The 243,793-nt window shown below is 43.9% G+C and overlaps 4 protein-coding genes, 1 long non-coding RNA gene and 1 pseudogene across 11 annotated transcripts; 3 read left to right on the top strand and 3 right to left on the bottom strand.

Annotated features, from left to right (window-relative positions):
• Positions 1-1,698: 1,698 nt before the first annotated feature.
• GALNT16 (polypeptide N-acetylgalactosaminyltransferase 16) lies at positions 1,699-143,890 on the top strand. Of its 3 annotated transcripts, none has more exons than XM_053385044.1 (15): positions 1,699-1,722; positions 79,885-80,060; positions 89,106-89,204; positions 103,346-103,413; positions 107,911-107,976; positions 110,795-110,916; positions 115,501-115,588; positions 118,249-118,333; positions 121,164-121,267; positions 123,807-123,933; positions 125,899-125,991; positions 127,585-127,668; positions 128,886-129,027; positions 133,593-133,709; positions 142,992-143,890. In XM_053385044.1, the coding sequence occupies exons 1-15, from the start codon at positions 1,714-1,716 to the stop codon at positions 143,127-143,129; spliced, it is 1,518 nt and encodes a 505-aa protein (XP_053241019.1). In that variant the 5' UTR covers positions 1,699-1,713; the 3' UTR covers positions 143,130-143,890. The 3 variants fall into 3 exon arrangements, 2 of the variants coding, with proteins under 2 accessions (XP_053241019.1, XP_053241016.1); XR_008330024.1 differs by lacking the exons at positions 1,699-1,722; positions 142,992-143,890 and adding exons at positions 2,060-2,450; positions 130,274-130,376 and having other exon boundaries at positions 133,593-133,689; XM_053385041.1 differs by lacking the exon at positions 1,699-1,722 and adding an exon at positions 2,063-2,450.
• LOC128403201 (uncharacterized) lies at positions 89,952-90,033 on the bottom strand (annotated as a pseudogene).
• LOC128412197 (uncharacterized) lies at positions 107,740-110,848 on the bottom strand. The gene is made up of 2 exons (XR_008330035.1): positions 110,682-110,848; positions 107,740-108,506 (listed from the first exon to the last, which is right to left on the bottom strand). It is a non-coding gene; the product is annotated as an uncharacterized LOC128412197 (long non-coding RNA).
• A 25,853-nt stretch (positions 143,891-169,743) lies between the features above and the next one.
• On the bottom strand, positions 169,744-176,087 carry ERH (ERH mRNA splicing and mitosis factor). 2 transcript variants are annotated; one of them, XM_053385026.1, is made up of 4 exons: positions 175,971-176,087; positions 174,568-174,655; positions 174,067-174,187; positions 169,744-170,210 (listed from the first exon to the last, which is right to left on the bottom strand). In XM_053385026.1, the coding sequence occupies exons 1-4, from the start codon at positions 175,971-175,973 to the stop codon at positions 170,108-170,110; spliced, it is 315 nt and encodes a 104-aa protein (XP_053241001.1). In that variant the 5' UTR covers positions 175,974-176,087; the 3' UTR covers positions 169,744-170,107. The 2 variants fall into 2 exon arrangements, with proteins under 2 accessions (XP_053241001.1, XP_053241009.1); XM_053385034.1 differs by lacking the exon at positions 175,971-176,087 and adding an exon at positions 175,812-175,832.
• Positions 176,088-176,211: 124 nt separating this feature from the next.
• SLC39A9 (solute carrier family 39 member 9) lies at positions 176,212-191,274 on the top strand. Of its 3 annotated transcripts, XM_053385000.1 has the most exons (7): positions 176,212-177,007; positions 179,125-179,233; positions 182,207-182,404; positions 183,105-183,173; positions 183,609-183,694; positions 185,074-185,208; positions 187,553-191,274. In XM_053385000.1, exons 1-7 carry the CDS (start codon positions 176,912-176,914, stop codon positions 187,781-187,783), a joined length of 924 nt encoding a protein of 307 aa, XP_053240975.1. In that variant the 5' UTR covers positions 176,212-176,911; the 3' UTR covers positions 187,784-191,274. The 3 variants fall into 3 exon arrangements, with proteins under 3 accessions (XP_053240975.1, XP_053240982.1, XP_053240990.1); XM_053385007.1 differs by lacking the exons at positions 176,212-177,007; positions 179,125-179,233 and adding an exon at positions 179,263-179,283; XM_053385015.1 differs by lacking the exons at positions 176,212-177,007; positions 179,125-179,233 and adding an exon at positions 180,481-180,644.
• A 6,658-nt stretch (positions 191,275-197,932) lies between these two features.
• PLEKHD1 (pleckstrin homology and coiled-coil domain containing D1) lies at positions 197,933-223,663 on the top strand. 2 transcript variants are annotated; one of them, XM_053384981.1, is made up of 13 exons: positions 197,933-198,563; positions 206,780-206,873; positions 207,998-208,087; positions 210,201-210,277; positions 215,184-215,275; positions 217,057-217,109; positions 218,194-218,288; positions 218,871-218,964; positions 220,125-220,306; positions 220,655-220,787; positions 222,025-222,169; positions 222,385-222,534; positions 223,182-223,663. In XM_053384981.1, the coding sequence occupies exons 1-13, from the start codon at positions 198,415-198,417 to the stop codon at positions 223,334-223,336; spliced, it is 1,509 nt and encodes a 502-aa protein (XP_053240956.1). In that variant the 5' UTR covers positions 197,933-198,414; the 3' UTR covers positions 223,337-223,663. The 2 variants fall into 2 exon arrangements, with proteins under 2 accessions (XP_053240956.1, XP_053240964.1); XM_053384989.1 differs by lacking the exon at positions 207,998-208,087 and having other exon boundaries at positions 197,934-198,563.
• The last annotated feature ends 20,130 nt before the right edge of the window (positions 223,664-243,793 follow it).

Here is a 243,793-nt window from a genome sequence, read left to right as displayed (position 1 = left end):
CCAACTCCCTTCAGCCCCAATCAGTGCGGCCATAGGACAGGGATGATGGGAGCTGGTCTCTAACAACAACTGGTGTTCCACCCCCCTGTTTTAGTGGATTCTGATACATATATTTAAAAAAATTTCTACTTTGTAGCCTGAAGAAGCTATCAAAAGATTATCATAATAAAGACACACTCTCATCTAGTATAGGAGCAAAAAGTACAGAGTGTCCATATGGAACCAGGAATAACCAGGATGCATTTCATTTCTCCATCCTTAGCTCCCTCCCTTTTGTTGTTGTTGCTGCTAGGAAGCAGCAGCTCCCACCAAAGTCTTTTGGGCAAAGGAGTTGAGCTAAGCATCTAGAACTTGCACAGCCCAACTCAATCGCATTTGACTAGGATGTTCAGACTGACTCCTTGTTTCCTAGTAGGTGTAACAGAAGTTTTATGAATACAAGGATCCACCAGAACTCCTCTCTCCCTGCCACTCTCCATCTAATGTCATCCTCCTGGGGTGTTTGTTTGCGTAGTCAATTCTAGCTGAGACAGGAGTCTGAATCATTCCTACTGAATCATCAATACCACAATTGCTCACAAAAGTTAACAGGGGCCATTCTGTCTGCAACACGGTCATGTTCTGTTCCCTTTCAAAGGACATTTTTATACCTGTCTGGTGCTTTTTCATTCTAGCAGGATGGCTAGATTTTCCATGGTCATAACGTACATAATTTCAAGGGACATCAAGATTTCACTTTCATCCTCTTTGCAGAAATCCAGGGCTGGAATTCTAAATGCATTTATCAATGACAAACCATTAATTTAAAACCAGGCTGCAAGAGACAGGCCCCCCCCCAATAGTGTTGTTTTACCCAGATGCTCTTGTTACCTTGGTGAGAACAGCAGTTCTGGTATTTATTTATTTTATTTTTTTAGATGTTGGGGTTGCAAGGGCACATCAAAAGTGTGACGGCAAGGCTTTCTGCATGATTCATCTTCCAAGAGGCAAAATCCCTCCCCACAATCTCTCATGTTTTCAAATCTCCTGTGGCCAGAGAAGAGAAGCTAGGATGATAAGGGGTCTGAGAACCAAGATTAAGGGGGCATGATGGCAGCCTTCCAATATCTGAAAGGACTGGCATGCAAGAAGATGGAATAGGCTTATCAGTGCTTTTTTCTGGGGGTACGGTACACATACCCATAAACATTTTGTGACTCTAAGTTTGGCCTCATTGAGGGGCAGAATTTTTAAAGGAAAAAAGCACTGAGGCTTAATATCTGTTGTTCCAGGCATTGGGTGGATTGCAGGGAAGCAGATATCCAGATATCAGTGAAATGTTAGGAGGCACTTTATAATTATTTGTTTTGCAATGGAAGACTACCTTGGGAGGTGGTGGGCTGCCCTTCACTATTTAAGCACAGGGTGGTCAGACATCTGCCAGGGATGCTGGACTTGAATCCTGCATTGTAGAGGGTTGGACTGAATGACCCCCCAGGACCCTTCCAGCTCTATAGATTCTATGATTTTAAATATTTGGGTTTGCTGGGCAAGATCTGTCTTGCAGCCCCTGGCATGCTGGGAAATGCAACATGTCCAGCAGCACCAGATTTAGAACTAACTGCATGCAAATAGTGTCAAATTTGTGTTCACAAACGAGGAGCAGCGCTACTCAGGCTTATAGTATGCTTTTTCCCTTTGGCGACCAACGAATGAACCGCTTCCTGCTGCTTTATGAGTACGGTAAGTAAAGCCCACTGCGCTCTTTGCACCCTCCCCTCCCCCACGGGGCCTTGAAACTATCACAAAGCTCCCCCAAAATACAACGCACAAAGGAAAATATGCCCCCTTCTTTAAAATGTCAAAGGCAGGTGCTAAAAAAATAAATAAACGGGAGGACATAAATGCTGGGTCCTGTCCCTCTGAGCCAGTCGGAAATGCAAAGCTAGATTGTCCCCTGTAGGATGGGCTGTTAAGGGATGATAATATATAAAAAAATGTAGCTGCTGTAAAGGGCATTAGGACCCTGAAGAGCTCTCGCTCGCTCCCTCGCTCTCTTCGCTCTGCAGGACTGAGCAGTGAGACAAGAGCTAAAACAAACAGCTGTGACTGTACGAGCCAGCCAAATAAGAGGGAAAGAGAGAGAGAGAGAGAGAATATCCTATCACCACTCCCCCCAATCAGTCTCTTCTCCACCCCACCCCCCGCACCTCTCCTACATCTGATCCCCACCCCCAGATCCCTCTTCCTCAGTTTACTCCGGGTCTCTCAGCATGAGGAGGATCCGGGCTAATGCCATCGCCATCCTGACCGTAGCCTGGATCCTGGGCACTTTCTATTACTTGTGGCAGGACAACAAGCCTCATTCAGCAGCATCCAGCCGATCGCCGAGCAGCGGCGGCGGCAGGAATGGGCAGAGATCCACGGGCAAAGTCGAGATCCACAAAGAAGAGAGGACTATCCCCCTCATCGTAAGTGTGTGTGGCACGGTGATCTTCCAGAGGGGGGGTGACCTTTGGTTTCATCCTCATCCTCGCAGCAGCAGCGGCAGCATCAGCAGCAGCAGCAAACCCTCCGCGCCGACGAGCGCGGCGCAATCGCGTTGGCGCAGCTCGCTTTCGGGTTGCTGCTCCGGCGGCTGCTGCTGCTGCTCGACTGCGCAGGGAGCGCGAGGGATGCTCGGCGCCGCCGGAGCATTAAGCTCGCTTGCGGAGAGATTGGCAGCGGCTGCTTGAATGGATTGCGAGGGGGTTGGGAGATGGAGGAGCGGGAAACGAAAGCGGAGGAAGAGTTGCCTTTGCATGGCGGGCTTTTGTATTTATTCTCGCATTCTTGCTTGGGTAACCATGGCAGCATTTACAATCGGGGAAGAGCTACGGAGTGGCGCGAGGAGAGCAGAAAGCTCCCTCCGGAAAGTGCGGGGAGCCTTGGCCGCCGAGTTGCCCCCGGGGTCAGCTCCTCTGGCTAAGAACAACGGGATTTCTTTTCTGGCTAAAGAGCGGTGGGGGGGGGGAGGAGAGGAAGCGGGAGGGAGCAGCAAGCCCCGGGGAAGAGGTGGCTTTGCAATCCGGATCCGGCCATTGCGAAAGATGCACGTCTTTTGTGCGCCGCCTTTGAGGCGCCTCGCGGAAAGCGAGAGATAAATGCAATCATAAATATTGAGGAGGGCGCCTGTTGCAAATGGAGCTGGAGTAAGTGGCTCACAGAAAGAAGGCGCCTGTGCGGATTCTAGGGTCTTTGACCTGTTAAGGACTGGCGAGGAGGGATGGTGATGTTCTTGCGTTCGGTGTGAGCAGCTTGGAGGGGCTGATGGAAGTCTTGCTCCTGCTTCTCTGGCAGATGAAAGAGGCATCTGTGTGTCTGCAGGCAGGAGAGGCTGTCATGTCAAAATTGGCAATACTTCGATTTGGCTGGCTTCCCCAGCTGTGAAATGTTGGGTCCTTAAGGGCCAGTTGGGATGTTCCTTTGCAAGCTGCGATTCCAGATGTGGGAGTCGCCTGGGGCTCTGCATCGCTGCTAGCAATGTGGCCGCCAAAGGAGAGAGGGATCCTGTGCCTTGCTAGACCGGGGTGCATGAAAGTCCGCCTGATGCAAGGTGAGGTCCTCATGCTGGTGCTTTTGGCGTTGTTAGTAGTGGGGAACCAGATGAACAAGGGTCTGACATCAGGCATATTCACTAGTAACATTCATGTCAAAAGTGGCCATCAAATGGGCTGGGTATTAGTTCATACCAAGAGAAAAAAAAGAGGGGCTAGCCAGTTGATTTGGATTTCTTCTTTTCTCACTTCTACTGAGATGTGTGAGATAGGGCTTACAGTTTTCACCAGCCATGAGCTCCAGAGTGTCCCAAGATTTACAGATCTCATTGTGCGTGCGATGGATGAGTCACACAGCTCCTTTTTTTCCTCTGCTCCTCAGTAGCAGAGAGGACCCTGTAACTCAGCAGTGTGCTTTGCATGCAGACGGTTCCATGTTAAATTCTTAGCATCTCCAGTTAAAGTAAAAAAGAGGTGGCAGGGCTGGGAAAGTCACCTGCCTGGTACTCTGGAAAGAGGCTGTCATCCAGGATAGATAGCACAGGATATAAATGTAATCACGACATTTATATCTCTACTTCTCTTCGGAGCTCAAGGTAGCAGACATTGTTCCATCCCCTCTGCTTTTTCCTTGAGTCACAACAACCCTGTGAAGTTGAGGAGGCTGAGAGAGAGAGAGAGAGAGAGAGAGAGAGTAGGGGGACACACACTGGTCAAGGTCATCTAGTGAGCTTCATGGCTAAGTCCAACACTCTAACCGCCACATCACAAATAGGAAACTGCTTCATTTGTAATGTGTGAAGATGCCCTCAGAGAAAACCCACTAACAGTTCCTACATGTTTAAGCTGAGCATACAGGACTAGCTGTCACAATGGCAAAAAGATATGAATGTGCAAACTAAGTCAAACCACAGCTTCACTTGTTCAAAGCACTAGAATCCCTGCTTGCCCAGTGGTCAAAACTATGATGAGGCATTCTTGGTTCCCACAGTAGGAGGCTTAAAGGACGGTAGTCTTTTGCATATTCTTTCTGTGCAAAATTCTATGCATACATTCAAACTAGCTGGCAGCCTCTGGATTCTGTCTGTTGTACAGGGTACTGTATCAACAGTCTCCTTTGCAAAGAGCTGCACTTTGCTCTTAGTGACCCTCCCATCACGCTCTTGCGATGAGAGGAGGCTCCTGCTCTCCCTCGTGTGAAGGAAAATCATAGAAGCCTTTCATCTCTGCTAGATGAAGGCTTCCCTCTGCCAGAGAAACTGCCTCTTGTTCAGGCTGGAAGATATCCTAAGATAAAAGAAATACATTTTAATAAAACTAACAGAACATTTTTGGGATGACCTGGCTTAAAAGCACTTTAGAAATTGCAGTACGTCATTTAATCTGTGTATCAAATTATTTCCTGGATGAAGAGATGAATGTGAAATAAAAGAAATGAAAACCCATTGTGGGCCTTAAAAGTGAAAGCCCTGGATACTTAGGAGTCTTGGGTCTTAGTCTTGTCAGTGGCAAGGATGGGGCTGCCTTCCTTGCTGAGTCTCAGCTGTAGAATGGGTCTAATAAACTCTGGGGCATTGTTTTTAATGTTCCAAACACTTGGGTTCCATAGTACATTATATGCTATGATGATTTCCCTCTATTGCTATCATCATATATCCAGGAACGTGGTACTATTGTGGTCTAAGGATTTAGCACATGCACTTCCATGGAACACAAATGTAGCATTTTTTAGCCCTTTGGTATATTCTTGAGGAACACCCACCAACCTTGGGAAACAATTGCGCCTCCATTTATTTTTGTGTTCAGAACCAGGCAGCAAAGCAATATATACTGCATGACACAGGAATGGTTTATATTTCATGTAGATGGCTGTAATATTTCTCTGAAGATTTTGGATGGAAGGTGGTGCAAAGGGTTATGTTGTTATTCCTACATGGACTGCACAGAAGCATGCAAAAGGTTCAGTTGCATGTGAGTGTTCTTTTAAGTTTAGGCAAAATAGAATAGCGTTGGCAGAATAATTTTGCAAATGTAGTAAGATGTAGTAGTAAGATTATTGCTGGATGTAAGCAGGGTTTACTCTTCACACCTATTGAAACAGAGACATTTCCACCTTTTTCCTCACTCCCTTAAGTATCTGAGTTGATGGTATGCCTGCTCCTCATACTTGCTTCATTGGGGGGGGGGCAGAAATAGGGATGGTTTTGAAGTATGTAGCAACATATTCTCTGTTATGCAGTCTTGGTGATATATTCTTTCTGAACTTGACCAGCGATCACTTTATTTAATGAAGCAGGCTGGAGAGATACACTCTTTTTCAGATGGCTGTCACCGCCCCCCCCCCAGTGCATACACGGCATAGTTTCCACAACATTGTCTACTACCGCTATAAGATAAATTTATTGTCATTGTCCATATATACACAGTATACACAACAACGAAAATCAAACACCCACCCAAAGACCGGGTTCACATACACATTTGCACGTATCTCCAACATTCTCATCCTATTCAGACATAATCTATAAAACATAACATAATCCAGAATATAACATAACCTATTTAAAGGCATAACATAACCTAAAACCTATCTCATTCCTTCCTACTTCCTGCTTGCTATTTCTTGCAACTGGCCCTAAGATCATTATTTAGTGCAATCAGAGCTCTTGGATAGAAACTATTCAGAAGGCGTGTGGTTCGTGTTTTCATTGTCCTATATCTTCTGCCCGAAGGCAACAGTTCAAAGAAGTTGTGAGCAGGATGGGTGGGATCTCTCAGGATATTGTGTGACTTCTTCAAAGTGCGAGACGTGAAGATCTCATCCAGGGTTGGTAGTTGGAGCCCAATAACATTCTGGGCAATTTTAATTATTCTCTGTAAAGCTTTTTTATCCGTTTCAGAGCTGCTCCCATACCACGATAATACACTATAGGTTAAGACACTCTCAATGGTACTGTGATAATAGGACAGAAGTAGGTGCTGAGATAGATTCAGTCCCCTGAGCATTCTCAGGAAATACAACCTCCCCTGCACCTTCCTCACAACCATATTAATATTTGCAGTCCATGAGAGGTCCTCAGAGATATAAATGCCCAGGTATTTAAAACTACCAACCCTCTCCACCTCCTCGCCATTTATGTGCAATGGTAAAAATACACTTTTCTTTCTCCTAAAGTCAATTATGAGTTCTTTGGTTTTTTTGGTGTTAAGCATAAGATTGTTTTCTTTACACCATTGAATTAACCCCTGTACTTCTTTCCTATAAGCAGTCTCATTGTTCTCACTAATGAGCCCCACCACCGTTGTATCATCCGCAAATTTGATGATTGTGTTGGACTTATACAGTGGGGTGCAATCAAATGTGTACAGGGAATAGAGAAAGGGACTTAGCACACATCCCTGAGGGGCTCCTGTGCTTAACACTAGAGTAGAAGAATAGTGAGGTCCCATTCTCACTGTCTGCGGCCTATCAGTCAGGAAATTCCTTACCCACAGACAGATCTTCTGATGTATACCCAAGTTGGTCATTTTAAGAAATAACCTGTCTGGCAGAATTGTATTGAAGGCAGAACTGTAGTCCACAAACAACAGCCTTGCGTAGGTTCCCTGTCGTTCTAGATGACTCAGTACAGTATGGACAGCGATGGAAATAGCATCATCAGTAGATCTGTTTCTTCTGTATGCAAACTGGAACGGGTCTAGAGTGGATGGAAGACCAGCCTTAATATGATCTAGCACCAATCTCTCAAAACATTTCATAACGACAGATGTTAGAGCTATTGGTCTATAAGCACCAAGCCAATAAAAAAGCCATATTCCTGCTGCCATGACCTCAAGCAGTTGTGCTTTTATTGATTTGGCAATGTAGTGAGTTGGTAATGGGACTGTACTGGGATGTAATGTGAATAACAAGCAGCTCCATTGGTCACCAGATTGCTTGATGTGGAGGGGAAAGTGGATAGGCTGGAGAGCAAATCTCGAAGCAGGAAGGCAAGTGAGCAGAACAGAACAGATGGGGAAGGAATGGCACCTTTGTCTTCTGTTTTTCTGGAATGGGCAGTAGAGATATCTTCATGTTTTGAGAACTCAACACATCAGGTACTTGTTCTGTTCACACTTCCGTATTGGTGTGAATCCCAGACTCTCTTATCCCAGTCTCAGGCCCCATCTGCACTACATTTAAAGCAGTATCATTCCACTTAAAAGGCCACGTCTTGCTCCAAAGAATCCTGACAACTGTAGTCTGTTAAGGGTTTTGTGAGTTGCCAGGAGCCCCCTGTTCCCTTTGCAGAGCTGCAGTTTCAGAGTGGTTTTGTTGGGGAAATGTTGACGTTCAATACCTGTGGGTTCAACCAGGACGGCCAATAAGATCCAGACTGCAATTGTCAGTCCACCCCTAATCTATTTGCTGGTTGAGGTTATGCCACGCTGGTCTTGCAATGCCTAAATAAATGCCTGACAGTTTGTCTCTTGGTCTTATAGGCTGAACCTGCAGGGCGTTGGGTGTTGAACCCCAATATCTCTCCAGACAGGTTAGCAGTCAATCCCTCTACTTAGTGAACACTAGAAATTATAGCTCTGTGAGGGGAATAGGGGTCTTCCAACAACTTTCAGCACCCATAGCAAACTACAGTTCCCAATATTTTTGTGGGGGAGTTATTGCTATTCAGATTGGTGTTAGAGTGCAGCTGGGCCTTTAGACAGGGTGGCTAATTTCTAATTCAAAAAGACTGACCCTCTGGAGGAGGCCAGGGGTCCGATCATGGACAAGCAGAGGCAAAGCAAAAACTGGCCGAACATATATTTTGGTGGAACATAGGAAGCTGCCTTATAATGAATGGATGAGACCACTGGTCCATCAATTGTGAGCACTGAGGGCAGTGTAGGTTTTCAGGCAGGAACTTTTCCAGACCCTGTGTGGGATTGAATCTGGGACCTTCTGCCTAAGCTCTAACATGGAGCTGTGATGGGTCAGGGAGCAGAGGCAGGATAGAGCCCGTCCCTTCTAAGTGAACTCAAACCCACCACTGCCCTTTTCACACTGCCCCCTCCAGTGTTCAGAGCATCGCATAGAAAGGACCCCAGTAACAGACTAGAAAGAAAAGCTGCTGTTCCCGACTTTTTTTTCTAGCTCTGAGCAGGGTCTCTTTGCTCTTCTGCCCACTCTGATTCCTGAATGTTAAATGTGATGAAAGCTTTATGAGCTATTAACTGCCCACTTGAGTACTTTCTCTCTTCGAATAGGAGGTGGATGGGAAAGAGTCTGGGGTCGCCTCCAGGCTGTCAGTGTTTTGCGCGAGAAATTAAATCAGTCGTATACTGAAAATATAGGTTTGTGCAATTAAAGCGGATTTAAGTGTTCTGTCACTCTGGTGCAACAAATCCACTTTTTAAAAAAAACCTGAGGGTTTTGTGGCTAGGAAAGTGAAGGGGAAATGCAGTTAAAAAATTGTTAGATACTTGATTGATTGATTGATTGATTGATAGGAAGATATATGGTGTCTGTGCAATGGGATGATTACTCATTGCCATATAACCTCCCCGTAAACAAATCAGAATGAATGCTCAGTAAAGGATAGACATTGTATAACCTCCATGCAAACAAATTTGAATGAATGGGCAATAAGCCCAGGGAGGGAGAGGGAAGCAGGGTAGGGGCCAAAGACTACAAGGGCACTTCCAGACTGCCACTATTTTCTGGGTAGGACTTAAGTGAATTCTGGCAGATTCAGGTTGTTAAAATGGGTTTGGCATTCTTATACAACAAATCCTCTTCTCAGAAAAAGAATCTGAATTTTTTTGCAGTAAGGAAAGCAATGGGAAAATGCACTGGAAAATGGGGGATGACAATTGCTGCATACAATGTCATATAACTTCCCTACAAGGAAATCGGGATGGCTGCTCAATAAACAGCCGCCCTTGTATAACTTCCCCACAAACTTTGTGCGAACAAATCAGGATAAATGCTCAATAAATCGATTGTCTGGAAGTCATCTCTGTCTGCCTTGCTAAATACGTAGTAAATAAGAGAGTACCTTGGAGGTCAAGTGGGAGTGAAAGAAAGAGACTGCTTTCATCTGCTTTGTGGATTCTCATAGTGTATATTGTATTCCCCTGCCCCATTTTTTTCCTAGTCTACAGATTAAGTGTGTAAATAACTTCCCAATTCCTGCAAACTGGTCTTGCTCCAGTTCCCTTAATAAACTAGCAGATCTACAGAACAATAGGAGAGGATTTACTAGAATGCAAGAGCCAATCACTGTTCAAGCAGCCAGTTCTATGCCCAATTTTCCTGTTTTTGATGGGTCATAAGGCCCGAGAACAGCTTTGAATTTGGAGTTGAGATCCTAACCCCTTGGTACCTGGGAGTAAGCCCCTTTGAATTCAATTGGACTTACTTCTCAGTAGACATAGTTAGGATTGCACTGTTAGTCTGGAGCCAGTGAGTTTTAGGAGTAGCGGTGCTGTTGTTGGCATCTGTCTTGTCTAAAGAGACATTAGAGTGTGCCTCTGGAGGTTATGTTAAACTGCTTCGTTAGCAGCACTGAAAGGACCTTCTTGGGGTGCAAGCTTGGGCAGTGTGTATGGAGGTCCTGGCCTGCCCAAATGACAAGACCCCTGTCTCGGCCTTGCTGCTGTGGTCCAAAGGAAAGCAGAGCAATACATTTGGCACCAGCTTGGCTGCAGGAGTTGCCGGAAGGAGGCGTACAAGGTGCCATCCAACCATCTTAGGGACTCCGCTCTGCATTTATGTAGGGTTTACTCCTTAGCCTTTTGTTCTTCTGAAGACATCTTGCCAGGTAGTGGATACAGGTTGAAAGTGCTTCTTTGCCTAGTGTCCTTTAGAGTTCATTCCCTACTCCAGTGAAAATTCCTATTGAAAAGAACACTGGCATGGCAGAACCAGGAATGTACTAGTTTTTCTGTGCCCAGTGCTGGTTACCTGGCAGGCAACCAGTTTGGCTGCTTGGTAACCGTAGCCTCACTATTCGTTCAAGTGATGCTTTCCTTGCTTTTGGCACTTCTCGCCTCCTTAGTTTGAACTGCACAGGCTTCTCAAGAGTCACCTGTCTGGTTACCTACGGTGATTAAGAATCACATCCAGGCGACCAGAAGAATCACCTCCATCTGGCCCGGGGGGGGGCATCAATGTGCAAGAACCTGTGCAGGAAGCTGCCTTATACAAAGATAGATCATAGGCCCATCTACATACCTCAGTCTTGTCTCTTCTGACTGGCACTGTTTCTCCAGCACTTCAATCAGGTGTGTTTCCAGCCCTACCTGGAAGTGCCCTGGTTGAACCTGGATTCTTCCATGTGCAGATCATATGCTCTGCTACTGAGCTAGGCCACACAGTGCGAGGGGGCTAAGTGCTGTTGCTTTTTTAATGAGCTGGGGGATAATAACCTGTGTGGACTTACTTGCAAAGTCGCATTGCAGCTAAAACGAATTCTTCCGCTTTCTGTTTCTCGTTACAAACATTCACATGAGACACATTCCAGTCTAAAAGGCACCCCCAGCATCAGTTGTGAAAAATCCCCTTCTAGCAAGAGGTATGAAAAGCAACAATGGAAGCTGGGAAACAATCTTATGGCATGCATGCATGAATTCCTTCCCTCTTAAAAATAAACACTCCACCGAGAGTCTTCTCAAGTTGGAAGTGGTGAGTCAGGCCCAGGAAGGTGGTCTGCCATGGCAATATGTGTGTATGTAGGAGCAGATGTATTTATCTATACTCGAATGCAGATGAATTACACAGTTTCTAGGATGGTGCTATTCAGTATATAGGTTGAAGATTGTGAGTGTTACCCCGTCTAAAAGCTTCCTGCACACAGAGCACTTACAGACCAGAGGAAAGATAACAATAGACCCACCCTATATGGACTAGAATATTTATATACGTATATATTTAAAAGTAGCTGTAAGCTTTTTCAGCATCTTCAGCATGGTTCTGAGTATGTGTGGGAAACTCCACAATCATAGCAAAATAAGGTTAAAAAAAAAGCTAGAGAAAGTATCAGCCAGTCAGAAAAGTCACTCCAGGGGAAAACAGCAAAGGGCTGCTTGATGAAAAAGGGGAAATTTTGCAGCGGGTCTGGCTAACCTGAAGCTCTCCAGATTTGCCTTCTACCTCCCATCAGCTACAGCCAGCTTGGCCAGTGCTCAGGGATAATAGGAGTTGCAGTCCAGCAGGCCATCTGGAGGGCCAGTGGATGATGATGGTGATGATGGTTGAAATTTGTATACCATCCTTCATCTGTAGATCTCCGGGTGGTGTGGACATCTCAAGCAGGGAAGCCACAGGCTTTCCCCCTGCTCAGTCCCCAATGTTCAATGCATGCCTGGAAGTTGTGGGAGCGGGATAAGGCATGGTGGTGCATGGTGTCAGTGGAAGGTTCAGTCTTGCAGCTCTGCTTCCCATTAATTGTGTGGAGCGCCATCACACAAGTAATGTGTGGGTGGGACTCCTGTACCAGCTGGATCTAGTTTGGTGTATGTACTGATTCAGCAATATCAAGTGGATGAAAAGCTTTCTTAAAAAAAAATCACCCCAGACTTAATATTTCTTTTAATTTTGTATTGGCCAAAACAGTAAAGCAGTTGTTGCACTTTCAGATCTGGACTGCAGTTTTTAAAACTCAGCAAATCTCTTTCTCCAGATTCCACGAAAGTGGCTTGAAATAATAGTTTATGAAAGAATAACTAGACTTCAGACCATTGAGATCTGCCTTCTTTTTTCCTTCAGGTCTTGAAGTGCTCTGTAGTCAAGCTTTCATGGTTTGTTTTTTTCCTGAGATGTTTTTTCGTTAAGATGCAACATTTGCTAGGTCTGCCATAGGCTCGGATTTTCCCAGACATTACTGGGATTTCAAAGGCGGAATTGGCATTCCGAAAGGTGGCACTTTGGGGTTTGTCGAGAAAAGCTCAACAATTTGCGGGTCTTCCTGGTTTCTGGTTTTTGAAAAAGGCCAACCCTACTGTAAAGGGAATTGGGGTTGCTCGTGCGTAAGGGGGCTGCTGCTCTAGGCAACGGTTGTCTGGCTAAACCTTTCCCTGGCTGGGCAGTCCTGATTCCGCGTCTGTCTCAGTCACTGGCAGAATCCGTCAGTGGGCGTTTCCTGAACTTCTTCCAACATAAAAGCTCTTTGACGCCAAGTCTCCGCCTAGCCTCCCTGCGCGGAAGTCTTCTGCGCAGAATGGGCGTGGCCAGCGGAGGTCCTGGGCTCTCCCCGCTGGTCTCTGTGGAAGAGTCTTGGAGCCATCTCTCCGAAGTCCTTCCCTGTTCCCCTTTCTTCCTGGTGTCACGCCAATTTCCTTCCCCAAAGGAAGTGTTCTCTCTCTCCCTGCTGGTCCCTTCTCCTGCATCGTTGGGGAGCCTTACCTCCACTCTTGGCTCCGATGGCAGTTCCCTGACACCTACATTTGCACGCATTGAAAAAGTGGAAACTGGCAATAGAAATTGCTCAAGTGACTTCGTATAAGGAGGAAAGAGGGAGGCAAACCTGCAGGGCCTGTGAAAAAGTGCAGGGATGTTTAATCTGAAAAACAACAACTATAACAACAAAGCTGAACTGGGTCAGTTGTTCAGGTTTTCTTTCCGTTTCTCTGAAAAAAAAGATAGGATGAGAACCAGATCTCAACAATGCCATTAACAATTTTGAAATACAGGGTGCAGATCTGATTTGCAAGCGAGTGTTGTGGTTAGAGCTGGGCTGTGAGCGTTGTATGGAAGATGAGTTTCTTGGCTCCGTGGAAGGGCAGGATGCCATGGGATAAACAACTGAACAGCAAATAAATGTGAATTTTAAAGTCTGTATATGTGAAATTCAAGTAGAACACATATCTTGTCTGCTTCAAACCCCTTCAAAGCTACTGCGGCTTTGGTCATCCCCTTCTCCCCCCTTCCTGGAAACTGGAGGATAAAATCAAATCAGCTGTGAGGTATTAATGCTGAGGAGCCAAGGCAAGGCAACCAATATGTTCTGCCCTATCTTTCCAGGAAAGTGGTACGACATGAGCTAAACTAACCCAAGCATTGGGGCGGCAGGAGCTATTTAGAAGTGAGATATATCTGTGTGTTTCTCTTCAGGTATGACAGAAAATAATATATGTATATTTCAGCTAAAAGTTGGTGAGAAATCAAGTTCTTGAAAGCCTTTGCACTGTAGGAAAAGAAGAAGCAGTACTTTATATCTAAGAATGCTTCCAGGCAGCTGTTTACTGTGTGGTGGGTGCTCTTCATCCAACAATTTTTATTTTTATTTTGCACCTTCCACACAACAACATCAAATTGCCAGTCTGCAGTTTCTCCCCATTTAATCTGGATTTACCCTTTCCAGGAAAACTTGAATAAGGTTTTATTTTTTTGGGGGGGGGGAGGGAACCCTGTTGCCAATAACTCATTTATGATACCTTAATGACTCATACAATATTAAGCCTCCTGTCTGGCAGTACTCTAAGATATGAAGAATTGGAGCTCAAGAGTGCCAGGAGGGTCCACACTCTGGTTTACTTTTGCAATCCCAGATGTGTGTGAGCTGACTGTGGTCCCCCAAAGACAAGAGCATGTTTTTCTGCATGTGCTTAACAGCTTTCTTCAAGCTGAGTCATAGAACTGGACATAGGTTTTGAGTCCTACCCTTGAAACCTCTGTTTTAAATTAAGCCCCAGAAGCCTTCATAAAGCAAGAGTTGACCCCCTTCCTCAAGATTTTATAATATTTTTATTATTGCTTTGGCACATCATTATTGTTTTTATTATACATGTAAGATGCCTTGGGTTTATGAGGAAAGTGTATTAAAATGCATATAAAATATGAGGTGAGATTCTGGACCTTTTCTAGAGTCTGGTAAGTGCTTCATAATCCATCCTTGGAACGTGGCCTGGTCAGTCATTTTGTTTTGTCCTCTTATTGATCTAGGGTGTTTGTATCCCACCTTCCAGCATCTCATTTCCAAGGCAGGTTACAGCAGATAACAACAATAAATGAAATCTATAAAAACACTGAAAACAATTAAAAATAATAGCTATAACATCAGACAGACAGCAGCACCAGAAGCTGCATTTATTTATTATATTTATTGCTTGCCCCTTAATGAAAGTTGTCTGGGAGGAGCACCATAAAATCACAAAACTCTAATAAAACGCCAAAGTAAATAACAGCACACTATAAAACAGAGCAGCAGATAAGCCACGGGGATTAAAACAGATTTAGTTGTAATCATAACAATCAAAATGAGGTGAGCAACAAAAGAGCCTCTTCACAAGGTTGAATCATATAGTGACACCATAATGAATGTTAAAATGTTCAACTTTAAGCCAATTTGCTAACGGGGTTCCTCCAGACACCCTTTTTATTTCATGTTCATAATAACTTGTGATTTGTTCTCTTGATGCGTTCGGGGAAGTCACACACATGATCCTACTTTAAATACTGTTTGCACCTGCAGAAGCTTTGGATGAGTCACACTGATTCATTTCCAACTAATGCATATCCTGTAACTTCTTGCTAAAGTCCAGTTTTTTCTTGTCCCGCTTTTGCTGTGCTATAGCCACTCTGGCCGGGACAGCAATAATGCGATAGCAACTGGGAAGCAGGTCCACCATTAATGCACTATTATTGTGTCGAGAACATGCTGTAGAATACACCAGCAATGAAATGCTGATCTGGAGGGGCCTACAGATTTTTAAAGGCCAGAGAAAAGGCAATAACATATAAGCACCAGGTGAGTCTCTCTGAGGAGGACATTCTATAGCTAAGGATGGGAGGTGCTGTGGAAAAGGCCCTTTTCCTTGTGGTTGCCCTCCTTAACACAGATTGAAAGAACACTTTTAAGACAGAACCCTTAAAAAGATGGCCAGAGACTGATAGAATAATAAAAACAAAAATATACTTCATGTGCCTCACAATCTGAAACCTGAAAAGTAGCCATGATGACACCAGGCACATGTTTCTGAGGAAACTCTTTCTCCAGCTGCCATCTACCTAATCTTTGAAGAGGGAGGTCCTTGGGGAAGAGCCTCTGAGGAAGATCTTAAAATATGGGAAGGTTTTTGTGAGAGTCCTTCAAATACCTTGATGCCAGGCTATTTTAGGACTTCAGAGGTTTGCATCAGCATTTTGAGTTGTGCTTGGAAACATACTGGAAGCCCTTTTAAAGCCTCTGAGAGACCCTGAAGGCTGAATATCCATTTGAAGCCCCTCTTCTCAGGGCACCTTACGTCAGTGCCATTTTTTTCATAGTTGGACTGTGTTGTCTGTCAGTATTGCTGTGGCAACTTCCAAGTGTATATGCCTACCGGCAAAAAATGGGGCTGGTGTTGGCATTATACACTCAGTCTCATAAGTCCTGGGCTACAAGGTTGTTAACATAGAACCATAAAAATTGTAGAGTTGCAAGGGACCCTAAGAGTCATCTAGTCCACCCCTTGCAATGCAGGAATCTCAACTAAATCATACATGACAGGTGGCCTTCCAACCTCTGCTAAAACCCCCAAGTAAGGAGAGTCCACCACCTCTTGTGGGAGTCTGTTCCATTGTCCAACAGCTCTTACTGTCAGAAAGTTCTTCCTGATGTTTAGTCAAAAATCTACTTTCTTGTAACTTGGATCCATTGGTTCAAATCCCAGACTCTGGAGCAGGAGAAAACAAGCTTGTTCCACCCTCCATGTGACAGCCCTTTAGATATTTGAAGATGGGTATCATCTCCGCCTTTCGAGGCATATTTTGTGTTAACTGAAGTTTCCAAACTGTCTTAAAAAGGCAGACTTACATTTAATGCTTTAATTTAAAGCATTTACATTTAATGCTTTAAGCATTTAATTGATGCTTTTGAATTATGGTGCTGGAGGAGACTCTTGAGAGGCCCTTGGACTGCAAGAAGATCAAACCTCTCCATTCTTAAGGAAATCAGCCCTGAGTGCTCACTGGAAGGACAGATTGTGAAGCTGAGGCTCCAGTACTTTGGCCACCTCATGAGGAGAGAAGACTCCCTGGAGAAGACCCTGATGTTGGGAAAGATGGAGGGCACAAGGAGAAGGGGACGACAGAGGACAAGATGGTTGGACAGTGTTCTCGAAGCTACCAGCATGAGTTTGACCAAACTGCGGGAGGCAGTGGAAGACAGAAGTGCCTGGCGTGCTCTGGTCCATGGGGTCACGAAGAGTCGGACACAACTAAATGACTAAACAACAACAACAACATTTCATGCATTGTAGTGACCCAGACCTTGGAGAGACCTCTTCAGAGAGAGAGACTTGGGGCTTCACACAACACCCAACTCCCACTGAAGACGTGGAGAAACCCACACTGGTCCAAAGGCTGAGGAACCTCATTTTAGAGAAGCCTCTCCTCCAGTGACCCCATATTAAGCTCTGTTTTGATCCCTGATTCTCCCCCATGATGCCCAAGGCTTAGGAATCAAAGATGGTGGTGGACTAGACAGGAAGTCCAAAGTTGCAAGTGGAGCACTCTGTTGGCTGCTACACAGCACTATTGGCAGGGGTCCTCTGAGGAGCAGGGGCCTCCTTGGGAGGAAGGATTGACTCCAGCAAGTGACTTAGCAGAGGACTAGGTAGAGGCACTGGTTTTCTTTTCTTCTATTTCCTATTTTATTGGTTATTTCGTCAATAATATTATGTGCTAATAAATAGTCCACATATTTACACATTTTCTGCTCATGTAATAAACATTGGAATAATGATTATGTTTCCGTGTTCCTGATTTAATTGCTTTTGTAATGTTACCACAATTGAAACAACCATTTAAATGATATAGACTTGTTGTTTATCATTTCATTACAGCTGTTGTTAATTTTTTACATTGCAAAATATGGGGTTGGCTTAGGGCCGCAATTCATGCTGTTTGCTCCAGGTGCCAAGAGACCTAGTTCTGGCCCTGACTGCTGTTCCTTGATAGAAATGAAAAGGAGAAAGAGAGTGAGGGATCATGAGGAGTGATGGCGCCTCGCTCCAAATCTCCAGCATGGGGAAGTTAAACATCCTTTTGACTGCATCCCTGGTATAAGCTTGCTAGACTGCAATCTGGCCTGAACCTCTGAGCTTCTAATAGCTGTGTGACAATGAGGTATTTGGCAGCTGTACTTCCCTCCATCATTTTGTAATATTGAGATGGAAACAGCTGCATCGATGGGACTTTCCCCTGTCAGAAGTTCTAAAAGCAATCCAAGATGGAATCTGGCACCGATAAATGAAGGGATTTTGTTGCAGTTTGTCAGCTGGAGTAACATTCATGCTTGTAGCGCAGAGCATTTAGTGTAGCACAGATGTGTCATGCCCTCCAGCTGCACCTTTGGAAAGGCATAATATTCGTGTCCTCACTATACGTGCCGATTGCTGGTGTGCATCACTGCATCCTTGCCAAGGTAGTGATTTGGCTTACTCTCTGGTTTTCTTGAAAGCAGAATGCTGCAATGCTGTGAGCGTGTATTAAGATTTGGCATTTTAAAGCATTTTAATATAATGGGTGCGAGATGCGGTGTGTGATCTATCTATGTCCTCTAAATAAGAAAACGTGCTCCCTCGAGTTGTGGGAAAATATTTTGAACTGTGCTTTAAAAATATCTTGGCAGGAGCTCATTAACAGATACCATGAAAATGTCTCATTTACCCTTTTATAACCTTTTATTTAATCTATGTAAACAGATACGCTTAGTTTCTTTTGGCAAAGGTTGGAAACTGTGCAGCATTCTGGTCTGCCTAAATGGGGGCTCACAGTGCCTTTTTTCTGGGGGGACACGGGGATGCATACCCCTAGGCATTTTGTGAATCTTGGTACTTTTGTCCATTTACTGTATTTATTTTTCCCAGTTTGAACTATAAAATGGTGACCTTCTTGAGTTAAAACATTTTTTTTTAAAGAAAAAAAGCACTGCCCTCAGAGCCTACATCTCTGGATGCTGCTGATGATATAGGCCTGCCATATGTCTGGGATCTCCCTGACATTACTGGTTAGGCAGAAGTGATGTCCAGGAGGAATTTCCGGAAGGCGGTGGTCTGTCCTAGATCTTTGGCAAGTAAACAACTGAGAAATAGTGATTTCATTAAAAAAAAACCTAGACAATTTTGGGGGTTTTCCTCAACAACTTTGGGGGTGTCTGGATTTTTACTTCTTGAAATATGGCAAGCCTAACCATAAGCCAGTGATAACCCTCCCTTCACTAGTAGGTTTCCAGGGCAGGTTACAACCATCTGAAACCTGCAGAAGTCCTTTAAAGCAGAAGTTGGCAGGTGGTAGGTCTTTTGGTAGATCTATGGCTGAATTGCAATAGTTTGACAAGAGTTTCTAATGTTCGTTGTGGAAAGATTCAGCAGTAAGCAGCAACTCCTCCCCTTCCCCAAATTAGGCTGCTGCGTCAAAACTTAGGGCAGAACCTTTGTCTCTTCAGATGTTGTTGGATTCCCAACTTCCATCAGCCCCAGCCAGCGGAGCCAATGCTCAGGGATTCATAGAATCATAGAATTGCAGAGTTGGAAGGGACCCTGGGGATCATTCAGTCCAACCCCCTGCAATGCAGCAATCTCAGCTAAAGCATCCATGACAGATGGCCATCCAACATCTAGTGCTCTAGTGCGCGCTCTCTCGCTCTCTCTCTCCAACCACTACCGAGAAGGCCTTCCGTCTAGTTCCCTATAACTTCACTTCTCACAATGAGGGAACCACCAGAAGAGGACCTCAGGCTGAATGATGGGGGTGGAGACGCTCCTTCAGGTATACTGGACCGAGGCCGTTTAGGGCTTTAAAGGTCAGCACCAACACTTTGAATTGTGCTCGGAAACATACTGGGAGCCAATGTAGGTCTTTCAAGACCGGTGCTATATGGTCTCGGCCACTCCCAGTCACCAGTCTAGTCACATTCTGGATTAGTTGTAGTTTCCGGGTCACCTTCAAAAGTAACTCCATGTAGAGAGCATTGCAGTAGTCCAAGTGGGAGATAACCAGAGCATGCACCACTCTGGTGAGACAGTCTGTGGGCAGGTAGGGTCTCAGCCTGTGTACCAGATGGAGCTGGTAAACAGCTGCCCTGGACACAGAATTGACCTGCACCTCCATGGACAGCTGTGAGTCCAAAATGGCTCCCAGGCTGCACACCTGGTCTTTCAGGGGCACAGTTACCCCATTCAGGACCAGGGAGTATAGTGGTGGCTCTTGCTTCCCAAGAATGTTTCTGGAGGCACTGCAAGAGCTGCTTAGTCATGGGGCAGTGATTAAAGAAGCGAAAGGTAAACAAAACCAGTTAATAAATCTTCCTTGCCCCCTAGGAGCGATCCATGATTGCTCCATATTGTTTTCTCTGCTGCTCTGTCTTGTTCAATTTCAGATATGTCAAACCATGTTGTGCCCCTCCTTTTCCCAGCCAGATAATTCAAAAGCTGATACATCTCCCTGCCTAATCACCACCATTACAGTTCCCTTGCTGAAATCCCATCACTGCTTGTATGTCTCCACTTAAATCACTCTGAACACCTTCTCTCTTCAACAATTGCTTTGCCTTCTATCAGAAAATTCAGAATGCTGTATAAACAATCTTCACTTCCCAACTGAAACAGGAGGTCTCCTTAAAGTTTACTGCAGCGCCAGAAGAGCCACTTTTTCCGGTATTAATCCCGTGGTGCTAAAGTAAGATTTCAAGGCTGGCATCCATGTGCACAAAGCCTTAAAGCAAAATTGTTGTTCCTGGTGCCCATTGGGTAATCATCCTCTGTTAAGCGTAGTAGAAACAGTTAGCCTTCTGCCCGGGAACTGGATGACATCATCAGAATGTGGTAGCCTCATTTGTGATTTAGTTGTAACAAAGCACTTGCAAAAGTCAGACCTGTCTAAGCTTTGTAAATATATTGATGCACGCATTAAATACTGTATGCAACGGTTCCACTCACATGATTATTGACCTTTAGACATCACTGCGGCACTATCATACAAATGAACAGATGCAAAAACAGCTCCCACAGGCTGTGGTAGTGTTTAAAGGGGACCAGAGTGTGTTTGAGACTGTGTGCAGTGCACACATATACTCTACACTGTAGTCTACAGGCATGAAATACAGTATCCGGCACAGAAGTTGGTTCCTATGAATCCCAGCTTTATTATTATTAATGTCAAATTGTCCTTGCAGAGATTTGGAAACATGAGGACGGTGGCCTAGTCTAGACAGTCATATATCTGCCCAATATGCCAAGCTATGAATAAGCTCCTTGCCCACACAGCTCCGTGGTGGCATACTAGAATGCAGCGTGGAAATCCTTAATTAACCATAGATCCCTGCCTTGTCTGTACTAGGAAACTATGGTTACCAGGATCTTAAACCATGGTTTGAAGTTGGTTTAAGATCCTGACTGGTTCTGAAGCAGGTAACCATAGTTTCCTGGCTGGGATGAAATGGGAAACTATAGCTAATTAAAGCTATCCACGTTGTATTCAGGTGCACCCAGAAGGGAGGAGGGAAACAGCTGCCACATGTGGGCACAAAGCTCATTTATGTCTTGGCTCATTAAACCAATATGCGAGCAACAAAGATTTTGGACAAGAATAGAATACCTGCTATCATAGAATATGCCAAACAGCCTTTCTTTTGGCAACCTGGAAAAATCTTACTGGCAGATATGGGAAGCAGAACTGTGAATATAACAAGGCAGTGTTATAGACTGCCTTTAGACTAATGTGGCTTTCTCCAGGACTTCCGTTAAAGTCTCCATGGAACCCCAAGCCTCTTCTTCTGAAAAGTCTGTTCAGGATCTGGGTTGGACAAAATCCTGACACTCACTGGCAAGACCCAGCAAAGTCTGGCAGAGGGACACCTCCACCTAATCCCACTTCCTCTCCGGCAGTGCTGATCAGGGGATTAGGATTATGTTGTAAGAGTGTTATGGCACTCATTTCCGTCTTGTGGGCTTGCCACAGGCCACTGCAAGAATAGCGTGCTGGACTAGATGGGCCTTTGGCCTGATCCAGCAGGGATTTTCTTATGTCCCAGTGTTTTTCCTGCCTTCTTTCTTAGCACAATCTGACTTTAAAAAAAAAAAGGACGGAAGAGTAGCAGAATCTCCACAGGTGTAGGAGCTTTTATTGCCACTCTCCCATCTGTTTAAAGAGGCATGTGATGTATTAGGCAGGTGAATTGAGATCACAGCTCAGCACATATTATTTGCACCAGGAACCATTTTATTGCCCTGTTTATATTAATGAAATACCCAGTGGCGTAGCGTGGGTTTTCAGCACCCGGGGCAAGGCAAGTAATTTGCGCCCCCTAACCCGTGGATTTGCGCCCCCTAACCCTACAAATCTATGCCTATGAATGATGGTCCCTCTCTCTCTCTCTTTCTCATATTCCAATTGATTCCCATTTCCGCCGATCGATCCCCGAAGCTCTCACCCAGCGAAATTCGTGCGTAATTATGCTTCGCCATCCCTAATCCTGCCGCTTCCACCGGGAAATCATGACGGTGCGTTTCTCCTCTCCAAACTTTCCCCGGCCCTTTGCCGGCCGGTGCAGCCCTTTTGGCTACGAGCTCCCCTCCTTCTCTGCCCGCTTCCGACCCCACCTCCCCGTCCAGCCTCCCTACCTCCTGAAAAAAGGCACCGGCGCCGAGCAGGACCCCCCCGCGGCCATCGAAGAGAGGCGGGGCCGAGGGAGGCGAGCCAATGGGCGAGGCGGGGCGGGGTAGGTGGCCACGGGGGCAGGCGCTGCCGCAGTCCTCGGGTGGGCAAGGTAGGAGCAGGCGGAGGCTGCCCGGCCGCTCTGACAATAGGGGCGGGCCGAGGGCACGACGCGGCTGGGCCCTCTGGACTCGCGCCCCCCCAGATGTTGCGCCCGGTGCGGCCAGCACCCCTGGCACCCCCCACGCTACGCCACTGGAAATACCACCTAAATGAAACAGGATTATAATGCTGTAATTCTGGTTTATTTTGAAACCCTTTCTGCTCACCACCTTTCTAGCTGTGTGGACTCCCCCCGCCCCCCGCAATTGAACACTTCCACTCTACAGTCCAAACCAAATGCTGAACGCAATGGGAGGGATTCAACGTCACTCCCTTATGATCTTTCTGTGAGTGCAAGCATTTCTACTTGCCAGACAGAACAACTGCCCCCTCTCCTCCCCCTGCATGCTGTTCTGGGGGTTCTCCCAACCCCGCAGAGCAGATTTGGTGGAGCTGCAGCAGGGGAGGAAGGGGGAAGCCCAATTGCATTGGTGGGAAGCCTTGTGCTGGCTTCCACTAGCGCACTGGGTCAGTTGAATCTGGGCCTTGGGGTTCTCTTTTTGGCATCTAATGGGTAGTAATGGACAGGCACACTCAAAGGCATAAGTGAGTCATGCTAAATAAACCACCGTGTAAGGGAATTCCTCCCCACAAGGAGCTGTTTGGGTAAATTTAACTTTTCCCTTATCATCTCACATCAGTTATGTCACACCCACGAGAATGAAGGGAATACTGTGAGAAGGACATACAGCAAAGTATCCCTGATAATGTGCAAAGTCCGTTCCACTTGAACCTTACAGAGAAAGAATTACGAAGGCTTGTCCACACTTCCACTTGTCCTGTGCTTAGAAAGAATGGGTCCAAGAGGTTTTCCACTTATCCCAGACTTTCTAAGCACAGGTCCGAGTGGTTTTCTGTTTGCCCCACTACGTTCCCTGGGAAAACCCACTTTTTAGCGCTGAATTGGAACAAACAGCAATCTGCTGAAAACCCATTTACCGTTTGCTTCCTTTCAGTAGTAAAGAGCAGGTTTTCCCAAGGGAAAGCTGCGGGGCAAATGAAGTGTAGACAAGCCCTAGGAGCCTCCCAGTGGGAAGAAACCTTGTCGTCTTCATACCCTTGTACTGCTGATCTTAGAGATTAACTCTTTTGGAGATCATATGCAAAAAACCCCACATGCCTGTGATGTATTTGGAGATACACTACACAGCTCACCTTTAAACATTACATGTTTACTGTGGCATAAGAACAGGGGTAGGCAACCTAAGGCCCGGGGGCCGGATGCAGCCCAATCGCCTTCTCAATCTGGCCCACAGATGGTCCGGGAATCAGCGTGTTTTTACATGAGTAGAATGTGCCCTTTAATTTAAAATGCATCTCTGGGTTATTTGGGGGGCATAGGAATTCGTTCATTTCTCCCCTCTGGCCCACCGCATGGTCTGAGGGCCGGTGGACTGGCCCACGGCTGTCTTCCTGTGGCTCCCAGCTACTGCTATTCAGAAGCGTGACTGCCTTCAACTGGTGGAACACCTGTGCCCCCAGGACACGGTGTGAAGTGAGAATTTGTATCTTCTCCTGCTTTCTTGCTTCCATGGAACATGAGGCAGCCCGTGAAATCAGTTTCGAAATCCTGTTTTAAGAGGCTGCGGCAAGATGTCAGGTGGCCTTTCATCTCCCTGTCTTGATGATCCAGTGCAGCGCGGTCCACTTGTTTTATTTTGCTCTGACCATTTTGTCTTTAAGAGTGCTTTAAAAAGCTATTCATGTTGTGGGACTATCACACAGCCTAACAAAGATGCACTCCAGCAGCGCCGCAAAAGGAAGAGCCTGATGTGCAGTTGTTGTGACCCACATGTGAATGGGGATTTATCTTGAGCCATCCTGACACCCCTGCTGCATAATTAACTGGAGCCTCCCCTAAATTATTTATCTCCTACTTCTCTTCAGTGGCTTGTAAATCTTCTTTAGTACTTTCTGATGAACGTTTGGAAGTGCCCGTCTTTCGTCGAGAGATGGATTCACATCTGACAAGTGCAAGATTGCAGTCAATGTCAATAACAGCAGTGCACAGTGGTGATATCTTCCCGCTTGTTTGCTGCTGTAAACCAGAGGCGTTGTTTCGCTCACAACTGGGATAAACTGCATCATTCATGGATCAATAAGTGATCTCTTTTATTTAGCTGAAACTTCTGTTCTACCAGGCCTCATAGGCTCTCCTTCAGGCATTTCTTGTTGGTTTCAGTGCTGAAAAGATAGGAATGGTACACACACAGCATTCCTCTTTGGGGTCATGCTAGGCTTATGAAATGTACTTTTTATTGAGCTACTGGGGAGGCAGAGTCTAATTATGAAAGCTGCTCCATAGCTCAGATTAGGAGCTGAGTGAGTAGGATTGGGACAGAAGTACAGTGCTACCTCGGTTTAAGAACAGTCCGGTTTAAGAACAATTCCGTTTACAAACTCCGCAAAACTGGAAATAGTCCCGGTTTCAGAACTTTACCTCGGTCTAAGAATGGAATCCAAACAGTGGAAGGGCACTGGCGGCGGGAGGCCTCATTAGTGAAAGCACACCTTGGTTTAAGAATGGTTTTGGTTTAAGAACAGACTTCCGGAACGGATTAAGTTCATAAACTGAGGTACCACTGCATTTGATTCCATTAGAATTTGCCTCTTCCCAACTAATGTGCTCATGACTCTCACATAGCAAATATAATTTACTCTGTCATTTTGATTTTATAAGTTAGCCAAGGTTTTCTTCTAGCTTTTTTTTTATTGATATAGCTTAATTCAATCAGTTTGTGGGCATAACATGACAGGTCTCCCTTTCATGCAAACCAATTTCTTTGGTTTCTTAAAAAAAACAAAAACTCTATACTGGCAGTGGGAGGGAGAATAATAAAATGTGACTACCTGCACCCCACCCCACCAAAACTGGCTGTGGGGAGGAAGCTGAGACTCACATACAAAGATGTAGACTTTCCCCACAATGTTTATTTATTGAAATGTCTAGTCTGCCCCATCTCATGAGCCCAGGATGGTAACAATATAAAAATTGTGTACCCTATAGATGTGTCATGTCTTTGAGGAAGGTTGTCTGTGCTGTAATTTGATGGCATATGGTCAAAGATTGTACCAAAGGCGATGCTTCCTGTATTCCTTAAAGTATATTGAAACAATTGCACCTACTTTCTGTCGTCCCTTTAAATTCAATCTGAGCTTTTCTTCTGGAAACATTTGAGTCAATAACCATGGTGACAGTCTAATTAGGTTAACGTGATTGAAAGGCAATTTTGATTTCCTGGAACAGTATCAATGTTTAAGCTGAGAGGATTTCAGAAGAGTCTGGGGACTTTTGTCCCGTGATAGGATGTGATGTCATTCAGAAGGATTCCCTCCCCCTTATAAAGGTATATCCCCCTTCCCTTATAAAGGTATATCTTGTTGATTGTTAGTCCCATACTCTGTATTTGGGCGGTGATCACGCAACACAAAAGTGCTCACAAACGTGGCTAGCAGCGGTAATGGTTGGAGGAGACAACCCATAGCAAACTTAACTTTTCAACAAATGGGAAAAACTATTATTATAAGAATCAAGTAATAATCTAAAATAGCATGTACAGCATAAACACATTTCAGTGGCATTGCCATATATAACAACACATGTTAACATCAAAATCCAGGTGTAGCTAAGGAGAAAGATTTCTATATTTTTGCATTTAATTATAATTACAAGCAGCATCCCCCAACTCTGGACTGCTGCTACAAATCCGAATAATGAACCTTTTATAAGCCTCATATTTGCACACCTGGTTGGGAATTGTGTCTCATGCCCTTCCCAATGAACAAAATTAATAAAGTCACTCCTAACTGTTGAAAATGAATCTGTTGCTTTAGTGATTTGCGGTGGCATGTGAGTTTCTCCAAGTCCTAAAGTTTTGGTGTACCAGTTCTGGCTATTCAAGACCTGCAGTGCCTTTCCAGTTCTTTGCAATACTCAAATCTGCTGCCACAAGCATAAACCTAATCAAATCCTTAGAAGGTGTTTCTGCATTATCACCAAGAAACCAAGCAGGAGAGACACAGGAGTTGGACACAGCAGTTATACTTGACAACAAGTGTTTCCCCCCGCTCACTTACATGTGTGGGGCAGTCTGTCCTGGCACTCTCGGGTCTTAGATGTCATTGAGTGTTTGTGTAAGGTGCCAAAGGGTAGGTGCTTGTTCAAGTTTAAAGCAGGGAATCGTTTGCAAAGTGCTGAAGTTCCTATCTTTGTCGTAAGGTCAGATTCTTTTGTGAACAGGGCTCCCTTTATTTGCAGAGTTCACTGCCTCCATAGTTCACTAGTGTTCCCCCTGATCACTTCTTAAGTGTGCTTCACACAAAGCCAGAGATTTGCAGCTCAGCTCCACACTGTGAACCCTATCATCCAAGTTGTGGTCTCCCTGTGACTGGCGGTGATCTCTTGTAATTAGGTGCTCGCTTACAACATATCCTACATTTGGACGTGAGCGGAGCTGCCATCTACATGGAGGTTTCTGTTTAAAAAGGGAATCCCTCTCAATGAAATCAATGAGATGTAAATTATTTGTTCCTGGTCTGGGGCAGGTGTAAATTTGTGCTGACAACAGGGACATGCCCATGTCCCGGAAGACTATAGGATAGAGCTTCCGTCTGCTCCTCTCCTGTGGCAGGCACATTGTAGCTGTTCCACCAGCACACTGCTGCCAGCAGAATGGCTCTGATGCTGCCATGTACCACACAGTCATCTGAGTTGTTCTGCTTGCACAGCCATTGTGATGGTGGCATAGCTTGCATTCTGCTGTCATATGGGGCTTTTCCACTGAACCCTTTATCTCCTTAACTGGCAAATCTTCAGTGGCAGTAGACACCATCTTAAAGGTAAAGGGACCCCTGACCTTTAGGTCCAGTCGCGGACGACTCTGGGGTTGCAGCGCTCATCTCGTTTTACTGGCCGAGGAAGCCAGCGTACAGCTTCCGGGTCATGTGGCCAGCATGACTAAGCTGCTTCTGGCGAACCAGAGCAGCACATGGAAATGCCATTTACCTTCGTGCCGGAGCGGTACCTATTTATCTACTTGCAATTTGACATGCTTTCAAACTGCTATGTTGGCAGGAGCAGGGACCAAGCAACAGGAGCTCACCCCCGTTCAAATTTGTTGCGGGGATTTGAACCGCCAACCTTCTGATCGGCAAGCCCTAGTCTCTGTGGTTTAGACCACAGCGCCACCTGCATCCCAGTCAGACACCATATTAGGCAAGGCCATATCTCTTGTGGGTGAGAGACAAGAGAATGCTACTTCTAAGACAGTGTCTTTCACACAGTTTTTTTATTAAGTATCTACTAAAAACAACGAACAAAAAAAATCTTCCACTTGCTTAATTGAGGGCACTTTTATAGTGGACCTGAAGGTGTTTAATTGATTAATGTAATCAATTAATGGATTAAATGTTGCAACCCTATTAATTATATATATTATTACTACCATATCCATAGATTTCTTGAGGGATACAAAACAGGTAGAGAGAGGGGCTCCGTTTGACATTCTGAGAGGTTGGTTCTGGCAGGGGAAGAGTTTAGGGTGGAAGTCAGAACCTCAACCAGCAAAATGGGCAGGTGGGCATTCAAACACAGCAAGGATGGCTCAATACATCTTGAAATAGGTAATGCACATTGCCGTCTAAAGCATGGGCTCCCATAAGGCAGCATTAAGTCCAGAGTCTAAAATTCCCTAATTGCACCATGAGGGTCTGGGACAGAGTTGCATTTAACTTTTTCTTTCATTTGGGGCTACCCATTTAGCTAATTGCATCTTAGAGTCAGGGTATGCTCACAAGAATGGCTTAAAACCCACTGAGCTCATTCCCCATTCCCCTGCGGTGTTTCAAGTTGCATTTGCACTTGCTACACACACCCCAGAGAGGGGTAGACATGTCTTCACCCGATGCCTGTTGCCTGATTTGTTTCTGTGCACCTGCAGCCTCCCAGACATTTGCATCGCCGCCTCTCTGAACTGTGCACGCCTCAGCTTTGCTGCGGCTCGCGTTCTCAAATTGGATAGAAGGTGGTTTGAGTGGAAATGCATCAAACAGGAGTATTTCTTGAGAAGCAACAGGCTACAGATGGATTGTGGCTGCGTCATGTGTGCTCGGCTTCAAACACCAGCAGTGGGAGAGTAGTGGAGCTGGAGTAAAAAGGGTAACGTGTGCATAGCCTTGGAGTCATTTTTTTTGGGCAGATCTAGCCATTAAAAATCTTAAGGCATTTCCCCTCTCCCTGCCCAAACAGCAAAGGTGGTCGGAATTTATCAAGAGCATTAAATCTGTCTGCATAATTGAATTTTAGCCTCCTTAAATTCTGCTTGCCATTTGAGCTGGAATAAATTATACGCGTACTTTCTTATCTGGAATTAGTTGTGTAATTTTAAATTGAAGCTCTGTTCAGTCCCTGGCCAGCTCCTGCCAGCCTTCCTTTCAAGGCACATCTGCTACGGGGGAAGCCCTGATGATTGTCTGTGGTCTGTTTCAGACAATTTAGGGAAGACAAGCCTCTGGCATTTGCGGCTTGTTGTGTCAGAGCCACTTCTGATTGGGCTTGACCTTTTCATGCTCACCCTGAATCTGGCTTTTGGCTGTTTCTCACAATCCAAAAAGATGAGAGGATTTTGCCGGCTCTACGGTACAGAGACAGCAGGTAGTTCTCTTCTTTTCTAGGAATGCGACCATAAGTCTGAGATTCAATGAGCATTTCAACCGTTTTATTTATTTATTGTGTTTACACTCTGGATCTAAGGGACCGCTATTTGCCTAAATGGCAGAAAATAATTTCATATTCAGTTTGTTCCTGCACCGCTCGTAGGGTTTTAAAAATGTAAAATAAACAAGAGCAAGAACAGCCATCACAGTAATTTAAAGCAATCCTTATCTAGCCCACTGGGTCTCAGTTGATCTCATGTTGTTGCCATTCTGGTGGATGAATGGTTCTAAGCACATTAGGTGAGTAAGGAGCCGGAAGGCGCTGGGCCGTGCGTTGACTCTGTAATATATAGGATGACATTTATAGTGAGCAGTTCCACAAATTATAGCTGTACATTTTATGATCTCCCCAACCCAAACATGGTTTCCACTGCTCGTCTTACACCATCCAATCCTTGATTTTTCTTATGCACACAGGAGATTCTGTATGGCCAGCTACTGTACAGGATAAAAATGGATTTCTGGAATGTGTTTCAGAGAATTGGGACATACCTTGTAAGCATATTGATGGTTCCTTAGAGAGAAAAGACAAGTTCGACCAATGATAAACATTAGTAAACTCTGCATGTAATGTGTAGGTGATGCTCAGTCAATGTCCCAGTTTGCACTTGGCTTAGCATAAGCACTTGGCTACATCTCAAACCATGAGCCTGGGTTGAGATGACATGCTTAGCCAAACCATGGCTTTGCTGAGGATGGAATTAGTTCTTACGGTGGATCTGGAGCTTCCATTGAAAACAGTTGGTACATTGCTCCTTTCTCCCTTGGAATATATAATACAGGGATGTTCAATGTGTGACATAGTATCAACATAGGTTGTTGGCATCCATCTGTCTCAAGAGGCAATGGAGTGTGCCTCCGGAGGTGAAGTCAAACCACTGTGTTAGCAGCACTGAAGCCAGGGTGCAAGCCTAGGCCTGGGCTGCCGAGACGACAAGACCCTGCTGTTGGCCTCGCTGATATGGTCCAAAGGAAAGCAGAGGAATACGTTTGGCACCAGCTTGGCTGTAGGAGTTGCTGGAAAGAGGTGTACAAGGCATCATCCAACCATCTTAGGGACTCCACTCCCAATTTGTGTCACTCCATTGTCTTTTCTTCTCCTGAATATATCGCACAAGGGAGTGGAGGTTATGGGGTTATAGTTTTCCTTCTCCTAGATGGGCTATCTTCTCAGGTTGATGAGCCCCATCTGCCCCTCACTGCATGTGCAGAAAACCACCTTCTTGACCTTTGGAGCCACTGTTGGTCTTGTCTGCTCAATCAGCCGGAGCCTGTCTTCGCACGCAGGGGAAGTCCCCAACTCACCGAGAATGGGAATGGAATGAAACGGAAAGACACCATACAAATAAAATTATGGTGATAATGATGAGGTTAACATAAGAAGAGTCTGCTGGATCAGGCCAATGGCTCGTCTAGTCCAGGATTCTGTTCTCACAGTGGCCAACCAGATGCCTGTGGGAAACCCTATAGGAGTAGGAAACTTATTTGGACAAAATCAGAAACGGGAAACTGAAAAACACAAGGAAGGCATGGGATGTCAGAGTTCAAAATTATGGCTTCTAAACCAGATATTGTAGATATAGGTTTGTAATAGCTGGAGAAGTTTTCACGCTGTGATGAAAATCTGCCGAAGCACATTCAAGGGCTGCAGTTAAAAGACCGTGTTGATTTCCAGGCGGATCCAAGGCACACTTTCTCAGATGTAAGCCCCCATTCCGTTCAGAGGCTTTTGCTTCGCGGTAGGGATGTTAGCACATTTATGCATTTGCAGGGCAGATGCTACTCCTCAATTACAGCCCTATTCATGGGCCTCAGCTGGATTCAACACAGCAAGACACACCCAAATAAGAAAGAAGATTAAAGTCGATGACCAGATTGTTTATCATCCTCATTGCATTTGCCTCTGTTTAGTTTGTCCGCTCCCCCACCCCCACCCCTCGCTTGCAGAGCTGTGTGTTTTTCTAACTCAAATAATTAAGTTATATTTCAGACCAGAAGGTTCCGCAATCACTGACAGGTGCAATATAGCTCAGTTAGAGCAGAAACAGCGTATTTTGTTCTTGTCTTTTTAATTTCTCAGGTAGGCGGCAAAACGAGGAGATAGGCTTTGCAGTGGAGTTCCTGTGAACTGCGCTCAGTGCTATTAATTATGTATAATCGCCCCAGTGTACAAAGTATCCCTTTTGAAAGAAACTCCTTGTTCTCCAGGCAAGAGGTCTCCCTATAGTTTTCTGAGAAAGGCTTCGTCGTTTTCTGAGAAAGACTTTATTAGAGGGGTAGAGAAATGACTGCTGCCGCCAGGCTACCTTCTCTTGAGAGGATGTTCTTAATGCCACACTGCAATACATTTAAGCACAACCCTCTTAAACAGTGTTCAACTGACAGTGTTCTCGACTGTGGCAACCATTTTTCGCAGGGGTTCAGTTCCTGACCCCCCGCGTCCGTTGGCGAAGCACGCACAAGCCCACCCCGTTTGGGGAGCACTTCTGGGTCAGCAACGACAAGCGCGTGTGTGGTCGCACATCAGTTGGACACGTCTAAAATGGCTGCCGCCTGTCTGTATATCCTTTCTTCTGTCAGTGAAATCAGGGCCAGCAGAATGACAGCCCAAACGGGGCCACTGAGAATCTAGAGGGAAGTATCAGCATCCTCTGGGGAACCCCAAGGTTTGCAGAAGTAGAAAAAATAGGGGGGACTTAAGGGACAGCCCCTCTAAAATAGCTCATTGAGGACTGATTATTCTTACTGCCCATAGAATGTTGACTCTCGATTGGAAAAGCAAAAATAGGAAAAGCAGGGAATTACGGTAGAATGCCCTGTTTCAGCTGTTTTTGAGGATTTGATATCCTTGAGTCGGTAGGCTGGCTGGCTGGCAGGAACCCAGCACTCGAGGATTCCTGCAAGATGCTGAGGTTACATTGCAACATTTTCTTGCAGAAACCAATAAACCTCCCTCCCCAAACACGTTAGAAATGGTATTTTATTTATTTATTAAATTAAATCATTTATTAAATTTTATACTACTACTACTACTACTACTATTACTACTACTACTACTACTACTACTACTACTACAATCATGAGTAGCTGCCCCTATCAGGATTCCTAGCTGTACATACATGTAAATTACATGTTAGTCATTTTGGTTTGGGGGGATTGATATCATTATTTGAGTGGCTTAACTACATATATAATGAATTATAGACAGCAACTTCATTTGTTGCACATAAGGTTTCAGAAAATGGACGACTTCTCTGGGCAGCTTGAATCTAGGGGCTTGATAGGCAGCTGTTTGTCCCTGGGGACTGATCTTTTCTCTGCTACTTATAGACTCTCCTGCGCTGACTTCAGTTGCTTTGTACTGTTCATTCAGGTGGTGCAAAAGAGCAGAATTGTATGTCAGCTCCTTGTAACTTGAAAAAGAAAGAAAAACGGGCTCTCAGTGCACTGCAGGATTTCTATAGTTGGAACTGCTGGGCTTTCACGGTGAACAGCGAGTAGTTGTGTGATACACGCAGTACATTGGCCTTCCCAAAGGAAGTTTGATGGCCGGTGCTGATACTGTTTTCTACTCAACTAAATCAGGAAAGTGAAAGCTAATAGTGTTTCCATGTTAACTGTTCTGCCATTAATGAAAAGAAGCTTGTACTTCAGTGGTGTCAAAATTGCTTCTGTAGGAAAGGAGTGGCATGGGCTGCAGACATAAGCAGAGTTTCTAGAGGGAAATGCTTTTGAACAGAGCAGAGTAGTTCCACTGAGTTTCTTGGAAGGTCAGTGGTTCGAATCTGCACCATGGGTGAGCTCTCGTTGCTCTGTCCCAGCTTCTGCCAACCTAGCAGTTCGAAAGCATGCCAGTGCAAGTAGATAAATAGGTACCACTGCGGCGGGAAGGTAAACAGCATTTCCGTGTGCTCTGGCACTCATCACAGTCCTCCATGAACCAGAAGCTGTTTAGTCATGCTGCACAAACGCCGTCTCCCTCGGCCTGAAGCAAGATGACTGCCGCACCCCATAGTCATCTTTGACTGGACTTAACTGTCCAGGGGTCCTTTACCTTTTAGTGGTAAGTTGTATCTTCACCCTGTCATACCATTATAATTTTTGATGACGCTGAGCACTTTCTCTCTCTCAAACCAACTCATTGGTGTGAGACCTATTTGCTGGTGGATTATTCAGCGCTCCTTTACTAATTTTTTTCAGCTGCTTTGGGGTTACAGTGTCCTAGTTAACAGGGATTTAGTTCTCACAATTCATCTCAAAGTCTCTCTCCCCCCCCCCCCCCCGTTTTGATAATGGATTATAGCTGTTGCATTGAGCTTAAAGGAGATTGGATTGTTCTATATACTTTTCTTCTTTTCTGAATGTGTCCTCAGAGACTCTGTGAAGAGGGGATAGGAATTGATAAATTAAGTATTACCACTTCCTACAAGCACTGAAGAAGGTACAAGAGATTTTGTCTTCTCTACAGTACGTATCCTTGTAACTGCTACACTGGATACTTTCCAAGCTGTTAACCTCTGGCAGTACCATATCAAATTCCTTTCTAGTTATCAACCTCCAGTATTAGCTTTGACAAGGTGAAAAGAGTTTTCCTTTAGCAGGCCAGGACGGATAAGCTTTCTTCTGGTGAAGGGTCTTATCCACAGTCAGATCCAGGTTCTGAGGTGCCCTGAGCAAGATGCCACGGGGCATGTGTGTCCATAAGTAGACCCACTTCCTTCATTTTTCTGCCACCCATTTGCTTGCTCAAATCCTCTGGGCTTAACCCACCCCACCAAGGCAAGCAGAATCTCCTCCTCAGTTGCTTGAAGAGGGCAAGAGAGAAGATAGGGCAGCAAGAAGGAGTCACAGCAGGCTTTGTTGGCTCTGTGGCTTGGCAGTAGGCTTCCTCTTGAGTCATGAGCCTTGGCAGATGCCTACTGATGCCAACTCTACCTAGGTTTACTTAATTGTCTAAGTCCCTGTACATATTTCTCTCATATGTCCTCTGACTGTGGAGAGAAAGGTGAAGCAGTGATATGGAAGCTGTAGTCCTCAAGATGCTGTTGGACTCCAACTCCCATAATTCCTGACCATTGGCCAGGCTGGCTGGGACTGATACAAGCTGGAGTCCAACAGCATCTGCAGGGTCAGCTGTTCCCAGGGCCTTTTCATCTTAGAGCCCTGTCTCTTTATACTGAACCTACAGCTGCAAGAGTTGACACAATACCTGTACCTTTAAAAGTAGCTAAGAATTTCTGGGTAGCCTTTGGCAGGAGCAGCTGCTCTTCTCACTGGGATGCTATGGCAGTAGAAGCTGCACAGATTATTATTTTTCCATTTGAAACAACTGTTCAATATGCTGCCATTGAATCTGGCAATCCTCACCATGCCTCCCATGAAGATGCCACACTTTATCATTTAATGCCTGCATGCCCCTTTCATGTTCATGCCCTGTGTTTCAATACAACTTGGTATGCAAAGCAAGACGTGGTTGCAGCACGTACTTTGTTTTTATTTTTGGTTGCATGATCATTGGAACAAGTGCAGCTTGGCTCTAGCCATCAGCCAGAATTCAAGGTTGCGTAATGGGGCTCCCAGCCAATCTCCCATGTAGGCACTGCTGAGACCCAAACTTGCATAACTTCAGGAAGGTTTCTAAATCATGTGACTTCTGACCTGACCTGGGGGTCTCACAGCGTTTTTAAATTCAGTTTCTTGATGAGGAGGACTGTTTGGGGAAATATAATTGGGAATCATGAGCTGAATCTCTTTGATCACCTATTGTCTGCAATCTCAGATTGATTACCTTACCTCAAAATAGATGGGCTCTGATTTAAATTGATATAAATCTAGTTGATGAATCTTCAATCAAAGTAGCAAAATCACAGCATAACAGCCATTATGCCACTACAGTTCTTGCCCTCTTGTAACCACAACTTGTTTAACGGGAAGTTGAGCAATGAGGAAATGATACAGCTTCATTTATTAGGTGGAGATGAAGATCTTGCAATTGATCCTTGTGACAAATTAATTAAGTTTAATTAAGTTTTTGGAGCCCACATTACAGCATCAATTTTCTCCTTATCTTCCGTTTCCTAAAATCCTGGTAGTATGGAATACCACTAAAAGCCTGCCTTGCTGCCTCCGTTTAATGCTCCAGTGTAAGCTTTGTGTTTGCTATTCCACATGATAAGCAAAGTGCCACAAATCATAGAAGAGGATGGTTGTTTTTTTAGTCCAAGGAGTAAAATATCCTATCTCTAAGAGCTGATTTAAGGGACAGTCAAGTCCCAGTGGGTGGGTGTGAGGAGAGAAGATTTATTATTTCACAGCCTGCTTTTCCAGTTTGGAATCTGAAAAGTGGATAAAATAGATTTTATGTATCTAGCTGAAACTGACATGATCTGAAAATAAATGACATGGCCATTTTAGGGTGAGCTCAGTCATATTCTTTAAAAAGAAAACACAGTAGCTTTGTCCTCGTGCCTCACAATTTGCACGGCAGATGAACATTTCATCATGTTTAATTCAGAGTCAGTCTTGCGCCCCCCCCCCATTACAACTAGAAGACTGCTCATCTTTTTTATATTTTTAAAGTGCCATTTATAAGTGCATTCCTTGCCCTTTTTTGTTTAGTTTTAGAAAGGTGTCCCCCCACCCCAATACAAAGTTGCTCTGAGGAGAGGATATGCCTTGGTAATGCCATAGGGCTGTAGCCAGTTGGTGCTGTCCATAGCTGGCTTTTGCTGCAAACCTCTAGCTTTAACCTGGAAAGGAAAAACAGAATTATTGGACTGAACACAGGGAGGGCAGTTCCAGACTAGTCCCACTTTTCCCAGCCAATGTTGTATCAATCTGCATCCAAAGAAGAAATGTTCAAGCTGGACAAATATCCAGTTTATTTGGACAAGCACTATATGCAAAATCCATATTTCTTTTGTATTGGCATTTTGATACTGTGCTTTTAAAACAGAGCTTTAAATAAACAACACTATTACGGTTCACTTGAATTCTAACATTCATTATGAGAGAGGTGGTTTAATTTTATTTATTTATGTTACACTTATATCCTGCTTGTCTTCAATCATGGAGCCCAAAGTCGTGTACACGTGGTTTCTAGGTAGTTTACCTTTCCAGGCACTGACCAGACTCAGACCTGTTCAGCTTCAGCAAGGAACAGGCCACATTCAGGGAATAGGAGCTTGTCCACATTTGAGCATTATTTAACTGTTAAACCACTCCCCTCAATTTGAATTTGACCAGAAGGGCCCACCCTCCTACCTACATGAATCTGCCCATGAGGAGCAACTTCAGTCTTTCCCATACATACCAGTAGACATTCCTTTTTGTGTCTGTCACTGCCTTCTAATTTTTGATCCTATTTTGCCCATTCAGGATCAACAGGGCATGTGTGCAGATAGCTGCATGTATCTTAAAAAATAAAATAAAATAAAACAATCCACTCCAGAAATGTGTAGTCAGGCAATTGCAAATTTGGTATAGAAATCTGGTGAAATTGTTCACCCAATTTCTCTGTACACAGAGAGGGTGAGGGTTTCGAGAAGCCATTTGCACACAACTCTAGTTTGTAGTTCATCTTTGATGTTCCATGAGAAGCTTTAGAAGGTGCACTGGTGTGGTTCGCCATGCTCTTTTGAAAGGAGGGAAGAAATGGCCAATGAAGAGGTTCTCCTGGTTCCCCTTTGTTAAGGAAAAAGGCTCTAACACCTTCAACCCTTTTGTGGTGGGGTCAGGTGCACACAACCCCCTTCCCCCCAAACTGAAGCCCCTGGGGAGTTGCACACACACTCCCTGATACAAATATTTAGGTACTGTAGAACCAAATACAGTGGTACCTCGGGTTAAGTACTTAATTCGTTCCGGAGGTCCGTACTTAACCTGAAACTGTTCTTAACCTGAAGCACCACTTTAGCTAATGGGGCCTCCCGCTGCTGCTGCACCGCTGGAGCACGATTTCTGTTCTCATCCTGAAGCAAAGTTCTTAACCTGAAGCACTATTTCTGGGTTAGCGGAGTCTGTAACCTGAAGCGTATGTAACCTGAAGCCTATGTAACCTGAGGTACCACTGTAGATTGGGAAATACCTGGTAAACAGGAGGATAGAGTATGCATACTGCATATAAGCCGTTTCAAGCATGTATGAAAGAATCAAGTTAAACTTTTTTCTAATTAGATAGGATTAAGTTGGCAAGGGCCAATTGGAGGGCATACGGCAGATCTAGATAATTTCAGCCGAGCTGATGTCAGTACAAAGCTTCAGTGCTGCGATTTGCAAAGTTTTGCCTGAGCTCCTGAAATCAATAGGGCTCGCAAGGCTTCACTGCACAGCCTAGCAGCCAAGTTTCATGTGCTGCAGGATTCTTCATATAATCAAATCATATACCACAGCAGCGCAGCTTGGAATAATAACTTTGAACAGATCAGCGTTGTCTGATTTCTACTCCTTCATTTTGAACCCACTTATTCTTTTCAATGAAACTGGGGATTGATGAGTAAAAGTGGAGGAATAGTTGACAGTTGATGGGCTTTGATGATTTCCCACTAGTTCTGATATAAGGTAATCTCAGTGACTCAGAGATTACCTCCCGGTGTTGCTTCTTACCTTATGAGAATGGAAAAGCTGTTAAAGTCACATTTCAGCTGGGTAATTAAAGAGTCCTGAAAAGCACTCTTTCTTTTAAGATGTTATCAGTCCTGCATGATTGGAAACTGTTTCAGAAAGCTTAACATCCCCAGATGGGTTTTTCCTAGGGTTGAAATTGAGATTTGGGGTGAGAAGAGTTTGGCTTTTCCTCTGCAGTATTTCTGTTTCCTTGGTTCAATATTTAAAAGCATCCAGACATTTAGGATTGGCTGCACAAAATTGAGACTGTCCTTCTATACTGCTATCAGCCTTCAAAGCCAGAAGGAATGTGAATGGTTACCATATGTGGGCATTAGAAAGGAAGGATTTTCAGTGTATATTCTCCATTCATCATCTGCAACCATCTGTAGACATTGCTTCCCATTGCTACCTCTCACCAAATTTAAGTGCTCCAATAACATTACAATCAGGGCATTTCCACCTTGTGACTGATCATGCACTACTGCAGTGTGATGCTAATTTGGATGAAGCAAGGTTTTGCTCATGAAATCAGTCTGATTCAAACCTAAAAGCAAGGACTCAAAGCATCTTATTTTCTGAGCAATAATAAGTTAGGAGTTACAGGCACAAAAATGCAAAGAGCTGAAGCTGTGAGAGTTGGCATGCTCACCTGAAGATGAATGATAAAGCATAAAGGGCAATGGACTGGACTTTGTGGGATTGTCACACATAAAAGGCAGATCTTCTACTAGGCATACATTAAAAATGATCAGGGGGAAGAAAACCACTGACAGCAGTTATATATATTGAAGGGACACTTCTACAAAAACTCAGTGAAAGTATAACTAAGTATGATCAACAGCTTCAAAAGCAATCCTGAGAGGGAAACATCAAGGGTAAGTATTGAACAGAGGCACCAAGATTTGGCCAGGCAGAGGTCATGAGGGACCCCAGCAGTCAACTTCAAGAATCCAGGACAGAATTGAAGACAAAACCGGTGCATTGATTTTAGACCATGTTGAGCAATTCTATAAAAAGAAGGGCAGAAGACTGTAGTGAGACATGAAGGTCAAAAGATCTTTTGCAAGGCTGCCTCTTTTTTTATACTAAAGCTCTCTTTTTTGGGTCTGTTTTTTCCACTTGAGAATGAACTGGCCAGATCCACTGAGCATTTCTCACTTACTTTGGATAATGATTCTATAGTCTACACTAGGGGTTGCCAAACGTTTCTGGATCTGTGGGTACGTTCACAAAACAAATAAACTGTTGTGGGTATCACATGCATACCACAGCCAAGCACACGCCACAACCTATTCTATTGGGTGAAACCAAATGCCTCTTTCATGCCTAAATGCACCCACAGGTGCCACGAAAGGCCTCTGTAGGCACATGTTGGTGCCACGTCAGCAACTCATTATCTATGCTACAAAATATCTTTAATTCCAGAGCAAAGTTTTCTACTTCACTCAGTTCGATCATTGTTATGGAGAATATGAGAATTCAGACAGAAGAAACTACACAGGTATTTGTCAACAGTGAATAGTAATATTTAATGGCATCATGGATTGACAGAGGTGAAGTTAACCAAATCAAGGGCCATGGGTTGGTTATATTTAGCCTAGTCAAGCATTCATCATGGTCTAAGCTAAATAGGAGAAGCTCTTCGAATCTCTGCTGCATAAAACAAATTATTATTGTTTGCATTTTTGTCGTTGTTCTTTGAATGTCTTTCCACTTGAATGCATTTTTCTTGAAAATTGGTGACCAAAACACTGCACTGTGTTACAGATGTGGCCTCATGAGGGTCTTGTACAAGGCAGCCAATGTTTCTTTATCCGTAGCAGAAATGCCTTGTCTAATGCTTCCAGGAATTAAATCTGCCATCTGTGTAATTTTGTCGGCCAATAGTCATCTTGTGATTAACCCGCTGTTTCCCATACTTCTGGTAACTGAGACATATTAGCTCTTGACTTAAAAACCACAGACATGCACTATTGTGTTGGGTAGGAAAAAATCGAGTGGGTTTTTCAGACAAAACCATCCTTTATTGCTCCACCTCTGAGCCACTGCAGCAAGAAAACTACATGAGCTCAAAACACTGACAGTGAAACCACAGCACCACTGGTATGAAATGGTTTCATTTTTTTATATAGCAAGAAATCGGAAGAGCCGCCCTCTGTGATTCTTCAAGAGTCTCTGATCTGAACCTGCATGTTAGTTGAAAAAGGCCTTGAAGAAATACCTCATGGAAAGTTCAGGAGTGACTTGCCTGCTAGGGTGGAGCTGCAGCAATAGTCTCCTGGCAAGTTGTTGCCGCTTAGTGGGAGGGGAGAAGAGGGGCAGCTGTATGGGCACACGGGTAAGAACACTGGATTGGTTCCACTGGTGTGTCTGTACAGCTCCAACCCTGCTGCCAACACACCCTTTCCAATAAGCAGCAGTGGTGCCTCTGCCAGGAGGCTTCTGCTGCGATTCCACAACACTGGGGAAACTGATACTGGTTAAGGTAAAATAGTCAGCTGTACAGTCAATCACCTCTATCTACAGTGGTACCTCGGGTTAAGTACTTAATTCGTTCCAGAGGTCCGTTCTTAACCTGAAGCACCACTTTAGCTAATGGGGCTTCCTGCTGCCGCCGGGCCGCTGGAGCACGATTTCTGTTCTCATCCTGAAGCAAAGTTCTTAACCTGAAGCACTATTTCTGGGTTAGCGGAGTCTGTAACCTGAAGTGTGTGTAACCTGAAGCGTATGTAACCTGAGGTACCACTGTACATTTTAAAAGTAAAAACAACATGAACATCTGTAACCAGGTACATGCCTGATTGAGAGGATGCGGTGGACTGACTAGTCCCAGTCCCACTGAGCCCAGCCTAGATCAGGTTCTGGCACGAGAGTGTTTGTCCCTGCCTCTCTCTGGGGGTTCATTTGGGGGCCCCAGCACTTGGACCCTGAGGTCAGCCTCTAACTGCACCTGCACACTGCTCAGAGGTGGGCTTAAATGTTCAATTAATGTGTTTCTTGTGGGACGCCAGCAGGTGCCACACTAGAGCTCCTGGCGCAGTTTGAAGATTACTGGTTAGAATTATGTTCCCAGGCCCATTTTATCCTCTGTTGTGTCTAGTTGATGATCTTCCAGTCGATAACATATGCTATTTTTGTGGTGTTGTTTTCAAATGAAGGAAGACGGGTGGGACGTTGTCTTGGACTCAGAACCCTGTGGAACATTTGTTCAGACACAATAAAGGGAACTTGTGGGGAAATTAATACTCCTTTTCCTGAGGTATTAGCTGCCATGTGAAGAGTACTGATAAAGGACAATTGGGAGTGGTGAGGGATGAAGTGTAGACCTCAGCAACTCCTCTGGCTATTGAATGAAATGTGTGAGTTAAAGCAGATGGACCTTTGAATTGGATGGAGTTCAGAGACGCTAGCTAGGTCTGTTCTAAATTTACTTTCTGTTCTATATTTATGCATACATTGTTGATACTTCACTGTTTTACTTTGAAATTTTAATTTATTTTCTTGAATTTTATGGTTCTTTGTGGTGCACATTTATTGGTTTGTGTGTGTTCCTTTGCTTTGAAATTTTAATTTGTTTTTTTGAATGTTATGGGTCTTTCTTCTGTATGTTTAATAATTATTGTATGTTCCATCTGTGCACTGCTTAGAGATTGCTTATCTTAAGTGACATATAACCTACATATAAATAAAATAATATAAAATATAAATAAATAAACTGGAGTGAAATGTCCCTTGAGTTCAGACCTGGTTTGCCTTACCATGTCAATAAGCCTCCAGTACTGCTGCTGTCACCCTATTCCTTTCTCACGCAAACTTCCTTCACAGGGATGGCAGCAGAGATTGTGGGAACAGGTGAAGGGGCCTCCTCTAGGCCCTGAGACAGCAGCCTCCTGAGCACCGGGAACTATGGAGCATGCCCTCTCCATGGCTCCTGGTGCCTGGGACAACGTTGCAGCAGTATGCTAGGACCTAATGGAGATTCTGTCTCTCACAAAGCTTCCCTTCCTGATTTATTACCACCAAGTTTAGACGAAAGGGAAAGGATTACAGAAACGTGGAGATGTTCAAACTGTTGTGCTCCTGTTGATGTAACAGGGGCAGTGCCAACTCTAGGGTGTGTTTTTTTGGGTGGGGGTGCTCAGGCAAAATACCTTAAATGGGCTTTCCTTCCTTGGTGGAGACCACTGTATTTGTCCATCACCTGAGCTGAGCCAGAGTGTTCCAGAGCTGGGCATTCAAAACAAAACCATTAATCCAGCAAAGTTCCAGAGGGGACTAAGAGACTTACCGGTTAATAATAATAATAATAATAATAATAATAATAATAATAATAATTCCTCTTCCAACAACAGGCAGCCAAACAGGCTGGCCTTCCCAGCAGGTTCACTGCTGTTTTTGCTTTTGAGGCTTTGTGCACATGAGAAAGGAGAGAACTGAGGATCAAGGCTGAGTTTGGGATGCAGTTGGTTCTTGGAGGGACCAGGTGAAGCATCTCTTAGATGGGGCTCTTTGGACTGCTGTGAGTTGTAGTGGGGTTGTCTGGGGTCCTTTGTAGAGTCGCAGACCTCTTCCTTCAAAAACTCTGGGTCTGTTGAGATCCTGATGACAATCACCCTCTTTCCACCAACCTCGTCATTTATTATTTTTCTCTAGGATAAATCCTCTTCATCTCCTGGAGAGAGAGGGCCAGGTATAGGCTAGGAGGGGGGGGCATAATATTTTCACATAATTGTAATGATACTACTTTCTCCTAAGCTCAGTTTGAGCCAAGCTGAGGAAGTTCGCTCAATACCAACATCCCCCCCCTCTGTTTTAATAGTCATTTATTTTTAACTTGCTTGATTTTTGTATGTTTGTTGTAATTGCACATTTGTATCAGCAGAAAAAGGCTAATGGTCAAGTGTCTTAATAAGGAAATGCATTAATTATATATGAATTTCTTGACTTCAAATATCACTTTTGCTGTAATTGCCTCCTGAGAACTAATGGCACCAGTTCTTTTGTCTGCTGCTATGTATGTCGTGAAATACTAAATAAATAATCACATGCAAATATACACTTTTTAAACCTGCTGTTCTTTTCCTGGGCTTGAAATGTCCTGGGCAAAAATGAATTTCCACCGGTAATATCATCCAGTGATACACATAAAATAAATGGCAGGCAGTTTGACCTGTGGCATGTTTTTATAATCAGCAGGTCAATGGGATGCTTCCTCTCTGAGAGAATAATTGTGACTGACGTATCTAATAAATGGTGAAATAGGATCTGCTAAGGTAGTATATTTAGTGCGAGGCAGCCTTTGGTTCTCTAAAAGCTTCTGTCATTCTCTTCTCCTTGTCTGTATGAAACAGATGTTTTGCCCATAATGTCTCTAAGGGGACCAGGGTGTACTGATTAGTTTTTGGTAAGGCTGATTAAAAAAAGGAGTATGTCAGTACATCTGAGACGGTTCATTTGAGGAGGGAACGCCTATGACAGGTCCGTCGCTAAGGTTCATACGCTCACCAAAAGCACCCACCCCTCTAGCAAAGGGGTGTGTGTGTGGAAAACAAACGTTTGCACACTCCCACCATACCTACAGCATAATGTGGAATACAACTATATGTGGTCCTTCCTTGAAAAAAAATGAAAGTATTGCCTGAAGTATCTGGGCATATAGCTGTGTCCCACAGTAAGTTGTAGGTTTGGTGGGACCACATGAGCATTCTTGTGTTTCCCTCCATGCTAAGGGCTCATCCAGACTTCTTTTTGTGGCATGCTTTCCAGACACAGGTCTGAGGTTTCCAGGTTTGTGTCTGGGCAGGTTATTATTTTTTTATCCTGCTGCTTTCCCTGGGGAAAAAAACGCTGTTTACCTCTAAATCAGAACAAATGTCAATCTGTGGAAAGTCCAATTGTCGTTTGTATACGCTTCAACATTTCTCTGATGAAAATAGTGGTGTCCTATTTAATAATTATTATTATTTTATTTATACCCCACCCATATGACTGGTTTGCCCCAGTCACTCTGGGCAGCTTCCAACATAATAAAACATTAAACATTCAGAAACCACCCTATACATGGCTGCCTTCAGATGTCTTCTAAAAGTTGCATAGTTACTTATCTCCTTGGCTCAGCGGGTCACATAACTCCATACCCTCTCTGATGAAAATAGGGATGTCCTAAGAAATGTCCTAAGTGGGACCTTTTGTCTTTGTCCATGGAGTTTGACAAGGTTATGCTTAAAATTCTACAAGGAAGGCTCAAGCAGTATATGGACCGAGAACTCCCAGAAGTGCAAGCTGGATTTAGAAGAGGCAGAGGAACCAGAGACCAAATTGCAAGCATGCGCTGGATTATGGAGAAAGCTAGAGAGTTCCAGAAAGACATCTACTTTTGCTTCATTGACTATGCAAAAGCCTTTGACTGTGTCGACCACAGCAAACTATGGCAAGTTCTTAAAGAAATGGGAGTGCCTGATCACCTCATCTGTCTCCTGAGAAATCTCTATGTGGGACAAGAAGCTACAGTTAGAACTGGATATGGAAAAACTGATTGGTTCAAAATTGGGAAAGGAGTACGGCAAGGCTGTATGTTGTCTCCCTGCTTATTTAACTTATATGCAGAATTCATCATGCGAAAGGCTGGGCTGGATGAATCCCAAGCCGGAATTAAGATTGCCGGAAGAAATATCAACAACCTCAGATATGCAGATGACACAACCTTGATGGCAGAAAGTGAGGAGGAATTAAAGAACCTTTTAATGAGGGTGAAAGAGGAGAGCGCAAAATATGGTCTGAAGCTCAACATCAAAAAAACGAAGATCATGGCCACTGGGCCCATTACCTCCTGGCAAATAGAAGGGGAAGAAATGGAGGCAGTGAGAGATTTTACTTTCTTGGGCTCCATGATCACTGCAGATGGTGACAGCAGTCACGAAATTAAAAGACGCCTGCTCCTTGGGAGAAAAGCGATGGCAAACCTAGACAGCATCTTAAAAAGCAGAGACATCACCTTGCCAAGAAAGGTCCGTATAGTTAAAGCCATGGTTTTCCCAGTAGTGATGTATGGAAGTGAGAGCTGGACCATAAAGAAGGCTGATCGCTGAAGAATTGATGCTTTTGAATTATGGTGCTGGAGGAGACTCTTGAGAGTCCCATGGACTGCAAAAAGATCAAACGCATCCATTCTTAAGGAAATTAGCCCTGAGTGCTCACTGGAAGGACAGATCGTGAAGCTGAGGCTCCAATACTTTAGCCACCTCATGAGAAGAGAAGACTCCCTGGAAAAGACTCTGATGTTGGGAAAGATTGAGGGCACAAGGAGAAGGGGACGACAGAGGACGAGATGGTTGGACAGTGTTCTCGAAGCTACAAACATGAGTCTGACCAAACTGCGGGAGACAGTGGAAGACAGGAGTGCCTGGCGTGCTCTGGTCCATGGGGTCACAAAGAGTCGGACACGACTAAACGACTAAACAACAACAAAAGTGGGACATTCAGGGATCAAATCAGAAACCCAGACAGCTTCTGTGAATCCAGGACTGTCCCTGGAAAATAGGGACATTTGGAGGGTCTGTTTTGTTCTGATGCAGCCAGTTTTCCCAGGAAAAGTGGTGGGACAAAGAAATACCACTCAGACACAGAACTTGGAAAGTGAGGACTGGTGCCTGGAAAGCACAGTGCAAAAGGAAGTCTAGATGAGCCCCAAAAGAAAAGGCACTTGAGGTGAGCATGTGAGCAAGACTTGGGTAATGAGGTTTCTGACAGCTGCCACTCACACAGCCTGAAATGCCTCAGGCTACAAGGTTGTCACAGCACACAGAACTGCTGCAAGTAATATCTGGATAGACATCCCAAAAGCTTTGGCTGAACTGGTATTGATACCATTAGTCTTGATAGTGGTAGCTGAAGAATTGTTTGCAATAATCTCTGTGGGAAAGTGCCGTAGACTATTGACCCATTTGAACATGAATGGCAGTGACAGCAAATCAGGGTTATATTGACTGCTGTGCTGGGGCAGTTCTTCCAAAGATGAAGTCATACAGTCATTTCAGAGGCATTATGAGAGTGCACTGGAGTGTTATATTATGACATGTGGGTGAGCTTCACAATAATAGAACTCTTTGGATTGCCTATGACCTTAGTCTTCTATTTCCAAATATACCTTGCCTTGTCCTCTTATGCTGCCTTTAGTGAAACTTCCTTTATGTTTCCATCTCTCTCGGAGAAATTTGGATCTATATACTGCCTGCCTGATGGCAGAAAATCACTGCTGTATCAATATTTTTGCAGCTATTGTCTATTTATTTAACTCTTTTATTTAACAAAATGCACATGCTGCTTAATTGTAACCGCTACTTGATATAGAACTGTGTTCCTGATTATAAAATGCTTTAGACTTTCCCAACATCTACCGTGATTGCTACCCAAATATGCTTTGTACCTTTAAATAAGTGGTTGTGTGTGGCTGTTTCGATTGCCTCCAACTCCAAGGAACTATTTGCAAGAAGTGGCTTTTGCTCCCCCCTTTGGTCTTTCTTGCCCCATTCTAATTGTTTGCTTCCATGGAAGCAGTGTCATAGCTGTCAACTTTTCCCTTTTCTTGTGTGGAATCCTATTTGGAATAAGGGAATTTCCCTTTAAAAAAGGGAAACGTTGACAGCTATGAGCAGTGTTAGAAACTGAGATATGAAAGCTAGGAGCTACATGGCACCTTATACCTAGGTTATGAGTGCAACAACGGAATGTCTAGGCACACTTTCTTATAAATAGAATACAAAGCTGAAAATGAATGAACTGCAGCTAAAATATTATGTTCATTTTTCACAAGGTCTAGTCCTTCCCCTGCTTACCCCTCTAATATTCTCAAGAGGGTCTCTTTTCCAGTCTTCAGGGAGTAGCTGGAAGTGGGGAGACAGAAAAAGGTCCTTCTTTCCTTCCACTCTGCAGTTTTACTCTGAAATCTTAGGCGCAGTACTGCGCCCAGACCTCAGAAACTGCTCGCGTTAATGAAATTCCTTGTTGCAAAATGTGCCTAGAACAATGGGAGTTTCAAATGCTGCTGGGAAGTACCTAAGGAATCTGACAAATTATATGGATATCACAGTGGAAGTCAGATCTGGTATCTAGGGCTCCACCTTTCTTCCTGATTCCTATGCCCTTAAAATGTGTGTGACAGGTAGCTCTAGATTTACACATCTTAAGCACTGGAAGAGTGCACCTGTTGGATGTTTGTTGGTCTTGCAGCTATTTAGGCACAGAGCCACCGTTAGGGAGAAAATGTGGCAGTCTTAAATAGACTAGTGTCATTGGCTTGAGTTAAGCATTGAGCAAAATAGGTTTAATGCATTATTTGGTGGTTATACTAGGTTAGACTTCTGGCACAAACTGTAAAATTTGATTTGTAAATCTGAAAATGCCTCATTGTTTCAGCTGTGCTGGAATGGAACAACTTTGGCATACCCTTCAACATCTGTCAGAGGAAAATAGGTACACTTGTTTTACATTAAGTGAACAGACCATTCATAGCATGGTAGTGATCAAGCCAAGTGAGAGAACTTCCTCGATGGGGCCTGGCAGTAGGCCCCGTTAAATCATTTTTTGGCACATTAACTTCAAAATATGCATTCCCCTTCAAAATATGCACTACAACCCCAAAAAAATTTTTCTTCACATTTAGACGTCGTAAACGTTTGTACAGTGTTCCTGTAATATTAATATTTTTAAAATGTTAAAATCGAACACACTAGTGCTATTATCTATTACCTGGCAACAAGATAATATAGTTTTGTGCTAAGCTTAAGCTCCAGGTATTTGGTCCAAAATTCGGCTCACAAAAGCAAATTATCTGCACCAGCCCAATGCAGATGTAACACTAGCCCTATTCAGGCATTCAGAAAAAAAAATTGTGGGGTGGGTGATGGATGTGGGATATAGTGTAGTTGGGGCCTCAGCCCCAAACCAGTATTCCCATCATTCCTGGCTTCATGCTGCCCCACATTGAGTGGGGAGGACTGAGGGACTGTGATGGAATCAGAGCTCCTGGTGATGGGAAAGATTCTAAGCACATTTCCCCAAATGCTTGGAAAGTCTTGCTTCAGACCACCTGGTTTGATGCAAGGTTGGGCCAGTGGGGAAGGGGGCTTGAGGGCAGGACTGCCCCGCACAGGCCTGTGCTTCTTCCATACTCTATTCCCCCCCCACGCTATTTGAAACCTTGAGGTTATCTCTAAAACAATTGCTAAAGGTTTGGAGCAGGCTTGTAAACCCCCCTCCCTCCACACCTCTTTCTCCCACTGATGTTAAACATAATCTGCCAACCAGCTTGAAACCCCAATTTGAATTCCATTTATTAGCTAGCGTTAGTTAAGCCTTGTTATCAGAGATTTTAACCATGGTTAATGCCAAGGAGGGAAAGGAGAAATAAATTTGGCCAGAGATGTAAGGAGGCTGGGGGGATGCAAGCCCCACAATGCACTGCTGATCACTTAAGTCACACCTGAGAGGTTAGCAGTTAGGTTTGCAAGGGGCCATAGCGGGAATCAAAAAGTACTCTCTTTTTTTTAAAGAATAGGTAAAGTTGGGAGGGTATGCCATGTATGTCTTGCTACAAAACTAAGGCAATTAGTTGTTCCGTTTTTCCTTCTTGGAGCTATTCAGCATGTTCAGAAAAATCCTATGATGCAGCTCTTTTTGAACTGTACTACTTCAGAATGCAAATGGGAGATTGTTTTTGAATGCCTGTAGGCACTGCCATTTCCTTTCTATCCATCACACAATTCCTAGCTTTTATTAGCAAAGGCCTGACTATTACACTGCCAGTCATGTGCTCCCGTCTGCTCTAGTCTGTGACTGCTACAAACCTCCGCTGACTGAGTGGCAATTTTGACACCCATGCTGCAGGCTGGCCACCCAAAGTACGCAATTTATTTATGTATTTATTTTATTTCTAGCGCATTTATATCCTGCCTTTCCTCTAAGGAAAGTGCATTGTGCATGGTTCTCCCTCTCCTCATTTTATCCTCACAGCAACATTTAACCTGAGAGATGGGGACTGGCCCAAGGGACATGCAGTGAGCTTTATGGCTGAGTTGAACCCTGGTCTGCCAGGTCAAACACTCTTAACCACTACAATATAGGGAATTTTGCAACAAAATGATCAACTTGTTTGTTAAAAAAAATAGTAATAGGAGTGTAAAAGAAAGGATCTGCCTCTCTTTTCAATATTACAGTTTAGTTTAATAATTGCACCTTTAAAAAGACTGGCTGGGTTTTCTCCTTTGAGAAATGCGTCATTCTTATTCCCCTTTTCAGTTCTAGGATAGATGTCCTTGACATGCTAATGATCCATACCTGCTTATTATTTAATATGAATTGCACCAATTTTGCCTGCCAAGGCATTGAAAGAACATTCAGATTTGCTAGTCTAGGCTATGATGGATGCAGTTATGATTTCAGTCTTTTTTCACAGTCCATCAGCTGAACAATGCACTTTGGCAACAGATATTTAGAGCAGCCCCCCCCCCGTCACCTTACTCCACTTATGACCTGCGTGGCTGTTTTCAGAGAGGGAAAAGTAACCAGCAACGGGTGTCAATTTAGAGAAATATATATTCTGCCTGCTGGTAAACTTCCCAAAGCGTGGTCCTTGTGTAAATAAACTACTTTGACCACAGGCACTGCCTTATTAACTTGAAAACAATGGTGTGGCGGTACACTGTGTATAATACAGCACAGTTACAATTATTACTTTAAAAATAATTACAATATCCTTCAGGCTCTTACGCCACTTGCAGCGCATGTATACTTTTGCCAGCTCTCCTGCTCACACAGTACCCAGCAGGCACCACCAACACTAGGGGCCCGAAGACACCTTGGCCCCCTCAATCTTGAGGCAGACCTGCACACATCACATGTGTGTGGCATTGCCGGTCCAGTGGGCAGCTCCTCCAGAGTGATTGGCCTCCTCCGTTGTGCACGGTGCATGATGCACGATGCATGTCATATCGCACACTTGCAATGGGCCCTCTCAATTTGGGGGCAACCTGGCGCCTCTGGTACCCACGATGTTTGTCAGGGATCTCCTCGCAAATCTGTCTTGGAATGGAAGTGAAGTGAAGAACAGCCTCTCCCAACCTGCTGCCCTCTAGATATTTTAGACTGCAAGCCGCATCAGCCTCAGTCAGAAGGACATTTCCCCACTGGCCTCCTCAGACTTGGAGCTGGCCCGGATTGTATGTGAATGCATAATTGCAGCCTCCATTTTCAAATCTTTGCACAAAGTTCTGATGTTGATAATATGACTGCAGCACCGGGGGCTGGACCTTTAGTGGGACACTGCCCCACTAATCTCCATCTGCCCTCAGCCACTCTCCATTTCCCTTCACTTCTTACATACAACCAGTCCAAGGAGTGACACTGCCTGTCAAGTTCCTGACCCTTAGCCTCAGGGCTCATCCACAGTAATTTCCCTCTGAACTTTCTAGGCACAGGTCCACACTTTTCCGGTCCATGTCCAAGCACTTTCCCCACAACCCCCCCCCCCCGTTCTTTAATGCTCTCAGGAATCCACAGATAACCCATGTTGCTGTTTGTTCCAATTCAGCACTAAAGAATGGTTTTTCTGGGGGAAAGTGGTCAGAAACAGATGAGGAAAGTGCAGGCCTGTATCTAGAAAGTGCAAGGGGGCAAAGTGTGGACGAGTCCTCGGTGTGGTGACTGAGGAAGATGATAAGGGCAAAACTAGAACTTGTTAGCACCATTGCAAGTAGCCCTGGCTTCACCTATGGTTGGCCTCTGAGCCTTCTGTCCTACCAGTCCCAGTGGAGGCAACTTCAGAAATCCACTTTCCTGTGGAAAGTCCAAATAATGACCTTAATGTTTCCCTTTCTCTTCTTATAAATTAGGTCAAAAATAAAACAAAAGCAAAGCCAAGTAATTTTGGTACTTGAGGTGGGAAATCCAAATAGCCCTCCTCCTGATAAATAGCTGATGATTTAACAGTCTTAATTGCCTGCCTGAGGTTGCCCCCTCAAGACTGTCTCAATCTGTGGCCAGAAATGAAAGGTGTTCTCCGTTGCACTCAATTCGCCTCTCTTTTTTCCCTTTTCCTTTTTGCAAAAAGCAGTGTGTTATTCTATTCTTAAGAGGTTAAATCTCTGCCTGGTCTGTCAGGGCTCCTAAGTTGGTTGCTTATTTCCTTCAGCCCAAACAGAAAATAAACATTAGGCCAGGCAACCAGTTGAAAAATTGTGGAGTGAATAAACAATTCCAAGACGTCGTGTTCCCTTCTCAGAGTAATGCATGTTGGTCAATAGAAGGGGTTTTGTGTTCTGCTCAGCATCTTTCCAGATATTGAGTCCCCAAAGGATATTGGGATGATTTCTCCTACATCTATAATGAAATCACCTCAGAGATAGAATGTGGCAGTTCTTTAATATTGCAAAAGAATTTCTAAGCCCTCTCTGCACTCTGCATTATCCCCTGGGGCCTGCAAGTAGGCAGCCTTCATTGTTAGCTCCCACAATTCTTTGTGAATCTGCAAGAACAGAAAACGAATTATTAAGAGAAAATGTAGCAAAGTCTTCTTAGAACACTCCAGCTCTTGTAATGGTATGGGCATGAAAGGGTAAAATGGCTGAGGTTTCCTGCAGCTGCTACTTCCATTCATCACCACCACTTGTTGCAAAGCAGCCTTTGTTAACCTGGTGCCCTTCAGAAGTTTTGGAGTACAACTCGCATGGTTGAGAAGCATATGTCACATCTGTTGTTCATAGGTTCAAAAGGGACATATGCTTAGATGCTTATTTATTTAACAAGATTTAAAATATTTCTTATATCAATAACATTTCTCTAAGTGGTTTAAATAAAATGTTATAAAATATTCGGTAAAATAGCAGTAAAAAGCACCTTTAAAACAGTAACAATGGAAGCCACCCAGAGTGGCTGGGGCAACCAGTCAGATGGGCAGGGTACAAATAAAACTTTTCCTTTCTCCTCCTGTGAAGAGGCTGCATCCTAATGTTTTAATGTTGTATTTTAATCTTTTTTAAATTGTATTTTAATCAACTTGTTTTTATTATTGGTTGTTAGCAGCCCTGAGCCCGGGCTTGGCTAGGGAGGGCGGGGTATAAATAAAAATTTTTTATTATTATTATTATTATTATTATTATTATTATTATTAAAGCAACAACAACAACACAGCCGTACCTTGGTTTTCGCACAGCTTAGTTCTCAAACGTTTTGGCTCCTGAATGCTGCAAACCTGGAAGTGACTGTTCCGGTTTGCAAACTATTTTTGGAAGCCAAATGTCCAATGCAGCTTCTGATTGAGTGCAGGAAGCTCCTGCAGCCAATCAGAAGCCACTCCCTGGTTTTTGAATATTTTCAGAAGATAAAGATAAAGATAAATTTATTGTCATTGTCCATATATACACAGTATACACAACAACGAAAATCAAACACCCACCCAAAGACCGGGTTCACATACACATTTGCACGTATCTCCAACATTCTCATCCTATTCAGACATAATCTATAAAACATAACATAATCCAGAATATAACATAACCTATTTAAAGGCATAACATAACCTAAAACCTATCTCATTCCTTCCTACTTCCTGCTTGCTATTTCTTACAACTGGCCCTAAGATCATTATTTAGTGCAATCAGAGCTCTTGGATAGAAACTATTCAGAAGGCGTGTGGTTCGTGTTTTCATTGTCCTATATCTTCTGCCCGAAGGCAACAGTTCAAAGAAGTTGTGAGCAGGATGGGTGGGATCTCTCAGGATATTGTGTGACTTCTTCAAAGTGCGAGACGTGAAGATCTCATCCAGGGTTGGTAGTTGGAGCCCAATAACATTCTGGGCAATTTTAATTATTCTCTGTAAAGCTTTTTTATCCGTTTCAGAGCTGCTCCCATACCACGATAATACACTATAGGTTAAGACACTCTCAATGGTACTGTGATAATAGGACAGAAGTAGGTGCTGAGATAGATTCAGTCCCCTGAGCATTCTCAGGAAATACAACCTCCCCTGCACCTTCCTCACAACCATATTAATATTTGCAGTCCATGAGAGGTCCTCAGAGATATAAATGCCCAGGTATTTAAAACTACCAACCCTCTCCACCTCCTCGCCATTTATGTGCAATGGTAAAAATACACTTTTCTTTCTCCTAAAGTCAATTATGAGTTCTTTGGTTTTTTTGGTGTTAAGCATAAGATTGTTTTCTTTACACCATTGAATTAACCCCTGTACTTCTTTCCTATAAGCAGTCTCATTGTTCTCACTAATGAGCCCCACCACCGTTGTATCATCCGCAAATTTGATGATTGTGTTGGACTTATACAGTGGGGTGCAATCAAATGTGTACAGGGAATAGAGAAAGGGACTTAGCACACATCCCTGAGGGGCTCCTGTGCTTAACACTAGAGTAGAAGAATAGTGAGGTCCCATTCTCACTGTCTGCGGTTGAACCGACTTCCAGAACGGATTCCGTTTGACAACCAAGATATGACTGTTATAATAATAATGCAGCAAAATAAACATCTGGGCTGAAAGGAAAAACTCCAGCAGCGTTGAGGAATAACAAAAGGGTCTTTATTGCTACCAATAAAGGCTCAGTGGGATCACTCTCCGAAAGCTGAGCGAGCCCAAAAGGGTGGGGCCTGGTAATATACCGGTACATAGCTGTTATCTGTTAAAGCAATACATATGCACAAACTTCCTCCAATCTAAAGTTACAACACAATAATAATTATACCATGTATGGTCTTTCTTTCATTACCTATTCATTGAGCAAGCGAACAAAGAACTCTCTCTCTAAGCAGTAGGCACGTCTCCCTTCATATGTAGGCGCTTAGGAATGTGCTTACAACCTTGGGAGAAAAGCTGCTCCTAGTACAAGATAAGGCACAAGGCCTCTAGCCTGGCGTGTTAGCTGAGCTTACAGGTCTCTATGGGCATCAATAATATTACTGCTACATTATCAAAATATAGATTTTAAACAACAAATATACACCATAAAATTACATATGTGGGTAGGCTTGCCTCTTTTTTTTTTTTTTTAAGCAGGAGTCAGTAACCAAAGTTACTGGGTAGAGGATTTGACTGTTAAAGCCATGGGTAGGCAAACTAAGGCTTGGGGGACAGATCCAGCCCAATCCAGCCGTATCACCTTCTCAATCCGGCCCGCAGACTGTCAGGGAATCAGCGTGTTTTTACATGAGCAGAATGTGTGGGACACAATTTTATTTAAAATGCATCTCTGGGTTATTTGTGGGGCATAGGAATTTGTTCATTTTCTCCCTTCCAAAATATAGTCCAGCCCCCCACAAGGTCTGAGGGACAGTAGACTGGCTCCCTGCTGAAAAGGTTTGCTGATCCCTGGTTAAAGCACTCCACAAATTGTAGCTCTGTGAGGAGAACAGGGGTCTCCTAACAACTCTAAGCACCCTTAATAAACTACAGTGCCCAGGATTATTTATTGAGAGGAAACCATGACTGTTTAAAGTGGCATGATACTGCTTTAAATGCATAGTGCAGGTAGGGCCACACTATGCAGTATTGGAACAAATTTACACCGCCAGGTAGAAATATATTTAATTCCCAACACATCACCATTTCTGATTGATTAGTACAAGAAACATTTCTTCCAGAACATTGTCAGAGGAAAAGATAATAATAGAATTTCACATAGTGTAATTGAAGACCACTTGCTTGCTTGTCAATTATTTTCTTTACACTGGCTTTCAATGTGTCTATTCTGCAATATTTGCTGTGCTTCCAGCTGTGTGAAAACAGTTTTTACATGTTCTGTTGAAAACAGTTTTTACACGTTCCACAGTTCATCCAGAAGGGGAATAGTACTTTGGTTAATACATTTACAGCCTGGTTTTATGCATGCTTATTCTGAAGTAGGTGTATATAAGATTGTGGTTTGCTGTTTTTTTTTTTGTCCACAGGATTGCAGCTTTAATTGGGTGAAGGTTAAAAGTGCAGCTTGGAAGGGTGTCAGGCTGTAACTTGAGCTGGTGTCTGGGACACAGTTTTAATGAGGATGGCACTTTTGTGAGGTATATCTTTTGATCTGGGCAATATATTCGTTATTAATTTCAGACTGAAAACATTTCATGAAGACAACAAAGTATTATTGGCAAATCTGAGCTCCTGTAATATGTCTTTCCATTTAACCCACTGCAAACTGACTTCCAAAATCTCCCATTAAACCCAAGGACAGACATCCAAAACCCGTTTCTTGTTAAAACGCTTTCAGAATAACTCAGTTACATGACAGACTCTGTTTTTGCATTGTACCTGCTGAATGTGGCCCTTATTTGAGAGAGCAACGCAGCTTTCCAGAGACATTAATTTATCATGTGTGTGGCATACAAACTATTTTGATGATGAAAGGCCTTTGCGTAACTGCAGGGAGATCTAAAAGCTACTGTGTCTTTCTTTTTGGAAGGCAGGCTTTTGGATGTGGTGCCCCAGGCAACTAGATAAAACGTGTATCTTGAAATGGGTGGCATTGTTTGCTGCAGATGTTTTTGGTTATTTATTTGCTTTTTAGAATCTCACCTCAGTAATAGTTGATGTGGGATTGGGTAGTTTCTATGGCTACCAAGAATACACAGTATTGCTAGAAAGATTTTTTTTTATTTATTTCTGCTAGAATAGGCACAGTTTTAGCTTGTTTCAAATCACAGGATATAGGACAAAAGCTTGGAAAATCAGGTTCCTCTTGCCCTGTCTTTTAAATAAGTGGGTTGCAGTAACAGCCCATGAGGAAGAAGCACGTATAGCCTGCAAAAGTATAAAGATCAGCATGTGGACAGTTCACACATAATGCTAAACTATGGTTTAGTCAGTAGAGGATGTTCCATTTGGGCAAATGAGGCCTGCATGCTGCCCTTCCTTCGGACATGCTAATCTTTTTATTCACATGCTAGGATGGGCCGGATTTGATGCCGTTTGTGAAGCAAGTCCCAAGCAGCAGGCAGGCAAAGAACACACTGCTGAAGATCTTGTCAGTTCAAATTGATTTCAGAGCCCTGGAATTGAAGGAATGCGGTTAGTGCAAAAATTCAATCAGTCCAACTGAATTTTATTTGGCTCCTGAACAAAATGCCAACAGTCCTTTCGTCTGAAATCCACACTGGCAAATGGAGCACGAGGCCTTTCCGCCACTGGACGAGCAAGAGACGTGCTGTATACCTAAGTGCTTGTAAAGCTCTATAAACACAGTGCCAGCATAGAGGCGACTGCCTTTATCTCACAAATGTTGACATTAGCCATGTTTGCATGTAGTGCTAAGCCAAAAATATTGTCTGAGACACACAAGTTGTCTGCACCTGCAGGCAGTCCCTTCGCCCCTCCCTTTGTGTAAACAGCGAAACAAGCCCAAATAACCAGCCCTTAACTATAGCTTCCTGTTAGTATGCTTCAAAGCAAGCCAAGGACTCAGCTACATTAGTCAAAAAACAGTGTTCTGAATGTGTTATAAACATACAACACCAAATGGCGTTGGAGAGCAAAGAAAATTCTAAGCAATTTTCCATAGTGTTTTTCTATTGTTATACCAATTTAATTTCTGGCTTATTTATAGTGGGTTTTTCCTTTATGTAGATCCACCCCAAGACAAACAGTCCACTTTAAACCATGGCTTCACACCCTGAGTTGTTTTGAAACCATTGACTAGTTTCTGGGTTAGTGCATAATAGGAAGCTATGGTTGAGTACTGAACCCTGTGTACCGAGCACTTTATTCTGAGCTTTCTCAGACCAATTTTGTGCCAACTTTGAGTTATTGCATTTTACTGCTACTGGTCATGTCTTGTGAATCAATAGCACAGTATTATTACTATTTTGTAAGTAGTAGCTCTAGTCCTGCAGAACCAGCAACCTAAAGGTCATATTGATGATAGTCTTTTTTGTTTTTAAGTGTTAATTCTTAGTGTGCACATGTGCATCTGAGTAGCTCCATATACGACTTTTCAGTAAATACTACTATCTTCACTGCTACCTTGAATAGATTCAGGGTGCAGGCTGAACTGTTTGCCTTCCTGGGGATAGCATGAGAGAGTGGGGTGCAAACTAGGCATAAAAGTGTAGGGAGAGAAGCAGAAAGAGGGGACACCACCTTTCAATGAAACACAGTGAGAGGCAGAGCATCAGTGATGGCAGGGGATATGAAGAACAGCACTCGTGATGGAGGCACCAGGAGCCTCTCATACCTGGCTGCCTCTGCCTTTACCACTGTCACACTTACACAGGCTGAGACCCTATCTGCCTGCGGACTGTCTTGCCAGAGTGGTGCATGCTCTGGTTATCTCCCGCTTGGACTACTGCAATGCGCTCTACGTGGGGCTACCTTTGAAGGTGACTCGGAAACTACAACTAATCCAGAATGCAGCAGCTAGACTGGTGACTGGGGGCGGCCGCCGAGACCATATAACACCGGTCTTGAAAAACCTACACTGGCTCCCAGTACGTTTCCGAGCACAATTCAAAGTGTTGGTGCTGACCTTTAAAGTCCTAAACGGCCTCGGTCCAGTATACCTGAAGGAGCGTCTCCACCCCCATCATTCTGCCCGGACGCTGAGGTCCAGCGCCGAGGGCCTTCTGGCGGTTCCCTCATTGCGAGAAGCAAAGCTACAGGGAACCAGGCAGAGGGCCTTCTCGGTAGTGGCGCCCGCCCTGTAGAACGCCCTTCCAGCAGATGTCAAAGAGATAAACAACTACCTGACATTCAGAAGACATCTTAAGGCAGCCCTGTTCAGGGAAGTTTTTAACGTGTGATATTTTACTGTATTTTTGGTTTTTATGGAAGCCGCCCAGAGTGGCTGGGGAGGCCCAGCCAGATGGGCGGGGTATAAATAATAAATAATTATTATTATTATTATTATTATTATTATTATTATTATTATTACACAAACATACATGCACTCACATCCCCCCAACACTCTTGTGGCCATTTTGGTTCCACTATGGGAACTGCATTCAGTGAGGAGTTCATGTTGTGCACCTTGGGGTGCCTATCAGGAACCATTGAGGCTGAAGCCAGATGTAGACAGGTGCTGCTCACTGACTTAAGGACAAACAGTGACAATATTTTAAGGTAAAATCAACCCTGCTGGTCATTATTATAGAACTGCCATGCACACCTGGTTCCAGCAGAAGGGACTGAATGTATTTTTGAAACTAAGGGACCAGCAAATGAGGTTTGCGGGTGTGGAAGGAATCACCCACTGTCTGCTCATAGCTGTCAGTGCAAGGGTGTATGGATGGATCTGAGGTGGTGACTTTCAGATGTCACTTTTTATTGCATTAACAAGTGACATGTAGAATGAACTCGCATTATAAACAAGGAACTTACGGGGTGGCATTCAGTGCTGCACTATTAAGAATGTTCCATCTGCACAAGCATTTCAGCAATCCCCCTCTCCTCCCTCAGGCACTGTTCTGGGTGTTCTTCTGACTGCCTCCCAAGCCAAATTCAGGGGGTGGCAGGGGCAAGGGGGAGGAAAATACCCATTGTGCAATGGGAAGTCCTTGTGCAGAGCTTTGACTGACAAAGCTTCCCAGGTGAATACCCCCCCTCATAGTGTTGTATTTCACACAGTGTGCTCCACAAGCAATAATTGCATTTGTGAGAAGATCCAGCACAGTGTGGATCTGTCCCCATGGAAGCCATTTTGTGCTCTTCTGAAAGACCTTTTCTTAGTTCCTTCCCTTCGGAGTATCAGAATTCGCTTCAAAAAGTCAATTTGACAGCAGTAAAATCATTTTTATTTTATCATGACAAAATAATGGCATAGACCCGTGTTGCCCGATGTCTGCCTGCCCTCTCTGGGCTTGCCAGCCCTTTTTATACATTTGCAGAATAATACCACCTGATTTCTGGGAAATTGTAAATCATAGCAACTTCCTATGTCCTTATATGGGCTTGTCCTTATATGGGTTTGCTTGTCCCCTTCTTCCTGCACCAGCCTCTCCACGCCATGAACCTCGACACGTGTTCAAATGTGATAGCAATAAAATGGGGCTTTGTCTCCTGCATTACCCTCCTTGTCTTCAGTCTTCCCCCGTCTGGGGCCAGAATCTCCCATATTCAACCTTGCTCTTATCTCTCACCCGCCTAGGCCTAGACATTCCTGAGATAGGCCTATTTCACTGTAACATCTAAGCAAGAAAAGCCTTGTTCTTCTGGCTGGTGAAAAACCTCCCCCCTTTGGAAAAACCTATGAGAGAGGAGAAAATGCCTTAAATTTTTTTTGGATCATATAGAGAACTATATTCTAATGGCTCCTTCACTTCTACACTCCCACAGCAGCCATTTTGTGACTCGTGCCCACGGCACTCTCTCAAAATTCCCAATGTGCCCTCTGGCCCCAAGAGGTTCGGAAAACCCTCGGATCCCATATATGTTAAAATATAGCAGGGGGGGGGGATATCTAACTGAGAAACATTCTTCCCTTTTCCTCCCAACTCCCAGCCCCCACCAAAAAATGAACAAACTCTCCTGGAGCTACAACACGAAAGTAGCAGTAGGACGGGTCCTTGCAGAATTACAGAAAACCTTTGGCAAGCTGGGGACAATCCATGGCTGTCCCTTGCCTACCGTTGAATGTAGTGGGTAAAGTTGGAGCTTGAATCTTGTAAAGAGACTTTTACTGTTTATACATTGTTTTGCAATTACTATTAATTTTGTTTCTTAAAATGTCAAACCTGCACCTGGGATAAGGCTGACAAAAAGACCCAGCCGAGAGAATGCCAGCAAGCATGTTCTGATTTCTAATTTCACTTAGTTCACGAGACTAGAGACACAGTTATGATTCCTCCTCTTTGCTTGGGACTTTAACATGCAAGTCATATCTGCCCTTTGAGTTATGAATTCCGATGTGTTTATTCCCTACTTGGGCACTCTCCCCCCATCCTTTTTTGTCAGTCAGCCACACAGACTTTGCGGTGGGGGGGATGGGGACCGACACCCATAATCACCCAAAGCTCAGCAGTGAATCTGAGCCATTGTCCTACCCCTTGCCAAGTCTGAAGTGCCTTTTGCCCTTCCTGGGGGAACTAATCACTCTGCACCCAGCTGTTGCTCGGAACAGACATGAATCACTGGGAGGAAGAGAGCTTTGAATGTAGGTCATCCCAGTTCAAAGGGAATAAATGAGCAAATGGAGATGCATTAATATGCCTGGTGTGCGTGTCTGCTGATAGCATGAGTGTAGGTACGATGAAAACACTTGCATATGTTAATAAGGTCCCAGCCCTTACACTAGGGCTCCGTTTGCCTTCAGATGTTGTGCACACCAAAGCACAGACACAGACAACGTGTCATGGCAGGAGCTAATGCACAACAAGACTTGCGGGTCTAATAACCACAGAAGCTCCACAATGTTTAATTGCAGATAACTCTAAAGGAGGAATTTGATCTCCCCAGTTTGTACAATTAATAAAGGACGAAGCTCAAATAAATTTCCTTTCAGGGCCTCACCTTTAAAAGATTCCGCTCCTTGGTGTACTCAGTGCCTGCCAAATCAACTCTTCTCCTCTGAATCTTACAGGCAGCGGCTGTTTTAGGCGCATCCAAGAGTGTCACCCTATACCCACTTGTCTGGGAGGAGGCCTGATTTGTGTCTCGGTAAGCAGGTGCAGGATTGCACCATTAAGGGATATGTATTTCTTAGTACAGTGGTACCTCGGGTTACAGACGCTTCAGGTTACAGACTCTGCTAACCCAGAAATAGTACCTCGGGTTAAGAACTTTGCTTCAGGATGAGAACAGAAATCGTGCTCCAGTGGCACGGTGGCAGCAGTGGGAGGCCCCATTAGCTAAAGTGGTACCTCATGTTAAGAACAGTTTCAGGTTAAGAACGGACCTCCAGAACAAATTAAGTTCTTAACCCGAGGTACCACTGTAAGTTATTATGATGAACTTTTTTAAAAAAAAAAGTGTGCTGAAGTTGAGCCTTTTCCTTTTGAAGCAGGAGCAGCCATGTAAACCCAGATCCAGATTGTACTCCTGATCTAGATTGTGGCCCTGCATAGGATACCCACCAGAAAACACCCTCCCTAGGCTGCTCTCCCCCCTCCCTAAAGATGCTGCTTATAGCAAACAGGAGCTTTGGAGGCAAATTGGAGGGGAGTGGCATTTTGGGGGGGGATAGGGCCCCTAATCCAGATAAGAAGCATAATCCGCATTATAATCCTTTGTGTGCTTTCCCTTCCATCCCTTCCCAAAGCGTACCTTTTAAACATTATGCTGCTTTATGTAACATACTATTGCCCCACATTTCTATTCACATTGAGACTAGGTTGTAGGTCTTCCTAGGCAATCTGTTGTTGTTATTTGCATTTATATCCCACTCTTTCTCCAAGGAGCTCAAGGTCCTCCCCCTTCTTCATTTTATCCTCACAACAACCCTGTGAGGTAGGCCGGCTGTGGCTGGCCCCGAGCTTCATGCCTGAGTGGGGATTTGAATGCTGGTCTCCCAGGCCCTATTCTAACACAGTTGCATACAGGCCAGTTGTTTTTCTTGTTTGAGGTTTTGCAGTCAGGCACCACGGCTGTTCTAGTGAAACAGTAGCTGTGGCTTCCTTGCTGATTCTGCTAGCCTCTCTTGTTTTACAATGATCAGAATAGGAAGCGACCTCCCCAAATAAGTGCAGTATGGATGTGAACTACTCACCTGCTGAGCGCTGATCATTGCTTCCACCTTCTGCAGTTCAGGTGGAGGGAAGCAGAAATGTGATTCTTAACACATGTTTGAGTTCAAACAGTCTGCTGTCCAAAATGTTACTTTTGGCTCTTTGGCTAACATTTTTATATCCTGCAGGAGTCTTGTGCTCAGCTGCTTCCTGCTGGGATTTCATTTTTGATGATGCTGTAATACTGGCAGGGGTCTGCTGCAGTTTTGTTCTGCATCCAGCATGCCCAGCCTAAGCTCTTAGTTATTCCATCCGTGTTCTTTTGCGTCTGTCTCATTTCTCTGTGGCCAGATGTCATCAAGGAAATGTACAAACTGTGAAACTCGTTAAGAAAAGGGAAAAAGTGTATCCTCCTCGATTAATCTCTTTTTTCCTTTTCCTTTGCCCTTCATGCTACTGCTAATTTCTGAAGACGTGCTCTTAACTCTGTTCACCACCTTTCTTCAGTGTCAATTCATTTGTTGTTGTTTTTAGCAAATCAAGACTGCAAACCTGTGTGCACTTACTTGGGAATAACCCCATTGACCTCAGTGGGAATTCTGAGGATCAAGCTATATGCACCCATTTAAAAACTTAACAGGAAAGTCAAAGTTTTTTATTTTGTTAAAAAAAGGATTAACAACACAGAAAAGCTGTAGAGGGATCAGAATCATGGAAATGCATACATACCAGGTTTCAGGGAGAGGCAAGGAGGATATAGCGGAAAGTATTTCATGCAGTTAGGATGACTGATCTTGTCATAATCCTTCACAGTTGTGAGAGTCCTGAGTTACTACAGATTATCTCCAGTTTGGAAACAAATTTCACTCTACTGCATAATTTCCCATCTAAAAGACAAATGGAGCTCTTCTATCTTTTGAGATATATTATTATGCAGCCTAATGTGTTTTTATATACAATGTAATATACATCAATCTTCCTGCAGCTGTATAATGCATATATTATATACACAGAAAGTCTGTATAATGCTCAATATATTAAAAAAAAAAGGAAATACATTACACTCTGTGACAAGTGTAGTAAATCACACTTGATTTGAATGTGGCCTTTTCAGACTTCCTTTGTATGCTATTCTTATAGCCTGATCCTGTGACCTTTTTTTTCCTTGGGAGAAAGTCCCATTGAATAGTGTGTGTACAAGTGCAATCTGAAGATGCAGTCCTATACACACACAATAATAATAAGAAGTTAAGGACTGGCTGCATCTGGGGAAAGCAGAACCTTTGTTGTATGTGATTTAAACATATGCCTTTGGGAATTGGCATTTTTGGGAGTAGAGTATTAGATTAAGTGCCTTGTGGCACCCCCATTTAAAATTACCTTACCACTAATTATGAAATGATAATGCCTTAGCAGCATAAAAGGGCCCTAGTATTGAGAAGATCATCAAGTGCGTACATAGGGGGTAAGTGCTTTTGAATGGCTCTATAGTCAATTTAGACTGATCAGCTGGCCAGCACTAGAAGTATCTAATGCAAGAGGCTTTTCTTTTCCTTATGCTCATGCATATAAACAAGCATTTGGCACTCTCTCTCAAGGAGGTCTAGTAACAGATGTGCAGAAGAGGGGGTTTCAGCAGGTGTAGCTTGCCATGAAAGTTGCACCTGCTTATATTTCTTCTTCTGGACAACTATTAAAGAGGCAGCATGTATGTCCTCTTTTGACCATGTTATTCCTAGCCCTGCTGTCAAAAGCTTGTTCCCTTGAAGTATGACTATTTATACAGGCACATCACTGATACTGATTTGGTTTAAAAAATAATAGAGAGTTATCATTCGCTAGGGTTCACCTAATGAGCCCCAATGGCGGAAAGCCCTGTCCAAGGATTAGTTGTAGTTTCCGGGTCACTTTCAAAGGTAGCCCCACGTAGAGCGCATTGCAGTAGTCCAAGCGGGAAGTGCCATGGTCAGATCACTTCCTGGTGCAACTGGACTTCTCTGCGACCCATCCCCTCTGCAGGGAGGTGGGACCGATTTGGATGGTCCGCCCCCGCCACTTAATGGATCCAAATGGTTTCCAGAGAGTGGTAGGGGATGCTTTATCCCATGTTGATGGCCTTTCAGCTGATTCCCTGGTGGCCCGCTGGAATGTGGAGTTAACCAGGACTATCGACTGTTTGGCTCCGAAGCGCCCTCTCCGATTGCATGGAGCCCGGAGAGCCCCGTGGTTTTCCACGGATCTGAGGGCAATGAAACAATCGTTGAGATGGCTAGAGCGCCGGTGGCGGATAACTCATTCCGAATCTGACCGGACACAGGTTAGAGCTCAACGTCGAGCCTACCAAGTGGCGATAGCGACGGCGAAGAAGACTTTCTTCGCCGCCTCTATTGCATCTGCAGAAAACAGCAGCAGGAGACTTTTTCAGGTGGTTCACAATTTAGCGGAACCACCTGCGACATCGGGGCCCAGTACGGGCCACATGATCTCCTGCAATGATTTTGCAAAGTTTTTTGCAGATAAAATCACTCAGATTCGGGAAGAAGTAGACTCCACCGTGGGAGCAGGGCCAGGGCGGGAGAGTGCTAGAGTCCTGTCTAGTCAAGTTGTGTGGGATCAATTCCAATCTCTTACCTCCGAGGATGTGGACAGGCTGCTTGGACGAGTGAAGCCAACCACCTGTCTCCTGGATCCTTGCCCATCCTGGCTTATAAAAGCTAGCCAGGAAGGACTGGGCGATGGGCTTCGTGGGGTGGTGAATGCTTCCCTCCGTGAGGGATCCTTCCCAGACCCGCTGAAAGAGGCGGTTATTAAACCGCTTCTTAAAAAACCATCTTTAGATGTGGCCACGATGGCCAATTATCGCCCAGTCTCAAATCTTCCATTCTTGGGCAAGGTGATTGAGCGAGTGGTTGCTGAACAACTCCAGGCACGCCTGGAAGAAGCGGACCATTTGGATCCCTTCCAGTCGGGATTCAGGCCTCATCATGGGACTGAAACTGCCTTGGTCGCACTGGTTGATGATCTCTGGCGGGCTAGGGACAAAGGTGAGAGCTGTTTCCTAGTTCTGCTGGATCTCTCAGCGGCGTTTGATACCATCGACCATAACATCCTTCTGGACCGTCTGGAGGGGCTGGGAGCTGGGGGCACTGTCATACAGTGGTTCCGCTCCTTCCTCCTGGGCCGTGTTCAGAAAGTGGTGGCGGGGGATGAGTGTTCAGACCCCTGGGCTCTCACTTGTGGGGTGCCTCAGGGTTCTGTCCTCTCCCCCATGCTTTTCAACATTTACATGCAGCCGCTGGGAGAGATCATCAGGAGGTTTGGGCTGGGTGTTCATCAGTATGCGGATGATACCCAGCTCTACCTCTCTTTTAAATCAGAACCAGTGAAGGCGGTGAAGGTCCTGTGTGAGTGTCTGGAAGCGGTTGGAGGATGGATGGCGGCTAACAGATTGAGGTTGAATCCTGACAAGACAGAAGTACTGTTTTGGGGGGACAGGAGGCGGGCAGGTGTGGAGGATTCCCTGGTCCTGAATGGGGTAACTGTGCCCCTGAAGGACCAGGTGAGCAGCCTGGGAGTCATTTTGGACTCACAGCTGTCCATGGAGGCACAGGTCAAATCTGTATCCAGGGCAGCTGTTTACCAGCTCCATCTGGTACACAGGCTGAGACCCTATCTGCCTGCAGACTGTCTCGCCAGAGTGGTACATGCTCTGGTTATCTCCCGCTTGGACTACTGCAATGCGCTCTACGTGGGGCTACCTTTGAAGGTGACCCGGAAACTACAACTAATCCAGAATGTGGCAGCTAGACTGGTGACTGGGAGCGGCTGCCGAGACCATATAACACCGGTCTTGAAAGACCTACATTGGCTCCCAGTACGTTTCCGAGCACAATTCAAAGTGTTGGTGCTGACCTTTAAAGCCCTAAACGGCCTCGGTCCAGTATATCTGAAGGAGCGTCTCCACCCCCATCGTTCTACCGGACGCTGAGGTCCAGCACCGAGGGCCTTCTGGCGGTTCCCTCACTGCGAGAGGCCAAGTTACAGGGAACCAGGCAGAGGGCCTTCTCGGTAGTGGCGCCCTCCCTGTGGAACGCCCTCCCATCAGATGTCAAAGCGATAAACATCTACCTGACATTCAGAAGACATCTGGGAACTTCAGGGAAGTTTTTAATATGTGACATTTTAGTGTATCTTTCATCTTTGTTGAAAGCTGCTCAGAGTGGCTGGGGAAACCCAGCCAGATGGGCGGGGTACAAATAATAAATTATTATTATTATATTATTATTCTGCTAGTGCAACAGAGCTCCCTGCTCTTTTCCTCCCATGTGCCCCAAAACTGGCTCTGGGAGGGCAGGAGAAACCACCCCTGAACACTGCTGAGGGGAGGGGGATTGTTCCATCTGCACACTGCATGCATGGGGCGGGGGGGGGGAGATTGCATGGGAGAAGAGGGGAAGAAAGTCCCATTGCACAAGCTGAAGTCCTTGTGCAGAGCTTCCACTGATGAGTCTCTCCCATAGTCTCCCACCAGCCTACCCCCTATATATTGGTTTCCTCAGAAAATGTGCAGAAGAGAATGATGTTCCCTGGGAGAAGTCCCTTTACTTCCACACTCCAGTGCAAGGTTTTCCAGCTTAGGTCACATTACCACAGCTTCCCTGCCAGTAATGTTTTTCAAGGCTAAGACTCTTAAATCTAGATGCAAATGGAACCTAGACAGCATCTTAAAAAGTAGAGACATCACCTTGCCAACAAAGGTGCGTATAGTAAAAGCTATGGTTTTCACAGTAGTAATGTATGGAAGTGAGAGCTGGACCATAAAGAAGGCTGATCGCCCAAGAATTGATGCTTTTGAATTATGGTGCTGGAGGAGACTCTTGAGAGTCCCATGGACTGCAAGAAGATCAAACCTATCCATTCTGAAGGAAATCAGCCCTGAGTGCTCACTGGAAGTATAGATCCTGAAGCTGAGGCTCCAATACTTTGGCCACCTCATGAGAAGAGAAGATTCCCTGGAAAAGACCCTGATGTTGGGAAAGATTGAGGGCACAAGGAGAAGGGGACGACAGAGGACGAGATGGTTGGATAGTGTTCTCGAAGCTACCAGCATGAGTCTGACCAAACTGCGGGAGGCAGTGGAAGACAGAAGTGCCTGGTGTGCTCTGGTCCATGGGGTCACGAAGAGTCGGACACGACTAAACAACAACAGATGCAAATAAATGCAGAAATTTCTCAGCTCTATGATTTCTCACATCAAAATTTGTTTAAAGTGTTGTATTTGTGCACAGTCTTGTTTTCTCTCTTTATATTTTCATATTTCAGAAATAGAAGTTCACATTTAAAGAGATTTAAAAGTCCGAAGCTAAGCTTCCTACTCTGTGCCGGGCCAAAGGTGCTTATGGTGGAAGGTTAGAGAGATCTGATGCTCTTTGAAGCAAACATACATGTTGATTTGCAGACAGTCATCATTACATGCTATTAATACACCAGATGTCCTTAACATTTTTCTAAGAGGCTATGGTTAAAGCACACTTCATTTGTGTGGAAATGCATAATGGAGATTTTGCAGGTTTTCAGCAAGCAAGCAGCTGAAGTTTCTAATGGTGATTAATCCAGGCAGGTTAGCAGGGCAAGAAAAAACTCATCTGGTAGGTCCCTGTGGCATAAAACCTGAGCAATGAAGATGAAGGGTTAATGAAAAATAAAGAACAGGACTACTAAAGTTAGTAAGCACATATGTAGAATGGAGCAGGGGGAAATAGTTTTTGAAGTGATTAAAATAAGAGCAAAATGCTGTATGAGTACATGCTGCTAGATGAAAATTTCATAATCAGAGACTCTGTTTGTTGGTGGTTGTAGGGCTACGTGGCTGGTTCTTTTGGATGTTCTGAAATGGGGTTTTGTCCAATGGTGATGTGATGTTCTGGGAAAAAGAACAAGTCTACAAATTATGAGATCATCCTCTGTGTGTGAAAGTACAAACAGTCTACTGGAGAAAATGTGGACCTCTCCATGGCACTTAACCAGTAATACAAGTAATTTCCCAAGATTGAATGAAAGTGTATTTTGCTAATGTCCCCTGCCAGGCTTCTATGTTCCTTTTTCCGTGTTGTGCCATATACACAGTCACTCAAGAAACGGGTGGGGTGGAGGGGCAGCTGGGACATCTACATTAGCTGAAACAGCTGGCTTGTCTTTTGGTCTCCATAGAAACACCTTTTGTTTTCTGTTTTGGCAGGGATCATATTCTGAGGTAATTGAATTAATCAAATGCTATCTTTCTCAGAGCAAAGCAATTGTTTTGCAAAGCTAATATCTCTCTGTGTGTGTGCGTGCACACACACCTGTTTGATAGAGAGGAATACTGCAGAAGTATAGACTGTGATTTCTTTGTTTCATGAAAAGGATGCTGACAGGGCACAGTGCCCATGTTTCATGTCCTTTATATCTGTCAAGAGATGTACTAAAAATCATAGCAATAGCTTTTTTAAAGCCCTTGCAAAAGCTCCCCCCCTTTTTTCAGCTTATATAAATGTCTAGATGGAAGCTGGTATCAGTATTCTGTAACATCTGTTCTACAATGGTCTTTTTTTGCACTAGAGGTCATTGGCAAGGAGCCTTCGAATGACAAGCAAAATAATATTTTACAGTAACTTTAATTAAAGGATTTCAAAGGGCTTTTAAAATTCACACTAATTAGGCCTTACAAAGATTCCTAAAAAGCAGGTAATAACTGTTGTAATAACTTAAAAGTATGCAAGCATTTTTTCTAAGCTGTTCCTAGAAGCCTACAGCTTTTACAAATGATAAAAGGAGGAGGAATACATGTACTTTTCACATGGTAGAAGAGAGGCTTAGAAGCCTTCTCCAAATGTTCATAAAAACAAAAATGTAAACATTTTCCTCTTAAGACTCCTAATCAATAAGCACTTCAAGCAGACCAGCCTGACCATGTTAACGATTGCCTTGGATCAATGGAAAATAGATATTTTCCAACAAAGATGGACATGTTCCCTGAAGCTTTTCCATTGCTGCCATGAACCCCCCATTGCAATTTCTGATTCTTCCCGGAGCTGCAAAGGGCAAAAATTATGTAGAATGTGAAGCAATAAGGCCTGTGGGGAAAGTTATGCTGTGCAAAATGGGTTTTCTTACCTGCTCTAATTGTCTTATAGCCATAAACATTTGCTGTGTGCTAGGCGTCACATAGCGTACTGTGAATTTTTTATACTGTTGGAAGAAACATGACTTTTCATAAGTAGAGTAGTCATGGTCACTAGCTGTAGCAAAAGGAAAGGGCAGTCACAGCATTGTTCTTGTACAAGGACTGAATTTAGATTCAGCTGAAGCATTGGCTCATGGAGAAAATGCTGAAAAAAATAGTATGTTTTGCCACTGCTACAGTCACAGAAACAACGCAGTAGAAAAATAGTCAAATGGCTGTGTGCCTTTGTTGTGCACTTTGTTGTACACTTTCTCATCATTTTGGCTGCAATCCTAACTCCACTTAACAGGGAGTAAGAGCCACTGAATTCAATGGGACTTCTGAGTATATATGGCTATGATGGCAACCTTTAACCCATCCTACACATTATTGTTTACTCTGGCAATCTCACCACTGGTGTTTGAAGCTGTGTGCATATGATATTAGCCACAACCCATATGTATCCTATAGTTTCTTGAGAAATTCTGTGTGTTATCCCTTAAACCAGCTTCCATCTGATTTGAAAATGTAAGCTAGGGTTAAGCTATGGTATGTACATTTGAGACAGTCACTGTACATGCACAGATGACAGTGTGTGCAAATATGAGAGTTTCGCTGAATATGAGTTTTTTTGGGGGGGATGGGTTGCAGGTGCATGGAAACAAATCAGGTAATGTGCATCGAGTGAAGGCCTCTCCACTCCTTCTCTGCTGTGTGCAGCACAACACAATAATGTAACTTGAAACTTAGGGAAGGGAAATGTCCTTGCTGTGATTTCAGCTTCCATTGTGTACAATGTGTACTGAATGTTGATGTATGGCTCTCATTACAAGTTAATGAGGTACAAGTGGGCTCCTTTGGGAGGAAGAGCGGAATATAAATTTGATGAATGAAGGAACAAATAAAATACATTCGTCAACGTGAAAAAAATTGCCATCTCGTAGGATCTGCTCAGGAGTAGAATTTTTGGGTTTGCTTTAGCCATAGTGAAGGGCCATTACCTTCAATAGGTTGCATACATTTAAAACACTATTATACAAGTTTAAGAGTTGTGGATGTGCTCTTAGAAGTTTTTTTGGGGGGTGGGAGGGAGGGAGGTGATGGTGGTATATATGGTCAGCCTCTTAAACCAGCTCAGCTGGTTTACAGCATCGAAACACAGTTATTGTCAAGCAACAAATAAGACGGTGTGTAGTGTAGTTACACCTAAATAATTAAAAGTTTTTGAGATTAGCAAAAGCTACCTCAGAGAGAGAGAGAGAGAGAGAGAGAGAGAGAGAGAGAGAGAGCAACTTCCCTATTTCCAATAATAGTTCTTCCCCTATGGGAAATCGTGTAAACTGTCAGTGTTACACATCTTTGTTAGTCATTGCACAATGCAGCTTCCAAACACGCCTAGTCCTGGCAAGATAGATACCAATAGCCACACTTGACTGTGTACATTTTTTTCTACAACTGTGTGTAAAAAAACGTGCCTGAAAGAGTCTTCTGCACCATTTACATAATGCTTGAATATACTGCTGCACCTTGTCCTCAGAGTTAGCCCTTATAAATAAAAAATAATTCTCCTTGGCTCCCTTCTAATAGTCATTTTTCTCCCACAAGTTAGAAGCTGCTCAGTGTTAACCCAGAAGTAAGCTAATACAGGACAATCTGATCCCTGACACACTTTGTTTTACCTGTCTGATTTTGTGCTCAGATACCCAAGGACCTCAAATTCTTCGTTCCTCCCTGTTAAACAGATCATTAGGCCAGCTTGTGTAACTAACATCTAGAAAGGATTATATTCCTCCTATCCTCACACACCCAGCTTTGTCCAAGCAATTATATCTATCAAAAGTGATATCATATCCTAACACTAAATTCGTATAGAGTTTTATATTTGCACTCATGCTTCCTTCCATCTTTTGAATAAGTGCTGCTGATTCTGAGTTAATACCAGTGGTGGAAGCTGAGAGCGATATAAGCTTCCTTGGAGTCCTCACCTTGGTTTTTGGAAAACAATTACAGACGGCTGTGCTTGGGAAGAATATGGGATGCTAGAAAAATGTATACACAAGTATCTCCAAGGCAACCTTTGATCCATGGATGTGGAATACTAAACTATAAGAGTGTGTTGTATTGTGGAGTTATTAATCTCCCACAGCCCTTATCCTGAGTGGCTAAGAGAAAGCCATTAAAAGGACATTCATAGGTCATACATTTGTGGATAGTAGTGAACTACCCAGCTAATTCCCAATAATTAAAGGCCAGATTTTGCTTCTGTCTAAAGCACTCCTAACTCTCCAGCACGTCTCCTCTTATCTTGATATTCTTTATCTTGTGGAATTGCAGCCTCTCAGCTTGTACGTCTTTTGTTTTCGGAATTGTGGACTCTGCAAAATGTGCGCAGCCTTCCCTAACAGATCAGGATAGTAGTCCTGGAAGGCAATATGATAAATATTGAGTTTTTTAGTTATAGTGGTGCTGTCAAGAGTTACATTTTAGATCATGCTTTATTCCCTTTGGAAAGTCTTTTGTTATGAAGATGCTGCTGTCTCTGAGAATCCCATCAATCACAGAGTAACCCAGAGTCCTGCATGTATATTGATAGGGTTTGTTGTGAGGCAGGTTTACAATACATGCTGACGGTTCATAGGGTTTTATTTGCAGACAGGTTTCATTTTCAAAGACTGCCCTATATAGAAAGCAGTCTGCTTCAATGCAAAGCAACGGCTACACAGGCATTCTCTAGGGTGATCAAATCTGAAAGGGGGTCGAGGAAAGTACAGTAGAGGAAATCTTAGCAGCCTGGTTTGCACATCACACTAAACCATGGCTCAGCATTATGCGTAAGCCACGTGTTGCACTCTGTCAACCCAGAGTTTTGAGAAGTACAAACTTAGCACTACAGTAGCTGAAGGAGGAAGTGGAAGGAGAGAGCGGGAAGAGGGAGTACATATATGACTGAGAAGGTGGGTGGAGGTTATCCACAAAACACTGTTTGAGAATTATTAGAATCACTATTTCTTACAGATTGGGGTGGGGAACCTGTTTGACTCATAGGCTATATTTGACAGGAGTCTCCAAGTCAGACCTTAAAAGCACCTTCCGTGGTACTGCTCAAATGAATTACCCCCCTTCATTTTCAGAGGGGATTCTGATGTAAACCCCTTCCTGAGTCTGAATCACTTTAACTGTTGTATCACTGTAAAGCTACCCAAATAAAGTGTGAAGCACCTTTGTACTCAAGTACCTATTTCACTAGACTTTCAAAAGAAAATTATTGCTTGCAAGAGTGCTATGCTGCTGTTGCAGAATTATTATTATTATTAATATGATTATACATTGCACAGCTCTGACGCAGAGTACTGTGGCCAAAGGGGGAGAAAGATGAATGCTGCTTCAGGCCTGGCTTTACCATTAGCAGAGTGAGGCAGCCATTTTGGGCAGCTCATTTTATGTGTCATGAAAGGGCTGCAAATGGTTGCTGTGTTGCATTGCTGCTGCCAGGGAGGAGAGATGTCCCAGTGGGATTTTCTGACTAGCCTTGAGTGCTATGCGTCTATATGCACTGCGGATGGCACCATTTGCTGCTCTCCCTTGGGCAGCAAAATGTCTTGAGCCAGCTATGTGGACCTTCATCTGACACAAAGAGAGAAGATGATTTAGAAACTGGAGCCACTCCAGGCTCTAACCTGGACCCTGGGCTATTCAGAGCATATTTGATGTAGACCATTGACCAGAACATTAATTGACAAGTTTCAGGTTTCTTGTGTTGATATACAACTTGGGCCCAGGATACCTTAAGGATTCCTAGAGCCCTTATGTGCCATCTCCATCACTCAGATCATCCTGAGCTTTTTTCTGGTGGTACTCAACGGTACACAGTACTGGCACATCCCTCCTTCAATCTTGCGATGATCTCCGTGTTCCCTTCCAACTCTACGATTCTACCGTTCCCACCCTCATCCCCCATGCCCAGATCCTAAGAACAGGCTGTTTAGGTGGAAAGGCAAGCAACAATGCTTTTATCCCCTTGCCCTTCCCAGCCTTGCAATAGGGCAAGGTTTCAGAGGTGCCCATGGCACAGGAGCCTGGCTGTCACGCATGCACACTGCCTTTCCACCCTTTAGTTGGCAGTGGGTGGGGCCTGGAGCTTTTGGTGGGCATGGAAGGAGGGCAAAAAAAGAAGCCTGGGGCATAGGGGTGTGGATGCAGTCTTTGCGACCCCATGAGTGCGCAGCTAGTTGGCGGTGCAGGCGCAGTGAGGCCTAGCCACTATGAGGAGATGGGGCAGGGCAGGTGACTGCTTGTCTGGCTTATCGGGTGGCGAACATTTTGGGGGGTCCCGTGATTTGCCCCCTGTGAAAAGGGCAGTAGTGGAAGGCGGATCGCTATGAACCTGGTGAGTACTGATACCGTTTTTCCTCGAGAAAAAGGTACTGTACTGTGAAGCACCGTTAGTTACCCCTGTGTAACAGGGGCCTGATGGCCTCTACCAGAGGTTGGATTTTTACCATTGCCAGTAATAGTTAACAAGCATGCTCAGTTTTTACTTTCAGGCACCTCTTGAAAACTTGGTTGTGCCGGTGGGCCTTTGCAGCTGTTTAATTTTTTATTTGTTATATTTTATTACTGTGTGTGTGTGTGTGTATTTAAAGAATCAGATGATGTTCTACGTTTTTAGTGTATATCGCCTTGATGTAGATGCACTTTTATAAATAAAGAAATCCTTGCTGTGGGCAACACTGTATTTCAAACTGAACCAAAACAGTTTTTTGATTCCTAAAACTCTGGCTACAGTAGGATCTGATGATAACCCATTTCAGGCAGAAGAGAATTCAGCCTTTTCATCCTAGGAAGGATTTGGCTATGCTTGCTTATGTCTTATACCTTTCCTATTGACAGCCCTGCTTCCTTGGGGTGCAAATTTAGTATGGCCGTGGACATTGCTTACATCACATTTTATTTTCCTGGCACAGAATTTTGACTCTTATCGGCTCAGGATATGCAAAGCCCTGATTATTCCGTAATTCCATTGCCTGATTGTTCTGATTTGACAATTCTTCTTCAGTCTTTCCTTTATCATTCAGCCGCATTCCTTGTCCTAATAGCCTCAGAAAACACCAGTTCTTATCATCCCAGCATATAGCCGCTTTTTGCATATTTGAAAGCTTTTATCCACCCCAACAGTACTTTTCTTTTCACACAACTAATAAGATTGAGTACTCCATTTGAGAAAGTGGCAAGTTCATTCAAACATCATAAAAATTAGACATTTACGGCTTCAGACTTACACATAGCACAGTTCTCGGGATTCTGGTAATTGAAAATAATCTCTGCTCTGTATAACAGTGAGGAGATAATGGCCACTGATGCTATCAACCCAAGCAGGAATAAGGAAGCACAAGTATGCAGGATGAACAGATAATGGGAATGCTGTGCTGAATCCTAATAAACTGAATAAACTCTAGCAGTTGAGGCAAATAAAAGGCCTGATCAGAGGGAAAGTCTTTTTCCTTCCTAAAGTAGGAAGTGTAAGTCAGATCTCATAGTGGTACAAAATTGTATGATAATACCAATGTAAGATGTGGAAAGGCTTGAACATTTGTACGTTGTTCAGTCTTCTGATATTTACTTTGTCTTTCTAGAGCAGTCACCTTTGATTTGAATCCAACAGTAATTTTTTCTTTGTTTCAGTTTTGTCCATATGCTATGATGATTCCTGATGCACTCCCTCCCTGTGTGCAGTGGTTCTCTCTCCTCACAACAGGATTGCACCAAACTCTGCGGCTCAGACTTGGAAGGCCCATAGGGGCCTCTCTGCTCTCTTTCCCTCTCTGTCCCATCTCTTGTACAGTTGCTCTTATATGGCACATACGGGAGCTTGATCATTCATTCATTCATTCATTAGATTTCTTACCTGCCTTTCAGCATGAAGTTCCAAGGTGAGCTGCAACCATTTAAAAGCACAATATTAAAATCAGTTACGATAAATAATGGTCAAGAGAATAGAGTGGGTCCAGCAGAACAAGCCTTGCAGAAGCAGAAGCAGAAGCAGCATGGCTTCTGAAGGAATAAGCCCTGCTTACCAACATATTAGAGTTCTTTGAGAGTGTCAGCAAGCATATAGATAGAGGTGACTGACATTGTGTACTTGCTTGGACCTTCAAAAAGCTGTTGACAAAGTCCCTCACCAAAGACTCCTGAGTAAGGTAAGCAGTTATAGAATAAGAGAAGAGATGGATTTTGTGCATCAGGAACTGGTTATGTAACATGAAGTAGAGAGTAGGACAGTAAGACTAAAAAAATATTATTATTATATTTACTTATAGCTCACCTTTTTCCAGACTGGAACTCTATGAGACTTATAGATTAAAAAACAACAACACAGAGATAAAATCGAAGAAGTTTAAAACATAGAAAAGATAATTATTAAAAAGTAATCCCAGTAATAGATTAAAACACTATAAAAATATATCAATTAAAAAAGGATCTCTCCAAGCTAAGTGAATAGACAATAAAATGGCAAATGTGATTCAATGTAAACAACTGTAAAGTGATGCATGTTGGAGCAAAGAAAATCTTAATTTCACATATCTAATTCTTTGGCGATCACTTGTAGCCAAGTAAGACACTCATGGTGCCTGGACTGAACCAGGACTTTGGGGTTGTAGTGGATAGTTTGTTGAAGAGGTTGACTCAGTGTGTGGCATCTTTGAAAAAGGTATGTTTCATGCTAGTGATCATTAGGAAAGGAGCCATTCACCTTTAGCATGTGCCTTGAAGGTTCTCACCAAAACTTTTAATCAGGAAGTTCTAGAAGGTTCTGAACTTTGCTTTCCACAGATATAGGCAACATTTGTGGAACTGCACAGATGACTACTCAAAAAACCAATTACACTACCTGTTTTTCTGTTGGGACATGACCTTTCGGTTTAGTCGATTAAAAAAGCTCTAGGACAGAGGCGTAAAGGTGTACACCTTTTAATTTTAGAAAATCTCACTATACTTGATATACATTCTCACTGACATGCCTGTTGCATTTAATCAGGAGATAAAGGATTCCAACCACAGAGTATTTGGCTTAGTCATGGATAGAGAAGAAGCTGGTTCACTCTCATTTTTCATGGCAATTGGTTTTCCCAGTACTACCAACTTGAATCCACCCGGTTACCTCTCACTGCTCTTATTTCTCCCTGAGTATTTGAATTTCCATTGGTTTCATTAGAAGTTTTAGGTTTGGAAAGAATGTCAAGGGAGGCTCATAATGGTGCTTAGAATATGAAAAGCCGAGCAATTAGCTGAGCACGTGATGCCAGAAAACAGTTTTGGCTGAAAGCCACTCCAAATGTTATTTTCTTTAAATGTCAGTAGTAATGCAAGAGCCACAGTTTCTAGCTGAATTAGATGAAACCATTTGTCTATAATGGCTCCAGGAGACTTGCTACAGTGCTGCCACTGCCACAGAAAATGTTCATGCATCTCCTTCTTAGAGAATGAAAGACGTGGTTTCTCTCCTAATCTTTGGGTAGAAAAATCTGGCTGTGTGGGGGTAGCAGAAATCTTTTGCTAATAGATTAAATGAATGCAGGCCTAAAATGTAATTAGTTTCATTTGTTTGCTTGTTCATTTTGAAATTTCTAAACCTAATGTTGATAGAAGTTTGTTTGTTTTGTTTTTAGATGGGGAGGGTGAGAATTAGCCCCATGCTGATTTTATGCAAACTTGGTGCCCACCCTTTTTAGTGATGCAAATCCTTTCTTGGCAAGGCATAATTGGCCACCCTAAAATTCAACAGCAGTCACTTGGTGACTGACATACACATGACACATGTCTGGTCAGATCTCTTGACAACCTTCTTTTAAAGCTTGAAACCAGCCTCGTGTGGGGAGTGAAAAAAAATTATACTCCCAGGCTGCTATTTGCCTTTTCTGGGGGTGGGGCAGGAAGATGGGCACCCAGATTTTGCCTCTGAGGCTATTACAAGTTTCTGAGGCAAGGGATTTCAATTAGAGTGTGAGAGAAAGAGTCCATCCCCTAGTGCTGCTGCTCCATCAATTGCCCCCCCCTACTCCGCTGTTACACAAATCTACAAGTGTATACCCTTTCAGACAATCACTTGTACACATGTAGAGAGAGAGACAGTTTGGATCTGAGTTCAGCTTAACATGTGAATTCAGTGGGAAATGGCTGAGGCAACATCTTCCCCCAGCCATTCTGCCATTGAAACTTGCACTCTGCTCCAGCTATTTGTTATTAAAAACACACTTGAGAGAGACAGTTGCATGTGGCAGCCGGATAACATCTAGCCTGGACCTGAAGTGTCTGGGTGACAGTTATCATCAAATAGCCAATTTTTTTAGGGCAGGCTTTAAAAAAATCTAGTGTCACAGTGGAGGTCACTCATGTTGAATTCTATGGTACAAAAGAAAACTGTATTCAGAGATAGAGAACATGTTAGGTTTTTATTATTATTTAAAAAACAACCCACCCACCCACAAACAAACACAAAACAATATTTGCACAGTTCATATCTCTCATGGAAAAGAGCACAACAATAATAGATGAATATGAAGCACAGGAAGTATAGAACCTACACAGCCCAATTTAGTCTGGGGGGTCATGACTAATTCGAAATCCATGTTTGTGAATGATCTGTTCACAATTTGTTTCTTCCAAAGTTCATCCTCCCCCATCATGTTCTCCAATTATTTGTTTCACTGTTCTGGATGTTCTTTGATGCTTTGTCTCTCCATGTGAGAGGCAGATAATTTGACCACCCGTGATGTTTACATTTCTTCAGAAGCCAATGGCTCTAACAGTGGCTGTGCACAGTAAGTGGTATTTGTGTTCGGTTTTATAATATTTGAATTTTAGACTTTAAAAAGCCCTGAAACATTATGAAGTGTTGATGAGCCCTCAGGTAGGACTTCACTACTACGGTCTAGCCAGTCTGGTAGTGAGTACCAAATACAGGGGCTTAATACTGCAAAATAGGTTATGTAAGTATCACAAACAGATAATTGGCAACAGGGATTTTTTTAATTTATTGGGTTTTCTGAATAAAATTGGGGGCAGGTGGGAGAGGGAATAAGGACTGGCATTTTGATGCCAACCACAATGCAGCAAAAACTAAACTAAACTTACATGCATGAGGAATACCATCCCGTTATGAACACCTGCCTGGAATCACCCACTGTAGTTGAGAAGATAAAATTAGATCACCTTATATATACTGTTTGGAGGGAAAACAGGACATAAATGTGAAAAATTAAGAAGTGAAGGAGTTATGACCCCGATGAGCAATATGTGTAAAAACTGGAGGTGAATATATGGGTGGCACACTCATGGTGATATGACAGCTAGGGCTCTGTTGAGCCCACAGCCATCTGCCCGCAAGCCTGAGAGGACCCTACACAAAAAAGCACTACCTCCTATTGGTTAAGGAATCGTATTAGCTTATGCTATTTTCCCCTTCAAAATTCCAGTCCCCTTCAGTACATTAGAGGGGGTAAAAGCTGTATGCTGCTCACGTCTTATTGTCCTCCCACGTTCCCATGGATAGTTTTTAAATGTTGGCATTATCCTCTGCTGAACAGTCAATTGTACAACAGCCATATTGAAAATAAGCTATTTTAAATGTGCTAAAGCTAAAAAACCCAACAACGCTGGGATCGTTAGAGCTGGAAGAAAAGATGTGTATTCTGTATTCTGTGAATCAAAATAGGATGCATTTTCCAAGGCTGTTCATTTTATTACACTGGCTTTCTTCTCTGTGGGTGTGTGAGCAGTTACTGACAACAGGCTCAAAAATGGCTTTCTTCTGCCATTTTAACAAATATTTTTCTTCATTTGTGCACTCTGCTTTCTCTCAGTGAAGCTGTACTTCCGAGAAAAGCTTTCAGGACTGTGGAATCAATCACCCTTTCTATGCAGCACAGAACAATTTTAGGTCTCCTTTATTGTAGCAACCACACTTATTTCAGCCTGGGGTGAGGAGAAAGTGTCTATTGTACCAACAGAGGGGGGGCATTGTTCAAACAAGGCAAGTGGTGGGGTACTTACGACATCATGTTTGTATGGGACTGTAAATTGTGTACTTCCTATTACAGATTCTTTGAGCATCTTAGTGGACTCTTTAACAGTGCTCGGCCAGGTCTCCACACCAGATAGTGTAGCCTTTGCCAACCTGGTACCCTCCAGATGTTTTGGGCTAAAGCTCTCATCAGCCTCAGCCACCATGCTATAGTCCAAAACATCTGGAGGGCACCAGGTTGGGAAAGGCTGAGATAGTGCCCAGCGTTGCAACCAGGCTCCTAGCCTTTCATTTTTTTTGAAAATTCAATCAGAGAGGAGGCAGCTGTTCTGGGGGGCAAGGATGATTGATTTCTTTCCCAGACCAAAACCAGCACTCAACTGCAGGTAGAAACTGTTCTACCGAGTCATGTGCAGATGTGTTGCATTTTAACATTTTTAAAAGTACAGTTTTTCCCCCACACAAAAAATTAAGCATAGCATGCTGATTTGAGGAACTATGAAAACCAAATTGAGAATTTGCTCCTATCTCAGTAGAAGAATGGCAGATGAAGATGTTGGACTTTTTGGAGCTGGCTGACCTGTCTGGAAGAATCTGCGACCAGAAGGAAGAGGAGCATCAAGAAGATTGGAAGAAATTTAAAGAATATTTAGCCAAATATTGTAATATAAGATGTTAGAAGTTACTTGAAAGTGCCAAACAGGCCTAGGATTAGACTAAGAATGAATTGTAAAAGACTATGGACTAGATTATTAAGAAAAGAGAAGAAGATAGTAAATTGAAGGAGTTAATTTTATGAGAAATATGATTTTGGAGAACTGTTACAAAGTGATTCAATGAAATTCAGTTAGAGGGGATTCGAGGGAGTCAGTTGACAATGAAAGTTAAATTGAGTTTTAGAAGTAATAAGTCTTTTATTTTTGTTTTATTTCTCTTTAGTACTGTAATGTATTCTCTTTTGTGTGTTTTATGTGTTATGTTTGTGATAAATGTGGAAAATTAATTTGAAAATTTGAAAAAAAGAGAATTTGCTCCTATATAAGGGTAGAGGGGTGGCGGTTATATGGATTTGTTTTGTGCAATTTTAGTCCACTTTAATTGGGCAAGCCTACATTTCCAGTATACACTTGAATCCTACCCGCAAAATAGTGAATGTGGAGACACCCTCAGTCGATGGAGTACAAGGAGAAAAATAGTCCTTTCTCCTGTCATGAGCATAAGAAATTACATGGTCATTGTGTAGCAGGATAATTACCTAGACACCATCTTCTTTGAGTTTGCCCTTGAGGTCATTGCCATGCAATGTGGTCTTGGTATAGAAAGGTCTATATTATGTAAAATAGGTCCTAAAAAGATCTGATTTCCTACACAGAACTAAATCTTGGTCTTGCCTCCCTCTAGGCATCCAAGCCACCACAAGCAGAGAAAAGTGGCTTACGGGGTTTTGATGAAAAGGCATATGTCTCCTCAAAGCTGCTGAAGGCCGGAGAAGATCCTTATCGGCAACATGCCTTCAATCAGTTAGAGAGTGACAAGCTCAGCAGCGACCGGCCCATTCGAGACACGAGGCATTACAGGTACTGTATCAGACTGCTGCCGTTTACAAACCATCACCTTGTGCTAGACTATCTTTGCCAATCCTTGAGTCATCTTTCCTGTGAGGAAGACAAAAGTAGTGTTCACAGGTAAAGCTAAGAAGGTCCATTTTCCCCTAGCACAAGCTTTCCTTTTCTGTTTTGAACATGCAAAGATTATTAAGACCGCATGCAATGCAAAGAACAGGCATTTTAAACATGTAAGCTGGCCATAGTTCCAGCCATGTCTGCAGAACCTAACTGGAAACAAATTGTCTATAGTTTTGTAGAAGTAGGACTTGTTGGCATGGTGCCATGGAGCTGTTCTTGCAACAGCAGGGTCTCTCCTGCCTACCTGGACGGTTGGTACGTGGGGCAGGCTGGCAGTGAAAATGCGGTTGAGAATTTAAGTGTTTCAGCCTCTATGTGGAGGGTGCAAAACAAACTGCTTGGGATACCCAGAAGATGACCTCCTTGCATTTGTAGCTGCCCCGACTGTAAGACCTTAACTGGAGATGCCTCTCTAGGTTCCTTCACCTCCTGAAGTGAGGTAGGTGGTTTCAAAGGAAGAGGAGGGTCTTATTGGGGGTGGTTCCTTGCTTATGGAATACTCTCCCCAGGGACTTGCCTCGCACCAGGTTTTTCTCCACCAGGTGAATACCTTTATCTTCTCCCAGATGGTTAACATTTCATGCTTTTAGCTCTAAGAACTATTTTGTCATCTCTTGTTGGTTTGAAGTGCTAATTACTGATTTCATGCCATTGTGTGGTTTTATGCTGATTTTGATTAACTTTGTGTCGCTGTTGCTTTTTCATATTGATTGTTTTTAGTACTGTTTTGCTTAGACCAGCACAGTGGATAAGTTGCTTTTAAATGTTAATTATTCTTCATGAAATGCTGCAGCAGGCTAATGCTTTTACATGTAATTGCCACTTTTGGAACAAGCCAGGACCCTAAACTAGGGTTTGGAACTGGGTTAGACTTTTGGCTGGTAACCCTTAGTTTCCTAGTTCAGACAAAAGTAGAAACTATGGCTTCTTGGTTTAATTGAAAAGAGGAATGAAGGGGCTTTATGCACAGGCAACAAGCTCATTCATACCTCAGCTTATTAAACTGAGATATGAGTGCTGTGTTTTCAATTCAGTTGCTGCATGAGGCATCTGAGCTGGATACTGATATTGATTTTTAAAATATGGATTTTTGTTCATTCTTTCACAAATTTTGCTTTAGGACATTCATTATATGACCAGTTAGAAGAAATCAGAAATACGTGAAAAAATCTATGTACACTCACGTCCGCCCCACTTCAGCCAAAGAGAGCAATTTCTGAGAATGGAAACATGAGTACCAATATGAGTCTTCATTATTGCTGTTTTGAAGCTACTGCTCACAATCCTGTTTTAAACCTGTAGACAACAGATTATTGTCGATTTCCCCACTGTGTTCTGTGTATATTCTTCCATTTCTCCAGCGTACCTCACTGCTGTTTCTCACATTTCTCCACTACATTATGCATTCACAAACTAAGTACAGGCCTTGATTTCCATAGCCTTTCTAAATACCTTGCAAGTCATTGCAAGACTGGACTGTTGAAGATTGGACCGGCAGCTGTACAAAAGAGCTGAAGGACTGAATATTACCCCATCCATCCGCAGATAATTCGAGGCATTGCTATCTCCGCTGAATTGTAAGCTAAAGAATGATGTTAGAGGAAAGCATCTCAGCATTTACCAGTTCACAGTTATTTAAGTGCATCAGGAGATAAGATTATTTGAAAGAGATGAGGTGGCAGATAAGACTCTAAGGCTTTGGACTGTAGATTACTTTTATTATCAGCAGGCTACTGTTCAAAGCAATTGAGTTGGCAGGTCTATCTAGCATAAAGCCAAGAGCAGGATATGAATACTTCAACAATTCAGGCCCCCATTTGCAACATACATTTACAGCACTATTATACCACAGTCATGGCTTCCCACACAGAAACCTTGGAGCTGTAGTTTGTTAAGGGTGCCAAGAGTTATTAGGAGACCCCTATTTCCCTAACAGAACTATAAATACCAGAGTGGTCCTCTGAGTGGTCCTCAGGGAACTCTGAGAATTGTAGCTCTCTGGGAGGAATAGGTGTCTCCTAACAGCACCCTTCATGGACTAGTTCCCAGGATTCTTTGAGGGAAGCCATGACTGTTTAAAGCGGTATGATACTGTCAGCATCGCCCTTGAGCCAGTGTCACCAACTGGACTCATCCACTCAGCCCCGACTGGGCTAGGCGAGCTGGGTAGCACTTCCAGAGACCACTTTCTGCACAGGAACAGGTCAAAGTGCTGTGGACTCACAGCTTAAAGTTGTGAGCACCGGATTCACTTCTACAAGAAAACAGTCGTCGCACAGCAGAGTATATCAGAGTATAGCAGAGTATAAACGACTCGGAGAGCAGCTCTGTAGAATATCTTCTTTATTCTATCTACAACTATAATACACAACTATATACAGAGCTAAATGAGGTCTAAACTGAAATGCTGAACTGCACTGAGTGTCTGCAGCTGCTCTTAGCAGCAACCTTATCTATACACACGATCTCTCTCTAACACTCAGTCTCTCTCTTTCTCCGACACTTTGATGTGAGGCTGGAGCGGAATAAGTAGAGAGCAGAAACCGCCCCTCCTCTCTGAAGAATCAGCAGAGAACATCAGCAGATTATTGGATATGGGAGGGGTGAAATCTCCTCAGATACTGTGTTAATATACTGTGTTAAGATACAGATGGGGTCTTGAGATTGCTGACAAATTCCTGGAGACCATACATTTGAAATCTGAGTGTTTTGTTAGTGTCTTCACAAAATTATCGTTGCCCACCCCCCATGGAACACAAAATTCAAAGTTGCGAAGGTAAAAAGAAAAAAAAGAAAAAGTCAGCTGTTCCCTACAACTTGAGATCTTGGTTGTGAGTCCTGGAAGAATAGCTCCCTACCTTGCAGGCCATTTTCTACCCGACCTGGGAGGGGAGGGCCCTGACTGACTCCAGCTACAAAAGCTGAGGCTGCTGAACTGAATATTGGACTAGGGTATTGTTTAGCTGGGTTTGTTGGGGGGGTGTTGTTGTTGTTGTTGATGATACAATTTTTTACCTTTATTTTAGATCTTATGATTTAAGTGGAAATTGATTTCATTGTGCTTTTTTAATGTTTTGTATATAACTATTAAGTGTGGATGTGCTATGGAAATGCCATGTTTACCTGAAAATGCCTGGTTTACCTGGGACCAAGCTAGGTATATGCTGTATTGCCCAGGCCAAGCTGCTGGATTCAGGTCACTAGAGTGCTTTCACAGGCATGCGTGAAAATCCCCTTAACTGCCAATTATTATAATACCATTATTCTTTATCCTGCCCTTCCTCCACAAAGCTCAGTGTGATGCACATCATTCTCCTTTTCAATGTATCCTCCTCACAACTCTGTGAGGTAGGCAAGGCCGAGAAATGGTAACTGGCTCATGGTCACACAAGGAACGTCCTGACTGAACCCAATACCCTGAGTGCTAGAACAGCACTCAAACCACTAGATCATACCACTGGCTCTTAAGCGTTTAAGAGGCTTTATACTGTATAGCACTTTATAACATGTACAACACACTATCAAGAAGGTCAGTATTACATCCCCCACACTGAGGATGAGGATGAACTGTAATATTTATTTGGATATTCAGATACAGTAGTACCTTGGTTTAGGAACAGTCCTGTTTACAAACTATTTGGTTTACGAACTCCACAAAACCAGAAGTAATGTCCCGGTTTGCGAACTTTACCTCAGTCTAAGAATGGAAGCCGAATGGTGGAAGGGCACCGGCGGCAGGAGGCCTCATTAGGGAAAGCATGCCTCGGTTTAAGAACGGTTGCGGTTTAAGAACGGACTTCCGGAACGGATTAAGTTTGTAAATTGAGGTACCACTGTACTGCTTTTTATTAAAACAAACAAACCACAAAGCCATATAGAGTACTATACCATGCACTAGCTTTGGATTGGAAATGCAAGCTCCACTATTTGCAGTACGTAAATCAGCAAACAATCAGATAAAACCTATTTTACAAGGAAATGTAACACTAAAAAGTAGTCATGAACAATCAATACCAGGACAGAAGAGAAAACCAGAACATCAGCTGAAACTGCTCCAAGTATCTTCAGTGACACTGCCCTCAGATAGACAGTTTTGCTGGTATGACTGTACTTGCTTACTGATAGCCCCCCCAACAAAAAACACCCACACACTGGCAACAACAGGCTACCTGCTCCTGCGGCAGACCCAGATGCCAACTTTGTCCACACGCAACACTATTACAGGACCTAATAATGCTATTTACAACAATAAGGGTTTAAGCATTCGCCTCCTCATCTTCCCATGTGAAACTCTCACACACGCACTCATCTAAATTCTACATAGAACAAACAGACCAGTATTTATGCAAAATAATAAACAGATACTAATCTGACACCAGACATGGTAATATTCAAAAGCTAGTGGGGGCACTTTTCAGCCTCCAGTGACACCCGCAATTTCCCTTAAAGTAGCAAAGGACCTTCAGGAGGGAGGCAGCAATGCAAAACTGCAGAATTAACAATGCAGCAAGTGGTTCAATGCTATAACTTGTGGAGTGAACCAAGACAAATGATTTTTAGCACATTACATATGTTAATTGGCTTACCAATGCCTGGATATCTGTATTATTAGCAACTGTTATGCAAATTGCAACTGTTAATTATGTAATTATCACTGTCTGTACTCTCTCTGTTGTTTATGATCTGCAAACAACCTCCACCCCACTGTGTGTGTGTGTGTGTGTGTGTGTGTGTGTAGTATACCTGTAACTCAGGATAACACTTCATGCCTATGCTGAAGTGGTCTAAGTGGATTATAGTTCATGAATGCTTATACCATAATAAATTTGTTAGTCTTTAAGGCGCCACAAGACTTACTATGAGGGCTATCCCTCTGGAAAATAAAAATGCCTGTCATTTCTCTATATCAAGTGGCCTTAATAGCATTTTTTTAAAAAAACAGCAGAAAAAGAAAATGTGAATTAGTGCAATGATATACATAATGTGTCTTGTGCCTGATTCTAGTTCTTCCACTTACCCTTCATCAGAGCGTCTTTTTATGCTTAGAAATTGCAGTAATAGGCCACTGTCACAGTAATAAAATGCTGCGTTAAAAAATAGTTGTCACTTAGAGCGGCCATAAAACAATAGAAATGAACATTGGGATAAAAAATAGTAGCAGTTTAGTGATAGCCATAAACCAATACTAATAAATGCTAGAGCAATATATAGTTCAAATAAGTCTTGGGCAGAACAGCTATCTTTCCCAGCTCCTGGGGAAAAGAAACTGTAAAAGTAGCCCTGATTGGCCAATATATATACCTTTGTCACGCCCCTATTCCTTTGCAATGCCCCCTCTATGTCTTCTCTTTTTCTGTACCATGCTCCAAAAATCCCCTATTCTGGAGTCTCCTGGCCTTTCACGTTTCAGCACTTTATCTTATTGAATCCGTCCTGCAAGATGGGTCTGTGACATCTGTTGGCACCCTTCATCTTGCTCTGCCAATGCCCACTTCTCCCCTATGTCTTCACCTGTGTTTTAATAGAGTGTTTTCACAAACAATGCTAAAAGCAGCTGTTGGTTTCAATGGCCTGGTACATGTGTCACGTTGAACCATAGCTTAAAACAAACTATAGTTTCCGGGGTGGCGCCATCGGCAATGGCGGACTCCCTCTGAACTGGAGGGACTAGCTCCGCGCGAAACGGGTCTTTTCCGCTGCAGCGAAGTGGGGACCCTTTTAGAAATCACAGGCGGATGAAGCCTGTGACCATGGGACTCGGCGGGCACCCTTAGCGCCCCCCCAACCTGCAAAGGAACCCATTAACGGGCTCCGAAGCGAAGAGGGGGAAGTAGCGCGGTGCTGTGAGTCAATTGCTTTTTCTGTGGAGCGAAGCCGCATAGTCGTTGCCGGAGAGCACTGCCTTTTTCCTGGGACAATTTGGCATCTAAAAGAATCACCCGTGAGTACTTAAACCTTGAACAACTGGATTTTAAATAAGGACTGGCGAGTAGAGAGGAATTGGACTTAAAAATTTATTTCAATTTGGTACTGAAACGGGAAGGTCTAAACAGGAAGTCAGCCTTCCGCTTCTTTGTAGTCAGAATAAAGCAAAGACAACGTAAACTAGAGCTTAGAAAATCACTTCCAAAGGACTGGCTTTCATCATTTAAAATTGTTGAACCCCCCTTCGGTAGCAGGAGAAGAAGGGGGATCTTTTTTGGACTGTTTAAACCTGCAGAAGTGAGTTTAAAGTAAACTTTCCACGTTCTGATCCTGGAGTGGGGTGTCAGGACTGACGTTTGAAGCTCATTGACCAGAGACAAATGTTTTTGACAGACAGCTAAAAGAAGAGTAACATAGTGATTCCACTGTTTCCTTTCGCATTTTAAAGGAACAAATATTGACAGAATATCTCAAAAAAGAAACTTTGTTGCTATTGTCCTTAAAAGAAAGAACAAACAGAAGTTTTCCCCCTAGAGGGAGACTGTGAAACTGTAACTAATTCCAGGGAGCTTCCAGCTGCTACAGATTACAATCGTGGGAAAGGACTTGTGACCTTGCAGGACAATGTTTTCAGAAGCTCTGTTGTGTGCTCTTTGTAAAACAAATGCTCTTTTGGATCAGTTAAGTCAGAAGACGGATATGATGATTAATGCGGCCAGAACTTTTGAACAGGTAGTGGGAAATTATATGGAGCCCACCCAGGAATTAAAACAGAAGTGTGCCATGACAGTACAGATGAGAGAAGAGGATGCTGCTGAATCTTGGGCGCCAGAAATAGAGGGAGTTGCGGCCCTGCAGGAATATGAGCCTTTGGATTCGACAAATGAACTTGGGAAAAACCAGATTTGGAAAGATAAAGTTTGGATTGGCTTGGAAATGGGGGGTTGGATTGACCCCCCCCATGCAGGGATGTTTGGACTTTCCGAGTCTGGCAATGGGCCGTCAGATGTTTGGAGCTGTGGGGGCTCTTAATTTTGGAGGGAATCTGAAACATGTTTTTAAATACCACATGGAGTTTAGTCTGGACTATGGAAATGGGGCTGATATGATGAAAAGGGTCAAAAACACCACCAAGCTGGAATTCCCACGAGTGAAAGGAAAATAGGAAGAAGAGCCGCGGAAGGGACATGGAAGAGACTTGAGGGCCTTGGATATAAGGACACCAGGTTAATGCGCTAGACCAATGGGATAAAAAGGACTGACAAAACCCGGGACCAGGAGGAAGGGACGCTGGATGAAGATTGGATTGTTTTATTTCTTCTTTTTATCACTAGGATTGTTTTAAAAAAATGATGAATGTTTAGGAAAATGTTGAAATGAAATTACTTGGTTCTAGTAAAAATGTTTAAAGAATTAGGTAATAATGATATGGTTATGAGAAGTTGGTAAAAATAAGATTTAAGTTTTAAGGTTTGCTATAAGATAAGATGAAAATAGATTAAGGTAAGGTAATGACAGAATATTATGAATCATGGAAAGGATTTGCTGCGATAATTATTAACCAGGATACAAGAAAGGGGAGGAGGAGGAGGTCAAAGAAAGAAGGTAAAGAAAGTTGAGAACTTGAGAATGATGGATTTATTTTTTTCTTTTTCTTTTTCTGTTTTGTCTTTTTTCTGTAATTTAATTTTCCCCCCCAATAAATATCATTTGAAAAAAAATTAAAACAAACTATAGTTTAATGAGAATGTGCAGTGGGCTGGTGCTACCGCACCACCCAGAAAACAAGCCAGAGTCACTTTGTTGTGTCACCTGAACCTGGCCTTGTGATTGCTCTCTCTCAAACAAACGATTAATGGTAGCCACAGTTTGTTCTTGGTTGACTGCTTATGGGTTTGTTGGTTTTTGGAAGAAACAAACCATGAGTCAGGTTCAGACAACAGAAGCCAGACTCTGGTTGTTTTGCCTGTGGTGCAGTAACTGTACGGGAGGAATGCCGCATGAACTTTTTAACAGTGTGTACTAACACACTGCTAATTTACGTTAAGCCATTTATATGCAAAATGGGCTTTTGTTAACATAAACCGCAAAGTGAAACAGACCCGCTTGCACATTAAATGTGCATTCTATAATGTAGCTTTTAAAATTGACGTATAAACTCCAATTTTGACTGGTTTGAGGATCATTTACATATTAAAAATTTGCTGTTTTGTTATTTTTCACTAAAAATAACAAGCCCCCCATTTTTTTTATTAAAAAAAATTCAGGGGAAACTGCATTTTGAAACTGGTTTTGGAGCTATTTGCAGAGTAATAGCTGAAACGAATGGAAATCGGTTATTGTTTTTGGTTTGATTTTATATGTTGTGGTCTTGTTTGTGAACTGCCTTGAGACCTCCAGGTATAGGACGGTGTATAAATTGAACTAATAATAATAATAATGTCAACAACCCATGTGGTGTGGGGCTGGTCTGGACGGTGCTCTGTACCACTAGCACCACTATGTGACTCCCACCAATAAAAGCTTGGAACCTCCCCTTCTCCATAATTATGGCCGATTCATATACATCATGCCACATCATCCTATCAGCTGCTGCTGGGCCTTGTAGGAATCAACAGTGCAGCTGCTTCTATAGAGCCATAGATTGCCATAGATTTCCCTCTCCCAGCCCTTTGGAGAGAGCGTGAAGCAGATTCCAAAATGATGGGTTGATACCAACTTTTTTTTGTTAGTGCTGCTTGAAACCAACATGCTTGTTAACTGGTGTTACTGGCAGTTATAATCCGATGGATACTAAGTACCGCTGTCAGCACTGCCAGCATGTGATGAATTGCACTCCCGTAATAAAAGAAGCTATATGGGGAAAAGGTTGGCAGGGCACCAAAATTCCGTTATCGGCTGTTTGGTAAAGATGTGCATAAGATTTTGTAAGCTTGGCAGCAGTTTGGGGAGTTTTACTTTCCTAGCAAATCCCCCATTTCATCACATGCTGTTTCTCTCTGTTTGTTACAGGTGTGCCTCTGTGCACTACGGTGCCGACCTGCCAGCAACCAGCATCATTATCACTTTCCATAATGAGGCTCGTTCCACCTTGCTCCGCACAGTGAAAAGGTAAGCCATGCTTTTAGCTCCGACGGGATTTGAGGTTTTAGCCCTAAACAAACCTGCTTGGAAGTAAATCAGCGAGGCTTACTCCAGAGTAAGAAGAGTTAAATCTGTCTTGCAAAACTGCAATCCCAAGTGTATTCAGTGGGAAGAAAATCCCACTGGGCTCAGTGGGACTTATGCCCAAGTAACTTGGTTGCAATCTAGCCGTTTAGCTCATTTGATAGTCAAAAAAGGCACCTGAACCTCTATTTGGATAAATCTGCAGACCATTTGCTCACTGGATGCTTGGTGATGGGCGTTAACCCATATTGCCTGCTACATCCACAACCATCTCTTTCATAAACTGTGGTTCTGCTTGCACAATCACAGCATTGGTATCAATGTGTTAGAGACTCGGGGCCAAAAATTGGTTTTGTTCTTGTTTAAACCAACTCCCAACAATATACCTGCATCCCATTCCCTTTTTAAACTCATTTAAAGTCCCCCAAACTATAATCATCGGCTGTTACCACCATTCCAAATAGGCTGTCATAAGAACTTTGGGTTGTCCCAGTTTTTTTGTAGAGACCAGATTATATGTTCATCAGTCATGTATAGGACATATCTATGCAGGCTCACAGACTGAAATCCCCCAATGCAATAGATTAAAGTAGACAAGGGCTGAAAAGCTGAAGTCAGTGCAAAGAAGGAGCAAGTGAGGAACCTGCAGCCTTCACTCCTTTTCCTGCTTTTTTATAGACTACCATTTATTAAGCCAGGAGAAGTTTTCAATTAGCAATAATTGAACCTCGGATTAACCTCATTGGCTACAATAGTGCCTGAGCCAATATCTTATATGACTGCAATATACAAGTTATAACTGGGCAAAGCATGAATGATGACATGTACTTGAGCAGGGACACAATATACTTCTGCCCTGTAACAAAGTAATTTAACACTTCAACATACGGTATGAAATTCCAGAATAGGTAGCATTTCTACCTGACAACTCTTTAGATATTTGAGAAATTCCCCAGAGTAATTCAGGGCACTTATTGGGCATCAAGCAGCAGATGGAGAGGTGGTAGTGATGGGGAGAGGTATTTTGGTGTGAGAATTGAACTGGGATCTTCTTCATGCAGTGCATATACTCTGGCACTTAATAATAATAATAATAATAATAATAATAATAATAATAATAATAATAATAATATTGCCATCCATCTGTCTCAAGAGACAGTGGAGGAGTGTGCCTCTCGAGTGAAGCCAGACTGTTGGACAGTTACAGTGTCTGCTGTGGCTGTAGAGGCCGACATGGGAGAGACAAGTTTTGTTGCAGCTGGGGCAAATGAAGGTGTCTGGTTGTGCTGCTGCAGATGCACCATGGCGTTTCTTCTTTCTGCGCTCCTCCTGGTGGTCATTCCTCATCTGGTCACTGTCTCCAGGCACTGCAGCCATAATGATGATAATAGTAATGATAATATACAGCAAATGTCTTATAAGTCAAAAGGCACTGAGAATGGAAGGTTTTTATCTGGTGCTGAAAGATGGTCGGTGCTGGCCCCAGCTGAACCATAATGTGTGGGTATTGTACAGCTGGGGTGCCATTGCTGAGAAGGTGATCCTTACAAGCCACAGTCCTTATGCATGCATGTACAAATTACAGTTAAAAACAGGAGTCACACTCCAAAGTTCTGCTTTCTATTTTAACTCCCCCTTTCTAGTTTTTGTTTCAACATTATTCCATTAGTATATATTTTTTTAATGTAATAAAAAACAAAGTCAGCTGAAAAACTTTTCTCAGGAGGAGGGATTTGTGAGAAAGCAGCAACCAATCAGGGCTGGGCACAGCCAGTTTCTGCTGCAAACTAGCAGACCTTGCGTCTGCCTGCCTAGTCTCCATCAGGTCACATAGCCCTGAATAGGGTTCAGGCATGTGTGACATATCCAATTTTTAATATATATTCTTTTCATGCATCCTTGGCTTGGCTGCTTCTGGTTTTCTTTTTGCCGCAAATAAACATTTTCAATGACCATTTCCCCCAATATCTTTCCGGGCTAAAGAATGCAGCAAGACTGTTTACTCTTGGGGGTTGTTGTTGTTTCCTGTGAAAATGTCCTCTGCTCCCTTTGAGATATTAAACTTTTGCTAAAAGTGTCCTTTGAGCAGTCTTCCAGGTCAGAGAAATGCTTTCTCTGTGGACACAGAGGTGGGGAAAGGGGGAGGGAGAGAGAAAGGGAGAGTGTATCTCAGCTGGAAGGCAGCTGAGAGCACCTCTGGCAGTGATGCATTATTCATCGGAACTATTTTCCCTCACTCCAGGTCTTAGGGTCTTGCAGAAAACTGCTTTGTGAATAAATAAGAGGTTCTTTCAAGTGCATCCTGGCTGGGCTTCATGAATGCAAGGATGCTTTTGCGCACTGGAGAAAACAGAACAAATCTTTTGCAAGGCAGTATTGGTCTTGGGGAGGCTGCCCCTGGGGAGCATAAAACTTTTGCTCCGAACAATAGGCAGTTAGGCCGGCAGGACAGACCCACAATCTTTATGTGCCCCCCTCAGCAGTAAAACAATCAAATTCAATAACTGGCCATTCAATAACTGCCTCAAAATAAAGCCAACCTTCGAAGCAGAGGCACTGACAGCACACACCAGCTGAATAGCTGCTTAGCTCCCAGCAAAGATGGCTGAACTTTTTTTGGGTTCAGCAGTGCAACGCAGGAGCTATACAATATATGCCCATCTAAGTGCTTCCTTTCCAAAATGACAGCTGCCAGGTCTCAAGTATTCCTGGATGACTGTTGTTTCGGGGCCATTTCCGCAGGTCAGGAAGGCTGAAGCTTAGAGCGTTGATGAGAGCTGTTGCTTTATCAAGGGTAGGGCTACCATATGTCCAGACATTACCTGGATTTCAAAGGCAGAATTGATGTCCGGGAGGGATTTCCGAAAGGCGGCACTTTGTCCTGGATCTTAGGCAAGTCAATCGAAAAATCGCTTTTGTGTGTGTGTGTTTTAAAAAAGCTCCTGGTTTTTACTTTTTGAAATATGGCAACCCTAATCAAGGGAGCAACTCAAATGGTAAGCCTATATAGGAGCTGCGGATTCCACCCTTTCTTGGGTCTCAATCACAGAGCAACGCCATGGGCTGGGAACTTCAAAACTCTGAAGTACCTGCATTTCTCAGCATCTCTTCTGCCTCTCTAGCCCTTGAGGGAGATGAGGGGAGTTCTAAGAGCCAGCCAGAAGCTCAGGCATTTGGTGTAGGAATCATCATGGCTGGGGCAGGAATATCAGGTTTGATGGCACTTCAGGATCACTGCAGGGTGGAGATCTGCTGGAGGGTCCAGCTCTCTTTGCTCTTCATCTGAGGAGACCTTAGGTTTGAGGCAAGGGCAGGGATGAATCCTCATAATTTTTTATTCTTTAATAGCACACCTAAACCTGACTGCAATTCTGACTAGAAATGGTTTCTTGTCTCTAATTCCAACTAGGAATGGGCTAGAAATGAAGGGGGTCATAATTCCTTCCCATTCTGGAGATTCTTTCCCCTAATCCTGCCCCTGAATGAATGAGGGTTGGTTGTTAGGAGTTGGGGTGGGGAGAGGCATTCTGCCAGTCACATCATTTTGAAATCTCTGGAGCTAAACCACAGCATTCAAAACAGGTTCTAGGATTAAGACCTAGCGAATCTTGACTCCTATTAAATTCCCATTGTCTTCTACGGTTAAGAGAATACTTATAGCTCCAAGTCTTTGCTCATGGTGATAAAGTGTAAATCGTGGCTATGCTACACTCAAGGGTAAAGTATAAGGCTAGCAGGCAATCATCCATGAAGTCATATATCTCCCGGACTTTGCATTATCTGAATCAGAGGAATGGTTGGAGTTGACCTTCAGCAAAATGTTACGGTTAAGGTTATGACTGAACCAGGGATGGTATGGGGTTGCAATGGCAACCAGAAGGCTGACAATCAGTGCTGGGAGGTAGTAAAAGCTTCCCTAGCACCTGGCCCATTTCCAGGCCCAAGTCTACCATTAAAGCCCTTCATAGCTTGATTCCTCAGTAGCTGAAAGTTACTCTCTTCAAAGACCCCAAGATCTTCAAACGAGGCCTGTCTCTTAAGTGGTCCCCTATGGTGACATTTAGTGAGCAGTGAACTGTAGAGTGCCCCATCAGAGACCCACCTCAGAATTTTTTTGATACCAGACAAATAGGCATTTTTGTTTTCCCTCAGTGATTTCATTAACAAAGAAATAGTGGCCTAGTCTTTCCACATATTGCTGCCATTCTTCTGTTTCTGGATTGAATCCCTTAATTCTCCCATAGGATATCTGATTTTTTTCTCTTGTTGCCATTGTTCTAATTTGATATATAAGACTAGGTTACTAAATTTTAAGACCCAGAAAAAGAGGCAACGGCCTCTTGATGAACAGTTTAGCACACAACTGGATAGGAAAATGAAAGTAACCACAAGAACAAGCTAAATTGTAGAGTCTTGAGATAATGCTTAGCTCTATCATTACCCATTACTACACCTAGGCTTTTAAAGCTCATTTTTTAAAAATCTGTATAACATTATGGTTTGAGCATGGTTGCTTTCATTCTATGGAACTTATCTCTTGGCTTTCTGTATTAGCTGGTTGTTGCTGTGGTGTTTTAATCTCTAGACCCTCTTCCTTGGAATGGTTATTTTTTATAGTTGCTTTATTTCCTGCTTTATTGAGTCTTGATTTATTGAAACTGTGATTTTTAATGCTTTATTTTGTACGTCACCCAGAAAGCTATTGTTGGGCACTTGATGAATGGAGTAAATAAATCAATAGATTGTGGCGTGTCTGTGGTGCAGCTGGGGCCAAAAGCAAAGGCGTGAATTGGCCAATGAGGAAGTCAGCTCTGAGAACGGTCAGTCATCAAATCCTTATGAGAAGGTGCTGCAGGGACAAAAAAAGCCTGTGGCCTGTTTGATACATTTCCTGTGGAGTAGTTTAGTGTCCCATCATTCTCCTACAAAATGCGTGCAGTGTTTTTAAGTTTCACCAGTCTGTTTAAAAAGGTAAAGGTAAAGGTACCCCTGCCCATACGGGCCAGTCGTGTCCGACTCTAGGGTTGTGCGCCCATCTCACTTAAGAGGCCGGGGGCCAGCGCTGTCCGGAGACACTTCCGGGTCACGTGGCCAGCGTGACGAAGCTGCTCTGGCGAGCCAGCACCAGCACACGGAAACGCCGTTTACCTTCCCGCTATAAAGCGGTACCTATTTATCTACTTGCACTTAAGAGTGCTTTCGAACTGCTAGGTGGGCAGGAGCTGGGACCGAACGACGGGAGCTCACCCCGCCGCGGGGATTCGAACCGCCGACCATACAATTGGCAAGTCCTAGGCGCTGAGATTTTACCCACAGCGCCACCTGCGTCCCATGTCCCATCATTCTCCTACAAAATGCGTGCAGTGTTTTTAAGTTTCACCAGTCTGTTTAGGTCTGCCCTAATTATATTGGTAGAGGTTGTAGAAATATAATTATCAGGAGCGCTGTGAGAACAATCAGAAGATAGCAGCTGCTGTGCTACATTGAGTAATGCATGAAACATGCCAGCTAATCTTGAGGATAGGTTCAAACATGCCAATTGAGATGATATAGAGCCCAACCTTCCCCATCATTGGGATGTTTTAGATTGTAACTCCCATCAGCCCCAGCCAGCACGGTCAGGTATGAAGGATGTTGCAAGCCAAGAACATCTGGAGGGAGCCCTCTGCAACATCCTGCCAGGGTTTGCCCCATTGCTGGGCTCATTGGGATGTCAGTGAGAGGCAGCACCTAGTAGTGAAGTCAGCACTGCCTGGCAGCCCAACTTGTGGAATGAGCCATGGGTGCTGGCCAGAACTCTTATCCTTACACCCACAGCCTAATTCCTTCCTACTTTTTCTGAAGGTCTTTGGGCAACCATCACCACTCAAGTGGAAGTGGTGGTGCTCAGATATCAGACTCCAACCAGGAAAAAACTGAGTCTGAATCTCCTCAGAAGGCCTTATATCCTGCATATCTTGAAGAGGATACATATCCCCAAGCCCAAGGACCTGAAGGGAGCACTGTTGTTGTTTTAGCCTGGACTGTCTCTATCCAGGGGTGCAAGGGGTGCAGGGCACCTGGGTGCTAAATTCTGGGGGGCACCAGATGCCCGCCGCTGAAGCCACCTAAGCTCTTACCACACCACCTTGGAGACTGAGCAACAGCCGCCATCACCGCTCCCCACAGCGGGGCCCCTGACCTGGCTGCCACTGCCAAGAGCCCCGGCCGGGGGAGGAGGACGAGGAAGGAGCACGGAGGAAAGCAGCGGTGGTGCCAGTGGCAGCCTCTGTAGTGGCGGAGAGGCAGAAGGCAGCGGTGGGAAGGCGCGTGTGGTGGATCTGGATGGGCCACTGCTGCAGTGCTCCTGCAGAATGGAGTGGGCAATGGAGCAGCTCCCACGGAGAAGGACAAGGTGGCAGCGGGGGCTGTCGCCACCCCTCGTAGCTGCAGCGGCGCCTCAGGCCAAGCCTGAGTTAGGCTCAGCGGTGAAGCTGGAGCAGCCGTTGGTGCTGCAGAGACCTTGGGAGAAGCTGTGACTGGAGGAGCAGGAGAAGGAGGCGAAGTGAGTGAACAAGAGCATCAAGGAACAGAAAAGGGAATACAAGCAGACACACTGCCATGGTGGTGTGCGGGGCCGGCCAGAGTCCCATCTCAGCCTCTCCCTTCCCTGCCCCGCAGAGCCCGCCTGCTGGGAAGTGGTGGCTCCTTCACCCGCCCGTCCAACAGGCTCCTTCACCTCCCCTGGCACTAGGGGGGTTTGCTTCGCCTCCTTCTCCGCCTCCTGCTCCTCCAGTGTGCACTCCTTTCCCGCCTGGGCCTGGGGAACCCGCCACCCACCACGGTGCAGGCTTCCCTCCCTCATTCCAGTCTGCCCTAAATTTGGGGGCACTGGGCGAACCTTTGCACCCCGGCGCTGCATATGCTAAAGACGGGCCTGGTTTTAGCCACAGAGTCCTATTTACATTAGAGCTTCACCAGTGTGAAGTAACAAATGAGAACCAATAAGACCTTTTTTTTTGTTTCATCATAATTGTTTGGAACACAATTTGCTTCTGATGAGCCTCTCCCCATGGACCCCATAACATCCTCTCATGGCAAAAGGGGCCGTACCACCTGACATTTCATGTGGGGAAATAGTTTCTGGCACGCTATTTTGTTTCTGTGGGGGCTAATTCCTCCGTACCACTGCACTGTGCATATTTGAATGAAACCATGAGTCCATGGTGCTCATGTATACTTTAGCAGTTTGTGCCTTTTTCATGAGACCAGCAAGAAACAGAAAGTTCCCTTTAGCTCAGGTTCACTTGTTATTCTTGGTTTGCTGATAGAAATAGAAACAATAACAACTCTGGCTTAATTTTCAAGGTGCTTGAGGTAAGCCATGTATCTCAATAAAATGGATCTGAATGCACTAGGCTGGGCATGAATTATTACTGTGAGTATAATTGCTGCTGCCTTCGCCTACACAGCCGGAGTCCATACCACTAAGTAATTACTGTAAAGTGCTGTGGGGTACCTGAAGTATGAAAAGGGCTGCTCTGTTCCAACTATTGGTTTCTTGCAAGCCTGCACAGGACCGCAGCAAAATCAGGCAAGAAGGAGGTGATGGTGTAAAAATTGTGCTGCCTGCCTATTTTGCAGTGGCCGGTCACCCTCTTCTGATGCCATTCTGCTTTCCTTCCAAAAGTGCAGCAGGTGGATTTGGCCTTCTGTGACAATTAGGGGCTGATTTGATTTTGATTAATCAGCCATTCGAGTAGCACCTGTTGAAAATTATATGTAATTAAATTGTTATAGATGATTACAGAGTTGTTTTCCAAAACAGAAGTTTAGTTTCACTTTGGGGAATGGCAGCGATGAAGAAGTCCGATTGACGAGTTAACGTTAAGGCCAAAAATCTATAAAACCGGCTAATGAGTTTCTCTGCCTGAGTTGTGGCTTGATGCCCCATGAGGCTCCTATTTCAAAGATGATGAGATCCCAACCAGTCTGTTTGAAATCTGGGGGCAATTGGGAAGTCTGAAAATAAACTTCCAGGTGTAGCATTGCGGCTAAGACTCCAGAGGCCTTGTTTTGAATCTCACTTCTGCTGCAATGAATGGTGAATGGTCAAAGGAATAGAAAAGTTGTACTCTGCCTCACAATATGGGGATAATAATTATGGCCTTTAAAAAAACTGTCCTTGTAAGGGATTGAGCTGTTTAAAGTGCGATCCCTCAGAAAGTTTTTAATCCAATCACAGATGGTAGAGGAAAGGTCCAGGTCCATCAGTTGCCTCAGGCCTTGCCTAAGCTAGGATAAAGGATGCAGGGAGAGGAGCACCAGGTAGGTCTGACTGAGCATGGAGCCTAAAGAGAGAAAAACTAGCACTGGGATGGGGTGGGACTGGCCGGGGATGAAGCCTCATTGCTGATGAGTGGCCAGTATGTGGGGCAATTAGTTTAAAGCAGTGCGAGCACCAAAGAACTGGAGGTTGCGTGAAAGCAATGTATTACAGACCCGATGGGAGACAGCAGGGAGCAAAGGCTTGGTGGGGAAGGCAGGCCACCTATGACTGCAATACAGGAGATCCAGCAGTGACCAAGGACCTGTCTTCTTGGATTGGACAAATAAATGGGAATGGTGATCAGTCTCACAATACTGGCATGTACTATAGACCAGGGGTTCCCAATTCATGGTCCACGGATCACAAACCTCGTTGAAGGGGCCCCTGGCATGTTTGTGAAGAACACTTACAATTTGAATTTTTGTGGGATTCTATGGAACTCATGTAATACAATAAAATACAGTATAAGAAATAAAAGGAATAATGAAGTGCAATTAAAAATCAAAGCATCTAGCACAAGGCATGGCAGTAGCTACAATAGGCAGAAAAATCATGCAGCGGTTTGCCAAAGCCTTGGGAATTTTCAAGTGGCCCATGGCAGGGGTGGGGTGAGGGGAAGCCATTACTGTTGGGGAATGTTGTTGTTTTGAATTTTTGTAATATTGTTTGTAATGTCGTGACCCACTCTGGGACCTTATATAAATTAACAACAACACTGATGGTTGATGTTAAAACATTAACATCATTAGACATTTAAAAAATCCCCACTGCTTTGAGAACACAAATTGAGGTTTTTAGACTTATCATAAACTGGTCCAAAAAACAACAACACACCCCAAAAGAAGATCCAATAGTGTATTAGCATTTTGTCATTCACTTTCATACCAACAGTGCAAATACAATTTGGTCTAAATGTACAGATTGACAAGCAACAAACTTGTGAATTGAGATTGGTAAGCAGGGAGGCCAACAGTAGCCAGAGCCCATGACAGGCGGAAGCAATTCTAGGTTTGTCCCCATGCTGATCCTCATTTAGTTCTGCAAGGCAGTGCTGAGACCCAGGAGAAGGTGGCTGACAGCCAGTGGCACCCCTGGGCAGATTGCAGGTAAGAAGACAGACATGTGGGCATTCACTGAGGGCAGACTGAGGTTGGTGGGGCAGCGCCCCATTTGCCCAGATAGGCCAGCTTCCACTACCATGGAAACAACAGGCCGCCTTATCCTGATGAGCTGCAGTCTGGTGGGGAGGAAAAAATACAATTCCAGAACCTTGAGTGGAAAATGTGGTTTGAAAGTCTGGCTATTAATTGCCTTTTATCTCTAGGTGCATATAAACAACACAGTCATTGATTTGTGCAATCGTTGGCACACATCATGCAGGAAGCAAGTACCAAGGGCTGTCAACCATTGAATATCTATTATGATCCAAGTTTAATGAATTGCATAGTGAACATAATCCACAGTTCAGACAAAAGAGGTTGCAATTTAAATAGCTATGTTGATATGTGACTAAATGTAGAACTTGGGGGAACTATGGAAGTTGGAATCTAAAGTTACGAAAAGCAGGAATAATACATTTCACTAATCTTGCCATTGGAAGCCTTTCCCCTTTTCTAGTGTGACAGCAAGCTGGACTAGATAGGGAGGAATTGCCAGGAGAAATAATGTACGGTATATACTGACAACCCCTTTTGAAATTATGGATTTGAAGCTTGGAGTCAGGGGGCTCCTTATTTTTTGCAGAAGTGAAAAAAACAGAGAATAAAGTCATTCAGAATTACATACCTGATTTTGTTCTGAGGAAATATTTACTTGGCAAGGACTGTCTTAAGCCATCCACTCTCTGAGGACTTATCCTTGTTTCTCAACGGGTGTTGCTATTAATGCACACATGTTTGCATCTGCTGTTGGTATTGGGTGCAAAGGAATGAGTTGTGCTTAACTTCTTGAGGATGGAGCATGTTTTAGATCTCCAACTATCTGATCTAGGCAAAAATTGTGTGAAATTTTGCTGTTGCTGAACATTAAGGTATTTGTGCCTTTGGGAGCCCTAGTTCTGGCAAGGCAGGGATCCTGAAGTGTGATGTGCAGGAGCAGCCTGTCTTCCAGAAACATTTAAATGGCCTCTTGAACAGCTTTCTCATTGGCGTCTCATGTCCTCTGCAGGGGGGTGGTTGTCGGTCTGTTTGCTTGACATCTTTTGCATCACAAGAAGCAGCTGTCTCTCATGAACTGCTTGCTCATTTGGCATCCCCCACCCCCTCGCTTGCTCTGCAGAAGATCTCTGTCAGTGAAAGTGTGTCTGCCCCAGCTACTTGCTCCAAGATATATCCTGGAACAGCTGGACTTCAGTCTGCAGGACTTCATCCCGCATAGTGTCTCAGGGAAATCAGTCCCTCATAATAATATTAAGTGGTTATTTAACATTTTAAGAGTATTCAAAGCACTATCCTTACATTATTTCAGCTTTTCTTACAACACCCCTGTGAAGTAGGCAGTGATGACAGGGGGGATTTTTCCTAGTGCTTAATTCTTTCATGGAGAATTGTCCATTTCACGAGTTCATTAGTAACAAAGAATGGGTGCAAACTGCAAATTACAGTAGGCAAGCGTGGCTGTTCCTGAGTTTTTAGCTTTGTTTAAGGTATTTTATTTTACTTCTTTATTTTTGTACCTCTTTTGTACTTACTCTTTTCGAGAACAAGGTTGGGGAACCTCTGGTCTGTGGGCTGAATGGGGCCCTCCAAGCCTCTCTGTCTGGCCCTCAGGAATCTCCCTAGTCCAGGCCACCTTCCATCCCTCATCACCCCACTCTGTGCCCTCCTTAAATACTTTTGTCTGGCTGCAACATAACCTTGAACATTGATAATGCCCATTGCTTGCCTCAATGGAGGATGGGGACAGGCATGTTTGTGCGTAAACCTTTGCCTTTTGCAAGGCTAGACATTATCCTTCTATACAAAGGTAAGCGTCACCTCATTTGCTTGGCCTATCCTTGTTTTGGCCTTGCTCACACCTGGGATGCAGCCCCTGGAAGTTTGGCCACAAAGGAATGTGGACTTCAGGTGGCAAAATGGCTCCTCTGCTCTGCTCTAGAGTGCTATATTCTTTCTGGTTGCCTTATGTAAATTTGCCTATTCTGCAATAATTTTTTTCTGGAAACCCCACAAAAGGGTTCAGTATCGTTTATCTCCACCTTGTGGTGTGGTCTGGGGGGAGCAGAAGCCAAAAGAATAAAGACTTGCCTGAGTTATTCCTCTGGCGGTCTTTTCATGTGGAACTATGTGCACATAGATTGTACTAGGAATGACTTGCCCCAGAAAATGGAGACATCTGTGATAAGAAATAGACACTAGGCTTGTGGACAAGTGAGAGAGAGAGATAGAACTCTGTCTTTGGGATGTCGTAGAGGTTGATTATATTTCAGAAATCAGGAGCTGGTGATGCTAGAAGGAAGTGGGATTCTTCCTGTGAGAGAGGATCATTTCAAAGAACAAGAGAGAAGATTCCAACTGTGGGATGGGTTTTAATGGGTAGGAGAGGATATATTAATTGCAATTTATCCATCCAGCCGCCCACATATGTGGGTTGAGAACAGCTTTTCAAAATCCCATCCTTGGCAGCAAAATTAAAAGCATAGGAATTACGCAGTAAAACCTTGTTTTGAGCAAGTCCAGCTATGAAATAAGCTGGTTCCCCTTTCACACCCAGCTTATAAAGATTCAGGAAACAACCTAGGAAGTAAATTTAAAAATAAAAATAAAATTTACTTTATTTTTTATGCATTGCATTGCAGCAACAGTAGCAATAAAAAATTGTGCAAGCAAAATACTTGTACTTATTTCAGGCATGTGCCCAAGGCTGGAACAAGCAGAGGCATATGTGCATCCAGTGCTTCAAAGGAAGAGGGAGGGGTGAGAGGAACAGGAAGTACTATATACTCCTTCCTCTCTAGGTGAGAAAGGGTAATGACATCACACAGAGTCCTCTCTACTAATTGTGTTTCTATGGTCTTAGTATCTGCCTATCAGCAGTACACTTTTGTGGACTTAGCCCTTTCTCATTCTAACTAGCAAGAATATTCATTTGTTAGGTTTGGCTGCTAATCACCTACACTAACTGCCTTTGTTTTACTCCCATAGTTGCTAATGGGAATTCAGATCTATAGGGAATAATATTGATAGGAGACAGGTGATTGAAATGTGACTAAGGGCCCCTCCAGAATGATTGTTTTTTGTGTGTAGGTATATTCCGCAGCGTGTCATTTATGTAACAATAGTGCATTAATGCAGGATTTATCCACACGTTATTCTGCTTTATTAGGTTTTCTGCCATGCTTCCCCGGTGTTATTGCTACCTGGAGGGGCACTCTGGTGCTATAACACATCAAAAGTGGGGCAAGCAGCCAGACAACACTCAGAATGTGGAAGGAAAAATTGCAGGATTTTAGCAGGGAGCGATGGGACAGGCAGATACCGCAGAGGAAGCAGTGTGAGCAACCCAAAATGTTTGCAGACGCAAATGATATTGAAAGTACAATCACGTATAACCATCACAAATAGCCTGAGCACAAATCATGATGGATGCTCAGTAAAGAGGGCATGTGGAGGGGTCCATAACAAACAACCATTTGAATTAAGAAACAGAGTTCAGGGATTTGAAATATAGTTCAGCAATTGATATTTGTATCTGGTTGCAATGACTTCCGTTAGCAGAGAGGGTACACGCTCAACATAGATAACTACAGATAGGCATCCTTTTCCAGAGATCTGCAGAATGAGCAGTGCTCCTAAATCTCTCTTCCCTCCCCCACCACAACTTTCCCTTTCAAGCAAAAGATAAGAGGGGTAGGGATTTGCTGTCACAAGGCCAGATGTGCAGTCACAAATTTCTGGATTGGAAAAGCACTCAATCTGTTTCATATGGAAGATTCACAGGACCTTTTCAAAAATCAGGTTTTAAAGTATACATCTAAAATTATTTTGAATAGACACCCCAACAAACAGGTTTTTGAAAACACACATTTGGTAAGAAAATGTGCTCATTTGAGTTAGGATTTAATTTGTGGACTCAGGTGCAAGGTGCACACAGCCAGCGGGGACCCAGGAAGGAATGGTGAATGAACACAGAACAAAGTATTGGGTTCGAATAGGCTATAATTGTATTGATCACAGATGTAAGTAGGTTTTGACATAGGCATTGGCTATTTATCCTGAATCAGTCAGCCTGACTGCTGATTGTTTGGCTGGGTGGACCTGGGTGGACCCTATGACGTACATCAAATCAGGGTGATCCTGCCAGAGCCACTACTCAGGCAGGGTGCCAAGGCCCATCAGCCCCCATTTGGGCATCAGGATGAGGACTCCCTCCAGGACCCCTTTATCAGCTTTTATTGTGACTCTCTTTTGTTGACAATGTGATCATGCCCCATGGGTGGCCACAATTGGCCCATTCAAACAGGCAGGTTCCTGTGAACTCATGGGGCCACAGGAGTAGGGGCCCTTGTTCCCCTTCAACAGCCACATAGGGTGGTGGGAAGGTGGTGCCCGGCTCTGCCTTATTACACCAGGCCACAAACCACTGCTCCTGGGGGACTCATGGGAAGTGGCAATTGTTGCTGTCTAATCTGCTGAAACAGCTCTCAGAAAAATGCATCCTTTTGCAGGTGAGAAAGGGATCATTGGCGGATCAGAACTATTAAAGAGGGCTTATTTTATTTAGAATATCAAAGGCAAACCCTTATATTTTTAATTGATGTTCTTGTTATTCATTTTAGTGTTCTGAACCGCACTCCTGTCAACCTAATTCAGGAAATAATTTTAGTGGATGACTTCAGCTCCGATCGTAAGTATTACTTTTCTTTGTTTCTCTAATTATCTTATTTCCTTTTTATTCATTTTCATGTGGCTGTATACATTTTTTCTGCTCCACTCAGGATATTTCCTCACTTTTTCATCTGAGGAAAAGAGCGAGAACAAAGGCAGGAGCAAAGCTTTGTTGCGCTTTGTTTTAATTTCCACCTGAGGAAAAGAAACTAGCCAATTTTTTCTTGTTATGGTGTCTTTCCGTCGATTCTCAGTGTGACAGTCCTGCCCAGGAAGCCAGAATGCTCAGTTTGGTTTCATTAACCACCATTTTGTGGGTCATTATTGTAAGTATAACAAGTGGTGTGCACAGCTAGGAGCCCCAATTATATAGGTTCAAAGGGGAGGAGATAATGTATGCTGCACTGTGTTTTTGGCAGACTAAGACTGTTATCCACAAAATTCTTGCTGAGGTTTTCATACAGCAGAACTATCCCAGAACAATAAGTGCCTGGAATTCTGCTGCAAGAGGCACTATCCTTTCTTGAGAAAAATAGCACAAGAGAATAATGTTTGTTCCAGCTTTGAAGCTGGACTTTTAAGTGACTTTCCCCAGTAATAAAAACAAGTGGCTAGGAAATTTCAATTCTTCAATTTTTGTAAAACCAAAGTGAGGGCCAAATGTGTCATTAACAATCATGGCTTGTATCCAAGGCAGCACTAAGTAACCACCCTGCTAATGCAACAATGTCCATGTGCACCATGGGACTTTCCTTCCCCTGTGCAGCCCTTAAGTCTGTTCTGAGGTTTTCTGTAACCCTCTGGAACAAATTTTGGGAGTGCATGGGGAAAGAGAGCAGGTAAAGTCCTGTTGTGCAAGCAGAAACCTTTGCAGTGACAAGTTGCTTACTTAAAACTGCATTGGATACAAGCCCATGTCTGTTTTTAAAAGAGAGAGAAAACAAATCATTAACAGCAGGAGGGGGGGGGGGTTCATTGGGGCCATGGCACACAGGAAGGGAGGTTTAATTCCACCCCCACCCCCCAGTCATGATGAAAATCTTCCTCCCGCCCTCCCTCCCCAGTTGTTCTTAGCCCTGCAAGGAAAGTTCCTATTAGCACCAATGGAAGAATTCCTGCTTCTAATTTCAGCTGGAAGGATTTCCATTGGGAATGCAGCAGGCAAAGGGGAAGATGGGGCTCGTCAACCTGGGAAGGTAGCCCGTCTGGGAGAAGGAAAACTGATACTAAACCTCTGCTGCCTTGTGGCTACACTCATTTGTGAGAAAGACTTCAGGAGTAAACCCTGAGGAATAATCTGTACCTGCTGCCTTGTGGGAGAAGGGAAGGCTAAGGAGTACACCCTGCACAAATCCAGAGAACAGTTCCTAAGACGGTTGGATGGTGCCTTGAATGCCTCCTTCTGGCGACTCCTGCAGCCAAGCTGGTGCCAAATGTGTTGCTCTGCTTTCCTTTGGACCACATCAGCAAGGCTGAGAGCGGGGTCTTGTAGTCTGGGCAGCCCAGGACCTCCATACACACTGCCCAGGCTTACAAAACATACACTGCCTTGGCAGAGAAAACAACATGGGAGGCAGCAGTTAGAAGTTATGGTCTCTGCAGCCACAGCAGGCGTTGTGATTCTCCAGAGGTTTGACTTCGCAGGGAATCCAAAGAGGTCATTTAACTTCCCTCGCTTTCCTCGATGTGTCAGAAGATGCCATGTTACACCATAACAGATACCTTGACCCTGAAATTCACTTGTGCACGTGCTGCATTTTGATAGTCTTGGAACACATTTCATTGTTTTCATGTACAATACAATTATAAAGCACCGTACCCAAACAGATACAGAATTACTCTCCAAATCTCCACTTTCTCTAAGCATTATTTTTATTTACATTTCATGAGCAGTATTTCCAAACCACCTATCAACATATGCTCTCTGGGGATTGCTATCAGACCTATGAAGGGAGCATCTCAAATGAAGCCCCTCAAATGGATGTTGCTAATATAACCGGAATGGGATTCTGCTGTGTTCTTGGAGTGTGAATTACCTAAAATGGATTCATGGGCTATTTTTGTACATGGATTTCCTTGCTGAGCACATGTCCAGCAATATCTCAGTATCCTTTAATCAAGTGTTCCTGTCACTGCATCTCAGCAATACAGCTCCTGACAAACTGCCCTCACCAGAGCAATATTTCAGGTGGCAAGAAGCTATAGAAATGGAGAAGCTCCAGGATAGAAGTGCCAAGAAAAGTATTTTGGCTGGTAGCCTTTGTGTGTCTTGCCAGGATACTGAAGCTGTGGGAAGATGATAAGCGAGGGGCTTCTCAAAGCCTGGAGAATAGCACACAATAAAAACACTGCTGTTGCTGGGTAGTAAGAGAGTATCAAAGTGGTGAACAGGAAGAGAAGTTTTGTCTCTGGTGTGTTTTTCTCCAAAGACCTCTGAAATTATTTTTCAGTGGTCAGCCATTGAAATATATGTATCATCTACAGTATTGTTGTATTAAATACTCCAGAATGAGCTGAACCAATGGGAGAGAACTTAAGTACTCTGCTGGGTTAGACTAAAGGTCCATTTAGTCCAGCACCTTTTCTCAGACCAGTCAATAGGATCCTTATGGGAAGTCTAGAAGCAGGACCTGGGTGCAACAGCACTCTCCCCACTTGTGATTCCCAACAACTGGTTTACAGGCACATACTGCACCCAACGAGACGTGGGTAGCACTGAGCCTAGGACTTCCCGATCAGAAGGTCGGCGGTTTGAATCCCCGTGACGGGGTGAGCTCCCATTTGCCCGGTCCCAGCTCCTGCCAACTTAGCAGTTCGGAAGCACGTCAAAGTGCAAGTAGATAAATAGGTACCACTCTGGCGGGAAGATAAACGGCATTTCCGTGTGCTGCTCTGGTTTTGCCAGAAGCGGCTTAGTCATGCTGGCCACAAGACCCGGGAGCTGTCTGCGGACAAACGCTGGCTCCCTCAGCCTATAGAGTGAGATGAGCGCCGCAACCCCAGAGTCATCAGTGACTGAACCTAACAGTCAGGGGTACCTTTATCTTTACCTTACTGCACTCAGCACTACACAGACATAGTGGCTAGTAGCCATTGGTAGCCTAATCCTCTTTGAATTTGTCTAATCCCATTACGGCCATCCAAGAATAGCTATCCTATCCAACAGTGTGCTTCATTTTATGTGGGATGTAGACTGGCAGCTCCGCATTAGAGCCATATGATATGTCCTGCTGTGTTTATCTTGACAGATAAAAGAGTTGAGTCTGAATGTCTTGCTCCTCTTTCAACTCTTTTCTCATTTCACTGCATTCACTCCCTTTCTTTTTCTTAGCATCCAGCCTGTGCCTCTGCCATAAATCTCTTTCATGTTTCTCCTAAAGGTCAATGGGCAGAGCTACATGTTACAGAGCAAACACATGGACCCTGACTCTTGGTCTTGTAATGGTGATGCAGGGATCAGAGTGGCATTTGCCTGGGAAAGTCAGGGCGTGAATAGGGAAGCTGAACTTTTCCTCCACCTGCTGATTCTGCTGATTCCCTTCCCCCATTTTCTCCACAGCCAGGCATATTTCCAGCCCTGGAGTCGGCTGAGCTAAAAAGGAAATGTGTGTTTGGAGTCTTGGGGATAAATCAGCCCGCCATTTCTTCCATGCTGTTTCTCCTCCCTGCTTTACCATTAACCTCCAAATATGAGTTTGCGAAACACATGTTTTGTGATGTTCCATGTTGTTATATCCTGAGGCAGGTTCCCTCCTGCCTGCAGCTGGGTTTTAAAGCAGCTCTCTGTTGTAGCTAATAGAATAGGTTGCAGTCCATGCTTGGTTGTGGGGTGTGTGGGGTGCCCACAACAGTTTCTCTGGTTTGCAAATGTGCCAGGGCCTCCGAAAAGCTGATACCTCCTGCCTTAAGGCGTATGCTGTCTGTGGTATCAGCTGTTCACAAACGTCACAGCATAAAACCAGGCCTCCATAGTTCCTTCTTCCCTTGTAAAGTGCCCTCTGGAAAGGACGATTTGCTTCAGAGAAGACACAGTGGCAATGGAAGTGCTTAACTTTTCCCTTGCCAGTTGTTTCCCCTCTAACTATTCTCCTCTTCCCCTCGCTGGGAGGGAAATTTGAGTGAAAGTAGGCTGGCAGAGGAAAGGTTAAGCACTCCCTTCTCTCCTGCTCTAAAGCTCTCCCTTTTCTGTAGGAGCTTGGAGAAGGAGAAGGATCTGCTGGGCTTTGCAGCCCATGGCTGCAGTGTAGTGTGTAGTGTGCCTCCACAGATCTTACAAATGCTGACTAAAACCTTTGAGGCAGAGGAGGAGGAGCTGAGTGGTAAGCAGACGTCTTTGGGCGATAACTTGAGGCGATGGGATTAAAGCCATTTATTTTGGGATCAACAAATTGATTAATATCGTAAATGAAAGCAAAGCTTTGCCCTCTGTTGAGGCACATAGGGAGAGTTAATTGCAGCTTTATGTCGATGCCAAACAAACTAGGCGCTGGCGCCAACTGTTTTCTCTTCTCTTCAGCTGAGGATTGCCAGCTCCTTACCAAGATACCAAAGGTCAAGTGTCTTCGCAACAGTCGGCGAGAAGGTGCGTATGGCAGATTTTGCAAGAATCGTTCACTTTTAGAAGGACCCAATGGTAGCACAAATTAACACTTGTGGGTGTTGGGGGGCATACAGCGGCCTCCTCCTCTGAACCAACCAAGTCCCTTTCCTATATCTAGTTTCATCACCATCTGATGAAGAGCCATCGCCAGCAAGAAGTTCTGTCTTGTCTGAGTTGAGTTTCAATATATTCACTCGCATTTCAGCCCATTACAAACCTCAGGCAGTGATTCAATTGCAAAAAAAGCACCACAATTTATTCAGGTGGAAAAGATAAATAGAGCTAGGCACCATCAGTATACTGATAAAAATCCGCTCCAAAACTCAGCACGACTTCTCCCAGTGGTTTCACTGTGAAGAAGTATGATGGAAAGGATAGAAGTCTGTTGTATTCCACAGGGAAGCACATGGGGGAGGAACAGCAATCAGCTGGAATTTTCCAGCAATTAGGAGCAGAACTACTATAAAGCCGAGCTTCCTATTCCTATCCCATATTCTTGATCCAGAAAGATGCTGTGATATAAAAAAAGATACAGTAAGTTCAAAAGAATCAGCAGAGTTACACTCCCTGGTAATTCCCCTTGCACAGATAATAAACTAAGAGAGTCTCAGTCCTGAGTTCTAGTTAGGAATCAGGTGGAAATGGGTCTAGATATGGGAAGCACTACATGCAACTGTAGATTTGGCCCCAATACAGTTCAGCCAACTTGGCTAGAAAATAAACTGGATATTGCTCCCCAATTCATCCAAGGAGGGCTTCTGTTAACAATAGTCTTGCTGCAGCTGGGATGGGGAACTGGTGACCCTCCAGATGTTTTTGAACCACAGCGCCCATCCTTCATGACCATTGGCTGGGGCTGATGGGACTTGTAGTCCAACAACATCTGGAGAGCTACAGGTTTCCAACCACAGGGCTAGATGGTACAAAGACCCGCTTCGATTAAGGATAGATTATCTTCCACAAGGTGGCCATCCCTTTCTCCCAGTTTATTAATTCTAGGAATTAGGAACAGAGGTCAGACTGAGATAAAGTGGTATGTGCAGATCTGCGTGTTCTGTCTACATCTTTGGATTTTAAAAGCTGAAACTAATCCAATAAAACCTGACCAGAGGACAATGCATCTGCTACTGACTCTGTCTTCAGTGGAGTCAAGGTCAGAGCGGAGGGGAGCGATTGTGTCCACAAAGAACACTGCAGAAATGTTGCAACAGGCCTGAGGATTCGTAACAATCCAAGCAAGGAGAGTTAGGTTTTTTATTGTATTTTTAATATTTTGTTGGAAGCCGCCCAGAGATGGGGGGGGTATAAATAATAATAATAATAATAATAATAATAATAATAATAATAATAGGTTATTAAAGCTCAGAAAAGCTCCACTGGATAAGGTTGCACAGACACAATGGTGGTCAAGAAGAAAGATCACCATGGAACAGGTCTTCAAGTGGCCTCTAAGCTGTGTTCAGATGGATTTGTCGCAGGCTTTCCTCTATTTGCACTCAAGCTGTCATCCCTGTTGCCTCATTGTACAGAATACTCTACTGAGCCATGGTGAGGCCTGTGCCTTGGCAGGTGGGAAAAGTATGCCTGAGAACTCTTGTGTCAGCCGTCTGTCAACTTCCTGTCCCAAGATTGCAGTAAAAGTAATTGGCCAAATCAGCTTTTAAAAAAATCTCCCAAGGTTATCTGGAGGCCGCTTGAATCCATAAGGCCATCCTAATGGGTCCATTGCCCCAGATGCATTCACCCTAACAACGGAAAACAAAAATGCCATGCAACTTTGTGGTGAAACGTCCGAAGAGGGTTTTTTGAGGGAAGCTAAAAGGGTTTTAACAAGACAGGTGAAATTTCTCAGGGGTGTTTTGCACATCTCTAAAAAGGAGTCACCACAACTGCCCTTTCAAATTCAGCTCCGTGCTTCCCATGGTGAGAGGAAAACAGGGGGAAGCAGGAGGGGGAGGTGTGAGAATTATGGCACTCAAAGCATCCCTGTGCAGGGCCTGGTTGCCCCTGAATGAACCTAACTGTGAGCAAAGGGATAGGTGCACTACATGGTAAAGTAAGCCAAGAGCAGAGCAAAAAGAACTGCAATGCAGACGCTTATAATTGCATGTCTCAGCCATGTCAGGACGATGATGCTTTAGGAAAACCAGACACCTGTAATTTTCCCCACCTGTCCTCAAGTCTATGGGTGCCATACCAAGCTTACTTCTTCTCCTAGATAAAGAGAATGTTCAAGGGGATCAAACTGCTTACTTGCAAGTCTGCTTAAAATGCTGTGGTCGGGAGAGGTCCAAAAAAGGACATCCAATGCACCATCTGGTCTGGTTTAGGGGGGCCAGTTCCAGCTTTTGCAGCTGATGATGTGGACAAAGTACTTGCGGCTATTTGGCCAACCATCTGCTCTTTTGACCTTTACCCAATTTAGCTGATTCAAGCTAGCCAAGGGAGACTGGCCAGTTGGGTCCAGGGGATGGTTGATGCTTTGTAGCATGAAGGAGTGCTGCCTGCAGCCCTTTAGGTGGGGTGTCCACTCCTTTAAAAAGTGGGGGAAGCCTGCCCTGGACCCAGAGGTCACTGACAACTACCACTCCAGTGTTAATACTCTCTTCTTGGGCAAGGTGCTCAGAAGGGAGGTGTCAATTCAGCTGCAAGCACTGCTAGATGATATTGATTATATAGATGCTTACCAGTCTGGGTTCAGGCTCAGTGTTGGGGGCCGTATCGACTTAAATAGTTCCATCCTTTTTCTTTTCCACTGTCCCTTTTTATGCTACCAGCTCTCTTCTCTACACTTTTCCAGGATTGATCCGTTCTCGTGTGCGAGGTGCTGATACAGCGGCAGCCGAGATCCTTACTTTTCTGGACAGCCATTGTGAAGTCAACAGCGAATGGCTGCAGCCGATGCTTCAGAGAGTGAAAGAGGTAAGTGTGGGCAGCCTGGCCTGCTGCCCTTGCTTCACACCACCCTCTTTGCTATTGGCTGGCTACCAGCTCCTGACGCCTGTGACAGTGGGCCTGACTATTGTCACTGCAAATAGGAAAGAGAGCATAAGAAGAGCCTGCTGGATCAGGCCCATCTAGTCTAGCATCCAGTGGCCAACCAGATGCCTGTGGGAAAATTGCAAGCAGGATTTGAGCACAAGAGCCCTCTCGCCTGCTGTGGCTCCTGGCAACTGGTATTCAGATGCATTGCTGCCTCCAACAGTGCAAGCAGAATCACGGCTAGTAGCCATCAATAGTCCCCTCCTCCATGAATTTTTCTAAAAGCCATCCAAGTTGGTGGCCATCACTGCCTCCCATGGGAGCGTGTTCCATAGTCGTGCTGCTTGAAGGGGTACTTTCTTTTATCTGTCCTGAATCTTCCAACATTCAGCTTCGTTGGAAGTCCTTGAGCTCTAGAGTTATGAGAGAGGGAGAAAACAGAGCTTCCCAGCCTCTTATCTCCTATTGCTGAATTCGCTCTCCCCACATGCATTCGTTACACCAAAATATAGCTTAATATGGGAGTCCTTTTTCCAGAGTTGTGTAATAAATAATGCACTGTGTGGCGTTCATTTGGGAGTGTGGGGGGGGGAGCGGTAGCCCCCAGGGTAGATGGAGAGAAAAAACGATTCAGCTGAGTTGGCAGTTCTCATCCTGCCTGTGCCAAGAGGGTCAGCGAAAGGATGTGACGGTGCTGCTGAAAACTCTGCCGTTTCGGAGCTGGGAGGGGAGGGCCGACCTCCCTGCCGCATTTAAGGCCTGCTTTCTCCTCAGGAAGGCAAGAAAAGAGGAGGGAAAGCTTTTAGGTAGTTAACAGGGCCCAGGAGGCAGGTGGGAGGAACTGCTATAGATGCAAATTACATATATGTTCAGCTTAATGCCAAAGGGAGGAAGAAGGTGAAACCTTAGAACTGGTGACTTAAAAAGCCTTGGCTCAATAAATCCTCCTTCTCAGTAGCCCATAAATGTCTGTTTTATATTTGCTCATAAAATCATGCTGCTGGCAGGACCAACAATAGCAGTGGCAGCTCATTGACTGCTCTTGCACGGAAGGAAATGTGCCCGGACAGCTCAGCAGCAGAGGAGGATTTGAGTCCAGACATTTCAAGAAGTTTATTGTGTTTGAGTTTCTCTATTTCAGGCCTACCTTTTTGTTGTCAGGTGCATGCCTGTTTCAGTGCCAAGAAACACGTTTGCTTATATATCTGCGCTACAGGTAGTATGGCATATTTACCAGCCCTTTCCTCTCCCAGGTACTGATGTTCTGTGAGGGAAGCTTGGAGCCTCTAAAAGAATTTTCACCACTGTCACCCAACTATAATTCCCAGGATTATTTGGGTGGTTGAGTGGGGTGAACAATGACACTTATGATATAAACTAATATAAACTAGTAGACTTAACATACCTTTAGACACATGGGGAAAACCCCCAAAACCCCATAGCTTTAGGCATTTCCCCCCTTCATTTCATCTTTGTGCCCAGATCACAGAGCCTAACTATATGTGATGCAGGTGATGTGATTCTCAACCACATTGTGTTGTTGTTGTTTAATTAAATGCCTAGTGCAGAAGGTGGCAACTGATTGCCCTTGGGAATGTGGCGTTTGGTGAGGGCAAGTTTAAGCTAGGAGTCAGGAGGGGGAAATCTGTGTCCTGCTGCATGTTATTGGACCCATCATCCCCTGCCACTGGCCGTGCTAGTTGGGACTGGTGGGAATTGGTATCCAGCAATATCTGGAGGGCAGCAGGTTCCCACCCATCCTGGTTTAAGCCTGTTAGTAAAATTAGCATGTTAGTGAAAACTGCTCCCTTCCATGTGGCACGTTTACATTAGGAAAACACCACTTGGAGCTCTCTTCCTAACGTAAGTTGCCTTGGAGGCAAGTTTTACCACTATCATGGCCCCGGGAAAGAGAGGCTTGAACCTCTCCTGACCATGTGCTGTGTTACTAAGGGCAATTCCCTTCTTCCCACTATGCCTGGTATTTTCAAAAATCCACAATGTGTATCTTAAGTGTCACAAAGGGTCTAGGCCCTTCCGCTTACTTACTTCGCCACAGGGCGTCTCTCCCATACCATTTTCAAGGTCACCATTGCTGCCTTTTATGTGCAGTGAGCTGGTTGGAATTTAGATCTCTTGGAGCTTGTCAATGCCGGCTATCTCTGACCCCTAGGCTTCTACTGCCTAAACATGAAACATCTGTTTTGTCTGTTGGCCTCCAACCACTTTGCAGGGAGACCAGCTTTTGACCCTTTTGCCTGCTTGTTTGTCTTCCTTCACCCCTTCTAAAGATAGGCAGCCCCCCAACTGTCCAAATTAACCACCCTTCCTATGGGTTTTCCTAGTGGGCTGTGCCTGCTCTAGCACGGCCTTCAAAAATTATGCCTGGGGCAAACTCCCATTGTCTTCACTTCATAGGTTTCTGCGCTGCCTTTTGTATTTTGTAGGCAGCGTGTGTTAAAAAGCACAACAGGGATTCTTCACCCAAGTCCTGAGCCTGCTTAAATGATTAGTCATTAATGGATTCTCTGGCTGAAGGATGTTCCTGCCTGCCAGCAGGAGATCTCAGCGCCTTTCCTGCTTGACAGTGAGCAAGCAGGCAGTGACATCCGCTGATCCTGCTTTGTCTCCATGGTTGTCTGGGCCAGAGCAAGAGGCGGGTGAACAAGCTTGTTGCAATGACCATGAGCAGAAGCTCCAAAGGGCTGGGCCTCGGTAGTTCAGCAGCTAGGCCAAACTTGGATACCAGCCCTACTTTCCTGCAAACAGCCACCTTATTCACTCCTAAGGGGGTAGATGCCATTCTCTTCCCACCCTTAGAGCCAAAAATTGCTGGAATAGCCTCTTGGGCTGTCTATCCATGATTAGATGTGCCTGTTAGTACGTACCTGGCATAGGATGCTTCCAAATGGCTTGTTTATTGAATGCTTGTCCTTATTTGTTAAGACTACATTGGCTGTTAAATGAGCATTCATTCTGATCTGTTTGTAGAGAGCCGGTTAAATGGCATCTCACCACAGCAAGTATTATGCTATAGCCCAGCGGGTGGCGCTGTGTTCTAAACCACTGAGCCTTTTGGGCTTGCCAATCAGAAGGTTGGCGGTTCGAATCCCTGCGATGGAGTGAGCTCCCATTGCTCTGTCTCAGCTTTTGCCAACCCAGCAGTTCGAAAGCACACCAGTGCAAGTAGATAAAAAGGTACTGCTGTGGCAGGAAGGTAAACAGCATTTCTGCACACTCTGGCTTCCATTGGTGTTCCATTGTGCCAGAAGCAGTTTAGTCATGCTGGCCACATGACTCAGAAAGCTGTCTGTGGACAAACGCTGGCTCACTTGGCCTGAAAGCAAGATGAGCGCCACAACCCCATAGTCGCCTTTGACTGGACTTAACCATCCAGGGTCCTTTACTTCCCAGTGCATTTCCCCATCACCTTTATTATTGTGAAAGTCTGATATTTTGGGGAACTGGGTTTGTTGCACAAGCCAACCCAATCAACTATAATTGTGCAACCTGAATTTTATGGTATGTGACGGAATCCCACCCCAAAACAGCAACCGCCTGGAAGCACCCGTTTTCGGCTGTTTCAAGCAGCAGCCTTGCTAGGAGTAAATGTTTCCTAATTACCAAGGCTATTTCAGGGCAAGTGAGTATCTCTTTAATGAGGCATTCACTTTGCAGTGACGAAACCTGGAATTAAAGCCCTAGTTAGGGACACCACTTGGGATATGAGATAGACTTCACCAGCTGTCCCTGGGATGCAGCTCTGGGAACATCTGGTATGGATGCACCCGCAGAAGTAATAAGAACAGTTGGAGAGACAGACAGATTTCCCTGCAAGATGATTCACTGGAACAATTAACATTGCCTAAGCAAGCAGACTTCATGAAACTATGAGCAAAATCAGGAGAAGGATGCGGATAAAATGGCTCTAAACGATTGTGCATCTCAAGTGCCAAAGGGAGGCTTTCTCTATCAAGTTCTCCCGTGGAATCAGAAAGGGAAATGGCTTCTGTCAGAAGCAGCAGTTTCCCACCTCCATAATTCTAGTCTGTCAACAGCTTTCCTAGGATGACAGTAGGAAATCAAAGCTTAACAGTACACCTGCATGATCTGATAGTGATTCTGATCAATAACCCTTTGAAACCATGTCCTGCATATGTGACCAGAAAATCAAGAACAGACATTTTACCAGTAGCCATTGTGTTATTAATGTCCACCCCCTCTTCCTCCTTGACTTCTGTTAATTGTGGAAGAAGTTCCTTTGAATCTCAGCTGCAACCCCCCCCCCCAAAAAAAAAAAACAACAACAACTACTGAGGGGTTAAAATCTCCCCCCAAAAGCCACAGATTTGTCCTTTCCTTATCTCCAGGTTCCGTGCTGGGACTAAGAAAGTAAGGCAGTATGCAAATATGCTTCTCATTCCGCTATGTGCATAAATCTCATGGTCTCTGATTTCCTGACGCTTAATCTCCCTCCCTCCTGGCAAAATTCTAATTTCTTTCCTTCCTTGTCTTTTCTTTCAGGATTATACTCGGGTGGTGAGTCCTATCATCGATGTGATAAGCCTGGAAAATTTTGCCTACTTAGCAGCATCAGCAGATTTGAGGGGAGGTAGGTAAGGTGAATAAGTAAATTCTTAAGAAAGGTCTCCCTCCCTCTGGATAGGCCCAACATAGCTGGTTCCTTTTGATCTCGATGCCAAATATGCCAGAATAAAAGCCTAGGATTTCATCAGCAGTTGAGCCTGTGCTCAGAGTGTGTATATGTGTGTAATTTCAAATCTTCATGGCTGTGATTATGGAGTACAGCCTTGTACAGTTTGTGCAGAATCCAGTTTTCAGATTTTTACACACACACACACACACACACGAGAGAGAGAGAGAGAGAGAGAGAGAGAGAGAGAGAGAGAGAGAGAGAAGCATTTAGCCTTTCATAGTTGTTGTGGGTAACACCTGAAAATGCATTGGCAATTTCTATGAAAACAGTAAGAATCTGGGAAGGGGGTTCAAGTCACAACTGAATGAGGTTAAGTCACCTTGCTGTCAGTTCCTTCCCTGTTCCCCATCCTTATTCCTCAACCTTAAAGACCGAAACACCCTTAATTTGTGGTTTCTAAAAATAAGCTCATGCTTGTTTTAAGCCCGTGACATTATCTCTCGTTTTGCGTTTAATACTGTGGATCCATCTATTGTATCTGTAATTTCACACACCTTAAAATGAAGCTTAATAACATATATGTGCTGTGAAAGAGATTCTGCCTGAGTGTCACACAGTCCCCTTTCTTTTTAAATTAGTTCTGACAATAGCTTAGTTAGAAAAGCATGAGACTCTTAATCTCAGGGTTGTGGATTCAAGCCCCACATTGGACAAAAAGATGCCTGCATTGCAGGGGGTTGGACTAGATGACCCTCGTGGACCTTCCAGCTCTCCAACCACAGCCTATGGATTATTAACTTGGACGAAGGGCACCTGCAGCTGATCTCCAGATGTGGCTGGAAAAGCTCCAGCCCTTTCCCTGCTTACTCCCATTTAGTAGAAGAAGGCAGCCAAACTACATACTCTAGCAGAGAAGGCTTTATCAGGCTCCAAGGGAAAGGATAGAAATCAAGAAAGCAGGGTACAAAATCAAACAAAACAGGCTATGCTCTACACAACAGTGCAGGCTATAGGATAAGTTTCAAAAAAGGCTTACAAGCGATTGGCCTATGTCTTCACAGATGTGCCTTTATCCTGCGCCACCAGGAGTGGGGGAGATTGACAGGTGGAGGGAATGTCATGAATCAGGAGCTGTCAAGGGGCATGTGGTGCAACCCCTCCCATAGGCAGGTGATGGCATTGATGCTTGCCAAGGCAAGAAACTGGGAAAGAGAGGTGCAAATTGAGGAGATATTTCTCTTCTGCTGCTGCCAGGCAGTTTTATTGCAGGAAAGGCCCACTTTGTGGTGTCAAGGGAAAAGGCTGGTGTGCCTAGAGACGGTTGTAGGTTAATCGAGAAGGCAATACATGGACTGGCAAGGGATTCTTAGAGGAGGGAAAGCCTGTGATGTCTTAGAGAAGCTGCTTCAGCCCAAGAGCTGGGTTTATTGGATGGAGAGCTCTCAGAGGCCATATTCTAACAGTGGGTATGGTCAAGCATACACAAACACACAACCCCCTTAACACACATTCCTAGCACATACACACATGGAAGGGAAAGAGAGAACCAGACATTAATTTAGAAAATGCGGTATGTGCACCTTCCTCCTCCTCAGCTGATCTATGCATGTTTGTTGGGGGTTGACTGGGAGGGGGGGAGAGAAGAATCTGCTTTTAAAAAAAGAGTAGTAAAATAAAAATGACATAAAAACAAAGGAAGAGGAAAGCAAAGATTTCCTTCAATAAGGAGAGGAATCTGCTTTGGAAAGCACAAATGTCTTTCCCCATTCGGTGCCATCTGCCACAGATGACTAATACAGATGACCAGCATACTAAGTGATTAATATAGGGAAGCCTTATATTTGATAAGCCCCCAGAATTTCCTTTTATTTCACCCTTTTTTATATACAAGAAACCCAAATGCAAAAGTCCAGCTGCTCCACTCTGTTCTCTTGGCAGTGGGAAGGCATCTACACATCCACCACCCTTTCCCCAAGTGTTGGGGAAACACTGTTTCTACTCAAGTGCAGGTCTCAACTTCCCCTCCCTCTCCGTTTTGCAGAGCCCACTTGCATACAGCTCCTGCCATTCACCTTCCTTCCCACAGGATCTACCCAATTTGCAAAAATGGTAAATTAGGCAGCATTTTATGTGATGCGCATGGGGAAAAGCCAATTACAGCGAACAGAGAGACTTTGTTCCCGGAAATACATGTCATCCCACTGAGAGTGCTGATTAACGTCTCATAACTTTGGCGGCCAATGAGGCATAGGACAGTCTGAGTGGAAGGCTGAAGCACTAATTATTGCATTTCTCTCTGGGAACACACATTGGAAGATTTGGAATGCAATTGAGCTCAGATAAATACCGCTAAGGAACAGGGCGCATCTATAGGGATACCTCGAGGCCTGGCTAACACAAGTCTGCTTGTCTCCTGCTGCCCTGAGACCATGTGAGAATAAGTAGTGTCAACACCATCTAATTATTGCTAAGCGGTATGTGTTGCTGTGTTCTGAGCTTCTTCTAAATGGAGACTTGAAGCCTATTTTCACCTTTTCCAGAAACCCTTGTTAGTTTCTGGTTTTCCTCTGTATTTGAGAAACTGCAAACATGTCCTACTCTGTTCCGCATTTTAGGGTTTGACTGGAGCCTTCACTTTAAGTGGGAGCAAATCCCCATTGAGCAAAAATTGTCCAGAACAGATCCTACTGAGTCCATCAGGTAAGCTCTTTTGCTCACAACTTCATCTTTTTGTCTGATATGAGAAGCTGTTCCATTTGTTGATGTTACCACGGGAAGTGTTCAGAGGTCATGTGTGGTTCATTTAAGAGCTGCAGTTAATCAATATCTATTGTTCCCTGAAGAGTTTTAATATTCCTGACAAATACTTGCAACTCAATCTGTTGGCTTGAGTGGCCTGCACTGCTATAATATGCAGTGCATAGTATATTGGTTTTTCAGGCTGTTATGAATATATGCGGCCATCTCCTTTCTGAGGCAGGGGAAATGTCATGGCCCTCATTTTAGAAATTGTTACCATTGTCTAGCAGGAACAATGAACTTTTCCAAGCTGGCGCGTGACCAGAATAGGGTCTACTGCGGTCAACACAAGGCCATCCTTTCCCCTCAAGATTTCAACAAAACTATTTGCACATTCTATGGTGATAACCTACATATTCACTGCCTGATTAATTCTGATATATATACACACATTCTCACTCCACACATACTATAATGCAGATAGTAAAGGTAAAGGGACCCCTGACCATTAGGTCCAGTCACTGACGACTCTGGGGTTGCGGCGCTCATCTCGCTTTACTGGCCGAGGGAGCCGGCGTACAGCTTCTGGGTCATGAGGCCAGCATGACTAAGCCACTTCTGGTGAACCAGAGCAGCGCACGGAAATGCCGTTTACCTTCCCGCCGGAGCGGTACCTATTTATCTACTTGCACTTTGACGTGCTTTCGAACTGCTAGGTTGGCAGGAGCAGGGACCGAGCAATGGGAGCTCACCCCGTCACGGGGATTCGAACCGCCAACCTTCTGATCAGCAAGTCCTAGGCTCTGTGGTTTAACCCACAGCGCCACCCGCGTCCCATATAATGCAGATAAGGACCACCAAATCGAGGCAAATTAAAAGAAGGAAGATAGGTGGGTTGAAGCATAATCAGCTGATTTGCACTCATATGGGTGTCCACACTGCCTGAATTTGTGGGTGTACAGTACCCCCAACTCCTCTAGTCTTAATCATCCAGGATGATTAAGCTTGTTCTAGTGTCTACTGGTCCACATGGCTGATTGGGACAATCACAAGGTCTGTACATTCTTCTGCCTGACTTTAGTGCTGTGGTTCAGTGTAGTGGTTAGGGTGTTGAACCTAGGAGACTGGGCTTCAAATCCCCACTCAGCCATGAAACTCTTAAGAGCATGAGAACAATAGAAGAGCCTGCTGGATCAGACCAAGGGCCCATCTAGTCCAGCATCCTCTTCTCACAGAGGTCAACCAGATGCCTGTGGGAAACCTGCAAGCAGGATTCAAGCAGGAGAGCACACTCTCTTTTCCTGTGGTTTCCAGTAACTGGTGTTCAGAAGCATTATTTCCTTCAGCTGTAGAGGCAGGGCATAGCTATGATGGCTATTAGCCTTCGATAGCCCTTTCCTCCATGAGGAAACCTATTGGATGATCACTGTCTCTCAGCCTAACCTACCTCACAGGGTTGTTGTGAAGTTAAAATGGAGAGGGGGAGAAACATGAGTGCTGCCTTGAGTTCCTTGGAACAAAGGTGGGATATAAATGTATTACTAATTATTATTATTATTATTGTTATTATTATTAATATGGCAGGATTTACTTGCCTTTCCCTATCTTCCCAACTGGGATTAGATGGTTCAGTTGGGGGCAAAGGAGGTGCCTGATTGCACTGCCAGCTGAATCTTTAGGTATGCCTCTGGCATGGGTGTAGAAAATCAGTCAACTTGCATTTTGCTTCAGGGTCTTCTGCTTGGCTTACTTGCTTAGTTCTTAAACAATACCATACTCTGGTTATGCAGAAACCAGGTTATAATTGCTGCCAATGTAACTGCAGTTAAGGGCTGTGTGTGTGATTGTGTGTATGTACATACATAGAATCATAGAATCATAGAATCATAGAGTTGGAAGAGACCACAAGGGCCATCGAGTCCAACCCCCTGCCAAGCAGGAAACACCATCAGAGCACTCCTGACATATGGTTGTCAAGCCTCTGCTTAAAGACCTCCAAAGAAGGAGACTCCACCACACTCCTTGGCAGCAAATTCCACTGTCGAACAGCTCTTACTGTCAGGAAGTTCTTCCTAATGTTCAGGTGGAATCTTCTTTCTTGTAGTTTGGATCCATTGCTCCGTGTCCGCTTCTCTGGAGCAGCAGAAAACAACCTTTCTCCCTCCTCTATGTGACATCCTTTTATATATTTGAACATGGCTATCATATCACCCCTTAACCTCCTCTTCTCCAGGCTAAACATGCCCAGCTCCCTTAGCCGTTCCTCATAAGGCATCGTTTCCAGGCCTTTGACCATTTTGGTTGCCCTCCTCTGGACACGTTCCAGTTTGTCAATGTCCTTCTTGAACTGTGGTGCCCAGAACTGGACACAGTACTCCAGGTGAGGTCTGACCAGAGCAGAATACAGTGGCACTATTACTTCCCTTGATCTAGATGCTATACTCCTATTGATGCAGCCCAGAATTGCATTGGCTTTTTTAGCTGCCGCGTCACACTGTTGGCTCATGTCAAGTTTGTGGTCAACCAAGACTCCTAGATCCTTTTCACATGTACATGGGGGGGGGAGTAGATGAGTGGTCTTGCACTTGCTTCTAATCTCTTAACTACAGTTAAGGTTTTACTCTAAATAAGTCTGCACCAGCTCATAGAAAATTCTGGAGTCTAATGGTTCTTCTTTATAAATGACTTCAGATGGAACATGTTGCTGTATATATGCAGTATGTTTCTGTTGCATTTAAATATATTTTACTGATATTTTGTGTAAATCCTTTCTTGCCCTCATTTTCCCTAGAACACCTGTCATAGCAGGAGGCATCTTTGTGATAGATAAATCTTGGTTTAACCATCTTGGAAAATATGACACTCAGATGGACATCTGGGGAGGAGAGAACTTTGGTGAGTTGATGCCATGACTTCTACTTTTGTTGTTTACTCTCTTCAGTTCTTCCCAGGTCACCTGGTCACACAACGTTTCCTTCTGGTTGGGAGCATCGTAGATTGTGGCTTTCACCCTCATCCAGGAACTACTTGCAGACTGATAGGATCTGTTTCCAGCCACCAGGCATACTGCTTTGCAGATCTATGTCAGTCTCACTCTACAGATTCTTAGACAACATTTTTGCAAGATCTTTATTACTGGTTTGCATGCATATGTGTTCAAAGATGGTAACAACAACGACAACAATTTATTTATATCCCGCCCATCTGGCTGGGTTTCCCCAGCCACTCGGGGCAGCTTCCAACAAAATATTAAAAATACAATAAAACATCAAACATTAAAAACTTCCCTAAACAGGGCTGCCTTCAGATGTCTTCTAAAAGTCTGGTAGTTGTTTATTTCCTTGACATCTGATGGGAGGACGTTCCACAGGACGGGTGCCACCACTGAGAAAGCCCTCTGCCTGGTTCCCTGTAACCTCACTTCTCACAGTGAGGGAACCGCCAGAAGGCCCTCGGCGCTGGACCTCAGTGTCTGGGCTGGTGATAAATCTGCTTTTCCTACTCCACCTGTTGCAGTAGCTGCCATTGGTCTTCACCATCACGTATTGACCTTCAGTGGCCAGACAAAAGAACATATCAGAGACAATCCATAATATGAAATATCCATGAAAGCCCTTTCTAGTGACTGTACAACCCCTCCCCTCCCTTGTGATTGATTTGGCAGCCCCTTCCCTGGTGTTTTCTTTGTGCCTCCAAATAAATATTCAAATAGGGAGCTTGACCAGAGTGGCAGATATTAAACGCAGGAGGATGGATCCATAAGCTTTTGCAAGGTCACCTCTCTTCAGTGATTCAAATGAGCTTTTGAACATCAAAGCCCTGGTGGTCCTCTGATGCTATTAACAAAGAAATAAAAGTGAATTTTACTTCAGGGCAGTGAAACGTCTAGAAGCAAAGGGGGATGGGTCAGAATATATCTGTTTAAATAAACAGGGTCAGACGCTGCCGTAGGAAACAGAGTTGCTTAGCAAGTGAATCAATAGTGGGTTTGGGGTTTTACTGAAAGGTTGTACCATAAAGAGAGACAACTCCAATTTTAAGAAAAGGGAAGGTTTCAAACAGGCTCTTTGGCCCATTATGCTTCCAGGTTTTTGCAGTTCCAGTGTTGATTCCCATAATACGTGTGGACCTACACAAGCACTAGTGGTGCAGATATTTTAAAAAGCACAAACATTGACCAGTGCAGACATCCCCCTAAGCAGTGATTAAAGCGAATTACACGTTTTTCTAGAATGCCCATAATCTTTTGGCATCTCTTTAATCTCAAATGTGAAACGTGCTGCTTGGAACACCACAATGTTTTTCAATGCCTATTTTTCACCAGTGCCCTTAAGATCATGCATTCGTCTTCCATTTCCTGTCCCTCGCTTTGTACTCTCACACCGATTCAGCCCTTGAAATTGATTCCTTTCATCTTACTCTAACAATCTTCTCTAATATGTACTGTCTTTCCCTTTAGACACTCTGGAATGTATCCAACAGGGTCTGTGTAAAAGCAGAACAAAGTTTGTCTCATGCAGCATGACTTCTCCTTCCTTTCCTCCCCCTTGCAGCTTCCTACATGCTCCCATAAGCTCTGGAGGGTTGGGGGACCCCACCTCAAAAGTAGATTTGGGGGGAAGCACAGGAGGCTGCTGGGGGAGGGGAGAAGAAGGTGAAGTCCCATTGCATGAATAGAACTCTGCTCATTTATATCAAGAGAATCTTACTCTGGTGAACAAGTCTGTTGTAATCTTAATTGCTCACTGTTACGAAATAATGCCATACATATTGATAGCTTACAGGAAGGCCCCACCTGACTGGTGTTTTATTGTGGGTGTTTTCTACAACGTGTTCTTGACACAGTAATAGTGCATTAGTGGTAGATTTGTTCTGCTTTAGTTTGTTCTGCAATGCTTCCCCAATGCTGCCACATTACTGCTGTCCAGAGGGACTACGGGACAACAGAAGTGGGATAAAAAGTACACTAGAACATCTGTGGGATATAAAGTTACAGGATTTCAGCAAGAAGTTACCGGATGTGCACTGATTGGAAATGAAACAGTACGACCACCCCAAACCTTTTGCAGGTGCAAACATTATTGAATGTGGAATCATGCATGATCACTTTGATAGCATCATAAGCACAAAATAATCTTGAATGTGTAATTGAAAGGAGGGGTCCCAAGACTCCACCTAAAAAGACCAGGAAGCTCATCACTATCCTGATCAGAGGGACCAGGGAGGGGAAATCATCTGGAAATGCATTTATTTCCCCCCTCAGCAAGAAACATCATCTTCTTTAAGAAATCCTTTTTCACTTTACCCATTCTTGCCTTTGTGGTTTCTCATTGTATTAGTCATGTACAAGGTGAGATGGGAGTGAAAAATAAGGCATAAAACCTTCACATTTCTTCTCTCACTTTATTTTTCTGCTGTCTTGGATCTTTTCTAGAGCTTTCTTTCCGCGTCTGGATGTGTGGAGGCAGCTTGGAGATCGTTCCCTGCAGCCGAGTAGGACACGTTTTCAGGAAGCGCCATCCGTATGACTTCCCTGAGGGAAATGCGCTGACCTATATCAAGTAGGAATGGGTGACTCCTTGATCCCAGTTCAGGAAACAGGAGGGTGGCAGAGTGCATTTAGGCCCAACTAGGATATAGTGTTTGCCTGAAGGAAAGAAAGGACACTGGGGCCAACTTCTTGAGTTATTTGCCAGTTTTCTTCCTTCACTCAGGGACTTGAGTATGAACCCATATGGAATTCATGAAAGCTGCTTGGATAAAGGTAAAGGTACCCCTGCCCTTACTGGCCAGTCTTGACAGACTCTAGGGTTGTGCGCCCATCTCACTCTATAGGCCGGGGGCCAGCGCTGTCCGCAGACACTTCCGGGTCACGTGGCCAGCATGACAAAGCTACCCTGGCGAGCCAGAGCCGCACACAGAACGCCGTTTACCTTCCTGCTAGTAAGCGGTCCCTATTTATCTACTTGCACCCGGGGGTGCTTTCGAACTGCTAGGTTGGCAGGCGCTGGGACCGAGCAACGGGAGCGCACCCCGCCGCAGGGATTCGAACCGCCGACCATGCGATCGGCAAGTCCTAGGCGCTGAGGTTATACCCACAGCGCCACCCGCGTTGGCTAAATCTATCTCGTTTCCTGCTGTTTTTGTTTATTTGTATTTATAGCAAACACTTCTCTAATACTCTGGAAATAGTATTTTAAAGCCTCTATATACATTGGGTATATACTTTATATACTTGGAAAAAACCACTATACTAATGCAGAGTAGTGTGTGAGCTATACCCTAATTAAATAGCAGTTTATAAAAACCATTGAAGTATATTTGACAGTGAGCCCCTATTTAATGTAAAAATATGATTTTTAAATTAAGGGTGACTGTTTATCATGCAGGAGTACAGTTGCACAGGCTCAATACTTGTGGTCTATAGTAACCCAGTGTTAATTTCTGTGTGGGTTCTCGCAAACCGCTGATATGTTTTGGCCAGAATTAGACATTATGGAAAACATGCGGCTCCTGCCAAAAACAGCAGCCCCGGTTTTCCTCTTCTCTTCACCAGCAACACAAGTTTTTCTACCCCCACACGGCAGCCAGTGAATCCCTGTTCAATTACCCTCCACTCATAGCTGCTTTGTGGCATATGTGGAAGATCCAGATGTCTCAAGCCTCTTACATATTTTGCACCTGTTATGACCCCAAGTATGCAGGACGGTTAAGAGGCTTCTGGATCTTCCGCATGTGCCACAGAGTGGCAGCAGCTCTGAGTGGAGGCAATGGGTTGAATCCAACATCATGTGAACGAAGTTCTGCTTGCACAATAGGACTTCCTCTGCAGTCCCTTGTGTTGTCAATTTTCCAGAGCAGAGAGCTGAAAGGGAGAGGAGAGGATGGAGAAGTCCCATTGTGCAAGCAGAACTCTGTCCCACTCACACGCGAACACCACTGGATACAGGAAGGACAACTGAGTGGCTGCCATAGAATTTTGTTAGCTGCCATGGTGGGAAACCAGTGTACCTCTTCCTTTACTGGGATTTTCTCACAGGAATGTGCTTGTGTTGTTCCATCTGAACACACACCCCTCTCTTTTCAATGCATTCTCCCCCAAATTGGCTCTGGATTAGGTTCAGGAGAACCCCCACAATAGCATGTAGGGGAAGGAGAAGGCCAGTCATTCAATCAGGCAAGCTTAATAACTATGTTGAATTCTTCCCTGCATATCCAAGGTTCTGCGGGATATAAATAACCTTAGAGAAAATAACAGTTGAATAGCTGTTTTATGTTGATGCAGCCGTTGGGATGGATGAATCAGTTGTGGTCTTGCAAGCTCAGAGATGGGGTGCAAACACCACCACCCATCAATTGGTTCCTGTTTTGGGAGAAAGGTACAAGTTTAGTGATGACATCCCTGTGCTTCCAAATTTGCTGGCGATGAGAATTTGGGAGGGTTTAAGTTTCCATAAGGGTGACTTAATTTCATGTCATGACAAGCGGTACAGTAAATAACCATGGTTCACCTTTCCCTTCTGCAGAAATACCAAACGTACAGCAGAAGTATGGATGGACGAATACAAGCAGTATTATTATGAGGCCCGGCCATCTGCCATTGGAAAGTCATTTGGAAGGTAAGCATCCCAAACCAGGCCAATGGGTATTCGTGTCAGATAGCTCTTATAAGCTACTCTTAGAGAGAGCTGACAGCATAGGCACTCTCCCATGACTAACATGCCCCTGGAAACATGATTCGAACAGCTGATTAACACATTCTTGTATTGATTGGTTTTATATTTAAACATAAGTTCATCTCCGGCACTCTATGGTAGTGGCTCTGTATAATCGAAATGGCTTGAACTAGATGACTTTAAAGGAGATTAGGCAACTTTTGGAGCTTTAGCCTATCAACAGTGACCAGTAATGAACATGATGGTTATATCCTGCCTCTGGGTCAGGGTTACTATGCCTCTCAATGCCCATTTCTAAGAGAAAGCTATCGCTTGTGGGCTTCGGCATCTGGTTGGCCATTATAGGATGCTGTACTAGATACTAGGCCTTTAGTTGGTCTGATCAAAAAGGGCTCTTAGCACATTTCTAGGCATAAGGTCTACCTGACAAGGCAGCGCTTTGCCAGGGATTCAGGCAAGGGGTTTTGCTATGGGGATTTTTTTGTTTGTTTTTTAAAAAATGTTTTGCAGATTCATAGCTGAAACCTGCTATATATGACACTGATTGGCTGTCACCCATCATGTTCCTAAGAAATCTCTCATACGCAAAATCCCCAGAACAGTTGTGCATTTTAAAATACCATTACAGGTTAGGTGTTTTTTTAAAAAAAAAAATTAAGTCGACAATTTAATGCATCACACTTGTAAAACGTAAAAAGGAAGGACGTCTTGAGAGAAGGGCAACACCAGTGACTGCACCAGCATATGATTTGCTGGTATGTATGTCTGCTTTTCAGTTTGTGAAGCCTGAGCAAATGAGTTTTGTTCGGCAGCTGAGGGATCCATTGTGACTTCACTTTTTATATCACCATAAACAGACCCCGGGCTGAGGTGATGGCATTTACCTGACCTCCTGGCAGTGATAGCAGGCAAGACGGTGAAGTGGTTTTTTGCTGTGGAACCTTATTAGCTTAGCTGGTGCTAACCTCTCCACCCCCTCACAGTAGCCTGTGGAGACTTTGCTGCCGGGAGATTAGGTAATCAGCGCTGCCCCCACCCTGCGGTCTGCTACTGTATATTACCTTTCTCTTTACCCTTACATAACTGGATCCTAGGCAAAGCAAGGAGAAAGATGCTACTGGGAGCAGAATAAACACTCCCATGCTACTTCAGTTTCTCAGTGAGCCGTAGGATACACCCATATCTGGCCCATGCAGCCCAAAAGGGTTCAAGATGAACAGAGGAGTGGGGCTACATTAATAGATGCCTTGGGAAAGGAGGAAGAGACAGGCGGAAGAGGTCTGACTTAGCCCATCAGCTTGAGAATCCTCCCCATCCCCTGCGCTAAGCTTAAAATAGAAATTACAAAAGCACCTCTGTTAGGACTTGTTAGCATAGGTGTTGTGAAAATGCGTCATTGTATTGTTTCAGTAGCATGTGGCTGCACTTCACACATTTGGGCATTTTGTAATCTTTGCTTGTGTTCTGCCTGTGTTATGAGAATCTCTTTTGTCCACATTCACAACGAAGATAGGAACAATTTGCTTTTGCTTCCAGTATTGTGGACCGGGTGGAACAGCGCAGGAAACTGAACTGTAAATCCTTCCAGTGGTACTTGGAGAACGTCTACCCTGAGCTCAAGTGAGTCATCCTTTGAATCTCAAGTAAAACCGCAGGATGTATATTTAACATTGTGGGAAGGAGGAAAGTGGCAGGTGCCTTCCCAAGAGGTAAAACATGCTTGTAGCACATTGGAAAGATGCATGACAAATTGGAGGTTCTTTTCTGGAACAGGTATCTCCGCACCTCCCACCCATGGGCCTGACATGGCTCTGTTTGAACCAATGCCTCTTCACTATGGCAGCTTGAACTTTTGAGGTGGGATTAGACAACTGGAAGGTCATCCACACTTCTGCTTTGTCTTGTGCCCAGAAAGCATGAGTCCAAGGGATTTTCCACTTGTCTCATGTTTCTAGGCATGGTTCCGAGTGGTTTTGTGTTTCCTCTGCTGCTTTTCCTGGGAAAACCTGCTCCTGAATTAGAGCAAACATAAATCTGTAGAAAACACGATTGATGTTTGCTCTGATTCAGTGGTAAAGATCAGGTTTTCTGAAAAGTTGCTATGGGAAACGGTAGAAGGCACAGTTGGGTCGAGCTTAATTTACTGTGAAAGGATAGAAGCATCAGAACCTCATAAGCAAGGTGTAGCCTTCTTTCATGAGGCATCCTAGAAGGCAAAAATATATAACCCACTCAGAGAACAATGGAGTTATGTGGTACATCAGTTGGAGTAATAGAAATGAGAATACATATACCGGTATATGTTGTAGTATGTTTAGAAGTTATAATCTGTTGTAATTAAAATGAATAACACTGATTCTGAAACCTTTTGCCATAATTTGAAAAAGATCAAAAAGTCTGCTTGCTTAACTGGTACAAACTAGTTAGTATCACAGAGGTAACTTTGGTGTAAGATGCACCTCACTTTAATTACTGAAGTAAGAGCAGGAGTGGGTTAGTTAAGGGGCTTAGTTAATCTTGGGGGAAACAGACTTTATTGTATACAATGTAGCTCAAGAAAAATAAACGGTTCACATATATACCTGCTTTAACATGGTATTATCATTCTCACAATTGGTGTTCTTCTTGAATTCCCTCAGTGACTTCAGTTGATTGCAATATTCTTTTTATTGCTGTGTTTCACTCCAGAGGTGGGATAGCATTTCTGTGTCGTGTGATACTATTCTCATATGTATATGGAATATTTTTTTTTATTTTCTTCTGGATTATCACCATCAAATATAGAGATGGTATTGATAATTTGGCAATTTGTGTTCTGGTTTTGTTTTGTCTCTCAGGGTTCCAGAAAAGGAGCTGATTCCTGGCATCATCAAGCAAGGAGCCAATTGCTTGGAGTCTCAGGGACAGGATACAGCAGGGAATTCTCTAGCAGGGGTTGGAAGCTGTAAAGGGACAGTGAACAATCCTGTGGCCACTCAGGTGAGGCGAACTGAAGTTGGTCCCTTTATTCTTTTCTGCTGCTTTTCTACTACCTACTGGGGAAGGTAAATGTGTGCATTTGAAGCATGGTGATCTTGGTGGATCCCTTGGCTGGGCAGAGGCAGTAGATAATTTGTGGACAATAGGGCTAGGCCTCATCAGGCCTTGCCTCAGTTCTTCCTCCAAGCCACATTGATTGTTGGAAGGCAGAGAAGGAATTGACTGGGATTCATCCTTCCCTGAAGGTCCTCCCCAGACACTTGAGTGGACCCCCTTGATAAAGTACTTGCACAGCAAACCATCATAAAATGGGTTGCCCACAAGGCTACTGCCCCACGCAGCACAATCCACAGGGGCAGCAGATCCGGCCTCCAAGGAATGCATCACCCACTGCTGCTATTGTGATTGCAGTAACAGCTGTGGTGTGCTTCTTGGAGGCTGGAGGCTGCCTCCTCGGCAGCTGCCTCCCACCCTTATTCCCACTGTTGAACTTCACTCCCTGCACCCTTATTCCTGATGGAGATCTTCACTCACCCTGTTATGTACTGAAGTTCTCACCCTGGGCCAGCAGGGGGATACTGTAGATAGTTATGCAAATGAAGGATCGAAAGTGACATTCAGTGATTGGATAGTTTGTATGCAAATGAAGGATCGAAAGTGACGTTCAGGGATTGGATAGTTTTAGAAAGTTGCAACAGTTACATTGTTCTGGAGCTCTATATAAGCAGGCTGACTGAGCTCCTCAGTTCAGTTCTGTTCCAGCTTACAAATAAAGAGCTGCTTTGGAAGAATCGCTGTGTCGTCTGATATGTTCGCCCACAACTTAACACACTCCTTCTTCTATGGCAGGGTAGGCCTTCTGTGGTTCGCCTCAGGTACCAAAATGTCTTGGGCCAACCCTGGTAGCCCAAGCTCTTCTTCCGAATAGGCGCTGCTTGGCATGAGCTTTTTTTTTCAGTCAGACATCTCCCCTCTGGCCATTTCCTTGGCCCTTGAAAATCAGCACAGCCTGTGGGTGTACAGCCAGAACAGATGAGAAGGATCAGGGAGAAAATTCAGAGTAACTCACAGAAACCAGCCCTCAGAGTTCCAGCATCGTGTGGGCAGCAGTTGAGATACAGTGCGCACATAGCATTGTTTGGAATTGGGGAGCAGTGAAGAGAATGGAGAGCTAATGTGAAGAATGACCCAGATCCACTTATTATCTTACAATTCCATTACTATTCTGTTTTACTATTGCCTTAAGGACATAGTTCAGATGTAGAGACAGGAAGTCCCTTGCCACATGCAGGAGCTGTCCAACAGAGGAGGAGGAGGCAGCAGCTATTTAAAGGACATTGGGAGCTATGGTATTGTGAAAAAAAACTTTTATGTCTTGAGGCTGTTTCACACAGTACACAGTTTTCCTGAACTACAATGAAGGACAAAAAAAGTGAAATCAATGCGTAATATCTGCAGCTGTGGTGATAGCACACACATGTATTGCATTACATGTACAAGGCATGGGGAGGCCACACGTTTACCATGGATGTGATGGTCAGTATCTACAGACAACATTTTTCCTATATGGAACTCTATAAATAGTGTTACCATGTAAAATCAACCAGATAGTGTTACCTATAAATAGTGTTACCATGTAAAATCAACCAGATAGTGTTACCTATAAATAGTGTTACCATGTAAAATCAACCAGATTTGTTGGATATGGGAATAATGCCCACTTTATTCCCCCCTGAGCTTTTCACCAGTTCTGTTTGGTATGTAAAAGTTAATGGCACTACTATCACACAGGGAATATATGTATGTTGATCCTGGGTGTGGTTGCACACGTATATTAATATTAATATTATTGTTTGAATTTATATACCGCCATATACATGGAAGTCTCAGGGCGGTTCACAGAAAAGATCAACATGAAAATCACAATATATAATCAAAATAAAAACAACAACCCAATAGCACCCCCCCCCCCGAAAAAGAGCCACATTTTAAAAGGGCATAGGATGTCAATCAGAACGACTACTAAAGGCCTGGTTAAAAAGCAATGTTTTTGCCTGGCGCCTAAAGGTGTATAATGAAGGCGCCAGGCAAACTTCCCTGGGGAGAGTATCCCACAGAATGCAAGGCACGGAATTAGATCCTGCACGTTGTAGGAGTTAGAAGTTATGGTGACAGATTGTTGTAAAGAATTTACTGCTCTAAATCCTGTTTAAGGCTGTGCACACATTGCCAGTTTAAAATGCAGCGACATTGGATTCCTCTAGCTGGCATGTCCAAAGTCCATTTGGGGGGCCTAATCCAGTCCTCTGGTCGGTTTAATCCGGCCCCTGTGGCAGTTTATTTTCTGGGGTAAAGGGTAAAATCCTATAAAAAGCTCAACAATTTCAATACTAAAAAAAGGTCAACAACCTTGCTTGGCCCTTTGGTCGGCCCCCATGGCCCTTCACTTCATCAAATCTGGCCCTCTTTGAAAAAAGTTTTGACACCCCTATAGATAAATGTGGATTGTGGTTAACATTATATGGACATTGCTTCCCAAAGCAGTGCTGTGAGTGCATTGGATCCAAAGTACACAGCCTAAGACCTTTTCGTTCACCCAGGTTTTTATATTGGTGTTTTAAATCTCTGGGAGGGGGGTGTTTCCTCTCCCTTTTGCAACAAAATTATATTTTTCTATTGCTGATTATGATGTATTAGTATTGTTTTGTTTGTAAGCCACCCAGGGGGGAATTTCTTTGTGAATAAATATTGGCTTTGCTTATTCTGGAGTAGGTAGCAAATCCCCTCTGTGTTGAATGAGAATCAGTTGCAAATGCTCTCAAAATTGGCTTGAAATAGTAGCTGCTTTCTTTATAATTCTTTATGGGCATTCATAATAGAACTGCTCTGCAACATAATGGTTCATGCTATGTGTGGCAAAATCCTCTACACTTTTTAAAAAATATATTTTTAATTAGTTCCCAGAAAGAGAACAATACAGAATAAAATACAGAACAAACTATTGGAGTGCATAGTAAATAGCCACAAACATAACACGTAGCTACAGAATCTTGCTTTTTGCAAAACCCTTTAAACTTCAGTGGCTTCTGAGGAATTTATTCCAGCTGACAATCTCGACCGGGAACCCTTCATTCAGATGCTGTCATATAGCAAGGAAGCAGCTTGAGTCAGCAAAAGGTCGCAGTAGGATACTGGATGCCAACAAAGGCTCACTCACATCTGTTAATGGTTGGGAAGGAGCCTGCAGACAGCGTCCAACAAGCTGTTTGATTTGACTTGCTGTGCTATTTTGTCATTGTTTGAAACTGCTGAAATTCATTGAACTGTATCTCTGTCCTGGGAATTATCCCAGCGAAGAAGGCGAATGTTAATTGTCTGTTGGGAAGGATGGTTATTAGGTGGGAGGGTAAATCAATGAAGTGGGCTTGCCCTCTTGCTCTGTGTTTGTTACTGGTGGGTGTCTATGCTGTCTCCCTAATGATAAATTGCATGTTTTGCCAACATAGACAATAGCTACAATCGTGTTTTAGAAAAAAGGTTGATAACTTTCCCTATTGGGGAAGATAAGTAGAAACTGTGGCCTGTTCTAGAAAAAGCAAGTGGGGGGGGGGGACGCTCAGGCCCAAGGGTTGAATGTGTTCTTACCTATCTCTCCATCAGACTCTTGGGACGGTGCCCGGGCTTTGCCCCCCCCCCCGCAAGCCTCTCCCTAAGCCCCACCTCTCACTGGTCCCATTCTGTCCCTTCCTTGCATGCTCTTGCATGGAATGTGTCCTTGCACTGTGATATTGCCTCTTGCTGGTCCAGATGGAAAGAGGTGTATGGACTGTATGTAAAAAAACACAACCCTCTGTTTTTGGATTGTTGTAAGGTAAGGCTACTGTATGGAAGGTAAGAGGCATATCTCTTGCACTGCTCAGCTGTGCCTCTGGCCCCACCCACTATTGTCATGCCTCTGGGAGGTTTTCCACCTACTATTGTCATGCCTCTGGGAGGTTTTCCATAAGGGGATGTGGCTCTTAGGCTGAAAGGTGTTTCCCTGCACACGCTGGCCTACCACCTCTGCCAATCATGGGAAAAGGTTGTCCAAGGTTGAAATTCTTGGACAAGCTGTTGTCTAGCAAGAGGGAGAGCCAATTAGTATCCTTTGAAGCGCACCTCAAAAGCTCTTTTTTGAACCCTGAATTCTTTGAGTGCCCAATCTTTCCCAAACTATATCAGGATTTCAGTCTCTGTTTCCAAAACTGAGTGTCCTTCACATATGCAGTGTTTCTTGCCTTTTTCCTGCTATGTTTCCCCTCTATACTGAAAGCTGCTGCTGCTGCAGATTCAGTAACCTCTGAAGCAGTAAGTGGACTCCTGCTGCTAGTTCGCACCATGCTTTGTCCTTGCGATCACAGGTACATGCATGCCCAAAGGCCATTGCATAGAGAAATTCAGGTGACAGAAAGGTCTGAGTCAGCCCTTTTCTTACAAGCAAAAGCAACATGCACTGAGCACTTGATGGCTGAAAGAGGTATTGTGTTTCCATCACTGAACTGTGTTCTTTTCTTCTTCCTCCAAAGGAGTGGATATTCAGTGACCCTTTAATCAGGCAGCAGGACAAGTGTCTTTCAATCACCTCTTTCTCCGCTGGCTCTCAGATCACAATTGAGGCATGCAATCAGAAAGATGGCAGACAGGTACAGTGCTTCCTTAATCACACTTCCCCTGTTTTATTGTGGTGCCATTGTAGTTTAGTTTTAAAAATTACTGTATAAGGGTGGTTTGGCTCTGGAGATGGGATACAATCCATGGTGATATCATAAAGCTGGTGTGTGTGTGTGTGTGTGTGTGTGTGTGTGTGTGTGTGTGGTATGAGTGCCATCCAAAGCACACTGGCCACGCTGACTGTGGCTGATGGGAGCTAGAGTCAGACAACATTTGGGGGGCATCCAAGGCGTTTAAAATAAGAATAAATAAAGAACACTAGTAGCAATTTTAGAAGACACAATACAGCACAGGTATCGGGAGTGGTGGGGTTGGTTTGCACATCACACTTCATGGCACAGGTAATATCTAATATGTGTTCATGTCACTGGTACAACTCTATAGAAAAGGATACAGAAACGTGTTGCTTTGCTATACCATATCTTATGTCAGAAAAGGTAAAAAGTGGTTGCTTCCCTGTGTGAGTTTTAAAAACTAGGGCTCAGCTTCAAATTTCTGGTTCAATTTTTGGGGGGAGGGGAGTATCTCAAAATTGAGGGTGGAATTTTGGGGAGAACTTTCTGAAAGGTTATGTGATGCAACTTACAACTGGTAGTGAGTGGCAGTGACTTATCTCCCCCCTCCCTTTTTTTACCCCAAAGCTACTATAATATAGGGTTGCAATATGTCTGAGAACTCCCAGTGGTCATACATGCCCATCCGGGGGGAATTTTACATTTTAAAGGAAATGCCCTGGATTTTGGGGGGGGTGTGTGTTTTTAAGTGTGTGTGTGGCTCTTGTTCAGGGTCTGGCTCTGGTGCAGACAACCCTGGCTCAAGCTCGAGAGTGCGGGGGGGGGGGGCTATTGCTATAAGCTCAACAACTTTTGTGTCTGAATAACCCTACTATAATAAACTGTATTTTTGCTATTGCCGAAGGTGGGGTGGCTGAAGCACAGTTATTTGTAGCAGCCCTCAACAGGTGGCCAGGTTACACGCCCCACCCCTCCTGCAATTTATAGCTCCTCTCAAACTATGCTACGGCATTTCAAGGGAGCTGTGGGGAGGGAGAGGGAGAGATCGTGACCATGACTGGCAGCTCCTATTTTTTCTCCAGGATACCCCTGGAACAGTGCTATATCATGACAAAGCGTTGTTCCAGGTCACAGCAAAATAACTGTTGCTTTTTTGGTGGTCTCTAAGAGCATCCCTGTTTGTTGCTGCAGCTACTTGCATGTGTGGCAGCAAAAATACAGTTTGAAGTCTCAAGGGGATTTTAAATAAGAAAAGGGGCAGAAAAGAGAGAAACCATTGAAAAATGCCTCCCTGAATACTTCCAGTCCCCCTCCAAAAATTGACACACACACCCCAGTTTGCTACCTGCTAAATGGATGGAAAGTAGGGGTGGGATTTCATCTAACCCATAGATCAGAAAAGGTTCCTAATTCCTGGTATGGGAGGTTTTTCTATTTCTATTAATAGCTGCGACACAGAATGAATCTGTTCTGCATGAGGGAGTTGACAAGTCTAAACTAAATATGTGCAGCCCCTCCTTCATCTCCAGCAGTATCGACCTGTTCAGGTACTCCTAATTGCCTATACGTCTCTGTTTTAAAAAACAAAACAAAAAACAAGGACAGAATTCCTTTTAAAACCTTGCACATAAGAGAACATAAGCACAAGCTTCCCAAGAGCTCTGGCTAATGTGGGAGCGCCCATAAAAACTGTCACAACACATATGCCCTGGATAAACTCTTGCCGTTGAAATTAGGGCTGTGTGAATGTCCCCAGTGAGTTGTTCTTGCCTAGGCCTACCTTCCTCCTCTGCTGGTGACCACACACGCACACCGGCCTGCTTTGGAACTAGGTCACTAATTTCTTCTTAAGTGCTTTCACAAAATCTTCCTCCCTGTGGCATAGCAAACTCTTGCTGCTGCTGCTGCTGCAGAACTCATCCTTCATTGTCTCTTGTGCCTAAGAAGCCAAGTCTCTGTCACGTGCAGCTCTTAGCTGGTGTCCTTTTTGAAATGGAAACAATGAATGAGCCATGCTTGCATATGAGACCATTACTCTGCAGTCTTCTGGATTCAAATGGAATCCAAAAGCTCAGAAGCATGGTTCTTCTTTTTCATATATTTTTTTAGCCTTCATTATTTTGAGCCATTTAGCAAGGAATGTTTCTACAACAATTCCTGTGCTGCTTTTTGTATGTGTGCCCAAACTCAAAACTCATCTCAGGAACTGACCAGGGCAAAAAGGGGGCTAAAGTGAAAAAGTAAGCTAATCCTGTTTTGGCCTGGAAAGGAAATAGACGTTGTGGATATAGCATTGGGCTTGTGTCTGTTGATTTTATTATTTTTCACTAGCCTTTTTCTCCATCATTCTTAAGAATCTCAGATGGCATCCTTCCCAAATCACTGGATTCCTGGAGCTCCCCCATTGGCTTCACTTCATTTAAAAGTGCTGCTTTATAGCAGTGCTTCTAATTTCTATCACAACAGCAGTGCAAGTAACCATATGACATGATGCAAATAAAGCCCTCCACAATAAGCATTTGATACAACACAGACATATACTGTACTGTACAAAAATAACAATTATTAAACACAGTACCAAAATTTCCCCAAAATATATGGCAATGTTCCACAGTTGGTAGATCTCATGCGGTTTGTATCAGGCTGCCACTGATGTGCTGTGGCTGACAAACTAGACCCTGAAAACTCCATCGGACAGACTCTGAAAATAGTGGCAATGTGTTGAAATAAGCTGGGTTATGGATGGACCAATTAAGAGCTAAGCAAAGCATCCCAGGAAAAAGCTACCGTTCTAAGGGTGGGAGGCAAGGGGGACCCCCAAGTCTTGGCCACTGTACTTGTGCAGAAACACCAGCACAGTGAAGCTTCCCCAATCCTACTCCCCCTAATGCTGAAAGTCTCACAGCTGGACATGTTTGTTTAAAGAAGAAGAAGAGAAGAGTCTGGGTTTGATATCCCACTTTATCACTAGCCGAAGGAGTCTCAAAGCGACTAACATTCTCCTTTTCCTTCCTCCCCCACAACAAACACTCTGTGGGGTGAATGGGGCAGAGAGACTTCAGAGAAGTGTGACTAGCCCAAGGTCACCCAGCAGCTGCATGTGGAGGAGCAGGGACACGAACCCGATTCCCCAGATTACGAGTCTACCACTCTTAACTACTACACCACACACACACAACAGCTTTTTTTCTGACAGCACTCACTGGTAGGGACTACTAGCACTGTTTTTTCTGCTGCCTGTGGCAGACATTTTGCGCTAGCATCCATGACACTTTTATCAACATATGAGTACCAGCATCCCCCTTTTTACATAGATAGATACTTTAAAAAGACATTCTCATTCTAGCACTGATGTACAAAAATACCCTTTGCAATTTTTAACGCACATTCCCCCCTTTTATCAGCAACTGTGGCAGATGAATAAACAAGTGAAGCAGAATCCCTTTTGTGGGGACCAGATAAGATGTCAATAGCACTGAGCGGGGACAGCAACATTATAGCACCAAAAGTAGAGTAGCACCAGGGATAGCTTAAAATCATACATGTGGTAGTTATATATCAATCTTTCTATCAAAGGGAGAGGGCATTCTTTCCTGCTGCCCCTAAACTGTGGACTCCCCTCCTTGCAGACACGTGTCTGGCATCTTCATTCATTCATTTATTTTGTCTGTCATGGGTGCTTTAGCTGAGATTCCTGCATTGCAGGGGTCCCTTCCAACTCTACAATTCTACAATTCTATGATTTACGTTATTTGGCAAAATGTTAGAATCAAAAATAAAAGCAGGTATTGAAAAAATATCCAAAAGATGATTAAAATCTGCAGTAGCTAAAAGGAAATAAAACACATGCAACTTCTACATGTCTGGCTAGGCTCACCTAAACAAACATATTTTAAGTTGGTGTTGAAAAGAGTACAGTGAAATTTCCTGCCTGATGCCAAGAGGCAGAGTTCCTTGTATATCTTCTGACATGCGCGGAAGGAACATCTCTTCACCTTAGTCTTTGGCACTGGAAATAGATACATGTTAGAATCCACCTTATTCTTAGCATAAATTGTTTTAATATTCTATTTTTATATTGAGTAAGAAATCTTATAATTATAATAAATCTATTGGCTAGTCAAACAATCCTATTTTTGGTCAGCTTTTCTACTTGGTTTATGTTTGTCACAAGGCAAAGATGATGATTCTTAAAAAGTCCAAATTTCTTACATTTTCTTTTTATGTAAGAATTGGGACAATGGAGAATTGTTCTTCCATTAAAAATATTTTTGCTATATTTCTGAAGTGTTATCCGTAAGTGGTGTTTTTTTTAACCTGCTATATTAGTTGCACTGGAATGACTTAATTGCCATATTGAGGAGTAATTATTCTATGTTAGATGAGTATCTGGGTACTAGAAGAAGAAGAAGAAGAAGAAGAAGAAGAAGAAGAAGAAGAAGAAGAAGAGGAGGAGGAGGAGGAGGAGGAGGAGAGTGACAACTACTCCCAAATATTCTGAAAATCTTATTTTGTTATGGACCAATTGGGTGTGAAACATTAGTTGCTAGCGGAAAGTGATGGAAGTTTATCATGCGGTTTCTTCTGTTGCTTGCTTCCAGAGAGGGGGAAATGGAACGCTACAGGAACAGACAGATTGCCATTGCAGACACACACATACAGAGATTTTCAGGTGCTTGGATCAGCATCTACTTTATAATAATCTGAGAAAACATTCCTTTCTGAATGTGACCCCTGCAGCAGAATAGTACTTGTTTTTTTTAGTAGGCATTAGCTTCCCACAGCTCAAATTCTTTTGGTTTTATTTAGTGCATAGCTTGAAGTGAAGGGGTTTCAAAGTGGGAATGAGAGAGATTAGCATTTATAGTCCATGTATTACACAATCTTTGATTCCAGAACACTTGTTTTTAATGCGGTTTCTGCACATGCTAGTATAGAGAGAAGTGAGGGGCAGATGGGCCGTGTCCACCTGGGAAGGTAGCTGATCTAGGAGAAGGAAAACTCTGATCAACGTTTTACCTTTTTCTAATTTTCTTCCATTCAGCCTCTGACCCTTTCCCTTCAGAGGAGGGGGGGCCTATTTTCCCTCCCTGCTCCTAAACATCCCTTTCTCCCAACCACCTTTACTCAGTATGTGGGGAATTGCTGGTCCTCACATTGAGGAGACACCATTTCAGCAAGGCCCAGTGTTTGAGAAATGTTGATGTAGATCTGGGCCCACAGGCTGGCAAACAGCCACCCAGTTTGCATGCATGATTCAGACCTACAATATTAGCCAAGGTCAAACTTGAATGCTTTCTTCTTTCTTCCTTTTTGCTATGGAAGATCTCATCTCCACTCTGCTGGCCCAAGGCTGGGTTATTTTTAATAACTCAAGCCATCAGATGTGAAATTTCAAACGAAGCTGTGTCTTGTACAGTGACATTACTGCTCTTTGGGCCGTGTCCTGGAAAATGCAGTGGCAAACCTGGATGTGTGTGACGGGGTGGGGGTGGGAGGTTAATAAAACCAAGCCCGCCATTTACAGCTAACTAATTACAAGGTGCAATAATTGTGGTAATACAGTTCCCTACATGTCATCCCTGCCCTCTGTTCTCACTCTTGTGCCCTCTCTCACCTTACCATTCTGTTGAATCGGAACGACTGAAAAAGATTCTGTTGATACAACCGCTGTGCTTTCAAGTTGTGCAATTAATAGAGGAGTTTCTATCGTTTGGTGTCGTTCATTAGCGGGAGAAAATGCTAGCTGGGTGCCCTGCTGCAGCTGCAAGCCACTGCTAAGGAATGAGCGAGGGATATCAATCCTACTTAAAGAGGTTTACAGATCAGTGGGCCTCTAGTCCAGAAAAACAGCATGATACATGGGTCTCTCAAAGGGGCCAGGATGCTGCTGGGGGCCAAAGGAAGGGAAACATCCCTGGCTAATTACCATTGACGGCAATCTCTGTACAATGGAAGAGCTTGACAAATCACAGCTGGTCCCCTTACAGACAGTAAAGAGTACCAGGATGATTAAGTCTAACCCACCACAATCTTGTCAAAAGACTATCTGTTGATCTGAGATAGGGAGGGGGCTGACACACAGGGAAAGGTGGCTCTCCAGGCACTGTAGTCCTAGTCCACTAAAAGCAGTTATGGGGACCCTCCTGAGGAAGCTTCCACCCTCCAGATGTTGCTGAACTGCAACCTCCCATCATCCCTGGCCATTGGCCAGGCTTGCCGAGGCTGATGGGAGTTGTAGTTTGGCAACAGCTGGAGGACCAGAGGTCCCCCACTCCTGACTTGGAGCTTTAAAAATAAGAGCCAGCACTTTGAATTGAGGTTGGGAACAAATAGGCAACCAATTCTAGCGAAATGGTATCAGATTAATATACCCTGCCAAGTCAGCACCTGTTATTAGTCAGACAGTGGCATTCTGAACTGGCTGAAATTTCTGAGCTCTTTTAAGAGTTACTAAGTGACTGTCTTCTCCAGGAAAGTCTACAGCTGGCCTACCAGGCTAAGCTTAATGAAAACATTTCATCCTCTCCCACTGCCTCTAGATCAGAGGTCTATACTCACTGCCTCCAGGCAAGGACTAGTCCCCACCCCCAGCAAATCTTTTTGGGAGTCCCTCCCAAGACTACACCAATTTTGGACGTGATGGCAAAAGGGGGGAAAAAACCACAACAGGGAACTAGTGCTAAAGTGGACACGTTTGAAGCTCTCCACCTCACCAAGCCCATTGTTCTGCAAATCACACATGCCACTTTTGGTCATCAGAATGGTACCTCCCTTCCCGGAAGAATAGTAGCTGCCTAACGTTCAGCGTGGTAACCCTATTCTTTTACAGATTCCAAAGTGTTTGCAGAGCAGATACCGGGTGTCCTTCAAATCATCACAAAGAGAACACCTGGTACTTACACAACCTTACCATATAAAAAGGGGCTACTGAGATAGGTTTGTTAGAAAGGGGGCCCCATCTTGGATTTTGTGGAGAGTTTTAATTCTCTCTCTCATTCTTCACCACCTTCCTGCACACTGTTGCTGTACTAGGTAGTTCTGCTTGTATGGGAGATATGATCAGGCCACCAACAGAACTGAAGGAGTCCGATCGTGAAAGTGGGTTAAATATCAATGTATAGGATGCCAATGTTAAATCATTAAATGATTCCGTAACGTGGCAGCAGGCAGAGTGCTTTGAAGACGGCACAATCGATTCAAGACAAATAATGATCTTGCCAAAGGAAATCAGGTGTAGCAGGTGGTACTTCCAAGAAAATGAACTAATGATAATGGCTAATGAAGCCTTTACTTCAAGTGTTTATAGATTTTAACATCTGGACATTTGCTGGTTACCCTACAACCTACGGCATATGTCTTGGTTGTCTAAAACTGTTCAGCTTGTCAACCTGAGAAGCATTGCCCGTTATGAATGCGTACTGTGTGCTAGCGTGAATTTTAAGGGGCCAAGCTGCCTGGGTGGAGCTGCTAGCTCTCAGCATTTCCTACCTGGATGTGCCATGGGGTTGGAGCCTGTCCCTTTTTGCCCTCATCAGTCAAGCAGCTGAGACAAATAGCAATTTAATATCCCTGAGTGGTCAAGTTTCTAAGAGCACCCTGGCCCTCATTTATACCTGAAGAAGCAAGAGGGGAAAGACGAGCCATTGGGAAGGTTCAGCCCGTTCAACTGCTGAGCAGTCTCCTCTAATGTGCCACAGAATTGGCATTAGGGAGTTCTCATAGCTAGACTATGTTGTTACTTTATTGAGCATTTCATTTTGTCATGCTAGCTGGCTTCTAAGCACACAGGACTAGTTAAAACACCAAGCAGCTATGTTTGGGGAGGCGAGAGGGTCTAATTTCATGTGCTATAAGAACCTATAACAGGGATGTTGCTGGACTCCAACTCTCATGGCCAATGATCAAGGGTGATGGGAGTTGGACGTCAACAATATCCGGAGGACCACAGATTGCCCATCTTTGCCCTGTACTAAAAAATGGAATCATGCAGTTGGAAGCAAGCCATGGCCAAGTCCCTGCTGTCTGGCAGAATCAACTGTCCACCCACTAGCCCTTAATAGATCAATGGTTTGCACCACCATACGCCACAAGACCAGAAATGTGTACACACTACAAAATGCCACTTACAAAGCAAATAAGCATAGAATGGCTTGGGTAAGTGAGCTGAGCCATAGCTGTAGGGGAGGGCAGAAAATGACACTTGGTCACATAAATTACTGGTTTTTATATTAATAAGCCAGACTGTCCTTAGCTTAAAAGAAACTTAGAGTTTGTGCACACATTGCGCCTGACCGCCTGACTGCTGAACCAAGAGATAATAGGTGCACTTACCTGTTCAGGGCTGCATCTTCTTATAAGAGGCTTTGCACTCAGATAACACATATCCAGGTACAAAATGCTTGCACATTATCTCAGTCGTGAAGTGTCCATGTGAATAAATGTGTGTCAGTGATGACTAGGAAACCATTGGGTCCACTCAAAAACATTTGAAAGTGTGGGGGGTTTGATTTATACTCGTGTGCTTATCCTAACTAATCCAAGCAACACTTCGGTATTTTAGAACTTGGGTAGCAGTGCCTAAAAATAAATTGCCTCGTAAGAAGTAGCCCCAAGTCAAGACATGGAAATTTTGCTGGAGGCAATTCACAAGAGGAAAAAGAGAATAGAGAATCTGCTGGGAGGAGGGGGGGGGGAAGCAGCCCAATGCCACTGATTGTACAAAATATATGTGATTCCAAAAGCTAGAGGATTGGTTGCCAGTCATCCCCACTCCCAGTCAGAATCCCAATGATCCAAATGTCTGATGCCTTCACCACTTGTTCCACCCCCTTAATCAGGTCATCCTTGATGCCCCAAGCCTCATACTGACAGATGCAATTCTATGCATGTTTACTCAGAAATAAGATTTCTGTGGGACTTGCTCTGTGGTGAGTGTGCATGGCATAGTGCTGTGACTCTTGTAATCATTAGAGACGGGGGATACCTTTCTCACAGAGATGTGCTACTGAATTAGAAGGGGAAAGCTCTGAAACTGTCATGCACATGCCAGAAATTCAAAATGGTGACACTAAATAACACCATGAACAAATACGATTTATTTAGCACTTCTTGAGTGTGTAGCATCACAGACACAGCTGTGTGCTTTAAACATAACAAGCAAGAAACTAAGTAAAGACAGGGTCAGGTTAAATCGCTTGATGTTGTTCTTTGTCTTCCTTCCCTTCTTTCCTCTCACAGAAATGGAAGATGAAAGGCAACTTCATCCAGCACTTCGTCAGTGGCCTTTGCTTAGAAAGCCAGTCCAGCAGACTAGTGACCAACATCTGCCAGTCAGACATACTGGGCCAACAATGGCAGCTGCTTCAAGCCACATGATGGTTGCCGGGCAACTTCTCTGATGCTTTTGCATGAGACTCTTGGGAATGGAAGGGGTTAGGGTGGGAGATGAAGTTTGATTATCTTTAAACCCTTAAGTATTTTGATTGTGAGCCTCAGCCGATAACTATTTCAGTTGAAATGTCAGTGTTTTTGGATCCATTAACGAAGCACTCCGAAATATATGGAAAGATCCCTGGAAATAGCCCACCTGCTAGCTGTTTCCACTCTGTGAGTAACTCCATAAGAAGCTCCACAGCAGCTCACGGCTTGGGAAGGGTGCAGCCCAGCAGCCCAGACTTAGGTGTGACTAAGACTGACTGACAACTCTTCTCCTCTCCTCCATTCCTTTCTCTCCAGGGAAACTTGTGCTCTCTGGCCCCATGGAGTTGTCGCAATGGATGTCTGTGACAACGCTTAATATGAACTCCTGGTGTATTTGTTTGGCTTCACTGGCATTTCGACCTGACATCACTTCTCATTTTGCATGTGTGTTGTACAAAAAAGCTGTATGAGAAAACTAGCAAGAATTGTTGTGGCTAAGTTATTGGGAGATGCCTAATTGTGGGGGGTGGGGGATGAAAGAAGCAGCAGCTAGGGTCTTTATTGTTGTTTTTCGTTTCGTTTCTGTGTTTGGTTCCTCACTGGCGTGTGTTAATATAATTCATCGCAGAGATTCTCTGTATGGCTTCTTGTTTTGCTGTTTTTGATAGGGTTGATGGTACATTGCAGTAAGAAACTTAAAACCCCAACTGGCTAAATGGTCTGTTGGTATTTTTTATTTTATTTTTATTTTTTAAAATGAGTCCGGAAGCACAAACGCTGTCTGAAAAGCACATGGACAAAAGGTCCCCTTTTCCCCTACAGAAGATGCGGCATAAGTGATGCTTTTTGTTGTTTAGTACTGTCTTTACCTCTTTTCTTCCACCGCTAGGAAAACAATGTTCAGAAAATGAATGCCTAAGCTATAGTGGATAGGTTATTGGAGGTCACTCTTGAGACTGATAAATGTGAGGCAGCAGCTGCTAGGGAACCATCCATTAAGTCTCATCCAGAAGCATTCAATGACATTACCCTGACAGCCTGTGTTAAAAGTGTTGGTGCTTTCTGTGCTAAGCGAAAGGGCTTGAAGGACTCAGAAGAGAACAAAAATCATTCCCTTCTGCCTTCACTAACATGCATGAGAGATACAGTCACATGCAAAAAGCAACCCATTATATTATTTACCATATTCTTGTAAGCACAGCTTGTGCTGAAGAACCGATGCCCAAATGGTCAAGCTGTGCTCTTGTGCCTGGCCCATGTTAACAAATCAAACAGAACTGACTTTCCTTCTTAAGACCTAAGGAGTTGCTTCACAGCCTGTTCCCGAGACCAAAGCCAGACTTTTGCATCCTCGCACGAGATAAGGCCAACTTTGCTGGGTTGTGTTTATTTACTTTTTTCCTCCCTGGAGTGTAAAACATGAACTCGGACCATTTGCTGACTTCCTCCTGATCCCGTCACTTTTCCCAGCAGACTTAGAGACTAGCACTTTGCCCCTTTGCTACTGGCTGAAAGCTTGTGACTGCAGTGCACCCAACTAAGACTGTGCTCCTGTCGATATCTGTGTGGGAATAAGCCCATTGAAGTCATTGGATCACAGCCAGAGTGGTGTTACTTGAATGTTCTCTTAGTTCAAGGACTTCTGCTTGAGCAACGGAATGTCCTGCCCCTCTTCTCCCCCGGTGTGTCCCCTAAATCAATTCCACAGCCCTCTGGAGAACATTTGGGAAGGACGCTGGGAATGTGGGGGGGGCAGCAACCCCATTGCACAAATGGAAATCCTTGAGTTGAATACCACCCAGTGGGACTTACTGTTGAGTTAACATGCACAATATCAAGTCTCAGATGAGCTGCATGGTACTGTGCAACTGACCTGCATCACTGCATAGGTTGCATGAGCTCAGTGTTGACATGCAACCCATATGGCAACTCAACATGAATTCTGGTGTGTATATGTTCCCAGGATCTAAACCAGTTTCGAGAGCAGACCCTTTTGTGCAAACATGGTTCCCTTTAAGAGAATGCTAACGAGAGGGACCATGGCCTCTTCCACATGGTTTGAATTATACTTGAATGGGAACAGCAGGAGAGAAAGTCATGGCCTGCATGACTGTTGCAAGACTCATGTTAGTGAATTGTACCTTGGCACAGCAGTACCACTGTTTGCCTGTCAAGTCTGTGTCATCTCAGAGAACTGAGGTGCTGCCTGCATGCTGACATTAGTATAGGCCCTGCAATGTCCTAAAGAGTCCTTCATGTGGTCACCTTATACCAGAGGTCTTCACTACCAAGAGGTCTGGTTCACATTAAAGAGGTCTCGTAACATTAAACCATGATTTAGCAGAAGGATGAATATCTATGAGTCTGGAATGAAGCATCGGCTCTCATGCTTCCCCCCTCTTTCTCCCCATCTGACTGGGCTTCTGCCAAGTTTAGTTCACTTTTGAAATCTCAAATTAGCGTTATAAACAAACCAGGGATTCTGGTTTAAAGCAATGGTTAATTGCTCAAGAGGCCAGCTTTGAACCATGAGTTAGGAATTGTTTGTTTTAAACCAGGATCCTTGGCTATATATGTAACACCACGCAAATACATTAATATGAAAGCTAAATTGATCACAATTTCATGCAGTTTCTGTATATGGCACCAAGTTGAGATCTTTTCAACCATGGCATCATACATTCCACTTGTTGCTGGAACTGTGTAATGAGCACTCAGAGACTTAAAATGTGAACACTTCAGACATTAAATTCTCTGCATGATGTTGATAAGTAATCATGCATGTCTGAATTGGCCCTAAGGTGGTAGAATCATGTGAGAGAACTGTGCCGTATCAGTTTCTGTCTATTAAACCTGCATGTAGAAAGAGTATAGGTGTGTGATTGTGTGCGAGTCCTTATATCTGGAGGTAGAGGAGACTTCTGAAGAGGGGCAGCTGCTGAGATGGCCCTGTTGAGGAAGTAAGCACTTGGAAAGGGGCATTCGCTACTGTCTGCATCTGATGCTGCTGTTTCTCTGTTACTTCGAGCTGGGAAGCAAACAGCTAAGTGAAGTCACCTTCACTGTAACTTTGGGGGACTCCATGATTGTCTGTTGCAGCCATTAAGCAGGCAACTCTAAGGGATCACAACAGTGGGATTTGGGAAGCTTTCAGAGGTAATGAGAGATTTTCGGATCACATTAGAGGCACTCAAGAAGTATGGCTCATTTAGCAGGGAAATCAAAACCAAGCCTCACGCTGCTGGAGCTAACATCAGAGCAGGGTGAATATGAGGGGCAACAGTAAGACCGGTCAGTTTTATGGCTTGCTTTCAGTATGAGTCTTTCCGCCATAAAAGGAGAAATTACTCTGTTTTTAACTTCTATGCATCTGCTAACAAAAAGCAAGGATTTCCCCTTTTCCTAAGTTGTAGCCTGACAGTTGCAAAGACTTGTATGCTCACATCACTGCTTAAGTGAAGATTACGTGTCTTAATATCAAGCCATTTAAATTGCTAGGTGGTGCTAAAAGTCCCCAGCACAATCCATGCCCCAGGATTCAAACACTGCTTTTCAATTTCAAATAAAATCAAGGTGTTTCCAAAATGGCCCTCCTCTATCGTTACAAAATCAACATAATATACTACTACTTCCTGTGACATTCCTTTAAAGACCCTGATTGAGAAACACACCTGGGTTTGCAGTCCTCTGGCTGAGCAGCAGGTGGCAGGCATAGTCAGCTAAGATAGTGCTGTGCGTCTTCTCTGAAGGTCTAAATCCAAGCCCTGTCCGGAGTGGGGGGAAAGAGTAGCTGTGTTAAGATACTCAGCAGGTTGGCATCCCTAACCACCTGTTAGGTGCTGTGTCCATTATTCTGTGTGTTGGGGATCACAGACAGAAGTCTGAATGCTGGATACAGGGAGGAATCCAGCATCTGATTTGGGGCTGGGGTTTCTGGTCCAGCAGGGGATGCTTGTCTAGGGAAGCCACCTTCCATGACAAAGACCTCCCCCCGCCCAAGAAAGCCTTACAGTGTTTTAAGTAGAGGGGCTGAGTGTAGCCTTCAGCTTGTGAAATATGCAGTCAGAATGAAACAATGACAAGTGATTTCATTACCAGGAAAAGGTGGAATAGGGATTTTTAAAAGATTTAATGAAATCTTATCCAGTGTAATTGGATGTGCAGAATGGGGAATTAGCAGGATTTATTTAACAGGAGCCAAAAATGCTGTCCAGAAATCCTTTTGGAAGGCTTTGTTTTCTCCTCTCCTTTCATTAAAATGCACTTTGCCAAAAGTAATTTATGTGGACGCAGGTTTGTTTCCCCCCTTTCCCTAACCAAAGCATGTAGCAGAACGTGTCAGGATGCTGGAATAAACTCCACTTCTGAAAATGTGTTTCAGCATTTTAATTGGGTTCCATCTTAGGCTGCATTTGCATTAACGCTTCAGCACTGGATTACTTCTGGGACTGCAACTACCACGGGAAGGCGCCTCTGCAGCTGTAAATTCACACCTCCAGTGATAGCTCAATGTTACACCAGCTTTAGCTGCCACTAAAAGACCCGGCAGTAGTTCCAAGGGTCTAGGCATGAAAAAGAAATGTGCAGGCAGATTTAGGATTCAGCACGAGGTGGAGAGTTTCTCAAATGGAGCATCACTGCAAACTTTATTCATTTCAAACTGGCAGATGGACACATTTATCACAGCACAAAGTGCGCTTTGAACATGGACACAGAAGACACGACAGCCTCAGTAAGGTACCTGAAGTTAACATGAGCACAGCATCAGGAGTACACAAAAAGAATGCAGTCTTATGTAAAGGAGCTTGTACCCGTGCTAAATTACTATTATAAACACCCATGTGGAATTTCCTGGCTTTAAACTGGATTGACCTTTCCTACACCTCTGTTTTGATTAGTTTTTATCAGCGGTTAACTTCAAAATAAAGTCTGCTGAAGACTTGAAAGATGCATTACATTTTAGATACCAAACAGTGATGCATTTTGCATTGTCTATGTAGAATCTCTTGGGGAGAAATTTGGATTCACAAACTTAGGCTGAGGCATGTAAACATGTTTTTACATGTTTTTTCAGCGGCTCTCCTTCACTTTTAACATTTTGCTCCTATGTACATGTGTTCTTAAGATTTTGGGGAACATTTTTTTGGAGATTAGGTCATGGGAAAAACTCTTACATTGCAGTTTTTCCCCTACTTGCCATGAAACTCACTGGGTGGCCTGGGGCCGGTCACTCAATCTTAGCCTAATTTACCTCACAGGGTTGCTGTGAGGATAAATGGGGAGGAGAAGAACTATGCTGAGCCCCATGGAGGAAAGGTGGGACGTAAATGTAATCAGTCCACTGATAAACAAATAGAGTGTAATGAATAAAGATTGATTACTTGCTTAGCCTTTAGTACTCCTAAGACATTGCTTTTTAAAATACTTATTTATTACCGTCATACCTTGGAAGTCGAACGGAATATGTTCTGCAAGTCCGTTCAACTTCCAAAACATTCGAAAACCAAAGTGCAGCTTCTGATTGGCTGCAGGAAGCTCCTGCAGCCTATCGGAAGCTGCAGAAGCTCCATTGGATGTTTGGCTTCCAAAAGAACGTTTGAAAACCAGAACACTCACTTCCAGGTTTTGATCATTCGGGAGCCAAAACGTTCGAGAACTAAGCTGTTCGAGAACCAAGGTACGACTGTATTTCATTTCTGTACCAACCTTTATCCAAGGATCACAGGGCACTTTACAATATAAAAACACAAAAATACATGCCACAATAACAAAAACAACAACACCCTCCCACACACAGTTTAAGAGGACATAGATTGTTGAATTAGCCAGAGGCCTGGAAAAAGAGGAACATCTTTGCCTAGCACTTAAAGATAAGTCATGAAGGTGCGAGGCAAGCCTCCCTGGGGAGAGCATTCCACAAGCAGCAAGCCACTGCAGAAAAGACCCATTCTCATGTTGCCACCCTCCAGACCTCTCATGGAAGAGGCAAACAAAGAATGAAGGGAGAGGGGAACGGATAATCATTAATATTATCTACACATAGTAAATTCCGGCACTCTGCTAGGATGGCTACACAAGCTCAAACTCAAAAATGCAGTTATTTGCAAAGCCTAAATCAGACAGGTCAGGAGGCCGTTTTCTGTCTAACCAGCTATCTGAAACTGCTGATGCTAGCTACAGGTCAGAAGGTCGTTTCCTGCCTAGCCAAAAACTGCTGTCAACTAAAAACCACTAGCAAGATGTTTCCTGCTTTGCTTCTGCTTTAAGTAATGCAAGATAAGAAGAGATACGAAGGGAATGCTTAGCTAGCAAAAGAAAGACACGTGTACAAGAAGGTGGGAGGGGGTGCTTACTGAGCAGAGAAAATGCTTAACCAGCAGAGGAAGTGCTTAGCTAGCAGCCTTAGCCAGCAAATATTGGGGGGGAGGTATGGGAGGAGGGTGAATGCTTTCAGGTATAAAAATGCTTGCTGAACATGGTAACAACACAGTCAGATTTCAGAAACTATATTCTGCTGACTGTCTCTGTGCACAGATTTGCAATAAATCTCTTTTCTCTGACCAAGAAGTCTCTGGAATTGTTTTTCCCCTCTGGCCACGGGGTTGGCGGACCGCTGGACCTCCGGGTACTGCTAATCTAAGGCTTCAGTTTTGGGGGCTCGTGTCCGGGATGGGTCCCCACCCCACGAAAGGTGGACCGAGGGGCCAGACTCGACCGGGTGAGCAACCAGGACCAGGGCTCGCAATCTCCAGCGCGCACCCTGCCAGTTTGTAGGGGGAGATCGCCACGCTGTGCCTGAGCCGAGACACCCAGTCGGGAGAGAAAAGAGGACGGCCGAAGGAGGGGTCCGCAGCGGAACAGGTAAGCCCAAGGGAAAGGGCGTGGTAGGAAGCCTGATCAGCTTCCCCTGGCTGTGAGCAGTAGAGTGCCGCCAGTAAGGTTGGGTAAAAGGGAAACAGAGGGGAAATTGTATTGGTGTGTTTTGTGTGTTGCATGTTGAAATTATAATGGTGTGATTTGTATGTTATATGTTGCATGTCGGATACCCCAGTGACTGAATTGTTGTCAAGTGTGGGTCGGGGCTTAGCGTCCCCTTGGCCGAGCGATTGCAGGGTTGTGCATTTTCTGCCAGGGCGACCTCGGCAGGTCACAATCTGTAGTGCGTGGAGTGTGAAAGAATTTACAGCCCATTAGGTGCGGGGTATCTGAAAAAGAAAAAAAAAAAATGGGGTCTGGGGCAAGCCAATGTAGTCCTCTGGAATGTTTTTTAAAGAACTGGAAAGCGGCCACAAAGCATGATGATTGGGGGTTCAAATTGAGAAGACAGAGGATGAGGACATTGTGTGAAGTTGATTGGCCCCAACAAACTAACTGGCCCTCGGAGGGGAGCTTTGATTTGCAACTAATCAGCCCACTATATCAAAATATCTTGAACGTCCACCCAGACCAGATCCCTTATATTTCTACTTGGAAAACCAATGTAGAAAAGAATCCACCGTGGTTGAAAGCCTGCCAAGGCGACGCCCCACGAAATACAATCTGTACAGTTCGACCGGCAGGGAAGGCAGAAAAGCCCCCGGTGATACCAGACCCAGAAGATGAGGAGGGGGGAAGTCATTAAACCGCCGCCACCCTATGCTCCACCAGCTGCCCCTCTAGCGAATCCCCCAGGCCCAGGGCCCCAGGACCAGGGAGGAGCCGGCCCTCAGCCTGAACCCTCCAAGGTTGATGAATTAGAGAGCAAAGAGGAAGAGGATGATGAGGAGTTTATGAAGGGACTAATTGAGTTAGCAAAGAAAGGAAAAATGTGGACACAGTATCAGACATTGAGATTGCAACAGTATGTACAACCCTATGCGAAAGAAGTGGATGTTAGTTCCCATTTGTTAGCAGCAACCAGGGTGTCCCTCCATAAGTCCCATAAGGCACAGAAAAAGGGTGGGACTGCAATGATGCCTCTATGCAGAGTGTATGACCCACCAGCCCCCCAGGACAGGGTGGGGAAGCACCACCATGCACTTATACAGTCCAACATGTGCCTTTTTCAAGTGCTGATGTGTGCAATTGGAGAAATTAGAACCCTACCTTTGAGGAGAACCCAGATGATATTGCCAACGCCCCATTATAAAGGCTGCCTTTGTAGCTCAGGCAGCGTCCAATATTCGCCAAAAGAAAAAATCCAGAAGCATGAGGGGTGCATCGGCCATGGGCTGGAATAGATGTTGAAGTTAGCTCAAACCACTTACAATCAGAGAGATGAGGAAGCCCAGAGGGGGGGGGGGGGGAAAAAAAAAAGGAGAAGTATCAAACAAGGAAGTTGATGGCATTACAGGCTACCACACCCACCCCTCAGGAAAGAGGAAGTGCCCGGGGAGGAGGGCGAAGCCGTCTGGGGAGGAATCAGTGCGCCATCTGCCGACAGGAAGGGCACTGGAAGAGAGAATGCCCTATTCTATTATTAGGAAGAGATTTGTTGGTAAAGTTGCAAGCCCAAATTACCTTTAAGCCATCGGGAGAAGCCACAATGTCCACTATGCCACTTGGGGAACTGGTTGTGGAGGCACCCCTGAGGGAGTACTGGCACCTCATGATGGTAAAAGAAGAGGAGGGACCCATCCCCGCCAGTATTCTGGAACAAGTGAACCCCCCAGGAATGGCAAAGAATATCCCACCAATAATTGTGAAGCCCAAGCCATTTGTCAATCCTGTTGCAGTAAATAAGTATCCCATCCCACGAAGGGCGACTGAAGGAGTGTGGGTGCATCTAGAGCGACTGCTCCAACATAGGATCTTGAGGCAATGCCAATCACAGTGGAACACCCTTTTGTTACCAGTGAAGAAAGGAAGCAGGCTATTATCCTGATACCAGAGCCAAAGAACTGCAGAGAACTCTGTGGCTTTCTGGGGTCTGCAGGATTTTGTAGGATATGGATATTTAATTACAGCATCATTGCCAAGCCTCTACATGAGTCAACCAGAGGAACTGAGAGAGACCCCTTTGTTTGAAACACAGAACAACAGCAAGCCTTCGTGGATTTGAAGAGGGCACTACAGCAAGCCCCAGCGCTTGGCATCCCAAACCCTGAGAAACCCTTTACTCTATTCGTGGATGAGGACCAAGGGACAGCGAAAGGCGTTTTGTGCCAAAATTGGGAAGCTGGCAACAGCCAGTGGCATACCTATCTGAGCGCCTGATGCCTACAGAACAAGGCTTACCGCCGTGCATGAGAGCAGTTGTGGCAGTAGCCACCCTACTGAACAAAGCAGACAAATTTACTTTTGGCCAAGACACTGTTTGTGTGACCCCGCATGCAGTCCCAGCTCTGCTTGACATGAAGGGTACCTATTTCCTCTCCCAAGCAAAGATGATGAAGAATATTTTAGCAGGCCTGACCTCAAAGATGAAGCAAACCCCCACTGGCCTTCATGGTTTGTGGATGGAAGCAGCTTTGTTAAGGCTGGACAGCGGAAGGCAGGCTATGCAGTAGTAGCCTTGGAAGACCAAGTGATTGAAGCGCAGCCACTCCCGCCTGGAACGTCGGCCCGGCTGGCATAAATAACAGCGCTCACCAGAGCCCTGACCCTAGCAAAGGGACAGAAGATAAACATTTATACTCTAAGTATGCCTTTCTGACTTTACATGCCCATGGAGCCTTATGGAAGGAAAGAGGTTTGCTTACCTCCAGAGGAAACCAGGTGGCCCACCCACAAGCCTTATTGAACTTTCTGGATGCTGTATGGGAGCCCAAGGCAGTGGCAGTTATCCATTGTTATGGACACAAAACTGGACTAGGAGAAGTGGCCAGAGGAAACCGACTAGCAGACAGGGTGGCCAAGGAAGCAGCCCGAGAACCAGCTCCCGCGTCAGTTATTGGAGCACTGGTCCCTGGAAGGATCTTGAACACCGCTGATAAGCCAATATACACCAAAATGGAAAGGGACACTGCAGATGCCCAGGGGCTGACTATGTCCAAAGAAGGATGTTACCTTACTCATGATGACAGAATATGGATTCCAGAGTCCCTTTCTCGGCAGATTATTCAGAGGTACCATGATTCAACCCACATAGGACCCGATGCTACAACCAAGCAGCTGGAAAAATGCTTCTACATAGCCCACCTCTACCAACTGGCAGCCCAGATCTCCAGGAAATGCCTGCTGTGTCAAAAGAATAATCCTAGAACCGGACCCTTGGCTCCCCCGGGGATTCAGCATAGTGGAACTGCACCCATGGAAGACCTTGTTGTGGATTTCACTGAATTGCCCCGCTGTGGACCATACCGCTACCTGTTCGTGGCGACCTGCACGTATACAGAATGGGTTGAAGCCTGGCCCACCAGAACTGAAAAGGCATTTGAAGTAACCAGGTGCCTGCTTAGGGAGATCATTCCCCGCTATGGGCTACCTAGGTCAATAGGATCTGACAATGGACCAGCTTTTGTCCACTCAGTTTTGCAATAACCCCCCCCCCCATGCTAGTCAAAATGTGCAGTTTAATAATTATGTGCAGTAATTCTCCCGAGATTTTCTCTCTGTCTTAACAGGTGGACCCAGGCCCACTGCTGTTGAAGTTGCTGACCTCACCCCTTGGGTCCACCACACTTAAGTGAAGAAGGCTATTTTAGATTGGACAGTTACACCAAATCCTGATGATCCTCTGAAGCTAACCATCTCCAGAAGAGCGCCAGACGACTGGACAAGTGGATGGGAGGGACGCCCGCGGGCAGCGTCCCCAACGTAGAGACTTTCTTCCCCAGCAAATTCTGAGGCACCGCCAGGACTTTTGATATTGGGGCCAGAACTCTTTGATATGGTCACTCCGTGTGTCAGGCCTCTGCAAGGGTGGATATATATATTCCTGTGGGTATATGTTAATATATGTAGAGGGAGAAGCCCCTTTCGGATACAGTATGTTGGGAGGAAATCATGAGAGTATTAAGCATCCACAAGGACAGGTGGGAAAATTGGTTAAGATAATAGGCTCCTCCTCAGAGAGGTGGGACACAACCTCCCAAAAAGCAAGGCAGCTGATAGAGCACGAGTATCAGTGGGCCCTTCAGCAATAAAATAGATATGTCCTAGATAATATTTCAGTCACCATTGATCACATGGAAACAATGATAGCTGAAAACCCGCTGAAAGCCACAGGGAGTGATGCATGGGGTTGGTTGTATTCCTGGCTGCCTGATGGCAGTTGGCTCAGGAATGTTATAGTATTATTAGCAGGACCGCTATTAATCCTTTTGCTTCTTTGCCTCTGTATCCCCTGCTTATTGCAATGCTTGCAGCAAATGATGCAAAGACTCCTGTCACGGAAGCTAGGACCCACAGTCATCGCTGTGATGAGGGAGTATAGGCCCATACCCCAGAACGAACCTAAGTATTAGGTTGTTCAGAAGAAGAGGAGGGAGTGAAGGGAGAGGGGAACGGATAATCATTAATATTATCTACACATAGTAAATTCCGGCACTCTGCTAGGATGGCTACACAAGCTCAAACTCAAAAATGCAGTTATTTGCAAAGCCTAAATCAGACAGGTCAGGAGGCCGTTTTCTGTCTAACCAGCTATCTGAAACTGCTGATGCTAGCTACAGGTCAGAAGGTCGTTTCCTGCCTAGCCAAAAACTGCTGTCAACTAAAAACCACTAGCAAGATGTTTCCTGCTTTGCTTCTGCTTTAAGTAATGCAAGATAAGAAGAGATACGAAGGGAATGCTTAGCTAGCAAAAGAAAGACACGTGTACAAGAAGGTGGGAGGGGGTGCTTACTGAGCAGAGAAAATGCTTAACCAGCAGAGGAAGTGCTTAGCTAGCAGCCTTAGCCAGCAAATATTGGGGGGGAGGTATGGGAGGAGGGTGAATGCTTTCAGGTATAAAAATGCTTGCTGAACATGGTAACAACACAGTCAGATTTCAGAAACTATATTCTGCTGACTGTCTCTGTGCACAGATTTGCAATAAATCTCTTTTCTCTGACCAAGAAGTCTCTGGAATTGTTTTTCCCCTCTGGCCACGGGGTTGGCGGACCGCTGGACCTCCGGGTACTGCTAATCTAAGGCTTCAAGAATGGTCTCAGATGATGATCACAGGGTCTGGGGTGGTTCATATGAGGAGAGGCAATCCTTGAGGTCCTGAGCTGTTTAAGGCTTTATAGGTCAAAATCAGAACTTTGAAATGGGCCTGGAAACTAATTGATAGCCAGTGAAGCTAGGCCCAAATTAGCATAACCATCTTGGTCCAGAGAGCAACCTAACCACCAGATTCTGCACCAACTGAAGTTTCCAAACCATCTTCAGAGGCAGCCCGATATATAGCACATTGCAGCAATATAACCTAGAGATTACCAGAGCATAGATGACAGAAGTGAGGCTATCCTTGTCCAGAAAGGGGCATAGCTGGGCTACCAGCTGAAGCTGATGGAAGGCATTCTGCACCACCAAGGCTGCCTGAGGCTCCAGCTCAGGAGGATCCCCAAGATGCATACCCACTCCTTCAGAGGGAGTGTAAGAAGAGCAGGCTACCTCCCATCCATCCAGTCTAGGGAAACTAAAAGTGCCTGAGCCTTATCTGGATTGAGCTCTCATCCTTGTTGGCTCTCATCCTGTCCATTACCAAGGCAAGACAATGGTCCAGCACCTCCACTGCCACGCCTGCAAATGTAAAGCAGAAGTAGACCTGTGTAATGTCTTGTTAGGCTGCTGTTAAAGAAAAGCAGATGGACACTGGCCTAGAGTTTTCACTAAGAACTGAACAGACATGGTTTCAATGAATATCAGCCGCCCCTGGTAACATTTCCATGGGAACCAATGCAAAACACAATTGAAAGCCTGTAGGAGTGGAACCATTGTTAGGGCAGATAAAATGCAATGTGCATGTATGTTTTGTATAATTGACCTCTCTATATAAGAAGAGCTTCGAGTTTTCAGGGCCTTACAATGAAGCATCCAATGCAATCTCTACATACCTCTTATTTCTTATTCCACTTCTCCACTATATATCTCCACTATATATATATATATATATATAGTGGAGAAGTGGAATAAGAAATAAGAGGTATGTAGAGATTGCATTGGATGCTTCATTGTAAGGCCCTGAAAATATATATATATATATAGAGAGAGAGAGAGAGAGAGAGAGAGAGAGAGAGAGAGAGAATATATATCTATATCTATATATCTATATATATATATCTATATCTATATATCTATATATCTATATACCTATATCTATCTATCTATCTATATATATATATATATATATATATATATATATATATATATATATATTGTAGCTTGGCAAAGGTTTCTGAGTCCCAATAGTTTTAACAATAGCAAGAAATTTTAAAAGCTCATTTTTGCCCCTAAATAAGGCTCCTGAATGGATCGGCATGTGAAAGAGCAGCATGTGTGGGTGGGTGACTAAGCTGTTTTGGGGTGCAGAATGGTGTCTGGAGTATATACCAAGAAGGGAGAGCAAGAGGCCTGGAGATTTCTTAATGGAATGGGGATTGCTTGGAAGGAATGGGTTAAAAGTGCCATTGTGTTACGATTTGCTTCAAACGCCGTCATTAACTTTTCTGTTATTCTTTTACATCTCTGGTCAGATGCCTTTTTCTAAGAGCGGGGTGATGTTATGAGCTTGTGCAGGGAGGGGACTCGATTTCTCTAATGGTGCTATGAGTTAGTAAATATTTGAGGGAGTCATCCCCCCAGTTGATGGGCTTTGCCATTCAAATGGTGCATCTTGTGATTGATTCTGCATGGCCAGGGCTTACTTGGGCCCCCCAATATTTTATTCAAGTTGGCACCCCTGCCCCCGTATTTGCCTGGTGCTAATGGGCACAGCCTGCCAGGTCTCTTAAAACCCTCCCCAGTGAAACTTCCCAGTGAACATCTAGGCCACCCTGCATTTAGCTGCTAGGATTGAGCGGTTCTTCCTCCTCAGCATCTGCAGCAAGCTGGGGGGTGCTCTTTTATTATTTTTCTTATTGTGGAGTTTCGCCAACCTCTGCCTTAGAGCTCAACGGCATCACAGCCAAGATCACTAATAGCTGAAAAAGAAAGATCTTTAAAAACCTGACAGATGTAGCTGTGTGTAAATTGTACTGAAGTGTTTACCCTTTGGGTTATAAATTACAAAGCGTGAGCAATTCAAGTTGGCGCATCTCAAAGCAGGTTTTCCCCCTCCCTTTGCGCTCTCTCTCTTTCTCTTTTTCTCTTTTGTGTGTGGACTTCAGGACATTGTTTAATGCCCATGGGCTTTAGCTTGCTTAAGCACACCATTGTGTGCTCTCTTATTGTTCCCCTACCTGCTCCATTCTTTCCCCCTCTCTTTAATCTTGAGGCGAGATGTTATAGTGCCATTGACAAGGACAGCCCAATGATGTCAAAGCCCTTCTAATTATCCCAGGCTAAAGTGCCACCTCTGTTTTCTGTCTGGATAGATGAAAACAGCATTCAAGGAGACCCATTTAATACCCGGGCATTTCTCTCTCTCAAGGCAATCATTTGCTGGATGCTTTTCTTCCCCCAAGCAATCTAAATGCTAAGTAGATCTTTAAAATAATTACCATACAGAGGATGAGGAGTCAGGCTCCTCTTGGCAAACACCTGATGCTCATTAGCAATATTTAGTGTGGCACACATCACCTCGGTTTATTTCAAACTTTCTGGTCTTTGCTTGGCAAGGGCTCTGGGAAATTAAAGTGGCTCCTGTAAGTTCCTCAAACGCCCCTTGACCACCGACTTCAGGAGGTGGAGAGGTTATCAGCAAAATCAGGCTGAGCTCAAGGATAGGCTCTTTATTTCTATAGAGATATGCTTCTGCTCTGCTGGCAGAACGGTTGTCAAATCTGGTGTGTGCTCAGCCCAGGAAGGGGAGAAGGGGAAAGAAGCACAGCACTCAGAAAAATGGAAACAGAAGATATGCTTGCAGTGTCCTTGGAAACATCACATAAGAACATACTTACAGTGGTACCTCGGGTTAAGAACTTACTGTAATTTGTTCTGGAGGTCTGTTCTTAACCTGAAAATATTCTTAACCTGAGGTACCACTTTAGCTAGTGGGGCCTCCCACTGCTGCTGCACGATTTCTGTTCTCATCCTGAAGCAAAGTTCTTAACTCGAGGTACTATTTCTGGGTTAGTGGAGTCTGTAACCTGCAGCGTCTGTAACCTGAGATACCACTGTACTTTTATTTGTTTTCTCGCCTTTCCATAGTTAAAAACCATGCTCAAGGCGGCTTACAACATGAAAAAATACATAATTAGAAACATAACAAAATCATACCCTTAAGACAGGACCTGTGAAGGAAAAGACAATGGGGAGGCTTTTCCAGTTTGACCTTGCAGAGAAAACATTTGCTCAGTTTAGGAATCAAAATGGTTCCAGGTTGGCCTTCCTGTGCCGATTTGTGTACGTGCGGTTATGAACATTGCCATATAAGACCATAAAATTCCTATCACAGCAGGGAGCAGGTCTTCCAGGACTCATAGCCCATATGCTCTAGTTAGTATGAAGAACCTGCCTCATCAGGCCAGTGGCCCATCTAGTTCAGCATCCTGATCTCACAGTGGCCAACCAGATGCCTGTGAGAAACCCATGAGCAGGACCCAAGCACAAGAGCACTCTCCTGCTGCAGTGTCCAGCAACTGGTATTCAGATGCATACAGCAGAACACAGAAGTCAGGGCAGAGGATGCATGAATGCTGTTAAGCTGTGGGTTTCCCTGCTCCCAGGCTGAGCACATTCTGGATATAGTTTATCACCAGTGCCAGTATAATGTGAACATAGGACTGTTATGTTAAGAAAAAAAAAATCCAATTAACCTTTGAGAGAAGTTCTTATAAGGGGGGAAGGGATTTAATAAGACCCAGTGAATGTATGTCTTTTAAAAAAAGTGCACCACCAATCTACATTTTTTTTGCAACTTAAATCTTAAAGAAAAGGACAGACAAACCAAAAACTCAGGCTAGAATGGCAATGTTTTGAAGAATACATGGACAAACACCGTTCAAGAAACAAAATGTTGATATGCTTAGATTAAAGGAGTAAAGTAGAAAATATTAATTAGGAATGTCATAATGAGATCAGAATTTAAAATTTAAAAATTGCAATGATAGTATCGAATCTATAAGATAGGGAAGTTGAGATGTTGTGGGGGGTTGTCAAAGGGTGTGGTGGTGGGAAGATATGGGGGTAGGAAGGATTTATGTGTATGTGTATGTAAATAGTAGCCTTATTTTTGTATGTCTTTGCACCGTTAGGGTGCTTTTCGTTTTTCTTTTTCTGTATTACTAAAATTTAATTTAAAAATTTAAAAGAAAAGAAAAGAAAAAGACTGTGGGAATGCAATCCAAGTTACTGCTTTGCAATCCCCAAAGTCAAATTTTTTATTTGCTTTTTTTCATTTCACACATGTGTCTAAAGAGCTTCCACAGATGCATTTTCTTTAGTAATAAAGTACTTCTAGCTAAATACCCAAATCAAAATGGCAGCCACAACAAGGAGTGAATTACTAAATCAGCTCTAAGAGTTGGAAAAGCTTTCTAAATGAAGATCAATTTTATCAGGGCTTTTACTTCTAACTGTGTAAGATGTGTGTTTCTGATTCTCACAGTTCATTAAATAGACCCAGATAAAGTTTCCATAATGCACACTATATATTCCCTAGAGGCAGGATTCACAACAGCAGCTGAAGATGCCCTGCCAGCTCCACAAGGAGAGAGCAACGGTGAGATTACAAGCATTAAATACCAGACAGACAAATTTGTGTCTAATACATTTTTTATTAATTGCATCTAGCTTACTGCACAAAAAACCAAGTCTGCCATATTAAAATAATAACCAAAGCCACCAAAAGCCTAAAGTGGCCACTTCCACTTATTTCTGGCACATTTACAGTAGCAAAGCAGACTATTTTGATTTCTCCTGGGATAAAGGAGAGAAAAAGATGAGAGAAATTTGCCCACCTCCTCACTTTACACTAAATCTCCGACCGCACCTCCTCGCTGAGTGATCTGCTTGGCTTTGATCCAGTAATGCATTGCAGAAGAAAGATTCAAGCTAGTGAGGAAACTAGCTAGGATCAGGCAATCGGGGAAAATGTCACAGACTCAAAGCAATTCTCCCTGTTAGAACTCAATTGCAATATATACCAGTGGTTTTCAACCAGTGGGTCGTGGCACCCTGGGGTGCCTTGAATGATGGTTGGGGTGCTGTGGGCAACACTGGCCTCTGTCCCCCTTCCCTTCCCTCCCTTCTCTGATGCCCCCTTGCATCTCTGCCTCTGAAAGGCATGCATAGCTGTTTGTTGCAGAACCCCTGGCTACAAGCTCAGCAGGCAAATGGTGCCTCTGGGGTGGCTAGGGGGTGCTTCCCAGGCCCCTGTGGGGCAGTGTGAGGAGGCACCTCTCTTTGGGACGGCTCAGAAACCAGGGGCAGCAGCAGCGGCTGCCCAGAGGACTCCCAAGGAGAGAGGAGAGGAGAGAAGAGGAGGCTGAGGGAATACTCCACAAGGGAGGGTTTTTGAAAAAGGGTGAGATGCTAAAAGCATCTGATATATACAGATACAATGGTACCTCGGGTTACAGATGCTTCAGGTTACAGACTCTGCTAACCCAGAAATAGTACCTCGAGTTAAGAACTTTGCTTCAGGTTGAGAACAGAAATCGCGTGGCGACAGCAGGAGGCCCCACTAGCTAAAGTGGTACCTCAGGTTAAGAACAGTTTCAGGTTAAGAACGGACCTCCAGAATGAATTAAGTTCTTAACCCGAGGTACCACTGTATTAGCATAGTTCACAGTTGTAGGATTTTTTTTGGGGGGGTGCTGTGTTTTAATCAGGGTTTGGATTTCTTGAAAATTGACTGGAGTTTTTGTTTTGTTTTTTCATATTTAACTTTAAAAAAATACTTTTTGGGGTTTCCCCCCACAATTTTATACATTTTAACTCTAACCATTTCAAACATTAAAATAAAGGGTTCTTTTGAACCTTCAGACCTCCTTCCCTCCCTTCATGGGTTCTATATTTAAAATTAAATTTACTGCATCTTTTGCCTTTGTCCATCTGTTGTATATCCATAGTTACCATAATTAATTCCACATTACAAGTGTCATTACATCCCTGCCAATGATTTTAACTGTTTACAGTGGTCTTTTAAATAAATTAAAAATTTACTCCAGTCTTTTAAAAATATTTGATCTTCCTGGTTTCGGATCTTCCCCGTCAGTTTCGCCATCTCTGCATACTCTATCAGTTTTGTCTGCCATTCTTCTTTTGTTGGTACTTTGGTACTCCTTCCTTCCGTCTCTGGGCTAGTAGCATTCTCGCTGCTGTCATTGCATACATAAAAAGTCTTTTATCCTCTCTTATTATTATTATACTTCATATTATACCTCACAAAAAGGCTTCTGGTTTTTTAACAAATGTATTTTTAAACATTTTCTTTAATTCATTATATATCATTTCCCAAAAAGCCTTTACCAGTGTGCATGTCCACCCCATGTGATAAAAAGTACTTTCCTTCCCTTTACATTTCCAACATAAATTTGAACTCGTTTTGTACATTTTTGCAATTTTACTTGGTGTTAAATAAATTGACTGGAGTTTTTGAATCATTCATATGGAGATTCAAAGCCCAACCTATTTTCATGGGGATCTTCCAGCCGCTGAATCATCTGTTGTGGTGGTGGTTAATTAAATTTGTATACCACCTTGTACCCGCAGGTCTCAGGCCCGTTCACAGGATAAAAACACAATATTAAAACACAAAATACATAATCAAAATAAAAACAAGAACAACTCAATAACACACACCCCAGTTTTAAAAGGGCATTGAATGTCAGCCAACCCAGGTATTTACAGGGATCTGTTGCAAAATGTGACAGAATTTAGGATTTTTTAAATTTTTTTAGTGGGTTGGTAAACATTTTCAGCAAGGCTGGATTATAAGAGGACACAACAGGGGGTAGAAAACAAGATCATCCCACATATGAAGAAACTCGAAATTGCCAGTTAGACTCCTGCTGATGCTCAAGAAGCCGTGGCAGTGCACCGGGATATGGAGCCTAGTTTGTTATCCGTGCGTATGTCAGACTCAAAATGAGGCTTACTAGGAAGAAGAAAGCAATAGTATAAATTGGAAAATTGCCCGCAACCCAGCTAGCTAAGCTCTTTGCACAAGCATAGTTCAGATTACAGTAATTAGAAGGAACTAATTGCAGACGTTCCTTGTAATATCTCCAGATGGGGTTTTTCTTTAGCTTTAGTGATTTTCAATTTTGAAACCGCAGAGGAGATGAAATGCTTATTAAGAGGACATAATAAAAGGATCACTTCTCATAATATGCAAAGCCAAAGAATAACCTAATTCCGTAGATGTAAGATGCAAATAAATTCCTTCAATACCTGTGCAGTGCTGCATATATCTAAGGCAGGAAAAAAATAGATTACAGCAAAATGGGACACTCAGTGAAAATTCACAGCCAAATAGGACACTCAATGAATATTCACTTATGTGGACTTTGAAATCCCTTTCTATTGCAGAAGCCTGCGGAATGTCTAATGCTGTCATTTTTATCAAAGCTGCAACGTTGAATTGAATTGGGATGGGTGGTGAAGTAGCTATTCTATTATCCCAACACGGCAGTGGAAGTTCTTGCTGTCAGTGATCTCCAAAGTATGCTCCTGATTACATTGTAATTTTTCTGCAAGCACCTCTTGATGAAACACTCAGCCCCAACAAGACAGCAAGGCTTGCTGTGGGCAGAGCTAAGAGGAGATACCGTGTGCTTGGGTACTTCCACAATTTTCTATCTATACCCCATTTTCAGTGATGAACATAGAGGTGAATGCTTTGCTGGGTAATCTAAAATACTCCATACCTCTCTACTCCTGTCCACTTGCATCATAGGCAGTGGAGCATATAGCTCTGCTCTAAGAGGTCGTCATTATAATGTGCACTCTTTTGGGTGGGTGGGTGTTTTCTGCTCTGCAGGGAACTTTGTTTCAATGTATTTTGCATTAGCAATGTGAAATTCGTATGGCTGTTTATAAAAGGGGGTGGGAACCCTAAACAAATCGCCAGTGAAGAGGAATGAGACTTGAAAGTGGCACTGAGACAAACCACAAAACCATATTTATTTTGTAAATAAAAAAAAATATCCTGACATGGGTAGCCCAATGTTCATAGCTTTGGTTTTCTTTAAAGAAGTAGATAAGCATTTCTGCCCTTCAGCAGAACAATGAGGAGATTCTTCAGCCTCTCAGAAGTGATAAAATGGTAAAGGACCCCTGACAGTTAAGTCCAGTCGCAGACGACTCAGGGGTTGTGGCGCTCATCTCACTTTACTGGGCCAGTGTTTGTCCGTAGACAGTTTTTCTGGGTCATGTGGCCAGCATGACTAAGCCGCTTCTGGCAAAACCAGAGCAGCGCATGGAAATGCTGTTTACCTTCCCGCTGGAGTGGTACCTATTTATCTACTTGCACTTTTTGGCATGCTTTCGATCTGCTAGGTTGGCAGGAGCTGGGGCCGACCAATGGGAGCTCACCCCATCGTGGGGATTCAAACCGCCAACCTGATCGGGAAGCCCAAGAGGCTCAGCGGTTTAGACCACAGCGCCACCTGCGTCTCTCATTCAGAAGTGATAGGATACAGCAATAAAATGTATACAACGCAAGATCGGTAGTAGTGCAGTGATAGCCTTCATTACTAATGATGTCTTCATTTGTTGGATTTATATCCCACTTTTTCTCTCCAAGCAGCCCAATACATGGCTCTCCCCTTCCTCATTTGATCTCCACAACAACCCTGTGAGATTGTGTAGGCTGAGAGGCAGTGACTGGCCCCGGTTTCATGACCAAGTGCGGAATTGAATTGTTGTCTCCCAGGTCCTAGTCTGACATTCTAGCCAGTAACTTGACAAAGAGAAGTATATAAATTAGATTTTTTTTAAAAAAAAAATTTATTAGTTTTTCAACATATAATATAAGACAATACAAACAACAAACACTGACAAACATATAAACATGTATAATTTCATAATTTTTTTCATATACCCAATTTCAACGACTTCCCCATGCCTCCCTTTTCTGCATCCTTATTTTAAACTTTTTTCAGCAACCCCTGGTCCGAATTACTTATAAATTCCTTTCTATAACCCTTTTCTTTCCTCTTGTCCAATCATATCTCTGCAAATCTGCTATACTTTACCCATGACATTTTAACACTCAGTAATTTTACAAGAATTTTTAAGATAAAATTTAAATTTCTTCCAATCTTCCTCCACTGTCTCTTTCCCTTGGTCACGGATTCTGCTCGTCATCTCTGCTAGTCCCATATATTCAATCACCTTCGTCTGCCACTCTTCCAGCGTGGGTAGTTCTTGTATCTTCCAATACTTTGCTAGTAGAACTCTTGCTGCTGTTGTAGCATACATAAAGAACGTCCTGTCTTTCTTTGACACCAATTGGCCTACTATGCCCAGGAGAAAAGCCTCTGGTTTTTTATAAAAGGTACACTTAAGCACCTTCTTAATTTCATTATATATCATTTCCCAGAAGACCTTAATCCTTGGGCACGTCCACCAAAGGTGGTAGAAAGTACCTTCAGTTTCATTACATTTCCAGCATTTGTTATTGGGCAAATGATAAATTTTTGCAAGCTTGACTGGGGTCATGTACCACCTGTAAATCATTTTCATAATATTCTCTCTTAAGGCATTACACGCCGTAAATTTTATACCGGTGGTCCATAACTGTTCCCAGTCAGCAAACATAATGTCATGACCAATGTCCTGTGCCCATTTAATCATAGCTGATTTAACCGTTTCATCCTGTGTATTCCATTTCAGCAGCAAATTGTACATTCTAGACAGATTCTTAGTATTGGGTTCTAACAATTCTGTTTCTAACTTTGACTTCTCCACCTGGAAACCGATTTTCAAGCAACTCCATAATGTCTACTATATTTCTCACATTGTCCGATAAGTGTCTTCCCGGGAGAAAGCCAGCCTGCTCCTTATGAATCTCACCCACCAAAACCCTCTTCAGTCTTTTCGCCAAAATGTCTGCAAAAATTTTGTAATCCACATTAAGCAATGATATAGGGCGGTAGTTCTTAATCTGGTTCTTATCAGTCTCAGATTTTGGTATAAGTGTAATGTATGCTTCTTTCCACGATTCAGGTGCCGAGAAGTATATAAATTAGATTAATCATCATCATCATACCACACTTAGCTCTTAACTGAGACATTCATAAAACCCTGTTACATATAGCCAGTGCTTTTTTCTGGGGGGGTGCATACCCCTAAACATTTTGTGAATTTAAGTTTGGCCTCATTGAGGGGCTGTATTTCAATACGAGTAGGAAAATGAGAGTACCCCTAAACATTTTTTTAGAAAAGAAGCACTGCATATAGCCCTGATTATCAGAAAAGATAGAAGTTAAATTTTTACCAGAATTGTAAACTTTTGATACCTGAACGAAGCTTGCTGCTCAATCCTTGCAGTGAACACAAAAAATTGTCTAAAAAATCCTAAACGTCTATTTGTTTGGAAGACTGCTTGGTTGTTGTCAATGTCACAAGCTCATTAAAAAAGCAAGAATGGTATATATACTTTTTGTGCTTTTTTCATTTACCATGAACATAAAAGCCTGCAACTCTGAGGTCTGCTTCTGTAAATCTGGCTCCATAACCGTTATGGTAGCTGCAGCCAGGGATTTTGTTGGCATCTCAAGCCTTATACTGGGCATTTAAGTATTTTAGATGGGAAATTTGTTTGCTTTAACTTTTCCCTGCAGGATTCTCTGATTGCTTTGCAGAGATTTGTACTGGGAAAGGAATGTAATGATTCAGCTGTTACAAATGCTGCAGTTAGTAGAGATATTTGCAGTTCTTTCATAGGTATTTTGCTATATAGCTATTATGCTACGGCACCTATTCATAAACAAACAAAAAAGCACTTGAAAAGCTTTGATTTTCTGTAGGATTAGTTGGAGGGGATCTGCAGCTGTTCTGCTAATTAAGACTCTAAAAGTAGATTCCAGTCCACCTTTCAAAGTAGATCCTTAATGAGGCATTGTCTGTGTTGCAGAGGTGCTAGAATCAGATCAGCACTGAGTGAAAGGTGTAGTAAAAGCATCAACACTTACCTTGCATTCATGTCATCATAGCAAGAAGTAGAAGACACAGCTGGTTTCTAGCTGATGAGAGAACTTCTTAAAGTCCTCCAATGTTGGTCCTCTTTTGACTAGAGGGGGCCTGGAGCCTTCTTCTCCCAAGCAGCTCTGAAGATATTATGCAGGGATCTAACCTCTTCCCTCCACTCACCCCCAGGAAATTATAAGCAGGTTATTGTTAAAAGATCCTCTAATCCCCCTCCATCGCTGTTTGGATGGCTACTGGAGACCTTCCCATTCTGGCAGACTCTTATGAGGCAGACAATGTCTTGGGGCAACAACTAACGCCCATCTGTTTGCACAATGGAAACCCACATGCTCAATGGGACTTCTGGTTTCACTTCTTTCCAAGCCTCCAGAGCAGGTTTTGGGAGCATGATGAGAGCTGCTGTAGAGAAAGTGATGAAGAAGCCTCACTGTGCAAGAAGATCCCTCTCTCACCACGCTGGATCTGACCCTTCATGATTTTTTAAACTGCTGACCCTGTCTTGTAATCGTTTTCCATAATTGTATTTTATATGCTGCCTGACTAGTGTATTTACATTAGGGGTCACATTAATGCTCTAAAATAAAACAAATCTATTTTTTAATGTAACTTCTTCAGTGAATCACAAACAAGGGGAAGAGGAAGAATAATCCGTTATACAAATAAAATAAAAGGTTACGAAGCGGGGAGAAACAATACCAGGGAGGGAGGGAGAAGTTACCTTGTGATGTTTAAGGCACATAAAATGGAAGAAACATTTACAGATGACACACCCTCAGGTTGAGGAAAGACCTTTTGAAAGGCAACACAACAGCATTGCTTATGCTGAATGCAGCACTATAGTTTCCTATTACATTCCTCACAGATAAAGTATGTCTACCTTATATTAGTCTGAGAACCCCCAATATAAAACAGGTTGCTTCTCTGGGCAGATCCAGCTAAGTCTTCTCAAAGGTTTGAAGATACAGATGCTCTGCAAATGGTTAGTCCAAAATGCTTACATTGCAAAAACTGCTCAGTGGCTTGTTTGGTAAGCCAAAATCCTTTTGTACATATTGATATCCTGTGCTAGGTCTCTTAATTGCAGGCTTTTTCATTCAGGAGAGCATTTAAGAAAGCATGACACCCCACCCCTGACCGCTTGAAGAGCAGCATGAAAGTGGCAGTCTATTCTACCACCTCTTTCCACTATATGTGTAGGTTCGACCTCAGAGAGATAAAACTTTGGAATGCAGGCTGCTATCCGCAAGCCTGGGGAGACCGGCGGGAACTCCTGCCGGTCTCCCCAGGCTTGCGGATATCTGCCCGAAGCCCGGGGCGCGCTCCGCTGCACTCCCTGGGTTTCGGGCTGCAGGCTGCTGTCCGCAAGCCTTGGGAGCCTGGCGGGAACTCCCGCCAGGCTCCCAAGGCTTGCGGATAGCTTCCTGAAGCCTGGAAAGCAAGAGGGGTCGGTGCGCACCGACCCCTCTTGCTCTCCAGGCTTTAGCGAAAGCCTGCATTCGCCCCATAGGACGCACACACATTTCCTTCATTTTTCGAGGGGGAAAAGTGCGTCCTATAGGGTGAAAAATACGGTAATTAGAAGTGCACACCTAACATGTAAGACTATCCTAGTAGCGTCTACATGTTCTCTAAATATTGATTGAACTTTCTTTCCCGGTTGAAATCACTTGGATATAGGGGTGCCACTATATTTACCAGAATAGAAGGAATCTTGGTTTTGTTGTGCTTGAAAATAATCTATGACTCGAGATTTGTGCATATGACATAATTGCTAAGCTGTATGCAGCGTCTCTCTCCAATTTAATACTAACAAAATGTCAAGTTTATGTAGAACAGACTTCCTCAACATGGTGCCCCCAGTTGTTTTGAACAACTCCCATCAAACCCAAAACCTATTTGGCTCTTTCATACAAAATATTTGCAGGGCAGTAGGTTGGGGAAGGCAGGTATAGATGTGTGCCTTGCACTCAAATTGCCCAGAAGAGCCCCTTATTCTGTTAGCAGTGGCCAAATGGTTGCATGCTAGAGTCACAGTGCACAAAGATATGCTCAAAGCAATGTTAACGTAAATGAATTCAGACTTTATGCTACACACACAAAAGTATCCCAGGCTCCAAGGATGCTTTTTGAATCATAAAATAGTTGAGCTGGTAGAGAAACAAATTATTTGTTCTCATTGAAACATCTCACAAATTCAGCTGGAACAGAAAGCCCAGCCTCTAAATAATTGATAGCTGCAGTGTGTGGGCTGGAAACTATTGGAACAAAGTTTCTTAAAAGAGATGCATTTGATAGCCAGAAATAAAAAGTGGGAGATAAAATATTCGCACTAATATTTCCAGTGCTGTTAGGCCAATACATAGCTGTGAGAATCAGGAAGTAGAGATGGCATGTACCCAATTGCCATCTTGAAAGCTAACCGAACATGTGCAAGTTCTCTTCTAACTAAAATGTTAAGTATTGTAATTTTCTATGTACAGGGGGACTCAAATTTAAGAAAATGAAGGGGAGATGGCACAGAGTTGTTGAACTTTTTTGCGGAGGATTGCCCAGAGTTGTTGAGCCAATCAACACCACACATTTAGCATGATTTTTAAATAAAAATACCTAGTCTTATACACGGAAAAGTACGGTACTTAAAGAGACCAAGTATCAATGAATGGTTTATTTTAAAAGTAGCTTGGTATCTTTGAATTGGGAATGGCTGCCCTGAACCCAACAAAGAATGCCTCAGCAGCAGATAGGCCTTGGATCTCACCACCAGTGTGAGAGTAGAACTATCAAGTCTAGCAACTTGTTTCACTTTGTGGCCAAACAGATGCTTATAGGAAGTCCATAAGCAGGATGTGACAGCAGCAACTATCTCCTGCTGTTGGTAGCCAGCAACTGATATTTCAATTTCAGCAATTTATAAAGATCTACCCCCAAACCATGTAAATGTTGAAACAATAATTGGCAGGAAACCAAGGCCTGTTCAAAGCACCAAACCAAGGGTCCAAGTCTATTTGGTTATACAGTGGTGCCTCGCAAGACGAAATTAATTCGTTCCGTGAGTCTTTTCGTCTTGCGAAGCACAGTCCGTCGCAACTGTGCCTCTTCAAGCGGCTTTAAGAAAAAAGCGAACAAACTCGCAAGACGTTTTCGTCTTGCGAAGCAAGCCCATAGGGAAAATCGTCTAGCAAAGCAACGCAAAAACCGAAAAACCCTTTCGTCTTGCGCGTTTTTCGTTTTGCGAGGCATTCGTCTTGCGGGGCACCACTGTATTTGCATGTTGTCATGATGTATCATGATTGCAGCAACTCAAAATCTTTCATGAGCCAATCAGTATTCAAGCTTCAAGTGGTTAGTTCCACAAGCTGGCTATATTTAACTTACATGGCTTATGAAGCCACCACTCAACACATTTATCTAAAGAGTATTTATTTTATTCTTCACCGTGACTGCCTCCAAGAAATAACATTGGAAAAAACCCCAAAGAGGAGTACATACAGCGACTGTGGTAAAGCAGAATTGAACAATCCCGGGAGTGAGGAACGAAAGAAGAACTGTCTAAGCAAAGACAATTAAACTAAAAGACCTGTGGAAGGCATATCCTTTTTTCTTCGAGTATTAAACTGAGAAAGTCCCTGGGAATTCTAACAGATTTTTGTCTCAGATACAGGCTAACAAGAATGAACAGGAGGACTACAATACAAAACTTTCACTACAGAACGCTGTACACACCTGTTGTCAAAACCCTTCCCTCAAAACCCCCTTAACCATGGTGTCTATTTGCTTGCTTGTTGAGCTTGTCTGCGGAGGAGGACATAGATCTTCTCCTTTATCCAGTCTTTATTGTATGGCTGGTATGTCTGAGTATCAGCACGGTAACTGTGAGGGAAAAAGAACAGGTCAGTTAATATCGTTCATCATGCATTTCTTAAATGTCACAAAACCAATCAGCCTCAACCTCACACGTTTTTGAACAGCAGCTTATACAACAGTAGGATTCTAGAACAGTGTCTGCTGCGAATCAAAATTCAATAGTTTCAATCCAGCAGGGGTTTCCACACACCCACCCGTTGCCCATCAATGCCCGCTGCTTCAGAGCTCACATTTGCCCTATGCAAATGGTAAGGGTACCTCAGCCATGTCCCGTTTGCTGAACCAGAGTATTTGTAAATAAAGAATACAGTAAGTGAGGCTAAGCCAAAGTCAGCAGGTCAAAATGCGAGTGAAGCCATGGTCTCTCTTCTAGAATGAAACAGTGATTTCTAAATGGAAGAGATACCTATTATCAGGATCCCATTTTCCAAGCAGAATATAAACACCCCTGCAATTCTAAAAATGAAGGGTGATAATGTCTAGGGTCACAGAGCAAGTCTGATGTATATCTTGGAGGAATTTATATATTTATAAGAGCTTGCTTCCAAAAGCCCAGCCCAAAATAGTCTCCACTTGCTTCCAAATGCAATTATCTTGTGATGCTGGAACAATGCTTTCAGTGGTTACCATTAACACAGCACTAGTAACAAAGTTTCAAACAAATATTATTCTCAAGCCTGTACCAACTCTGCATCTCAACTTAATGAAAGGTATAATAACTGCAAGCTAATAAGCAGGTCTCTAAATGCCCGGCTGTGCTGAACTCAGTTGTGTGCCATCAGCATGTCTGTATGGTTTTAATTTGTCATTGATAGTATGCCATGGAAGGGGCAGTAGCAGAACCACCATCTAGACCTCTACAGCTAAAAAACATAAAATATTTCATGCTCAAAGTATGCCCTCTGGTGGCTTTATAAAATCTAAATAAATATGAATAACTATGATTTAACTGATTAATACCTCTGATCTAATATGCTCGTACAAGCAAGGAGTGATGTGGCCTAACATTTTTTTTCTAGACCCATACCCTTCATGGTTCACAACTTCAGCCTCAGCCATGAGACTGTACATCCGGTTGGGTTCAAAAAGGAGATACTCTGGCCACAAAGAAGGAAGTTGCAACACTACACTGTAAAATACCTGCCCTGAACCCAGAGGATTACAATAAATATCAATTAGTGGCACAACTCCCATTTTCAGGCAATGTGCTTTAACAGGCAGTAGCCATGCAACTTGACACCATTTGATCAAACAGAGGTTTTCAACCTTTTCGAATTCACGGTTCCCTTGACCAACTACCTTCTTTCTGTGGCACCCGTGTGGAGCTCAGGAGTCCAGTTAGGTCACCCCTTGTCTGCAGAGTTGGCAGCCTCTCACACTTTTTCAAACACCTTCCCTTATGGAGTGTTCCCTCAGCCTCCTCTCCCCTCCCCTCCCCTCCCCTTGGGAGTCCTCCAAGCAGTTGCTGCTGCCATCCCTGGTCTCTGAGCTGCCTCCTCGCCCCCCGCAAAGAGATGCCTCCCAGAGGCACCATTCCTTGTGAAGCTTGTAGCCAGAGCTGCTGCAATAAACAGCTGTGCAAGTCTTTGGGAGGCAGCAACGCAAGAGGGCATCAGAGGAGGAAAAGAAAGAGGTACAGAAGCCAATGTTGTCTGCGGCACCTCTGGCCATCATTCAAGGCACCCCAGGGTGCCATGACACACTGGTTGGAAACCACTATATAAATCCACTTCAATTCCTTCTTAAGATGTAGCCCTGAAATTGCATTGGTTGCCCAGCTGGATATCTGTGAAGGGAAAATCACTGGGGAAGTTGGTCCTTCCACAGCTCTGTGGCCTTTGATATCAGTCACACCACCTTTGGAATTGTCTGTCTTTCAGAAATAGGTCACACAGCTCTTAGTTCTGTGGCATTTGTGTGGTTGGATTCCACAGGATCTTTTCATTAGCCCAGGCTTGTGTATGGCACCTCCTAGACAGCAGTAGCCTGAAAAAGTTATCCAGACTCTTGTGTTATCAAGGCTTGTTATACATAGGGTCACCCTTTAAGACTGTTTGGGAGTTCAGAATATAGCAGCAAGAATGTTTATACACTGATTTGTCTTTTAAAGTATTACATAGCTTTGAACTAGCAGTATTTCTCAAACTTGGGTCTGCAACTGTCGCTGGACTACAATGCCCATCATCCCTAGTTAGCAGGACCAGTGGTCAGGGATGATGAGAGTTGCGGTCCAACAACAGCTGCAGACCCAAGTTTGAGAAACACTGTTTCTTCTCCAATCCTCTAGATGGAGCATCAGCTAGAAATAAAAGAAATCAGGCTAAGAAATGCTATTTTCACACAATGCAATACACTACCAATGTATTACTATAATATTGAATGCTACAGAAGAGTCACAGATTCCATCGTTACAGTGTTTACTATTATTTCTCTTAATATTTTATCTGTATTCTTTTTCCAAGTTATGTTGAAATAAGAATGAAATCCAACTAAGGCTGCAATCCAAAACCCAGCTAAGGAGCAGGGTTGCTTAATGTAGCCACCACTACCCCATAGCTCTGCTTGTGTTGACTGGTGTGAAGGCAGGGGGAAGTAAATTGCTGCACCAACTTGGACTTAGCAATCATCGGGTTCCATGCTTGCCTGGCAGCTTGCTTCAAAGAGCACTTTTGCAAAGGGCTTTAGCCCCCATCCCCCAAACAGGTGATGAGCATTGATTAAATTCTGCTGCCTTGGCTACACAATCCTGTTCTCTGCTAAGAGCACAGTGCGCTGCTGATGCAAGACTAAACCTTGTTCTCCTGCCAATTAGCTGACATCACTAGTTATGTCAGCAGATGGGTGGGCAGATGTCGTTTGGGAAAAATGGCCTCTCAGGCCAGAAGTTCCCCTTCCCTACCATAGACCATTTGTACTGCTGCATTCCAACTGATTTCATTGGGACTGCAACTGTAAATGGTTTTTAAATTTGCCCCATATATGATGCAAGCCCTCTGTATGGTTTTGAAAAATATGTTGCCTTCATTCAATAGATCAGAGACAGGATTTGGGCTGCTACCATAGAACCACAGAATTGTAGAGTTGTAAGGAACCACTAGGGTCATCCAGTCCAACCCCCTGTAATGCAGGAATCTTGCTAAAATGGTTACAACCAGCTAATTCTGACATATGATGGCTCCAGACCTGCAGCTCTCTGCATGTGCTTTATACTGGATTGACAGTTCCATTTTAGACTTCATAGTGACCCCAACAATTCAAGCACTCATTCTGCAACAGCTGATAAAATTTACAGGTGTTCAAAGTAGAAATGTGAAGGGTGGAAGGGATCAGAAAAAGGGGGGGAATTGGGCAAAAACTGGTGTTCCTCCATCCTTTCCCGACCTTCACATCTCTACCTCCAATGTACATTCTGTGTGCAATGGAAATCCTATTACAGTGGTACCTCGGGTTACAGACGCTTCAGGTTACAGACTCTGCTAACCCAGAAATAATACCTCGGGTTAAGACCTTTACTTCAGGATGAGAACAGAAATTGCGCGACTGCAGCGCGGTGGCCCTGTTAGCTAAAGTGGTACCTCAGGTTAAGAACAGTTTCAGGTTAAGAATGGACCTCCAGAATGAATTAAGTTCTTAACCCGAGGCACCACTGTAGATAGATTTTGTCCATCTCAAAATCATGTTACATTTCAAGTAACACTGGTTCCAGATGTATATTAACACCAAAAATACATGTTGTCATAGCTAACAGAACTTGCAGAGCTGTTGAGGAACATAAAAATCCCACTGTAAATATGTATACCTCAGAATACATGTGTAAGCCAATATATGTATCTTTACAGATAATAAGCTATAAAATACTTACACAAGGCAGCTGAGGTCAGCCAAGTCGTCAATGAAATCAAATAACTGGCTAATATCATATGTAATTGAAGGGCTGTTAGGATTCATTCTCTTCAGATGCTCTTCATACATTTTACAGACTCCTAAGAAAATATTCAGGACTTATATTAGAAACATTTAAGGTTCCAGCTTGCTAAAGTTCTTAGATGTCAAGAAACATAGGAAAAGGGGATCAGTGTGGAAATAGGCTATCACAACAGCTTGAAAGAAGGTAGACTTTGGTTTATGTGGATAAGCCTACCAATAATGCAGCATTAAAATGTCTTCATAATTTGGTAATTCTTCAAATACATGCAGTACATCTTAGGCCAGTAATTACTGTATCCCCATGATAATGCAAGAGCCCAAGACTTTTACTGGGTTGGGATTCCTTCTGCCCCCCACAGTAAATGATTGATCTGGCCCAACCTAAGGATCTAAGCAGGTACTTGTTTGGCTTTCCATCTAGAGCAGTGGTACTTACCTTCCATGCATTCATTCACAGATTCATAATCAGCATAAGTCCTGCCTTCTGGTCGTTTGGTAGGTTGAACAAGCAAAATTGTGTGAGACTATAAAAAGAAAGTTAACATTTACATAGAATCGAATGATCTTTAAAAAGGGGGCGGGGGGGAGAGACGATTTGTTTATGTGCAAGGAACTTTTTTGTATGGAAGCTGGAGAGGAGGGCTTTTTTTTCCTCCTGCAGGTTTCTCTCCAATTTACAACAATGGGGGCAGGGAGAGAGAGAATACATTACACCAGCTCCAGGACTGGTGCAATTTTGCAGTCAGTTTGTGGGCACATTGGAGAAAATAGGATACTCAGGAACCTGAAAGTTCATGTCCTTCTCTTACATGCCCCTGAAAGGCTCTGTTGTGGCTACTGCTGCGTGTGGGTGGGGTGTTTCTGCCTGAAGATCAGCAATGGAACAGAACCTTCCATCGTCACACCTGGGCACTCGAGACTGTAAGTAGGGACTCTGCTCATGTGATCAAATGCTCCTTCACACAACAAAGGGTGAAACAATCCCTCCATACAGGGATTAGTGTATTCTCCCTAGCATGCTTGTTTTTTCTCAATTGTGCAAGGAGTTTATCTGTAAAAAGTACATCCAGTACCCTCAAATGATACAACTTAAAGAGACTTATCTCAGTGTGAGCTTCATTCTCATCAACCACAGCAGTGACATCTGTGTGATTTGGGGGAGAAGGGTTAGGTGGGAGAAAGACACCCCCTCATAAAAAGAAACACGGGTGAGACAAGCTTGAAGCTGGTGTTTGAAAGTTATGGGAGCACTAAGGGGCCTTTGTCATCAGCTAAAACAACTCACTCAAAATATACTTTTAGAACTCAGCTGACATTGATATGGTTTTTATAGAGCTATTTTTTTTAACATCACTGCTTTTTTTTACTTTGTTGTTAGGATTGCTTGTTGTGATTCATAGCCTGATTTGCCCGCTTTACTGAGTTTGCTTTTTATCATAGGAAGCACGCCAAAGTAAAAAATAATAATGAGAACTCCAAAACATGCACTGCTATCTCCACGCACCAACTCGAGGCATAATGGAAAGCAAAGCACGCCTTCATGCATAATTAGCTCGAATTTGTTTGAGCAACTTTTTGGAGTGGGGGTGAACTGCGGCTGTTCTTCCTGAGGTGCTACGGGAGCCTTCAAGAGAAAGCAGGCACTTCATATGGCGGCAGCCCAGCAGCCGCCTAACGGACCTTACTGCGGGGCCATGGCCATTTTAGGCCCGAAGCAGGGGATGAGCGCGCCGGGAGACGCCACGCGGAGCGCCTCCCTCTCCTCCACGCTCTCCAAGCAAACCCATCCGCGCTCCCGCCTGATGGAGACGAGAGGGCAGCTTCTCTGCCTTAACTCACCATGGCGACTCGTTCCGTTCGGCTCAGGCGCGAAGCACAAAACTCTCAACGTCTTCTCGACCACAATGCACCGCGACCACCGGAAGCACTACACCTACCTTCGCCCTCACACCCACCAGCACCTTCATAGCGGCATAGACATGATTCGCCTCTCGTTCGGGTACATAACGAAAGTCTCGCGAGATTGTGGCTCGCCGTCAGTTCTCTCCGCGCGGGAGACGGAAGTTTTGCAAGAACTCAGAAAGCGGCCATCTTTAGTGAGGGCTCGCTCGGCCGTCTCATTCCTGGCAAAAAAGACAACAACGCATGGCCGCCCGTTACAGTGCCCAGCTCTCCTCCCCTTTCTCCGCCATCTTAAAATTGGGCAGGGAAGACGAGGGAGTCAAATGCAGCGTTGCTTGGTCAACAGGCCTCCTTTCAACTGCCAAGTGTCCCGGAAGTCGAGTTAGGGAAGAGGAAGTCGAGTGAGGAGCTGCCACTTGGCCTTCATGGCAACAGCTGAGGGAGCTGGGCATATGCTGGCGGCAGGGATGGTGGCGGGAGGCTGAGGCACAGGCCGTTTCTCGGGCTCCCTTGTAGCTTTCTCGCTCTGCGTGACGGGAGCCGGCCTGCCTGTCTCTCCGCTTGCAGCGCAAGGGCGCCTGTCCTTCGAGCTGCGGGTCCGAGGGACGGGAGGCAGCCTCCAGGGGTTGGTTCGGGGCCTCCGAGCCTCTCCGCGGAGGCAGCGGGCGGACGGGGCCTTGGGGGGAGTTTGCGGCGTCCCAGGCGCGCTGGTGTCTCGCGGGGTCTCGGCCTATTGCGGGCGCGGGAGGAGGCGCCGCTGTCCCGCTCGCTGCTTCATGCGACCCCTGAGGCTGGCTCCCCTTCCGCAGCCGGGAAGGCGAATCCTCTCGTGAGTCGGAGCCCCTGCGAGCAGCTCGGCCGAGGAGCAGAAGCCGGCCATGGATGACTTCTTGTCGATCAGCTTGCTCTCCCTGGCTATGCTGGTTGGCTGCTACGTGGCCGGGATCATCCCTTTAGCGGTGAACTTTTCCGAGGTAAGGAGGAGGCTCCCGCGTAACTGTCCGTCCGCTTTTGTAAGGGAGACGCGCAGGAGCTAGTTCGTCAAGTGTGTGTGTGTGAGAGAGAGAGACAGACAGACAGAACCGCCTGCTTTTTCAAGAAGAGTGAGGCAGCAAATGAGAAATATTGAGAGAAAGCAACTTAATAAATGCTCTGGGTAAACGGAAGCCTAACCTGCAAACTTAGCCCACCTTTTGAAATAGGGTACACGTCCCAGCTACCCATGATCCACACGTCACGATTTCCGTGCTCTGCGATGACTAGGGGGGAAGAAGAGGTGGCAAAAATTGGAGGTTTTAAAAAAGCAGCGTTTTGAGTTCTCTCTGTGATTAACTGTAATTTTTACTTGACTAAGTTCCCTCTGATCTTTAACTCCCTCTGCTAAGGGTGTGTGTGGTGCAAATGTTGGTAAAGGTAAGTAGCTTTAACATTTGTATTGTGTGGCTTGGTTTGTATAGCTTGCAGAAATGTCTTGTGAAATCCAAATTACTGAGAACTCGGTATTCTTTATACTAAAAATGTTGATATGTTTTTTATCACTTTGTTATTGTCCTTTACTGGTAACTCAAACTTGAACAAGGAAACTTTTTCCCATAACCTCTACCTGTTGCCTCACCTCTGTCCATTTGACAGAGTATCTCTGATTCTTCTGATCTTATATGTTAAAAAAAATGCATACATAGCACTAGGATTGTGTTGTGATAAAAACTTCCTGAAAAATACTTTTTGAAGCTTCCATGGTGTGTGTGTGTTTTTTTTTGGGGGGGGGTGAAATTTGATGCTAAAGGTTAAATGTACAAAACAAACAATCACCCGATGTTTCATGTATTAAAGGCAGTACTTGAGTTCTTATATGGGCTTTCATTTCTTCAGAAGTGGCAGCATATTTAAAGGAAGCATATATGCTAAATATCACTATTAGAAAAGATTTCTATAATATGCGGCAACTACTTTACTGTGAGAAACATGGATGGCACGGTTGCTTTTGGATACTTTTTACTGTACTATGATTTTTCTCTTTGGGAGAATTGACTGTAAAGTGCTGAGCTACAACAAGTAATTTGAAAATATTGCTGGTTTAGAACAAGTAGTTGGAGTAGGCAGCTCCCTTAGTTGTGTAACTTTTGTAGTGAATAGCACATTTTCAGCTTATTGCAAGCTAATTGCAAGTTTTTCCAGAAATCTTGGATGTACTGTACCTTTGGGCCAGAGTGGCTGAGGAGCTATGTATTTGGAAGATGATATTACATTTTTCTACATGGCTGGTTAAATAAACGCCTGGTTTGTTCAGTTCCTAATTCCACTGCTGGAAGCCTCCTCTGGATCTCAGTCCATTATGCAAACAGAAGGAGCCCTTCTACCAACTTGCTTAAGCAAGCTAGGGCGGTATGATACATTAATATTAAGTGGTGCCCATATTGGAAATGCTCAAAATGGGTTTTTAAAGCACTGCACATTTGTCCAGAGACCTCTTGATCGACTATCGCTTCCTGCAGTGTATGCCCACATTAGATTTTGGAGATTTGTAGGGTTTCTGTAGATAGCTGTGTGAATCAGTCCTTGGTAAAATGCCAGTTCAAATACATGTATTCAGAATTGCACTATTCGGTTTCTCTTTTTTAAACAGTTATTTGCATTTTTGCTTTCCTGTTTTGCCAAGATGAAAGGCAATGAGAGGAGACCCACCCTTGCTTTCTAGCTTAGAGCTGGCAAGAAGTGACACTGCAATTGTACTGTGTTTCAGAAGGCACATTGCAATGATCCATCCTGCTCCTATCCTGCTCCAAGCTACAAACAAAAGTTGGGGTAGCCATTTTTGTGGTAAGGTGTGTAAAGTGCCACCACTGCCCGTCACAAAAAAGCCCCAGACTTGTTCTCCAGCTCCAGAGTTTAAGGTTGGGGTTGGCAGTGGGCAGGCAAGACGCTTGAAGTGCCACATCTGGCTAGCACCAAAACAAGTTTCTGTTCCCCTCTCTCAATTCTAATATCAAGAGCTCAGGTGTATATTTGAGCAAACAATATCTATCCAAAAATTATTTGTGTGTCATAATTTTAGTTCTTATGAAATATTCACTCTGAATTTTATTTGCAGGAAAGGTTGAAGCTGGTCACAGTCCTTGGTGCTGGACTTCTTTGTGGAACTGCCTTGGCTGTCATTGTGCCTGAAGGAGTACATGCACTTTATGAAGATATCCTGGAGGGTGAGAAAACAACACTATTATTCTGGTGCTGAGTATGTGGGTTAAACGATGTAACTGTTAGGTGCACTAGTAGCTGGTTGACTGACCGAACCCAAAGAGTACTCATTAATGGTTCCTCATCATCCTGGAAAAAAGTGACAAATGGGGTGCCGCAAGGTTCTGTCCTGGGCCCGTTGTTGTTCAACGTCTTTAAAAAGGACTTGGATGAAGGAATTGAGGGGATGCTCATCAAATTTGCAGATGACACCAAACTGGGAAGGATAGCTAATGCCACAGAAGACAGCATCAGAATTCAAAATGACCTTAACAGATTGGGACACGTGTAAGGTTCTGCACTTAGGCAGGAAGGACCAGATGCACAAATATAGGATGGAGGACCTCTGGCTTACTAGCAGAACATGTGAAAAGGATCTAGGGGTCTTGGTGGACCACAAGCTTAACATGAGTCAACATTGTGATGCAGCAGTAAAACAAGTTAATGCTATTCTAGGCTGCATCAACAGAAGTATAGTGTCCAGATCAGGGGAAGTAATAGTACCACTGTGTTCTGCCTTGGTCAGACCACACCTGGAATACTGTGTCCAGTTCCAGGCACTACAGTGTAAGAACGATGTTGACAAGCTGGAACGTGTACAGAGGAGGGCAACCAAGATGATCAAGGGTCTGGAAACTAAGCCTTATGAGGAGCATTTGAAGGAGCTGGGTATGTTTAGCCTGGAAAAGAGGAGACTGAGAGGAGATATGATAACTGTCTTCAAATATTTAAGGGCTGTCACATGGAGGAGGGAGCATGCTTGTTTTCTCCTGCTCTGGAGGGTAGGGCTCAAACCAATGACTTCCAAGTTGCAAGAAAGGAGATTCTGACTATAAACGTTTGAAAAAACTTTCTGACAGTAAGAGCTGTTCAGCAGTGGCACCTCCCATGAGAGGTGGTGGACTCTTTGGAGGTTTTTAAACAGAGGTTGGATGGTCATCTGTCATGGATGCTTTAGCTGAGATTCCTGCATTGCAGGGGGTTGGACTAGATGACCCTTGGGGTCCCTTCCAACTCTAAGATTCTATGATTAAAAATTCAAGCACTGGTTACTACAGAAGAGAAACTTTTAGTTTCTTTGCAGTCCCAAGTTGTGTTCTTATAGACTATGAGGTATTTTTAATTGTAACAGTTGTAGAACAATTTTAAGCTTTCTATTGCCATCTTAATTAAAGGTCCAAAATAGGTTAAAGATCATAACCAGGATCCGGACAACTTTGAAACTTACTTCTGTGAGCCCAAGGAGGAATTTTGATTTGTTTTTCTTGACTAACAGCACCCCATGCCACATGACAGTCAGTTTTTGAAATGGAGGGGGCTTTCAAAAGCAGCTTGTAATATACCATGGGGATTCAAAGATTATAATGTGAAAAATAGGTAAAATTCCAGACAGTTCTATGTGCTTATTAGATTTTAATACTACCCTTCCTTTGAGAAGACTGTACCTCACAGTGTGTTGTTTTGTTATTGCTGCTGCTGCCCTTCACCTTAAGGTCCCAGGACAGGAAACAATATTAACAACAATTTAAAACAACTTACAACCATAAGATTGTGTGTTAGGCTGAGAGAACCAGCCTTCTTTGCACATCTCATTTAAATCATAATTTTAAACAAACTATAGTTTAATGTAAATTAGCATCATGCTGCTGCACCCTTCTCAAGAATTCTTTTGGTGCTGCTCCCTCCTGCCATGCAGAAGATGAAACGAGCCAGATTCTGACTTGTCTCATCTGAACCTGGGCTTATAATTTGTTGTGGAGAGGGGAGGAACAAACCACAAGTTTGGGTTTGGATAACAGGACAAGCCAGCATCTGGCTTGTTTCATTTGTGAAGAACGTTTGAGCAGTGTGCATCACCATGCTGCTCATTCACATTAAACCATAGCTTAGCTGTACAACAGCAGGACCCCAAAGCAGAGCAAGAGGATCTTAAATACACCTAAAAATCTTTACCTTTGCTAGCATAAAGACTGCATAGTTTCTCTTTATTCGAAGGAACCTGTCTGTTTTGTCTAAGGATGGAGACAGAACTGTGTAACAGCTGGTGTTTGTATTTTCAGAGATGAGGAGTTGAGCATTATGTGTCTTGCCTTCCTAAAGTGCCTTGGTGCAACCTGAAGCCTGTGTTACACATAAAAGAGTATTTTGAATGTCTGCTGCCTCCTTCTACATCCCATTTTTAGACTCTTACCAGATATAGACACAGATGGTTTTTTCATCAGACAGCCTCGCCAAACCCCACCCAAGCCATCTGGAGAACTCAAAACCTTGCACACCATTTTGCAACATTTGAGTTGGCCTAATAAAGAAATTACCCTAATAAAGTTTTTGGCACTCCGCTAATAGGGTACCTTTGCCTTAGATGAATGCTTCACTTTCCAATTGTTAATCATTTGGAAACAGATGCATCCACCCTGCAAATAAGGGTGAATAAGAATATATTCACTGTCCTCTTTGTTGCTCATTCCCCATCTCCTTAATTGTCTCCTCTTTCTGTTTACTAACTCTTTCCATCTGGAAAATGTGATGCCGCTCAGAGAGCTGGGGAGGCGGATGACTGAGCCATGTTGGTGTTACATCCTGGGGCAGCCTTTTTCAACCTAGGGTCCCCAGATGTTGGACTACAACTCCCATCATCCCTAGCTAGTAGAGCCAGTGGTTAGGGAAGATGGGAGTTGTAATCCAACAACATCTGGGAACCCAAGGTTGAGAAAGGCTCCCTGGACATATAATAATCTCTTCCTGGGATATAAAGAACACATAGCTATCCTGATTACCTCATATGCTATAGAGAATTTGGTTATCATTGCAATACTCTATTTCCAAAAGCAGGAAAGAGTGCTTTGGGACTAGTAGGGCAACAAATTGTTTACCAACTTTGACAATTAAAAATAAGTTGGGAATGTAACGTTTGAGGCTTCTGTTTTTGTTTCTTCTAGCAAAGCACCACCCAGCTAGCGAGACTCAAAAGATGGTTGAATCAGAAAAAGCAGCAGATGTGCCCGTAGTACATGACCATGTCCACAGCCATGACCATTCAAGGTTACATGCTTATATTGGTGTTTCCCTGGTCCTTGGGTTTGTCTTTATGCTTCTGGTAGATCAGATTGGCAGTTCTCATGTCCACGCTACAGATGGTAAGTCTTAACTTTTATGGACACATAACCAGAATAAATGACGAGGGCCTTGAAATATTCAAGTAACTGAATGAATATTCTGGTATTCACTCTTAAGTAAAACAATTTGTTATACACTCACTGATGTAAAGAAAATGTTTCATAATATGCCAGATTTTTACAGTTAAACAAAAAAGTACACAGTATGACAGCTCAGTTTTAAAGTACTGGATAAATGCAGTCTTAATTCAGGAAATAATAGCAATCAGTGAAAATGCAGCTACTCGTATTTTATTTATTTTAATAAATTTATATCCCACTTTTCAGGAAATGCTAAACAAACAAATAACAAAAAGTATATGAAACCGTCCAATGAAACACAGAAAATTGATTTTAAAATCCATAGATAAAATACTAGAAACAACAAGCAGCAATTAATATATATCCAGGGCCAGTTGCAGCAAACAGACCCAGCACATAAAAGCAAGAATAGAATGGGCAATAGGAAAACTGAAGTTTAATGTCTTTCAAAGCTTTTTGGAATATTCCACCTTCCCTTAATTCTAAACATAATCTGAAATAAAGAAACAGGTGACCTTTTAAGAAGTTGTAGTTTGGTTTCAGTTGAAAAGTTGTGCCTTAATGCCTGTAATATTTTTCTTTAGGGTTCTCTTCCTACTTATTTGTATCTTATTTGCTTAAGATTCCTTAATTATTTCAGACCCAGAAGCAGCAAGGTCGGGCAATTCCAAAATTACTACCACACTGGGACTAGTTGTTCATGCTGCAGGTAGGTTACTGTTTTTTCATTTCTGCATAATGCCAAAGACCTTCATATATTGTCAGGTCACCTGGGTTAGAATTAGGGTTGCTTTGCTAAATGTGACACTAGTAATTAGTCCTTTGTATCATGCTTGCTATAGCCAGCTCCAGGCTAACTGAGCATTATCTTGTATTGGATAAGAGAAGGGAGAGAGAAGACAGTCATGAAGCTCAAGGAGATGTAATGGGGACATGTAATTCAGTGCATAAGCAAGAAGCATCAATTTGCTTTTAATTTAAGTTTTTTTTCTGAGGGGTGGGGGGAAGCTTCTGGTTCAGGTCTCTGGAGTGGAATAAGAGGTGTGTTGGTACACTTGTTCCTTGCGTAAATTGGTCCCAGTAAGCCTTTGATCAGTGGGTGAGTTCACTTTTGTGTGGTTTGGTTTTTTCCATCCTCATTAAGCTGATGGTGTTGCCTTGGGTGCGGCTGCTTCCACATCTCAGACCAGTGTCCAGCTAATAGTGTTTGTTGCGATTATGTTACATAAGGTAAGTTTTGAGTCTCAAACCTTTACATATTTCTTGTTTGCTTGTTAAATTTATTACTGTTCTATAGCACCTTTCATCTGAGCATCACAGGGCAGTTTACAACACAAAAATGTGTAAGATAGTAACAAACAAAAACAATACCCGCCACAGTTTAAAAGGCCATAGATTGGCTCATTAGCCAAAGGCCTGGGAGAAAAGTTGTTTTTGCCTGGTGCCTAAAGATAGATAATGAAGACACCAGGCAAACCTCCCTGGGGAGAGCACCCTACAACGGAGCCACCACAGAAAGGGCCCATTCTCATTTTGCTGCCCTCTGGACCTCTCATGGAGGAGGCCTCAGATGATGAGCACAAGGTCCAGATCTGATCATAGGGCAAGAAAAAGTACTTGAGGTATTGCAGTCCTGAGCCATTTAAGGTTTTAGTTCAAAACCAGCACTTTGAATTGGGCCCAGAAACTAATTGGCAGCTAGTGCAATCGGACCAGGATTGGCACTATATGCTGAAGCTATCTTGTCCCGGAGAGCAACCCGCCACTGAATTCTGCACCAGCTGAAATTTCTGAACCATCTTCAGAGGAAGTCCCATGTATAACGCAATGCAATAATCTACATATTTCACTATCGGCTGTTAGGAATTTGAAATTGTAACAGAAATTCTCTCTGGTTGTATAAATTTTGATTCAATAAACTATGTGGGTCTTAAGACATCCACACAATTTCTTAATTGTTCTTTAGTTGGCATACAATTATATATTGCATCCTAGTAGTAAATATATGCATTTAAGTGTGTGGTATCTGACATCTTTCTGATAGCCTAGGATGGGAAAGGAGTGATAAAAGGTTGAAATCAGAGTCCTTTCCCTGTGAGGAAAGAGTCATTTTAGCTTATTTTAAAAAGCAGAAAAGGGATGTCATGCTAAAAGGTTCTAAATCTATGAATTGAGAATTTCCCCGCTGTAATCCAGGTCACATAGTGAAACTTCCTTGTTGGTAAGTTAGGAATAGAAGTGCATTTTCCAGCAGAAACTTGTAATTGATGCTGCTTTGAAGTTAATAAATATAAAAATGAAGGTGGAAAAGACCATTTATAGCCTACTTAATGTGATTTTGATGATTATGCAAACCTTTGAGCTGTGAAGTGCTAATAGCATGCTTTTTGGAAGGCAGTTTGTAAATCTAATAAGTAAAAATGAGCCGCTTGTAGTACACCTCATGCTCAGAATAACCATAAATGCAGAGAAAGCTACACACAGCATGGCTACATGCTAGTAGCAGTGTGGCTAGCTGAACATTTAATTTCACATGAGCAGAAAGAGGGGTGTCACTTTCTTTTGTATTTGTACGTAAGAGTTTTGTTGACTGTTTTTTTCTCTTGTAGGCACCAGCTGCTTTTGGTCTTGTTTCCTTTCTAATGCATGCTGGTCTTGAACGGAATCGAATCAGGAAGCACTTGCTGGTTTTTGCACTTGCAGCCCCTGTTCTGTCAATGGTGACTTACTTGGGACTAAGCAAGGTAAATATTTCAGGTCTAACTTTCCAGAATACTGATTAATAGCTGAGGAGCATGGCCAGTGTTTAATCAACTCTTCAGAGGTGCTCTATCTACTCCTTTTGTCACTTCTATTTGTCAGCCACTTAACACACTACCATCCAGTTAGTCTTACAGCTGAAAAAATAGCAGTATGTCTGTATTTTTTAAAAACTGCAGCTAGACAATTGCACAGTAACTAAAAACATAATGGATCTTACATGGAATGAAGGAGATACCCTGGTGAAGAAAGGTAGAGTGGAAACAATTTCTGCTGATTCCGCCTTTCCTTTTTGCCTCCTGAAAAGTTGATGGGGGGGCTTAAGAATAAACTAGGTTCTTTTATCTGTTTAGATGTTTAGCATAAATGAGATTCAGTAAGCTCTAGAGAGAGGGCAAGTAAGCAGTCAGACAACCAATACATATTGGAATGATTCTGTAAAATTGCTTTATTGATTAACAAACATAACATATAACAAGATGAGGGAACATGCACTCAGTCAAACACCCACACACGCAAACACACTCAGCTCTCTCTTCGCCAGAAGTGATCAAGTTCTAGTAAGAGTTATGGGTGGCAGACTTCAGGATCCCAGTCTGGCACACAGCTTAGTCCGAGACGGTCTAATCTTATATGCTCTTCTTGTTGTGCATCTGAATCTGATATTCCTGAGTGAGATGTTCCTGGCAGTCCTTAGCATGTTCTTGGCACATTGTAATACTTATTGTTTGTACCTGATCTTCTGTAACTTCTGGCACAGTACAATACTCATTGTTTGTAACTAGCATTGCATGGCCGGCCTTTCATGCTTCCTTGCAGGTGTGGTACTTTTTGCCAGAACATGAACATCCCATCTTTGATCAACACAGTTCAGAAATAGTTCATTAACAGCATCCAATTTGGGTGATGGTCTTCAGCCAATCTTGTGGCTCATTCAAAGCATGTCATTCATAACAGGATAACCGTCTAGAACAGTATGGGAAATGGTAATTTAAGGATGATTGGGTAGAAACAGGCACCCCCCACGGGATTAGAGTCCCTTCTGCAACTGGCAGGAGCCCTTTACCCACAGAAGAGCATGTCTGGATCCAAGTTTGTTAATGGTTCCTTGTGCAGACATGCTTTGAATGAAAACCATTGTTTGGCTATTTATTTCATAAAATTTATACATTGTTTGATTGTAAAAAACAAACAAACAAACAAACAAACACCCTCAAAGTGGTTTACAAAGATTATAAAGCAATAAACTTGTCAGTAAAAACAACTATTCAAAACATTGAATAAAATAAAATCAGCAGTAAACTAAAAACCAGTTAAAACACACATCAACATACTATATATATGACATATCTGGGTAGGCTGTTTGAACAAAAATATTTTTAGCAGAAGCTGAAAAAAGGGCAAGCCTGCATGGTGTCAGCTGCCTGGTGTCAGTAGGCAGGGAGTCAGTCCCAAAGTGTATGTGCTGCCACACTAAATACAGAAGAGGTAGTATGTGGCACCTGTAACAGCACTAGTTCCATATACTGAAGTATTTGAGTGGAGTGCAACAAGTGCAGAATAAAGATCACTTCAAAGTCAAGCAACATTATCCTCAAAGTGTGTAACCAGTTAGTCACAGTAGGTCTTTGAAAGAGGTCCCTCCCACACCAGGGAGTCAGTAACTTCCAGACTGTCCCAAATAACTGCTACCGACTGCAAGAGGATGCAATGCGAGCTGCAAAATGAGCTTTTTTGCAGCTCGCACTGCCACATGGTGTTTGGTCAACTTCACAGCAGGGCTTGAGCCATTTGCGCTCAGGTCTTCATTCAACTTGTTCTGTAGCCTGGAGCTTCTCAGAATACCAAAGGGCTGCTTGGGCTCCACAACGCCAGAAAGGACGCATGGGAATGTTTGTGTCAACCACACGTTTCATTGCACAATTCCATAGCGAGATCAAGAATCGTTAGCTTTCTCCACTGGAAAATCCCCCAGAGCGATCAGGAACACATCAGTTTCCATCAGTCTCTGAGTGCAGGCCATCTGAGTGGGCCCACCACCCTTACGGGGGGGGGGGAATTATGATTTCATAATCAATATTATGTTAACCATCTGTAGGCAGTCTGTTTTTGCAATGACTGGTGCATGTGCATTAAAGATAATAATCTTTAGGGGGCAATGAGGGAAGATAGCTGTAAAGGTAGCTTGGTTTTTTGATTGCAGAAATCCTTTTAGGTTAACATTAACATTTCTTCAGAGTTGACTTCTTCCCTGGAATAAGTTACAAGCATTATTAAAGACAGATCAACTCTGTGTTTTCTCTCCCTTGCCACCCTCTTCTTTTACAGAGCAGCAAACAAGCACTTTCAGATGTCAATGCCACTGGAGTCGCCATGCTTTTCTCTGCTGGAACTTTTCTTTATGTTGCCACAGTTCACGTTCTCCCTGAAGTGGGCGGAATGGGACATAGCCACAAACCTGACTCTACTGGAGGCAAAGGACTCAGTCGCCTGGAGGTGGCAGCATTAGTTCTCGGCTGCCTGATTCCTCTGATTCTGTCCATTGGACACCAGCATTAAAGGTCTGAAGTGCAGCAATCTTCTCCTCAGTCTCTGATGTGAGCGGCAATCTGGTGTGTCAAGCTGCCCTTTTATCATTGTCTCTCTTACCCTGTTAACCACCCCATCTGTTTTAAGGAGTCAGAGAGACGCAAAGGAGGATTTCTGGGAAAGCTTGTTAGCATAGGAGATGATACTCTCGACAGCCGGATATAAATTCTGCATAACTTCCCTTTTCTGAAGATGTTTTAATTATGACTTCCTGCCCTATTCTCAGGGAAGTTGGAATTTAGAGATTCTATGGCAGATGATTTGGGAAGGACTTTATGGCTCATCATGAAAGCATAATCAAAAGTATTCTATATGTCAGCATTCACAGCTGACCTCTTGACATTGGATGCTGCCTTCTGACATCTGGGACTAGTTTTCACCTCCAAGATTTTTCATGTGATAATGATGGCATAACTATCTTGGGAGATGCATCTGGTGAAGAAACATCAACAGGATAAAGTCCTAGAAAAGATCTGTACAAGTTAAACAGCTTGATAGGATTTTATATATTGCATTACTAGGAAGCACATCTATTGTGTCCCTTGAGTGTTATCATCTATATGGTAGAATCAAGGAGTCACATTGGGCTGAAAGTTAGGTGGTTCTGAGCGCAGAGGGGTATGTGCTTATTGAAATGGACACTGTGCACATCTACAAAGGCTTATTCTGCTAAAATAGACTAAGGTAAGCACTGTTCATTAAGAGTGAAGGGTGCCCAAAGCATTTACTTATACAGAAGCAAAGACCTTAACATTTCTTGTTATTACAAACAAGAAACATTCTAAATTGTGAGCCTGTCTGAATTGAGCCTCCCTTTCTTTCTGAAATCTGATTCTGAAATATTTCAATCCGAAATATTTCAATCAACATCGAGTGTAACTGCAATTCTGAAATGCAGTGCCTTTCCATGGAGAAGAGCCTTCCTTTTGGCCTATAAACTTAACTTCATTGTGAAAGAAACTGTAAGAGTCATAGGGAGAATCCTAAAATATCTGAAAGTTTATGTACATTCTTGGTGCACAATTTTTACTTCAATTTGAAACCTTCACCTCCATTGTTCTTCAGTTAATGGTCATTTTATCTTAAAACACACACACAAAGCAAGAAGATGAATTGGCAGTTTTCTGTAGCACTGGTTATTCTACGTGACAAATGTTTCCCCATCTTTTCACAGCCCAGTAGCTCTTACAATTCTGATCTCTTCCATGCCTTCTTCACATCCTGTAGTAGTTTGGCATAGTATACTGGTATGATTCCTCATGAAGGTTTTGTTTTAATGGGTGATTCTTGCTTGCTGGTATTGTTTGGCATTGGTACAGCAGTGACAGTCAAGATCAAAATTTCACCAGGGATCTTTTTAAAATATATATATATATATATGGGGGCATTTAACATTAAAAATGTAAGTGAAAAATCCACACAGAATCAATATTGTATGTATCGTCTTTTCTGAAGGCTTATTATTGATCTACTTTAAAAGATCTCAGCCGGCCTCCTCAGTGTAATCTATTCTACCAGGTACCCAACTACATAAGGGGATCCACTAGAAGCTTGAATAAAACACCTGTTGCTTTTTGCCTGCCTGGGACTGTAAGAACCCACAGCTGCTGGGTTTGTGCAACACAGGTTATATAGGCCTGCTTTAAAAAAGTAAAAAATGCTTTTGTACTGATCAAGAGTCTCTTTTGAAGAAGAATCTCTTCTCTGTGTTCAAAATAGAAATACTCTTAAATCTTGTAACAAAAAAAAGGTACGGACACCTGATATGTGAACCAAGATGTGCATGTCACATCTTCATCATTGATGACCAAAGGTAAGTTGGGCACAAGTATAATTAAAGGCTCGATTTGGCCTACTGTGGTGGGCAAGATGATGAGGAAGCTGTTCCTGAGCTGGCAGAGAGGAAAACCGCAAAAATGGGAACTTGTGGGTAAACGGCAAACTATCTGACATAGAAGCAATGGGTGTAGGAATGGGAATTGAACCACACTTTAAACAATTTTTCCTAGTATATTTAATATTTGAGAGTCAGCGTTGTGATGCTGGTATCTTGAAAATCCTGCTGTTGGCCAGAGTTGCCTTTAGCTGCTCATTACATTTTGGAAAGTGGCCAGTAGCTGCCTATATTGGATCACTTTGTATTTATGAAAACAAGGCCTGCCAGCTCTGCCATCCCTGTTCACTAACTTTTGGCCCATTATGCCACTGGTAGGATGCCTTCATTGGACTTCTGTCCTTGATTTATAGGGCTGCGTCTAGAGCATTTGGGACAGGATCTAGAATTATACTGTATACCTCTCACACTGTAGAATTATATTGTGTGCATCAATTTAAGAGCGATAAGTCATAGAGGCAGTGTGTCAAGATCTTGTGAGGTTAGAATGTTGCCAGAAGCAACCTGATTTTCCACTCTGGTGATGAGGGTGTCTAGTTGCTTCACATGCTAACTACCACAAGAAAAGTAGGTAGCAAAGAGAGGGGAATATTTACATTATTAACAGCAACCAGATGTTTCATCTCTTGTATCTGTGAGAATCCTAACTTTAAAGAATCTTCCAGATTGGTCATGGTAAATGTGGATTTATTTCAATCTTCACTTGAAATGAGGGCTTTGTAGTCTAGTTCTGCTCTTAGTTCTTAGTAGTAAAATACAAATTCCAATCTAGGCTTCGCAGTAGACTCCTAGGAGCCATAGACTGCTGAGGATAAAGGGATTTATTATTTGTAACTACTTGCAAATTCATGTACTTCCATTATTCATGTCAGTTTTGGACTGAGTTGAAAGTGGAAATCAGTTTAAGTGGAAATCAGTTGAAGATGAGCTCGATCTGTGTGCAACATTGTTTGGTCATTTAATTGGCTATCCTGCTTTCATTCACAAAACAGGGATGATCTCTTGCCTGAGTTAAACTTGTTTTATAACAGCTAAGAGGACAGCAGAGCAGACATATCAAGGGAACACCGAATCTCCAAATGGTGGAAGGAAACTTCTCAGGATAACTGAAAATGATAATTTGAAACAGCAGAAAAAAAATATTCAGCTGCTCAGAGGGCTCAACAACTCAAAACACTCAGAGCAAGCTTGCATTTGTAGCCATCTGTATTCAAATAGGGAAAACTTGAACTTGTGTATGTACTGTTGTTTTATGCTCTTTATGATGAACCACAGGAGACTTGGGTGGGTGGGTGTGCTTACAGAGACATTTGAAAACTGAATGTCTATTTCAAAAGGAGATCAGCTTTTCTGTGCTTTGGCTATGTTTCTGAGCAGCTCGGACTTTGTGGGCACAGCTGTATACCTGATTCTGTGTACAAAAGTGTAATTTTAATGTTTTTTTCCGAAATCATTTGTACACATGAAATCATTCCATGGATGGCTGCCTTATTTTTGATTTTTTTTCCACTTTGTGAACATTTTTAAAAATGTTGTTTTTATTATATTAAAAATTTTATTAGCTGCATTGCTAAAAGGACTTGGCCTTATTTCATGTGAATAGTCTTGCTGTAGAGGTTTAGTAAGTCTCTTGTACTTCAGAAGTGTTGTAGCTTTTCTACCACATATTTCATTTCAAGTTGCGCTTGTGTTTGATCTTCTTTCTCCTTGAATACAAACCTTTATTTATTTATTTTTAAAAGATTATACCCCTCTTTTTGGATTTCAGGGTGGGGTACACTCATTCATAACAAAAATACAATGAAACCTATGAAATGGACTTCTAACAAATTGAAAATCATGCATAAGCAAACATTTTTGCCTGGTACCCCAAAAAATCACAATTTTGATGTTTCATAGCCAGGGTGCTACTGTTAAAGCCCATTTGCTGTTGAATTTCCTACTTCCATTAAGAGAGGTATCTGGAAGAAGTTGTGTGTGCACTTTTATTCTGGTCACGTTTCACACTAGTGCACAGTTCTCAGAGGGGTGGCCAATGCCAAGTGTGGCTCTTGGGCTAACAGGGTTAGGAACCCCTGTGTTAAATGTTCATTCTATGGACATAGACTTTGGTTGTTTGGTAACTCCCATGGGGCTGAAGTTCTTAGAATTATAGAGTTGGAAGGGACCCAGAGGATCATCTAGTCCACCCCCATGCAATGCAGGAAGATGCAGCTGTCCTTTACGGGGATTTTACCTGCAACCTTGGCATTACCACGCTGTAGCCAGCCGAGCTATCTCCTGTTGTACATTGTTTCTTTCTGAAATTGCCCTTAGAGATGGGAGTGGAACCATCTCACAGTGATATCCCCAATTCCTAAATTCTGATAGCTGTTTGGAAGGATTTTGAAGAACCATGCAGTCTATTGTGAGAGAATAAGCTTTGAGAAGCACTAGGGATTGCTCACACTGTTACCATTCCTAAACAGGTATCCTCATACGGTTTTTTATTCTATATTTTTTTAAAAAAATCTTAAAGTTCTTTTATGAGGAATTTCAGTATTTTAAAATAATACATCTCCATTTCTAACTAATGTGTGCAATAATTTTTGAATTTGCTACAGTTATGCATAAAATGGTTTTAATGATAGCTTATTGAGCAGCAACCTATTTGTAGGGCACATTAAAATTTTGTGTGATGCTGCATAGCGAACCTGCACTGATAAATCATTTGTAAACCCCTGGGAAACTACCAAAAGGTGTAGATGAAATTGAGGAGTGCCGGTGCGATGTAATGGTTAGAGTGCTGGACCTGAGAGACCTGGGTTCGAATCCTCACTCATCCATGAAGCTCACTAGGTAGTCTTGGGCTAATCAGTGTCCCTCAGCCTAGCCTACCTCATAAGGTTGTTGAAAGCATAAAATGGGGCGGGGAGGCTGGAAGAGAAATGGTGCAACCCATTATGTTGAGAAATGTGTATAAAAATTATGGGATTTTTGTGTTTTTATTTTTTAAAAAATGCATATTAATGGGAGGATGGGGTGGGTTTTAGAGAAAACGCATGCAAAGGTAACAGAGTGATTTATTTGTCCCTAGTTTCATGCGACCATTGGCTTTAGATGCTAACCCAGAGTAATGCTGGTTACTGCAAATAGAGGCCACAGTTCTAGACAGCAGTAGTGTTGTAGGAATGCTTAGTGTTTGCTTTATTTCAAACCCCTCTATATGCAGCCCCTTTAGCCAGGGCCAGCCCACCCATGAGACAAGGTGAGGACTTCCTCAGGCGGCAGGATCCTCAGGAGCAGCAGATCCAAGGAATGCATCGCCTGCTGCTGCAGTGGCAATGGGGGTTGTGCTGTGCTCCTTGGAGGCCAGATCTGTCTCCCACACCAGGGGTCGGCAGCCTAAGGCCCATGGGCCACACACGGCCCACAGGGGCTGTTTAACTGACCCATGAGCCACTCCCTAACTGAGCCACCTGCTCAGCAAGTCCCCGTGCGCTGCACTAAACTGGCGCAGTGCAGCGCGGGGACTCGCTTTCGTTGCACCAAAAATTGCGTCTGTACAGACGCTGGAAATTGCGGGCGCATGCGCAGAATCCGGCCCACGAAGGGATCTCTGCTGGAGTGAACCGGTCCAGGCAAGGTAAACCTTGCCGACCCCTGTCCCACACCGTGTCACATTTATAGTGGTCTCTTGGCTAATAGGAGGCACTGCTGGTCTCCTCCCACCCTTGTTCCTGATCTTTATCTCCCACCCACCCCACCCACTTCCTGATGTAACACTTCCCTCAACCCGTCTTCCCTGGCAGGGAAGTGTCATTTTTGGTGGCCTGCCTCTGGTGGCAAAATGCATTGGGCTGGCTGTGCCTTCAGCTCACTATTTCAAGGACAGTTTGCAGGGAAGTTGCCCCGCGAGTTCTCATTGCCGCCACTGAAAAATGAGCAAGCCACTTTTCCACTCAAAACCAAACTGGAAAGAAACTTTGGTTTTGAATGAGCCAAAATGTATTGAGCAGGTAATATTTTTTTGTTCTTGTGTTGCCCGTCAAAACCTAAAGCCAGTGAATTTCTCCTGGCATCAGATAAAATAAAATGTGCCCTTTTGTTTCTCCTTTTAATTTTGTCTGTCCGTAATGCATCTTAACACAGTTGTAAAAGCCTCCCCCGCACTTGGCTTCCTTTCCTGCAGTTAACTTTGCATCCACAAGGTGGAGTACATGGAAAAGAGAAGGTAGGAGTTGGGGGAGGTTTTGGTCTTGCCATTGCTACATTTGCAGAAGCTAACAAGGTGCATTGCAGGACCTTGGGATTTCTTTGCCGTGAGACCTTTAAACTCATCCTTTCTCAACTGCAATGTTGAATATGGCCTTATCTCTCCATGCAACCCTACAGCTGAGTTTATAGAGCATAGCTACCCTTATTCACATGCTAAGTAGACTACTGCTATATTTACTTTAGGACTGAAAATAGAGCCATTGCTCACCTTGTAGGGGGAATGTTTGGAGCTTTGAAACACTTTAAAGAGAGCCTGGCCCCAGTGGGCAACAAAGCAGACAAGAAAAGAGGCTGCAGTAAGACAATACATTTTATTGAATTAAAATGCTGTGAATTTGCCCCACCAGCCAGCAAAAACATCAATTTTAGCACCACTTTCAAAATGTGTTCAGACTTGAGATGCCTCCAGGCCGTCACGAGGCATTCAAACACCTTCCAGAACTTTAGGTTTGCTCTGTTCCCTTGTGAAACAATTCTGCTTTTAGAAAGAAGGAGACTTTTTGAAGTTGGGAAAGTGAAAGGGAAATGCATTTAAAAGTCTGGGGCGCACATCTGAGAAGCAAATCAGGGTAACTTCTCAATAAAGAGCAGAGGTAACCTAACCTCCACATAAGCTTTGTGCAAGCAAATCGGGATGCTTGTTCAACAAACAGGTCATCTGGAGGGAGCCCTGAGACCCTGAGCCCTTGAAGTTTTTTAGGGGGTGGAATACGAAGAGGAGCTGCTGAGGGTCTGTATTCATGCCCTTTCATACTGGTAATACATTGCATTTATTTACTTACGATATTTCTATACTACTTTATTCATATCTCTAAGCAGTGTAGATAAAAAAAATCCACTGAAAATTAATTGGCAAGGGATGCATGAATCTGTCAATTTCAGTTTCTCTCAGTTTTCCCAATCTTAAATTCCAGTTCTACACATTTCCACAGCAATCTGTGGTTTTCTTTTTTAAAAAAACAGCTCATGAGAATGCACCAGGCTTTTAGTCTAAAGTTCCTGATAAGCAAATTTTTGTATGCAGTTTCGATGAATATACCAATTTTTGCAAGTGATTGCCCCCAATATGCATTATTGACTGGCATTTGCACTAATAAACACATTTGTATGCACACTTTCCATTAGTTTTTTTTAAATATTTTTATTGGTTTTTAGCTTACAAAATTATAAAACGTACCTCACAATTTATCACAGATACGTTCTTATTTGGACTTCCATCAGCACCTCTGATAATCCTTCGTCTTAATCACTTCTTATGCCTTTCTTAACTTAATATTGCCATTAAATCTTTTAACATATCATCTCTCTTTTTCCATTTTTACAATATTTTTAATATTACTCCTCACAGAACTTCTTGCAAACCTACAAACGTTTGCACACGTGTGTAGGTTTGCACACTTTCCATTAGTAAATGTATTGGAGGAGGGCATGTTTCAAAGAATATATGTGTTTCAGTTCATATATTGGTCTGAATAATCCAAATTAGGTCATTTCATTGCATCTTTGTAATGCAAACGAAAACAAATCCCTTTCCCAAACTGGACGTATCTTAAGAGATCCAAATGGGTCCGGTAGAAAGAGTGGTGTCTCTCTAAGCTAAGCTGAGCCTAATGTATTTTTAATTATGCTCCATTATGGTGTACCAAGTATGATGGTACAGCGTACTTGGCACAATGCCTAATCTTGTTCTGCCCATGTTTAACAGCATGGTTTTTTGTTTCATGGTGGGCAAGGATATGCCACATTAATTGTAATAACTTTGGTTCTGCCCGGAAGGCTTGAGTCAGGCCTTCCAGTTATAACCCGAGGGAAGGCTACACATTAACCTTCGAGCTTGTTAGCAAGCGTGGCAAGGCTGGCCACCTGCAGGGTTCTGACTTTTATGGCTTTTTTGTTGAATAACCTTCCTGGCTTTTGAATGTAGCTTTGCTGTTCCCCCGCCTCTTTCATTTCAGGCTCTTAAAATTTAACAGGGCTGTGGGCTGAGCAAGAGTCATCAGAGTTGCTATTACCCAAGTTGGACCAGCTGAGTAGTGCTTTATTCTCGCCCACTTGGAAGACCTGAGCTCCTGGGGATTGATTCGGATGCATAAGTCTGTAGCTACAGTACAGCTCACAATGTGGGTGGGTTGCATGTTTGAGGATTAAAAAGAAAAGAACCAAGCCATAAAATAGTACAGATTTTTCAGGCCAGTTTATCCTCCACAGGCTAAGTGTATCAAGGTTCTGCACATCTTTGGACCCGGCCATTATGGTCAATTATTGCCTAGTCTCAAATCTTCCATTCTTGGGCAAGGTGATTGAGGGGGTGGTCGCTGAACAACTCCAGGCACATTTTGAGGCTGTGGACCATTTGGATCTCTTACAGTCAGGATTCAGGCCCCATCGTGGAACTGAAACCATATTGGTCGTGCTTGTTGATGATCTCTGGTAGGCTAGGGACAGAGGTGAAAGCTGCTTCCTAGTTCTGCTGGATCTCTCAGTGGCCTTTGATGCCATTGACCATGACATCCTTCTGGACCGTCTAGAGGAACTGGGAGCTGGGGGCACTGTTGTACAGTGGATCCGCTCTTTCTTTCTGTGCTGTGTCCAGAAAGTGGTGTTGGGGGTGAGTGTTTTGGACCCCTGATCACTCACTTGTGGAGTACCTCAGGGCTCTGTTCTCTCCCCCCAAAAAACAACCATCCACAAAGCTATAGTCTGGCTACTTTTTCATTGTCTTACAGGAGGCTGAAATGGTTTTGTGTCCAGAACAGCAGACCTGGTTCACACATACATGTTCACTGCTGCATCACAAAATTTGGCAAAGTGCAAATTTTAGCTATGCTTTGGTTTTCCTTTGGGGGCGGGGAGCGTGGATTTGATCAAATCAGCTTTAATTGCAAACTGAATTGAATTTCTCTCACAACCCTGGTTTCTACACACACACACACACACACACACACACACACACACAACTCCCTCTCTTCATCCACGCTCAATCCAGACAAGCAAGCAAGATGATCAAGGTTCAAGGGCAAATTCCAGACAGGCAAAGACATTTGAGGGGTGCGGAGCAGGACTAATGAGGGGTGTGACCTGAGAGTGTCATGGGGGCCAGATGGAGAGGCCCGGAGGGCCACATTCAGCACACAGTCTGAGGTTCCCTACCCCTGATGCCTGCCAGTGTCTGAAATCATACCCTGGGGGGTGTGAGGGAAGGCAGGCTCAGAGCTGGCCCTCAATTAAGCCAGCAGAGCAACAACGTGAATGGCGAGGCTGATGTGGTTTCTAGAATCAGATACTTGGATGTGAACAAGATATAATAACTTGCCTTTCTCTCTCTCTCTGAATGATGTTGGTTACATGATTTCCTGGGATTGCTAAAGGGGAGCATAAATGACTTTCTGCTATTCGGTTCACACAATTCATCAATGGCATGTTTAGTGAAGGAATCGTGATGTTAGCCTGAACAAAGTCAAAAACAGCACTGGGGGAACATGAGGCTTTTATTCCCTTTTAACAGCTCTGGACAATCTTTTGTTGTTGTTTAGTCATTTAGTTGTGTCTGACTCTTCGTGACCCCATGGACCAGAGCACGCCAGGCACTCCTGTCTTCCACTGCCTCCCGCAGTTTAGTCAAACTCATGCTGGTAGCTTCGAGAATACTGTCCAACCAATCTTTACCATTCCCCATATAATCAATCTCCCATCACCGCACAGTACAACTGCCAAAGCGGAAAGCATATTCTTTCCTGCTTCCCCCCTCCTTCTGAATGCTGGGAAGTTCTGGGAAGCTATTATAGGGTACATTTCTCCCTCTGCAGTTAAGAAAATTAGAGGATTAATAGGTTTTTTTAAAATAAATAAATAAAATAATAGTCTGCTTATGCAGTTAAAAGATTGAACAGGCACTACAGAGGCACAGAAGCAAGCCTGGCTTCTGTTTAGGGATGTTGTTGTCCAGCAGGACACTTGTGTATACCTTTGTATACATAGTGAGAAATAAATCCACTCACCCTGTGTCTACAGGACAGAAGCAGATGCATGCTAAGTATTAATGTGCTCCGGCCTCTGCTGCAGTGGGCATTTTGCCAGCGTCTCATGCACATTCAGAGTTTGGCCTGCTGCGCGATGTTTGGAGCGTTCATTCTGCCTCGCTTGTTTTCAGGCTGGTCTGGAATGTTGACTCACTCCATCTCTCCGGCACATCGGGAAGCGGGCACATGGCGCGAGGAAGCTCTCATCATCACTGCATCAGGGAGACAGGTATTGACTGAGCACTGAGCAGTCCAGATATTGATTCAAAGCACAGCCTCAGCCTCTCTAGTGTGTGTGTGTCTGTGTGTGTGTGTTTCTCCCACCGGGGCGGCTGGTTACGTCCTTCTGGTTCATTGCATTTAATCGGATTCCCTGAGCTGCAGAGCAGAGGCAGAGAATCAGCTCAAAAATCCATCTCCCTCCCTCGACAATGTTCACTTCAAAATCCAACACGGTGTCTCCTTCGCCATCGATGGAACCTGCCGATTCGGATGCCTTGGATATCAGCACCAAAGTGCAGCTGTATGGAGTGCTCTGGAAGAGACCCTTTGGGAGACCCTCAGCCAAGTGGTCCAGGAGGTAAGTGTTTGGAAAGAGCTGCCGGTGCAATGAAAAGGCTCCCTGGGGAGATGGGGGGGGGGCGACAATAGAGTTTGTGCTGGAGGGGGAGAGCCAGAAAATCGAGGGAAGTCACCGAGGGACACTCAAGCCAGGCATGAAAAACCATTCCATGACCAAGCAGATGGGTTCAAGAGTTGAGGGGAGAGCTCAGCAAGTATGCTAAGGTTGTGTTCGACACAGTGTTGTAAGAGATCAGCTGCAGCTTCATAGCATCTGTAGGCTAGCAGGTACCGGTATGTGTAGTGGCATTTGCCCTCCTTGGAGACTGGCATGGTCTCTCTGTCTGCTGCCCTCTGTGCCCCAGGGAAAGAAAATTGGAGCTAGCATTGGGCTAGCTTTAAGAAAGAATATGTGTGGCCTTTTGAAGTTCACAGAACACTTGGGTTTGGGGGACCAGGAATTCTTTTCTGGGTAACTGGTTGCATGTCCTGAAGGCAGGACATGGGGCAAGTATGACAGGGAGGAGTTGTGTTGTGAGTGATGTCGCAGGTACTATCCAATAGGGGCCTGTGACTTTCAACCATGTTGCGTTTGCTCTCACAATTGCCACGCTAGCTGAGGAAGGTTGCGGTTTGAGCTGAGAATGTGTGATGTCCCCATAACGCAGACACTTTTCCTTTACAAAAAGAGACATCAGAATGTCTACAAAAAGTGGAGGGGGTTGTGTAGGCGTTTTGCCCATTTTGGATGGGATCTGAGCATCAGTGGTTCTGTGAAATGAGTATTTTGAGACGCCCATGACAATTTCTTAGGATACCAAATGTGCCCCTGGACCTAGTAATATCGTGGACCCCCATCTTAGGCCCAGATGGAACTTGCTCCTGAGTAAATGGGAAGTAGGAGTGCTGTGGGGACCTAGTGATGTATTATGAGTCATGTGGAACCGGTCCTGCTTCTACCTGATGGATAAATCTGGGTAAGGGATTTGACTACAAACACTCATACATAATTTAAGAAATTGTGTCACCATCAACAGTAAAGTACCTTCATTAGGAAAAGACTACTCTCAGCGACTTTTTTCCCCTTCTTCCTGTCGTCTTTCCTTTTGTTTCATAAGTTCAGCATGACACTAGTTTTGTTAATCTGTTACGAGAAGAAAATGACAGCCAAGGTGCTTGGTGTTTACAAGCAAGTCCTATTTAAAATTCCAGAGTCATGGTGTTTCTGAAAGGAGCCAAGGACTGGTGGCTTATCCCCTGTGAGAGAGAACGCTGAAGGGCAAAAGATTCCTTCACAGTTGGCAGAAAGTTCTCTCCGATGCTCATTTCCTCCAAACTAAATTGCTTACATGCAACTCCGGCCTCAGAGCGTAATTATTAATGCAGCAGTTTTATTGCTGGAAGTGGTCACTTTTAGCAGGTAGCATTACTCAAATGCGTATATGCATCTAAGCTGTAAGAATCAGGGGGTGCTAGTTGTGGGACAGGCATGGGGAACTTGTAGGTCTTTCCCAGAAATACAAGGGTCTTTCCTAGATCTTTCTTAAGATGTCAGGAATGAAACAGGAGGTTTTTTGCTTGCCAAGCATGTGCTCCAAATTTGGGATTTTTTTGGGGGGGAGGGAGTAACTTCCTCCTGTAATGAAGGAACAACCGCAGGAACCTGTCTTGTTCATCTAACCTAACATTGCCTACTCTGATTGGCAGTAGCTCTCCAGACTTTCAGGCAGGGGTTTCCCCGAGTCCTACCTGAAGATGCTGAGTAATAGATTTCTCCCATTCTAAATCCTTTCCCAAAGTTCCTTTCTGACATACAGCATCCCACCCCACCCCTAGTTTGGTCAACAGCCCTTTTCACTGTTTTGATCTAACCCCGTGGCTGCTTTTGGACGTATCTCCAGCATCACATGACTGCTCCAGCCCTGAGTCATCATCATTTGTCACAGACTCATAGACTTTTACAGTTGGAAGGTACCTCAAGGGTCATCTACACTCCAACCCAACCCCCCGCAATGCAGGAATTACAACGAAAGCATCCATGACAGATGGCCATCCAACCTCGGCTTAAAAACCTCCAGTGAAAGAGAGCTCACAACCTCTCAAGGGAGTCCGTTCCACTGCCCAACAGTGTCCAAGGCCACTAAGATGAGCTTCAGACCTAATCAGAGAAATTAAGCTGAGTGTTTCATATCCCAACCCAATACTCAGCAGCCACAATACTGGGCCACCTCCTGGCAAGGAAGGGAAGCCGTCTTCTGCCCATAGTGTAGCTGGTGCAAAGGGAAGGACAGGTTAGGTTAATCCAAGGGAACGCAAGGGACTCTTTCTGCTAACATAGCTGGTCTCTCTGGTGCATGTGTGACCCCACCCTCCTCTGTTGTACTTTCCTTATAAATCCCTACCACCACCCTGAATTAAGGCTTTAATGGCAAGGGAAGTTGGCACTGAAGAAGAATCTACCCAGGATCATCTACATGCATCCTCTATTTGAACAGGACCACCAGAGAAGAGTCCTTCTCCTTTGAAGGCATCCTTTGTTTGCAATGCTGTGTGTTCCAAGCCCAGTTTAGAGATAAAGACCATGACAGAATGGCCGCCTAAGATAGGCTTTCAGTCTGATCCAGTGGGTGGTATTTGCCGCCCCATTTATTGATGAAGAATGGTTGCAAGAAATGCTGGTGAAATTTTTGGCACAACTGTACTGCCCATTCCTAACAGCAGTATGTATTTGAATAGAACTTAACCATGATACATAAATATAGGGAATAACTCTGTCATTTAGAAGCCTCATGACAATAATGGTATGTTGTTTGTTAACTTTGCTGCCTTAAATGTGCATTCTGAAGTTGACCTCCTTTGTAAAGTTTTATTTTGAAATCTTTAAGATAATATTTTAGTTCCCTGTTGCTTTGAATGTATACTGTACTTTATATTTGACTTTCTTCAGTAATGTTTTATTTGGGATTGTTTTATTTGATGTAGGTTTATATTTCTTAAAAATATAAAGCAGTATAGAAATGACGATGATGATGATAATGATAATATAGAGGAAGCAAGTTTTTAAAAAGCTCCTCATTGTTTCACTGTCACCTGCCCAGGAACATTTTTGGACCCATCTGTGACCCGCACTTTGAGAAGCACTGCACTATACTAAGGTTCCAAAGCCATATAAGAGTCATGATTAATCAGGGGAAATATCTGGACAAACTTTAGTTAACAATTCAGGATGGTCAGACAGAAAACTGCAGTTAACAAACAGGAACACAGCACAAACCTTATCCACTCCTCCACACCAAATGTCTGTTGCCTGACCTATTTAAATGGCTTTGGAAGTCATCCTGGCTTCGGTTGATGGGAGTTGTAGTCCAGCACATCTGGAGGGTAGCCGGTTGGGGAAGCCTGTCTTAGCCTTCCAGGTGTCACATGCATCCCACTGAGCAGTTTCAAAACTGAACCGCCCTGGAGGCTGTCTTGTTCCACTTTTACTGGAATATCCCCAGAGGAGGAAAGATCACCCCAACATCAATTAGTTGCTATACTTAGTTCCTGGAGCTATTCCAAAAAAAGCATTGTGGGCTCCAAGACCCAACAACGATGTTATAATCTGCGGGGAATACTTAACACAGCCCTTTTATGTTTTCAAAACGCGCTTATGAATATTACCTAACTAATCTCATTGACTGTGTGTATTAGGAACAAAACATTTATGGGTGGAAAACAGGCTTTTGTGGAGTTGATCCCACAATCTGGCTCTTTTTCTTTTTTTCATATAAGCAATCTCAGTCATACCAGGTGTGTGTACAGAAAAAACATACTGTGTGAGTCAGCAGTTTGTGAAGGTAGTTCTCTGGAAAGAACACATGAGGCAGAATCAGTGCCTGGATATGATAATGGACTGGATGTCAGTAAAAACAAAAACACACCTTAGAATCCAGAAAAGCTGGAGACAGTGTTAGTAACTGGCTCACCTGTCCAGGTGTGTGGAGTTCAACCTGTTCTGAAGGGGGTTACGCTCTCCCTAAAGCAGGAGTGTGGAGCCTTCCACCTTTGGGCAATCAACATAATAAACACTCCTGAACATTATGTCCTCCGGCTAGAATTAGCAACACTGTGACAGTGGGAGCTTATACAGTTGTCACCTGAACCCTAAGATTTCTTTTGACATCATTAATGTGAGTACTATACTCCCCTACCATGAACAGTTTTTGTCTTTTTTGTTGTTGTTTTTTAAATAAGGATGCTTCATCAATTTCTGGATATCTTCTGTACTGAATCCTCTAAAAGGCAGCAGAGACAACACTTATCTCCAGCTGTGGCGCTAACCTCCACAACACTTAAGTTCAGAGAATAGAGATGCCCTCAGATGATTTTTCCTCTCAAAGAGGGCTTGGTTCCAGTACTGGTGCTGTGAGGTGCTTTTTGCTGTCCTGCACCTGATGTCAGGCAATTGGCATTGGGATAAGGATAAGTATTGGCATAAAGCGTAAGGATAATAATAATAATAATAATTTTTATTTATACCCAGCCCTCCCCAGCCAAGGCCGGACTCAGGGCGGCCAACAAGCAATAATAAAAACAAGTTGAATGAATACAACTTAAAAACAAAATTAGAATACAACATTAAAATATTGAAACATTAAAATATTAAAATGTAGCCTCATCACAGGAGGAGAAAGGAAAAGAAAAAAGAAAGAAAGAAAGAGGGGGAGGGAATCAAATTGGCTCCAAGCCAAAGGCCAGGCGGAAGAACTCTGTCTTACAGGCCCTGCAGAAGGAAATCAGATCCTGCAGGGCCCTGGTCTCATGAGGCAGAGCGTTCCACCAGGCTGGAGCCAGTGTTGAAAAGGCCCTGGTTCTGGTTGAAGCTAATATAACTTCCTTAGGGCCTGGGACAACTAGGGTGTTGCTATTTATGGACCTTGAGGCCCTCTGTGGGGCATACCGGGAGAGGCGGTCCCGTAGGTACGAGGGTCCTAGGCCGTGAAGGGCTTTAAAGGTCAAAAGCAGCACCTTAAATCTGACCCTGTACTCCACCGGGAGCCAGTGCAGCTGGAAGAGCACTGGGTGAATATGCTCCCATGGCAGAGACCCCGTGAAGAGCCTCGCTGCAGCATTCTGCACCCGCTGGAGTTTCTGGGACAGGTTCAAGGGCAGCCCCGCGTAGAGCAAATTACAGTAGTCGAACCTGGAGGTGACCGTTGCATGGATCACTGGGGCCAGGTCGGGGCGGGAAAGTTAAGGGACCAACTGCTTGATGCGGCGAAGGTGGGAAAATGTCGCCTTGGCTGTTGCTGTAAGGATAAATGTGGCTGTACTTTTATGGATACCTCCCATGTCTAATTTAGGAGGTTGGGCTCAAGCAGGATGGAGGACTAGAATGGGAAAGCAATTCCATACAAATGCCCTTTGAATGACCACACCTGATCTCTGCACTTAAGTCTTCTCAAGTATTGTCTTTAAACTTCCTGGAATCCATTTTATTATACCTTTTAAAAATGAAGAGTTTATATTTTTCAGGGAGTAAAAGTGAAGTGCTAAAGACCATAATTTCTTCTTGTGATGTGCATTCTAGTGGCCGTGGGTGGGGTGGGGTGGGGAGGTGTCCCACCAAGGTCACAGTCGAACAGACTTGTCAGGTTCTTCTAGTGCAGCAAAATAAACAAGTCTGCACAGCATGGGCAGCGATCCTTTACCATGCCATCTTTCACTCATGGAAAAGCCACCATCCACCTCCAGCCTTCAGTTCTTCGCTAAGAAAACAAGGTCTTCTGGAAGACCAAATGCAAAGAAATCTTTAACACTAGAAAGCCCTGAGTGTGGCCACAAACGAAGCAACTTTGCTCACTTGACAGAATGGAAGTAAAAAATGGTTCTCCCTCCTCCACCATCACCACATGCCCTGCTAAGTGGGTTCAAATATTGACAATAACAAGAAAAAGGCAACTGGCTCCTAATGAAGTTGATGATAATAGATGTTGGTGCAGTGGCTATGGTGTCAGACTAGGACCTGGAAGAACAGGGTTCAAATCCCTGCTTGGCCCTTGGCGCTGTGATCTAAACCACTGAGCCTTTTGGGCTTGCCAATCAGAAGGTTGCTCAGTTCCACCTCCTGCCAACCTAGCAATTTGGAAACACACCAGTGCAAGTAGATAAATAGGTACTGCTGCGGTGGGAAGGTAAATGGTGTTTCCATGCACTCTGGTTTCCATCACGGTGTTCTGTTGCACCAGCAGTGGTTTAGTCATGCTGGCCACATGACCCGGAAAGCTGTCTTTGGACAAACACTGGCTCCCTCGGCCTGAAAGCAAGCTGAGCACTGCACCCTATAGTCACTTTTGACTGGACTTGACCATCGAGGGGTCCTTTACCTTTTTACCTTTTTTACCTCACCAATTTGTTGTGAGGGTACTATGGAGATGGTGACCTTGAGTTTCCTGGATGAAAGGTGGGAGTCATTACATATCTCTAGGCGCCAGGCAAAAAACATTTTTCTTCTCCCAGGCCTTTGGTTTATTAAACAATCTATGGCCTTTTAAACTGTGTGTGTGGTTATTATTATTGTTTGATATCATGTTATGTATTTTTGTGTTTTTATATTGTAAACTGCCCTGTGATCTTTGGATGAAGAGTGGTATAGAAATGAATGAATGAATATAACTAAACTAATTATTAGAGAGTCCCTAGACTAACACTTTGCATTTGAGATGGGGATGCAGAGATTTGCATTTAGCCATGCCATTGTTGACGGAAGTGCTTCTGGAGTGATTTACTGAGGAACTGGAGAAAACACCTATCCAAGCAGGAGCTTCTGGGGATGATGAATCAAGAGGCCTTTATTCTGCTCAGACAGAAAGTGCCTTTCCTTTGCCAAGGCTGAGAATTGGAATAGCTCTGAAATATATTAGCAATTAAGGGCAAACCTATCATCTAAAGAAATATTGGGAGCTGCAAACCTCTTAAGCTCCTTTTGTCACTTTGAGAACATTCAAAACAAATCTCCAGCCTGGATAATTACATTTCACTTTAGGCTTCAAATCCCTAGACAATGTCAGTGGGTTCTATATTCAGTTTTTTCATACTCTGCTAAAGTTGCTTTGCTCCTTTCACACATAAGAGCAAACATGGGGGAACAGTGTATCATTCCAGTATTTGGCCTCCTGAGATTCTTAAGCCCTCCGAACTGCAGAGCTAAAACTTAAATGTACAGATAATATTCATAGAACACTCTCACTGCTGGGATGGCTTACAGTAGCAAGGGAATATCCTTCATCCCATTAGAGGGTGAATTTGTAGTCATCTCTTTTGATCTAACTCCTTCTCTGGGTTTGCTGGTGAAAACCCCTCCACAAAGATAATCAACATCCACTGGCATGCAGTCAGTGGACCCTTAGGGGGACTAGACTAGTCCCCTACATGTTACCCTGGTGCCTATTTCCCCAAATCCTGGAAGCTTCTGCCCGGCTTGGAGAGGGAGGCTGGATGCTCATGCCCATGTGATGACCCCTCCCCAAAATAGCCCACGCACACCACTACCACCATCCAAGGGTGAAAAATAACCACATTCAGTGATTCAACCAAATCCATCCCCACTTTATAACCCAATGTGTAACTGCTTTCAGGTACTATCTCTTGTTTTTCATGAAGTTGTGTGTGTGTGTGTGTGTGTGTGTGTGTGTGTGTGTGTGTGTGTGTAAAAAATACAAATGAACTACTAGCAATAAAAGGCCTTCTCAAATTATCTTCTAACTTGGTGACTCACAATGTAGCAATTTCTAACGAAGGATAAAATTATTTTGAATTATTGTTTTGGCTGATTATGCCAAAATCATCTTCTTTCTGCCACCATTTTATGCCTGGCTCTGCCCCTGTGCCACCATTTTGTGACTAGTGGGCCTCAGTAATTTTCAGCCATCTCAGGTGAGTCCTGAGGGTAGAAAATTTGAAAACCTCTATTCTAAACCTTTCAGGTCTGATAGTATCAGGTCAGCCTATTGGTTGGAAGCACAGAGCTGTAAGGGCAGCTACAATACTAGCCAATCAGCACATGTCATTGGAAGGAGAGAGCGTGGTGCACATTGCTAGAGAGATCTGCAGGTCAAACACAAAGTTTGGTAATGTTAGCACTTTCCACAGAATCATGATACAGTCCACCTGCAGTATTGTCATCCATATGAAATTATTGGGGAGTTAAGTGTTTTTATAAAATGTAATATTTCTGTCTTCCTTTCTTTTCAGGTTCTTTATCATCAAGGAGAGTTTTCTGCTTTACTATGCTGAGAATGAAAAGAAGAACTTTGAAAACAATCGCTACTTTAATATCCACCCTAAAGTAAGCAGCATCTGCAAATGCGCTCCTCATAGACACCTGGAGCTAGACTCTTGTGTATCTTCTTCATAGAAGATATCCCTGGAAGTACCTAGGTGTGCTAACTGGGCAATAAAAACACGAATGTGTATATTTCTGATTCTTGTCCCTTTTAAATATGAATGAATGGGTATCCAGTCATTTCCTCTGTGGGCACTTGAGTGTTGCCTAACTCAGGGGTCAACCGGTGGCACTATGGGAGATCTCAATGATTAAGCTGGGATATGAGGATTCAAGTGGACCCATAGGTACTCTGGACCTTAGTTGTTCAGGGCTTTGTAAATTAATACATGTACATTCATGTACAGTTTCTCATAATGCACCTTTAAAGAAAAGTCAATGCACATTTTCTCTCAAAGAATTCTGGGCGCTGTAGTTTTTAAAGGGTTGCTAGGAATTCTAATCCTCTGAGCGGTAAACTACATTGCCCAAAATTCTTTGAGGGAAAGAATGTGCTTTAAAGATATAACAGTCTAAGATAGATCCATATTGTTATGACTGCTACTGCAGAGGGGCTGCAGCTGAAAAAGAGTGATGTCGTCCGTGGCTGAGGGGAGATCTAAATGGGGGACTTTCTGGTTTTTCTCTAATCTCACCAAAGGATGAGCTAGAAACCACCATGATAGATACCCATTGACCCTAACTCATTTTAAGCTGTTAAAGGTAAAGGTAAAGGGACCCCTGACCATTAGATCCAGTTGCGGACTCTGGGGTTGCGGCGCTCATCTCGCTTTATTGGCCGAGGGAGCCGGCGTACAGCTTCCGGGTCATGTGGCCAGCATGACTAAGCCGCTTCTGGCAAACCAGAGCAGCGCACGGAAACACCGTTTACCTTCCAGCCAGAGCGGTACCTATTTATCTACTTGCACTTTGACGTGCTTTCGAACTGCTAGGTTGGCAGGAGCAGGGACCGAGCAACGGGAGCTCACCCCGTCACAGGGATTCGAACCACCAACCTTCTGATCGGCAAGTCCTAGGCTCTGTGGTTTAACCCACAGCGCCACCCGTGTCCCATTTTAAGCTGTATCATGCTGCAATTCAGTAGGGAGTCACACGAACTAGTCTAAATTTTTGGTGTGTCTCCGCAGGGTGTCATACCTCTGGGCGGCTGCATCGTTGAAGCTAAAGAAGAGCCAAACATGCCTTATGCAATGAAAATCTCCCATGAGGACTTCCACGTAAAAACAATTTCTTTTTCCTCCTCAGTTTACAGTATTTTTTCAAGCTGTTGCAAGCCACCAATTAAGGAATAAGCTGAGTGTGCTGACAGATGAGAAATGAATGTGATTGAAACTGCCACATACAGGAAGCTGCCTTATCCCGAGTCAGATCGTTAGTCTATCTAACTCAGTATTGCCTGCACTGATTGGCAGTGAAACTCTGAGATTTCAGACAGGGCCCTGAGATATTGGAGACTGAACCTGAGACCTTCTGCATGAGGATGCTCTACCACTGAACTACAGCCCTTCCCCACTATATAGCCACACTGCATATTTCTTATGGGGAATGGAATGACCTCCCAGTTTTGTTTTCTGTAACTGCAGCTTTTGACATAAGGCGCTGCGGTGTCAGAAGTAAGGCTATTACTAGACAATTAAACTGGTTAAACCAGGGGTTACCAGCCTTTCTGGGCTTGTGGCCACCTATTCAAATTGGAGAAACTGTTGTAAACACCGCAACCTGCTATACTGACTGCAACGTAGTTGAGCAAAATATTCCTGTCTTGCCGGGGGTTGGTCTAGATGATTCTCCCTTCCAGCTCTACAATTCTGTGGTTCTATGAACAGAGCACTGCTTTCAAGCCTTATTCTAGGAGGAGAGGGAACCCTGTGGACGCCAGGGAAGGCCTCTGTGGGCACATGTGCACCCACAGACTCCACAGTGGTGATCCCTGGGATTAATAGTTATTCTCTCTCCCCAGGGACCTCTGAGAATAGTTTGTGAGGGTGACTGGGTATCCCTGATCTAACTACAATTACCAAGACTGAGAAAACAATGCAGGTTACTTAGGAACATGCCTTATACCTAGTCAGACCATCTAGGTCAGCTTTACCTACAACGACTGGCAGCGGAGAAACTCCAGGGTTTCAGAGGGGGGTCTTTTCCCAGCTTTACCACCAACATTTCTCCGATGAAAATATGTCGGAGAAATACAACCCACGCTTCTTACTGGGCTGCCCCAGCCACTCTGGGCAGCTTCCAACATATATAATAGCATAACAAAACATTAAACATTAAATGTCTCCACCCCCATCGTTCTGTCCAGACACTGAGGTCCAGCGCCGAGGGCCTTCTGGCAGTTCCCTCATTGCAAGAAGCAAAGCTACAGGGAACCAGGCAGAGGGCCTTCTCGGTAGTGGCGCCTGCCCTGTGGAACACCCTCCCACCAGATGTCAAAGCAATAAACAACTACCTGACATTCAGAAGACATCTTAAGGCAGCCCTGTTCAGGGAAGTTTTTAATGTGTGATATTTTAGTGTTTTTTGGTTTCTATGGAAGCCGCCCAGAGTGGCTGGGGAAACCCAGCCAGATGGGCGGGGTACAAATAATAAATTATTATTGTTATTATTATTATTAAAAAAACACAACCATTCCCTTTACACGATCGCCTTCAGATGGATTGGGGGTTGGATAACTCCATACCCTCCAACATTTCTCCAATGAAAATAGGGACATTCTAAAAAAAGTGGGACATTCCAGGATTAAATCAGGAACCGGGCGGCTTCTCTAAATCAGGGACATCCCTGGAAAATAGGGACATTTGGAGGGTCTGTACCTGGAGATGCTGATGTTTGAATTTGGGATTTTCTGCATGCAAATCTGATGCTCTACAACTGAGCGACAGCCCTTCTTCCCCTGTTCAATTAGCATAAAACTGATGTGTCTAGTACAGATATACTCCCTGGACACTCATCATACACAAGCAAAGAGGTTCAGGTGGACCTGGGATTTGGGCCAGATCAGACTAAGGCAGCCCCAAATCACCCTGGGTCAGATTAGGTCCATTCCACCCACTTTTCATCCAGTCAAAAGTGGGTGCAGCCAGGTTTGTGTGTGTGTGTGTGTGTGTGTGTGTGACCTTCCTTTCTTCCCTTGCCGACCACATGCTTAACTGCATGACTGGGCAAGGTCTAGAATCGGGATTGGGGTGGCCCCAGATCATCCAGGGTTGGATCAGGACCACTCTGAAACACTGGGTTAGGCCCCAAATCAGATCAATGGGCCCATGCAACAGCCCTAATATTTTCATACTGCTTCTCTCTTCATAGCCGCTGTGTTTCTCTTTTAAGGGTACCATTGTCCTGGCAGCAGAATCAGAATATGAACAAGCCCAGTGGCTGGAAATGCTACAGGAGTCCGGGAAAGTGTAAGTATCTGAGGAGCTGCTCTGTTAGGCTTGCGCTTACTTTAAAGCTACTATTTACCTAAGCTCTGGTTTCATTAATACTCTAATTGTTAGTATTAATACTATCTGCTGCTCTTTGGGGGCTGTGTCCCAAAATATATAATTTGTAGTAACCGAGGGTAACGGAGATAATGGCAAGAATATGGCCACGGTCAGAAATCTGTGATGAGAATGAAGAGCTAAGAGCTTGCCTGCCCCTCTCCTTAGCAGTGGCGTAGCGTGGGGGGTGCAGGGGGGCCGGTCGCACCGGGCGCAACATCTGGGGGTTAGGGTTGGGGGCGCAAATCCATGGGTTAGGGGGCGCAAATCCATGGGTTAGGGGGCGCAAATTACTTGCCTTGCCCCGGGTGCTGACAACCCACCCTACGCCACTGCTCCTCAGCCCAGCCACAAGCAGAAATTTTGATGCCTTTCTTCAGTTTTACTTTAACCAGAATTCAGCATTTTGTTCAACCTCTCAGCTGTGGTTAACATTAACTGCAGTTTGTTTAAACAAGCCATCTCCTGAAACTATAGTTTGAAGTTGTCTTGTTTCAAACAAACCATACTCAGTGTTAACCGGTGTGGTTACGGAAAAAAGAGAAGCAAAAACTCCCAAACTCCTTGCAACTCCACCACAGGAGGGGAGGGAAGAACATGCAAGACTGATGGAGCTTGCAGCAGTTTGTTCTCATCACGCTAAACTACAATTTAGTGGGGAGATTTGGGGCTGGGATCAAGTGGAAGTTGGGTATGGCAGCTGAAGTGGAGGGATTCTCTGAGGGGTAGGCAGGGAATAACAGCCCTGGAAAGGGGAATGGGAATTGTGGGTTCAGTGGTACCTTGGGTTACATACACTTAAGGTTACAGACTCCTCTAACCCAGAAATAGTGCTTCAGGTTAAGAACTTTGCTTCAGGATAAGAACAGAAATTGTGCTACGGTGCCACGGCAGCAGCAGGAGGCCCCATTAGCTAAAGTGGTGCTTCAGGTTAAGAACAGTTTCAGGTTAAGAACGGACCTCCAGAACGAATTAAGTACTTAACCTGAGGTACCACTGTATATCCAGCCAGAGTTAAGAACTTAGACACACATTCCTAATTCTCCCAGTGAAATCAATGGCATTTAAAGGTACTTACCGTAACTCTGTCTGGATTGTGGCTTTGACTCTGAGAATGAAAGCTGCTTTCTCCAGGTACCACTGCATTATCAAGTCCCAGATTTCGTAACTTCCTAGTAGGCACATTGTTCTGACTAGCAGAACCATAATACATTTAAGACTAGGGAACTTTACAAAGTGGCCTCTGTACTTAGGTTACCGTGTCCAGGAGTGTTTATTATGGCACTTACTACTGTGGTTCTGTGGCCAGGAGATGAGGTCCCTTCCCTCCTAATCTAGATGCAGGCAACTAGGACCATAGATGCATTTCAAGAAGATGAATCTCATTGTGTTCTTCTCATCAGCAATAATGCAGCTCCCCAAAGTTCTACAAAGAAGTCTGTTACTCCAAAATTCTTACCCTGCTTTTGCACCCCTGTAATATTCAGCAAGCATGTGTTTTTTTTTACTAAGGATGCAAACCTTTGCACACTCAGATGTACTTCCAGTGAGTCCAGTGCATAAACATAAGAAAGACTGAGCTGCACGCTTGCAATCCTATATTGATTTAGGTGTGTTTTATATTGTTTCAGTGGGCTTAGGGACCCCACACTGAGCATGGAACTGGACTGCAAGTGCTTTTCCTCCTGACCTTCATGCTGTGTTTCACATAATGAAAGGGGAAGCTCTTTCCATCTCTGAGAAGTAAGCAAGGCAAGGGCTACAGTGGGAGGCACTCCCAAAACAGATGGGGAACTTTTAGAGCCCTATAATCATCAGCTAAGCTGCTTAAGTTTTGCTGTTTGCTCCATACCAGCAGTTTATATCCAGCTAGAAAGATTTTATTTCATTGAAGCTTACAGGGAACAATAAAAAAAACCCCCTTTTCACCCACCAGGGTTTATTCTAGGTTGTGTGTGTGTACTCATACTGGGGAAGCAAGGTCACACACAAGTGCAATAGCAGGACGAAGCACATAATAACTTTTAATAAAAGGCACTTATGCATCAGACATAGCACTGGCCATCTATGCAGCAGTCCTAAGCAACTTTCTTGGCGGGTGTGACTGAAACGGAAAACTGGCTTGTGAGTGAACATGCACCGGGTTGTTCTGCCAGTAGCTGCAAGCGTGAGTTTCCAGCTGCTCCATATTGACCTGGGGCCCATTATCCCAGAGATAATAAACAATGGGCGGCTGGCAAAATCTCATGAGTGGACTTGCACAACATCCTATTCCTCTCGTTTGCCTTGCAGACACACTGTTTTGCAGGATCCCCCAGCCCACCCCCAGCCGATTTTGGGGGTGCACATGGGACTGCAGTTCACTGTCGCATGAATGAATGTCTGCCCCACTCACCCCTGGACATTACTGGATTTCCTCTGATGCACTTTTAAACGGCTGACTCACCCCTTGCATGTGCAAATGAACGAGGGAAGAGAGTCAGCAGCACCTAATTAGGCTGTAGAAGCTTCCAGCCTCTTATTGGTTCACAGTATAGTTTGTTAACTGTCTGGCAGGCCTTTAAAAAAACCCCTGGAGTCATATCAGACTGGACATTATTATGTCAATGTCCCCTAACCTCCCTATGTCGGCTTACCTGAACTTTCTGCTCCAGTCCTCCCTTGTCTTGCTTCATGAACTGCTACAGAACTTTCTCAGACCCCAACCTTTGTTTCCTCTTCCCCTCTTTATGGGACTTGTCTCACCCCTAAATTTACAAACTATGAAGTATGCCATCAAGCCAACCTGGCTTCCAGCCTTCAGCTGATAACCAAGCGAATGTCTGCAGTGCAAAATACCCTCCAGAACTCTAGGCCTACAGCCCAGCTCAGTCACAAGTACAGTGGTACCTCAGGTTAAGTACTTAATTCGTTCTGGAGGTCTGTTCTTAACCTGAAACTGTTCTTAACCTGAAGCACCACTTTAGCTAATGGGGCCTCCCGCTGCGCCGCCAGAGCACGATTTCTGTTCTCATCCTGAAGCAAAGTTCTTAACCCAAGGTACTATTTCTGGGTTAGCGGAGTCTGTAACCTGAAGCGTATGTAACCCGAGGTACCACTGTAACAATCTAGATTGCTGCTTGCGTAATCCTTGCTGCAGAAGCAAAATCACCGAAGAGCACCTTTGCTGCCCAGAGGAGTTTAAAATAGCTCTGAGGAATTGCTCCACCAGCCATGCAGTTGCTTTGTTAGGAGAGAAGCAGAGAGCCCGTGGCTGTGAAGGTCAAGGAGCATTTTGAAAAATGTGGGCTTCAGCGGGACAGAAGCAAGCAAACTGGCCATCCGTAGCAGAGCAGGCACGTCCATTTTGCTCTCTGTGTGGCAATCTCAGTCCAGGGGCCTCAGATATAGGGAGGGACGTCATTCATCTAGTTCAGGGAATGCTTCTAGCATTGGGGGCTGCATTCCCTGTTGGGCAACCTTTGGGTGGGGGGCACAAGCCGGGGGGGGGGCAGAGGAAAAATCTGGTCAAGCAATAGGTGTAAATTTTATTGTTGTTGTTGTTGTTGTTTGAATTTATATCCTGCCCTATACCCAGGGGTCTCAGGGTGGTTCACAGAATAAAATCAAGATATAAAATCAAGATTTAAAACCACAAATACCTAATAAAAATAAAAACAGCAACCCAATACTCCACCACACCAAAAACCACATTTTAAAAGGGCATAGGATGTAAATTGGATCAACCAAAGGCCTGGTTAAAAAGGAATGGTTTTGCCTGGTGCCTAAAGGTGTATAATGAAGGCACCAGGCAACTTCCCTGGGGAGACCATTCCACAGAAGAGGAGCCACTGCAGAGAAGGCCCGTTCTCGTGTTGCCACCCTCTGGACCTCTCAAGGAGGAGGCACACAAAGAAGGGCCTCAGAAGATGATCTCAGGATCCAGGAAGGTTCATATGGAAAGAGGTGGTCCTTGAGGTCTTGCAGTCCTGAGCCGTTTAAGGCTTTGTAGGTCAAAACCTCTTGTAAAGTAGATTGGAGCCACGCAAACACCACTGATTTCTACACACATGTCCATGCACACAGGTAACCCTGCACCCATCTGGATAAGCAAGAAGCACCATCACAGTTCAAAGACAAATTCTGGCTGAGCAGAAGCACTCAGAAGCTGGTGCAAAGTAGGGGCAGTGATGGTGTGGCCCAGGGAGAAAGGGTGTCGTCTGCAGAGCATCCTGAGCACCAAACCAAGAGGCCTGGAAGGTTCAGCCAACAGCAACAGAGCACTCAGGCTTCCCCGCCAGTTAATTCAAATTATTCATTGATCCTGAGCTCTGGATCCATCTGTTGCTCTGAAATCTGGGTGTGGTCCTGGCCCACATCCTGGCTTTGGGGTTCACATTTCCAGCCTTTCAGGATGTAGAATCTGCCTGTGGGAGGGTTGTGATTTGTGGGACACAAGGGGAGAGTTTTGGAGCTACGAGAGCCGCAGAAAGCCTAGGAAATTGAAAGAGATGGTTAAAAGGACTTGATGAATTACTTCGGCCCCACGCTTTTATTGCCATTTTGTTCTCTGGAGAGAAATGAGTTTCCTGATCCGTCGTCGTGTTGGCGATTTGTTTTCATTATCTCCAACTGGAAGCCTATCTGTTCAGGTTAATGTACTTGGGGAACAGGCTGCCCACTCTTGCCATTTTTTCACAGGCCATCTCTCTCGGTCCCTCTCTGTTCAGTGTTTGTGAAGAAGTTCTTCTGCTTTCACTGCCACAGGGAGAGGGGAGAGTGCAAACTTGACAGCAGGCTGTTCTTTAAAAGGAGCTATTTCCATCCTTCCATTTGTTCTTTTCTTCAGGACCTGGAGAAACGCTCAGCTGGGAGAAGCCATGATTGAGAGCCTCGAAGCCCAGGGACTCCAGCTGGCCAAGGAGAAGCAGGAGTATTTAGGTTGGAACTAACAGCCGCTAGTCCTCAGGGAGGAATAGCGTATCAGCAGCACAAATCAGTATATGATTAATGCATTGTATCATTTGTAGAGCGACATCAGTGTACAGTGTGCTTTATAACATGTTGTTGGGGTGTGTGTGACAGGTGTAATGACCTCCCCCTCCCCCATATGCAGCATCCCAGGTGCCTATCTTCTTTCTGTAAAGATGGTTAACAGTTCTGCCTGTGTACCTTCAAGACCTCATCACCAGTGACCTCAATTAAGCAGCATGTTCTACTAAGCTATTACAGCAGACAAAAATAAAGCAGAGTTAATGAGTGCCTTGGGAGTGCAGACCGTTCCTAGGTTCAAAGATATTCGTTTGATGTTGTGAGGGAAGCTTCCAAGTTAATGTGACTGGGGGGGGGGCATTTTCAGGAGAACATTTCCCCCTCCTGTCGTAACCTGACACCTACCCATCGAGATCAAGTAGGGAAGGCCTTTGCGGTGCCCCTCCTATGTCGAAGCACAGGGACAGAGCATTCCAGACTATAGGAAGACAGCATCATTTATGCAGGGTAAATTATGCAAATGTAACTAATCTCTAGCCCAAACTCTGTTCGGGAGTGGAGCTACTACTGACAGATGTGGGGCAGTTTGACTTACACCACCTTTTGGGCAGGGTAACTTCTGGGTTGCAGGGTCACATATGTCTGAGTGACTGGAGTTTGGAATGGGGCAGTGGTAATATAATAATAATAATAATAATAATAATAATAATAATAATAATAATAAAAAATTACCACCCATCTGACTGGGCTGCCTCAGCTACCCTGGGCAGTTTCCAACAGAATATTAAAAACTTCCTTCCCCTCTCCCAGAAGGCCTCTTCTTTAGGGATTCACCCTGGCTTAGTCGGCTTGGGCTGAACCCTGACTGAGCCCGGATGCGGGACTTATACCAGCATATCTTTGGCCAGGCATCCCCAAACTCGGCCCTCCAGATGTTTTTTGGGACTACAACTCCCATCATCCCTGACCACTGGTCCTGTTAGCTAGGGATGATGGGAGTTGTAGTCCCAAAACATCTGGAGTGCCGAGTTTGGGGGTGCCTGTCTTTAGCTGACGGAGGATGGGGGACTGGTATAGTCCAGGCTCAGCCAGCTCAACCATCTATCCCATCCTGGCAAATCTTGGGTTTGGATTGCTGAGGCCAGTTGGGGTAAGGGGCTGGGCTTTCTGAGTGGTGAATTAATAGACTGGAATCAGGCAATGGGAAATTTAAGCACCTCCCACCCACTTGTTCTCATGCAAATCCCACCCTGAAACATTTGCATGGGAGCTGGGAACACTGTGCTGTTGTTTCACAGTGCGTGCTTCCTCCCCCAAGTGTATGAATACAGTCAAAGTCCCTTAAGGACTAGGAGTGAGCCTTTTCACTGCTTTGCTGCTGACCTTGTTCAGTGTGTACTCTTTTTAACCATCCGTTAAATGAAGGCAGTGATGCCATCCTACTTGATGAGAGGAGTTGTAAATCTAGGTACATTAGTAGACAATGACCCTCTTGGAAGGAAGGCACTAAAGGCTGAACAAGTTGCTGTTGTCATTTATAATTCATTTGGCAGGAGACTGGTGGAAGACGAGAACACATGAAAGCAATCTCATCATAGTAAATTCAAATAATCACAGCACAATATGCAAGAAGCGAGGTTCTCGCTGTGCTGTGTTTCAAGGTCCATGCAATTTCTGTCCAACTGTCTTAAGCAATTTGCTTCCATTCACTTTTCCCTGTCTGTTTGCAGATAAACTGATGGAAGAGACGGAAGAGCTGTGTCTACAGAGGGAGCAGAGAGAGGTTTATTCTCCTTTTAACTTTCTGACTTTGTTTATTGACAACATGTGTAAGAGCAAGACTTCCATTTAATGCAATAGAAACAAGTTGCATTTTATGCCTCCCCCCCTCCAGAGGTTTAGAGTGAAGGGTGTCTGGGGTTTTAGGAAAATCTGTGATAATAAAATTATGGGGCAGCTTGGGGTCCAGTGATTGTACAGTATCATGATCTCTTCTTAGGGTGAAGGCAGATGCAACACTTTTAAAGGCTTTCCTGGAAGCACACCAACCTGTGGACCTTCAGCTATTGCTGGACTACGGCTCCCAGTCATCCCTCCCTGACCATTGGGCATGCTGTTTGGGGCTGAGAGAGTCAGGTAGCAGCTGAAAAGCCACAGAGTTACCCTCCTTTCCTAAAATTCTCTGTGGAGAGCACTTCTATATTGGAAATTACAATATGGTTGTCCCTACTGATCACTGAACATACGGACTTGTATTGTGCATTTGTCGCTGCATATGCACACATTGGCCGCATTCTCGCTTTACCCTTAGTCATAGTTTGTTTTAACTATAGTTTGTTAAATAAACTGGATTAAATCTTGTACACAGGCAAAGGAACTGTTGCTGTATTTCACCCTATCCTGATTTTGTTTTCAAAATGCTCTGGCCTTGCACCTCTGTAGCCTAGCAGTCATCTGGGGTGGGGAACCAGAACATGTCAGGATAATGGGTTCAGACACAAAGAGAAACTAAAGTTAACTCACCCCTAAATTTGTAAGCCATCTTTAAACCATGGTTTCATGTTCTGATTTGTTGGCTACAAACAAACCATAGTTAGCTAACCAGAGTAGGTCTAGTCATAGTTCAGTTTCACAAACTTAGATGGCTTAGATTCATTGAGAACTAGGCCACGGTGAAAGTGTGATTTGCTACTACCTCCTTCTGTGTGTTTGCATACAGCAAACGCTGTGTGATGATACCTGTGCAAGGTTTGTGTTGTCTTCTACATGGAAGTGTTTTCCACATATGAGCACCTGACACAGTACTAGATAAGGAACTTTGCAGCCTTTTGGGCTTTCCATGTACCTCCTCCCTCTTCTCTTTTAAGGCTCTGGAGCACCTCAACCAAGTACTGGAGGCAGAGAAGCAGCAGTTTGAGGAGGTGGTGCAAGATTTGCGAGTGGAGCAAGAGCAGATTAAACGGTAATAGTACCTGAACTCTCAAGCGGCCTGGTGAAAAAGTGGGTCCTTTCATTGGCAGCTGGGGGTGATTATCTTGAGGGAATGGCACCTTAGTAAGCCCTCACTGAAAGCCCCTTTTTCCTGGTACATCCCATTGCTTCTTAACTATCCTTGTGTCCCCCACTGGCTAGTTCTTTTAAATTGACCTCCATATAATATCAATACTCCTTTGGCAATTTGGGCTCCTCTTTCGGATATGGCCTTCAGGTTTTTCTTGTGCTCAGAATGACTTTCCTAATCTGAAGTTAATAAGCCTTAAATTTTGCTATTCTTTCAAGCAGCATTTTTACCAGACGCTGTCTTTCGGCACACAGCTGCAAAATATTTACCAAACTCCAGTAATAGTTACCTTAGTGCTGTCATGGAGAACGTGCAACTTGCAAGGCTGTTTCTTGCAAAGCCGGGCCCACCTGCCCAGACCCCACCACCAGCAGCTGTGCTGACCAAGGTTGATGGGAGTTGTAGTCCCAAACATTTGGAGGGCACTAGGTTGGCGAAGGCTGCACAAATCAAAATTTCTTCCCCCAACTGGTTGTTTTCCAGGGAGCTGGAGATGACTGCCCAGTCCCTCAAAGGAGTGGAGGAGGAAAAGAAAGGACTCCGAAACCTGACAGAAACATTGCAGAAGACCCTGGAAGTAGGTGTCTTACTTTCCACCTCTCTCCAGATGGCAGCCTTTAAGATCTAGCAACTGTTTTCCATGGAAATCATTTCAGAATGAGTTTTTAATCTATACAGTAAGAACTAAAATCTTAAGGCTTCAAGGAAAGATGTTTTGCTTATAGCACAATTCCCTTATTCATGGCAGGGATGTTTTAGGAGATCGTACAATGGGCTCCTGGGCTTTTTGCAATACATTTTGTGACTCACACGTTAATACCCAGTTTTCATTTCCTGAACCAATACATGAACCAAAACTCTTTGAACATTTCATTCCTTGAAATTCACTTCTCTGAATTTTGGAATGCTGCTTACCAATCACAAAAAGCATTCCAAAGTGTGTATACTTGGCAAAATTGCATTATTTTAGGAGAAATGTACTTGAAAATGTGTATGAATTTTGAATTCTTTATTTTTAAAAACCACAGAGATGTGGAAATGGGAAGAACGGATGTCAAGACTGGGGAAAAATAGAAATAGACACTGAAATCAACAAAATTGTCTATCAACAAATTAATTATACCTCCTGGTATAATTGTCTTGGAAAGTCAACTCAGAATTATGGGTTTTCTTTGTTCACATGATACATTTCCCATGTAATCTCAAGGGTTGCCTGCCTAAATGCTGAATGAGAGATAGAAATTATGCTGGTCAAGTTTCTTCTGTTACTGAGATGCAGTGATGAGAAAGGGTCAAGCTGCAAAGTTTCTATTTAACGAGGGTGTGTTTAAAGTTTCTATTTATCGAGGGTGTGTTTAAAGGACTGCTATCAAGGGAAATGTAGTGACTCTACTTTTCATACTGCAACTAAAGGCTCGTCCACACTTGGCTTGTCCCATTCCTAGCAAGCAGGAGGTTCTCTGCTTGCCCCGTGCTTTTTAGACAAAGGTCCAAGTGGTTTTCCATATGCCCTGCCACTTTCCCCAGGAAAACCTGTTCTTTCCTGCTGAATCAGAGAAAACGTCCATCCACGGAAAACCCAATTGATGTTTGCCCCGATTCAGCGGTAAAGAGCAGGTTTCCCCAGGGGAGAGTGGCAGGGAAAGAGGAAGTGTGGACGAGCCCCCTATGTGAACAGAAAGTTTGTTTGAATTATTGTAAGGGGTAACCAATCCAACCTGTTTGTGTGGCTTGAAGGCGCTCTCCCTGGAAAAGCAACGGACTCTGGAAATGCTGGAAGAGAACCAGAGCGAGTTGCAGCCCCCGACCAGCCCTAGCTGTGAGCAACCTGATGCTGCCGGGGGTCTGCAGAGCAGCTTGCACCAGATCGAGGAGAAAATGCACCAGCTGCTGGAGGAGAAACTCCTGGCTGAGAAAAGGTGAGGGGTGGGGGGTGGGGAGGAGAGTCTTCCAAACAGGCAGGATTCCCTGTTCGCAACCTGGTTGATGGTTGAAAGAAGCGGGCGACTTGGCATCTGTGGCTTTTGGTATCCATTCCTCCCTTGACTCTGTGGCTCCTGCCATCTTGTGTCATCACACGGGCAGGAGAGGGAGTGGGAAAATGGGGGCAGAGGAGGAAATGGGCCAAAGAGGAGCCACTTCTGTTGTGTGGAAGGATTTGAAGGTATAGAGTCAATCTGTGGGTTGCAACCTGGCAACTCTAGAAACACAAAAGAGGCAGAGGAATGGGGACAACGGCTGAATGTGTCTCTGGTGCTGCTTTGCAGGATGAAGGAGAATGAAGAACGCTCCCGAGCTCTAGAGGAGGAGCGGGAGTTCTACTCTTCCCAGTCGCAGGCCTTGCAGAATTCGCTCTCAGAGCTGACTGCTGAGAAGCAGCAAACCGAGCGAGATCTCAAGGTACTGATAGCTGGGGAGTCAGTTCGATCTGATTCAGCTTGCAATTAAAGGGGACTCTACCTAATTTGCCCTTTCCCAAACCATACGAGAACTGGAACACAGCCATCCTGTGAGCCATTCAGAGAAGTTACACTTCCCTGAATGTTGCAATCCCAAGTAATGTGACAAAAATGCATATATTGAGCCAAAGCAAAATGCATATATTAGTGAAAATGACATTAAAAATGCATTATATTTGGGGGAATTACTTTGGAAATATGCGTATATTGGGCAAAATTGTAGAAATTTGTACTTAAATGCTGATAAATGTTCATCAGGACTTTTTGAAAATATATATATCACAAGCTAATGTGGAAATCTGCATCACTGAACTTAAGATTGGAAAAATGAGAAACTGAGAGAATCTGAAATTGACTGATTCACCCATCCCTACTGATAGCATAGAGTTGTACACCAATTTGGCTTCTGCTTTAGGCTCAGCAAACAATCTCATTATCCTTCGCTCTCTGTTGCCAACAGCTGAAGGTATATTCTTTGTTCAAAAAGTTATATGGCCTATTCCTACACACATAACACATGAACTTCACAATAAAAGCAATATAAAAGAAAGGTATACATTGGGAGCCAAGTAACCCACCCCAGGGCACCAAACGTTATGAAGGACTCTCCTCTTTCCTCAAAGGTCTGGCACAATTGCGTTCCTCCCAGTACTTTCACACAGAAGGTTGACTGGCATGGCCCAAAAAACGTATTTTAAATAGATAAATACATACCCTAGATGAACAACTTATATACAGTGGTACCTCGGGTTACATATGCTTCAGGTTACATACACTTCAGGTTACAGACTCCGCTAACCCAGAAATAGTACCTCGGGTTAAGAACTTTGCTTCAGGATGAGAACAGAAATCGTGGTCCAGCAGCACGGCAGCAGCAGGAGGCCCCATTAGCTAAAGTGGTGCTTCAGGTTAAGAACGGACCTCCGGAACGAATTAAGTACTTAACCTGAGGTACCACTGTAATACAATCCATACCATAATTAAATAAATTATGCCTGAAGTAGGTCACAGCATACAAGTTCCCAGATGTGCCTTAGAAGAGGACAGGGAAAGAGAGAGAGAGAGAGCAGAAGGAAGGAAGGAAGTCCTTGCTTACGTTTGTCTTTTGGTGTTTTGTTTCTTTCCCTGGGTTATTTTTATTGGTTGGTTGAGGGCTGCCTGATTTCCTTCCTGCTCAGGCAGAGGTGAAGGTTCGCATGGACCTGGAGAAGCGTTTACAGGAGGCTGAGGAGGCCCTGCAGAGCCTGGAGCAAGGCCTGAACTGCAAGCACCGTAACAAAGAGAAGGAGGAAAAAATGAAAGCCGACGTCAGCAATCTGAAAAGTAAGCAAGCCATAATTTATCTTGCCTTCCCCAACACGTCCGGTGCCATCACCCCAAAAATCCAGATGAACAACTGAAAGCAGAAGCCTGCTGTTGATCCTCGTCAGCCGGAACTGAATCTCCTCAAGGAGATTTTCCAAAATGCTACATCCATCTGAACTGAGGCTGCCTAAGGCACATCTTAACTGGCTCCCTTGGGTGTCTCTTCCCTGCAGAATTCTTTGAAGAGTGCATCCGAAATGCTGAATTGGAAGCCAAGATGCCCGTGATCATGAAGAACTCTGTGTACCTCCACAAGGCGGCCACTCGCAGGATAAAAAGCTGCCGTTTCCATCGCAGGAGATCCAGCAACTCCTGGCTTGACTGTAGGTGCTATTCCCCATATTCTCCTATGGCCTGTGGGATTGCGTTGTGGGGTGCCAAGTGCAGGTTTTGCAGGAGCCCTGCCTTGCAACACTTGGATGCAGTTGCTAAGACCAGCTCTGACACCCCTTTCCCTTGCATGCTCTGTGACGTACACATCACGCTCTGGCTCTGATGGGCCTGTGAGCCCCTGTGGCTGAGTGAGTTGACCTTTCTTCTTTGGCCTTTGCACTGAATTATGTGCATACAATGAGGTCTCAAGGCCACACTTCCGCTTCTCCCTTGCCTAGAAAGCATCAGTCCAAGAGGTTTTCTGCTTGTCTTGGGCTTCCTAGCCATGTGTCTGAGCAGTTTTTTGTGTGTCCCACTGCTTTCCCCGGGAAAACCCACTGCTTACAAATGAATTGGAACAAATTTGCCAGTCTTCAGAAAAACCGATTGATGTTTGTTCTGATTCAGCAGTAAACAGCAGGTTTACCCTGGGGAAAGTGGCAGGACGAGCAGTTGTGTGGACGAGCCCTCAGTCATTTCTGCTAAACACCACCTAGGTCAAACTTTATCATAATAGCTTCCAGATTCAACAACCCCATTCCTCGCCTGGTGTGGCTCTCTACCGGCACTAAGTGTTGTGTGCTGTTTTCATTTTCAGTGCGGCAGTCCCAGTCGTTCATGTATTCGGAGGCCGAGAGCATAGAAGACCTGAAGCAAGCGGCCAAGAGGCTGACTCAGGACCAGCACTTCCGGGAGACCATCTATCAGATCATGATATCGCGCCAGAGCTCCTCCTCAGGCAACAAAAAGTGAACTTTTGCTCCTTCTCTTGGGAGGGAGAGTCTGAACTCAGCTTGCCACTATTCCACTCGGCCAAAAACCAAATTGTTGCGATGAGGAGGCGGAAATGAGATGCCCGCTGGCAGTGCGCTCTTTCTGAGGGAATGATGGGCGGTGACTAGAACACTCTCCATTGGTGGAGGTTGTGGTTTGCCGCCATTCCTGAGGGGAGAGGAGCCGTTTTGCCAAGCATGTTATGACTTGTCTGCCAGCTGCCCCGTCCCATCAGCTGAGACTCCCAGTTAGATGTGCTTTGTCAATACTCCATAGTTTGCCTCAAATCAAAACCACAGCTTACACTTAAAGGGGACTAGTTTGACCTCCAATTACACAAGAGGAGAGTCTTTTTTTCAATGTGGTGAGAGGAATGATATTCCTATTCTGCTTCCTTGGGTTTCTGGTTGAATATGCAAGTATGACCAAAACGCTCCTCAGCTTATGTGCAGGCAGTTCCCCTAAGCATAGGGTGGCTACTTAGGAGACAGTTATCTATATTTATTCTGCTTTGGCTGCAAAAACTACATGTTTCTAGTATACCATTTTTGTGCTTCCCACTTCCTCAGAGTGGCAGGAAGTTTCAAGGGCAGCCTTCCACAGAGTTGGTTCTCTTGCAAGGCAAGAGGTCTGAGGACTTAACAAGCTTTTTATAGGGTTTGTTTACAAATTCACAAGCAGGGCAGGGTGGCGGCGGCAGATAGACATTGCTACACTTTTGAAGCTCTTTAAAACAATAGGATACCTTTGTAGCTTTCCCAAGGCTGCGTCTTGCTAGCCAGCGGCAAAATTTACCTCGTCTTATTTATTGCCCAAATTCAGGTGGCTCCCTCCCCTCCTGGCTTTCCTCAATAAACACACAGTATTAGCATCTGAAACACACTCTGCTGTCTGTGAGACCTGCACATCCCAGCACCTTGGAGTAGCCACCAGCTATCAGGCAAGTCAGCCTAGGCAGATGGTTGTAACATGACTTTGCCCTTTCATAAATCTCTTTTCATAATGTTGTGCTGCTAAACCGTTAAATGCCTCCTGGATTTCTTTCTTTCCTGAAGACAGAGAAGTGTGGTAGTGGGGAGAAGTCTCCTTGGTGTGTCAAAATCATTTGCACGTGCAAGAAGTCGAAGGCAGGCCAAATTCTGGATTCCATTCCTGTATGGAGCCAGTATGGTGTAATGGTTAGAGTGTTGGACCTATGACCTGGGAGACCAGAGTTTGGATCCCCACTCAGCTGGGAAGCTCACTAGGCCGGCCAGCCACCATCTCTTAGCCTAACCTACCTCACAGAGTGGCTGTGAGGATGAAACGGGGAGGAGGAGAACCATGTCACACCACCTTGAGCTACTTGGAAGAAAAAATAAGTAAGTATGTAAGTAATTGCCACTGGCTTTTTACAGAAACTTTGCTCAAAGATAGTGAAAAATGCCTTTGATTATGCCCTTTCAAAAGTTTTAGTGGCTTGTGTGCAGCCAGTGGTCAATTGTGGTGACTGAGTTGCACAACCACTGGCCTCAACTTGCACTAATGCTGTTGGTGTCTGTGGCTATGAATGCATACACAGCAGGGCAGTACCGCGTTCTGCAAGGAGGCCTGACCCAAAAGCTTGCTGACACAAACATCAATAGTTTCCTTGTTTCCTTATCTAACAAAAGTAAAAAATAAAAATGGAGGGTCTAGGGCCATGGTTCCCAATTTGATTTTTAAGAGGGGCAATTCAAAAATGAGTTATTAATCGTTAATAGCCTTTTAGGCTTTCTCCACATGAATAGGGCTTCACTTTTTGAATAATAAGAATTATATGTCACGGGGGGGGGGGCCAGGAATCAGGATTTTAGAGATGCTTAGGTGGAGCATGGCCCAAAAAAGGTTGGGAACCACTGGTCTAGGGGAAGAAAATAAGAGCTGTTTGACAGTGGAACAGACTACATTGGAAGGCGGTGGGCTCTCCTTCGTTGCAGGTTTTTAAGCAGCGGTTGTCTATCCACCTGTCATGGATGCTTTAGTTGAGATTTCTGCATTGAGGGGGTTGGACTAGATGACCCTTAGTGTCCCTATCAACTCCTCAATTCTGTGATTCTAAATTAAGTCAATCCCAGCCACAAGTTACTGTATTGTATTGGAGGAGCATGGGCTCCCTCTAGTGGCCCTTGGTAACAATGCAATTGCCACGAGACAGACTTTGTTTCATTTATACCTTTTCCTCCCAAGAGCTCATGGTTCTTCCCCTCCACTTGTTTAATCCCAACAATGGCCCCTAAGGTAGGCAGGGACTGGTCCAGGCCCTAGTCTGACACACTGACCACTTCCCCACGCTGGTTCCAGCTGTGAATTAGTAACTAATAAATAACAGATGGAGTTGTTCCATAAGAACCAAGAAACACAGCCACCTCAATACCTGTGAGGGATTTCCATTCCCTTCCATTGTTTCTCACCTGTGTGAGATGTTATTTCCCCCCAAGCTCATCCTTACTTGAAATAGAATATGTGTCCAGTCTACTAAGGTATTATACATCAGGGGGAGGGCATCTTTATCAGCCTGAGAGCTGCATTTGTGGTAGCCGGGGCCAGAGGCAAAAGTAGGAGGAGCAATGAATGCAAATTTACCTTTGTACTCTCATACGCCCCATATCCTTTTGTCTGTCTGTTCAACATTCGGCTCCTGAGCCCCAGGCCTGCTTGAATGCTGTTTGCCCCTCCTTGCTCCTCCCTCCGCCCACAGCCATTCCCTCTTATGTTTCCTGGTTTGCAGTAACTGTGATTACCGCTAACCCTAATTAGAAAGCAACTGGGTTCTGGTTTGAAGGTCAGCTGTTTACTTAGTTTATTTATTTTATATTTATTCATTGGTTTTTGTAGGCTGCCCCTTTGTCACAATATCTCAGGGCAGTTCACAAAACACAAAGTAGTTTCAAGGTCATGCCAAAGTGCAGTTACTGTGAACAAGGAAGTGAAGGTGGGAGTTGCTGCATATAAAGTGGAGCAGGAGGAGGATGATTTGATATCCCGCTTTATCACTCCCCTTAAGGAGTCTCAAAGCAGCTAACAATCTCCTTTCCCTTCCTCCCCCACAACAAACACTCTGTGAGCTGAGTGGGGCAGAGAGACTTCAGAGAAGTGACTAGCCCAAGGTCACCCAGCAGCTGCATGTGGAGCAGCGGAGTCGAGAACCCGGTTCACCAGATTACAAGTCCACCGCTCTTAACCACTACACCACACTGGCTCCCTACACCACACATGGTCCTGAAATCTAACCTGGACCATTAATATTTGAGACATTCTTTGTTTGGTCTGGTTTAGTTTTCAGATTACATGAATGACATGCGCACGCACGCACACACCTCTATTTCATAGAATCATAGAATCATAGAGTTGGAAGAGACCACAAGGGCCATCGAGTCCAACCCCCTGCCAAGCAGAGAACTTAGGTTCTGCAACAGTTTCACTGTTTTGATTCCACTTTCCTTTGGCTTATTGCCTAATGGCAAAGGAAACCAAGTGATGTAACCGTCTCCTGAATTGTGGCACTTATGAAAAGACATGCATTCATTTTCAGTTTTAACATCTGGAATGGGGGACATGGGCAAATCATTTATAGCATCTAAGAGTGAGGGGAATAAAGAGTCATGGCTCCATGGTATAGCACAGGGGTCAGCAAACCTTTTCAGCAAGGGGCCAGTCCACTGTCCCTCAGACCTTGTGGGGGGCCGGACTATATTTTGGAGGGGGTGGGAATGAACAAATTCCTATGCCCCACAAATAACCCAGAGATGCATTTTAAATAATAGGACACATTCTACTCATGTAAAAACATGCTGATTCCCGGACTGTCTGCGGGCCGAATTTAGAAGGTGATTGGGCCGCATCAGGCCCACGGGCCTTAGTTTGCCTACCCATGGTATAGCACATGTTTTCCCCAGGATAAGTCCAAGTAGGGCTGCCTGGAGATTCACTGCCATCTACTGAGTAAGATGGATGAAAGCTGACTCTGGACTCGGCTAGATTGGTAAAGAAAAAGTGTTATATAACCCTGTGACACCAGATGGCACTGTGGAGTCCCATCTTTCCCTCCCAGATACCCCTGTATGAGTTTGCAACGCGTTTAACTGAATCGCTTCTTTGACATGTCTAGATCCAGCCTCAGTATAAGACAACTTCCTCTGTTTCTAGAGTAAATGTGGAATTATTTAATATCAGCCCAACCAAGGTATACTCAGGAGCGTAGGTTTTTACCGTACAGTGTTTATTTTGTGACAAATGAAGTAACAGTATTGTCAAGAACAGAGTGGCTCAGTTGATCCTGGTGTGATATTGCCGTATGTGAAGCTAATAATCTCACCAAGTATTTGGAAATGAAGTAAAAGTTGTCTGATTTATCCATGAAAAATGGTGCTGTGTTGTTGTTTTCGTTCAGTGTTTCCCCTAAGTTTTCCTTTCCCCAATGCTATTTTCAGATGGAAAATACAGTCATGTTGGAATTCTGGTAATCCCCCATTATTCACTTGAATATATCTGGGATTGTTGGCACAATACACTTGGACTCCCATCTCACCTGTTGGACTTTGATGGCAAGGTAATCAGGGGTCAGCAAACTTTTTCAACAGGGGGCCGGTCCACTGTCCCTCAGACCTTGTGGTGGGCCGGAATATATTTTGAAAAAAAATATGAACACATTCCTATGCCCCACAAATAACCCAGAAATGCATTTTAAATAAAAGCACACATTCTACTCATGTAGAAACACCAGGCAGGCCCCACAAATAACCCAGAGATGCAGTTTAAATAAAAGAACACATTCTACTCATGTAAAAATACGCTGATTCCTGGACCGTCCGTGGGCCGGATTGAGAAGGTGATTGGGCCGCATCAGACCCACGGGCCTTAGTTTGCCTACCCATGTAATATATGAAGCAAGGTAATGCATCATTGTTAGAAAAGACTGGATCAAGACTCATTATCTGAACAGAGACCCATAACTGTGGGATTTCTTTGAGCCTCGAATAAGAGACTGGCTCCAGATTTCAAGGTAGTAGAAAGCTAGATTTTTAAATTTTATTTTACTATCTCTTCAGTGCATAGGATGGCCTAAAAGTTCCAAGGTTTGTGTCTTCATGCAGCTTCTAGTTGACCTGTGAGGGTTTTATTGGCTTGTAAGTAGGGTGTGGGTCTATCCCAAAGAAACCAGAGTCATGAACGGCAGCTCTGTAGGCAGTTGACTTCTGCCTTCTGGTTCCAGATGCTTCCATGTCTTCTCCTTGGTACATAAAAAACAACAACACATGCATGTTTACAAAGCAAATGTTTAGAACGTGAAGAGCTGCGTAGACTGCCTTCCTAGCTGCTTCAAAAGAACTAGCGGAGAAGAAGAAGCTGCCTTTAGGCATGGGAGTCAATAGGGGAGCAATTGGCAATAAGAAAGAAGCCTTTTCCTATTCATTGTGTTTCCTTAAGAGTCTTGGCTGTGCACTTGCCACAGGGAAGAGAAGTACTGTGTGAGTAATGGCAAATGGGAATGGAGGGGTGGGGTTGCTGAATGCTTTAGAAAGCCGGGAGTTGATGGGGCAAATCAAAATATCTTTGAAAGCTGTCAGATAGAAATACCTCTGCTGGGAGCAAACAGGGTCATTTTGCCAAAGTCCTTTCAGGGAAAAAACGCATGAGATTTTAATGGTGCTGTGATGCAGCAACAGTCCAAATGAAAAGCTATACGCTGTGATTTGTTGTAAAAATCATAGCCCTAGAACACCCTGCTGGCAATGTTACTATTGCACCTAACTACCCAAAAGTGGGACATGGTTGGCGCTGTGGGTTAAACCACAGACCCTAGGACTCGCCGATCAGAAGGTCGGCGGTTTGAATCCCCGTGACGGGGTGAGCTCCCATTGCTCGGTCCCAGCTCCTGCCAACCTAGCAGTTCAAAAGCATATCAAAGTACACGTAGATAAATAGGTACCACTCCGGTGGGAAGGTAAACGGCGTTTCCGTGCGCTGCTCTGGTTCTCCAGAAGCGGCTTAGTCATGCTGGCCACATGACCCGGAAGCTGTACGCCGGCTCCCTCAGCCAATAAAGCAAGACGAGCGCTGCAACCCCAGAGTCGGTCATGACTGGACCTAATGGTCAGGGGTCCCTTTACCTTTACCCAAAAGTGGTTGGAGTCTCAAAGAAGACATATAAAGCTGGGTGTTGTGCATTATTATTTTCTCCACCTCTAACATCTCTCACATCCAAAACACACACACAGATAAGGAAAGGGGACCTTGGATCTGTGATTTTCTGCCTCTTCCCTCCATCCCCTCTAAGATGTACAAGAAGAGGGATAATCTGGACTGCAGCTGCATGGGAGGGATGGGTCATGACGAGGATTGTTTGAGGGCCGATTTGACTCCTGTTCTGTGCACTTGGATCTTCCCTGGATGGGATTTCAGGGGTCAGATTCTCTCACACACACCCTGGCCCCAGGTTCTCCCACATTTTCATGCTGTGCATCTATCTATCATCTATCTATCATCTATCTATCTATCTATCTATCTATCTATCATCTATCTATCATCTATCTATCTGTCCATCTGGGACTCACCTGTGTTTGTGTATTTGATTTGTTTAGTAAATAAATGTATTAATTCCATTAATTGTGTATTTCATCGTATATATTTAATTAACTATATTAACTTTGTGTATTAAATAATATTAACTATATTGCAAACAATTTAGTGAATGATATGGCAATTCAGCGTGTGGCCTGTGGGTTCTGTGTTGAAGTACTCTTGCAGTCCACTTAGTCTGAGAGGCTGGACCACCCTGTCCTAGGCTATCCGTTGTCTATGGTCAGGCCTTAAGGGGTCTTGTCTCAGAATAATTCACAATGAGGGCCCTAGTCACAGAACCAGATCTGGTAGGGATCCCAGCGGATCAGCCAGGCCAGCCAGGCCATGTATTTCATAGACGCTGTCAGAAACACAACTAATTGTTACCTATTCTCAGCAAGATTTGTTTTTAGCATACGCCAGCGCGCACACACACACACATTTAAAAATAAACACGCCTTCTAATTAGTGATTGTCACAGGATATTGGTGTTACTCCTTGCCATATGTTTGCCAGCATAAAGTCATAAAACTAAATTGCTGCAATCCAGCGTTTATTTCAGTTGGTGCCAGGACCATTTGGGAAGATCAGTAAGTATGTAACATACTAATGGCTTTGGACTCTTCTTAGATCTGGACTTAATTTTGCTTTTGCTTTTACAGAGAAGTCCATCAAGCTGCCCATGGAGTTACAATGAGAATAAATCCTTGGTGTTGAGAGACTCAGTCCAGAATAATCAAGGCTGCAATCCCATGCAAATGAATGTAGTGCTCAAAGGCCCTTAATGAGATCTTGCAAATGGCACTTGCTGACTCCATCACCCCAATTTTAGCCCCTTCCACTCCCTGCAGGCCTTTTATAAGGCTGTTACAAAAAGCAGTGGAACTGTTCCCTGCTGTAATCTGTTTGTTGCACCACATACATAGGTTCAGGCTGCAAAAGTAGTGTGAGATACTTTTGCACACTGAAGGTAGTGATATTTATGAGTCGGTGTTTTAGTGCTCTGTTGGTAGTGCTAAAAGCATCCCAGTCCTACAGGCTGCACTCTCTGTTCAGGTCATACAGTGGCCCCATTCTGTCTGTTGAAGTTCCTCTTCTGTAAGTTGAACTCTTCACTAGTCAGCTGTGACTTAATTCACTTTATGTAACCAATTATTTCAGTTACTGCTTTGAAAGGCCAGGGCGTTCTGAGTCTCAACTACTTCAGGAACTTGCGCTGGAGAGGAAAGGAAGAGACAAACTTAAGGAAATAACAAATGAAGCAATGGAGGCTAAATTTAAACTATGGTGGTCAGATAGAATCATAGAATTGTTGAGTCAAAAGGGACCCCAACCTCTAGTCCAACCCCCTGCAATGCAGGAATCTCAACTAGCATCCATGACAGATGACCATCCAACCTCTGCTTAAAAACCTCCAAGGAAGGAGAGTCCACAACCTACCGAGGGACATTGGAGGTATACCTGACCTTTTCTAGGTCCTCAAATGGCTCTGCTTTTGGTAAAGGTAAAGGGACCCCTGACAGTTAAGTCTGAACAACTCTGGGGTTGCGGTGCTCATCTCGCTTTACAGGCTGAGGGAGCCGGCGTTTGTCCACTCCACAGACAGTTTTTCCAGGTCATAGTTGCCATCAATAATAAATATTTACCAGGTTTTTACCTTGACATTATTACACTGCATTACATTTTGTTGAAGTAGCCCCCCCCTGACTTCAGTGGGGGCTTACTTCGATGAATCATCATAGCCATCAGCTATTGTAGTATACACATCTGCCTTTAGTAAGCTTGGACAGTGTTAAGTAGTGTCTACTTGCACCATGGTGCAGTGACCTGATTCAAAGTGAAAATGAAAGTTGCTGCAATTTATTTATTTATTTGTTTTAAAAAACCCTACACAATGCCCAGCATTCATGTCTGTGAGCTGAAAAATCCCTCCTCCCCCCCATTCTTGCTTTCGGATTTTTATTAAAGATTTTCTTGTTTTACAGAAGTGTAACGTCTCTCGTATTTTTTCCATGTAACATTTTTACAAATCTGTTTCCTTTGTTGAGACATTAGGGGGAGGGGGGAAAAAAGGGGGTGGAGGGAGGGAAGATGGGTGGGGGTGGGGACAGGTGGTGATGTTTCTATTATGCTTAATGTAGGTAGGGTTTGGTGTCAGCGTTGCTTGTCTGAAAAGTCCCTCCTGATGAACTACCAGTAAACTCAAGAAGCTGCAAATTTTTGGAGAATCTTTAAGCTGCTCCCTGAAGTTTCCAGCCATTCATTCAGCCTGGGTGGAAGGGACTTCAAAAAGTCTGCTAGAATTGAGTGGCAACAGAGCCAGAAGCCAATTTCTGCTTCTCTTTGTGTGGACGTCCTACCAGATGTTACCGTGTTTACTCTTAAGAATGTGGTGGCGATGATATTGAAACATCACTTTAAAAGCTGTATGCAAAGAATTTGCATTTCTTTCAGAGATTTGTTTTCTGCTCTCATTAATAGTTTAAAATGTATCTCTCTTGATTTTCACAAGGAAGAATCTGCCAGGCTCATTATCAGAGAGCAGAAAGACTGTGCTGTTCCTCTCACTTTTCTAAATTGGGACTCCTCTTTTATTCAGCCCAGGGTTCCAAGCCTGGTAAAGGACAGAGAAGAGCTTTTGGAGGCGACTGGCTCCATGTTTGTCACTAGACAGACTGGTGACGTGGCCTTCGGTAAGGGGACTGGAATTTTCTAAAATAGACTGTGCTGGCTACATCATAAAAATGTGTGTCAGTAGAATTTGTGAGGAATAAAGTTACAAGTCAGAATGGATGTAAGTCAGATTTTTAAAACTGGCCTTATCATTTTTTTGTTTCTGGACAAAAAATTATATATATATATATATATATTTGTCTCCCTCCAATATTTCTCTGATGAAAATAGAGAGGAAAAGCGAGACATTCCAGGATCATATAAAAAACCAGGCCAGACTCTATAAATCCGGGACTATCCCTGGCGGGTCTGCTGTACAGGGCTCTTAGCTTCCTTGCAAACCAGAGGTTCCCAAGTCCTAAAACTGTCATGGAGACTGGAATATATTCTTGCTGGTGCACATCCACCAAAAGCAACTTCAGTTAGCATAGAAATGAAGACATTCCTGAAACAGTAATGCAGACAGGTACAGAATTTGAATAGGCACATCCATCTAAGGCACAATTTCAATCGGCATGGAAATGGAGGGACTTTAATCCTGGCACTACCAACATGGGGCCTGTGGGTGCCAGGATACCCTGAGGGCTCTGCTTTTCTCTGCAGCATAGTTCCCAGAACATCCAACTAAAATGGCCTTTCTGTGCTGCTCCTCCAGCTGCTTGCAGTTCTTTGTTATGTCCTTGCTGCAAATGCCCACTTACATTCTGACTGGAAAACAGCAGGCCTTGGGGTCGGTTGGATTAAGAGAGATGGTCTGGCAATTACAAGATGGCAGTGATCCATCCTGGCGCCTCACCACCTCGCTGGAGGGGCTATACCATACCCAGTACATATCTCCACATGGGATAGAAATGTACAAAAATCCAGCTTTCTGGAATTAGATAATCCAATAAATGAATAAAACAACAAAACAACAATTAGAAGACAATTGCTGCTATTTAGCCCACTTGTTACAGCATTGCCAACACATCTCAATGCACACAGCCAAACTATACAAAGTTGTTCTTGCCCCTGTGCACCTTTTCCTTACCTATCGTTTGACACAATTGCGTGTCATTAGATACGATGGTATTAGATATAATTTTATCTGAAATCAGATTTCATATTTGTTTTTAGGTGCATTCCTTTCTTATAATTTAAAGAAGATGATATATTCACAATTTATTATTTGTTTGCATTGGGACCTAATACTTTTTTGGCCATTCAGGTGTATCCCACTCCACACTTTTGACATTGTTGTAACAAATCCCACCCCCAACCCCGCAACCCTGTTGGAATGATCATTTTTAGCAGAATGCTTTTCAGTTCATAAGAGAATGTGGAATCTCTGGGGAAGTTCCTTCAGTGTATTGTGTGTGCGCGCGTGTTTTTGTGTGTGTGTGTGTGTGTGTGTGTGTGTGTTAAAAGCACTCATTTATCCATGCACTGCTGTCTGTCATACTTAATGGGTCTCATCTGTGGCCTGGAGCTCAGCTCTCTGTTTATCTCTTGTTCTCTAGAATCTTGTATTGATTCCATGCATAGATTCTCCTCCGTTGCTATTCTGTCCTCAGTTTTTAGCTGTGAAGGAAACATTAGCTGGGAAAACCAAACCCAAAAGGTCATCATTACCTTGCTACTGTTTCAAGCCGTCTAGCTCTCTGAACTCTTTTTCCATGTTAAATCAATACCTTAGTATATTTAGTCCTATAACAACATTTAAGGAGCCTTAAGTATATTTCCAATGTTTTCTTCCCACCTGACAGCTACCCAACCATTGATCTTCTGCTGTAAGCTACAAATAAAATTTGAAATGGACTTTCCACAGGTTTGTGAGCATCACATATTCTCTGTTCTCTGTGTAGATCCCACTATCTTCCATTCACACCAATGAGCATGACACAGGTGCTGTGGGCAGGGTCATTTGAAGTTCTGTACCCAGTTCAGTGTATGCCTTCTGGTGGTGCCTTTTCATGACCTGAGCAGAATGCAACCTTTTAATTGGCCAAAAGAACCTCTCTCTTTTTTAGCATAAAGAACATAAAAGTGAAGTGTACCTGATGTAACAGGCAGGTAAGTTGCATCTTACCTGGTGATATCAGATGCAGATATAGGTTTGTGGTCAAAGTTCCTTCTTGCTGCCTTCCTGTGTAAAGAGGCAACATAGAATCTCTGGAGCAAAGCTTCTCTTCACTCCATCTGAAGATCCGAAACACAAAACTCAGCTGAATGGGGCTTTGTCAGTAAAACTATCTCAGTGTCATGCCTGGAAGTAGGAATAGGCATTGGGTTTCAGATTAAGGACAGGGTAAGTCCATGGTAAATCCCAAGGACACCCAATAATAGAAATTGAGACATAAGGATACATACACTTTTTATTATTTTACATGTTGGGTTCTTAACTGTGGCATGGGTGTAGATGTTAACAAACATGTATAAAGTTTGTTGGTTGGTTTAATTTGTATACTGCCCTATAGATCTCAGAGCGGTTCACAAATATAAAAAAGACAAAATACATGATAAAAACAAACAAATAATTCCACAGCACATTTAAAAGGTCATCAGATGTCAACCAGCCAAAACGCTGTCCCATATGTGTACCTCTTGTACAATATAAAAATATAGGTCTCAGAATGGCAGAGCTTTCGGATGTGCTCCTATGCAGTCGAGGGAGAGGATCGGTCACATAGGGGTAGTATGGGGGGGGGGCAACCATGGACTTGTGATCAAAATGGGCTGCTCAGCACCAGGACACTGACTGCTCCTGTAGGTTGAGGTCAGTGAACCACTTGCACCCATATATTCCTATTGACCAGACAGTTCCATAAAGTACCACTACGAATTCATATACACATGTCACCTCTATGCCAAGAGCTTTGTTGCTTAAATCCTTATAAGCACAGAGTGGAGCTCTCTGATGGCAATGCCTTGTCAAATCAGGTTTTTGCTTGTTTACTTGTTTTAGTTTTGGTACGGTTCCTTTTCGTTTCAGGTGTTTGTGTTTTGTTTTTATCCTGCTTAATATTTAACTGCCAATAAGTGACATTTCTACGTTTTATGATAGCAAATTCAAATTATCCTGTCTGATGGGAGCGCTAGAAAATATACTGCAGAGACTGACATCCCCACTTAAGGCAGGATCCTGAACGTGTACTTTGTCAAAGTCGTACAGGGGAGGAATCCCACTGGGGTGCCTGTTTTATGGATTGAAAGAGATGCTGGGAATTTGAGTCTGCAAGGCCAGCAGCTTTCAGCAGTATTGCATTTTACCCAGCTAAGCCAAAAACAAAACAGCCTGGTATCAGGTTCTTACCAGAAAACAGCTTCTTTCTTGCGTGTTCAAAGGCACAGAATATATATGTGCATGTGGCGCTAACAGTATTATAAAAATAATCATTTACACACGTGTTATGGGTGTTTGTGCTGCTCTGAATTTGATTTAGAATTAATGCAAGATAATTGGATTCCAATAGAGAATTGCAAGGGAGGGGGGAGTGTTTAACAAGAACTGTGCGAATATATTTGGAAGTGAGGGATAAACTGTTGGGTTACCATAGCAACAATACCAAAGAGCACAGTTAAGCCTTAACAGTGAGGCATCAGGCTTTAGAAGAGCTGAGCACAAAGGCTGGTTTTTTGTTTAGTTTGGGGGTTGGACTTTTATGCTACAAAGGCTACAATCCCAAGCATACTTACCTGAGAGTAAATCCCACTGGAATCAAACTGAGATGTACTCCTGAATAAATGTGGTTAGGATAAGGGTGTATGGCCACAGCGAGTTTTTTAATCAAAGGAGAGGAAAATCTTAACGTTTGAAGGAAAACAGTTAAGGACATGAATTATAGAGAACTCACTAAGTCATATTCGGGGTCAGGCGTGGAAAGAGTATGTAAGGCCATCTGCTCATTCTTACTATCTTGCCAGAATATTTGAAAGCAGCTCAGGCCAGCTGCTCCCTGGGTCCTGTAGTACCCCGAGGGAGAATAAAATGAGACAGGTTTCCAATTGTGTGGGGCAGAGAATCATGATTTTGTATTGGTGCACTCCTTGTTCATCCCCTTTCTTCCCCTCTCCACCCACCAACCAACCCCATAATGGCAACATCGGCTTCCTCTTCCTTCTGAGCAAAATACTTTCATTTGCTGTTGCTTGAAGAAGTCTCACACCTCTGCTGGGAATAATACAGGCACGAATTTGTGAGAAAACAGCGTGGTGCAAGCCATCATTTGCTGGATGTGAATAATGAACATGCTGCTTTTGACCAGCCCCAAATCTGCCTTAAATAATATATAATCCTTCAGCACCAGGGCTAGATCATAAATATCCAGCTAACGACTTGCAGCTAAAGCTGTGATTAATTGAATAAGTGAATAAGTGAAATGCAGTCTCCTACTTTACACTCAACACTTATTTCTCCTCTTGGCTCTATAATTCAGACTATCCCAGTTTTCAAAGCTCCCTTTGCTTGCAAACAGCACCTGCTTTTTATAAATCTTGTTTATAAATCTTGAACAACGTGCTTCTCTTTTTCAAGGCCTCTGCTTCTTCTACCTTTCCTCTGCTATTCCACTTCAGACCTTTTTGCCCTGCCATCAGAGAAGTTATATTCCGTAACACCTCAGCAGCAACAAAAGCCAATCCTCACACAAAGCAAGGGGCAAACATCTCTCTCTGCTCCTGAGTCCCAACACCCAATTATACACACCAGGAGCATAGGGGCTGCAGAAGAAGCCCCAGCTGGGATTCTGCCAATGTATTGGAACTTCTACGGAATCCTGTATCCCTTCACCCCACAGATATAGATTTAGGGGTGTAAGAAGGCATCGGTTTCCATTCTGCCCCATATTCTTTGCAAGCACCTCTGTTTCATTTCACCTGCAGTTTGGCTTCTGACAAAAACAATGTTATTTGTCTAGCCGTCTGCTCAGGTGAAAAGTTATGTAGTCAGTTATATTATACAACACCATGCATTTCAATACAAAAGAAACACAATGTAAATTGGAAAAAAGGAACAACATAAACCATATTGTTGCACCCCACCTCAGTCTCCAAGCTGTGTGATATTCCAGACACTTACCAAGGGTTCATGTTTCTTTTTGGAAATGAGGCCCAGTGGAGACTGTGGGGTCTTTATGGTATATGGCTTATTCACACATATATGCAACCTGAACCTAAGATGGAAGGGCTCACAGGAGGGTCTTGCTTCTCCCATAGACACAGCCTTGGATTACAGCAGAAATCAAACACATCTCTCTCACAGTCCTCTGCCTGCAGCTGGCTTCTAGCTCCTTGCTCTCTCACACAGGTCTACGCTGGATTTTGTCCTAACTACCAGCCAGTTCAGTTGGGAGAGCCCACTCATTTGATTTATGGTACCAAGCCACTTCCTTAACAACCCATACTTAGGGGGTCATTGCCTCACCAAGAAGCTGCTCTGACTCTTCCAGTAATTTAATCCTTGCTGGATCCAGGAATTAGAAGGGGACTCAGGCATACAGCCCAGTCTCCGTCCCCCCGCTCCCCAACATTATCATTTGCAGAGATGAAAATAACAACAGCAGCAAATATCAATATATAGATTGTTGGCTGGGTTGATTTTGGTTATGGGACAAATAAGTGAATATCTGGAATTTCTGCTCCCATCTCCATTTGCATCAGAATTCTCTGACATCCCTAATAGGGTTACGTCCTAAATGTCTCACTTTCTCCTGCTAGCTGGAAATAGCCACTTAACCTTTGCTCCTGTTTCCCCTCCTATTAGGAAGCCTTACTTTCTCCTTTGAGCCAGACGTATTGCTCAGTTAATAACCTCCTGCACTATTAAAAGCTCCCTCCCCCCCGCCGTGAAGTATTATTTCTTGGCACACACTACTAAAAACACTTGGCTGCCCAAAATAGTGATGGAGATGCATGTGTGGAATGGTGTGTGGTTTCTAGGTATCACGTCAATGGAGGACGCGGAAGGCAGGAGGCTACAACCCCATTCACCCACCCCACTCTCTGCATATCCAGGGCAAGCTTCTCTTGAAGCATGAACTGCTTCCAGAAGCTGTGATGAAGCCAGAGACCACAGAACGAAGCCCCCTCCCTGATGGCGAGAGTTTAGCCTCTTGAGCATCTCCCACGTGCTGGCTGTGTTATCTGCCAGAGGCAAATCCTTAAACTCAGGATCAAGAGATAAACTCTTTGTAATTAAACTGCTGCATTAGGCAATATTTTCCATATCTTTGCTGCATGGCTTGGGTATGGCGGATTTCCAGACTTCCACCCACCCATTCCCAGTAACCCACCAGTAAAGTCTGCTACCATGAGATCTTCAGAAAGGGTTACATTATTAACCCTTTCAGAAATTGCCATTATCGCTTCTGTTAACAGCCTGGAGGATACTGTAGCCTAAGTGGGGCATTTCGATTGTGAGTGTATGGAGCCATATGGCACAGACATTTACGCTGTGTGAAGAAGGCATAGGAGCATCAGCACCCAGCAGTATTTTTGTGTGACGTCCAAATATAGCTGATGCATGCAGTTAACGTTTGGAAAAGCGGTTCTTTCCCTCTTTTCAGAGGCTATGCGCTGCTAAATGAATGTAACTGGAGTGAAATGGAGCAAAAAGGATCAGGATTGAGGCTAACCCAGGATTTTTTGAAACTTACATTTGTTTTGTTTTTTAAATGTATTTTTATTAAAGATTTTCTTGGTTTACAAAAGTATGTGCAATCTCTCTCTCTCTCTCTTTCTCCAAGTAACATTTTTAACAGATCAGTTTCATTTGTTGAGACATTAGGAAGAAAAGAGGGAAAGAGGTGGAGGGAGGGAAAGGTGAGTGGGGGTGGGGTGGGGTGGGGTGGCAATGTTTCTATTTTACTTAATATATGTGGGGTTTTGTGTTACCGTCGCTTCTACAGGTTCTCTGCTATTCACTTGTGTTCCTTAGGCGGTGAGAGTGAAACTTTCATTTGTCATGTTTCTGTTGGTCTTCCAGCCCATCTCCCTTCAACCACATCAACTAATTGAGCCCTCCGCTGCTCCCCTAAAAGAGCTGCTCTGAAAGAACATTCCCTGGAAATTCAGGTTCTGGCCAGTGGCATAGGAAGGGAGGTGCGGTGGATGTGGTTTGTCCCAGGTGTAATCACTGAGGGGGGTGACAAAATGGCAAAAATATGTGTTTTCAATATATATATATATATTTTTAATTGGGCTCACTACACTTTTTATTTTCAAAAAATAACTCCCGCTCCCCCCTTCTATGCCACTGGTAGCAGGTGAGGTGGGGGGGCACACGTCTCTCCTGAGAGGGAGGCAGCGGGCAGATTGGCTGCAAGCTCCGCGCTGCTTTTTCGAGGAGCTGAGGGGGAGGTTGCGAAGAGGCTCCATGCAGTGTGCCCTGCCTTGGCTTGCTCTGCCCCCAGCTGCAGGGCTCGTGCACTGCCCCAGGCACCTGAGTGGCTAGCTACGCCGCTGATTCTGGCCTCTGTCTATTTAGCTCAGTGTCCCAGTCTGTAGGCAACTTTCTTCCTCAGTGTACTGCACATTTCCAGGCTTCTATGGGAAGTACTTCTATGGTCATAATGAATTTCTGGCGAACGTGGACATTGCGGTTTCAATCCCAAGCCAGCTTCTCTCCCCACCCCAACCCTGTACCTCCACCCTCCTTCTTTGTTTAGTGTGGTGTAGTGGTTAAGAGCGGTAGATTTGCAATCTGGTGAACCGGGTTTGCGTCCCCGCTCCTCCACATGCAGCTGCTGGGTGACCTTGGGCCAGTCACACTTCTCTGAAGTCTCTCAGCCCCACTCACCTCACAGAGTGTTTGTTGTGGGGGAGGAAGGGAAAGGAGAATGTTAGCCGCTTTGAGACTCCTTCGGGTAGTGATAAAGTGGGATATCAAATTCAAAAAAGAAGAAAGAAGAAGAAGAAGAAACATCCATGCTGACGAAGCTTCGGATGGACTGAAAAGTTAGCTTGCTAATTCACAACTATTTTGATAGGTACATTTGATACCTTTGGTATGTTTGGTACAGGATCATTGGAAATATAAGTGGCAAATTAACTTTCAGCTATGCTTGCTAATTTAACCTTCCCATTTCTCTGATTAGCTTATTTGGCTAGTTTCCTTTCTGAGAAAAGCTTATTTATTTTGCACGCAGAAAATTGACAAATAGCACCCCAGGAGATAACATCATAATCCCTGCTGTGATATACGTGGCAGTACTTCTATGGGAAGTACCAAAGCCAGTTAGATTAGCAATTCATAGGGGGAAAACCTGAAGACCTAAGTGATTTTGAACATGGTTTTGCATGCGTACACTAACAAAAATTTGGGTGGAAGGTGGCCATTTCTAACCAGCTTCTTACTGTCCCAGCCTCTGTTAAGCTGCTATGCTGGTAACCAGGATGATCATTGCAGCAATTAAGGGCTCATCCACCCTTCCATTTATCCCATGCCTAGAAAAAACAGATCTGAGCAGTTCCCCTCTTGCCTCACTTTTCCCCCAGTTAAAACCTGCTCTTTAGCTTTAAATCAGAGCAAACTGCAATCCACAGAGCTAAAGAGTGGTTTCTCCCAGGGGAAAGCTGCAAGACAGGAGGAAGTGTGGATAAGGGCACTTCCAGATCGTTGCTATTTTGCGGGTGAGATTCAATTACATACTAGCAAATTTAGGTTACGCAGTTAAAATGGATTTGGTGCTCGTGCGCCACAAACTTGCTCTCCCCACCCTGGACATTTAATTTACGGCCTGAAACATGACTGGAAAGTGTGGCATAACAATTGTTTGGCGTGATGTTGCTCACGCCTCCCTGCAAACTTTGTGCTAGCAAATCTGGATGGACGCTTGATAAACAAGTCATCCGCAAGTGATCCAAGTAAAAAAAATGGAGTGCCACTTGCAATTTTAACAAAACAGCCTTTAAAAGTTCAGACTGGTGCTGTAAGTTGTTGCAGTTTCTTCAAATGCAGAGCAGCATGTGGATTTTGAGTTGTGTCATTGACAGGGTATAAATTTGCTGATAAATCAATTATTAATAAAGTGTGACCCGCAAGGGAGGCATCTGAGTGGAGCATCCAGATTCTCCCCTTCTCTCCATTTCACCATCTGCTTTGTGCAGTTGTGCCTGGCCAAGGAATGCTGAAGGTTTTTGCAGTGCTGAGCCTTGCATCTTTCCCTTATCTGCATCCACAGGGCATCCTTTAGTATTTGTATTCATAAAGGTTGACCACTGCTACTTACTGCTGTGGCGGAGGATAAATGCACAGGGCAAAATCCCTGAAGAAAAATGCTCATGTAGTAGGTAGAAGAACAGGCACACTAATTAGTAGCAAGTCTATACAATGATACGAAGAACGTGAGACAGAAAGGCCTTAACAACATCTCGTCACAGGGAGAGCCTAATTGATTTTTGTCTCGGTGAAATGCACCTTCCTGTATGCAGAATGAAGCTGTCATTATCTCTGTGTCAATATCCTAAATCGATCTTCCAAGGGCCAAACTGTGTGGCTCACATATCTGCAGGTATCTTTTCTCTAGCAATTCCTTTCATTTTGAAGCAAAACTGGCTGCAAGTTTCAGCAGAGGGCTGGCTGGGGTGCTGGTGGTGATTACCCTCCCATGCACACAACCTACTTTTCACTCTGCAGGGAAAGATACAGGCACTTATCTCTCTTCCCACTGTGCCTTCCCCCCCAGAGGAAAAGCAATTGGGGAGCAATCTTGAGTAGGAAAATATCCCAAGGGGGGCGGGGAACAGGAGACAAGCCATTGCTCTCCTTCCTTCTGATCCTCCACTCAAGACTGCAGCCGCCTCCTGCTGCTGCTGCTGCTTTAAATTTAAGTCAGAGAAGATGTCATGGGCTGCCTATAGTGTGCAGTTTGACCTCAGGTGTGCCACTAAGACTGCATCAGTGGCACAGAAGAGCAGGGACAGGCAAGGATGTAGCACTGCCACTTATTTCACAGCAGAGATTATCTATTTGCCAATTACCTGCATGCAAAATAAATATTATTGTTGTTTTTATTATTGAATTGATATACCGCTCTATACCTGCAGGTCTCAAGGCAGTTCTCAGAATAAAATCAAAATATAAAACCATACAACACATGATCAAAATAAAACAGCAACCCAATAGCCAGCCCCACCCCACCCCAAACCCCCCACTCCACATTTTAAAAAGGTGATTTTAAAGCTTTTCTCAGAGAGAAACTCACCAATGGGAGAAACTGGAAGGATAAACTGGCAAGCATAGCTGAGAGTTGATTTGCCATTTCCAAAGACCCTGTATCATGACCAATCCAAATGTCGTGAATTAGCAAGCTAACTTTTGAGTCCATCCGAATGCTTCATCAGCATTTTAAACAAAGCAGAAGGATGGAGGTGCAGAGTTGAAGTGGGGAGAGAAGCTGGCTTGGTATTAAAGCCGCAATGTCTATTTTTGCCAGAAATTCATTTCTGTTGTGTAGTCTTACAACGCAATGTGGATTGTCATGTAAAGTGCCTGGACTTTAATATTTATCACTACACATATAAGTTTTTTTGCTTCTCCTACTTGTCCTTAACCATTTCCTATAGCCAAGAAATAAATAAATTATGTTTGTATTCATTTACAAGTTTACACATTCTGTTACTCCCAGGTTTTATATTGTTATTATCATAGACTTGTATAACTGTAGAGCTGAAAGGGACCCCCAGGAGACATCTGGTCTGACCCCCCTGCAATCCAGGAAACCACAGCTAAAGAATCCCTGGTAGATCATGGCCACCTAACCTCTTAATGATACAGGTTAGATTATGCATAGCCAATGGGGTGTCCTCCAGAGGCTGTAGTCTACAACTCCCACAATTGCTAAGCACTGACCATGCTGGCTGAAACCAACAGGAGTCTAAAACATCTGAAGGACATCAGGTTAGCTACCTATGTGCTACTAGGCTGACAGGTACCTGAAACAGGGCTTTTTGGGTGGTTGCCTCAAACCTATATAGCTCTCTCCTCCCAAAAATGTGTGGCTGCATCATTATCAGGTTGTGCTTTTTTTTTAAAAAAAGAAAACTCTGAAGACCGTTCTTTTTCAATCTCATTTTATTAACTGCTGTGCTTGGATTAATTTGTACTGTTCCATTTTTAACTGGATGATTTTATATATCATGATATTTTATTCTGGAATTTTGTACACCACCTTGTGAGGGCCATTATGCCTCGAAAGGTGCTCT

Source organism: Podarcis raffonei, chromosome 1, assembly GCF_027172205.1.
Source record: "Podarcis raffonei isolate rPodRaf1 chromosome 1, rPodRaf1.pri, whole genome shotgun sequence".
Taxonomy (NCBI): domain Eukaryota; kingdom Metazoa; phylum Chordata; class Lepidosauria; order Squamata; family Lacertidae; genus Podarcis; species Podarcis raffonei.
The sequence above is the reverse complement of the archived record's forward strand: the minus strand, read 5'-3'. Positions and strand labels throughout refer to the sequence as shown.

What these genes read in the sequence shown, in the direction of transcription:
- GALNT16 (XM_053385041.1), top strand. Translation starts at nt 2,253, where the DNA reads ATGAGGAGGATCCGGGCTAATGCCATCGCCATCCTGACCGTAGCCTGG. An exon ending in AATGCGCTGACCTATATCAA is followed by an intron (nt 123,934 to 125,898) that starts GTAGGAATGGGT and finishes TCCCTTCTGCAG; the next exon opens with AAATACCAAACGTACAGCAG. An exon ending in ACAATCCTGTGGCCACTCAG is followed by an intron (nt 129,028 to 133,592) that starts GTGAGGCGAACT and finishes CTTCCTCCAAAG; the next exon opens with GAGTGGATATTCAGTGACCC.
- ERH (XM_053385026.1), bottom strand. An exon ending in TGTGAATGAATGCATGGAAG is followed by an intron (nt 174,188 to 174,567) that starts GTAAGTACCACT and finishes ATATTTTCTTAG; the next exon opens with GAGTCTGTAAAATGTATGAA. An exon ending in GCTGACCTCAGCTGCCTTGT is followed by an intron (nt 170,211 to 174,066) that starts GTAAGTATTTTA and finishes TTTCCCTCACAG; the next exon opens with TTACCGTGCTGATACTCAGA.
- SLC39A9 (XM_053385000.1), top strand. Translation starts at nt 176,912, where the DNA reads ATGGATGACTTCTTGTCGATCAGCTTGCTCTCCCTGGCTATGCTGGTT. An exon ending in TCATGTCCACGCTACAGATG is followed by an intron (nt 182,405 to 183,104) that starts GTAAGTCTTAAC and finishes TAATTATTTCAG; the next exon opens with ACCCAGAAGCAGCAAGGTCG. An exon ending in CTTACTTGGGACTAAGCAAG is followed by an intron (nt 185,209 to 187,552) that starts GTAAATATTTCA and finishes CTTCTTTTACAG; the next exon opens with AGCAGCAAACAAGCACTTTC.
- PLEKHD1 (XM_053384981.1), top strand. Translation starts at nt 198,415, where the DNA reads ATGTTCACTTCAAAATCCAACACGGTGTCTCCTTCGCCATCGATGGAA. An exon ending in TCTCCCATGAGGACTTCCAC is followed by an intron (nt 208,088 to 210,200) that starts GTAAAAACAATT and finishes TTCTCTTTTAAG; the next exon opens with GGTACCATTGTCCTGGCAGC. An exon ending in CGACGTCAGCAATCTGAAAA is followed by an intron (nt 222,170 to 222,384) that starts GTAAGCAAGCCA and finishes TCTTCCCTGCAG; the next exon opens with AATTCTTTGAAGAGTGCATC.